The sequence below is a fragment of the Sorex fumeus genome, unplaced genomic scaffold (genome assembly GCF_029834395.1).
Source record: "Sorex fumeus unplaced genomic scaffold, SorFum_2.1 ptg000006l, whole genome shotgun sequence".
Classification (NCBI taxonomy): Eukaryota; Metazoa; Chordata; class Mammalia; order Eulipotyphla; family Soricidae; genus Sorex; species Sorex fumeus.
The window spans coordinates 18,493,685-18,782,042 of record NW_026606063.1 but is presented as its reverse complement, the minus strand read 5'-3'; the positions used below and the strand labels follow the sequence as shown (position 1 = coordinate 18,782,042).

The following is a 288,358-nucleotide window of genomic DNA, read 5'->3' as shown; positions in this document are numbered from 1 at the left end:
AAAAGGATGTGGACTTTGAAGTTGATTAGATCTAGTTTATATCTTAGATGCTTTTCCTAACCGATTAACCCTGGGAAATGTACTAAGCTTTTTTATTCTTTGAGTTTTATTCTTTGATAATGCTCACCACAGATTTTCTTTTCATTTTGTGCTTCTGGAATCAAATAACTATGAAGATTCTTTGTAAACCATAAATCAATATACACTGTTGGCTAAAAATTTTGCTTGTTTAACAAGGTAAAAGAAATTCTTTCTCTGAGTTTGAGGAATCATTCCAACCAGATAAGTTATGGTTAGAGCATGAACTCTGAAGGACACTAACATAGAGCCCTAGTGATGCAGGCAGGTAGGTTAAGGGAAGATTGCCCTCCTCACACAATGATGGCAATAAAATTTCTGGAAGTAATAAAAACACTAGTCCTAAGTATGACCGACCTTGTGGATCCAGGAATCAAGACCTGATAAGACCTTCTCCAGCAACAGACTCCAAGGAGACTGGACAGAAAGAGCCTGAAGGAAATTACTGGAGAACCCTCAATTCCTTCCTTTAATCTGATTAACCCTCAGCTAGCCCAGATATGAGAAGACTGGACCCATCCTCTGTGAGAAGATCCAGCAGGACCAAAGTTCAAGAAAAGGAGTTTCAAAGGCTGCACCCAATTCTACGCACTTAGCAATAGCCCTAGCAAGGGACTCTTATCTAGTAGAATCCCACATGAGGGCAGGTTAGAGAAACTCTATAAAAGCCACCTCGAACAAAGGAAGGGTGCACATATGCCGCCTGAGCCCATGTGCTGCTTGTGCCCGTGTGGCTGAGCACATGTGATGCCCAAGCACACGTGTTACCTGCATCTCCCCTCTTGAGATGTGTATTTTCATGCTTTCATGTCTAATGCTGGGCTGGAGCTATAGCACAGCTGATAGGGCGTTTGCCTTGCCCACGGTCAACCTGGCTGACCCGGGTTCAATTCCTCCTCCCCTCTCGAGAGTCTGGCAAGCTACTGAGAGTATCTCGCCCTCACGGCAAAGCCTGGCAAGCTATCTGTGATGTATTTGATATGCCAACGACAGTAACAAGTGTCACAATGGAGACATTACTGGGCCCACTCGAACAAATCGATGAACAAAGGGAGGGAAGACAGTGACAGTGACATGTCTAATGCTGGGAAGTGTGTAGGGACTTTCTCTGCCCTTAGAGAAGCACGGAGCACTTTACTCTCCACTTTCTCCCACTTTCTCTTCCTCTCCCCCTTCAAAACCTCCAAATAAAATCTGTTTTACTTCACTGCTTGTCTACTCCTGAAATTCTTTTCTGCGAGGCAAGACAAGAACCCAGTAACCCTGGATCCCGGGTGGCAGAGGCAGAGCAGGAGAAAGTGATCGTCTTTCTTTCCCACTTCACATGAGTCACCCGAGAGGCTCACCCACGAACACTGGTTGCCAGTGTTTGATTCATTTCCCATTTCATTATATTAACAAACACCTGACTTTGTTCACTACTGCAATATGCACAACTCAAAGACCATGTTACTCAACCTAATTTTTAACTTTATATGATGGATAAAATACAAATAAAGGCAATCAGGTTATTGACTGGATGGGTGGATATTCTCAGAAGAATCTGAAGTGGATGGGTGGATATTATCAGAAGAATCTGAAGTAACTCAGGTATTCAAGATACTCAAGATCCTTCCCTCTTTCCACAGAATTTTAAAGCAAAATGAAGGAACTTTGGGGCTGGATGGATAGCTCAAATGAGTGGAGCACATGGTACCAGTGCAATAGTACAGTGGGTAGGGCAATCACCTTGCATGAGGCAGACTCAAGCTCGATCCCTGGCACCATAGATGGTCCTCTACACCCCAGAAGGATTCATCCCTGAGCACAAAGGCAGGGGTAAGACCTGGAAGTGTTTCCCCCCCCCTAAAGTTAAACTTTGGAGATAGGAAAAATATCCTTGGTTGCTTTGTGTCTAAACTCAGAGTCATTGTCTATTTGTAACTTTCCACAGCAGTTCACAGACAGGGAACAGGAAAACCACAATACAGTACTCAACAATCTTTATTCCCAATTCCACAGACCAGATATGGAGGAGAGCAATGGCCAGAGAATGGGGGAATGGTGATAGACATGGGAAATAATGCAGGGGAAGTGTAGCAAAAGGAGTTTAACACAGGCACGGGAATTGTTAGTATCCCTGGGGAGTTAATGAACCATGGAAGAAATTCAATGAGTAAGACAAAAGGGTGGTAGATAACACAGTTAATGTAATTGCCTAGCAAGGGGAGCAAACTTGAACCAGGCTGGACTACTAGTAAGAGAGAAACAACGTTCACAAATTAATGGGGACTATTGGCACTCACTGTCCTTTGCCTCTGAGGCAATGTCTCCAAAGCTCTTTGGACTCAAGGAGAGCCCCCAGAAGTAATCAACAGGACAGCAGCACCCAGATGGAACTGGAGCAGTTCCAGAGGGGGATCCAACAGTTATGGATTAAGAATGACCAAGTATTTACTATGTAGAGCACAGAGAAATTTGAGGGCAATGAAATTTCTCTCTATGGTATGCTAATGTTGATTCGATTTCATTATACATATGTCTAAATCCATAGAATATACAACATTAAAGGTGAGCCATAATGTAAACTATGGGATTTAGATGATAATGTTATGTCAATATAGAATCACTTATTGTAGCAAACATACTACACTGGTTGGAGATGTTGAATATGGTGAGAGGGACTACACATATATGGACAGGGGATAGCTGAAAATAGCTGTACCTTGTAATCAATTTTTCTGAAACCCCCAAACTTAAAAAATAAAATGTTAATAAAAACATTTTAATCTAGGATCTTAGAAATATTTTGCTTTTCAATGCATATGCTACAAACCAAAATTTATACTTGGCTCAACATAGGTTATATAGCATCTGGTTTTCATCTCAATTTATATTTGGTTCTCATCTTTCAATAACTAATTTATTCCACTAGGTACCAGGAATACTACAGAATGCGATGTTTAATTCTAACTAATGCAATAAGTTAATTTTTTCACCCTCCTAGACCATTTATGTCATATTATTTGTACTACGTAGTAATGAATGTTTACCAACACTTTATGACAGTACTGTGGCTTTGTGGACATTTTGGTAAATTGCGAGGTTTCCTACACTCAGAGACCAAGTGTGCCTAAAGGATTCTTACCCTTTATCTCTGGATTGTTTATTCAAAGTTGATCAAATTCACCATAAATTTGACTCAATTAATTTTCTTGGATTTCATGTATTATAATTTTTATATATTCAAGGGCTGGAGCGATAGCATAGTGGGTAGGGTGTTTGCCTTGCACACAGCCAAGATGGCCGACCCGAGTTCAATTCCTCTGCCCCTCTCGGAGAGCTACCGAGAGTATCTCACCCTCACGGCAAAGCCTGGCAAGCTACCCGTGATGTATTCAATATGCCAAACACAGTAACAAGTCTCACAATGTTACTGGGCCCGCTCAAGCAAATCGATGAACACCATGAGGACAGTGACAGGGACAGTGTTGTATTCAAATTTTGAACTTTTCTCATAGTTTTATAGAAAATTGTTATTGTGTTTATTGCTATTTCCTCTTTCCTATTTCTAGTTCTTTTAAAAATATTTTAAAATCCATAATGTTCAGCCCATGCTTTTATGTAATCATAATAGTAGGTAGTTATCAATCTTAAGAATACAAATTATTTAGGAACTAGCTAAAAGTAGACCAATCACTTGAGATGCAATTGTCTTCTTTTGTTTTTCTACACTTTTCAGTAATTAATTTTCTCTCTCATCATTATCTAAAGCAGAGAACCAAGAATTAACTATGGCATGAAACAATTTACCGTTATGGTATTATAATGCTACAATATCATGTTCAATTAAAACTCTATTAGAGAGTAGCCACTGTATTAATTGCTTTGCAAATGTGAACTTAGTTAAACCTACTCAGTACCACTCTGTTTATTGCTTAGTATCAATCAATGCAAAAAAACATGCAAACTTAAAATTCAAATAGGTTACCTTTGATTACAAAACAAGAAAATTATATGAGCTTAAATATGTAGACATGGAACTAGATAAAATGTCATCATGCAAATAGAATAAAAATACATTACACACAGTCTTCCTCTCTGACTTCAGAACACCTTAACCTGATTTTATAGTGCAAAATTTAAGATCAATTAGAGAGGTTATTTGGCTTTAAGTTCTTCCTCACAAGCTCCTAACTTATTCTTGCTCATAAGAAAGATCACTAAAGAAAATCATAGATAGACGACCTCATCACAGGAAATGTTTCTTATGAGGATTGTGTGGCCAAGAGGATGTATGCATCTGGATGTTCAGATCCTCAGATGAGGAATCCCACTCTTGAAACTTAGACAAATTTTCTTTACTCATCCCTGTTCTCAACTCAGGAAGTGGTCACAGGTTGGACGAGGCGATCTCTTTCATGTCTGAAATACATTAAGTTCACACATAGGATCAAAAAAAAGTTCAAAATGAAAATATCACAGGTAAAGAGATATACATGTAGCCTTTCAGTATCTGTATAGCAAACTATAATGCCCCAAAGGAAAGAGAGAGACAGAGAGACAGAAGAAAAGTGCCCGCCGTAGAGACAGGCACTGTGTGTGTGTGTGTGTGTGTGTGTGTGTGTGTGTGTGTGTGTGTATGGCGGGGTGGGGGGTTATAGGAGGGAAATTGGGGACGCTGGTGAAGCTAAATGTACACTGATGACTGGTGAAGGGATGGATGGGTGTTGGAACATGTGTGACTGAAACCTAATCATGAATAGCTTTGTAAGGGTCTATCTCACTGTGATACAATATTTTTATTTTTAAATTAAGATATTAGTTTCTGGGATACTAAGGCCTTCCTTCACATGGTTTTAAATATGTAGGAAGTTTTTCTGTTCAGAATGTGTTTTAGGAGTAAGAAATCCTGTTCTGAAGAATAATACTACCGTTATTGTTTTATAGTTCTTAACAATTTACACAGTGCTATTGTATTATCTTCACAACTACTATAAATTATAGTAGCATAAGGAATCTAAGTCCACAGAGGAGAAATGAATACACCCAAAAAGAGTTTCTGTCTGGCTTAGAGGCCAGCTGGGCATTCTAGGGGAAAGGGCAGCTCAGATAGAGAAGGGAGCACCAAATAAAGGGTGTTGGGAGGATCCTTCCAGGATGGGAGACGCATGTTGAAAGTAGACTATGGACTGAACATGATTGACACTCAATGCCTCTTTTCCAGACCACAACACCCAAAAGGAGAGAGAGAACAAAAGGGAATGCCCTGCCACAGAGGCAGGGTGGGATGGGGGCGATGGGGGTGGGAGGAATACTGGGATCCATGGTGGTGGAAAATGGGCACTGGTGAAGGGATGGGTGTTTGATCATTGTATAATTGAAACTCTAGCACAAAAAAACTGTAAGTCTACAACCGTACCTCACAGTGTTTCACTAATAAAAATTAATAATAAAAAAAAGCACAGTAAAAAAAAAAGAGTTTGTGTCTTCTGGAAATCTCAACACCTAACCTTAGGAAGCTGACTTTTGACCGTTGTCTTCTCTGGCTTACTTTTCCTTTCACACACCATTCACCTCTGTGTTTCAACCAGATCAAGAAACATTAAGTTAAGAAATTGCAGTTGCGACTAGAGGAGTATTATTAAACTTAAAGTGACTATTTGAGTATAGTGGTTCACAATAACAATTCTGTAACATAGAAATGCCACCATTTACAGTATTTTCAAAAATAAAGAAGATGTTATTTTACTTATTTAGTTTGGTTTGTGGCCTGGAGCGATAGCACAGCGGTAGGGCGTTTGCCTTGCACACAGTCAACATGGCCGACCCGAGTTCGATTCCTCCACCCCTCTCGGAGAACCCGGGAAGCTATCGAGAGTATCTCGTCCGCACGGCAGAGCCTGGCAAGCTACCCGTGATGTATTCGATATGCGAAACACAGTAACAACAAAGTCTCCAATGGAGACGTTACTGGGCCCGCTCGAGCAAATCGATGAACAACGGGAGGACAGTGACAGTGACAGTTTGGTTTGAGCTCACATCCATCAGTGCTCAAAGTTTACTCCTGACTATGCCCAGGGATCACTCATTATAGTGTTCAAGGAACCATGGGATTCTGGGGATTGAACTGGGTCAGCCACATGCAAGGCTAGAACCTTATCTGATGCACTATGGCTCCTGGCCCCAAAATGCTATGCTATTTATAACTCTGGACATTGTGGAAAACTAAATTCTCTCTCTATCTATCTATCTATCTATCTATCTATCTTTCTCTATCTCTCTGTATTTCTTTTTTCTACCCACATCCTTACATTGAGTATATATCCAATAATTTGTAGTGATGTAAACAATTTCCACATGACTCTTGCATTTACTACTATTCTACTGTTGAGAGCACACAGTGAGTTTTTTATTTTATTTACCAAATCTTTTATTCATGACATTTCTGTGCATAGCTTTCCAATTTCTGCTCTCATTTCTTCCTGTATTTTTTCGATTGTTTCTTTCATGTCCTCCTTTAATTTACTGACTATCTGTCTCACTGTATCATTGAATTCATTGAACATCTTCATTACTTCATATCTGAATTCTCTCTCAGAAAGCTCCCTTAAGTAAGTAGCACATACTGAGGCTTCTGGACTCTTCATCATCCTCTCCTAGTGGCAGGGATTTGCGCTGTTTTTTCATGTTGGTGTGGTGGTATAGAGACTGAGATGTTAGCCGAGATTTCTGAGTATGAGTAGTTTATCTGCAGCGGCGTGATTGGCCATGGGCCCAGAATCAGGTCACGCCCACTTCTGCAGAGGTCACGCCCCTTAGGGGGTACCTGGTGAGCATGGGGTGTACAACCTGGGAGAAGGAGAAAACTCGGTGGGACGTTGGGGACAAAAAGGAAGAGGCTCAAGGATGGTGGGTGTCCCAGGGTCCCAGAGGACACCTGGGACACGTGCACCGGGAAAGCGAAGTCCCAGGTTCTAATAATGACTGATCTGGAACAAGGAGAAAACTGTGCCTGGTGTTGGGGCCGAACAGGAAGAGTTACTTTTTACTCTTACATAATATTCACCTACTTTTCTTTTTTTTTTTTTTTTTTACCTCAAGTAAGGAACAGAAAAGTTAGGAAATTGCCATTGGGACCATGGTTTCTCATGCACATAATTTCAGCATCACAGCCATCACCAGTGTAACTTCTTTCTCCCAAGGACACCAAGACTCCTTATTCCCAATGCGCTCAACTCAGTGGGTTATTCTCTCATTATGTTGCCTTTGTACCTCTTAATTATAATACAGGTGAAAATGAAGTGGCAGTGTAAAATGATATTTAAATCATTTACTCTGTTTTTCAAAAACAGGGAATACCGAAAGAAAAGGATAATTAAAGAGAATACTAATCAATAGAGTCACTTTGCAAAGTCCCTTAAATTTCTATATCTGCTTTAGTATTATGGTGCCTAAAATGATTTAATTTCTTGTCAATCACCTATGGGAAGGTTATGGAACACTCCAGAAAAGAATAATATATTAGTTTGCTTTCACCCTGAGTATACTCTTAACATTACTTGTGGGAAAGGGAAAAATTCCCAAAACTTAGAGGAATTTTTAGTGGAACACTATTTCAGGAGTCCACTAGTTCTCTTGATTAGTTGTGCAAAAGGTTAAAAGACATATCATTTAAATATAGATAACTAAATATCACATAATTAAATGTCAAAAATATGATTAGCATAAGATCATTTCCATTATCTTTTATTAATGGGTGCACTCATATCCTGAAATTTGGTTAGATAGTGATTTTGTTCTCAAGATTCTATGTCTACCTTACAAAGACTTCTCTCAACGATTGCATGTGCCCTTACCTTCTATATCTACCATCTCTAGCTATAATAAGACCAAACTTATTCTCTTCCTGTTTGACATTTCCTATGATCTCCCCCAACTTACTCCCTCTTACTTCTTTCTCTTCTAATAGTATATGTTACTACTTTGTGAGTTACATATATGTCTAATTATACCAAAATTTAACTTGTTTATAAAATGGTGGCAAAGTTAATCGTATTTTTGTGTATTTGAAGGCCAAGGATGCACCTTCAAGAGCTGTGCCTTTAAAGGGATGTCAGCGTGTCTTTCGTTAAGTGACATACTTAGCAAGTTTATTCACCATAATGAAGAAATAATGTGCAAAGTTTGCATACTGAGAAAGTCTTGAAGTTTGCATATTTCAGGCAGAAGCCATATTATATTAAACACAATGAAGTGTGCCAACATCTGAAGTAAATAATGTTCACACACATTTATATGTGCATTCCCTTCCATAAACACATATGTGCATTCATATGTATATAAGTATAGGAATGTAGTTCTGTCACTAGTCCACATAATATTCTATTTCTTAAATGTTTAATTGACCATATTTATTTCCATTTTTTAGTTTTCTGTTTATTTTAGTGCCAATACTTCTTTTGTGTCATTAATTTCATGGAATACTGACCACAGCAGACACGGTAGGTACTGGGTCGGAAGTGCCTCAGAAGCAAAGTTGGTATTTGTGAGGTGCAGAAAGAGTGTGGAGATGGTTCATGACAAGAATATTAAGCAGAAGAGAACTCGTGGTTTTTCCTCTCAGTGCAAACTTGCTGAAGAGAAGACACTTTGGGAAATGTTGGTTGTGTTGACACAGACGTTTGGTTACATCCCTTGCTGCTGTTTCCACTTGTCCTGAATTTTCCCTAGCGTCCTCTTTTGCTCTGAGATTTTCCAGGATTTTTCACACCACTTAGGAGATTTGGAGATGGAAAGTTTGAGTAAAATGTGTTCACTCGTTTTCATGTTATGCAAGAGTGAAAACAAAAAAGCCTCAAACTCAATTTAGGATGGAGTGGGATGGGGTGGAGTGACGCCCATGCACGAAAAAACCCCAAACTGCTAAATTGCAAAAAGTGAAACTTGCCTTGAGTTTAATATTTGGTGTGGGAGATACTCTGAAGGAAATTTGGAAAAAGTCACGGAAATTTTAAAGCAAATGAGAAACACCATTGACATGCATCGTTGTTAATGTGGACTTAAGTGATAAACCCACTTCCGTGTTTAAATTGACAAGGAAAAGGATTAGGATGGGAAGTCATTGCCAATGGGTGTCCAGGGTAACATGCAATGATTTTAGGAATTTCATCTTCTTCACTCTGATGACCCTATTCTATTCAATTCTCCTATAACTTATACAATTCAATCACTATTTTACATTTGATTTTACTCAAAGTACTGTTCCAGACTTAGTGAAACCTCCCAAACACTGTTATAAAATTTCCTCCTTGAAGGGAAAGATCCTTTTAATGTTTACCATGAAGGACATTTGAGAATGCCCTGACAATTGCTCAGCAGCTATGTATAAATTAGATGCAGATGGAGCAATATGGGAATTTCCTCTATACCAACCCATCTTCCTTCACATCTGCTGACAAATGCTTAGGAAATTATTTTGCTTTCAGTCATTATCCTTTTCTTCTTTCTTTTTTTTTTTTCATTCATGTGTTCATTCCATTTTGGTCCAATGTCTACAGCTTTGCTATTTTGTGGCCAATTTTGAATTAGCTTTTGAAAAAAAAACTGAATATGTGCTAGCCTAATATCTTCTTTAGTCAGATTGGAGGTTATGGGTAAGTATCCATAAAAACACGAATGGCAATAAAATGTAAGAGACACTATATACCTTTCTTGTGAGACAAGATTGATCAAAACTCAGAGGAGCTATTGGGTTCATCAGTGAGGCTTTCTTTTTCAGTTCGATAAAGCAACATGGCCAAAGAAGTCTCTGGGAGCTGAGAGAAGAGAAAAATCTGAGCCCTAATTCTTAAAGCCTATAACTGTACCTCATGGTGTTTCACTAATTAAAAAAGAAAAAAAAATTCTTAAAGAAGCAGCCAAGTGTGCACCATTGATTCCTTTATTTCAGCTTACGAGCTTTATTTCCCTCACCTGCAAAGACCTCATATCTATGCATATTCTTTGAACAATAAATTGATTAGACATGTAAAGCAACTAGCAATAGTTCCTAGTATATAACTATGGTTTGAAAAGTAAGAGAATTGTTACCAAAATTATCATTATTTTAGCATGAGCATAGTTTAAGAATAAAATGTCCTTATGTATTAATAATTGTTTTAAAATTATTTTCCTAATACTATGTGTTAAAATAAGAATTTTTTCATATTTTTCATTTTCTGTGTACACATACACAGAAAATCAATTATTCATATTAATATTCACTCTATTAATAGCTGAGAGCTCAGTTTAAGTGGTTGCTCTATTAATTGTAATCCCTCCGTGATAGAAAAATCCAGAAAAACAAAGAACTGTGTATCCACATTCCACACATTCATATCACCAGTTCATTTCCAAATTATGTCAATGAGAAAGTGGCAACTATTACAATTATGTTAAAGTGTGAATAACATTATTTCAATCTCCAGGGGCCCCTAAAAATGAATTTTCCCACAACTGGAAAGTCTAGAAGAATTATCTCTTATCCTGACAATGAAGAAGTGGGTTAAGTAGTAAAACAGGCTGTGGACAAGAATCAAGTTTCACTGAATAGTATCACAGAACAAGACAACTATCGATGATTTTGTTACACTAGGAAGAGAGAGAGAGGAAAGATGAAAGGGGGAAGAGTGAGAGACTAGAGACAGAGAGAGAGTGAGAGAGTGAGAGAAAGAGAGAGATTAAATGTGTTTTTAATTAGCAACTGCAGAATGGGAGAGATCTTAACTGCTGGAATTGGCCATTCTGAGATGTGGTCTGGGGAAAGAAATCAGGTTTCCTCTTTGCCTAAGGCCAAAACATTGGCAGTTCCTTCTTGAAGCAGAATGCAGGCTTAGGTTCTTGAAATCCAAGGCAAGCCATTTTGGGGTTTATCTAGATCAGAGGTGAAAGGTTGAGGTCAATATGGAGACTGACATTTGAATATCGATTTCACTGTCTACTTGGAGTCATGGTTCTTCAATGTTCTTGAAAGCATAATCCAGAATAATGCTATGTGTGACATACCCAGTCATCCACAGAACAAATAAATTTCAACAATTTGGATAACAAGTGTAGGGAAGCATGGGAGTTAACGTTTGTGTCTGATTAGTCTCTCTGCTTCACCCTCTTTCCTTGTCTTCCCTCTCTCCTTTCTCTCTCTCCCTTCCTTCCTGTTCACAGAATTTAAATATTGTAAGATAGATGTTCAAAGGTACAGAAGACACACAGAATGTCATGAATAACCTCAAAGAAAAATTCTTGTAAAAATAGTAATAAATGGTTCAATAAATAGAGCATTTATAGAACCCTAGAAGCCTGATAGGATGCTAACTCAGACACGATCATGCTTTTTTGAGGAACTTCAGTGACTCAATGTATTATTTATTTTTCACCTTTAAGTTTGGATATTTATCTATACTGTTGCTTGTAGTTGACCACTTATTTTACTTTCTGCATTAGAACCTTCTCATATGAATATACTTTAAGTCATTAACCATTTTCTTTCTATGGATAATATTTCCAGTTTGTGTTATTGTGTTTTTTACATTTCCTGTGGTACACAGAGGCAAGAATATGCAACAAGGTGTAGAAAGACAAAAATCAAAGAGTACCTGAATATTGATATATAGGAGAGGATGCCTAGCTATTTTTTCCAAAAGAATGGAGCAGTGATGAATTTCCAGTATTTCACAACTTATCAAAAGTGATATCCCATTCGATGTTAAATTTTTCCTCACTCTAATTTTCATTATACTTTCAATATTAATTTTCTGATTACCATCAAGATATAACATGTTTTATGAAGTTATGATAAATGTGGAAGTAACCAGTCATACCTATTAACCAGTTCTTGTCTTAGGTTGTGTGTCCTTTTCCTGTATCTGCATTTATTTTGATAGTGATATGGGCTATATTTTGAACAGTAACTTTTCACCTTTTGCTTTTGTAAATTGCAAACTTAATCTCATAGCTCTTTTAACATATTTGAACTATTACATTTATTATTAATAAAAATGTTGTCTTTATTCTAGAAGATATTCTTTGAAGATATTCCCTGAAGATATTATCAAATATCATCAGAGAATGACAATCTGTAACATATATATATTTATCTCTTATGTGGTTTTTAAACAATATACAAATAAAGTGAAGCTGAAATATGATTCAGTCAAATATTTATATGGAATTTATTGAAAAGACATTTTAATTACATGACTCGATACCTCTATAGTAGTGAAAATGTTTATGTTTCTGTTGACTATGGCTTCACATAAATAGGGATTTGTGAAGAAAGCGCTCTTACTTAATAATTTTCTAGAGTGTTTGATATTCTTATCACTCCTTTTTTGCATATGGTTTAGAGACAGTTTGTTAAGTCCCACACAAACAACAATTACAGATCCTTCTTTTAGGATTTTGAATGACTCTTCAGACCAACTTTAGAAGAATCGAGCTCTTTAGAATATTTAACCTTCTAAAAAAAACTAAAACCAAAAAATTTGTTTTTTTTTGGGGGGGGGGGGCACATCTGGCAGTCCTGGTTCTGAGCTCATGAATCACTTCTGGCAGGCTCTGGGGATCACGTAGGTGCCGAGAATTAAATCCAGGTCGTCTGTGTGCAAGGCAAACGCCCCATTCACTGAACTATCTCTCCAACCCCAGATCTTCCAAATATTTTAAACACAGTCTAGAATTTCAATTACTTAAGTTTCTCATAATAACTCTCAGGTTTCATAATTTTACCATAAAGCCTTACACAACCAAGCGAAATGTATTAACAGATATTTCATACACTTGCTGAATAATTTATTTAGGCTGTACAATTTATCATAAGAAAAAAAGTATGGATTTTAGAAACTCTTTTTATGTGAAAATTCCTTTGGATTCAATTATTATTTTATCAACAATTAATGAGTTTTCTTCTTGTATAGTCTATAATATTTTCATACTTTCCTATTGTTTAATCACTCTTTATGAAATTATGTATAATAATAAAAATATCAGTACAAATAATCATTCTTGTACCAATGAGAAAAGCAGAACAGATTTTTCAGTGATTGACTTTCATATTAGTCACAGGATTTTTACTAATATAAACTCTCTATAAAACTAATAAGTTTGGACCTAGAGAGAGTACAGCATGTAAGGTGCTTGCCTTGCACGTGGCTGACCTGGGTTTGATCCCTGGCACTCCATATGGTCCTCTGAATATTGCCAGGAGTCATTCCTGAATGCAGAGCCAGGAATAAACCCTGATCATCTCCGGGTGTGGCCCCAAAACCAACAAATAAAATAAAATAAAACTAATAATGTTGTCTTTAACATCTGTTGCTATGATTTTCTATGAATAATCGTTCTTGTTTAATTTTATCCAGTTTCTTTTCAGTGTGTGTTTATTCATTTAGATGGATTAAAGTTCTCCTCTTAGGATTGTGAATTCACCTAGTTATTAATTTTGTCAATTTTAGCAAGCTCTACCAAGAGTATACAAATTAAAAATGTGACCTTTTAAGTTAATTAAAATGTTATTTGAGTTATACATTACCTTATGGTTTACTTTGTCAAGTATTAGTATAGCTGTACTAATTTCTTTTCTTTTTATTCTTATTTTAAATTATTTGTATTCTTATGGCTTTACTATGTCTCTTTTAAACAGCTTACATGTAGATTATTTCATAATAAAAGTTTTTATTTTGAATTAAATATTTAGTACATTTGCATAGCATGTTATATATTTGAATTTACATTTTTCATCTAATTTAGACTTTAATACTTTTTCTGTCCTAGGAATTTTTTTCTTCTGTCCTACATTTTGTTAGGATTTGTGATGTTTTTTCATTTTACTCTTTGAACTTCTAATAAAGATATATTGTTTCTATAATTTTAATAATACTATAAGATAATACATAATAAGTGAACTAATAAAAGCCTAATTAACTCAATGACTAAGTTTTAGAATTCATTTTCTCCAGTTCCCCAGTTCAAACTTCTATGCTTTTTAAAAATCTCCCCCCATTATTACAAGTTTCACACTGGCAGTGTTTGTTGAAATATATACACATATTTCCATGTTCTCTGTTTTCTTTCCATCTTACATCCACCTGGCATCACTTTTCTTCTTCTTAAAATAACATTTTTTCAGAATTTCCTTTAGTAGAGATCATCTGGTGTAAAATCTTTTTTAATTTGCCTGAAAATGTCTTCATTTTTCCTTCATTCTTGAGCAATGTGTTTTCCCATGCGGATGTACACACGAGCACACAAACATCCATTCTCAGAAAATGCCATTCACATCATTCTTTTTCAGCTTATATTCTTGACATGTAGAAGTCAATTGAGTTGATTATCTACTTAAACATAATTTTTCCTGCATCTCAGCCTGTTCTTCAACTTTTTATATCTTTGTGGCATTTTTTCAACTTTATATTTGTGCTGACTTTTTTTAAATCTCTTTTTTTTAATTCATTGAACTTCTTAAACCTTTACATCATTGCATTTTTTTGAAATTTTCTGAAAAATCCCATGATGTTAATTTTTAGATAATTTTAGATAATTCCTTTTAGATATTCTATCTGTACTCTCCCTCTGGAAATCTGACTAGAAATATGTATGACCATTTCACTTAATCCACTATGTCTCATAGATTACTTATCTCTGATTCTCTGCTTCAATCTGGATAATTTCCCCTGAATATGTCACATGACTCGTTAATTTCTAATCTTTGGTTAAACTGTGGTTTTAATTTCAAGCATTGTCTATTTCTACTTCTTGTTAAATCTTCTACTACATTTTTGTCGAGTGTTCAATAGACATTTTCAAGAACATCTTTGATTTTATTTAAACATAGGATGACTCTTCTGGTATCTTAGTTTTTTTTTTTAATTCCTGTAATTGACTTTTTAATAGTTTTTGGTCTTTACTCATGACTCTTTTCATCCTTGTTATTTTTAACCATGAGCTCTCTTGGTTACTTGGTAAATTATTTCTGGGTCTTCTTCAAGACAAAAAGGATGCTACATTTCTACACAAACTGTCAATGCTAACTTCTGCAACTTGAACATACGGATTTCAAGATACTTTTTTTTTTTGACTTAGTGTGAATTTTTTTTTTACTTTTTTATTGACTTAGTAAGGCCAATATGTGTTAGATAAAATGTCCATTTACTTCTCAGAGACTTCCTCATTACCAAGGCAACTCTCTTTTAATAGTCCCTTCAGGGAAAGAGGAACACAGGTTTATTTTGGTATATTAGACAAAAGAGTTTATTTTTGATTGGATCCCAGTTTCATGGGCATGTGTTACCTAATAGATTCTCCTCTGGGGGAATCTTAGACTCTGTCTTTTATTTTCCTGATACAGAGTATTAATCTAATTTTCTCAGATGCGTACACAATAAATAGCTGGTTGTAGGGATCCTTTTACCTTTATAAGTGTCCACCTTTACATATGTTTTGGCAGATCTTTTGTATTTGTAATTTAAAAATGCATGTGATATAAAACTTGAAGTACTTTTAGTAGGACAATTTACTCAAACTATTTACAAATCAATTTAAATTTTTACTTTTAGGTTTTGCAACTTAGCTCTATTGGAATCATCTTCATGTGATATTTTCAGTGATATGTCTTGATCTAGGAGGAACAGATACTGTGTTTCATGGAGTTCACAGTTTCCACACTTAAGATTAGAAAGTAGTCCATTCCTGGGGCTGGAGAGGGTAGAGCACATGCCTTGCACATGTCCAACCTGAATTCTATTCCTGATATCCCATATTGTACCCCAAGAATTTCCAAGAGTGATTCCTGAGTGTAGAGCCAAGAGTAACCCCTGAGCATCACCAGGTGTAGCCCCCAAACAAAAACAAACAAAAAGAGAGTGGTTCATTCTCTTGAATTATACAATAATTTTTATATGATAAAAATCACAAAGTTTATTTTTGGAAAGGAGAATAAAATTAATGAGAAAATTCTTAGGTGGTTCTAAATTGATTTCAGTGATTTTATTTTGGTATTTAATATACACATGAATAAATGTGCATATTTTAGCATATTATACAAATATATGTGTATATTTATATCTATAGTATTAGCACTTCCTATGACCCTCCATCTATTTTCTACTGATGTAACATCAATCCACTATGGCTTTTAAAAGTGTTCTAAAAGTTTTTACTATGATAAAAATTTAATTTGGGCACAGTAATTTTTGCTTTTATTATCATTTTCTCTGGACAACATCTTAGAAGGTGGATTATAAAAGAATTTGCTTTATATGTTTTAGACACTCTGGATATATTCTGCCACATAATTTTTTTTCCAAAGCTAAGTGACAACTTTTAGTGGAACAGGAATAAAAATACCTCCCTCACCACAGAAGCGGCTCTACAGAATGTAAATGTCTCAACCTACATAAAATCCAGGCAATTCCTAGATACCCCAAACTAAGTCCTGTCCCTCTAGAATTGTTGTTACTCTAATTCCTTCTGACACTACTATACAAATGGTGATACTTTTGATTTGTTTTTGTATGTTCTGGGGCCCCACATCGGGCAATGCTCAAGACTTACTCCTGGATATGCACTCAGGAATTACTCCTGGAGGTACTCAGAGGGCCACATGGGATGCTCTGATTCAAATCCCATTTGTCAGAGAGCATAGAAGTGCCCTACCCACTGTACTATTGCTCCAATCCCAACAACTGTGATTTTAAAAGTCCTGTTATAGGACTTTTGAAAGTTTATGTGGTCCCTTTCTTTTTTTTTTTATCTTCAAAAACATCAATTTATCTTATCATCAATTCATCTTGATTCACGTGACTGACATCAATGTCTTTATTCATGGCCATCATCCATTTATATTCTTCTTAAAACTATGCAAAGTCTTAAAACAAATTACTTATTTTTTTTGTTTATCTTTTTTTATGTAAATTAAAGACTTATCTTTTTTTTTTTTTTTTTTTTTTTTTTTAGTGAAACACCATGAGGTACAGTTGTAGATTTACAATTTTTGTGCTTAGGTTTCAATTATACAATGATCAGATACCTATCCCTCCACCAGTGCCCATTTTCCACCACCATGGATAATGTCCCCCCCACCCCCATCCCCCCATCCCCCCCTGGCTCTGTGGCAGGGCAATCCCCTGTGTTCTCTCTCTCCTTTTGGGTGTTGTGGTCTGCAAAAGAGGCATTGAGTGGCAAACATGTTCAGTCCATAGTCCACTTTCGACATGCATCTCCCCTCCCTCCTGGGAGGGACCACCAAACACCCTTTATTTGGTGTTCCCTTCTCTATCTGAGCTGCCCTTTCCTCTAGAATGCCCAATTGTCCACTAAGCTACGGAGTAATCCTCCTGGTGCTGATGAAACCAATTTAGAACCACCATGAGATAGTTACAAACTTCCATGTTTGGTTTACAATCACACAATGGTCAAATACCCATCCCTCCAACAGTGCACATTCCCCAACACCAATACCCCGGGTATACGCCCCCCCTTTCTCACCTTCCCCCTGCCTTCATGGCAGACATGATTCCCTATAATCTCTCTCTACTTTTGGGCACTATAGTTTGCAATACAAATACTGAGAGGTTATCATGTTTGGTCTTTTATCTGCCTTCTGCACACATCTCCCATCTGGACCTATTCTTCCAGACATCTTTTTCTTAGTGATCCTTCTCTATTTCAGCTGCCTTCTCCCCTTTGCTCATGAGGCAGGCTTCCAGCTATGGAGCAATCTTCCTGTCCCATGTATCTACTATCCATAGGTGTCAGCCTCATCTTATATTATTTTATACTCCACAAGTGAGTGCAGTCTTTCTATGTTGTCCCTCTCTTTCTGACTCATTTCACTTAGCATGATACTCTCCATGTCTATCCATTTATAAGCAAAGTCCATGACTTCATCTCTCCTGACAGATGCATAGTATTCCACTGTGTAGAAGTACCAAAGTTTCTTTAGCCAGTCATTTGTTCTAGGGCACTTGGGTTGTTTCCAGATTTCAGCTATTGTGAACAGCGCTGCAATGAACATATAGGTACAGATGTCATTTCTGCTGTGATTTTTTTTGCACCCTCGGCATATAGTTAGTCCCAGAAGTGGTATTGCAGTGTCATATGGAAAGCTCAATTTCTAGTTGTTGAAAGATTGTCCATCTCCAGGATATACGAGACACTAGTAGAATTGTACTAGAAAAAAACCTCCAGCCCCATCAAAAAATGGGGAGAAGAAATGAACAGAAGTTTCCTCAGGAAAGAAATACAAGTTACCTAAAGGCACATGAAAAATGCCCCACATCTCTAGCCATCAGGGAGATGCAAATCAAAACAACAATGAGATGTCATCTCACACCACAGAGACTGGCACACATTCAAAAGAACAAAAGCAACCAGTGCTGGCATGGATGTGGGGAAAAAAGGAACACTCTATGTGGTCTCTTTCCTGCCTCACTTTTGCCCTCCCTCTTCTCCCTACTTGCTATTCACCTCTCACTCTCATTTGCATACTAAGTACCACGATTTACTTAAAGCTAGGAATTTACTAATTGGTCTTCCTTTATATAGCTCAGAGACTATTTTTGGCTTGAAAACGTTCAATGCTTTTGGATTTGCATAAGATTATATATATATATATATATATATATATATATATATATCTACATAAAGATTGAATCCCAGATTATAATGAATCATGGGAAACTCCAGGCAAACTTGGTTCTTGATTCCGGTCACATCCCAGCAAACCTGCCAGAAGATGATTCTGGGTAAGCAGTCCTGTCATCTGTTTGTGGGAGGAGAAGGCCACCTGTTCTGGGACTCCTGGGGGTTGTTATGAGAGTTCCACTCATGCAGCTGAGGACGTGCTCTCTGTCCACCGAGTCAGGGAGTCAGGGTGTGTGACTGCAGGGTGCCTTCCATGGGAGCCAGAATCCAAACTTCTGGGAACACGTTTCTGGACTGTATTCCCAGCTGCTTTTTCCCGGAGTTGGTGGTTGTGAAGAGAAAGCCTTGAGGTTTGAGAAACTTTGTTCACCCATGAATGCACGAACATGAGAGAGAAATGATAATATTTCTTTCTCCATAGGGGACTTCCAGCGTCTCTGAGGAGACAGAATTTCTTTTGATCGCAGGAGATTCCCCCCAAAAGTGCAGTTAACTGTGGAGTGCCTGGAAGAAAAAGGAGGGCTTCAATGGACAGGCACTTTCAGGGAACAGGGAGCCTGGCTTGGAGATGGGAGGCTGGAAGTAGGAAGGGGGGGTGGTGCTTGTGTACAGTTCACCTGCTCTTGTCTGGGGCCCAGAGCACATTTCCACTGTGACTCCCACTGATTCCCCAAAGGCTAAAGCAGGTGTCTTAAAGCTTTAAAATCAAGCCGATACCAGGACTGCTTACAAAATGCAGGGCCAACAAAGCCAGGAGATGAATGCATTTGACTGTAGCACTGTAGCACTGTCCTCCCGTTGTTCATCGATTTGCTCAAGCGGGCCCAGTAATGTCTCCATTGTGAGACTCGTTGTTACTGTGTTTGGCATATCGAATACGTCACGGGGAGCTTGCCAGGCTTTGCCATGTGGGCGAGATACTCTCAGTAGCTTGCCGGGCTCTCCGAGAGGAGCGGAGGAATCAAACTCAGGTCAGACAAGTTGGCTGCGTGCAAGGCAAATGCCCTACCACTGTGCTATCGCTCCAGCCCTTGACTGTACAGCAGGGTGCATAGTGTCTCAAGGCAACTAGTCACTACATAGCTGCAACCCTTGCTGTCACATTATAGAGTGAGAAAATATATGTAACGTGTGAGTGAGTGAGCAAGTGAGCAAGAGAGCAAGAGAGAGGAGAGAGAGAGCAAGAGAGTGAGAGAGAGTCAGTTTGTGTGAGTAAGTTTGTGAGACTTTGTGCATTGATGATGAGGGTGTGTGTTAGTTTTCACAAGTGTGTGTGTGTGTGTGTGTGTGTGTGTGTGTGTGTAAAGGGGAGAGAAGTCCTGTTCAATCAACACCTGGGCAGAAGGAGAATCAGAAGCAACAGTATTGCCTGCACCCATCTGACCCTCCGCGTTGTATCCCTCCAGGGACTGCCTCTGTCTAAACAGTCACTCGATGCCACCAAGAGTTAATATCCTCTGCAGGCTGAATGTCTCTTGCTTTGGATGTCAGAGGGGGAAATCTGCAGAAATAATAAGTTTTCTCAGAGCCAAATGTATGTCTTTGTTTCAAAGAGACCCCCCTAGGCCAACCCTGGTGGGGCCAAACAAAATATTCCTGAGAGTTGGATGTGATCTGTCACTGTCGGTTCGAGTTCTTGTTCTTAAGCAAAAGGAATCTTCTCAAATTCAGTTTCTAAGGCTATGTTTCATATTTACTTCAAACAATCATTTGCTTCCTTCCTTTTTTATTTGTTTCGTCTCTTCTTCCTTTTCCTCAAGTCCCTCTTAAAAAATAGAGCTTTATTTTTCCTGATTTTTAGTTCTGGGTTGATAATCACAGAGCAAAAGAAAGAAAGAAATTGGGGGAAAGAGAGAGAGAGAGAAACAGACAGACAGAGACACAGAGAGAGATAGAGAGAAGCTGTTAGTTACTGGTGTCAAGGACAAGGCACTTTTTTTTGACTAGACAGAGAAGGATAATGCTGGAAAGGATTTGCTTCAAGTGACTGTTAGTGTCAAAGTCTCTCACATACTTCTATACTACAGAAATGATAACAAAACTCTTTGCAAATTTGCTTTTGGACCATCTAGTCTGAAGAGATAGTTGCTGACAGCAGTGTTGGAAACCCAGGGAGCACGAAACATGGCTCTGTCACTAGAGTCCTATCATTTTCTAGAAGGGAAGGGAATCATTCCCACAACTCCCCTCCACAAGAGGCCACTGATAAACACCAGCCAAACGGGACTGCAGTGACACGAGCCTCCAGGGCTTCTTCAAGTGAGATCGTTGGCCCTTCAGACAGCATCGGATGGCCAGCCATCGTGACGGGCGTTGACTGCAGGTCAAAAGATCATCTCCAACTAGACCCTACGAAGACAGAGCTGATGTCTCTGGTTTGTGCGTTCAGCTCATCTAACTTTGTGGACGTAGCACTACTGAAGTATAAACACACCTCCTTCCCCCAGACGCGTGGAGCTCTGTTTACAGATTAAGTCTCAGGATGTGTAGATTCGATGTTTTATTCCAGGATATTAATGGGAAAATGAACTTGTTTGGTGATGACTCCGTCACATTAATGTCTGATGGACGGTTCAGATGTGAAAGGTGCATGGGACATGCTGAGGACTCTGCATGTGTGGGTGAGAGGTGGCAAGGCTGGAATGCAGGCTTGTTTAGAGTGAACCCAAATGGAGTCGATTTAACCCTGCAGGAGTCAAGTCATCTGACATACCACAGTGCCCCCAGGCCGGGTCTTGATAAATAGAATGAAACGTACGAAATATTTATGGTGTGATCCACAATCAGCATTATTTGAAAATCAATAGTGGATAGAGGTCAACTCATTCAAGGAGCGATGCAAGTTTTAAATGTTCTTAAAGTCTCCAGAGGGCATCTTCTTCCTGAAGAAAGGGAGGGAGGATCCCCAGAGATGGCAATGAGTGTGATTTGCCTAAGGGATGATGTCTTGGATTTATAGAACCAGTAGTGAGCTCTGGTCATTAATGGGAAGAAGACAGGTGTTGGTTCTTGAAGTTGTACACAATCTGAGAGACTCAGATTATGAAAGGTGCAAGACTCAACTTCTGAAAACAAATAGAGACCCAGACGGATCCATTAGCCTAACATCTAGGTAAAGCTAGAAATTAAAGGACGCTGTAGGATTTACTAATGTACTCCCCCAATTAAGGTGCATTTGACAACTTCAAGTCATGGGCATTAGAGGACCCATATTGAGAATTTAGAGTGATAGTTGACTGCACAGGAAGCACGTGATGTTGCTTCACACATCATCTTGAGTTATGATGTAAGTGGTATTAGGGAAGCTGAGAAAAGAGCAGGAGAGCATCACTCTTCTATCTGCTAGCAAGTGTCTCCGTTTTCATTTCTTTTTTTTTTAATTAGTAAAGTAAAGTAGCTTGACTGAAAGATATTTCCTTAGAAAAGTGTGAGGGGTGAGAAGGAGAGAGAAATACACACATTTAAGAGAGAACGCAGGCTTCTCCAGAATGGAAAAAAGTAGAAAATAGCTTTGGGGAGAGATTATATACAACTTCTATCAATTGTCTTGGCCTTGAGGTCTCTGCATACATAAAAAGTTTATCTGAGTGTTGTTTCAGGTAAGGCCTTGGACTCTTGCTGGTTTGGTGGTTTGGGGACCATACCTGGTGGTACTTAGGGCTTACTCCTGGTTCTTTTACTCAAAGATCACTCCTGGTGGGACTCAGAGGCTCTTAATGGGTTCTGGTGATGGAATCCATGTCAGAACTTTCTGGTCCTTCCTTTCAAAAGTTTTAAGTAAAAAAAAAAAAAAGCATATTTGGGAAACAGAAGGAGGGAAGGAGAAAGATTTCTCTTTTCTTTGGGGTCACACCTGGCGATGCACAAGAGTTACTCCTGGCTCTGCACTCAGGAATTACTCCTGGCGGTGCTCGGGGGACTATATGGGATGCTGGGAATTGAACCCAAGAGAGAACACAGTGATAGCACAGCAGGTATGGCCTTTGCCTTGCATGCAGCTGACCTGGCTGTCACTGAAAGTGGGGAGCACTGCTTGTGAGGATCTCAAAAATATATTAAGGGGCTGGAGCAATAGTACAGCAGTTGGAGTGCTTGCCTTGTTGACGGTTGACCCAGATTCAATATCTGGCATCCCATATGGTCTCCCAATCACCACCTGGAATTATTTTTGAGTGCAGAGCCAGGAGAAACCCCTGAGCACTTCTAGGTGTAAACAAAACCCCTCAAAATTAAACATAAATATCAAAAATAAAAACAACAAAAATCATCCACATAAAAGGTTTATTTTAAATTTCTTTTTAAAAACTATACATAAGTATTCTTACTATTTTCTGAATGATGCTTTATAATTACTAATGAAAAGCAAACACCAGATGAATTAATTCAATTTTAGTTACTTCCAGAATATTTAACTAAATCGAAAACTTCAAAAAGTTAAAAAATAATTTCTTAAGAGTTAATTCCTTTGCCTCATGAGCATATTATAAAATAATAATATAGGAGCTAGAGCACTAGTACTGTGGATGAGGCACTTGCCTTGCACATGGCTGACTAGGGTTCGATTCTTGGCACCCCATATAGTCTTCTGAGCAACACCGGGCATGGTTCCTAAGAGAGGAACCAGGAGGAACCCCTGAGCATCACCAGGTATGGCCCGAAAACAACAAAAAATAATGAAAATATATCAGCTCTTTAAAAAAAAACTCATTCCAATCAATGCAATATGAGTAGAGTGAACTACTGGAGTTCATGAAGTAGAGGGCTTGACTTGAGCATGTGAGGCCTTGGATGTTATCCTAGGCAAAAGAAAAAGAAAGCGAAGACACTGGCTTCGTGTCCATTTTGGTAACCATTAATCAGCCTGTCATTAATCTGTACTGACTCTGGGTCCCTGTGGACTGAACACCATCGGTTTCAGAGGATAGAAGAGTGATTCAGTCATGGCTGTGGCCCGTTAAGACTTCCTCAACCCTCCAAGATGCTGTAGCGAGAGGCAGTTTGTGTGTCTCTTCTGGAGGGCAGAGTTCTGCAGTGAACCCTAACCATTATCTCCCATCCTTATCTCTCATGATTTATCTCAAAAATGTCTAGGCTGGACGGAGTTTGGGTGGGGAGAGCACGAACCAGAAAGAAAGAAATTAAGAAAGAAAGAAAGAGAGAAAGGAAGGAAGGAAGGAAGGAAGGAAGGAAGGAAGGAAGGAAGGAAGGAAGGAAAAAAGAGGAGCAAATCCATTGGACAATAAATTTGAGATTCTAAACTTGGGATTCTTGTTATAATACCAGATACTTGAAGAATCAAGCTGTATTTTTCATTTGACATAGATTTAAAGGTAGCTCAAAGAAAACAGGGATTAACTCTAAGTACTGGGATAGTAAGTGTGAGCCAAACTTCCAAATAAACACATCAGAGGCTTGCTCTAAAAAAAGACAGAGCACAAATAACCTCCTCTGGATGTGCCTACAGTTTCATTTAACTGTTCCCTGGTCATGAACTAATTTGCCAAAAAAGAGGTTAACTCCGGTGCAACAAGGCAGCCTTTAAGGAAACAGATTTTGTGTCTGTAGTCTGTGGAGGCTAGGCCACTTGAGACCCTGCTGGTGAAGTGACTCTCGGCTGAGCACTTCTGAAAAGTCTTTAGTGTAAGCTCGTGAACGGGCAAGGCTTTAGGAAGTTGGGGAATAGAGGCCTTCGCAAACACAGGCTTGGCCCGTACCCAAATGTTGATGTCTCCAAATCAAAGAATTAGCCTAAATAAATTTGTTTTGAGAGGCTGCTGTGTGACCTTGGACAGCCTACTTCCCCTCCTAGGTTAGGTGTCCTCCCTATAAAACAAGGAACTTGGATGAGTTGCTCTTTCAGAATCTCCCAGTACACAGAGGTCTTTCCCCATGGACTCAACACAGGAAGGCTGGCCTCTGCCCCCAGAAGCTTCCAGCTAAAGGAGAAGAGCAAAGTCCTCCCAGTCCTAGGAGCTCAGCTGCACGGTGATTTCCATTCACACTCGTCTTTCAGAACTGGGACTGGAAGATGAGTAACACATTATATCATTTCCAGGCAGAAGACCTAAGTTCTCTTTTCAGCTCACGTGTTTTCTCCTGGAATTTGACACTTCATCATGTGCAGCCTCATCTGACCTAATGCACAGAGTCTCCTGATTTCAAAGTGTGTGGAAGTTACCTGGAGAATTTGGTTCAAAAAACTAGCCCTCTATCTCCTTCATCTGTGTTAGTCTCCTAGAGGCCAGGGATCCATCTGGCATTGCAATATCAGGAAGAGAATAGCAAGAAAGGTGTGCCAGGTATTCAACCCAAATGTGATGAACAAGTGAATTCATGAATAAGGCACCAAAGATAGACAAGGTCATTAATTTTCATGGTGAACTGCCAAATGCTAACATCATGTAGGCGTCATCGGGTGACGCCTTAAAAACAAAAACAAAACAAAACAAAACAAGAAAAAAACTAAGGTGAGTGGGAGAGGAGGTAGAAGACCAGCTTTTAATCCAGGTCTCCACTGGGCCACCAGAAACAGTAGGCTGCTTGCAAAGGGATGCTTCTTCTCTAGCAAACACTTTTGTCCAGAGGGAGTCCCTAAGCCTCCACTATATTTTAAGCTGCATCCCTCAAAATGTCAAAAGGAGGATTAAAGTGTAAATGATTGTCAATTCTCTCCTGTCCTCCTGGTGCTGCGCTGAACATTAAAGGTCACTGGGGACAGTAGGGGAGCAGAGAGGTGGGGGTGGGGAGGTGGGAACGTGGGTCTTTAAATGTAACTGAATAGAGTGAGCTCCGGTGTGTCTTGTGGGGATAAAGCAGTTCACAGGCTGCTACTTTTTTGTGACATAGCTTTTATGGGGGGAGAGCCAGAATATTAAGCTCATTGCTTCCAGATGCGAAGGTTGGACAAGACAGAGAGGCCTTGGCTCTGAAAGCTTGGATGCCTTGGTGCGATATGGATGTGACATATTGAAGTAATCGAGATAGAAGATCTGGCTTTAGCCAAGGCTGTCAGATAGATACTTTTTTAAAACATTACATGGTTTGTAACAAGGTATTGTGTATCCTCCCAGAAAACCCTGCCTGGGAAGGCGATGGGGAGAAAGAAGTGTGCTTATTTTGCTTGAGTTACTAAAGTTCCTTTTATATATGAGGAATTTGGCATCTCCTGGCTGGGAGCGGCTGAAGCCAACAGGCCGATGCACTTGTAATGTAGATCATGCTAGAGACTCGCTAAGTAAGTCCAGGTGCTTGCATAAGAGGCATGGTCCTAAGCACTCCCTTATTTGAGCCCTGAAGCAATCATGGCCCAGTGCCTCAAATGAGCCTCAAATCTGTTTAATAAATCATCTGTCTATTTATAGAGTTAATCCAGGGAGAAATCCTTAGGGTGTGCGGGTGCACTTTTATCCACCAGAGGGCGCCCTATGCCCGTCTCGTTCAGTCAGAGCAGCTCTTGATCTCATCAGTCATTTCCAGGCCCCTGGAAGCCCTTTGTCCTGCCCTGTCCTGCCCCGCGCACCCACCCCAGACCCTGGTTGTGTGCATATGACAAGGGGTGGAAAATCCAGACTCTTCTGGAAAAATCTCTTCTTCCGGTGCCCTCTGCAAGCGTTGATTCGGGTTGCCTCGCCCAGGCACACTTGGGAGAGTGGGGTCAGGTCCAGCAGCATCCACTTTGCAAGAGGATTGACTCAAGATTCTCTTCCTCAGGAGACAGCCCCTTCCGTGGTGAACTTCACACCTAAGAGCAAACAGGTTGAGCGTCCCCGGGGAACCTGGTGTCTGCCTCACGTTTCAAAGGCTGGAAGCTGTTAAGCTTGTATTTTGATTAAACTTTTGCATTAGCTTTCTTCCCCTTTCCATGTAATTTCAGGAGATTTCATTTCAACCAATCATTTCCACAGGGGGAGGGAGAAAACGGGGGTGTTGGGGGGGGTGGGCTGGGGAGGTATTTGATGTGAAACAGCACACAGGGAAAGGCAGCCAAGTTAGAAGACAGAACAGCACCGGTTATGTAGATGTGACAACTGAAATCTCTTTTGTTCTCCTAGGCAGGCTCTGAAAGCAAAGCCCTTCAAGGGCAAAAGAGCTGAACTGGAAGTCAAGGTGACCTGATTGTCCAGGCCACTCTTCCTCTGCCTTAGGGGGCTCGAGAAAACCCTGCATGTTTCCTGGTTTCAGACACTTGCTGTTTGCCACTGAGCCACTGGGTTGAGAAAGAAAAAACAAGTCTTCAGAAAAGTCCATTTCAACAGACTATTGAGGACATTGACTATGATGTCTTTGCTTCAGCGTGACTTAATCTTTAGGTTATAATGACTATACAAGATAAACAAGGGAATATTAGTCCATCACCCCCCTGGTTTTGTTCAGGAGTTGGTCATGTGCCACTAGTATGGAATCATACTTTTACCATGAAGACATGAGTGACACAGACATGTGTGCAATAAATTCTTGTTGACCAAATGAAAGAAGGGAGTGAGTCAGATATGATAAAAAGAAAGGGGATCTTATTAAAGTAGCGGTCAGGCCTCACCTATGTCCCAAACACTTCTAAAACAGTTTCTTTGGTGCCAAATAAATATGAGCACATACAAACAAACTGTTAAATAGCTATGTGTTTGTATATCTCTATTATCAGTTTACATCTATATATTTTAGATCTAAGAAAGAAGGAAAATAGTGAGCATATATAGAAGCTCCCATTTTGCCTGGTTGAAACTGACTTTAGTATCTATCTTTCTCTGCTTTTAAATCCAGTTCTCTTTATTATTCTACTTACTGATGTTGGGTTTATCACCTTACCCAGTAACTCTGAAAACTATAAGTTTGGAAGGTACCAGATAGGCTACAAGAAACATTCTCTATTGTAGAATATGGGGGACACACTGACAAGTTAGAATCTGTTCCTATAGATTCCTTCTTGGGGAAAGCCCCCTACCAGCAAAACTCAGCTAGAATGAGCACTGCTTGTTCTCCTTCTAGCTCCACCAAAAAGCCCAACCTGAAAATGACTCAAAAAATTTCCTGAAGGCAAAATGCTGCCCATCAGGCATCAGACTCAATTTTTATGTGTGTGTGTGTGTGTGTGTGTGTGTGTGTGTGTGTGTGTGTGTGTAGAGACCACACCCAGTAATGCTCAGGGGTTACTCCTGGCTCTGTGATCAGGAATTACTCCTGGTGATGCACAGGGACCATATGAGATGCTAGGAATGGGACCCTCATTGCCAATGCCCTATCTTCTGTACTATCACTCTGGCCCTATTTTGTTGCTTTTATTAAAACTTCCTCCCCCACATAGGGCAGGCGGGAATTTCTAGCCAGCCTCTTGCACAACTTGTCCACTGTCTGACCTTCTGAGGGTGATGGAAATGAGCACCCCCACCATTTTAGCCTGTGTCCTGACCTCCCCTAGGTGAGTGCCGGCCTGTACTGCTCTTAGCCATAATAACAGGCAGTGGGTCACCTTCCAACTTGCTGGTGCAGACCAGCTGGCCATGCATCATTTTTGGAGCCCGATACAGTGTCCTGTCAACAGACAGGGCAGCTGAGAGATTGAACTGATGATTTGTCATCCCAAATACAAGAGTTTAAGACCTTTGAATAGGGTCCTTTGAGAAGGTCAGTCATGACACTGACTGGTAGTGTCTCTTTCACTTTTAGGTACCAATCTCCTTCTCCAGGCTCTATTAAAACTATGCAGGGGTGGATGGAGAGCTCTCCTCCTTTGTTAATTTCTATTTTGTAAAAGCCAAAAGAAAATAGCAATCTGTCATAAAATCACTAGGTTTTGATGGAAACAGTGGGGAAACTGACCTGATTTCTAAATTCGGTTATAAAACTAGTCTTCTATTTCTCAGAATAAGGGTATTTGTCTCTTAAACTCTTTAATTCACAGACCTGTTTTTGAGGTCCCAAGAGATAATGTCATTATGGAAGCATCTTGAAAGTTACAGTGTTCTAAAGTAACTGATCAATATGGGGGAGAAGCCAGAGGAATAGTCCTCGTACTGCCTCACCACATCCTTACTTGCTTGAACCATAAGCATGATTCTCTCTAGACTTGAAGAAAACTCCTCTCTAGAATTCATATATTGTGACAAATAAGGACTATATATATATACTTAAAAAACATATACATATGTGTATACACATATATTCATGTGTACATGTATATATACACATGTATTTTAATTTGGAAGCCAGAGAGGCAATGCAAGATTTATCTTGTTGCAAGCTCTGTTTTGATTCCTGACACCTTCGATTCCTGTGGTTCACCCAAGCACCCTCAGGAGTTACTCCTGAGCACGAAGTCAGATGTAAGCTCTGAGCACTTCTGCGCATGTCCCCCGAAGAAGTTTAGTTGTTATTGTTGTTTTAATTTTGGATGCACCTGGTAGATTATCATGCTCATGAGTGATGACACTACTTGGCGGGGTGGAGGTGGGTTTGAAACAGGGTCAATGGGGTGGGGCAGAGCCTCTGGAAAAAATAAATACATGTTTTCAGAGAAAGTAGATATTAATACCTGTTTGTTAATTCCACCCCCCCGACCACACACACACACACTTTTTTTTTTAATCATACCTAATGGTGAGCTGGAACGATAGCACAGCAGTAGGGTATTTGCCTTGGACTCAGCCAGCCCGGTCAAGCCAGGTTTGATTCTCCTGCACCTCTTGGAGAGCCTGGCAAGCTACCAAGAGTATCTTGCCTGCATGGCAAAGTCTGGCAAGCTACCCATGTTGTATTCAATATGCCAAACACAGTAACAACAAGTCTCACGATGGAGATATTACTAGGCCCACTCGAGCAAATCGATGACCAATGGGAGGACCGTGACCATGAGTGTATATATACATATATGTATATACACATATACATATATATTTTTAAGATGGCCCAAGCATATTCCTCATATATATGTGGTCTTCATCCATAGTTCTGCTTCCAAACTCTGAAATCCTTCAAATTTTCCAAGCCACTAGAACAATGAGAGCACATTTATTCATAACATTGATCCTGACATTGTCCTCGGTTACAGAAAAGTTTAAATGTGTGTGTTATAATTATTAACATGTCTATGTTAAAGACAGTAACTTTCTGGAAAACATATGAGGATGGGTGTTGATTGCCAGGAAAACCAACTCGAATGTTCTGATTTCCTGAAGGGAAGAGAGTCAGGATAAATTCAATTGCCGGTAGCCAATGACTGAATTAATCCTGCCTATGTAATGGCGAAAAAGGACCCTGAAGAAGGGATTCTATAAATTTTCCAGGAAGAGGGACCAGAGAAATTCTAACTACTACCTTGCTAGGTTTCAAGTTTTGTGGACAAACAGAAACTCCTTTGTTTGGGGCTTCACCTCGTGCTTCTCTTCATTAGGCTGTTGATTAATATTCTTCAGTATACTTTGCATTATGTCGATAATACCATAAATGTTCAGACTCCCGAATCCTGTGAGGTCATTCTTGAAAATCAAACCAGGAAGAAGATCTTGAGACCACTAATTTGTAGTTAGTCAGTTGGTCAGAAGGAGAGTTCATCTATGTGCTTATGATTGGTTTCTGAAGCTGAGGGTGAGCTTGTGAAACTTAGCCCTTAATCTTTGGAATGCTATGCTCTATCAGGTAGGTAGAGTCAATTTCTTAGAACCCTGCTGGTGTCCAAGAATCTCTTGTTGATGTGGTGAATCTTCACATACTCATGTTATAACTGGGTTCAGAAACCCCAGACCAGGGTCAAGCTTTATTTCATTTGCCTAATGTTACTTCTAAATTGAGTTAAGATTCCAAAGTTCAAGTTTGGGTGTGTCATATTTACATTGGGTCAGATCCCCAAAGTGCTAACTCATATCATTAAGTTGAATAACTTGAATTTAGGACTTAAGTCAGTTTACTTTTAAACACAAATTATGTTGGGAGGAGTTCACATCATAGCCATATCAGAAGACAATTCAATTAGACAAGAAAAAAAAAGAAGAAGACGAGTGCATGATCCACGTGGGAGACAGGGTGACTGAAAAATAGCAGTAAGGGGAGTTATCCAGAGAATTGTTTTAAAATTATCTATCTATAGGGAGGGATGAAGCTTTCTCCTGAGTGAGAGTCCCCAGTGGTTCACACTGGACAGAGCATCGGGACCACCATTGTTGGGTTCAAAAGGCATCTAGCTCTGATCTAATCAGGTGTCCAAACTGATACCATATTTCAAAGCTGTCTTATTAGGACCCACAGTTAATTTTAATTTAGAAAGGATCTCTTCCCATAACCAGTTTTCATCAGTTATTTGATTTTGTATGTTTTATAAATACATGGGGTTGCTTTTGATTAATAACACGCCCCTCTTTTCATCAGCTAGGGTCATTACTATGTAACAATTCATAAAATCAATACATATAACATTAAGTTACCTCTTATCATTGTGAGTGTTTACCTATATTACTAATGTTCCTCCCCATTGTAATAATGGACCTGAGGTGATGAGTCAGAGCCTGCTCTCTGCTCTGCTGCCTCCAAACTCCAACAGTGGTTCCACTTCATGCCGTTTGCTGTTCAAATTCTTGTCCTTTCTGCTCTTCACTCAAGGTTATTTGATTGTAAGTTTCCTACCTTATATTTTCAGTGAAAACTCAATGCGATTCTTTCTTATGTTCAAACTTGGGCGACATGCGACTTGCATTGCTCATGAGCGGGTAAAGTGGTCAAATCCCGGCTCTTGCTGCCAAAACTTTGCACTGCTGTTTGCTCCGGTGGAGGCAGATGCTTGGAGCTATGTTTCTAATAAGAGACAAGGATTTGCACTGCCTAATGATCAAAGTCAAAATCCTAAGCCTGGAATTCAAGGCTCTCCAAATCTGGCAATATCTCTCTTGCCTTATCCTCCCCCACTTTCTTGGAATCATCCAAGCTTCAGGCACCACAAAACAACCCCCTCTCCCTTTCATGGACACATCCTACATTTTCTCACTCCAAGTCTTCATAAGTACATTTGTTTTTCTGCCTGATACATATTTTTTTTCTGGAATGTCTGCCTGCAACTATTATGAACATTTTTAAAGAAAAAGTTTTGAACACCCTTTATATATCCACAGAAGAAAGGCAACATGGAGTTTCCTCAGCTTCTCCTGGAAAGGAAAGAAGAGAACTTTCTTGTTTCCATTTTGATTCATTCTTTGTAAGAGAAGAGAAATTCCTGGAACCAGGACCTAAGATTTGTGGACTCAACCCTAACCTCTCTCCTATTTCTGCAGGGATTCATCTGCCTGGAAATCCATGACTGCTTGAAGACTCAGTCTTGCTCCAGCCCTGAGGTCAAGGTTGAGGGTTGCCTACCCATCTCAGGCACCTTTCTGTGTGCATATCTCTGCACTGTGGCAGGATCAAAATGAATTAGTGATGGTCCCTTGGAGAAGGCAGGGCAAGAACTCCTGCTCCAGAGACTCTACTTCGTCCTACCAGGGGACTTTTGAGCCCTCAGAGGCAAAGGGGTTGGCATGGAGTTTATCCTCCCATCCAAAGTTAGCAGGAGGGATGCTCATGATTTTCACTCTTTATTCTGATTCCTTCTCATGTGCAATTCAGTGGAATCCTCTGGAGGGTAAGAGAGTTTTTAATGAATATCTCAAACCTCAACACCCAAACATTCCATCTCCATAGAAAACTTTTTTTTGAAGATATTTCCTTTCCCTGTTGTGTGTATTCTCATTCTCGCTCACTTTTTTCCACACATTTCTATGATTGAACTTTAATCATAGATAATTTGTTATTTTTCCTAATGCATACTTACAGATATTTAAAGAGATGAGATTACCGAAATCTAGGCCATAATGATTAAGTCATATTTCAAGTTACGATATCCTCAGAAAATCTGATTCTTGGCACTTGTGCACTATAATGAGAACAAAATCAGAAGAAAGGCTTGAATTTAGGGCTCAGGTTGAGAATCATAAAATATTGAAAGTCAATGGGTTCCACAATGGTGTTTGGTGCTTTTTGACACAATCTTGACGGTTGAATAACCTCTTGTCTCCTTTATATAATCAGGATCACAGAATCCCAAAAACAAAAGCAAACAAACAAACATTACCGAAAACAACAAGGACAAAGTAAGTTCTATCTAGACTCACGTAGTCATTAGCTGGTTGATTTGGGGCTCGTATCCAAGATTCTTAGCTTTGAACTAAGAATCTCATACCTCACCACATCGAGTTTCTCAGTGCCTCTTGTAGTCCCTCTGCAGTGACAAAAGTGCCAATAAAACAAATCTATAGCAGTAGAAGACAGTAAATGATAAAAAACAAAATAAATGCTTCAGCCTGTGTGTTTATGAAAAATTCCACACAGCGCAAAAACACTGAAGTCCTATAGACTCAGGGAAAAATTAATGGAAGAAGCTTTGTGGACTGGAACCTTGGAAGGAGTATTCTTGAGTAGACAGGGAGGATGAAGAGAAATAGTCTAGGCAGAATACTTTATGTGAATAAAGGAGCAATAGTAGGATAATCAGGGAAATTCAGACCACAGTAAATTTCCTAGCCTGACATGATCCACAATTGTTATTTGGAAAAGAGTCTGCGTCAGAAGGGACAATTCAGTCTATTTGACAGGATAGTAGTTTTGAACTTAGGATAAACCTAAATTGAGAATCTTACCACATTGATAACATATAACTCCAGTCTCCAGATTACATGAAATAGACTCTCTAGGAATAGTTTAGCACCATAATTTTGTTCAATCTTCTACAGATGACTCTGATGTTGAGTAAAGGTTTAAAATAACTGAAGAAAGAAGAAAGTCAGCCAGACACTGAGTCCTGGAATTAGATTGATAGTTCTAGACTTGAGTTCTGATCTGGACATCTATAATGAGCAAAATATTACTGGCGCATTGATTATTGTTAATTTTTAGACTGGCAGCACATAGAGTACTGTCTCCCTCAGTAGGTCACTACAATGAAAAAGTGAAATATACTTTCAATTCCATAAAGTGTATGCCCCATAGGCAAACATAGGTAGCGGTAGAACAAATATCTGAACTGGGGGGTGCTGCAGGTGACATATGATGGTGGGACAGAGAACTAAACATCGAAGACTGAAGGCCCCAGGGAGTGACCAAGACAAATGATTCAGGTGTGAGCTGAAAGATCACAGCAGTGCGGAGAACCCCAGGACATCATCCAGGTGGCCACAGGCCAAGAGCTTTGTGAGTTTTCTATAGGGAAAGGTCAAGGAGTATGGAAGCCAAAAAATCAAAACAGGCCTCTTCAAACACTTGACTGGGTGCCCTGAAATGACTGGAAGGCAGCGGGATGCAACTCCAACATGAAGCAAGTTGGGTTCTTTAAAATACAAACTCCAGGCAGCTTTACTGTGAGAGACATCATGTACGGTGCCTTCCAAAATATTGTCAATGCTCTCAAAGGGAGGGGTGTGTGTGTGTGTGTGTGTGTGTGTGTGTGTGTGTGTGTGTGTGTGTGTTATTATAAACACAGAGAGAGGGAGATGTTGCCATGCTGTCATCTTTTAGAAGGTAGAAGATACGTTCCTGTATGGGAAGAGAGCCTGGCAAGTCAGGGACCAACACTGGAGGTTTTCAAGACCGAGATCACACTTGTGCTCTGTTTGTCTCACCTAGCAGAAGTCTGTGGGATCCCGAAAGAGTTACTACAGGTCACAGTCAGATTGGGGGTGAGGGAGCTCCCTTTCTCTCCCTCCTGGAGGCAGTTACAGACCCCATTATCTCATGAACTTTCCCCATATCCCTCAGAGATAAGTATTTCCTTATGGTAATGATTGTTTTTCTCATTTTATAGCTGAGGACGTGGAGACAGAGGGATGGTCCTAAAGAAAAAGGAAGACGTTTTCTTCCTTTTTTCTGGACTCTGTCAATTTCAAATCATAAAACAGAAAGCACGGGAAAGTCTCTGAGCATTTTCAGCGGCCAACTATCAGGGTTCAGCCTGGAAAGAAAGAAACTTACTCTCTGGGTTAGTTCTTACTGTAAAATGTATGTTCATTTGTGTGTGTGGGGGGGGGGGAGGGGGCAGATGGAGATGTGTAGAGGGAGAAGATGGTAGATACTTCTTTTTGATTTTTCACATGACCATAAAAAAAGATGGGAGTTTCAGAAATAATCTCATGAAGACTTTATTTGGCAGGTGAGGAAATGCCAAATGGAAATATATGGCATCCGTATATCTCAGGATGGCTGCCCAAGATATATCATCTGCACAGAGCTACCGACTTAGGTTACAAAAGCGAGCACACAGTAGGTCAGCACACAGTAACTTCTTTCTTATGTCTTTTGGTTTTGTTTTTTGGACTACACCTGGTGATGCTCAGGGCTTACTTCTGGTTCCAAAAAAAAAATGGGAGCTTGTTAAAAGGGCACTGAGGGTGCACAAGCCAGGTGATCTCCCCTAGCCTGCAGTTACATTTGTGCCACCTAAACAGTGTCACATGCTTTATGGACTGAGGCTGTGCAAAGGCACTTCTGGAAGTCAAACTCTCTCTTCAGGGTCACCATGAGAGCCTGGGTGGAAGCTGAACCCCTCTGTGAAGTTTGGGAAACATTGAAATTATCACCCCTTGGAATGGAGCCGTACTTTGCTCTGAGTTCTATCTTCTGGAGTTCCTACACTTAAGCTATTCAAGGTTGAGCTTTATGTGCCTCACCTGAAGCCCCAACATCCTAGGCTTGTTGCCCTACCCCCACCGACAGCCTAAGTGAGAGTTCTGGGAGATGTAGCAATTTTGCCAACTTGTGCCCCTCCAGTGACATGGATTCTTGGGAAACCTCACTAAATGACTACCAGCCTGGACGCTAGGGTTGGTGCTTAGAGAAATACCACTGCCATGTGCAATCTGGGTGGGCTGCCCAGGTGGGAAGATATACCATCTGCACAGAGCCATGGACTTAGGTTACAAAAATGAGCACACAGTAGGTCAGCACACAGTAACCCCTTTCTTATGTCTTTATTTTTGTTTTCTGGGTGGCTACACCTGCTGATGCTCAGGGCTTACTTCCGGCCCTGCACTCAGGTATTACTGGCAGTGCTTGAGGAACTATAAAGGATGCAAGAGATGGCTGAGTACAAGGCAAATGCCTTATCTTGCTGTACTGTTCTATACAGCTCCTGCCCCAGAATGAGCCCTTTCTGTGCAAGCGATTTATTAATGAAGGTTTTCTATGATTACAAGTATGAATAATTAAAATAATTTTAATAGGCATTAAAAATAGGGAGGATATATTTTTATCCATACAATAAAAAGCCTCTATATTTTTTAGTTTGCTTTTAACATGATACATATATTCTATAGAAAGGATTTTGAGTAACTTAGAGATGTTTGTTTGATGCTGATTTTTATTGACTTGGCATTACAGCTGATGTTTTCTTAAATCAACTCTAAATTAAATGATTGAATTATCCTATCATATATTTGGGCTTCTGCTTAATATAGTCATCAAAACACATTCCCTTATTTTATTCTTAGGAATGCTTTTCTGCAAAAGCACAACTTCATGAACCTTTGGATGGCACTAAAATAATATCTAAAAGCAAATTTCAATGAGAAGATCTCTAAGAAGTGAAAAATATCACCAGAAAATGCCCCTCTGCATTTTTCAAGTTTCACTAAATTTGGGGACTGTTGAGTAACATTGGGTTTCCCTTGCTCCTCTTCCTACAAGTTATCTTAGGTTTATTCAGTTACTCCCACAACAGAGCCCCTGAGGCATACCCAATTCCATCAAACACTAAATAATCCTATATTGCTTTTTCTTTTTCCTTTTATGTCATCTGTGTGGTTTATTTAGCAATGTTCTTTTTTTTAATAGACACAGGAAGACAGTTCATGCTATGCTTTATAACATGGGAATTAATTGACTCCAAAATAATATTTACTTCTGAGCATCCATATTTATTTGACTTAAGTCTCAGTTGCCCTTAGGTCCTAGCACTCCAAAAGTAGGGTCCCGACGAAGGGACTGGATGGACCCAGGGCAAACTGTTAGCTACCCTGGCATCGAAAGGAGACTCGCTAAGCACCATAAGTATAAGTTAAGAGCACGGTCATGGACAAACTGTCATTACCAAAAAGGAAGTAACTGAATAAAGACCATGCTGGGGTTAGGAGAGACTAACCTGGTCTGAGGACTGTGGTCTGGAATATATAGAATATATAACGAGATGTCCCCAGGAAGAGCCAACCTTTAAGCTTAATATATCTCTTACTGTGTTCATACAGAATGACAATATTATAAGAAGTAAATTCTCTATGATTGTTTACATGGATTACTAGCTGAGAAAAGGAGAAAGCAATACGCCCTGGATGGAATCCCACCCTTGAGCAGATCTCCTAAGTAATCTGGAGTGCTGAACCCTCAGATGAGATTTTGTCCTTGAGTTAATCTTCTGAAGAAGTGGTTTTGCATGTTGTTATGATAATGTCCAACCCCACCTCTGTGTACCCCCACCCTTCATGATTTCTATATAACTATGCTATAAGGGGTAAGAGGGAACTAGACATTGAAGACTAGGAGGATGAGAACTGAGACTTTGGGACTTTGGGACTTTCAGGACTAGAAGGACTGTATGACAAGGATGACTAGAAATAGAGGACTATGAAACTATGACAAGATGATGAAGAAAATGTAATGAGGTAGAGAACTTTGAGATCTACGAGGAGACTAGGATGATGGATCTATGATGACTGGGACCACAGCCAAAATTATGACTACAATTGTACCGTAAGGGGAGAGATCGGACTACACTGGGAAGGAGAGAGAAATAATCTGACTACTGACCAGCCTGGACCCCAGGCCCAGTTTCTCTATTCCCCCAATCCTTCATTGGTCCATCGCAGCTGTCATCTGGCTTGGGGAAGCAGCTCTCGGCCACCAAATGCTCACGTCCCGGTTATGTGCCCACATTCTTTCTTTTGAAACTCACAGGAGAGTTATTACAAATATTGATTATTTGGAATATGATATTTACATTCATCTAATTTTATCATACTATAGAGTATACAGAGTAATGTGGAAGTTCAGAGAAGGGTTTGGAGAAATAAAATAGTAGAATTATATTAAAATGTAATACTCCTTGTTCCTGGACAATTTTATAGAAAATTTTCTCAGTCAGGGATGTTGTTACATTTTTAGCACATTTTATATGCCCCATTGCCTTTTTGAAGGGAAGTCACTATTGAAAAGGTACTGTATTAGGTGTACTCGCTTTATGCAGGTCTCATGACAAAACTGCTATATTATATATGACCAAAGTGCACAGAGAGTATTGTGTCATTTTCTGGAGCATCTAACATTTCTGGAACTGTAATCTCCGTGAACCTGGGATGTTTTGGCATTTTCAAACTTTACATTTATCTGAACATCCCCTTAGAAATTGCCCTTTGTCAGGTATCTCAAATTTTATCCCTGCATCAAGAATTTGCAAACGTTCTGGATCAAAGCAGCATTTAAAAAATTCAGTGCACATCTCAGTTACTTTGCTAGCTCTTTGCTGCACTTTATTTGTCTGCATTTCATTTTGTTGTCAGCTACACTAATGGTTTTCTACAGCTACTGCATCAGAACCAGAAGTAGAAATCAACATATGTGTTTAAGATTTGTATATACATAGTTGGGTCATTCTTTTAACAGATGAATATAATTTACATATACACTGAATTATATTTATAGATAGTTTTGGGCATTTTCCAGTTTTGTCAGTTAAAAATGCTGGAAAAAATATTCCTGTACATATTTTCTTATATATATATCTTTGAGAATCTCTTTAGAATATACATCTGGAAATCAAAATGCAGAGCCATAAAGAAAGCTCAATTTAAATGTCATTAGTTATTGCCAATTTGCTCTGCAAAGTAGATGAACCACTTTACACTTTTCACCAGCAATATTTAGGTGTCCATGTTTACAACTATCTTGGAAAAAAATTTTAATAGTCCATTGATCAAGTTAAAGGGAATTTGTATTTTCTTATTTTGCTTTTTTGAAGTTATTGCATTTCAGATTTACCATTTTGGAAATGCCTATTAACATACCTGGTCTGTTTTTGAAGGGCTTTTTGTCTCTTCCATGTGTTATTTTTTCATGTATTTAGATACCAGTTAATTTTCACTCTTCTATATATGAGACAAATCAATCTACAAGAATTTATTGAGTGATTTTATATATAATTATGTGAGTATAAAGATGATTAGGACAGACGTGGCTCCCATTTCCATATAGATTATAATCTAGCAGGAGAAAACCAATTCTCACTAAGTATATTAGAAGTTGATTGCCTAGGGACCAGTGAGATAGCTCAACTTATGGAAGAGCATGCTTTGGTGTTCAGGAGGCAGAGGTGTGTTCTCTGGTATCACACATTCTCCCTGAGCACTGCTGTGAGCAATGCCCAAGCACTGAGCCAGGAGTAAACAATGAGTACCTAAACCAAAAACAACTACAAAAATGAAATATTTTAGATAAGAAGAAATGGCCTTTTTGGGCTGGAGCAATAGCACAGCTGGTAGGGCATTTGCCTTGCAAGAGGCTAGCCTGCCTGGATTAGATTCCCAGCATCCCATGTGGTCCTCCGAGCACCCTCAGGAATAATTCCTGAGTGAACAACAACAACAACAACAACAACACAGCGATGAACAAGAGAAAAGATTGTAATGTCCTGAGGGGGTGAGGGGCATCAGCTGGAAGTTAGTAGTTTCCATTCCAATAGGATCTTAAGTATTGTTGACCTGAGTCTATGGTGTGACTGACAGAGTATTTAGGCCATTCACTGCCACGATAAAATATATTTAGTCAAGAACCCTGCAAATAGTAAGAATTGGAGCAGGAGGAAGTCTGTATTTCATAGAACACAGTCATGTTATCTGGATAATACTCTGGAGGAATGAACTTCCTGACTTCAGATTACCCAGTTTTTGGCCTTCTTCCATCAGAGGAGGTATGTGACCGTACTCCAGTTCTGTAAACCCCCCAGTGCTGAAGTTTTATTTTGTATTAAATGGAAATTTATTTATAGCAGAAAGCCTCTTCAGCTGTCCTCAGTAATTTTTCCTTGGTATTTACATCTTTGTGTGACTCCCTCTATAACATGAAGGACATCATTTTGGAGATAGATTTCTAATGTGATGCACTGTGCCTTCCTAGGAACTGACTCTCTCTGCCTGGAACTCTTTGAGCAAGCCAATAGCAATGTGTTAGAGAAGAGCCAGATCATCAACAGAACCCAGGGTAGGGCCCGCAGCCACATGTGGCTTAACTGCAACCCTCTTTGTTCCCCAGAGGATGCTGATTCCGCAAACAGCTCCCAGGAAGCAGCCTGGAGAAAGTAGCTTACTGTGTGTGGTGCTGAGTTGCTGCTGTCTGAACAGCATGTGTCACTTAATGCATGCTGTATATGCAACAGCACACTGAAGCCTCTACAGAACCCTGCAGGGGGTACAGCAGATGGCACGAAAGCAACCTGTGAGCATTACCCGAGACAAGCCCAGTAAGATGTTTCCTTGTTCAGGAAAAGGAGTGGCCTGTTTCTGGTCTCTTCATATCTCCAGTGAATAGACTTATAGCTGGAGTACAGTCTGTTTCACACCAACCAGATAGGAGGTTCCCATAAAATGCAGGAGAAAAGGACAAAAGGAAAAAGCTCCGGCCTTACATCAGGAGCTCAAAGGCATCAGAAAGTGAAACACTGTCACAAAGATGAAAAAGCTTGACTCCAGTTCAGAGTGGAATGGAGGCAGGAGTCATGCACAAATCTACCTTCTGGTCTCTCTGCTTCAAGGAATATTTATATAGGTGAAAGGAAGGTCTTCAAACTTTTATCTGGTCTATTCCATAAAAAAAAGACTGCTTGAGTTTTGACAGACATAATTAATGCTTGAAGGGAGAACAGGAGAGCTCAGGATAACATAATGCCAAGTTTTCTCTGTCTTTCTGAACTTAAAGCATAACCGTGATGTGTTGTAGGTACTTCTGGTTAGCTTTAAAGGTAAAAGGGAAGTGGAAGTTGGGTATCCTACAATGTTGCTGCTTGTTGGGCTGAAGTGATAGCACAGCAGGTAGGGCATTTGCCTTGCACATGGCTGACCGGGTTTGATTCCTCTGTTCCTCTAGGAGAGCTCAGCAAGTTACTGAGACTATCCTGCCCACATGGCAGAACCTGGCAAGCTCCCCTTGGTGTATTCTATATGCCAAAAACAGTAACAAGTCTCACAATGGAGACATTACTGCTGCCTGCTCGAGCAAATGGATGAACCTGACAACAGTGCTACAGTTTCTGCTTGTTCCTCTCTGAAGAATGATTGTGACATTTTCATCTCTTATGAAAAGCAGTGGAAGATACCAAGGCAGTGGAAGATACCAATATTATCTAACCTAAACAATTCTCAGTATCCCCACCTCTTTCAGTGTCAGGATCCCCTTCAGTGTCAGTTGGCCTGGCCCTTTAGGGGTTCACCTTTGTAGTCATGAATTCTAGGCATCCCTATTGAGCAAGATACAAAAACGCTGGCTGGGCTCATGGAAAGTGGGGGTTGGTCCAAGCTGTTTTCTCCTCCTCTTATGAATAGAAAAATGCTTCAGCCCTCAGTTGCAGAGGGGTGACAGACTAGAGACTGTTCTCTGGGCAGAGCCTGCAGAGATCAGTCTACACATCTGTGTTCTGGGGAAGCCCCAAGACAATCCCAGGCATCCCAGGTCAACTCAAGTTGACACACATGGCCAAAGCTTCCCACCCACCACCACTAGTAGTCCTTTGAGATCTATATCAGAGATGCTATCATTTTGTATTATATAGCTAGTTTGTATGCAGGTATTTATTTAAACCTGCTGAACACTGGGGCCTTGATGAGGAAAAAATGTTTTATTCATCAATGTATCATCAGCACTCAGCATAGTAACATTTACCTACTCAAAAACAATGGAATTTTTTTTCTTTTATGCCAAAAATGTGGCAGACATCAAGACAAGCATGGCTCTGATGTAGAGACAGACAGACTCACAGCAGTGTGCTCACATGAAAAAGAGAGAGACATTCCATAGAGGTGCTCTGGGATTCAGGATTCATCACCTAGATATGGACTTTATGAAGGAGATGCAAAACAATACCTTCCCCAGGCAGGACAAAAACAAAGGAAAGGAATCTCAGCACATCTAAGTAATAGGAGGGGAAAAAAAATAAGGACCACTCAAAAAAAAAAGCTTTGAAACTATTGAGTGGCTGAAGCTATCCGGGAAGAAGGGAGAATTTGCTGAAAGTCTTCCTATTAAAATGAAGGTCCTTGGCTTGCAAGGCAGGTCACCTGTTTTCATGAACCTCCAGATAGCAGATTAAAAGGCACGAGCCCACATATGGGATGACTTAAATTGGTGCGAGGGAATGTGTGTGTCACTCCTATCGGGGTGGTACGTGCTGCATTATTAGGCCCAGGCTGAGACCGCAGTGCAGTCATAAATCAAGAAGAGGGTGTTTAAAAAACAGTGGAAGTGTTAAGGAAACATGAAGTGGCTGACCTGTGGGGCTGGGCTGTTACTCCCTACAAGAATTTCGATGACTAATGATGTGGATAAATAAGTGCTTAACTTTCTCATAACCACACGTGTAATTTATTTAATTCCAAGGTTATTGTGAAGTTCTGGAAGCTCTTTAAGATGATGGTGATCCATTGAAAAAGTTTTTCTAGTATAAGAAGAGGCTGTACCTCTCCCTCCCACCCCCACCACAGGTAACTGAGACTAATGCAAGGGGTTTAGGAGCACCACCCACAAGCCTGGTTGAATTGATTGTTTTAGAAGGTCTACCGATAGATATGCACTCTATTGAGTTTTTGAGAAATTTAAAACATTAAAAATTCTATATTAACTGGCACAGAGATGGGTCTTAGTTCAGGATTTGTTGGGGTGGTTTTATAGAGATTCATGACAACAAGGAGGGAAAAATCTAATTTCTGTGGGGTTGAGTGTGTTAAGTCAATGAAGCCAAAGACTGACTTTGTTCAGTGTTTATCACCTGTGACTCACAGCATTTCTGAGCCTCAATTACCCTCACTTCCTGAAGGAGCCAATAATACCTACCTTAGAAAGAGTTGGGTAGACTGAAAGAAGAAGTCAGATGCCCATTTCGGCACATGATATGCTTCTCAATGGATTGAAAGTCAGATGTTAACAGCTGAATAAGCAATACAAATGTATTCTAGGGAAAGGTTAAGATAACTATCAACAATATAGACCCTTACTGGACCTTACTCTTAGACCTTATTCTTTTAGTACCAACTTAGAGCTAGTTTTAGCATTTCTATGTTTTTAATTTTCTTTTTTTCCCACTTTACTACTATATAGAAATAATGAGTGTTAAGTTCAATTAACAGAGGTTACATGTGGTTTGTCTTTAGTACATTCATTTTATGTGTACATGCATTTATTAATTCAATAAAATCAAGAATAATTGTCTACTACTTTGTATGCTAGTCTCAAGTGTTAGTATTAAAATTTATGTTAAAAAATTTCTTTATCAACATAAAGAATATTTTCAACATATTTTCAACAAAAAATGATTTATGAATATATAAACATAAAGAATATTAAAAATATTTAAAGAAATACTTTCTTTAAAAAAATTTTCAACCTGTGTGTAAATATAAAAATATCTTATCAAACACTGTAAATTTTATTAGTAGTGATGGTGAAAGTCTCAATTCATCAGAGAGATTGACTTTAAGGGTGTTGATATAAAATAGATACTGAAGATGTTGCAAACCATTGTGATCTATATAAAATGGATTGGTTGAGGAATCATGCAAATTTAAAAGATAATTTTGGATGTGCATCAGAGGTTGGTGTTATAAAGAGATGAAAATAAGTGAGCAGGAAGAGTAAAATGCTGGGCAGAGACACTGCTTTGCCTGGAAGTCAGCTGAGATTTAGGGTAACAGAATAGAGGTAGCCTTGGCTCCATACTGAAAATGTGATTTTTCAATGCAGCGCCTGGGTTTTCATCTAAGAGCAATTCATAATCTCTTTTTTTTTGTTTGCTTTTGGTTTGGGCCACGCGCAACTGTGCTCAGGGCTCACTCCTGGCTCTGCTTTCATCACGCCTGATGGGGATCAGGTCACCATGTGTAGTGCCAGGGATAGAACCTGTGCAGGATACAAGCAGGCAAATGTCCTATCCAATGGACTATTATTCCACTGCAGTTTAGCCAGAATTTCTTGGTTGACTTTCGGCATGAAAATGCACCTCAACAACTCTGATTACTAACAATACTGAACAAATCACACTAAATCTGAACGACAGACAATTTCATGATCACTATCATCCTGTTGTTCGTCGATTGCCTTGAGCAGGCATCAGTAACGTCTCCTTTGCCCTAGCCCTGAGATTTTAAAAAGTGCCATATTCAAGGCTCTCTCAGGGTTAGGAGAATGAGACCCATCAATTTTACTGGTATTTGGCATATTGGGTACACCACGGGGAGTTTGCCAGACTCTGCCGTGTGGGCAGGCTACATTCAGTAGCTTGCCAGGTTGTCCAAAGCAAGAATGAGATACTAAGATGTTGTAAGGCCACAAAAGTGGCTGTGCGCTTTCGGGAGCTGGGTTTTATAGTCTCTGGGTCTTGGTCGTTGATAGGATTACACGGCGCAGGGGGCCAGTTGGTGGGTGTGACACCAGCCTACTGGAAGATGGAGGATCTAGGTGGAGGATGCTCAGCCCCAATCCGAGCAGGCATGGAGATCTTGGCCCCGGGACCCACATGTCTTTGTTCATCTGCTGGTACCTTCATGCATGTGGACTGTGGTTTCAGCATGGTTGTGGCAGGTTCTGGAAATCTCCAGAACAGACAATTTATTCATCAAAATATTCACTTAATCACTTAATCACTTAACTTCCCGTTAGTCGTCGATTTGCTCGAGCGGGCGCCTGTAACGTCTCCATTTGTCCCTGTCGCGTGCTAGTGTAGCCCAATGGCATCTGTTCGCTCCGGGAACATGAAAGGCCTCAAACCGATCGTTCAAGATCTTGACGAAGAAGTCTGACCATCTGGTAGGTGGGCGGCCACGTGGTCTTTTGACATCCCGTGGAATCCAATCAGTAACAGCTCTAGTCCAACGGTTGTCTTTAAATCTCATTACGTGACCAGCCCATCTGATTTTCGACACCTTGGCAAATGAGACAGCGTCCCTGATCCTTGATCGTCGACGGATGTCAGAACTCCGGATTTTTTCTCTCATTTGAGTGAAACGTGATATTCCAAGCATAGCTCTTTCTATTCTTCTTTGGGAGACCTGAATAGCACTCTCATCCTGTTTGCATACGGCCCAGGTCTCTGAGGCATATGTTAATGCAGGAAGAACAGAGGAATCAAAGAGATGTGCCCGGAGCCGTAGGTTCTTCGTCCTCTTAGCTATTTATTCAACGTTCTTGAAGGCGTTCCAAGCCGCTCTCTTCCTCCTGCGCAGCTCGGGTGCCAGGTCATTTGTCATGTTGACCTCTCGACCTAGGTACACATAGCTGTTGCATTCGGAGATGGTCGATCCATTGAGAGCGAATGGGGCATCAGGAACAAGGCTGTTTCTCACAAACATTGTCTTCGTGAGATTCAGCTGTAGTCCTACCTTTCCATACTCACTGTCAAAGTCGGCCAGCATTTGTGCCGCTTGGCTGATGTTTGGTGTTATTAAAACAATGTCATCAGCAAAACGGAGGTGGTGTAGTTGCCGACCATCTATCTTCACTCCCATTCCTTCCCATTCCAGTCGTCACATGATGTTCTCGAGGGTGGCACTGAAGAGTTTCGGTGAAATGGTATCACCCTGCCACACCCCTCTCTTGACATCAACGATCACTTCTTTGTAGAATGGTGAGATCCTGGTGGTGAATCTGCAATACAGCTCACGGAGGATCCTGATGTATTGGGCTTGAATGCCCTGATTGGCTAGGGCTTCAATGACCGCTTCCGTCTCAACAGAATCAAAGGCCTTCTTTAAATCAATAAACGTTAAACAGAGCGGCATCTTGAACTCCCGAGAAACCTCAATGAGCTTGGTTATTGTATGGATATGGTCGATGGTGCTGAATCCTTTGCGGAACCCTGCTTGCTCGCATGGTTGTCCTTCATCTAGTGTTCTGCCAATCCTATTTAGGATGACTCGAGTGAACAACTTGTAGATGACAGACAATAGGCAGATCGGGCGATAGTTGCCAATGTCATGGATGTCTCCCTTCTTGAACAGTAGTACGGTCCTGCTGGTTTTCCATTGGGATGGAACCTTGCATTCAGACAGGTAGCGAGTGAAGAGCCGAGCCACTGTATTGATGAGTACTGATGGCAGGTTCTTCAGGTGTTCAGGTCTGACCTTGTCTGGGCCGGGTGCTGTTTGTTTCTTTACCTACGAAATGGTGTGTCGGATTTCGGAAGGGAGAACGTTGAGAAGGACATATCCATCCTGTGGAATTTGGTATGTCGGACAGTGGACATGGCTATTCGAGAGATTTGAGTAGAAGTCATAGATAATCTTCTCCATTGCCGTTCTGGAGGATGTGATGGATCCATCAGGACATCGGAGGGCAGTCATCTTGGTCTTATAGTTGGCGAAGGAGAGGCGGGCGTTACGAATACTTTTCCCGGCTTCTGCCGCATCTACCAGTACTTCTGCTCTTCTCTCTTTGAGGTCTTCCTTGATCGCATCTCTGCACTGCTTTGCGAGCTTGGACGTTAGCTTGTGGTTGCCTGAGGCATGCGCCAAACCACGCTGGCGAATTAGCTCAAGAGTTTTCGATGATAGGCGATTTTTTGTGGCTATCTCTCTCTTGGCATTCCTCGCACATTCATGGAGGTGCTGAACCAGTCGATCATATTCCTCGTCAATGTTGTCAACAATGGCATCTTCCCATGTTGCCGCAATAGTACCAAAGAGTTCCCAGTTGGTGGTCATTCTGGGAGTTCTCTTTTTGAACTTTGCAGCCCTTTCTCCCCGCTCTGTAAGTAGAATTTTGCACAAAGGAGACGGTGGTCCGATCCCGTTCGAAATTTTGGGACAACAGCGACATCAGTCAGGAAAAACCGTCGATTGAATATGATGTGGTCTATTTCGTTGTGGAATCGTCCACCGCAAGACTCCCATGTCCATTGTTTAGATTCTGCCTTCCGGAACTGTGAGTTACCATGAATAGTCTTGGTCGACATGATGAACTCAGACAGTCTCTCACCCTGTTCATTCCATTCTAGGCCATGGGTCCCGATGTGAAGTTCTTCAGCTGATCTTCTCGGTCCTATCTTGGCATTAAAATCACCCACGATGATCTTGTAGAAGGTGTGGTCTTCTTTATAGAACTTCTCCAGCTCCATGTAGAACTTCTCGATTTCTCTTTCATCATAATGAGATGTTGGTGCGTAGACAACGAAGATAGAAACTGCAGGCAGTGAGCCACATCTATTCAAATGTAAACATCCGATTCGGGTTGTTAGGCATTGGAATGAATCAATGCTCTTGGCCAAGTTTGTGTTGACAAGGACACCGACGCCTCCAACACCTCTTTTATCGCATGTTCCGAGGAACAATTCTTCTCCAGTTTCGAAAACGGCATGGTGAGATTCGTGCCTTCTTGTCTCGGTCAGACCAATGATGTCGTACATGTCGAATGATCAAGTACGACATCAAAATATTCACTAATTCTTATTCACAGATTAACTATGAGGTTTCTATTATCTACTAATCACTTGTATCACTTCTCATCCTGTTGATCTTCAATTTGCTCGAGCAGGCAATATCTACTAATAGAGAGGATATATATATATACTCCAGGACGCTTTCCAGACCCGTGAGGCAGCTCCGGCTGAGACTCACGCACTACTGAAGACCCACAGAACAAGATAAGCGGAACTCTCTGAGACCTTGGACTCCAGCTCAGCGGACCCAGGGACAGAGTTTCTCTGCTTGCTCCCACCAACCACAGGTGACAAAGGGATTCTAATCAGGAGCCCCACCCTACCCTGCCCTGACTGCTTCCATCAACCACCCAGGGAGCGGATTGCGCACAGAAGACCCACCCTATCCAGATAAATACCCCACTGACTGACTTCCACTATTGACACTACCTCCACTACCCAGCCATCGCCACACTCCAGGACGCTTTCCGGACCCGTGCGGCACATCATAAGACACCAACTACCCATCTTCCGGAATTGTCATACCATATTTGATAGGGTTCAAATATGGTAACACCTACAAGGGTGATTAGAGGTTGCCCCAAAAGCCTCTATCCCTCTCAAAGAGACTGGCAAGCTAGCGAGAGTATTTGCCCGCATAGAAGAGCCTGGCAAGCTATCCGTTGTGTATTCGATATGCCGAAACCAGTAACTACAACTGGTCTCATTCACCTGACCCTGAAGTCTTCACCGACATGGCAGCACTGAGAAGGATGAGAAAGGAGAGGCCGACAAAAATCTCAAGGCCAAACTAGGCTGCCACAATGAAGAAGACAAAAATGATCGTCTATACTTTCAATGCACATACACTAGCATCAGATGCATCCATCAAGGACCTGATGGTACAAGTGTGAATGATCAAGTACGACATCATTGGTCTGACCGAGACAAGAAGGCACGAATCTCACCATGCTGTTTTCGACACTGGAGACGAATTGTTCCTCGGAACATGTGATAAAAGAGGTGTCGGAGGAATTCGGTGTCCTTGTCAATACAAACTTGGCCAAGAGCATTGATTCATTCCAATGCCTAACAACCCGAATCGGATGTTTACATTTGAATAGATGTGGCTCACTGCCTGCAGTTTCTATCTTCGTTGTCTACGCACCAACATCTCATTATGATGAAAGAGAAATCGAGAAGTTCTACATGGAGCTGGAGAAGTTCTATAAAGAAGACCACACCTTCTACAAGATCATCGTGGGTGATTTTAATGCCAAGATAGGACCGAGAAGATCAGCTGAAGACCTTCACATCGGGACCCATGGCCTAGAATGGAACGAACAGGGTGAGAGACTGTCTGAGTTTATCATGTCGACCAAGACTATCCATGGTAACTCACAGTTCCAGAAGGCAGAATCTAAACGTTGGACATGGGAGTCTCCCGTTGGACGATTCCACAACGAAATAGACCACATCATATTCAATCGACTGTTTGCCTGACCAATGTCCCTGTTGTCCCAAAATTTCGAACGGGATTAGACCACCGTCTCCTTTGTGCAAAATTCTACTTCACAGAATGGGGAGAAAGGGCTGCAAAGTTCAAAAAGGGAACTCCCAGAATGACCACCAACTGGGAAGGCTTTGGTACTATTGCGGCAACATGGGAAGATGCCATTGTTGACAACATTGACGAGGAATATGATCGACTGGTTCAGCACCTCCATGAATGTGCGAGGAACGCCAAGAGAGAGATAGCCACAAAAAATCGCCTATCTTCGAAAACTCTTGAGCTAATTCGCCAGCGTGGTTTGGCGCATGCCTCAGGCAACCGCAAGCTAACGTCCGAGCTCGCAAAGCAGTGCAGAGATGCTATCAAGGAAGACCTCAAAGAGAGAAGAGCAGAAGTACTGGTAGATGTGGCAGAAGCCGGGAAAAGTATTCGTTACGCCCGCCTCTCCTTCGCCAACTACAAGACCAAGATGACTGCCCTCAGATGTCCTGATGGATCCATCACATCCTCCAGAACAGCAATGGAGAAGATTATCCATGACTTCTACTCAAATCTCTTTGATAGCCATGTCCACTTGCCAACATACCAAATTCCACAGGATGGATATGTCGTTCCCAATGTTCTCCCTTTCGAAATCCGACACGCCACTTCGTCGGTAAAGAAACAAACATCACCCAGCCCAGACAAGGTCAGACCTGAACACCTGAAGAACCTGCCATCAGTCCTCATCAATACACTGGCTCGGCTCTTCACTCGCAAAGGTATGTCTGAATGCAAGGTTCCATCCCAATGGAAAACCAGCAGGACCGTACTACTGTTCAAGAAGGGAGACATCCATGACATTGGCAACTATTGCCCGATCTGCCTATTGTCTGTCATCTACAAGTTGTTCACTCGAGTCATCCTAAATAGGATTGGCAGAACACTAGATGAAGGACAACCATGCGAGCAAGCAGGGTTCCGCAAAGGATTTAGCACCATAGACCATATCCACACGATAACCAAGCTCATTGAGGTTTCTCGGAAGTTCAAGATGCCACTCTGTTTAACGTTCATTGATTTAAAGAAGGCCTTTGATTCTGTTGAGACGGAAGTGGTCATTGAAGCCCTAGCCAATCAGGGCATTCAAGCCCAATACATCAGGATCCTCCGTGAGCTGTATTGCAGATTCACCACCAGGATCTCACCATTCTACAAAGAAGTGATCGTTGATGTCAAGAGAGGGGTGTGGCAGGGTGATACCATTTCACCGAAACTCTTCAATGCCACCCTCGAGAACATCATGCGACGACTGGAATGGGAAGCAATGGGAGTGAAGATAGATGGTCGGCAACTACACCACCTCCGTTTTGCTGATGACATTGTTTTAATAACACCAAACATCAGCCAAGCGGCACAAATGCTGGCCGACTTTGACCGTGAGTGTGGAAAGGTAGGACTGCAGCTAAATCTTACGAAGACAATGTTTGTGAGAAACAGCCTTGTTCCTGACGCCCCATTCACTCTCAACGGAATAACCATCTCTGAATGCAACAGCTATGTGTACCTAGGTCGAGAATTCAACATGACAAATGACCTGGCACCCGAGCTGCGCAGGAGGATGAGAGTGGCTTGGAATGCCTTCAAGAACGTCAAAGGAATAGCTAAGAGGACGAAGAACCTCTGGCTCTGGGCACATCTCTTTGATTCCACTGTTCTTCCTGCATTAACATATGCCTCAGAGACCTGGGCCCTATGCAAACAGGATGGGAATGCTATTCAGGTCTCCCAAAGAAGAATAGAAAGAGCTATGCTTGGAATATCACGTTTCACTCAAATGAGAGAAAAAATCCGGAGTTCTGACATCCGTTGATGATCAAGAATCAGGGACACTGTCTCATTTGCCAAGGTGTCAAAAATCAGATGGGCTGGTCACGTAATGAGATTTAAAGAGGACCACTGGACTAGAGCTGTTACTGACTGGATTCCACGGGATGTCAAAAGACCACGTGGTCGCCCACCTACCAGATGGTCAGATTTCTTCGTGAAGATCATGAACAATCGATTTGAGGCTCTTCATGATCCCAGAGCGAACAGATGCCATTGGGCTACACTAGCATGCGACAGGGACAAATGGAGACATTATTGGCACCCGCTCGAGCAAATCGACGACTAGCGGGAAGTTAAGTGATTAAGTGATTAAGTTTAAAGTGCAGGCATGTAAGCAACACAATTTTTAGAGACCTTCCACGGAACTACGATCCTCCCGTTGTTCATCAATTTTCTCGAGCCAGCCCAGTAACGTCTCCATCGTGAGACTTCTACTGTGTTTGGCATATTGAATACATCACGGGTACCTTGCCAGGCTCTGCCGTGCGGGCAAGATACTCTCGGTAGCTTGCCGGGCTCTCCGAGATAGTTAGAGGAATCGAACTCGGGTCAGCCATATTGGCTGCTTGCAAGGCAAACGCCCTATCGCTGTGCTATCGCTCCAGCCCATAGAGACCTTATCATTGTTTATTTCATCTGGTTTAGAGACCTTATCATTGTTTATTTCATCTGGCTAATGGAAAGATAAAAGAGAGAACTTGCAGGTAGGAATAAGGTAGGGAAATCTCATATTCCTTAAAATTGGCTAAATCCTCAAGGAGTAGGAGGATTTACCCAGCCTTTATTTGGCAGCTTTTCTCAAGTAAGTGCCATCAACTCTGCAATTCACAGTGGGATTAACTGAAGTCTTTGCTGTTTTTAATAAAACTATGCTCAGTTCATCTACTTTCACTATTATCCTTTACCTCAATTATCTTCTTATATGGCACAACTAGTTCTCAATAAACCTCTTGATGCATCTCTCAATCTCAGAATCTACTTTCCAAGAAAGCCTTTCTGTGATGTGCAAAAAGCATACCCAAGTGTTTTGAGAGATGTACACATCAGTGGTCTGAGAGAGTCTGAAAGATTTTTGTCTATCATATAATAATACTTGGGTTGGAGTGATAGCACAGCGGTAGGGCGTTTGCCTTGCACACAGCCAACATGGCCAACCCGAGTTCGATTCCTCCGCCCCTCTATGAGAGCCTGGCAAGCTACCGAGAGTATCTCGCCCGCACGGCAGAGCCTGACAAGATACCCGTGATGTATGCCAAACACAGTAAGAACAAAATCTCCAATGGAGATGTTACTGGGCCTGCTCGAGCAAATCGATGAACAACGGGAGGACAGTGATGATATATTAATACTTATGTGTCTCCAAATAAAGATAGTCTGAGCTTTTAAGATTAAGAATAACTTACGAGGGCTAGAGATAGAACAGTGTATAAGGCATATTCCTTTTGTGCTTGGCCAACTTGGGTTTGATCCCCTGCCTCATATATGACTCTTCCAATCCCTTCAGGACTGAGTCCTGAGCACACACTCAGGTCTATACCTTAAACAATGTTGTATGTGTCCTAAAAACAAACAACAACAAAATGACAAAACAATGATAAATTGATGCTCAAATAAGGCAACTTTATGCAGGCTTGAAGATTATCATGAAAAATTTCAAAATGGCCTAAAAGGTCAATATAGATTATTATAGAATAGACTAGAAGTATTGTTTAAAATGTGTATGTATTTAGAAGACAAACTTCGAATTAAATGTAATTACAGTTCAATTTGTTAGTTCTTTATGTGGTCAAAAATGTTCCTATTGTACAGGTTAAACACAAAATTACACTTTTATCCCCTGAATATTCTTTGTCTTTAGGCAATGTGAAGGCTCCACTATTCATCACCAAAATATACTATAACAATTTCAATTTTAATTACATCTAAACAATAAAGTTTTATTTCAATTATAATTATTTTATGATGAAGACATATCTCTAGGATACATATTTATTGCTTAGGAATAGGCTATACTGCAATTATCTAAAACCTAACTTTAGTTGTAAATGCAATTTATTTTCTTTGCTCTTTTAAAAACATATATACAAATATATATAAATATATACATATATATATATCTCCTCTCACCCATCACCCCAAAAAGCATAATACATACACCAAAAGCATAACTTGCCTGTGCCCAACCCTTCAGGTCAGGAAGAAGAGTATCTTACCACCTGGAAACTATGTCTTGGTGATCACCATCTACCTGTCTCTTAGAATTATACCCCATCTTCCTTAGGGGAATTTTCTAAGTTTGCTGTGCAGTTTCACCATTCGTCTACTTGTAGCAGATCATGAATGATGACATAGTATTGAAATTCCATCCACGGGGACCAGGGGCTGAAGGGGTTAATGCTTTTTCTCCATGAATGGGAATGGGTGCACTACCTAATTTAAGCAAAATAATCTGCAAAAGTGAAGGAATGCACATCTCCAGAAACATGCATTCTTGGGAAACTAGCAGTGGGCCTGTGAAGTGGTAAAAATGCAGAGGCCATAACAAAAGTCCAAACATTCTCAAAGAGAGAGGAACCCAGGCCCCGGTCACTATTTCTTTCTTAGAAACCAGTTGATAGATGGCCAGAGTAACCATCAAGTCTCTGATTGAGCTATCTTGAACCTGGATCTTTCAGCCCAGGCAAGCTGCCCAAGGCTAAGCTTGCTACTGAACTTGTGGGGCCCAGTACACTGTGGAAATTAAGAGATCTGCCTTAAAGTTGGAGAAATCTTTTCTTCCATAGCATCTTTGTTTAACTTCATGACAGGGTGTTTTGGTTAGCTTCATGCCAGGGGATTTGTGTTGTTGTTGCTGTTGTTTGGACTGGAGCAATAGCATGGAGAGTAGGGCATTTGCCTTGCACATGGCTAACCCAGGTTCGATTCCTCCATCCCTTTCGAAGAGCCCAGCAAGCTATGGAGAGTATCCTGCCTGCACAGCAGAGCCTGTCAAGCTCCCCACGGCATATTCGATATGCCAAAAACTGTAACAAGTCTCACAATGGAGGCGTTACTGGAGCAAATAGATGAACAATGGGAGGACAGTGCTACAGTGCTACAGTGCTGTTGTTTAGGGTTTTTTCTTCCTTTTTCCCTTTTTGCTTCTTTTTTAATTTAACACATGAATACACATCCTGTGAATGGAGATCCTCCAAGGTATCTGTGCCCTCAGAAAAACTGGGGAAGTTAAGGTGGAGCCCGAATAGAGGAAAAAATCAGGTGCCTAAAAACCTTCCTTAGAGGATGGGGAAAGCAGAAGGCTGGAGATATATATATATATATATATATATATATATATATATATATATTGCCGGCTCCATTTTTCATTTTAATCAGACTTTACTTATGTAACACATTCAAGTAAAAAATTATTAGTAAGTTAAAGATTGAGATTGGAAGGATTTAAAATCCAAACATTTGGGGTAGTGGAGGGTAGAGAGATAATACAGTAAGTAGGCACTTGCTTCGCACATGTCTGTCCTAGTTTTGAATCAACCCCAGCATCTCTGAAAACTGCCAGGAATGATGCCTGAGCACAGGAGCCAGGAAAAAGCTCTGAAAACAGTCAGGTATGGCCTGAAAGACAAAAAGAAACAAAACTTCTCCCCACCCAAAATCAGAACCTCAAAATGGATCCCTCTTCTCAGCACAAGGTCCATTGCAACTAGGTCATTGTGCACTCATGAAATCATTTTGGATTCAGTTATGCTGTGAGCAAGAGAGATACGCCACTCTGTAGAGCACAACTTGACATTGCAGACTCATGAGTAAAATCTGTTTGCTTTTATTTTAAGCAAGTACATTCTAGAGATGTTTGCTTCAAATTTTTTCTCCTTCAGAGTGAAATGATGTAAAAACGGTTAAAAAGTGTCAGCAGTTTGGTGACTAAATAGAAAGCAGAATATGTAAAACTTCAGGAAGATCATTACCGAAAGGAAAAAAAAAAACACCTCAACTGCCAGTGAGCGTTTTAAGGGCAGGTAGAGCTATTGTTTATTTACACACACTTTACATGGGGCAGGCAAATTTTACAAACCTTTTTAAAGAATCAACACTTGTTGATCCTCTTTATGATGTTTGCTTTCTTTGTGGTCTTTTATACTTTTAAGTTTTTCATTGAATTCATTTTGCTGTATTATGTATTAACTTTTAAAAATAAATGCATAGCTGATTTGATTTCTCACTGTTTTCCATTTCTGGCACTTTTGTGCCTATCATTGCTTTTGAGATATTTATTTTTGAGCCACCAATGATTTAGAAGTGGACTTCTTTTATTTTAAAAACGCAGCTTCCAATATTATTAATTACTCATATCTACCTATGGTTAAGATATACATTACATGAAACCATAAAAACCATCAATATGTGTTGAAAAAATTATATCTCAAAATAAATTCACTTTTTGAAAATCCCTGCCTATGTCTAAAAGTTGATGTACTCTTGAGCACAGTTTCTATGTCTGATCACCAAGTCAACCTTGTTAATTATATTGCTCTCCAAATCTATAGATTCTGACTTTTGTTAAATTTTGTCAGTCATGGAACAGAAAGAGATGTGTTAAACACTTTGAAACTCCCACAATTGCAGTAGGTACATTCATTCCTCTATAGAGAGGAGCTTGTTTGTTGCTTTGTATGTTTGACAATGCCATGATTTTAAAATTAGTTTCATGTAATTTACAACTTTGAGGTGAATTAAAACTCATCATGAGAGGAGATTCTTTATCAATAGTCATTTTGGGGAGACTTATAGCATTTCCTGTTTTGCTAAGGTCAAGCAAACTTTGTTACTTTTTAATTTATCTTATTTTCAATATTATATGAGTCGTTTTTTGACTAAAAACAAACGTTTTTCTTTTTGAAAATGATTGCATTTTCAATAACAATAGTTATATCCAATATTTCATTGGATATATTTGCATTGGGTAAAATGTTGCATTGTCAATAACAATATACTTATACCCAATATATTGACATTTATTGTATATATTTAAAGCTACTTCTATTTCTTTTCATTGCTTGGTTTAAATTTATCAGATTATTTTCTGTCTCAGATTAGTTCCACATTTTCTGTTTTTTCCTCTAATTTCTTATATTCTTCCACAGATTTTTTTCAACTGAATTTTTTATTTCTTTAGGGACTGGCATTGTAGCACTGTCCTCCCGTTGTTCATCGATTTGCTCGAGCGGGCCCAGTAATGTAACACTCTCGGTAGCTTGTCAGGGTCTGCGAGAGGGGCAGAGGAATCGAAGGCTGAGGAATCAAACTTGGGTCAGCCAGGTTGGCCGCATCGGCCGCGTGCAAGGCAAACGCCCTACCCACTGTGCTATGGCTCCAGCCTATATATAAAAAGTAAAGGCCCTCCCGTTGATCGTCGGGCCCAGTAACGTCTCCATTGGAGACCTTGTTGTTACTGTGTCTGGCATATCGAATACTCTCGGTAGCTTGCCGGGCTCTCCAAGAGGGGCGGAGGAATCGAACTCGGGTCGGCCATAGTTGGCCGCTTGTAAGGCGAACGCCCTACCCGCTGTGCTATCGCTCCAGCCCAGCCTATATATATATATGTAAAAATGTTTATCCCTCTAAGGCTGTGTATGTGTGTGTGTGTGTGTGTGTGTGTATATATATATATATGTAAAAAAATTTATATTCATCTGAGGTTGTATATCCCTTCTACTATGAACCTTGTCAAATGTGGTGCAGTAATCCTGGAGTATGTTTAGAGTATGCTAACACAACATTTTTTAAAAATTTTTATTAGTGAAACACCATGAGGATCAGTTGTAGACTTACAAATTTTTGTGCTTGGGTTTCAGTTATACAATGATCAAGTACCCATCTCTCCACCAGTAACACAACTTTTTAAACTGGTTTTCGGACCACACTTGATAGGGCTAACTTCAGGCTCTTTGGGCAGTTCTCATGGAACAATATGCAATGCAGCATCAAACCTGGGTCAACTGCATGCAAGGCACTTGTGTTTTGATCTCTATACTATCTCTCAGGCCTCATTATTTACCACATTTCTTATTTGAGGTCATACCTCATAGTACTCAAGGGCTGCTTCCTGTACTGTGCTGGAGGGAGGGGTCACTCTTTGGTTGTACTCAGGGGATCCATTATGTGCTACTGGAGATCACTGCTGTTACTGAAACATATTTATGTTTGAGCACTCTAATGAGAGCAACTTCCTCTAATGAGGATTCTAGGTTTTTTTCTGTTACTCATTGTGGGCAGTTTTTCTCAAACTGTTTTTGGTGGTGGTCCCTCCTGAATTATTTATTTTTTCTATAGTCATACCACCTCCCACCACTCAGACTTACTGCTTGCTCACTTTCCTCTCATGTTATGTATGGCCTCTTATGTGCTTTTTACTTTTATCCCCCTTGGAATACCCTAGAGACCTACAGGAAACCATATGGCCTCAGGTTGAGAAATGTTGAGCTGGGGTATTATCAGCTCTTAGCAATCACAGACCAAATTGATGACTTAAAATTCTTGGACTGTCCTAATAAAATACATTTACTTACACTTCTTATGATTGTATTGCTGTTCAGGATCCTAGCTATGAGTGAATTTGTGTTGTATCTGTCAAACTACAGATTATGTGCATGATTTTCCTTCTATAATTCTGACTCAAGTGAAATTTTTTTGTACAGTGTTTTCTAGGGAGATAAATATCCTATAGCAAAAAGTACTTTTTTAATGTTGCTCAACTTTTAGGATTCTTATAAAAATTTTCATCTGATTTTGATATAGAAGTTTCTCACCATAGTGTTAATGTTTTTTTATAAAGATATTTTTCTATATTTGTTGCAGAATGCTTGGTTGACTTAAAGACTAGTGTAACTAATCAAAATTGCCATTTCCAGAAGCCAATTATTTTGGCTAATTATTTTAAATTATTTTTCTAATAATTTTTCTTTGAAAAAGACATAAACTTATTTTTGTTAAAATAAAAATACTTGAAATAATAAAGACTAATAGTGTGTTATAAATTGCATAGCAAAATAAAAAATTGCATAGCAGGAAAATAAATTAAGTATTTGGAAGTTTTAATTATTAGACTTTCACTAATAAAATATGTGTAATTTATGAATTCTCAATATACGTTAGAGTTAAGCTGTTGTGTTTCAAAATAAATGGGTGAATTTACTATAAAGTACGGTAATATGGTTCTTTTGATCATTGTTTTATGATTTATCTCAGACATATTCATTGTGCAATTTCTCCAAATGCATGAAAAGTGATATATATTCCTCTGGCAGGAAACCAACACTTTGAATCAGGCACTAGGTTGTTTAAGCACCCTTGATAAATAATTTACACTTGAGGATATTGTGCAGAAACCATATCAATTAACTTGTGTTGACAGAGAAACTAAATATAGTAGTAAATGAAAAAAGAACTTAACATTCTTTACCTATTAGGCAGAAAAAAAGATCTCAAAATATTATCCACCATAGAAATAAATATACTAAACTTAAGGATTTGTACCAATGTAGCACTGTAGCACTGTCCTCCCATTGTTCATTGATTTGCTCAAGCAAGCCCAGTAACATCTCCATTGTGAGACTTGTTACTGTTTGCCATATCGAATATGGCACGGGTAGCTTGCCAGGCTTTGCCATGCGAGCAAGATACTCTCGGTAGCTTGCCGGGCTTTCCGAGAGGATGAACAAAGATATACCTCCCAATCCAGTTCAATTGTTAGTAATGGTGGCAGTCACCTTAGTTTTAAGTAAGTAAAAATGAACAATTTATGGTGAAGACTTGATATATCATAACTCCATACCAGGTGGTTGTAGGATGCAGAAAATATTTAACTACAATGCCTGCCTTCTGATAAGTCATACTAACTTACCAAACTAACCAAAATTGGGCTCCCTTGCTTTTATCTAATTTGATAAAGTAGAAATATTATTATGGTATCCATATTTTGGAGTTCATTTTTTTAATTGGGTGGGGCACACCCAGCAGTGCTCAGGGCTTTCTCCTGGCTTTGTATTCAGGATTCACCTGTGGCAAGACTTACTTAGGTGACTGATGGGGTACCAGGGATTGAACCTGGGATGGCTGCATGCAAGGACAGCACTTAACTCACTCCACTATCCTCCAGCTCTAGTATCTAAGGGTTTAAATTGTAAATGTCCCTCTAATTCACTTACGCTACCCAAAATACTTATTGGGGATTACCCATTACCAGTTGCTCTATGATCTTAATCAAATTGCTGGCAGAAGTAAGCCTTGTATTGATATTTTTTTTTCTAAGTGAGAAAAAGCTGTGATAATGTTCAGCAGAAATCTCACATTAGGTAAAGTTTTTATTTATTCTCTCAACTGTCAAATTTTTCAAACTATGAATACATTATTCTACCTCTACCTGAGTCCTTTGAGTGTCACCAACTCATTTGACTTAGGCAGATGGAGGCAAAATGTTTCCTGAGTCATACTAGTAATATTTTGGTGATAAATTTTAAAAGCATAAAAAATGTCACTCAGAAGGCAGCAGAGTCTCTAAAAACAGAACACATTCTTACACAACCCACTTCAAGAGCCATGTCTGTCAAGAGTGTAAATCTCCTGCTTATGGATTCACTTAATACTGATACCACTGCAAATGTAACCAAACATTCAACCTCAACAGTAACTTCCTCTGCTCTGATTTTATAATAACAAATCAAGATTCTGATTATAATTTAGTTACCTAAATGGATTTCCTTACTGGGATACATGTGCTGTCCAAAGAGAGAGGTTTCCAGTTTCTTTTTAGTGGTTTCTTTTTGTCAAAGGACATTCTCTTAAAGTCAACTGTCTCGAGCTGTTAAGAGCTAAACATTCAACTAGTATAATTTCACCAAATAAATGCTCTACATAATGCCTCTCTTTTGTCAACCTCTTCTGTGATACTCAATTTTCTTGTCTCCAACTTCTATATACGATGTTGCCTGCTCATTTGCAAGATGCTTTTGTTGGCACAGGTCCATCTCAGGGAGGCCGCAGATGTACAAGAGGACCCAGGTAGATTTTTGCGTACCCTTGAGTCCTCAGGTAAGATAAGGTTTGGGATAGGGAAGGTTCCTATTCTTTACAGGCAATTATGCTGCCAATCCCACCAGTTTTGGGGTTACACCTATATTCATTTGCTCTCTGTAGCCTGGGTATTAACCCTTGCCCAGCGAACTTAGGTTGGAGTGAAATTTAACTCTTTATGGTTTAGACAAAGTTGTGACAATGACATCTACCTGAAAGACGTGGTTCATGTCTTCTGTCAGAGAAAGAATTTAAGGCAACATGTAGACAACATTGGAAAATTTATTATCACGAATCACGAATCACGACCGTCCTGTTATTCGTCGATTGCCTCCAGCAGGCCCCAGTAACATCTCCTTCATCCTAGCCCTAAGATTTTTAAGAAAGTGCTATATTCAAGGCTCTTTAGGAGAATGAGACCCATCATTGTTACTGGTATTTGGCATATTGGGTATGCCACGGGGAGTTTGCCAGACTCTGCTGTGTGGGCAGGTTACATTCGGTAGCCTGCCAGTTTGTCCAAAGTAGGAATGAGATAATAAGATGTCATATTAAGATTTTGCGCGGCCGCGGGGCAGGAGATTGCGCTGTTCTCTTCCGGGAGCTGGGTTTTATAGTCTCTGAATCTTGGCCGTTGATGGGATGACACGGCGCTAGGGGACCAGTTAGTGGTTGTGACCCCCACCTACTGGAATTTGGAGGATCTGGGTGGAGGATGCTCAGCCCCGATCCGAGTAGGCTTGGAGATCTCAGCCCTGGGACCTGCATGCCTTTGTTCCTCTGCCAGTACTTTCATGTGTGTGGAGAGTGGTCTCAACATAGTGGTGGCTGGTTCTGGAGGTCTTCCGCTGCCGGAGCCCTGGTTGGAGCGGGGAGGAAAACTCAACCCGCTCCCCTCCAAGGGGCCCTGGCGAGGACAGCCAGGCGCGTGGGCAGGAGACTGCGCTGTTCTCTTCCGGGAGCTGAGTTTTATAGTTTATTAGAGAGAGTATAATGCCGGATGAGAGTATGGGTGTGGGACTGCTCTAGAGAGATCTGTTCACTAACTTTTGGAACAAGGTTAGTTGTTTTACCTCATTTTTTTTTATTGAGAAACTGTTATTTAAATACCATTAATATCTGAATTTCCTGTGATGTTCTAATACCACAGCCAACACCGGAATGTCAGTTTTCCTCCTCCAATGTTCCAAGATGTTTTCCCATCCACTCCACACCTGCCCTCTCCCTGGAAAACTCAGTCCTGTGGTCCACCTCTCAGCTTCTGTTGCCTTCAGCCATTTGTTATTACTGTTTCTTTGTATCCCACATATGAAAGATGATTCAGTATTTGTGCCTCTCTTTCTAACAGACTTCACTCAGCTTGATACCTTCTAGTTCCATCCACAGGACAAGAATTTTAAGCAATGAGTTGACTAAGGCAGAAGAATATGAATAAAGGGTTGTATTTGAATAGCATGATTATAGGGTGGCACCAAAGTTGCACGTATAACTTGATCAAATACTCAGGTAACATGGATTATTAGCATATAGTTATTCTGACAAGGGGTTCATAATAGATTATGGAATCAATGAGGAGAAAATTTAAATAGGGTTGGGGCTAGAGAAATAGTATAGTAGGCAGGGCACTTGCCTTTAACGTGGCCAATTCGGCCAGTCCCATCTGGTCTGCCAAGTCCTGCCAGCAGTGATTCCTGAGTACAAAGTCAGGAGAAAGCCCTAAGCACATCTGGGTGTGGGCTCCCAGGCAAAGAAAGGAAAAATAGAAGAGTCAGGAGCATATTCCAGAAACTGGTTAGCAATGGTTTTCTAAAGTTATTACTTTATCAGGCAGTTTGTAAACTAGACTATTTCAGTTGATGGCTAAAGTACCTTTATTTTCTTCAGACACTGATATAGTTATTATTTCTTGAAATAGCTTTCCCTACTGCCTTTCCTATATCGATTTATGTTTACTTTTTTTTCTGGGAAACAACTTTTTTTTTCTTTATAAGATGTTATTGACTCACCATGAGAAAGTTACAAGCTTTCATGGTTGGGTTACAATCACACAATGATCCAACACCCATACCTTCACCAGTGCACATTCCCCACCACCAATCTCCCCAATATATCCCCCTTTCCCCCACTTTCCCCGTCTCCATGACAGACAATATTTCCCATACTCTGTACTTTTGGGCATTATGGTTTCCAATACAGACACTGAGAGGTTATCATGTTTGGTCCATTATCTACTTCCGGCACACATCTCCCCTCCTGACTGATTCCTCTAGACATCATTTGCTTAGTGATCCCTTCTCTATTCCAGCTGCCTTCTCCCCTCCACTGTCAGGTTTCTACCTGTGGGACAATCCTCCTGGCCCTTGTATCTACTGTCCTTGGGTGTTAGCCTCATGTTATGTTACTCTATACACCACAAATGAGTGCAGTCCTTTTATGTCTGTCCCTCTCTTTCTGATTCATTTCACTTAGCATGATACTCTTCATGTCTATCCACTTATAAACAAATATCATGACTTCATCTCTCCTAACAGCTGCATAGTATTCCATTGTGTAGATGTACCAAGATCTGTTGTAAGGCACTTGAGTTGTTTCCAGATTTCAGCTATTGTGAAGAGTGCTGCAATGAATATATAGGTACAGATGTCATTTCTACTGTGCTTTTTTGCATCCTCGGGATATATTCCCAGAAGTGGTATGACAGAGTCATGTGGAAGCTCAATTTCTAGTTTTTGTCCATATTGTTTTCCAGAAAGGCTGGACCAGTCGGCATTCCCACCAACAGTGAAAGAATGTCCCCTTTTCCCCACATCCACACCAGCACTGGTTTCTTTTGTTCTTTTGAATGTGTGCAGTCACATTCTGTGGTGTGAGATGACATCTCATTGTTGTTTTGATTTGCATCTCCCTGATGGCTAGAGATGTGGAGAATTTTTTCATGTGCCTTTTGGCCATTTGTATTTCTTTTTTAAGGAAACTTCTGTTCATTTATTCTCTCCATTTTTTGATGGGGTTGGAGGTTTTTTTCTTGTACAATTCTACTAGTGTCTTGTCACTGTCACTGTCCTCCCGTTGTTCATTGATTTGCTCAAGCGGGCCCAGTAACGTCTCCATTGTGACAGTTGTTAGTATTTGGCATATCGAATACATCACGAGGAGCTTGCCAAGCTCTGCTGTGCTAGCGAGATACTCTCGGTAGCTTGCCAGGCTCTCTGAGAGGGGTGGAGGAATCGAACCTGGATCAGCCAGATGGGCCGCCTGCAAGGGAAACGACCTACCTGCTGTGCTATAGCTCCAGCCCAGTGTTTTGTATATCCTGGATATTAATCCCTTATCAGATGGGCATTGGGTTAATATTCTTTCCCATTCTGTGGGCTCTTTCTGTATTTTGGTCACTTTTTCTTTTGAAGTGAAGAAGTTACTTAATTTGATGTAGTCCCATTTGTTTATGTTTGCTTCCACTTGCATGGTCAGTGCTATTTCATCCTTAAAAATGCTTTTGGCTTCAATGTCATGGAGTGAAGAAACAGCTTTTGTCAGATGTTTTAAGAGAGAATAAAGTAGTCACCCATAATATAATGTGCAGTTCTATAAGAGTGGGCTGGCTTACAATAACAGGAATGACCCTTATGTAGGAAGGGAATACTAAATTAAAACAGACACCAGCACAACCAGGATTCAGGGAATAAAAACTGGAAGTCAGGTGCCCTCAGCAACACAACCTCATTTCAACACCCAAGTCACAGAGAAGTGAAGCATCTACTTCAATTTAGTTAAGAAGCAAAAAAAAAAAAAAATTAAAGATAAAAAATTCTTGTGTCCAATAACTTTTCTTGCAATATCAGGATGGCCTTTGTTTAAGAAATCTCAATTCTGGGGCTGGATCAATAGCACAGAGGGTATGGAGTTTTCCTTGCACACAGTCGACCCAGGTTCAATTCCCAGCATCCCATATGGTCCCCTCAGCACCACCAGGAATAATTCCTGAGTGCAGAGCCAGGAGTAACCCCTGTGCATTGCCGATGTGACACCCCCCCAACCGAAAAAAAAAAAAAAGAAATCTCAATTCTGATGTTGGCTCAAAGGGCTGGACAACATGATTTGTGTGAGGAAGTCCTGACTTCAATGACCCATGGTCCTTTGAGCAGCACTGAAAACGCTCTGTGTATCAAGGCCGGAGTGACTCCAGATCCAAGAACAAACTCAAATCTCATACTAAGGATTTTGTTAGAAAATGATTTTCAACCAGAATCTAGTCAAAGCCGTTCATTTTTTTAGTTCTCCAGTCTGTGTTTTTTTTTAAAGTAATCTTGTGTCTGATATTTGGAAGACATTCAATAATTACTACGTAAGATACATATTCATGGGGATAAAAGCTCGTTAGATAATATAGTAGAAAAAGAAGATGAAGTGCTAGTGAACCTAGGTCAAGATATCGTAAGTTCTATTAACCTTTGTGTGAAATAAATGTAAGGTATACGGAAGGTTTCCAATATTTCTCGTGGCCTATTGCTAATATGTTATCTTTTCATATGTGATGTTATTATTTAGCAGTTTCTTTTTTCATATAGTGAGGAAAGACAAATACCCACCCAAGAGAACATCCTCTTTGACTTCTTACATCTCATCCTTATTCTGATACATTGATTCTCAAATCTGCCTTTTTACTAACTACATGCTTTTCTAAGTATTTGTTAATGCTTTCAAATGACCTACAAAACATTCAAATACAATTATCTTTCTCTTTTCCATCTCACAGAGAATTGTAAAACATATGCATTCAGAGTGGAATGATATATACAAATAAAAGTCACTCCCACCCTGTTCCAGAAGGCTTTCTTGACTTTTGCAGTATCCCCCATCTCCCTTATCTATAGGATGGCTCTAGAGAGCTTTGTGTGAGCTTTTTCAAGTTCAGCCAAGCCAGCTGCGTGATCAACACAAAGACAATAGCCCCCCCGCCACAGGGCTACATGGATTAAAGAACCCCATCCATCAGTAAATCTGCCAGATGGCCGTGGAAGAAAGCTTGTAACTCTCTCACTTTCATTTCAACAGCAGCAAACAATGTTCAATGTTTAAAATAAACTCTTCCAGATGAGCTAAAGATAAACTCTGAGGTGGGTGGACTTGAGCTCGCTATGCTACAGCTCTGAAGTATTTGATTACATTAACACAAAACCCCTGGGTAGAACCCGCTTCTGTCAACAGAATGCTTAGGCTGGAACACCTACTACATGAAGCCATTTCCTGTACTTTCATGAGTTAGTGGCAGAAACTTGCTTTGCTTTTATACAAACTAATAAGGATTAAATATTTCTTCATGTTCAGCATTTCCCCAAATCTTGTGTGCATCTTTCAAGGTACACCTAAAATGCCAACACTATATGTAATTTCTCATAAACACCAATCTCTTGAATACAACTTAATTCAATCAACTTGTTCTCACAGTAGCAGAAAAAGGTGCTATTAGAATGTAGGAACACTTAATTCGATAAATATATCTGGATAGCTATCTATAATTTTTATGGGATATACAAAAATAAATAAATGACTGCATGGATAAATGACTAAATAGTAAAAAAGAAACATTCGAGCATTCCCTTAACTCATAATTTATAAAGGAAATTTAGTAACTTCTTTATTATCTTAAATATACTTTAAAACCTGAACTTAGGCCAGAACAAGTATAAATATGTAACATACTAACTTCTAAAGAAAAAAATAACAATACAATTGGTAGGGTTTTGAATGTAACAGAGAAGCAAATATAGCATTGGTCATGAAAATAAATTCTAGTGTAAAAATACTCAGGACCAAATATACTAGTCAATTCAGTGTACTGGGATATTTTAGGTAAGGATATATTTCCTCTTTTAGGTTAGGAATCTTCAAAAAAATTCATTGTTTTAAACACAATTATTACTAACCACCCCAGTGACAATATTCACTGCTAGTTCTATTTTATTTAAAAACCCCTTGCTATAGAATAAATGTGATTAAAAACATCATTCATATGAATTGTATGTCCCATGAAATTGTTATTTGAACTAACCATTACACTATGCTCATCTGCCTATCTTGTTAGAAAGCCAAGGCGTCAAAATCATTTTCACCCAAATATAAGTTCACTTGGAATTCTATCCTCTTGTGTTCACTTAGTCTGACTTCTAGCTTTTTGTGTCTTTAAAACAGAGACAAAGTTGAAAATTACTCACAAAGCACTGAATTTAGATGCTTTTCAGATTTTTATATATGAGTTTTAGCATTGGAAAGATTTTTAACATTTCACAGAAAGTTCCTAATGATTTACTTTCTGTTTGTTTTTCAGAGAAAAGCTTTTTTTTGTTACTTGTATTTCACTGATTTGTATGATTAATAACCTATAATTAATAAATAGAAAAATTAACAGTTACATGTAAATTTGTTTTTGTCTATGTTGCCAGAGTTTAGAATTATGCATGGTATATAATATTCACTTTTCAATTTTTTTTTTAAATGAAGTACACATCTTACTGTTCCTAAGGATATAGTAAAACGTGTGAGAGCAGTAGTGAAGGAGTGTATTAGAAAGGTGCCTTTCAGTCTCTGTCTCTGCTGGTATATTTTACTAGAAAAAAAAAGACACTCAAATTATTGCAGCAAATCCTTTAGGCGATGGTTGGTTAAGAGTCCTTTCACTGTATTTTTACTAACCGTGTAGGATAGCAAAAACTTGTCCCTTATGTTCTGCATAAAAACCAAGTGCTCCATCTAATTTTTCTCTAGGAATAGATTACCTTTAGCCACGTTAACCTGTAACTAATTTAACTCCCCATTGTCCAGAGAAATGCTGTGAAACATCTGAAGCTGTCCGTGGGGGCTGAGCTCCTGAAGGGTGATTAGTAACAGTTCCCGGTCCAGTGTTCCTAGGACATTTGGAATCAATTAAATATTCAAATACAGATTCCCTCAGATCTCTGGCCAGGCTCAGCAGTTTTGTGAGGGGAGGGAGTTCAAGGCAGATTGACTGTTATTCCTCACACCAGAATCTATAGTTGAAGAGAAGCTTTTAAAAAATACACTCTCTAGAGTTCCTTGGGTCTACAGGCAAATTCGACATTTATGGTTAGAGATGATAATCAAGAAACACCGATTACCTTATTTATGAAACAAAAGTTGCTGTGCAACTTTGAATACAAACTGTTAGACTTGAATACAAATAACCGGGCTTGGAGGACTGTCTCTTAATTACAAACCTACATGAACTATAGATGATTATTTTACATTCTAAAGGAAGAAAGTTTTAAAAAATGTAACATATTTATAGTAATCTTAAATATTTATAACCTAGCTTCTTTTTAAAAAATCACGTACCTATCTTATCTTTGGTTTAGAATTTTGTTTCCATTGTCTGCACTCACCCTAAGCATTATCATTACCCATTACTATTTATATGTATAATAGGTTAAGATGGGAAGAGAAACAAAAATACATATATGACGGGTATTTTGCTAAATGCTTTACATGTTCTTGTTAATTTAGTTGCTGAAGGATGCTTTTGAATCGCTCACTCAGTAACAGCATTGACAAAACAGAAGCTCAGAGATGGTAAGAATTGTTTTAGGGTCACAGAGGCAATTAAATAGTGGCACTGTTAATCAAACCCAAAGTGGTGGTGTGTTTAAGCAGTAAAATCCCTTTTTCAACTAAATACTACTTACCACTAAATACTAATTTCAATTAAATACCACCACATGAAATTGTTTCTCTGAGAAAAAATGAGATAGGAGATCTAGAAATGTCATGATTTCTTCTTAACGCTGCTTGAAAAAGAAGTTACCTTTTATTTTATTTTTTTATCTTTTTGCTTGTTGGGTCATACCTAGAAGTTATCATTTTAAAAGACAAAAAAATAACCAAGATGGGAAAGGGGTGCTGCAATACAATTATTTCATTATCTAGCACATAATTCACTTTTCTCTAATATTTATTATGATAGAAGGTATCAAAAAACAGAACGTTTTTTCGCTTTTTTCTTTTCTCAGTGAGATTATAAGAATAGTCAACAAAGGAGGAGGGAAACACAGAGCCAAAATAATCTTCAAAATTCATACATAAAACATTTATAACTATAGTTATAAGTCCTTAAGGTTCCATCAAATACTTGGTGGCAAGGACATCTTCCAAATGGCAGTTTATTTCTCCCCAATATTTGGTGTTTCTAGAGGAGTCTGTAGTTTTCCATCATGATAAATTAATATACCTTATTTTTTTATGGTGCCACAAAAACAAGAACTCTGCAGGGCATAACTTTTACAAAAGATCCAGATACCCTGAAAAGCATCAGGTATCAAAACGTAGCCAGAAGATGGTATTAAATAAAAAGGAAAAAAAATGAAAAAGCGTTCTTACTTAATGAAGTCAAGGTGTAGGACAGATTTATTAGTTTCCATTTTTTCAAGTTGCATTCTGGTGTATTTCCTGCCCATATTTTTTTTTAAGTTCAGTAGGTCTCTTTCTAGGATTAGTTTTTAAAACATAAATTTCAAAGGATATGATGCAGCTATACCCACTCCACCTGCAATGACACACCTGTGATGATACAAACACTAAGTGTCTCTTATATTCATGGCCTTATGCTCTAACAGAAAACAGGACTTTTGTATGGTCTGCCAAGATCCTGCTATTCTCAAAGACAACTGATTTGGTAACAAGATATTATATAGTCTTAAAAATAATAACCAATCAAGGATTTCCCCTGATCAAAATAGTCTCTGAGTGTACCTCAGTCAGACTATTCTTTACTGTCATAATAATTTTTCAAGTGTTAATAGATGGCTTAAATAAAATTTATTGAACATTTGATACCCTAACACAGAGGCACAGTATTTTTGTTCAATTATATTTAGGGACATCAATCGTGCATTACTTATATTTCACTCAAACATCATTATTCATTGTTTACTATGTCAGGAATTATACTTGATTCTTGAGGAAGAGAAGTATTAAAAATATAATCAGAGGATAAGATTGTGCTCAAACTAGACTTTTGAACCAATAATTAGTGTATTAAACTAGAAAAAAACCCTCAAGGTCAATGGAAATACAGTAGAAATAGAATTCATTCTGCTTATAGGAGTAGAAAAAAAAACACTGGGAATGTTAAAGGTAACATTCTTTTTCACTAGAAACGTATTTCTGAAAGGAAAATAGCAAGAAGGTTCAGAGGCGAATGATTGAATAAGTGGGCCATTTTGAGACTATATTGTACAAAGAATTGACTAAAGATGTGCTAAGAGTGCTCTTCGACCTTAGAATGCCTGCAAATCAGCTGTTATAGCCAAAATAGTACACTAGTGGTTTTTAGCCTTCCTACACCAGTGGACTAGCAAAAATACTGTTTTCAAATTTTAAGTACTCAACAATCATGTATAGTCTGAGTTTACCATATTGAACATTAAAGATAAGAGTAAGTTCCTTCATTGTGTACAAAGTTCTACTGGACAGAAACTGAGTTTCAGTAAAGGTAAGACTGTGGCCAGTTCTATAAACTACCATAATTCACAGATTCTCATCAGTATTAGCCTGGGATGGTATCTACCTTAGAACATTTGCTCAGATCTATTTTATCCAACCAGCTTTTACCTTTCAGTAAGACTACTTTGGAAGAAATCTACAATGTGAAAGAAAAAGATTGAAAACTTACTGTTAAGAAGTTTGGAAACCAGCAGACTTTTTGTTTTGATTTTCTGTTTTGGGTATGTACTCAGTTGTGCTTAGGGGCACATGTAGGGTGCCTGGGATCAAGTCCAGGTCAGCTACATGCCAGGCAATCAGCTGACCCACTGTAGTATCTCTTGGAGTGCACACAACAGTTTTTTTAACCAGAGTATGACAAAGTGACACAACTGGATGTTAGAAACATTTTCTCTTGATGTAGTGGAGAATATGGCATAGCAATATCTCAAGAGCCAAAAAATTCTAATCAGAAAAGACAGCCACTCTTCTGTGTTAATCACAACTCCAAAATCTAGAAATATACCAAGTGTCTAAGAAAAGATGACTGAATAAAGAAATTGTGGTACATATACAGAATGGAATACTACTTGGATATAAAACAGAATCATACAATCTTGTATGGATGGAACTACAGAGCATCATGCTGAACAAAATTAGCCAGAAAAACAGAGGGAAAAAATACAAAATTATCACACTTATATGTGATTGTTGGAATACAAGGAGCTTAGGTTTATCAGGTTGCACCCTCACAGTGCTCCTGAGTCACTCCTATTCCTTTGTTTGTCTGTAACCACTTCTTTGAGCTCTCTTCCCCAACCAGTTAATCAGCTTTTCCCCTAGTCAGAATCTGTTAATTTGTAAGGTCAGATCCTCTAGGACTTTGAACTTGTAAGTTAATATTGCCTTTCTCCTCTCCTCATGTCTTTTGAATAGTTTACGTTAATGCAATGTCCTTTTTGTATAGATACAGGAAGACAATTAATATTATGCTTTGTAACTTAATTGGCTTTGAATATTATTCACTCCCAGGCATCTGCTTTCTCACCTTAAGCCTTAGTTGCCCTCACTTCCTAGAGTCCCCAAAAGCAGGGTCCTGACGAGGGACTGGATAGAACCAGGGCAAGCAGGTAAGCTATGTGTTACCCTGGCATCAAGATGGGCCAGGCCGAAGAGCCACGATTCTTAACTATTAGTTAAGAGTTTGATCATAGACAAATGCTGTCATGATCCAAAAGTAACAGCGAGACTAGGACCCTTCTAGGGATAGGAAAGAATATCTGGCCTGAGCACTGTAGTCTGAGATTGAGATGGCCCTAGGAGAGCAATTCTATAAGCTTAAAGTATTTCTTGCTGTGTCCATACAAAATGATTTATATTATGTATGCTTATATGTTGTTGGACAAGGAGAGGAGAAACACACCCAGGGGATTTCGTTCTAGGTTGTGTTGATCTGCTAAGTGAGTTTCTGTCCTAGAAGCAGCTTTCCCGTGTGTTCTGACTAGTTTGGATGCAGCTGAACACTTTTCCCTCTCAAACTGCCTTCAGTAAATCATTTTAGTATACGGAAGAGGCAGTTTTCCTTTTCTCACAGAAACCTAGCTGGTCTTAGACATGCAGATCTCTGGTGCTAGCCAGGCCTGATCTTTGAGATGTAGATTCCAAGCTCTAGCAGACTAGTCTTTGGGATGCAAATCCAAGTGCTTATAGGCCAAGGAAGGTTTCTGTCTTGGTTTTGCCTCTTCTTTCCCAGGAGGCAAAATTATTGGCCTGCAGATGTAAACAAGCAATACATGTTCTTTCTGTAACTCCTTTTTATGACATCACTGTATTGCGCCTCTTAGAGGTACCATGATCAATAGAGGGAGATTTCGGGGTGCTCTAGAGAGACCTGAGAGAAGAGAGAAGGGGAACACGTGCTTGAGAGAACCTGGAGGTGAAGGTCTGAGAGAAACTGGGCCCTCCATGACATGGGTTTCTTTTATGGGATATAATGAGACTGTAAGAATGGGATGGGAGAGGCAGAGGAGAGATAGGAGTGAATGGAGAAAGGATTGGAATAAACTGCAACTAAGACCACCCAGTCTGGCCCTCGTTTCCTTCCTTCACCTGCCCATCGTCTTCGACCTCCCTGGAGTGGACCTCCCTGAGACTACGGAACATGGGTGGCAGGAGAGATAGACTGCTATGGTTCTTTTTTGTGTTTACACATGTGATATGTAAAGGGACATAGTAAGAAAATTTTAAAAAATGCACAAAGGTAACAGAACCTGAGAACTGTCTGAAGAACTAAGCTGGAAGGCATTAGGGTGGGTAGGATAGAGGATGGGAGAACTGAACAATGGTGGTGGAGAGAAGTGGACCCTCTGGTGGAAGGGGTGGTGTTCGAACGCTGTACCCATAAAACCTTACCAATAACAGGATTGGAGATCAGGGTGCTTTAAGAATAAAATAAAATAAAATAAAATAAGGCAGTGGTTAATATATGTAGAAAAATTCAAGGCATGCTAAGATCAATAGAGCCTAATGAGATGAAAGGAAAATTTCAGTTTCTAAAGAAATACAAATTAAAAGTTTGTATCAAAATATTTATTCCAAGTAAGATCTGTGCACAGGTACATCAAGCATATTATTTTCACGCTAATAAAAATACGAACACTTTGGCCATGAAACTCAGAGGTACATGAAAAACTCAAGGTATCTGTTTTAAATCAGTAACTCCTTTAATATTTATAACCCATGCTTGTTCACGTGTAGTTTTAAATTATACTTATTCTTCATATTTACTGCATATATGTAAGTTCATATTTTGATATATAGCCTCAAAAATTAAGACTTTCAGAAAATTCCAAATATTCATACATCTCAGTTCTTAGCATACTATTATTAAACCAAAAGTATTTTCAAGTAGCAAGTGCTCAAACCACACCACCAATTCCTGATTACTGATATAATTGACATTCAGTTTTATAAGGTGTTCTCTTAACTCCTATTTTAGTAGGCCGACCATTACTTCACTGATATCCCAGAGTTTTCTAGCAACTAAATCATCCATAGCTTTGGGCAATAGTTCTTCCTCTTTACAATCCCCAAAGTACTTCCCTGATACACCTTCTACCTCAGGGGAAGAGGCCAAATAAATTGAAGTCTGGGCACCTTCAACAGGAGATTTGAAAAACGCCCATGACACTAAACTGAAAAGTGGTCTAGCCAACAAGGGAATGTGAATATGTCTGCCCAGGTTAGTCCTTACAATCCCAGGGTGTAATACATTGACAGTAACATTGGTGCCTTCTAAGCGGCGGGCGAGTTCTCTAGTAAAGAGAATATTAGCCAGTTTGCTCCGGCTATAACAAAAGCTTTTATTGTAACTCTGCTCACTGTTCAAGTCTTCAAAGTTGATGTCTCCATATTTGTAAAGTTTGGAAGAAACAACCACAATCCTGCTGGGAGCTGAACTTTTGAGGAGCCCAAGGAGTAGATTGGTGAGCAGGAAGTGTCCGAGATGGTTCACTCCAAACTGCATCTCAAACCCATCTTCAGTCTTCATATAAGGGCACTGGAAGACCCCTGCGTTATTAATCAAGACATCCAGTCTACGCTCTTCCTTTAAATGCCAAAAAGAGAAGAAGTGCATTATCAACAACAGCTTTCACTGTAATTAAAACTATGTAAAATTCTTTGTTAATAAGATTCCATAAAATCCTGTATGATTTTCAACATGAGAATAAAAAACAGATTTGATGCCTATTAGGGGTTCCTGGCCTTAAGCTTTTCACGTTACCTCATTCACTTTCAACAACTAAAGGGTCTCCTGAGTGGCAAACAAGTCTTAGAATAAAATCTTCTGATACCAACGCCCTTGCTCTTAAAGTTAAGCTAGTTTGTGTTCAGTTTTGTTTGGGGGCCACACTTGGTGATGCTGAAGGTTTACTCTTTTGAGGTCAGTGAATACTCCTGGCGGATTCAGGAGAACGTATGTGATGTATGGGGGATATCGAACCAAGGTTGTCAGCATGCAAAGTAAAAGACCTGCTGTACTCTCACTCTGGCCCCAAGCACATTTGCACATTTAACTAGAAATTTCCAACTATAGTCCTGTGAGCTAGAGTGGTGGAAATAGGACACAAGACAGATAATCAGCACTACTCCCAAAGCTACTATAATCAGTGAGTTCGGATTGTTCTTTTGCCTTGTAATATTCTACAGGTGAGGGGTACCACGAAGATAGAGCAGACTTTAAGTTATTTCCTTAAACTTGGGGCAAGCAACAATGAGGGTCAGGGATATCCCCTTCCACTGTCTCAGAATAAAGTTTTAAAAGCCTTTTCTTTCCATAAGTAATTTATTTGGCATTCTTCACTTTCCTCTGGCTCTCTATTTCTTCGGGGCAGAAAAAAAAAAGATACAGTTTAGGCATTAAAGACATATGGATGGCCCACAATTAAACTTGAGGTCTCATTTCAACCTTCTCTGCCCTATTTGCCAAGGGAAAAGAAAAATGTGTTAAATTTCACAACTGTTATCAAGGCCTTCCTGTCAGAGGATTAACTATTTCTCATCAGTTTGTCCTAAGCACCTTTAGCTTTCCCAATAGTCAACTTCAAAAAGAAAGCAAGAGTTCACTCGTGGGGGAAAGAAAGGAGTGTTCTTCTTCACTAATCCTTGGACTCATTTCCGAAATTAATCATTTTTGGAGCCATCATTCTTTGCTGGGCTGGTGTTATTTTAAGACATCATTTAGTATTTTTAAAATTCTAGGAGATAAATGACACAAATGTCAAGAATACCAACTGTGGGAAATTTACAATTCCAACTTTTCTTTGTAAATAGTTTATAATCACGAAATCCAGAACTCCAGGAAGGAACTTAATATATACAAGCAAGAGCAACTTAATTTTCTCCTTATTTCCTTTCTTTTCTAATTGATTTTGCTCACTGGAGTTAAAGGAGCAAAATATCATAGGTATCAGGAATGAGAAGTATACTCTGGACCTGCTTGTTTTAGTGAATAACATATTCTTTTATCTAATATCCCATGTTACCATTTGTTCTTAACCTAGATCACCTAATAAAATATGAACCAAAAGAATTAACGAAAACTTTTCTAAACCTACAACAGTAGTCAAGCTTTGCATTTAAATGTCCTTCAGCATTACAAGGAACATTCAAGATGCTATGAAGCATTATAAATTGCCCAGGGAACCCTTCCTCACCTGGCATTCTTGCATAATTCAAAAACTAAGGCTACTAACTACTGGATTGAGGAGTGTGTGTGTGTGTGGGGGGGGGGGGGCGCGGGGGGTCACATTGTCACCATTTACTGTGCTGTCAAATATATGTATTTGTGAGTCTTTAAACCTGAATTTTTGTCAGTTTCTCTTATAAAATATAAGTACAATGTTAAAATTCAATGTGAAACAAGATAGGAAGAAATGATTCCCAGGTTGTAGTAGTTGGTACAGTGATCAACAGGTGCAGAGTTCCCACATGAAATCAGGGTTACTAAAAAGTGACTTTGAATTTCTTTTGGCCAATGGGCATCAAGAACAATCTAAAAAAAAAAAACTAGGAAATGCTGCTCTAGACCCCAAAATAAAGTAAAATTTTTGTTTTCACGTAAATTTGTTTTGAAACCAGCAATCATATGACCTCTATTTCTATTTTATACACCTTGGGGTCTCACAAAAAGTTCTTCAGCGAAAAAAGACCCAGGAGAAAAAGAAGTTTAAGAAGCTCTGCTCTAGATTCCTTTTTATAAAAGCACTTTTCCTAAGTCATGTCATCTTACATCTCTTTTCCTTTCTTATTGCAAATCCCCTCTACGAAACACCCTTCTATCTCAAGCTAACAGAGGAAATCCGCACTTTGGTGGAATATTTACTCTTTGCATAGAAAAATCCTCCATCTTTCTGGAGGACTGACTAGAGAAAACGGTTAGGCTCAGGGAAGGGCTTATTTCTAGCTGCCTTATAGTGCAGGATACTATGCTTAGCTCCCAAGGTTAACTGTGAGGATTTGGTTTCCATTTAGCTTTAGGTTTTTGTTTATGTGCCGAACCTACAGTGCTGAGGGTGATCAGTCCTGGCAGGACCATATAGGGTGCAGGAGATTGAACCCCAGTCCTTAGCCCCATGCATGGCAAGCACCCTACCCGCAGTATGATCGCTTTGGCCTCACTTAACATCTTTAAAAAGAGTACCCGAGAGAATGGAGATTGTCCAGTGCTCAGGGGAGCATGGCCTGAACTAAGTTTGAAGTCCAGCATTACAGGGTACCCAAGCACAACTAGCTGTGCCGCCCCTACCCAGGTCCTCCACCAACTAGGCCTGGGATCTCAGGCACCAGCTCCTTCATCCGAGGGACCTAGAACCTAAAGAGCCCCAGAAGAACCCCTCATCCCCTCTGCCCTCCTGCCTAGGGAAGCCTGGGAAGCCTTCCCACATTTTCTGTATTTATTTTAGAACTAAACTGATAGTCTCTTCCAGTCCCTGTTCAGAGCACCGGACCCCTTCACAGGGCCTCGGATTTGAGCACCAGCATCTGAGGTTGGCAGAAAGCTACATTTCTAATCACATAAGGAAAAAAGTGAAGGGGGGGGGGGAAGGGGAGAAGGGGGACCCCGATCAATCATTTCTACAAGGTTGCTCCTGGCTCACAGCTTCCCATACATGCTCTGCAAGAGGACGTGGGTGCAGAATGACTTTGGACAGCCAAGAAAAATAATGCAGACACCGAGGCTGAACTCCAATGCTGGGGGAGCTAGTTCCTCCGCATATCCCCAACATCCTAGGAGGAGGGACATATATATATATATATATATATATACACATACATATATATGTAATTTTTTTTTTTCCCACTAAGCCTGCGAAAAAGCTTCGCCTGGCTTGGAGAGAGAGAGACCTTCTAGTCGCAGGCTCGGTCCTTCCCAAGGTCACGGCCCTGGGACTCTGGGCGGCCCGGTCCCCGCCCGGTTCCCCGCCGGCCCCGCCACCCGCGCCGTCCCCGTCCCCGCCCCCGCCCCCGCCCCCCGGGGTCTCCGGGACCGGCCGCCCCCGGGAGCGTCCCACACCTGGAGCATCTCCTGACAGAAGGCGCGCACGGAGCGCAGCGACGCGAGGTCCAGCTCCTTGACCACCAGCTCGCCGGGCCCGCCGGCCTCGGGGCCGCCAGCGGCGGGGTCCCCGGGCGGCCGGAGCTCGCGTCGCAGCTCCCCGGCCGCCTCCTCGGCCCGCGCGCGGTCCCGGCAGCCCATGATGACCCGCGCGCCCAGGCGCAGCAGCTCGGCGGCCGTGGCGCGGCCCAGGCCGCTGTTGGCCCCCGTGATCAGCACCGTCTTGCCGTGCATGAGGCCCGAGTCCCCGCCTCCGGGCAACCGTGGCCGGCCCGAGCCCGCGAAGCGCCGGGCCGCCAGCCACAGCGCCCCACCCACCGCGGCCAAAAGCGCCGCCACGGTAGCCACGGCCATGGCGGGCCGGGGCAAAGGGCCGACTTCCGGCGCCGCGGCGAGCCCGAGCAGGGACGGCTTCTTCGCGAGGAACTCTGGGGCGGGGCCAGTCGTTTCTCTCCCCCCTGCCCCCGCCTCACTCGCCCCTCCCACTTCTGCGCCTCAGGGCCCGTGGGGCATGCTGGGACTTGTAGTTTTTCTTCCCGGGCTACCCGCTGGGCTTGGGGCGTTGATTACAACGTTTTGGCTTCTGAAGCCCGGGTGGCGGAGCTGTTTGCAGCCTAAGGGCAGAGGGTGAGTGCATAGACTTTGGCTTCAAGGTTCTGGTGGTGACATTTCCTCGCGGAAATGCCTAATGAATCCTTTCCAGTGCACAGCTCTGTAGGCTGGTATCCTCATACCGCTCCAGTTAGGTTTGATATTGTTCCCCGTTAAGTGCTCTTGGGACTGTTAGTTTTCAGTTTGGGTCACCACGTTCATCCTGCTGACCTAACATAGTGTGATGATCCCTTCTTCCCTTAAGCTGTGATGAGGGTAAGGATTTAGCAACGTTACTGAATTGGAGATAGAATACCAGGGGTTCTTAAACATTCGTGTTAACATTACTTCTGGGATTGCGAATAAAACCTTTTATTTGAGGCCTATATTCACATTCAGTAGAACTGGGATCTGACAATTGGCCTTTCTAAAACATAACTCTGATGTAGGCTGAACTGGGGGGCAATTTTGAGAATTTCCGAAGTACATTAGGACACTGTTCCTTATAGAAAAATTCATGGTCTGTGGTCCCGTTTGACATCGAGGCCGCTTGCCCTGCAGTGCCTATCCCAGGTTCGATCTCTGATATCCCGTATGTTCTCCCAAACCCGTCAAGAGTGATTCCTGAGTGCAGAGCCAGGAGAAAGTCCTGAGCATCACTGTCTGTGACCACAAACAAACAAAAAGATCCTATTTGACACTAGGAGAAATAAATACCGAGGAGGAAGATTAACTTACTGTAAGTGTAGATTTCTGAACCGAACTACTCACAAATTAAGTGAATAATGAAAGTAAAAGCTCTTTGTATGCTGTAAACTGCGCCTGAAATGTCATGACATATGGCCTTAAAAGCTTCAGGTTGCAAATTTAATAGCTTTAGACTAAGCTACTCTTAAGATGTCATTCATTCAAGAACTTGTCTGTCTAATGGCCCTGTGAGAGATATAGGACAGGTGGGCATATTATCTACCTTCCAGTGCTTTACTCTATGACAGAGACTCTTGTTCTAGTCCTGAGTCTAGAATCTTTGGAACTAGAGATATAATTTTCATAACTTGATAAGTGTCTTCCAGTCCCATGCATTTGGGAATACTGTAATAACATTACAAAGTTATAATACAAAGGGAAAAAAAAAGAGGTCGAATTTTGGTTTTAGCACTCAGAATTGTGAGTGCTAAAAAACTGAAAGTAAAATTTGGAAATGGTAGTATCATTGTGGGCTAGAGAAGGCAGAGGAAAGGAAATCAGAGGAAAAGAAATCCTAAGTCCTAATTTGAAGCTGCCTCCCAAATTCAGAGTCAAGGAGCACATAAGGGTCTTTTGTTCTATCTCTCTAAACATCTACTTGCTTCTTGTTCATGAAGGCTACCTTAGTTATCTCTCCATTTCCTGATCTACTTCTCATCCATGAAGATTACTGCTTCAACCTCACTTTGGACTTCACTTGCACAGAACCAACAGTCCTTTATATTGGTTAATTCAATTTTCATTTGGTTTCCTCCATGGGATAGCTGGAGTTTTAGATTTTAAAATTCCTAAAGGATGGAATTATGTCTGAATTCATGTCTTTGCTCATAATGGGAAATGAAATAATACCCAATGTGGCGTGGCATATTTTGTACTGGTTTACATCCATTCCAATATAGGAAGCAGATAAAAATATCTGATAGGGATCTTCATCATTTAGGCCCAGAGATGGAATTTGTTTATAGATGGAGGTAGAGAGTAAGAAAATTAACACTATGAAGAAAAGAAGAGAACCAACCTGCTGGGTAACTTCTGTGAATTATTCATAGAACTTAATGGGACATCTTAAGTGTTCAGATTGGCTACACTAGCCATGAAATCAATAGGAACAAGTCAGTGTGGAAGGCTGTATAACAGAGAAAAGAAACAGTATATATAGCTTCCAGGTGACATCTGAATTTGAATCTTATTTGTATCATATTTAGCTTCACATCCTTAGATCAGTTACTTAGTATTTTTATATTTTAAAAAAGTATTTTATTTAATTTTTTTTGGAGGGGGATACCTAGCATTGTGCAGGGCTTATTCTGGGTTATATATTCAGGAAAGACTCCTAGCAGACTCTAGGAACCTTATGGGATGTGAAGTATTGTACCTAGGTTGGCCACATGCAAGGCAAGTGCCCTGCACACTGTACTCTGGCCCCTACTTAGTCTCTTTAAGAAATTAGTCTCTTCATTAAAGAATTAATAAAAAAAGGAAAATAATAATAATTGCATGTCACAAATATTTTTATGAGAATCTTGGACAATGTGAAAATAGCCAGTTAATTGTGCCTAATTTTATCTAGTAAGAATGTTATGTAATAATAATGTTATTAATATTATAATAATGTTATGTAATAACCAGTGGTTTTTGACAACAAAAGCACAGAGTGACAATAAAATATTTAGACAGTGTACTTCATATCACATGTTGAACTGCAAACAAATATTCTACCTGTCAAAGTCAAAACAAGAGACTTCAGATAAGAAGCCTTGTGATTCAGGAGCAATCAATGAACCATGTAGGTTTCAGTAACCCAAGCAACTTCTGTTTGGGACTCATCCTAGATGAAAATTGCCCTATATGAATATATAACTGTTTATTTCTTGCTGAGCAGTGTGTCAAATTGGTAAGGTTCATGTAAGTTGAGTGTTATTCTCATTTTGCAAGATTAAATAATTGGTAATAGACTCAAAAGATCTAATTTTCAGGAACCTCCTTATTTATCTTCACTTTTACCTATGAATACCACTATTCTATATAACAGTGGTAACAATTCATCCTACTTACAGATATCTAAAAATGAGCAGAGTTTTTTAAAATTAAGTCTTTGAAATATTTTAAGCGATTAAATATTCAACTTCTATACTTGGGCCAGAGTTATTATGATGACTTACCTAACAAGCTAGGCAGAGGGTCATCCAACACCACTGATGACTCAAACAGATGAAGCCTTAAAGGTGGTAGCGTGAGGGTTCAAGTGTTTTTCAAAAATGCCAAAGAAAACCTTTTCAAATGAACAAAGTCTTAACATCCAATCTTCTAAATGCCTATTTTATTACCCTAGAGTATCCAGAAGAAGTAGCTTCTACAATACCAGACTCACTGCTTTATTTTTCCTCATCTTTGATGTCAAATGATTGCATCCCTACTTGTTCATTTTTGACTGCCATAAGATGGATGACCTGTGTTGGGGCCGTATTTCTGGCCTCCTTCGATGCGGAACATGTGGTCATCGAAGAAGATGTGAGGCCTTATCTTCGCCAAGATGGGACCTTTGGAGGATCCTGCGAGGAAGAGGGCTTCATCTATTTCTAGACCCCAACGGCGAAGGGTTTTCAGCACACGGGCACCTGAGCTGGCTGCGCTCCTGGCTGTAACAAGGTAGGTCCTGATGGGGCAAAGCAAACGCTCATCTTTGGCGTAAAATTTCTTTTGCATTCTTCCCAGTTCTTCCAGAAAGCCTTTCATAGGAACCTGCAAAGAAACGTGTATCAGTGCTGTGATTTGGTGAACTAAAGGAAGTGAGTGATTAAAAACCATAGGAAGCCTATAGCACTATCCTCCCAATGTTCATCAATTTGCTTGAGCGGGCCCAGTAAGATTTCCGTTGTGAGACTTGTTACTGTTTCAGGCATATTGAATACACCATGCGAAGCTTGCCAGACTCTGCTGTCGGGGCAGGATAATTTCCGTAGCTTGCTGGGCTCTCCGAGAGGGGCTGAGGAGTCAACCCAGGTTGGCTGCGTGCAAAGCAAACACCTTGCCCACTGTGCTATCGCTCCAGCCTAAGTTTTTATAAAATGATATAATCAACTCATTGGAGGTGAGGCATGTATTACTATAAAGTCATATATGCCGGAACTTCTTGTTTTGGGTGGACGTATTTTCTTATATTGGACCATCCTGGTGTTCCTAGAATTAATGTAGGTGACATATCATATTTCAATCATTTAAGTGTAAATGATTATAAGTTTAATAATTCTATAAGTCGTTTAAGCAGAGCAGCAGATAACAACAATGGAAAAAATAGGAAACTTGTTATTCTACCTTCACTTGCTCACTAAAATCCAATCACTTGTCCTTACTTAAATTTTATTTCTAACATTTTAATTTGTCTTTATTTTGGGACCACACCCAGTGGTGCTCAGGGATTGCACCTAGCTTTGTGCTCAGGAATCACTCATAGAAGGGCTCAGGGTGCCTGAGATTGAACACAGATTGGCCATGTGAAAGGGAGGTCCACTAACTGCTTGTATTATCACCCTCACTTAAATTTGATGTGAAATTCAATTTGCTATTTTTGAATTTCACATCATTTTACTGTATGCTCCATTGTCCAGTTGAGTTCTTTCTTGGTCTGAATCCAATTTTGTCTCACATTTATAATTGCTCTTTGACTACACACTTGGCTGTATCTTGAATCTATTTGAACACGTTGTGTTGTTTGTATCTGATAGAAAGGTTACAACAGCATTGGACTTTTGTAAGTTAGTCAATCTTAAGTCTTAAATTTTAAAACAAACACATTTTTAGTCCATTTATTATCATTACATGTATAGCTAATGGTTTAGTTTTCGTTTTTTTGGCGCATTTTCCATGCCTGTAAAGTTTTAAGAATTGTTCACATGTCATTTTGTCTTTGTATGTCTGGGTTTCTTCTAACAATCAGGTGGTTTATGTTATTTTCTTTGACTCATTACCTTTATGGTATGACTTTATAGTACCTTGATTTTTTTTTTGATTCTAGGATCTTACTATAATGAGATAATGAAGTTTAGATGCTTCTCACCTCTCCTTTGTTATCAAGTCTTTAATTTATTTTTTATAAGTTCTTATATTTAAATTATTATTTTGTTTCTGTCTGATTTGCATATTATTTATTAATCAGATATTATACATCTTTACATACTTCTGAAATCTTTTTCCTTTATTGTTTTTGAGTTTTCATTGGCTCTGAATATCTATATTTTCATTTCTAAAATTTAAATACCATGATTTACAAAGTTGTTCAAAATAGTTGTTTCAGGCATTCAATGTTCCAACACTAGTCCAGCACCTTTGTGACATTCCCTCCATCAATGTCCCAGTTTCCCACACATCTCTAAGACTTCCCCCTTAACAAGCACAAATTTACTTCATATCGCTTGTTACAACAAAATAACAAATGGAACTATCAAAACATAGATCGATAAAGGGCTGGAGCAATAGCACAGCCATAGAGCGTTTGCCTTGCACGCAGCCAGCCCGGCCTAGCTAGGTTCGATTCCTCCGCCCCTCTCAGAGAGCCCAGCATGCTACGGAGAGTATCTCGCCTGCAAGGTAAAGCCTGGCAAGCTACCCGTGAAGTATTTGATATGCCAAACACAGTAACAAGAAGTCTCAAAAATGGAGACGTTACTGGGCCCGCTTGAGCAAATCGATGAAAAACGGGAGGACAGTGACAGTGACAGATCAATAAAAGTCAATTTGTGATATATATCTTACAATGTTGTCAATATCGAGTGGGCCCAGTAACGTCTCCATTGGAGACTTTTGTTGTTACTGTGTTTGGCATATCAAATACATCACGGGTAGCTTGCCAGGCTCTGCCGTGCAGGCAAGATACTCTCGGTAGATTGCCAGGTTCTCCAAGAGGGGCGGAGGAATCGAACTGGGCCCGCTTGAGCAAATCGATGAACAACGGGAGGACAGTGACAGTGACAGTGACAGTTGTCAATATCATCGTCTGGGAATAAACTGAGCTGATTGGTGCTAGTTGAACCTTCTGAGCTGTTTTTTTTCTTTTTCATTGAGGTTGGTGGGCTTTTACAGGACTTTATGAACAAATTTGTTGTGTTCTTTTTGGACTGTTTTTACTGTGAAATCTGAAGGTACTGCAAAGCATGTAATTTCTATATTTTTAAGGCAGCTAACAGTTATTATTTTCTGTGACTATAGTGATTTTATTTTTTTGTATACATATATTATATGGCCCTTTATGTCTGAGTTAATAGTCATTTACAGTTTTGCTAAAAGATATACACCAATACTTGCCCTCCCCAAATAACTTATGGAAATAATAACCTGAAAATATGGCATTTTAATAACTCAATCAAAAGTTTTACTTTTAGTTGATTTAATGAACTTATGAAGGATTTATTTTTCTTTTCATGTTGTCTCATAAGTTGTGTGCTACTATATTTTGAAAGTTGAGTATTATTGATAAAACTGAGTACAGTCCAGTTTCTCCCCTATTTATGTGTACAATAGTTCCAGAGAGTTATTTTTATATGCTTAAGGTTTAATTATTTTTGTTGGGGATATTTCAGATCAACATTATCTTCTATTCTCTATCACATAATATAGAATTTATAAAACATTAATACATCTATTCCGTTTTCTGATAATCCAAGATATTTTCTTATTTATATTTTCTATTAGTCTTTGTAATACTCATAGCCCTCTTTTTCTCACATAGAACATACTTTCAGTATTTTTCTTTAGGGATTCAGATACGTACTTATTGGGTTTTCTTCACCTGTGATTTATTTTAGTCAGGTGTTTTTAAAAAATCATTTTCAGTTCCACACTATCTTAAGTACTAACATTTGACATTTTATCACTGCTTCCCTGATCCTTGTATATAACTTTGTCATCATAACTTTATTAAGTTTGAAAAGTCCTATTGAATGTTTAGTCTAAATTTTCACTTCAAATTTGGCAACTATTTCTAGTGAGAGTTCCTCATCTGATACTATATTTTGTTCTTTTTTGTTTTTGTCTGAGCACCAATGAATGTGACCCCCAAACCATAATTTATTTCCATCTTGATCTGTACTGTTCAACTTTTTTATTCTTCATTCAAATAAATGTTTCCTTGACACATTAGAGAAATTCTGAGGATGATAAAACCTACTATTTTCTTACACACTATTCCCACATTAAAAAAAACGCTTATCAGCTCTCATGGGAATTAACTTTTTAACGAAATTATGTTTTGTCTAGGTGATTATTTAATTTCTTTTTGAATTGGGGAGGTTGGGGGTCACGTGTTGGTGCTCAAGGCTGATTCCTCAAAAGATCGTGTGTAATTCCAAGGATTGAACTGATCTTGCTTACTTAAAAGTAATTCATGTCCCAAAAGGGAGGGACTACACACAATATATTTATGTGTGCATACATGAATATACACATATATGTATACATATAGTTGTATATAAATTTTATAGCAATAACAAAAAGTGAGTATAAGCTAATATCTTTTATATAACTATATTCAAACCAGGTATCAGAATTCATCTTTATTGCCATTATGTGTGTTTTATAATGTATGTATTTGTATAGTAATAAAAACATATATTCAATAAGAAGATGAAATATGAGGGTTGGGGAGCAAACTCAGCAGACTGGAGGACATGCTTTGCTTCCTGGATGCCTGTGTTCGATTCCTGGCACCACATGGTCCTCCTCCAAGCATCACCAGTAGTGAAACTTCAAGCACCGAGGAAGTAGTTCTGAGCACCAATGAATGTGACCCCCAAACCAAAACTGATAAACAAAAAAGAAATATGGGCCAGAGAGATAGTACAGCAACTAGGATACTTGCCATGCATGCAGATGCCCAGGGTAAATTTGTGGCACCATACGTGGTCTCCTGAGCATGACGTGATATCTGAGCACAGTTGGATGTGAGCCCTGAGCACTGCCATATGACTTTAAAATAGGAGCTATCTAGTATAGGTTTCAGAAGTGAGATTTCTCTCAGACTGGGGGCATGTTGGTCCTAGTTGTAGATTAATCTATTACAATAAAGAATGCCTTTTTCTCCTATCACTTAGCCAGCTGGCAGCGACCAACAGGCAATAGTTGAGAGAGGGGTGACCGTGTGTATTATAATTTCTGTGACAAAGACACAAGGACGTCTAATCGAGTTTTAAGTGTGAATGTTGTGAAACTTACCACACTAAAGGAATTATAAGTCTGGTGAAATCCAGCAAAGTAACAATGAAATACTATCTTGCAAAAGACTATCTAGAAAAATACTATCATTGTAAAAATCCAGATTAGATGGATTCCACCATTATATTACTAACTAGTAGAAGAGGAAGCGTGTGCCCATTACTAGGTATAAATACTACTTAATGAAGCCCTCTACTGTTCCCATGCTATGATGTGAAGATAATCAAAGATTTGTAATGCTACAAAAAACAAAAGTGTAATAAATTTGCAGGATACACTCACTAGTAGACCAACAATGATGATATAAGTATCATCAGAGGTGATTGAGAATTACTGACAAGGGGCTGGAGTGATAGCACAGCATGTAGGGTCCTTGCACGTGGCTGACTTGGGTTCGATTCCTCTGTCCCTCTCTGAGAGCCTGGCAAGCTACCGAGAGTATCCCACCCACCAGGTGAGCTTGCCAGCTTGCAGAGACTGGCAAGCTCCCTGTGGCATATTCGATATTCCAAAAACATTAACAAGTCTCACAATGGAGATGTTACTGGTGCTCACTGGAACAAGTCAATGAACAACGGGAGGACAGTGCTACTATGCAATGAAAAATGTGAATGACAAATACAAATTGACTAATGATTTTAGCAGAGGTTGATAATCTTAATGATGGAATAGAAATGCTAGAACTAACTATTATGGTACAGAAATGAAAAAGTCCTTTGATGTGGCTTTTACTAGATTCCACATAGCTGAGGGGGAATTGGTGAACTGGAAGATTAACAAAAATTACTTAGACTGAAAAATAAAGAGAAAAAAATGATTGATGGCAAAGCAACAAAATGTTGAAATGGCATAACATGTGTGCACGTACAAAATAATCCAGTAACTGCTAGAACCTCCAAACATTATTAAAGCAGTTGAAATTAAAATAAATATAGCAAATTTTTAATATAGATAGAAAAATATTAGGCGTATTGCATAGAGAACCAAAGATAAATATATTAAATAATTTTTCAGAATATACAAGTCATACGGCCATTGTCCTATGATAGACCTTTTTAAAGCTCTGAAGTAAATGTGGTTAAGTGCAGAAAGTTATATATAGTAAACAAATGTTTTTCAAAATTAATACAAATAGACTTTTTAGATAAAAATAAGAGAAGAAATTCTGATAACAGCATATATTTTCTACACAATGTGTTTAAAAGTATGCTTTTTATGATATAAAACTAGGGGGAAATCTGGTTTTACATATAGTAGCTAAGTCTACTGGTAATGTTTTAAAGAGGTGAATGCAGCGGGTAGGGCCTTTACCTTGCTTGCGGCGGACCTGGCCAACCAGAGTTCAATTCCTCTGCCCCTCCCGGAGAGCCCGGCAAGCTAAAGAGAGTATCTCGTCCGCTCTGCAAAACCTGGCAAGCTCCCTGTGACATATTCAGTATACCAAACACAATAACAAGTCTTACAATGGAGACGTTACTGGGCCAAATCGATGAATAACAGGAGGACAGTGCTACAGTGCTACAGTGCTACATTATACGATTATAGTATAAATAAAAGAAGAAGATATGATTTGCACTAAATGGTGAGGGCTGATTAAAAGTATATTGTTGGGGGAGAACTGCAATACACATGATGTTATAATGTTTTTTTGAATGTGAATTCTTAAAATCTCATATTGTAAATCTTGTAATCATCAGTGGAAATTTTGAGTAGTCAACAGTGGAGCTAAAAGTAGTTGAAAAGTCATGTAGTATGTACAGTTAATTCGAAGAAAATAGTAGTAAACAATGAATAAAACACTTAGAGAAAAGAAAGAATTTGGTAGAAATTCACCCAACCAAGCAATGGTGATATTAATTGTAAAGAATTTTAAAAGGCTATTAAAATTCAGTAATATATTCTATGCAAAAAGCAACACTGATTATATAATATTTAGAGAAAATTAATCTAGATAGATAATTCAAATGTAAAAATTTAAAATACAAGATCAAAATTAAAATTTAGAAATGATATACAAACGCTATTACAAAATTAAAAAATAACTAATGTGGCTAGATATCATACAGAAGGAAATTGCTTTCTGTCAAAGGATTGCCAAAAAAGATACATTTAGGCACTAGACAGAAGCAAAAATTACGTGAATCAAAACCAGTATAAATCAAAGTAGAAGTAAGCTTAATCACACTTATCACTTAACTTCCCCTTAGTCGTCGATTTGCTCGAGTGGGCGCCAGTAACGTCTCCATTTGTCCCTGTTGCGTGGTAGTGTAGCCCAATGGCATCTGTTCGCTCTAGGAACATGAAGGGCCTCAAACCGATCGTTCATGATCTAGACGAAGTAGTCTGACCATCTGGAAGGTGGGCGGCCACGCGGTCTTTTGACATCCCGTGGAATCCGGTCGGTAACAGCTCTAGTCCAGCGGTCGTCTTTAAAACTCATTACGTGACCAGCGCATCTGATTTTCGACACCTTGGCATATGAGACAGCGTCCCTGATTCTTGATCGTCGACGGATGTCAGAACTCCGGATTCTCTCATTTGAGTGAAACGTGATATTCCAAGCATAGCTCTTTCTATTCTTCTTTGGGAGACCTGAATAGCGTTCTCATCTTGTTTGCGTAGGGCCCAGGTCTCTGAGGCATATGTTAATGCAGGAAGAAGAGTGGAATCAAAGAGATGTGCCCGGAGCCGGAGGTTCTTCGTCCTCTTAGCTATTTCTTCGACGTTCTTGAAGGCGTTCCAAGCCGCTCTCTTCCTCCTGCGCAGCTCGGGTGCCAGGTCATTTGTCATGTTGACCTCTCGACCTAGGTACACATAGCTGTTGCATTCGGAGATGGTCGTTCCATTGAGAGCGAATGGGGCGTCAGGAACAAGGCTGTTTCTCATAAACATTGTCTTCATAAGATTCAGCTGTAGTCCTACCTTTCCACACTCACGGTCAAAGTCGGCCAGCATTTGTGCCGCTTGGGTGATGTTTGGTGTTATTAAAACAATGTCATCAGCAAAGTGGAGGTGGTGTAATTGCTGAACATCTATCTTCACTCCCATTCCTTCCCATTCCAGTCATCGCATGATGTTCTCAAGGGTGGCATTGAAGAGTTTCGGTGAAATGGTATCACCCTGCTGCACCCCTCTCTTGACATCAACGATCACTTCTTTGTAGAATGGTGAGATCCTGGTAGTGAATCCGCAATACAGCTCAGGGAGGATCCTGATGTATTGGGCTTGAATGCCCTGATTGGCTAGGGCTTCAATGACCGCTTCCGTCTCAACAGAATCAAAGGCCTTCTTTAAATCAATGAACGTTAAACAGAGCGGCATCTTGAACTCCCGAGAAACCTCAATGAGCTTAGTTATCGTGTGGATATGGTCGATGGTGCTGAATCCTTTGCGGAACCCGGCTTGCTCGCATGGTTGTCCTTCATCTAGTGTTCTGCCAATCCTATTTAGGATGACTTGAGTGAACAACTTGTAGATGACAGACAATAGGCAGATCGGGCGATAGTTGCCAATGTCATGGATGTCTCCCTTCTTGAACAGTAGTACAGTCATGCTGGTTTTCCATTGGGACGGAACCTTGCATTCAGACAGGTAGCGAGTGAAGAGCCGAGCCAGTGTATTGATGAGTACTGACGGCAGGTTCTTCAGGTGTTCAGGTCTGACCTTGTCTGGGCCGGGTGCTGTTTGTTTCTTTACCAACGGAATGGCGTGCCGGATTTCGGAAGGGAGAACGTTGGGAACGACATATCCATCCTGTGGAATTTGGTATGTCAGCAAGTGGACATGGCTATTGAAGAGATTTCAGTAGAAGTCATGGATAATCTTCTCCATTACCGTTCTGGAGGATGTGATGGATCCATCAGGACGTCGGAGGGCAGTCATCTTGGTCTTATAGTTGGCGAAGGACAGGCGGGCGTAACGAATACTTTTCCCAGCTTCTGCCGCATCTACCAGTACTTCTGCTCTTCTCTCTTTGAGGTCTTCCTTGATCGCATCTCTGCACTGCTTTGCGAGCTTGGATGTTAGCTTGTGGTTGCCTGAGGCATGCGCCAAACCACGCTGGCGAATTAGCTCAAGAGTTTTAGAAGATAGGCGATTTTTTGTGGCTATCTCTCTCTTGGTGTTCCTCGCACATTCATGGAGGTGCTGAACCAGTCGATCATATTCCTCGTCAATGTTGTCAACAATGGCATCTTCCCATGTTGCCGCAATAGTACCAAAGAGTTCCCAGTTGGTGGTCATTCTGGGAGTTCTCTTTTTGAACTTTGCAGCCCTTTCTCCCGCTCTGTGAAGTAGAATTTTGCACGAAGGAGACGGTGGTCCGATCCCGTTCGAAATTTTGGGACAACAGCGACATCAGTCAGGCAAAACCGTCGATTGAATATGATGTGGTCTATTTCGTTGTGGAATCGTCCACTCGGAGACTCCCATGTCCATCGTTTAGATTCTGCCTTCTGGAACTGTGAGTTACCATGAATGGTCTTGGTCGACATGATGAACTCAGACAGTCTCTCACCCTGTTCGTTCCATTCTAGGCCATGGGTCCCGATGTGAAGTTCTTCAGCTGATCTTCTCGGTCCTATCTTGCCATTAAAATCACCCACAATGATCTTGTAGAAGGTGTGGTCTTCTTTATAGAACTTCTCTAGCTCCATGTAGAACTTCTCGATTTCTCTTTCATCATAATGAGATGTTGGTGCGTAGACAACGAAGATAGAAACTGCAGGCAGTGAGCCACATCTATTCAAATGTAAACATCCGATTCGGGTTATTAGGCATTCGAATGAATCCATGCTCTTGGCCAAGTTTGTGTTGACAAGAACACCGACGCCTCCAACACCTCTTTTATCGCATGTTCCGAGGAACAATTCTTCTCCAGTGTTGAAAACGGCATGGTGAGATTCATGCCTTCTTGTCTCTGTCAGACCATTGATGTCGTATTTGATCATTTGCGCTTGTACCATCAGGTCCTCGATGGATGCATCTGATGCTAGCATACGTGCATTGAAAGTACAGACGATCATTTTTGTCTTCCTTCGTTGTGGCAGCCTACGTCGGCCTTGAGATTTTGTCGGCCTCTCCTTTCTCATCCTTCTCAGTGCTGCCAAGTCGGTGAAGCCTTCAGGGTCAGGTGAATGAGACCAGTTGTAGTTACTGGTTTTGGCATATCGAATACAGAGCGGATAGCTTGCCAGGCTCTTCAGTGCGGGCGGAATACTCTCAGTAGCTTGCCAGTCTTTCCGAGAGGGATAGAGGCTTTTGGGGCGACCTCTAATCACCCTTGTAGGTGTTACCATATTTGAACCCTATCAAATATGGTACGACAATTCCGGAAGATGGGTATTTATTGTCTTATGATGTGTCTTATGATGCCCGCAAAGCGGCCGCGCGGGTCCGGAAAGCGTCCTGAAGTGTGGCGACGGTTAGGTAGTGGAAGTAGTGTAGAAGTAAGCTAATTTTCAAAAATATCTAAGCACTTCAAATACTGTCTGCACAATAGTACATAGAACAATTAGAAAATAAAAGATATTTAAAAATTCAAGGAATATAATCTGAATAGTAGAATGGAAAAGGTAATCTAATTGACATCATTGACTATCCAACCCAACAGTAGACAAATGTGTTCATGTATACATAAATATTCATCAAGGTAGACTGTACTTTGGATATAAAACACACATCAAATTTAAGAAATTGAACATTTATGATGTATTATTTGATTAGAAAATAATTTTGCTTGATATCAATGATGGACAAATATCTGAGAACACTAAAAATACTTGTCAAATAAGACACTTATTTATATTTATTTATTTTTAATTTTGTTTAAATAACCATGTTATACGAAGTTAGTGATAGTTATAAGTTAAAGTAAAGGAAAAGTAAGGGCCCTCCTGTTGATCATCGATTTGCTCGAGTGGGCCCAGTAACGTCTCCATTGGAGACTTTGTTGTTACTGTGTTTGGCATATCGAATACGTCACTGGGAGCTTGCCAGGCTCTGCCGTGCGGGCGAGATACTCTCAGTAGCTTGCCGGGCTCTCTGAGAGGGGTGGAGGAATCGAACTCGGGTCGGCCATGTTGGCTGCGTGCAAGGCAAACGCCCTACCTCTGTGCTATCGCTCCAGCCATAAGTTAAGTTTTAAGCATATAATGTTCTCACACCAATTCCACCACTTCTGTCAGTTTCTTTCAACCAGTGTTTCCATGTTTCCTTCTGTCCTTCCCTCCTGAGTCTGTCACCTTAACAGGCACATTATAAAGTTTGTTGGTTGTAGTTTGGATCTAGTGTTTTCAGTGTTTTCAGTCTGTGCTTCAGCTAGATAGCTATACTTCCCCCCCACATTGCCTATACAACCTGAGGCCTCTGACCTATTTCCCTCATCACTTCCTTTTCTAATTTTCTTCTCCCTGACCTCAATTTCTTTTCTTCTCTGTCCTCTTCATTATCCTCTGAGGTTAGCGGTGATCTAGGCACCCCGTCTTTAAAACATTACATTCACTCATTCAGTTATTCTGTATATCACAGATAAGTTAGGTCATGCTGTGTTTGCTCTCCCCTGGCTTACTTTACGTGTTATCTTCCAGTTCCATCCAACTTAAAGTAAATTGCATGATTTCATCATTCCTTACAGCTATAAGGTATTGCATTGTGTCTATATACAGCATCTTCTTAATCCATTTTTCTGTTTTTGGACACCTAGGTTGATTCCCTATCTTAGCTATTGTATTTAGTGTTACAATGGATCATGATAATGTGCATGTCCTTTAGAATGGATGATTTTATGTCCTGGGATAGATACTCAAGAGTAGAACTATTGGGTCATTTGGCTGCTCAATTTTAGGTTCACTTTTCCACAGGGATTGAACTAGACAACATTCACACCAGCAGTGGATGAGTGTTCCTCTTTTACCACATCTCCACCAACACATATTGTTTCCACTATTTCTGGTACATGTAATTCTCACTGGTGAGATATTTCATCATTGTCTTGATTTGGATTTTCCTAATAATAAGTGATGATGAGCATTGTTTTTCATGTGCCTATTGGCCATCTGCCTGTCTTCCTCTGAGAAGTGTCTGTTCATTTTCTTTTTCCCTTTTTGACAGAGTTTTTGGATTTGGGGTGGAGGAGGGGATGGATCTATGTGAATACTTTATATGTCGTGGATATCAACCCTTTGTCTGTTGTGTTGAATACAAATATTTTTCTTATTCAGTTAGCTATATTTTCTAAAGATACTAAAAGAGTAAAAGAATAATAAAACTATGAAAATCCTTATTCTAATGAACTAAGTAATTTTTCTGAAATGAGAAAATTTTCCAAAAGAAACAACCTCAGTCATGAGAAAGATAAAATAGGTAAAATTTAAATCCAATTTCTCTATGCATTTAAAAGATTTGATTCTTGAAAATCTTACAAATAAAAGTCGATCTAAGTGACTTCTTTGGAGAATTCTGTCAGATATGTGAAGAAGAAATGATACCAACTATATACAACATCACCATAAATCGGGAAGTATTTTTCTCATTTAATTTTGTGAGGTCAACTATAAGTAAGAGAAAATCAGGAATGGAGACATAATTCAAAAGGCTTAGTGCATGCTTTGAACATGAGTAGCTTGGGTTTGATCACAGCCCTGCATTTTCCCCAAGTTCCTCTAGGAGCAATCCACAGCAGAGACAAAAGTAACCCCTGAAAACTAGATGCTATGGTATCAAAACTGAAAAAAATATATATCACATGAACTATATCATTATATCATTCATCAGCACAAGAATTTATAAAAGTTGTAAGATTGGAGTTAGCAATATATAAACAAGATAATACATTATGGTCAAGAGAAAATTTTGCTTAAATAATTTTTATATCGATAGATTAAATAGATACATTCCAATCAATGCAGAATGGACATTTGATACAATTCAACATGCATTGTAATAAAATCTCTAAAGATTATAAAGTGACCGCTTTAAACTGATAAAGGACTCTTGAAAATTTGTATATAATATATTCAATAATAAAACACAATGGTTATCCCTTAAACACGGTGTAATGATGTTCACACTAAATATTATACTGTGTTTTAAAAACAAGGGCAATAAAAAGGCAAAGGTAAGAATGGAAACATAAATTAAGTGCCTGTATGCACAGATTATCTAAGTGACAAATCTAAAATAATCATCAAAGTATTAGTAGGGATCTCTGGACACTTTGTAGCAAAGTCATAGGATAGAAATATGGGATTAATATATATGTATATATATATGTACCAATTATATTTACTGTTTACTAGCAATAAATGTCAAAATAAAAAAGTTAGTCATTTATAGTCAGCACAAAGATTATAACATAGCTATAAAATATGATAACTGCTCAAACCTATTGAATATTGATGAAATGAAGATCATAAATTCCTCTACAAATTTGAAGGATTTACACTACTTGCTCTCAAGAACTATTACAAACCTATGACATTTAAGACTGTGATATTGCTAAAAGGAAAATCGTTTTTTATTAAAGGAACAAAAAGCCGATATTTCTTTATCAAATAGTGATTAAACAATTAGGACTAATATTTTTCTATCAGTAAAGTACTAAAAATGAACTTTTTTAAGGCTATATTTTGCCTAAATAAAAATTAACTCAAAATGTACTGTAACTCTAGAATATAATACATGAAATTTAAAATTCTGTACAAGAACAGAGATTTTGGTGAACTTGAAGTAGGTAATTATTTATTAGGTACAGCACTAACAACACAATTTATAAAATGACAAATTGAAATTAATCAAAATGATGTTTATCCTATTGAAAGACAGTAAAGGCTATTAGACAATGAAAGACAAGCACAGATGAGAGAAAATATTTTCCAAATACATATTAAATGACTTTAATTTAGCAAACTCTCAAAATCTTAAGTATAAAAGCCAACATCTTCCCTAAAACAAGACTTCTTTTGTCAAATAACATATATATAAAATGATAAATAATCAACTCATGAGATAATATCTTCTGTCATTAAATGTAAAATGAAACCACAAGAAGCTACAATTATGTAGCCACTTTTAAAAGAAAAATACAAGTTAGAGTACCAACTACTGGATAAAATGCAGAGCAACATTGTTTCTCATGTTGTCCTGTATTAAGTGATACGTCACCTGGGAAACTAGTTTGTTCATATCTTTTAAAATTAAATATATGCTTCTCATGTGACCTAGAAATGCGACTCTTAGAAATTTACCCAGTAGAAATGAGACCCAATTTTTATATTTACATATACACAAACCTGGATGTAAATGCATAATGTGGCCTTACTTATAAATTCGTAAAACTGGACATGATCACAGTATCCTCCAACCAATACACAGATAAGAAAATATGACATGTTCATAGAACAGACTATTGCACAGAAACCAAAACATAACATCTTTGGGGTAGTGGTGGGATGGAAATTGGGTACATTTCTGTGGGAAATGTACACTGGTGGAGGGATGAGTGTTGTAACATTGTATGGCTGAAACCCAATTATAAACAGCTTTGTAATTGTATGTCTCATGGTGATTCAATACAAAAGAAAATAAATAAAATGTTCACAAATTGAAAATAAAATAACACATTGGAAAAGCATGGAGAAATCTGAAATGCATAATTCTATGTCTGATTTAAAATATCACACTGGAGTACTGGAGTGATAGTACAGCGGGTAGGGCATTTGTCTTGCACACGGCTGACCCGGGTTCCATTTCCGGCATCACATATGGTCCCCCAAGCACTGCCAGGAATAATTCCTGAGTGCAAAACCAGGAGTAACCCCTGAGCATCACTGGGGGTGGGCCAAAAAGCAAAAATAAATAAATAAATAAATAATAAAACTAAAATATCACACTGGTTTCATTTCTCCTAATCTGGAAAAGACTTACCTTTAAGGGTAGAAATGTATATTGTTCATAAGCCCTTGATATAAGGAAGTGAATGACCATAAAGAGGTTAAAGAAGATGTTGTGAATGTGTTGAGTATTTTGAGTTTGCCCATGGTTTAATGACACTTTGTGTTTGTTGGTAAAGAAATAATAAATAATGAATTTTACTTTTTGTAAATTATAATATAACAACTCTTACTCACAGACATCCTATGCCCCACCACCCACACAGAAGGATCATTATTCTAAAGGGAAGAAGAGATTAAATTAGAAGCCATCCAGTGAAGTTATAGTATCACTAACCATAGCTTTATAAATTACACTATAATGTGGAAAAAAAAGCAAAAAAGACAAAATTTAACAAAACACACACACACAGTTTTTTTCATTGTGAGATCCACTGCATAAAGCTTTTAAGTATCTATTTGTACTTAAATACAAATAGATGCTTAAAAGGCAATATTTCTTACCTTCAAGAAGTGCTGAGAAAAAATTACTATCCTTGACAATTATTTATTATTGAGAATGGGATTATCCATTATTTTAGATTAAATTAGAAAAATTAATTAATTTAGAAAAATTAATAATTTTTCCCTTTTTTTCCAGAGAATTTTGTTGTCTTAAATATCCTGACTAAGAAATTACAGATTTTGTATATTATGGACCATGGTTTTCAAAAGCAGTTCATGAATGAATTAGAAAATAACTGGAATATTAGTTTAAGATGATTAGGCATTATTAATATGTAATTATTTAAATATCAAAACTTTTGTTCAATTCTAGCTCTCAGGTTTTTGGATTTTCTCAATTAAACAATGAGTTTGAATTATGGACTGAGAATTCAAATATTTACTTATTGGAATGGATGGCTTTATCATTTTGAGATACTTTTATGGAGAAAATGCTGGTAAGACTCATAGAAACATTTCCAAAAGGACAGATAAAAGAATGTAAAATAAGACTAAAGTCAACCATGTAGGTTTAAAACTGAGTTCATAAAACCATTGAGTCAGTGGAAAGAGTAAAGTAGTAAAGTAAAGGCCCTCCCGTTGATCATCGATTTGCTCGAGCGGGCCCAGTAACGCCTCCATCGGAGACTTTGTTGTTACTGTGTCTGGCATATCGAATACTCTCGGTAGCTTGTCGGGCTCTCCGAGAGGGGTGGAGGAATCGATCTCGGGTCGGCCATGTTGGCTGCGTGCAAGGCAGACGCCCTACCCGCTGTGCTATCGCTCCAGCCAGTGGACAGAGAACTGCCTAAAATAATAATAAAAGCCAAGCCAGGGAATATTTACATGTTAGAAAGAAGTCAATTAAAATCGGTAAGATTTGCTTGAACCTACCTGAGCAGGAGGCTTGTTCTCACAGAGACTGTCATGATAGAATTTATCTAGCCCGTGTTCCTTAGCAATATGCTCTCCTTCTTCAGCAAAGAGAATGGCATCCCCATCAAAGGCCACACGGAGCTGTGTGTCACAGTAAGTCATGTCCTTGGGCCCATCATACATTGTTGCAGCCGCTATCCCTGATAGACCATAGAGATTGATTAATACTCTCCTCAAGGCAACACGTTTATTTCATAAACAAAGGGCAAACTTTCCTAACGTGTTTCCTCTCTTGCTAATACTTGACTCAGTTCTTCACAACCACACATCCCAATCATTTCTTTAAGAGGTGGATAAATATATAAGATCATTTATAGGGCAATCCTTAAGGATGGCCATCTCCAGGAAAATGAAAACCCTAAAAGGCAAATTTAATGGCTACCACTTGTAAAACCACCTTGACAGAAAAATACAGCAAGCTTATAAGCCAAATAAAGTGCATTTGAAGCCCAATATAAGTAATCAGCAGAATAAACCTCTTTGTTAAGGGGGAAAACAAAATCAATACCTTCTTGTATTGCTTCCTGAACTTTCTCACAATCGGAAGAAAGATAGAAATTGGTTAGATATGCTTTCAGATAGCCGATGGGGCTTTTTCCACCAGTCAGACAGAAGCGGTCAATTAGTAATCCTAATGAGAAACGAAGCAAAGAACAAACTAAAAATGTGATACTCTAAATGCAAATGAAAGTTACTTTAGGAGTAACTGAATGCCTACTGATATTGAAAAATGCACTGAATACTGAAAATGTCTCAGCAGCTTTATATTAGAGGTTGGATAGATTTGGTCTATGATACTTTTTAGGTACTTTTATATATGACACGGGAATTTACTTTTTGTTTGTTTGTTTGGGCCACATCAGGCCATTCTCACGGCTTACTCAGCTCTGCACTCAGGGATCACTTCTGGCAGAATTTGGGAGAACTATACTTATGGTGCCAGATTGAACCTAGGTAAGCCGCCTGCAAAACAAGTGCCCGACCTGCTTTACTACCTCTCTGCCCTCTCAGCCTCATCCAGATTTACTTTACTACAATTTTTGGGAAAACATTGTCCTCATTATGGAAAAGAAAATCTTCACAAAAACTCATTTAAGCGACTGGTTTATAGTGACTCTTTTCGTATTTGTTGTTGCTATATAATTTTTCCTTTTTTAAATTGAGGCAACAGCTTGTTTTACATCACTGTTGTTTCAGGAGTCCCTTTTCTTTTTATTGATGTAACAATGATTTAAACAAGAGTTTAAAATATTATGTATTTTAGGGTACAATGTGACCAGACCACTTCCAGCCCTCAAACTGCCAATACACATTTACCATGGTAAATAGAACCCTTTCAACTTCTTCCTCCCACCTTTTCACTTTGGTTTGCTCAATTCAGTCTAAGGCTTTAATATTTATTAAGCATTATCTACTTCTTTATCATACCAAAAATGAGTAGAAGTTTTTTGTCACACCCATTCAAAAGTAAATTGTCACAACAGGTCTATCCTCTAAGTGTTGAAACTGGGGGCTGGAATGATAGTACAGCGGGTAGGGAGTTTGTCTTGCAAGCGGCGAACCCAGGTTCAATTCCCAGCATCCCATATGGTCCCCTGAGCACTGCCAGGAGTAATTCCTGAGTGCAGAGCCAGGAGTAACCCCTATGCAGCGCTGGGTGTGACCCAAAAAGAAAAAAAAAGTGTTGAAACCCCTCCAATCTTCATCTATTGAGCCCTTTTCCTCACAGCCTTTGTTTCCCTATTTTCTCCTTTCCCTTAGGGAAGCATCAGATATATGGTAAGAATATAAGGATTAGTTTTTAATTGGTATCATTTGTGTTCTTGCTTTATTTCTTTATCACCCATATATTAATGAAATAATCTGATATTTATCTTTTTAATTTCTGACTTACTGTGTTGAACATTAGAATCTACAAATCCATTAAAACTTTGTAAAAGGGGAGATTTCATCTTTTTCTTGTAGCTGAGTTGTATTCCTTTGTATGTAAATACTACATCTTTATCCACTTATCTGGTACCTGTTCATTTGGTACCTGGATTCACAATTATTTCTGATAAGTCTAATAGTGCTCTTTTCTCTTAAACTATAGCTTTCTCACTTGTTGGAAAGGCCAGTTGAGATGTGGCTCTAATTTCAGTGCCATTCTATTTTTTATTTCCTGACATTTTGTGAAATTACTAGCATAGGATACAAAATATTAATTTATGATCACATTGCTCTTTTAATCAACAGCAGTTAAGAGAAAACACTTGATGTTAGTGAGTCTTATAAAGAAGATACCCATATACACTACAGATATACTATAAATAGGTACAAGCTGGGGCTGGAGTGAGTACAGTGGGTGGGGTGCTTGCCTTGAGTGTTGCTGACCAGTGTTCAATCCCCAGCACCCCATATGGTTCCTGGACCACCACCGGTAGTGATCCATGAACATAGAACCAGGAGTTAAGTACGGAGTACCACTGGGTGCAGCTCCAAAGCAACAAGAACAAGGAAAGGAAAACAAATAGGTACAAGCCCTCAAGAAAGTAATTTGACTATATAATTTAAGAACCATATACTAGGATAATATCTTTTGATCTAGGCTTGAGTTCTTTCTTCCAGATTATTCTAAGGGAAAAATTGAAACAATACAAATATTTATTAAAGTTCTCAGACTTTTCTTTTTAAATTCAACAATGTGAGTGGCACTGTCCTACCATTGTTTACCAATTTGCTCGAGTGGGCTCCAGTAATGTCTCCATTGTGAGATTTGTTGTTACTGTTTTTGGCCTATCAAATACACCACGGGGAGCTTGCCAGGCTCTGCCGTGTGGGTGGGATACTCTTGGTAGCTTGCCAGGCTCTTCAAGAGGGATGGAGGAATTGAACCCAGGTCTGCCGCATTCAAGGCAAATGCCCTACCCGCTGTAGTATTTATCTTATGTATATTATGTATATTATCTATCCATTCAAAACATATTAGATATATGATAAATGGGATATTTATAGAGCAGAACTTCTAATTAAGTAACCCTACCATCTACAGGAACAACTAAGTATATAAAGTCCAACAATTGTTGAAATGGAAGTATTTGATAGATATTTAAAAAACACCTCTTTTCCACTTAACCAAAGATTGGTCATAAGTAACACAAAAGTGTGCTCTATAGATATTCAAACTATATTCATTTACTGATCAGAAAATAATTTGGTTGCATAGGATTTCAAAAAAATGATTGATATATCATTTCTTTTTTTCAAGAGAATCACAGTTCCTTGAGAAGGTATGTAGCAGATAATTATAACAAAGATCATGAGAGAGAGAAGTATAAATTTTATTTAGCCTCCAGAGACTAAATAAAAAGTATGAATTTTATTTAGACTCCGTGGCTATTGAAAGTGAGAGATTGTCTTCTGAGCACATAGTTTTTTGCTACTCTAATTATCAGACTGAGCTTTTGCTAAGAAAAGATTTAAAATTTTTCTTTTGGGGTCAGAGAGATATTACAGTGGGTAAGGTACTTGGTTTATATCCAGCTAACTTGGGTTCAATCCTTGGCACCCCATATGGTCTCATATGTCAGGAATGACCCCTGAGTGCAGAGCCAGGAGTAAACCTGAACATCACCCTGAATACCACTAGGTGTGACCCCAAAATCAAAATAAATAACTAAATAATTAAATAACTCTATGATCAAGTGTAGTGAAGAATAGAAAAACCTAAATAACTTATAAATTATGGATCTTACTCAAGTAATACCTTCAGTTTATTTAGTGACTACTCTATGCCACTCGTCTATGGTACTAAGCCTTTTACATATGCTTTCAGTCTTTGTGTCATAATTATGTGAAGTCTACGTTTTTAGGAGAAAACTTTTAAACATTTTCTCGGTAAAACATCCCCCAGTTTGATAATTTTGACAAAAGGAACACCATGACTTGTAATAAATCTTTTTTGTATTTTTTGATTTTTTGACCACATCTGTCAATGTTCAGTGTAATATATCTTGATTTTTTATACATATGTCTTATTTAAACCTAAAATTTAAATAGTTTAACTTTTTTTACAAACCAATAGGACTGCTAATATCACTTAGAAAATACTTTCTTCAGTAAAACAAACCAAGAAGTTGGGAAATTTTATAATAGGAAAAAGGGAGATTTTTCTCTTAAAGATATAGAAATGCTATGAAGATTGTGGAGCCAATCAGATTTCTGATGTAAAGAAATAAAGACAATTTTGTCGGCATGGACTTGGATTTGTATGTAGAGAGAATAGCCAGGAAGGACGGTATTTTAAGAGAGGAAAGGAAAGGTGAAAGCCTTTAAACCTTTAACACGAATCTGTGGTAAGCAAGAAGTTTGATCACAAAGAAAAAGTCTCCAGGTTCACAGCTCCTTGAAGTCAAGTTCAGAAGTGAAAAACATAAAACAGGGAAATATATTGCAGGACCTGGGATTAAGACTTTGAAATTCACACTTGACAAGTTAAATCCAGAGCTTTGGGTCCAACTCTGTGCTGAAGTTAAAAATGAACATGGTCCCTCTTGTTCTGACATAGGCAAATAAACATTCCTCACGCCGAAGGGGGTGTCAGTATCAAAGACACTGCATTAGTTAGACCGCAGTTAGCACAATAACATGGCTTCTCTCTTCCAGAGCAGCAAGCTATTCTTCCACATGTTATTTATTTTACTTACCGTAGTGATTGACGCTGTTTATAAGGCGCACTCCCACTTGGGCATGGTTATTAGTCATCAGTACAATATCAAATAATTCCTGCTCATCAGGATACAGTTCACGGAGTCTACAATTGACATGCTGCAGTGCCTGTAAGGTTACAAACATCAGTGAATGTAAAGAAGGCCAGACAAGGTGAATATTGGAAATCTGGAGAGAAAGGATCCCATCAGTGTCAAATTAAGACACTGACATTTCTTCCACGAGAGATTATGGCTTCTTTAAGGCAGGGATGTGCCACTCATTCATGTATTTTTACATGACCTCAGTTAGTGCTTACTCATGGGTGATCTTCACTGAAAAATATTTCAGGTTTGGCTTATTGGGATTATCATTTGGACAAAGAAAGAGTAGGATCAGCTTAACCTCTTATGCTTTCTTTTTGACTGGTGAAACTGACTTTATCAATCATGAACATTCTTAATGTGAAAAATAGGACATCATGAAATTTTGGTGGGAACTTACTAATGGTTATCTCTGCATCGTGACCTTACTAATGGTTTCTAGATCATTCGGATGTTCATGTGTTATCAAAGTGACCACTGAAGTCTATTTTGAGGCTTTTAATTTGTTTTTTTTCTCATGCTTCTATCATGCCCTATAATTACTCATTTGTATAGTAATTATATTCAAAGTTTCTAGGTGCCTTTTGTTATGATGCTTTTGTATAACATATAATTTATTTATATACATTATGTAGAATATCAATATTATTTGTGCTATACATTTCAGTTTAAGTTCAGAAAACTTTATTTTATGTTAAAACATTTAAAATGATGCCACTGACAAGAAATGCATCTTACATTTCTTAATAAGTTGTATTTGAGGACAAGAGAAATTGACATATTAAAATTTTATTTTATTGACACTGTGATTTTTAAAGCTCTTCACAGCTAAGTTTTACGCATACTATGCTCTGCTACTTAGAATTGTAAACTCCTTGTTGCTTTTTTTCTGGTCTTTCTAGAAAGTGAACAAAGGTTTTTGCTTAAAGAAGCTCAAATTCCCAAATGGAGTCCTTTGGTTTGGCTATCCTTCCTCCATAGACTGGAGGTCTCTATAAAAGTATACGATAATTAAGATCAAGTGAAAAGAATGACAAAAGTACCAGGAATTATAAGGAAACCTAAGTGAGATCTCAAGTGTGGGCTTCTGTGTGTCCCATCATCCAGAGTCCTGGCCAAAGACTACTTTGCAGCATACCTTGACAAAGCGGAAGGCAGGGCCAGGGGTTAGAATGACGTTCTCATTCATGAGTTGATACTCCATGTACTTTTCCAGACCTTCTTCTTCATAGACTTTCCTGCCATCATTCATGTTGAAGAGTGTCTGGGATGATATCGCAATGGTGATGGCATGCTTGGGTTTGGGCTGCAGAGAGGGAACACCAGAGGAAGGACTGTCATGTACTTAAAGGAATCAGGAGTGGTTTTCCTACCAGCGTAGGATGGGAGGAGAAGAGCAGCTAACACAAACATCTAATTGTTTAAGATTTACTTTTTATTGACTATGTGATTTTTTTTTTCTTTTTGGGTCACACCCGACAATGCACAGTGGTTACTCCTGGCTCTGCACTCAGGAGTTAACTCCTGGCGGTACTCAGGGGAACATATGGGATGCTGGGAATCGAAAACTGGGTCGGCTGCCTGCAAGGCAAATGCCCTACCCACTGTGCTATCTCTCCCGGCCCCTATTGACTATGTGATTTATAAAGTTTTTCCGTAGTTGAGTTTTAGGCAATACTATATTCAGCTACTTAGGATTGTAAACTCCTTAGCGCTTCTTTGTGCGCTTTCTAGGAAGTGAACAAAGGTTACTATAAGTGTCATATAATTAAGACTTCACTAAGATTCCCAAAAACAGAGCTTTGGTTTGGCTCTCAGAAGGGAAAGCCCTAGGATGCTGGAGAGTGCCAATGCTGGAAACCTCAAGTCTGCAGAGGGGAGGTGTGTGGAGGAGAAGCAGAAGGCTGGGAACTTCTCTGAACCCTCGAGAGGAGTGAGACTATGCTGAGCTGTGAGGTGAGGCTCCAGAGTACTGGGGAGGGGCCAGGGGGCTTGCTCACCGGGCGAGGTCTTGAGCAGCTTGGTGTCTTCTCATACAGAGTCCTCACAGATGCCCAGTAGGCTTCTTCATCTTCATCCTCTTCCTCCCGCTGCTGTGGTGGCCTGGCCAATTCGGACATACAGTCGCGATCCGCTTGAGGGTTGTACACTGGCCGACGCGGGGGCTGGCTGTAGGGCGGTGGCTGATTATAGGTCTTCCATTCGCTAGGTGGGGTGCGGGAATAGTCACGGTGTTGGCCGGCGTCGCGGGGATCCCGCATATCTCGCATTCCACTGGGAGCCCAGGTGTCAGGACTCTCATGCATCCTGCTGCTGCGCCGAGAAGAGATGGGCTCTGGTTGGGATTCCGGGGGTGTGGGAGGACAAGAATCTACTGGCTTGCTTGGTGTGTGCTGCAAAGGTGCTGTGGCTGGTGAAGGCTGGGCAGATAGCTTTGGTGACTCTTGCTGGCTAGGGGATGTAGATGAGGTCCTGGAGGTGGTAGAGCTGCTGGGGACCTGGAAAAGTAAAGTGGGAACCTGCATTTGATGCTCATCTGGAACATCTTTAACCCCACCCTTACCCCTCCCCCCCAACACCATACACACACACTCACACACTCACACACACGCAGACTCAGTGAATACGCCTTTCTTTGTTTCATTCTTAGCCTTTACATGGATCTGGATTCATCTCATTTCCTTTCATTAGTACTAAAAGGGGCCAGACACTTCAAGATATTTTTTACATATTATGTCTTTCTATTAAATACTAGAGGAAGCCCCATCCCCGAGCCCCCTATTCCCTACCTCTTAGTACTTCATACTTCTTTACTCTTTTTTTTTCACAGATTTTCTTCCTTCCCTTTTGGCAGTGGAATTGAGTTTGTCAAGTTCTATCACTTCTCTCTTTTGCATGATTAGTCAGAATCCCCAGCTAAAGCAGTGTTTGAATAAAGGATCTTAACTACTGCCTCTCAGTGTGACCATCAATTAACACAAAAAAACAAGAAGACCAAGTACTGTCACAAAAGACTCTACAAAGTATTTGGGAGCATCGTCTCCTCTGTTACTAAAGTAGAAATTACTAGAAATAATTATTGGTAAACTGAATGTCTATTGCCTTTATAGCTTCTTAGGCCACTGGAGCTCATTTTAAATCAACTTAATAAATAGAAACTATTGTAGAGAAAGGAAACCTTTACCAAGATGTGCAATACATTATTATGCCTCTATGTTATATCTGAATATACCTAAATATCTGAAGATATTTGTTTAATGTGTTTAAAGAGCATATGCTTGGTTAGGTCATTGAATCAATTCTTAAATATATAACTGAATTACTAAGAACATCAGTTTTCTCAGTGACTGAATTTTTTAAATATCTATAGATAGATAGATATATAACTATAATAGATAGATAACTATTACTTGTTCTTATCTGACCAGGTCTTTAAAGTACCACATAAACTCTCACTTTCAACGGTTTAATCCTTTGCTGCCTGATCACCCTTTTTTCTGAGTCTTAGATACTTAATAGTTGTTATATTAATGAAGGAATAAATTCTAATTTTAAAGAGTTTGATCATTAAGTAAATCTTATAGACTTAAGAGATTCTGTTTTAACTTAGCTCCATTAGCACTATTGGTATAAAATATTGCATTTATTTCTATGTGTTTTGTAGACTATGGGACCTTGATAGGTTATTATTTTTTCCTATGTACGGGGAGGGTGGTAAACTGACTAAAGCAAATTAAATGTGTAGAAGAGGGCCTGACACAAAACAAGCATAGATATTGACTCTTACTACTATTACTTTTATTATTTCATCATGTACTCCTGCCTTTCAACTTGATCTCTACCTTAAGACTGGTTGTCTTGCTTCTGTGTTCGTCTATGGATGGAGCTCTTGTTGATGGGGTTCGTGAAGTTCCTGACCACTGATTTCGTACGATGTAACCTCGAGAATCTGTCTTCGGTAATGATAAATCTTGTGATCCCTTTGAAGGAGAGAAAAGACCCAAGGATGTAATTCCCCGCACTACCACATTTTTCTTGATGTATCTAACAGAATAGACATTTTTGACTATATATAACAGCATCTAATGTGACCCAAGGTTATCTATGACCACACTATTCATGATGTATCTCACAGAATAGCCATTTCTGACTAAATGTAGCATCACCTAATGAGAAGATCACTTTTCTTTATGACTCAGGGTTGTTTATGACCACTCTTTCCAGGATGTATCTAACAGAAAAGCCATGTCAGAAAAAATATAACAGCACTTGGTGAGATCTCTGGCCTATATCAACTAAGGTTGTCTATGGCAACCTTGGCCCTATGTTCTAGAATATTCTAGATCAGGCCCAATCTTAACTTCTCTGGAAATCAGCAGAGTAGAATCCATCTAAAAACAGCATACAAAATCTAGAAAGCTAATCATATATTCTCTTATATAAAACTTAGTATAGTTGACCATTTTTTCTTCCCTTTCCCCCACTTCTTTCTTAAGGGATAATACACATGCATAATAACAGCCACATCCTCTCCTCACCCCCGTCCCCCCAGACTACAAAGAGAAGGATAGCTGATGCCTAAACAGAGCTTCAACAGAGCTCCAAGGAAGCTGAATAAGTGGAAATAGAGACTTAATATTTCTTTCTGGAGAAATGAGAACAAAAGAAACCATGGAGAGGCAAATGGAAAAGTTTCTGTTCCCCACATCCTTCCCCTCACCCAGATTGCCTATAACTCCCCTTCAAAATCAGTAGTTTGATCTCTGCTCACCCTCATATTGGTCATCTGTTGGCCCTGCTGCCACAACAGGCACATGTGAATATAAATACGTATTGTGCGGCAGGGGCTAAGAAGTACTGTTCCCTCAGCTGCACAAAGGCAGCGTCTACACGACGTGTGACCTCTCATGGGGCAACATCTCAGGATGTGATTCGGATTGCATGCACGTCTCATCTGAAAGAGTGTGCAGAAATTGGTCAATGCAATGGCCAGAATCCCCTTCCATCCCTGAATTGAGCAAAGACCAATCTCCTATTATAGGCTGAGCAGAGGAGATGGTTGTGTTTTCTACACCTATATATTCTATAGGGGTATGTAGACTGGAGGGATCATCAAGGACCTGCTTATTCTAGATTCCCTTAGCCTCTCCATGAGGACTGTAGATAGCCCTTAAAAACATATATTGACAATCCAGTCTTCTCTCCCAGAACTCCCAACCCTGTAATATTTTCTACTATACTTTCTGCTCTTTGATTCTTTCACCAATTTTAAAAAGTTCAGCTCACCTGAGTATTCAGACGAACTCCTGATTTCTCAGAATCTCTTCGCTTGTCTGAGTCTACACTGTCTTTTGAGTATCTTGATCCAGTCTCATTCTTGATATGGAAACAAAAAATGTTTATTAATTTTTAATCTCAGGGACATTATCCACCTTGGGATTTGACATAAAAGAATAAATAAGTCAGAATTGTCTCTGTCAATATTCACAAATTATCAAATAATGTAGATTTTAAGATATATTCTCTTTGTTTGACAAGCACGAGTAAAATAATATTGAAAAAAATGTTTCTATAGATGTTCAATGGTCTATAGCTTTGAGGCAAGAAGTGTTTAAAACTGATTATATGCCAATTCTTTGGGAGAATTTTCTAGGGCTCAAAAATTTAGATGACAATCTGTATTTGCTCCCACAGAAAGACTATAAAGTATTTTTTCTCTATTATTTATGAAACTTTTTCTTTTGCCATGTATATTTGAAATTTATGTTAATAAACTATAGCTCCAATTTTGTGTAGACTTAAGTCTCACAAAGTTAGTTTAATTTTTAAAATAAAAATCTTAGTTTGGGTGTAGGGGATAGAGGATAGTTAAGATAGTGGAGGGTCCATTATGACAACATTTGTTTGAAATAATCACTCTGGACAAGAACTGAGTGTTGAAAGTAGGTAAAGGGATATATTTATACTTTAGCATCTGTATTGCAAACCATAATGCCTAAAATGAGAAAGAGAAAGATAGAGAAAGAAGAGAAGTGTCTGCCATAGGGGCAGGTGGGGACTGGGGAGTCATTAAGGGATGGGAGGGAAACTGGGGACACTGGTGCTGGGAAATTACACTTGTGGAGCGATGGGCACTGGAACATTGCATGACTGAAATGCAATCATGAATAGCTTTATAAAAAATATTATAGTAAATCATATTTAAATAAATAATAATAAAAACCCTAACTCCTATACATATCAGTTTTCTATCATGTTCTCTGTGTTACCTAATATTTTTAATAACATATAGTGGTAAAAGATACTTATTAGCAAATACAGCAAAGACCATGAAGGAGAGCACGAGATAACTCACTTTACAGAAAATTATTCAATTATTTGTTCTAGTTTTCAATTGCAAAAATATTACCATACTGGGGGAATATTGTGTAATTTCTTGCTAATTTTGTTAATTACAAAAATAGCTATAATAATGCAATCATGTTTACTGTTTTTATCTTTAAGTTATCATTGTTTATCTTTGACCAAGTTGTCTTGGGGCACTTATTTGTCATTTAATGTTCTGTGCCTGCTCCCAGGAAAAATATGATCAATGTTAGTTAACTGAAATAGTGATTACAGAGAATGGCATCCTGCAGTCCTAGAACTAATCCAAAAATCCATCAACCTCCCACCAATCACCATAAAATCCTGTACCTTCTAACTCCAAAAGATATTGTAAATACAGTTTTTCATCTTCCCAATTTCTCAGTCTTCCCTATTTCTCATTGCTTTGTTCCAAGCTTTGGATCACCATAGACCTACTTTCTAAGAGCATTGAGAAAGGTGTAACGACCTCAACTCTTCCCAATTTATGATCTAATTTATTTAGTGATAGTTATAAAACTTAAGTCTACTTATGCTTTGTTTATGGATTCATTCTTCATTTGTTTCGTCAGATAAGGGTCCCATGATGTATCCTTCCTACCTCCAACTTGCATGCACTCTACTCAACACCTTAACTCTATTTTCCTTAGGCAAAATGCCTTGTATTTTCCTACATACCACCCTTATTTCCTTGCAAAATTCTCTTCCTGTAGTGTTATTCAAAACCAAGTTTGGTGTGACTTGGGAGATAGCCATAGTTTTAGATATTTGTGTGTTTTCTATTTCTTTTGTATATATTTTTATTGAGTACTGAATTGTATCTTTTTTTCTCTATCTTCTTTCTTACTAGGCTGTCATCAAAAATAATCATCAAAAGTAGTCTCTGTGTTTTCACTTCACAGTTCTCACTTGTGAGGAAAATTCTTTGACGTTCTTTGGCAAGATTCTTAAATCTTCAGTTCACTTACCTTTTTTTTTGGTTTCAAAGATGTTTGACTCATTTCTTCAAACTTATTTTGTTGTTAAGCAGGTTTTTGTTTCCCCACCTCCATTTCCTGCTGTTTCTGCAGCTGAGTCCAGGCTTGAAGTGGTGAAATCTCAAATTCATGACATCATATGTGATTCCATAGTAACAAACTGACTCTCTGAATGTGACTAAAAAGAAACAGTACTATTTCTGTGTATTCGAGTACATTCACTCATAACCATGATATGGTTTATTAGGAATTGGTATATAAATCATATTAAAGAGTTTAATCTGTAAAATACCAATATTACTCTCTTCTTTTTAAATATTATGAAGCGTTACTATGTCACAATCATATCAATCCCATTGCTGTTATGATTTCTGGGAAAATTGAAAAGAATGTAAAAATAATTTGTAGCTCTAGTTGTTATCATTTTTCTGTATAGACTTTGGAGAAGAAATGGTGATAAGTCCAGTTTGACAGTTATATTGTTTTTGAGAGCTTAGCTATAGTGTTTAGGGTTTCTTTCCCAGTAGTGAGGTCATTTGTTTTTCACAAAAGCAAAACACCTTGTAGCTACATACAGCATGGCAAATTGATAATTGTCCTCTATTTAAAGCTGTTTGCCTCATTCTTAAATATTAAGGCACATTATGTGTCCATTTTGTGTATATATATATATATATATATATATATATAGAGAGAGAGAGAGAGAGAGAGAGAGAGACACTATGTTAAATTAAGCTCCTATCTGTGGTTTTATAGTTCTGTATTCTACACTCCTGGCTTTTATTTTCATCAAAACACTAGGTTATATATGCATGTTATGCCAGCCACAGTTGGTGAAATTATTATGGGTCAAGACAGATTTTTTATTTGTGTCAAAGAAGTTCAATCACTTATTTTAAATATCGGAAGAAGCTTTTGGCAACTTCAAGTTCTTCAGAAGTCCTCTAGAGAATAAAACATGTAGGTTTGAAGTTAGACTATCTGAATTTGACTTTTTTCTTTTATATTCCCCATCTTCCATGTATCACTGTGATTTGAGCAAATTGTTTAATTTTCCTTAATTTAAATCTTAATTTCTTCATTTATAGGATGGGCATAATAATGGCACTTGTATCATTTGATAGTTGTGATGTTGATCTATTAAACATATTCATGAAACAATCAACATTCATAAGTGGCTAATGTTATTATTTTTATTCATAACTTTGCTTAGCTATACTACAATCTTCAAATAGAAACTCTTTTGTTTAGTCTCCAATTTACAATTTTGTTGTAGGAACAGAAGTTTAAAAGTACAACATACATGTGCAATCAATCAAGTGTTAATTTGGCATTTTTTTCACATGCCAAAATTATTCCTTAGTGATGCAGACAAATTAAAAGAGATCAGGATATTAGAGTAGTGGTTGAAAATAAAAGTTATGAGATTTATTTTCTTCAAAATATAGGAGGATGAGTCTTTGATTTCTGACTGGTTCTTCTAGCCTACAAGAAAGATAAATTCCCTCCATGGCTATTCTATTTAATAGCATCCATATATCCATATCTTCAAGTTTATTAATTATTGACCTTTTCCCATATCATATAGCCTGGGAAACAGTATGACCCAGAAAGTGTTTTATTGTATATATTATAATTTAAATGATTAGGTATATTGTTTTATTCGAGTTGCTGAGGGGTATAGTCAATTATTACTATTTTTCTCTTCAGATTTATTGATTTGTTGTCCTTTATTATTTAATTGTTAACCTAGTTTTTGAATAAAGAAAACTATATATAATGTAAGCAGATATATTAATCAAGTATCTTCAGAGGAACAAAATAAATAAGACAAATAATATGTACATTATATGTATGTACATATATATGTATATAATGTATATGTGGCAATTGGCTCATGTGATATGGAGATCAAGAAGTTCCACAATATATCATTTCAAGCTATGTAACCAAGAAATTTAGTGATATTATTCAATCCTGATAGAAATTCTGAAAAGTAGGGATACTGATGTTTTAACCACCAGTCTAAATTCAGTGATTTGAAAACCTGGGTTTATGTTCTGTAACCCAAAGGCTAATAAACCAGGAGTTTTGATATTCAGGAAAAGAGGATAAGATTGATATTCTAGTTGCTTCAACTTTTCTGCTCTGGTGGTCTATCTGTTTGGATAATGCTCACATTAGTAGTGAATCTTCTATTGATAAATAAATGATAAAATGAATTTATTGATTCAAGTACTAATATTTTCAGAATTCACATACACATCTCGCATTAATGATTTATCAACTTTGTGGACGTATTTTACTTCAGTACTGTGACATGTGGGCTGGAGCGATAGCACAGCAGGTAGGTTGTTTGCCTTGCATGCAGCCAACTTGGTTGACCCAGGTTTGATTCCTCTACCCCTCATGGAGAGCCCAGCAAGCTACTAAGTATATTTCTCCCACATGGCAAAGCCTGGCAAGCTTCCTGTTGACGCATTCGATATGCCAAACACAGTAACAAGTATCACAATTGAGATGTTACTGGGCCCACTTGAGCAAATTGATGAACAATGGGAGGACGGTGACCATGACTGTGACATGTAAAATTAATCATCCTGGCCATTTACCTATCATTTAGCTTTGATTACTAAAACAATGACTTGAACATTGGTAATAAAACCAAAATGATATTAATGTTATTTTGTTGTCTTGTGGCCTTCCCAAATTAGTGAAATTTGGATTTGATTAATGAAATTATGATTATCAGTTCTAGTTTTGTGTAAAATTTTTTTAAAGGTAAAGGCCCTCCCGTTGATCGTCGATTTGCTCGAGCGGGCCCAGTAACGTCTCCATTGGAGACTTTGTTGTTACTGTGTCTGGCATATCGAATACTCTCGGTAGCTTGCCGGGCTCTCCGAGAGGGGCGGAGGAATCGAACTCGGGTCGGCCATGTTGGCCGCTTGTAAGGCGAACACCCTACCGCTGTGCTATTGCTCCAGCCCAAAAATTTTTTTAAATATCTTTAAATATTTTAGAGTTCCACAGGATGAGCTAAGTATATTCTCTTCATTTTTTCCCCAAATATCCATGTTGTTATTACAATTATCAACAAGAGTATACCTATCTTCTTGACACTGCTAAAAAATGTTGTTGACTGATTTGGGTTATGTCACTCCTGCTTTATTGTTCTGGTATTTATTGTTTTCTTGGGATTTTGTGATGCTATTCAGTTTGTGCAGGCATTACTTGAGCCCCCTTTAGCTATTTTTTTGCAACACATGGCACATATTGAATAATAAAACTTGGCACTAGTTATCTGGAAAGACTCCCAATATCCATTTTCACAAATACCAGCAGCACCAGCTCTGTTCTGATATTTAGAAATTTAGAACCACTGGAAAGTAGTTCTATTGCCTTCAAAGATTTTGTTCTCTAATTTTTAAAATAGAAAATTAATTATCATGTCAGAATATCAACTACTTTTATTGATGTGTATAATATTTTATGTGTAAACAGGTCAAGGAAAATGAATTTATGGAAGTTAGAAAAACATGCATATGTGAACTATCTTAAGCTAGTTATTGTCTTCAATTTTTTTCATTCATTTGACTAAACTTACTTTTCTTCCTTTAAAAATGAATTGTGGGATATGTAAAACAATATACTGGTACTGATTTTTCATAACTAATATTAAACCCAGTTATTTTCTTTTTCTTTTTTGGGGGGTCACACCCAGCGATGCACAGGGGTTACTCCTGACTCATGCACTCAGGAATTACTCCTGGCTGTGCTTGGGGGACCATATGGGATGCTGGGAATTGAACCCGGGTTGGCCACGTGCAAGGCAAATGCCCTTCCCACTGTGCTATCACTCCAGCCCCAAACCCAGTTATTTTCATGCCATCGCTTGGTTTGAATCCTCTTGGACACTTGGGTTATCTTTAGTTTTTGTTATAAATATTCTCCTTAGTACAATAATAGTTTTCCTTAAAATGACTAGAACACGGGCTGGAGCGATAGCACAGCGGGTAGAGCGTTTTCCTTGCATGCAGCCAACATAGTTGACCCGAGTTTGATGCCTCCGCCCCTCTCAGAGAACCCGGCAAGCTATCGAGAGTATCTTGCCCACATGGCAAAGCCTGGCAAGCTCCCCATGACGTATTCGATATGTCAAACACAGTAACAACCAAGTATCACAAGGGAGACATTACTGGGCCCGCTCGAGAAAATTGGTGAACAACAGGAGGACAGTGACAGTGACAGTGACCACTAACAAACTCGCGTTAGGGGACTACAAAAAAAGGCACAAATCAACGTTACTGGGTCCGCTTGAGTAAATCTATGAACAACGGGAGGACAGTGACAGTGACTAGAACACTTAAAAATGTAGTTGAAACGACCCATCACACATTAAGTACCCGTGGTGGGGTTTGACCTCAGTTCATCAGAGCCAAGTCTGATAGACTGAATTTTTTTAAAATTGGAATTTATCTCTATCTAGCTTTTCCTCTTCATTTTATACATTTTTTTTTTGGGGGGGGGGGCTACTTGGCTCTGCTCAGAGCTTACTCCTGACTCTGTGCTCAGGAACTACTTCTTAACATGGTTCTCAAACAAGGAGATTGAACCCAGGTTGGCTAAAGGCAAGGAACATACTTTACCCCTTCGCTATCTCTCTGATTTACAAGATTATTCATAGTTGAGTTTTAGACATGCAACATTGAAGCACCAATCCCACTTCCAGTGTCAACTGCCCTTCACCAATGTTCCCAAGTTCTCTCCCGGCTTACCTTATGGATAGGCACCTTTCTAAGTTTTGTTGTTAACGTTTGGATTCTTAATTTAAATGTTGTTGACTGTGGTTTGAATATTTGGCTCTATCATTCCATAACAACTTTGTACCTGAATCCCCTGGCCTGGTCGCTATAATATCTCATTTGTCTCTTCTCCTTCTCCTCTCCACTCTTTCTTTCCTTCTCTTCACTATACTTTTGGGCCAAGGGTAGTCATGGAACCCCCTTCCCTTTAAACCATTATATTCCCTTATCCAGTTGTTCTAAATACCACATATATATAATACCCTGTGTTTATCCTTGTTCTTCAGGCTTACTTCTTTTAACATGATGTCTTCCAGTTATACACATGATCCTGAAAATTGATTAATTTTATCATTTCTTAGAGCTTCATAGTGTTTCATTGTGTATATACCACATCTTTATGATCCATTACCTGTCACTGGATATCTAGATTGATTAAAATCTTAGCTATTGTACTGAATGATTTAATGAAAAACCATTCAATGAAAAGTCATGAAAAAGAGCACTATTGTGTTCTTTTGAATCGATGTTTTTCTGTCCTGGTGATAGATACCCAAAAGTGGAATTATAGGTCAAATGGAAGCTCAACTCAGAGTTTACTGAGTACTCTCCATATCATTTATCCATAGAGGTCAAATTAGAAAACATTCCTATAAGCAGATTGTTTGTAAATACCTTTGATAAATGTTTACAATTATTTTTTGAGGAGTGGACATATTCCTGTAGCACTCTGAGGTCTCTGATTATTAAGCAGCAGTGGGTAAGGGTTCCCATTTTTTATACATCCCTGTCAACAGAGATTGTTCCCAGTATTTTTGATTTGTGCTATTCTCACTGATGTAAGATGATATCTCATTGTCATCTCGATTTGGATTTCCCTAATAATTACTGGTGATGAACAATTTTTCATGTGCCTGTTGGTCTTCCTCAGAGAAGTGTCATTTCCTCTCCCCACTTTTTTAATGGGGCTTTTAGTTTTCTTATTGTTGTTGATCTTTGTGAGTACTTTATAGATCCTGGATATCAACCTTTTATGTGATATGTTGATTGCAAATATTTTCTCCCACTCACCAGTCATTAAGTTGTAGCCAGTTTTTCAACTGCTATGCAGAAACTTTTAACGTTTTTGTTTAGTTTTGATTCTGTCACCTTTGTCAATGGTATATATCATTGAAGATTCCTTTAAGTTCTAGGCCTTGGAGCGTTCTGTCTATATTTCCCTCAGTGTACTCTATGGATTCAGCAAACTCTAAGAATTTCTAAGATATCTAACTGCAGGTCCTCATACACCAAATACAATTTCTTTAGGTCTATTTTTCAAACTCTGATAATTTCAGATAGCGTCATTCTTGTAAACTTGGACCTCAATTAAAATTTCTGATATTCTTGTACCTCTGCTTTATCTGAAGTTATTTCAATATTGCTTCTAAAGAGATTCCTCTCAATTCATTTTTAATTTTAAAAAATATTTAGAAAAATCACAACTGATGATACAATTCTAGAATTAAAATTGGTTAGATAACAAAGCTGAAACATTATTATCTGCAGGGTTCTTAAATCCTTGTCTAAAAATTTATTAAGCATTTTGTTGCTTAGAAGGTCCAGAGATTTCAGGATCTATGTCTAGTCCAATGGGTTGATATGGGGAGGCAGCTGTGGGAGTGTGGTGTGATTGTCATATCTTTGGAGGAATTGGGGGTTGGGGAAAGGATATCCCCCAACAGGAAAAAAACACCAGAGTTTTTAGCCTGGATACCGGGTACCTGAAGTTATTCACAGGTCGGTATGTCTGCAGAGCATATTCATGAAGTGGCACAGTTGAGCTCTTGGTGTAGTTGCAGTGGTAGGGTGAGGGTGCTGCTCCTAGTGCATTGTCTTGGTGGGAACTTGGCCTGCTTGCCTCCTGTGGATGCTCTAGAGTTGGGAACCATTGATTCCATAAAGCTTAACTGATTGGCATGCATCACCTGGGAGATTTAGTCAGAAATGAGTGGAGCAAGGCTGGTGTGTGAGTCAACATGGCGGTAGCTGTGGGAGGTAGGCATGTCTTATTAAAGCCTGTGATTTACAAAGAAATTAGTTTCCGTCACATATGTTATATTTTTTAGAAAGTATATAGCTTAGTTAACAATAGTTTTAAGGCTTATCTGTATTTTGTCAGAGGTCATTTTATAGTCTTTCCTCCCATACTCTTTTAACTGACCTTGTTTTGGGAAATTAAAAAAAAATAACTAAAGCTTCATCTTGCAAGTTGGTGAATACCATTATCTCCATCAGGAAGAGAGAGCTACTAAGTGCTTTCATGTTTATATATATATATGACACACACATATATGTTATATATGTGTATATATGTGTGCACATGTGAGAGAGAGAGACAGCACATGGAGAGTAGTCAGAGTATAGTTTGTGAAAGTGAGATTCTTAAGGTTGTTTGTAAATCCCTTTGATAAATGTTTACAAATTTTTTTGAGTAGCATTCTGAGCCCGGCAAGCTACCAAGAGTATATCGCCCGCACGGCAGAGCCTGGCAAGCTACCCGTGACGTATTTGATATGCCAAACACAGTAACAAGAAGTCTCATGATGGAGACATTACTGGGCCCGCTCAAGCAAATCGATGAACAATGGGAGGACCGTGACCGTGACCGTGAGCATTCTGAGGTCTGTAATTATTGAGACGAGCAGAATACAGATCTGGAGCATCTCAGTATTTAAAGAGACAGTTTATATACTAATATTTCACTGGCATAATCTTGAACTTAATGTGAAGATAGATTGATATGTTTCTCAGTTTCCTACAAATGGAGATTGAATACTCAAAGTAATCATCGATGATGGTAATTGTGATATTTCCCATATTTTATACAATTTTCTGGACTGGAGTGATAGCACAGTGGGTAGGGTGTTTGCCTTGCATGCAGCCAACATGGCCGACCTGAGTTCAATTCCTCTGCCCCTCTCAGAGAGCCTGACAAGCTACCGAGAATATCTCGCCCATCCGGCAAAGCCTGGCAAGCTACCTGTGATGTATTCTATATGCTAAACACAGTAACAATTGTCACAATGGAGACGTTACTGGACCTGCTCGAGTAAACTGATGAACAACGAGAGGACAGTGACAGTGACAGTGATACAATTTTCTACTTTTAACTTCTGGACTAGTGTAGAGTGAAACAAGTTAAATTCAAAGTAAAAAAAAATGGTAGTTGGTAGAATAAGGATTCTAATTCAGTAATCTGCATCTAAAACTTACAGGAATTATATCTTTGCTTAGTACATTGGCACTTAATATACAGCAGTTTGTGTTAAGTTATATCCAAAAGTGAGTCTTCATTTGTGTGTGAGAGTCTCCATGTGTTAGTCTCATTTCTTTCTGTACTCTCAGGGAGCCAGAGAGTGCAAATGCAGTTTTGCTGTTTCATAGCCAGATGAACTAGTCTACCTGAAATATTATGCTACTAATTGTATAATTTAAGTAACTGTTTGGATGTGCCTTCATAGTTTTAAAATAAGGGCTTGTCCATATCCATAGGATGAGCCCTGTCTTTGAGACCATATGTCTACAAGTGTCAGTGCACAATTAAATAATATCTTATCAGCCCTATTAGTGGTACGTAGGTATATTGCTCTTGCCAATAGCTGATGAGTGGGAATTCCTTGTCCAAATTATTGACCAGAGGACAGTATGCATATAGCCTACATGGTAGTTAGAACAGAATACTGATTATATAAATTAACTTTGGAAAGTACAAGTTTGGGGCATATTATTTATACTTAATAGTATGCCATTAAGATTTTTCCTATGTAGAATAAATTATATTTGAAATTTATATTTTTCAGTAATTCCATCTGTTACAGATCCCAGGTTTGATTGGTTTCCAGCATAAATAAAAATGACACAGAGCCAGAGAGAGATTTGGGTGGCATTTACTGCAAGTTTTAAAGCACAGGAAAGCATGTCTTAGAAGTTCTGAAGAGAGTCTGACCCTGGTTTTAAGCATTCATGTGAAGAAATTGAAGGCATTTGTCTAATCTGGCACCTTCCTTATCTGTTGCCAAGAATCACTGCACTCAACTCCAGGAACTAAATGTGGCCTTCTGGTCTTGCATATCTAATTTGGAGTATCTGTACCTGGTTCCAGATATAGGCACATATTTCCATAGGTGGTACATGCCTAGCACTTACCAATGGCACAGTATTCCACTAAATTGGAGAAGACGTTCATTATGTCATCGCAAAGAATTCATATGCCAGACAGGTTGCTTATTACTATACAAACACCAAGGCTAAAAGTCACTCTCTGCGTGTGTGTGTGTGTGTGTGTGTGTGTGGTCTGTTTTTTAGCTTCATTAGTTTTCATTGAAGAAGTTATAGATTCATAAAAGATATGAATCTGGATCCAGAGAGATAGTATAGCAGTTAAGGTGCTTGTATTGCAGATAGGTTCTATCCCCAGTTCCATATATGGTGCCCCCCACGTCCTGTCAGGAGTGATACCCGAGTACAGAGTCTGCAATAAGGCCCAGCACAACTAAGTGTGGCTCAAACACTAACACAAAAAATGTATTTGGCTTTGAGTTTCTATATGTTAGGAAAGTTGTTTAATTGATTCTTAGGAGTATTCATGTCGGGTATGGGTATCTTGTTTGGGTTGAGAAATAAGTCCAGTCCTTATCACCTAGAATATACATATAACTCAGAAATTCCTGTGTTCTCAGGAGGCCTGAGAATGCAAATGCAATTTTGATGTTTTGTTTTGTTTTGATTTGGGGGGTACTTACTCCTGGTTCTGTGTTCAGTAATAGTTAAGTTTTAGAGGTGCTTGTGGGACCATCTTCATTTCTGGGGATCTAACCAAGTTTAGTGTCTTTCAAGGAACATACGATTCTATCCAGTTCAGTGCAATCCATTAAACCATAGAATAGGATAATTTTAAAGGATTAGTAAGAATTTTTAAAATTCAAATTATTTATTCTCTAAAATATATTAAAATTGTTTTAGGTCAAGTCTTAAAATTAAAAATGCTTTGTAAAATACAATTGCTTGAAAAAGTTTAAGTTTCACTTACTATGGACTAGGGATTGATCTTCAATGTTTTGATCTTTAAATTGGGAATTAAATGCCTACATATATACATATACATATATATATATATGACTTTTTTGGCAAAACTTGAATGATGTGAATAAAAGCACACAGCACAGTTCACAGTAAGTTCTTAATAACACATTCTTCTAAGACAACTTCCATTATGTTTTTCAGGTGCATGTTAAACAGCAGCTAAAGATCAGTTAATTGGAAGGTTGACAAGCTGTTTGAAAATCAAAAAAAAGGTTAAATAGAAATCGGTGATCGCTCTCTCATAAAAACAAGAGAACTTGGACCCAGTCCGAAACTTACTAGCACACGGACTGGACTTGCTTTATAAAAATTAAAGAACATTGAGAAGTTTTTTCCACTTTTCATTTTACTTAACCGAAATGGCCCATGTTCACCCTTTCCCCCTCCATCCTGCCTTCAACACTCACTTTCATAAGTTAAGTTAACAAATGATTCCATTTCTCCCATTAGTAACAGCCATCAGCAGGAATGTTCGACACTCACCAGCTTTAACCAAACCCTAATTAGCCCAGACCTGCCTGCCACCCCCTTACAATGCGCACCTTTCTTTCCCTGTGCCTGCTGCAGCTCTGGGAAAAGAAACATTTGTAGAACTCCCCTCCTTAGCCCACTCTCCCTCACATCATTAATCAGGCTGCTATGCCTCATCCATAGGAAAAAAATTACTGTTTCCTGCTGCATGCCAGCCAGATGAACAAGTGCTAAGCAGTACTTAAATGTGTATACTCCTCATGTTCATGGCTACGGGTACAAGCCCCTGCATCTGAAACTACTGTGCAGTCAGAAGGATGTGTCCTGCGTTTCAGAGGCTGTCTTTAAACTGACTCTGTGGGATTTTGCTTTCTAAGACCTAGCCTTGGAAAAAGACTTAAGTAAAGCAGGAAAAATAACCTTGTAGCTTGGCATCTTTAGCCGTTTCTGAATCTCCTTGAAGAACTTTTCATCTGAGTGGGACTGTGGAGACTAAAGGCACTTTATTGGGCATCTTTAAAGAGAAATCAAACAAATAGACGAGAGTACTGACATCAGCACACACACACACACACACACACACACACACACACACACACACACATCCCCTCCAATGTCTCTGCATTGTCTCTGAACCATCTTGGCAGAGGTGGATCTTGAAGGAACTTCACTTCCAGGTAGCAGAGCTTCCCAGAGTATACTCACTTCCGAATGCCAAAATGTTGCAGATGGATCTCCTGGTCCTGTGTGGCTTAGCTGAATATTAGTGCTACACTTCTCACAAGTCTCTGCAAAATACTTAACCTCATAGCCTGTTTCCTCACTTGTATGGTAAAGGTGATAAAACTGACCTCATGGAGAGAAAGGAAACAAAATGATGGGTGAAGCACATTGCTTGGTACAGAACAGATACACAGAAATCACCCTTTTCCCAAGTTTCCTGCCTCCTGGTTCACCTGCATTAACAAAATTCACAAACCCTAGGAAGGACTTTATCTGGACCTTCTGACCATCTAGAGAGGACCTTGCCCTGAACTTTTGTACCCCATGAAAAGGAGATTAGGAGTCTTTGTCTTTTATTTTCTTTTGGTCTGTTATCTTTTTACATTATTATTTTTTTTTAAATTTAGGTAAATGTAATTTCCTCAAAACCCCATTAGTGATAAGATAATATGTTTATTTGCTCTTAAAGGGACAAGCAGATTGCTTGTGGAGGTAAGTTACCCCACGCTTGTTGCAAATTATAGGTTGGTGATGTACGTCCTTCAGTGCAATACAGAACTATGGAAAGTCGTGAGTTTAGTCCCCTTTGTTCTCTGTACTTTGGCTGAATGCATATGAAAAAAAACTAGACTTCTGTGACATTTTTAAGCTTTCTAATGTTTGACGTTGAGAGCACTTTTTTCTAACCAGTTCCCTTCATTGCTCACATCTTTCTTCCACGTCTTTCTCTGTTCCTGTTACCATGGATTGCACTACCGTACTGGGCATGTAGGGTTATCTCTTTGTACATGAACTGTTTGAAGCAAATCACAAAGCATATCGTACTGTTTGAAGTAAATTTTTTCTAAATGAAAAAAGAGGGGCTGGAGCTATAGCACAGCGGTAGGGCATTTGCCTTGCATGCAGCTGACCTGACGGACCTGGGTTCAATTCCTCCACTGCTCTCGGAGAGCCTGGCAAGCTACTGAGAGTATCTCGCCCACACGACAAAGCCTGGCAAGCTGCCCGTGATGTATTCGATATGCCAAAATCAGTAACAAGTCTCACAATGGAGACGTTACCAGGCTTGCTTGAGCAAATCGATGAACAATGGGAGGACAGTGACAGTGAAAAAAGATAGTGCCTGTAAAAAATCTTGTCTCCAGTTGTATAGAATTTTTATGTCAGAGGGTAGACTAGGCATTGATAAAACAACTTCGATGACCTTAAAATTAGACCATTATCTAACAACACAAGAATGAAACTATGGCTATTTGAGTTGTTTCAACTTTAGTCAAATGCCCTCAGCAATTAGTACTTGATAGCTTTACAGATTATTCTCTGTAAGCATAGGTCAGTGGTGCAAACTTTGCCCATCTACAGTAATTAGAACCATATTAAGAAGTAAATAGAAAAAGATAAACAAATCATAAAAGCATATATTTAAAATTTTCTTTTGGGAAAAAATAAAAAAATTTCTTGGACTTCACAAGAAAAATTTCAAGGGAATTTCTTGGATTACCTCTATGCCTTTTATTCACTGATGGTTTATATTTTATCCATTCAATTCTCCTCCTAGACAAATAGGTTACAGATGATTTTTATTTAACAAAATAGAAATGTGGAAATACCGTATGCCTTATACATATCAACATTTTAGTATGCGTTATCTAAGATAGACTCCTTAGATTGTTGTGTTGTGTATTAGTAAATATAGTGTGAGGTTTAGTTATCAAGGTCAAGAAAAAACATTGATTTACCATTACCTAACTATTGTATAGGCCCTTGTTTAGAATTTGTCTCAAAATAATTTTCTTTATAGCTGTTATATTTCCTTTTTATGATAAAATCCAAAACCATATACATGCTTATTTTTCTTAGCTATTTTAGTCTTCTTTCCCTGACTTTCTTTGTATTTTTTCACCTCAGTCTCTTAGAAAAGTATTCAAAAGGTAATATAATGTCACTTTCTCCTTTTTTCCCTTCTTTCTTCTTTCCTCCTCCTCATTCCCTCTTCCTAGTTTCCTCTTTCCCTCTTTAACTCTTCCTCTTTTTCTCTGACCTCCTCTCCTTCTTTCTTCACTGCATTCCTTCTCTGATCATCTATCTTCTCAAGTTTTCCTTCTCCAGTGCAGAAAGAGGTTGTAACATGCCTGTCCCTGAGTATGACCCTTGGTCATGCTACTTGTATGCTACTTGTTGTGGTGTATATGTTCCAAGGCTCACTGCCATGTGGTACATTGTCGATTGATAAATAGTAAGCAGAGAACAGGCGAGAATGATAATGAAGCAGGAGAAAATGTCCAGATGTGAGTAGCTCATGTTTAATTTAGAGAAGTTTTTTTTTTGCCCAACAGCCTCACCAAAGGTTTGTGTTTGGTTTATTTGTTTTATCACAACAATGTTGATCAAGTTAAATGGAATCTTTGAAAAGAGGATCTTTACTTGTTCCATATTCTACTGTTCCTTTGTTAAACATTTCTAAATATGCATGGGGCCTGATTCTTACAAAAATAAATCAGATAAACCAAAGGTTCTTGCCAAGTCAAATATCTACAGTTTCTGGCAATTATGTAATTTTCAGCTCTGCTGTGGTAACTATTGCTGATAAGTCAATCGTCATAAAGAGAAATGTTCCAGACCAATCTTTATTAGTATGTCCTTCACTGATATATGCAAAGTCTTTTTTAAAAAGCAGAGTTATAACTTTTCTTTCCCCAGTGAATGACTTCTCATCATAACAATTTATATCTGGATAATGTCATAGTAAAATGTAAAAATGGTAAATTAAAACCAATGAAATTAGGTTCTGCTGTTGTTAATAAAAACTGCTCTGGTTTTCACCAGTTTGTTATGATGACACTGTCTTATAATGCAACTATGTATTAATATATTTCTGGCATTTCAACTTGATTTGGTCCAGACAAAATCTATATGTAGAAAGTTTCTCTGTGGTTCTTCCTTGGGAAGAAGGAACTTGAGATTCATGATAATTTAAAATCCTCTTTAAAGTTGTGGTTAAACATATTATTGGTCAGGAAGGACTTTCATAGAAAGAGAACTGTATTATTATTTGAGAGCGGCATAATATAAACAAACTGAAAATACTAGTGTGCTGTTTTTTTTTCAATTAGATACCTGTTTGGTAAGATCTATATCTGCTTCTATGTCTATATTGTTTTATATCACTTATATAAAAATAAAATAATTATTTTTAAAAATCATAGTTATTCTGCTGTTGACTAGAATCCAAGAGACAAACTGTCTTCTTTGGCTAGAACTCACATTTTGCAAGATTTTTTTATGGATTCCATTAACAATTTGTAGAAAGCTTTTGTATACTTTATTTCATTCATTTCCCACTCTAGGCGTGGGATATAAATTGCATTTTATCCCTGTTTTTAATATGAGGAATCTGACACATACACTAGGCCTTTCCTAAGATTCCTTTGGCAGTTGGATACCTAGGGACTCAACCAGACTTTCTGGCCCTTGACTAATGTAACCCACCTCTAGCCTCAGGAGCGAGGTTGTGTTTCAGGATGTCCTAAAATAGAGGTTTACTGATGAGCAGACCATGTATTATCTTTCAGTTATGTGATGCATTAGGAAACTTATAGTCCTCTTGCTTTGGATGCCGTTCTGTCATAAGACAGAGGAATACCACTGTAGCACTGTTCTTCCATTGTTCATCGATTTGCTCGAGTGGGCATCAGTAACTTCTCACAACAAATTGTGAGACTTGTTGTTACTGTTTTGGGCACATTGAATATGTCATGGGTAATTTGCCAGTCTTTGCTGTGCGAGCAAGATACTCTCGGTACCTTGCCAGGCTCTCCAAGAGGGGCGGGGGAATCAAACCCTGGCCGGCCACATGCAAGGCAAATGCCCTACCTACTGTGCCTTCTCTCCAACCCAAGACAGGGGAATAGTCAAGATAAATTAAAAATCTATTCCACCTGAGAATAACTTTGCTATAGCAAAGAGTCAACCTGTGGATGATTGTATCAATGAAGAACCCATACTATTAGGTTCTCTAAGAGCTATTTTATTTGAAAAAAATTATTTTTTCTTTTTGGGCCTCACCCAGCGATGCTCAGGGTGACTCCTGGCCTTACAACCGAGAATTACTTCTGGCGGTGCTCGGGGGACCATATGGAATGCTGGGAATCGAACCTGGGTTGGCCGCGTGCAAGGCAAATGCCCTACTCACTATGCTATAGCTCCAGCCCCAATATTTGAAAAATTTTTGTCAAAAGTTTTTGTTATTGGAGATATTGGTTGTCTTTTATTTAAATAGGAAATGAACTTTTTTGCCAATACAGTAACACATAAAATAGAAAAGATATGAATAGAACTTATTCCTGATGTCTGTAAAATATTTATTTCAGATCTCTGCTTTTTGTTTGTTTGTTTGGGGGCCACACTGAGCAATGTTAAGGTCTTACTCTTATCTCTGCACTTTGGGATCACTCGGAGTGAGGGTGAGGGGTCTCCAGGAACCATATGGAGTACCATACATTGAACCCAGGTTGGCACCTAGCAAGGTAAGTGCCTTTCCCACTGTAGTCTCTTTAGCGCAGATCTCTGCTTAAAATTTATTTTATGTTTAATAATTTTTTACTAACTATAGCATAGCGGGTAGGGCATTTGCCTTGCATGCGGCTGACCTATGTTCGATTCCCTCACCCGTCTCGGAGAGCCCTGCAAGCTACTGAGAGTATTCTGCCCACTCGGCAAAACCTGGCAAGTTACCCGTGACATATTCATTATGCCAAAAACAGTAACAAGTCTCACAATGGAGACGTTACTGGTGCCCTCTTGAGAAAATTGACGAACAATGGGAAGACAGTGCTATCACAGTGCTATAAATCATAAATTTAAAACAAAAATTGTAACCACCTCCATTCATTTATACCACCTCTGATACAATTCACCTCACAACCCACAACTTAAGAACTAGCAAACTATAGAGAAGGATAAATGAAAACTTGAATTCATATATTTTGAGATAATCAGTTTAGAGAGGTTAAACAATAAACTGAGAATTCAGACTGAGTGAAGAAGATTGCCAAGAGAGTCTTCACATACTTTTAAGTGGTAGCATACTAAGAATATGATTTTGGAAATAGTATAGGACTGAAATATTTTTACTGTTTAGTATCTATATAGTATTGGAGGGACATTATATATAAGTAGAAAACAATGAAAAATATGATTTCTATTTCTGGTTTGTATTGAAGTAGTACTGGACTACAATTGCGATTGTAGGTTTCAAATTGCTGAGCAGTCATGCGTGCTTGTTGCAAATTAACAGGACCTTTGCAGGGTGAAGAAATATGTCATTGTAGAATAAAAAAAAAGTATACTTATTACCTTGACTCTGAGGCCTTTGAAATGATTGAAGAGCATGACTTAACAGTGCTAATGGCTATCTATCACTCTCCCCATTAAATGTTAAAAACTTGCAAGGATAAGAATATTTCTCTGACCTCAATTCCCTCTCCCCCTTTTTTTTCAGAAGGTGATTTGAGCTATCATATTGAAGATACTTTTATTTGATTATTTATAATTAATTTACTGGTTTACTTGTAGTTAACATTATAAATATTTTCCACAGATATCTTTATACCCGGTTCTGTGTATATGCCCCCTTTCACTTATTATTGAAGTCCTCATGACTTCAATTATCAATTTAGCTCTTTCTCCCTCTCTCTCCCTTAATCCTTTCTATCCCTTCTCTTCTCACAAGCAACTTGCAATTTTATCACTCTAAGAATTATTTTGTAGTGTTTTAATAGTTTATTTATTAAGGGTCTCTACATGAGTGAAACCACCCAGCAGTTCTTTTGCTCTTTGACTTATTTTGCTTAGCATAATCACCATTAGCTCTATCCTGAGTTCAATAAACGTCTGTGAGTGACACATGCATTCAGTGGTCAAGAACTGCCTCCTAGCCTTCCCCAGGAGAGAGACAAAGAGACGGGGAACCACAGACTGATGATAAAAATGGCCAGTTTAATGCAGAGCTGTTAGCATATTTATAGAACATCTGAAGAGGTTTGAGGTATAGAACTGCATGTAGCTGTGATTGATTATTTACAGAGCTAAAGCATTTCGGCAGAGGCAATTCTCTTGGGGGAATTAACTCAAGGAGATGCTCTGACTCCCAGGGACATCTGTATTGCTTTTCTCTTTCCCTTTGGCTATACATATTAAGCAGCTAAGTTTACTTATTGTTAATATTTGTAGCTATTTGGATAAACACAATGAGAGATATAGGTTCCAAAACTTAGTTATCTAGGTAAGACTGGTAGGCTTCTACTATAAATCCCAGACTAGGTCCTCAGGCTGGTTCAGCTTGTCATTCCCCATGGGGGTCCTGTCTCTTAAGTCATAACAGTTTGCCTCAAATACCACGTTTTTATGCTTTCAAGAGTATCCCATTTCAATGCCAGGGCCTCTTCAATGCTCGCCCTGGGCTGATCTCAGTCCCTCAATGGGACCTCCCTTTGTGGGGTGTTAGGAACTATGACAACCAAAGTATGGGTCAAGTAATTATGACAGATGCTCAGGAGTAGATATATTTCAGTCAATGAACTCCCAGATATTTCTGTTTTTAAGCAAAAAACATTGCTCTATGGGAAAGTATGAAAAGACTATAGGGGAAATAAAAAAGCAAGTAATTCACTATAAATACAAAGTCAAGAATTACCAGAAAGTTTTGGCTTATAAGTAACCACGAATTACATGGGGAATGTAACAATGAGAGATAAAGCACAAAGGGAAAGTTGAAGATAAACTCAGTGGATTAGGGGTGCACACAAGAGCACTGTAAGTTTCTCTGGGAGGAAGAAAAGGGGCAATTCACTGATGAAGACTAAAACACTTAGGGGTTAATATCCAACACATCCAAGTTGTTACAAAAAAAAGCAGCTCCATACTTACATTTTTTAAATTTATGTAACTGATTTGGCTAGAGCGATAGCACAGCTGGTAGGGCGTTTGCCTTACAAGCACCCAACATGGCTGACCCAAGTTCGATTTCTCCGCCCCTCTTGGAGAGCCCAGCAAGCTACCGAGAGTATCTCACCTGCACGGTAAAGCCTGGCAAGCTCCCTGTGGTGTATTTGATATGCCAAACACAGTAACAATTGTCACAATGGAGATGTTACTGGGCCCACTAGAGCAAATCGATGAACAACGGGAGGACAGAGATAGTGACAGTGACGTAACTGATTAATTTGCTTCCTCAAACCTATTCAAAAGTAAGTCTTCAGGAATCAGATCTGTGATTCAATGGTAGAACTTTTGTCATACATGCATTTTCCAGGTTTCATCCTTGGAATCTTGAAAGGAAGTCTTTACACATTATCTATCATCAAAGTACTAATCTTCCCATAGCTATTTATTGGACATTTCCACCCTATATGCCCCTTAGGGGTCAATCTTCTTTCCATAACCCGCCAACCTCAGTTCTGTGGTCTGAGTCCAAATGTTGATCTTTTGGATTGATTTTGTCTCTTGATTTGATTTTTTTTCATATTTCACTAACAGGTGAGGTACAATATTTGATTTCTCTTTATGACATGGAGCGATAGCACAGCGGTAGGGCGTTCGCCTTACAAGTGGCCAACATGGCCGACCCGAGTTCGATTCCTCCGCCCCACTCGGAGAGCCCGGCAAGCTACCGAGAGTATTCGATATGCCAAACACAGTAACAACAAAGTCTCCAATGGAGACGTTACTGGGCCCGCTAGAGCAAATCGACGATCAACGGGAGGGCCTTTACCTTTACCTTTACTGTGGGGAGGAGAGCACATCTGACAGTTTTAAGGGATTATTCTTGGCTCTGAGCTCAGAGGTCATCTGTTGCTTGGGGGACATATAGGTAGTGTCGGAGGAGCTGATCACATTCAAGGAAAATGCCCTAATATTTGGACTATCCCCTGGGCCGCTATTTCTTATGCACTTTTCTTAGCATTTTACCTTTCAACTACATTCACATTATTGTAAATAATAAGATTTTATCTCTTTTATAACAATAGGATTTCACTGTAGTGTACCACATCTTTATTCACTCATCTGTTGTTGGACATTTGGGTTGTTTCCATAAATTGGATATTGTAAACACTGCTGCAGTAAATACAGGAGTGCATATATCTTTCTGAATGAGTGTTTTTTATATTATTTGGATAGAATCTTAGGACTGGAATTTCTGGATCATATGGTATTTATATTTTTAGAATTTCAACAACTCTGTATACTGTTTTCCAGAGAGACCACACCAATTTACTTTCTCACCAACAGTATGATGTCAAAAAGACTAATCAAGTAATATTGGCAAGATTGTAAAAAAAATATTTTTAACCCCTTATTCCTAGTGAAGACTTGTCACATACTATACCTGAGAGGAAATTTGTTAAATTAATGAAGAAATTAAGTTCCCTCCAGCTAAAAGTGGGCATTTTTCACTGGACAATACTTGAGCCTACCTTATTCTGTCTAGTTGAAGCATTGACATAAGTGTTCACTTCTTCCTTGGATTATTTCTTAGAAATGATTGTTCTATCTTTCTGATTGTTCTATCTTAGTTTCCTCCTAATACATAGCCACTTTTTTATTTTCCTACTTTTGGAAATAATTTATTTAAATAATTTCCACAGAGATACCAAAAATGTCCTTTTTTAAAAAACTTTTACTTTTTTTTTTTCCCTGCGGTGGACCAGGTGATGGGACATACATGGAAGTGCTCAGAGCTTTCAATAATGGCTCCTGGAGGTGCTCAAAGCATCATATATAGTGTCGGGAATTGAATCATGGTTGGCTGCATTCAGGGTAATACCACATTATCTCTCTGACTCACAATATGTTCTCCACTGAGATCTTCTGCTCCATTCCTTCAAATTCCCACAGATCTGGTTAACAGGGTAGGATTGTTACTGGTTTTAGTCTAAAACAACTTTCCATGAAGTAATGTACAAAATAATGAGCATGCTTTATTTTAGTTTGGGATTAGTATTTAACAAAAGTCCGGATTAACTAACAACATTATTTTGCAGAGTGCCCTCCTACTAACAACATTATTTTGCAGAGTGCCCTCATCTATATATGAGATGGAAGGTATGAATACTTCTGCTCTGAATCTGAAAAATCTTTTGTCTGAATCTTTGGACAACATGCCAGTTACAGGACAGTAGAACATCACATGTCCAAGAGTCATTCTTGACCATTCTCCAGGTATTGCAGTGTGAGATAAACTTTTTTAAAAAGAAGGAATCCAGATGACCTCCTGCTTTCCTTTCACCTGTAACAGTTATATGACTGGAAGTTCTTGACTTTTCTGCTTTCTATGCTATAGAGAGGAACTACCCCATTGCTACCTCATTGCAACCTTCTTCAGCTGTGAATAGAGCAATGGTATGTCTGGGAAAGCTCTGACATTGGTGAAAGGACCAAGGGTTCCCTACATATTTCACTTAGGATTAATTTAGAAATGAGGACACTTGGATCCCCTGTTGCTCTTGTGTTATCTGAGGCTGTGCAAGAAGAATGGGGACAGGAAGAGGTCTGCAAAGGTAATTAAAGTGCGGTTATATACATCAAGTTCTATAAGCATGGGATCTCTTCAAATGTTCTTTCTGGGAGTGTTTTCCTCTAAAGTAGAAAGGTTAAGTTTCTGCCTGATGAACTGGTTTCTAGTTAATTCAGCTGTTCTAGCCCATATTGGAACTTGAGCAATAGAAATTTAGAACAGAGAATGTGGCTTTGTGAATGACATCATAAATAAGATTGCCAGATTGAGCAAGTAAAAATTCAGGGTGGCCAATTAAATTTGAATTTCTGAAAAACAATGAATAATTCTTGGTAAAGGAATGTTTCAAATATTGCATGGAACATTTCAAATGCTGTAAAGGGCATACAATGAAAATTTATTCACATGATAGGAAAATTTCATTGAGAATGTTATAGTTTTAACTGAACACTGTATTTATAAATAACTAAAAATTGATATTGCTTTATCATTTACAATGTAATTAATTTGATTACCAATTAGTTTGAGTGAACCCAATAGATATATTTTATAAATGTCCCTGTATTCGGATATATTCTATCAATAGGATAAATTATGCACTTTATCTTTTATAGTGTATAGATGGGAACATGAGAATGTCTATACATATGTGTACATTTATTTATATGTGAGGAAATAAGATGTAGAGAGTTGATATTTTTTGTTTCAAGATAATTATAGATAGATATTTAAATGTAAATTATATTTTAGTTTATAAAATAAGTCTGCATCATCAAATTTATGGATTGGGTGTTCTGGGAAAACTGAAAAAGTCATTCTACCCTGGTTACCTTGGGTTGGGTAGTTCAGTTTCTTGCAATTTGTATACCCACTCTGTCATTGCTATATGGGACCCTAGCGACACTGATATCATCAGTGTAAGTTTAGAGTCACACTCACACACACCAAAATATTTCTGAGCTGGGGATAGAGCTAAGCAGTAGGGTGCTTACTTGTGTGAGACTCTGGGTTTAATTCCTCACTCCATCATAAAGTTTCTGATTATATTATTAAAATATAGTCTTTATAAGATATTTGAAATATACCTAGTCCTACAGTTTTGTTGCTTAGAAAAAATATCTTTGCAACATGAGGATCTATTATTTAAAAATTTTTCATAAACATTACATGTATTTCTCATTTGATTTTTTTCTTTTACCCTAATGATATACAACTATCTCTATCACTATTTATTCTCTTTGAATGTATTTCAGAAAATGTAGTTACTTAGTCTGAAGATCACAACCTTTGTAAGACATGACCTATTTGTTACCATTATTTTCAGATGAAGTCACTTATCACTGTGCTCTGTGATGAAGTACTCTGTCCAGAGGGACTTCTGACTCTTCCAAATTTTGCTCGTTTCTTCTATTGGTATAGCTTAATCCAATATAGCTTAAACTTATAGCATAGTATGTGGTGTTTTGCTAAAGAAGCCTCACTAACAGATGGAATAAGGTGGATGAAGGAACCATTGTTTCACATATGTTTGCTCAGCTCATTCAGGTTCCAAAATTTTAGACCTGAGAGAAGGATCCTGTGTTTTGCGAGATTTCAAGAGTGTCCCAAGGAGCCCTTTCCAGAGAACTGGGTCAGTTCCTTCTGAGCAACTTCTAATGGCAGCCCATTGTCTTCTATCTTGCATTTCCATGACTTGCATTCCCATCTGTTGCAAACTCATTATAACCATCCCTCCTGCCGTGTTTTCAGATATCATTCCTGGTAGGGGTAACCACCGACTACAGGCGGTGTCTATTTTCTAACTGTGCCACCTACTGATGTCTTCTCAGTAAATTTATGCTTAATCACCTGCTACTCAGAGAAATGCTGAATTGTTCAAATAAACATTGCCAGGAGAGCCAAGATCAACAGTAGAGGCCTGTGTGTTCACAATCACCTCCAAAATAGAGTGAGAGGCCTTGTCTTTTTGCTCCCAGCTATTGCTGTCACTCTCCCTCATCACCCACTATTCTCCACACACCCCTGATTCTAGATCCCAGGATTCAAGTACTTCCTCTTTGAAATTTCCATAGAATTAACCTAATTTAGTTCTAACCTCCTCCTTGACACATTCGATTGAGACTGTTTATTTAAACATATAACTCACAGACTGATTATTTAACTCACAGACTGTCTGATTCATCTTTGCATCAATTGGGGCCTCTCTCAACCCTTGCCAGAGAGTAGGTGTCAAGAAATTGAGCTGCAAGTTAGCTTTCATATGGAAGCAAATAATGCTTATGAATTATTGACTCGTAACATATTCTCAAAGACTTCTCTTAATACATTTTTTCCCTTCGTGTCACTTCTCAATGGCAGGCTTTGAATCTCTTAACACTGTACTCCCAATAATGTATTAAGTTTGAAGAATGAAAAGTAAAAGCTTTCAGTTCTTGCCTCCCAGGGACTTAGAGCACCAGATCAGACACATATGACTGTAAATCAATGAAAACATGTGAGTGTCGTGATTATTCTAAGAGAGGGAACAAAGTATTATGCTCTACATATCAATAGTGAGAAGATAAGAATGAGGTTTAAAGGGGCCGCAAGTGAAAGTATTTTCAGATAGGGTAACGGCAAGGTGGATGAGTGAGCACTGCCTTTGCTTGTTAGGGTTGACTAAGTGTGAGAAACTTAAAGCTGTAAATAGGGTTTTCTGGAAATTCACGGTTCCAGCAACTGGAATTCTAAGATCTAGATTTTGTCAAGTGTGTTGCTTCTTGATGTGAGTTCGTCATTTATAGCCTGAATTCTGATATATTGGTGGCAATTTATGGCATTCTTTATAGAAGCATTGCTCAGTTCTCTGCTTGAGTTTTTGTTTTTTTCCTCATATATCTTTGTACTCTAATTTCCAGTGCCTGGCACAGTGATTGGTATATAGTAGATGCTTGGCAATTATTGCCTAAATGAACCGTCATTTATAATATTGTCAAATTAATGTGTTATTATTTCTATATGTTCAATAGGAGAGTGTTTAAAATAATCTGAAACTGATATGCCATTTTTAAAAGTGTGGAATATTAATCCATGAATATATCTCATCTCTTAGAATACAATAAAAATGCTGGTCTTGTTGGTTTGATGGGTTTGATTAGCCATTTAAAGCTAATAATGCCTCCCATCATTTTTGGAGTACTCTGGGGAGCAGAAGATTTAAGGGACAGGTATCCTTCTGAAGGGTACACTCAGTGCTCAAGGAGTCACATTTTTAAAAGAGCAGTGGTAAATTAAACCAAGGCTGAAGTCATACAACTGGAAGTGAACAGATTTTGAAGGTTAAGTAAGGATGAAAGGGTGTAACACATTGTTAGACTGATGTGGGAAGAAAGATGGAATAACTTTAGATGAAATGCATCTGAGAAAGTGGTTTCGAACTGAAACAAATATGTACAGGCTCTCCAGTTTTAAATTTTACCTGTTTTGCCTAGAGATGTAGTAGGATGTGTGAGTTTTGTGACCTTGGAACTTTAGAAGATAAAGGTGTTTTTATGCTCTAAGTAAATCACTTCTGTGAATTTCTATTCCTGATGTTTACAGTGCTCAACTTCAAACTGAGCCACAATTTGGCATGCCACTTGAAATTCTTTTCTATTCTGAAACTGAAACACTGCTCCATGGATTCAGTGATAAAGGTTGACTAGATATATTTAAGTGCTGGAGTGATAGCACAGTGGTAGGGTGTTTGCCTTGCGTGTGGCCGGCCCGGCCCAGCTGAGCCGGGTTCGATTCTTACGACCCTCTCAGAGAGCCTGGCAAGCTACTGAGAGTATTTTGCCCGGTGGCGTATTTGATATGCCAAACACAGTAACAACAAGTCTCACAATGGAGACATTACTGGGCCTGCTTGAGCAAATTGAGAAACAATGGGAGAACAGTGCTGCAGTGCTACAGTACAGATATTTAAGATAATTGAAGGACACTATTGAATGTCCATTTCACTAATAACATTATAGAGCTATTTGTATGTGTTTCTGGAGGGTAGGATAAAGCATTTTTCATTTTTCAGACCATTTTGTAAGAAGTAATTGTGTTTATATATTTGATTATCAGTTTCTCAGTTGTTAATGACTAAAGCACTTATGTAACTTATTTTTCACTATTCTGCTTGAAATTATTATTTCTCTTGATTACTTTGTCTTTTTAGGAGTAAGTGCAATAATTTCAATTTTGGTCTCTATTAGATATTAAAATTTGAACAACTTGTTCAAATCATGTAGTTTTTATCTTGAATAAACATTACTAAATTTTCATTAAACAGTTTGGCTTAAAAGTTGAGAAAATTACTTTGGAAAGTTATCAAGATCTTTCCTCATTTATATCTTGGTCCAAATTCATTTTTATTTTTTTGTGGTAAAGTTATTTAGTTAGGCATATCTTTGAGCATTTGTAAATGTTAAAAATCTTTCTTTTAAATAGTTCTTCACTGTAAGCATCACACATTCTGTGCTTTTTAAATCAAGAGCAACGCACATCTGGGTGTTATAAATTTGGTTTTATATTAAATTACAATACCAGACTTTTTCAGCTTTAGGAATGTGAGATTTCAAGATTACCCTGTACTAACTCATTCAGCCTATTGGTAGAGATAGAGAAGTCTAAAAACACACATTGGTGGAGGGTAGTGAAGGTACCCTGGTAAAGGGATTGATGTCTGCATATGTATGTCTGAAACTCATTCATCAATATCTTAGTAACTTTATAATCCACAATGTCAATAATTTTTTAAACATTTTTCTATTTAACCACTGTGAGATAGTTACAAGTTTTCATATTTGAGTTACAATCACACAATGATCAAACACCCATCCCTCCACCAGTGCACATTCCCACCACCAACATTTTTATTAAAGATAAATAAATTCAACTTCACATTTCAAGTTAAGGTTAGGCATAACCAGAACTATGAATTTCCACTTCTGAGACCTTTTTAAATATCTTACTTTCTCTGTAACATTTACTTATAATCTGGGCCAGACGGCTTTCTTGTATCACGCAACATAATGGTAGGTATGTGTTTTTGCAAGTGCAAGTCTCATAGTTTAAAAATTCCAATCAATATTTCTTAGAGCTTAACAATCTTTTTACATTGAAATGATATAGAGTCATATATTCTATAAATTAGATTAACATTTTGTGTTTTATTATAGGAGAGTCAGTTGATTATTAAGAAGAGCCACATATTGAGCGTAAAAGCAGTGAGACCAGTATTTTTTTTTCTTTTTTTATTAGTGAAACACCATGAGGTACAGTTATAGGCTTGCAAATTTTGTGCTTGGGTTTCAGTTATACAATGATCAAGTGCCCATCCCTCCACCAGTGCCCGTCGTCCATCACCACGGGTCCCAGCATTCCCCCCACCCCTCATCCCCGCCCCCCCCCGTCCCATCCTGCCTCTGTGGCAGGGTATTCCCCCTTGTTCTCTCTCTCTTCTTTTGGGTACTGTGTTTTGCAAGAGAGGCATTGAGTGGCAATCATGTTTGGTCTATAGACTACTTTTAGCATGCTTCTCCCACCCTTGGAGGGTCCTCACAACACCCTTCATTGGTACTCTCTTCTCTATCTGAGCTTCCTTTTCACCTAGAGCGTGTGGCTGGCCTTCCATTCATGGAGCAAAATTCCTGGTACTAATCTAAGCCATTCCTGGGTGTTAGTCTCCCTTTTTGTTGCTTTATGTTCCCCAGATGAATGCAATCTTTCTGTGTCTATCCCGCTCTTTCTGACTCATTTCGCTTAACATGATACTTTCCATGTAGTACCACTTGTATGTAAATTTCATAACTTCATCTTTTCTAACAGCTACATAGTACTCCATTATGTAAATGTACCAAAGTTTCTTTAACCAGTCATCTGTTCTTGGGCACTCAGGTTTTTTCCAGATTCTGGCTATTGTAAAGAGTGCTGCAATGAACAAACAATTGCAGATGTCACTTCGACTATACCTTTTTGCCTCTCTGGGATATATTCCCAGGAGTGCTATAGCTGGGTCAAATGGGAGATCAAATTCTAATTTTTTGAGAGTCGTCCATACTGTTTTCCAAAAGGGTTGGGCCAGCTGGCATTCCCACCAGCAGTGAAGGAGGGTCCCTTTCTCACCACATCCGCACCAGCACCGGTTGCTTTTGTTCTTGTGGATGTGGGCCAGTCTCTGTGGTGTGAAATGATATCTCATTGTTGTTTTGATCTGCATCTCTCTGATGATTAGTGATGTAGAGCATTTTCTCATGTGCCTTTTTGCCATTCAAATTTCTTCTTTGCGAAAGTTTCTGTTCATTTCCTCACCCCATTTTTGATGGGGTTGGGTGATTTCTTCTTGTGGAGTTTAACCAGTACCTTGTATATCCTTGATATCAACCCCTTATCGGATGTGTACTTGGTGAATATCCTTTCCCATTCTGTAGGCTGTCTTTGTATTTTGGTCAATGTTTCTTTTGAGGTGCAGAAGCTTCTTAGTTTAAGATAGTCCCATTTGTCTATCTCTGTTTTCACTTGCTCGGCCAGTGGCGTGACATCTTTGAAGATACCGTTAGCTTCAATATCATGGAGAGTTTTGCCGACTTTGTCTTCAATAAACATTATGGATTCTGGTCTGATGTTGAGGTCATAAATCCATTTTGATCTTACTTTTTTGCATGGTGTTAGGCAGAGATCTGAGCCCACTTTTTTGCATGTAGCCATCCAATTTTGCCAGTGGTTTATTGAAGACGCTTTCCCTGCTCCATTTCACTTTTCTTGCCCCATTATCAAAAATTAGATGATTATATGTTTGGGGGGCTGGAGCGATAGCACAGCGGGTAGGGCGTTCGCCTTACAAGCGGCCAACATGGCCGACCCGAGTTCGATTCCTCCGCCCCTCTCGGAGAGCCTGGCAAGCTACCGAGAGTATTCGATATGCCAGACACAGTAACAACAAAGTCTCCAATGGAGATGTTACTGGGCCCGCTCGAGCAAATCGATGATCAACGGGACGGCCTTTACCTTTACCTTGATATGTTTGGGAGGAAATGTCAGTATATTCAACTCTGTTCCATTGGTCTGCAGCTCTGCTTTTGTTCCAGTACCATGCTGTTTTAATTATTACTGCCTTGTAGTAGAGTTTGAAGTTATGGAGGTTGATTCCTCCCATTTTCTTTTTCCCAAGAATTGCTTTAGCTATTCGTGGGGGCTTATTGTTCCATATAAATTTCAGGAGTGTTTGCTCCATTTCTTTGAATAATGTCATGGGTATCCTTATAAGGATTGCATTGAATTTGTACAGTGCTTTGGGAAGTATTGCCATTTTGATGATGTTGATTCTCCCCATCCATGAACAGGGGATATTTTCCCATTTCCTCGTGTCCTCTTTTATTTCCTGAAGTAGCGTTTTGTAGTTTTCTTTGTACAGGTCTTTTACTTCCTTAGTTAAGCTGATTCCTAGATACCTGATTTTCTGGGGCACAATTGTGAATGGGATTGTTTTCTTGATGTCACTTTCTTCTCTTTCACTATTTGTGTATAGGAATGCCATGGATTTTTGGGTATTGATTTTATAGCCTGCCACTTTACTATACAAGCCTATTGTTTCTAGGAGTTTCTTGGTAGAGGTTTTAGGGTTCTCTAAGTATAGTATCATGTCATCTGCGAATAGTGAGAGCTTAATTTCTTCTTTCCCTATCTGGATACCCTTAATATCTTTCTCTTGCCTAATCGCTATTGCAAGTACTTCCAGTACTATATTGAACAGTAGTGGAGAGAGTGGGCATCCTTGTCTCGTCCCTGACCTTAGGGGGAAGGGTCTCAGTTTTTCCCCATTGAGGATGATGTTTGCTGTAGGTTTGTGGTAGATGGCTTTAACTATATTGAGGAAAGTCCCCTCTGTCCCCATTTTGGCAAGGGTTTTCATCATGAATGGGTGCTGGATCTTGTCAAAAGCTTTCTCTGCGTCTATTGATATGATCATATGATTTTTATCATTTCTTTTGTTGATATGATGGATTATGTTGATTGATTTCTGAATGTTGAACCATCCTTGCATCCCTGGGATGAATCCCACTTGGTCATGATGTATGATCTTTTTGATGAGTTGTTGTATTCTATTGGCTAGTATTTTGTTGAGAATCTTCGCATCCGTATTCATCAGGGATATTGGCCTGTAGTTTTCTTTTCTTGTGGTGTCTTTGGTTCCTTTTGGTATTAGAGAGATATGGGCTTCATAGAAGCTGTTTGGGAGAGTTTCTGTTTTTTCAATTTCCTGGAAAAGCTTGAGAAGAATTGGCAATAGGTCCTCTTTAAATGTTTGGAAATATTCACTAGTAAATCCGTCTGGGCCTGGGCTTTTGTTTTTGGGAAGACTTTTGATTACAGTTTCAATTTCCTTGATGTGAATAGGTCTATTCAGGTACTCTATGTCTTCTTGATTCAGCTTTGGTAGATGGTAGGAATCCAGGAATTTATCCATTTCTTCCAGGTTCTCATGTTTCCTGGCATAGAGTCTTTCAAAGTAGTCTCTGATGATCTCTTGAATTTCTTTAGTTTCTGTTGTGATATCCCCATTCTTATTTCTGATTCGATTTATTAGGGTTCTCTCTCTCTCTGTTTCTTTGTGAGTGTTGCTAGTGGTTTATCTATCTTATTTATTTTCTCTAAGAACCAGCTCTTGGTTTCATTGATCTTTCGGATTGTTTCTTTGTTTTCCATGTCGTTGATTTCTGCTCTAAGTTTTATGATCTCTTTCCTTCTGCCCGATTTAGGCTCTTTCTGTTGATCCTTTTCTAAGGTCTTGAGCTGTGAGGTCAAATTGTTTATGTGCATTGTTTCTATTGACTTAAGATATGCTTGCAGAGCTATAAATTTTCCCCTTAATACAGCTTTCGCTGCATCCCATAAGTTCTGGTAGTTTGTGTCTTCATTCTCATTTGTTTCCAGGTATCTTTTGATTTCGTCTTGACTTCGTTCCTGACCCACTCGTTGTTCAGCATCGAGTTGTTTAATTTCCAGGTGTTTGATTTGGTTCTCCGTGTCTTTGTGTGATTCACTTCTATCTTCAGTGCATTATAGTCTGAAAAGATGGCTGATACTATTTTTATCTTCCTGATTCTGTTGAGGTATGTTTTGTGTCCTAGCACATGGTCTATTTTGGAAAATGTTCCGTGCGCGCTGGAGAAGAATGTGTATTCTTTCTTTTTGGGGTGTAAAGCCCTGTATAAGTCCATAAGCCCTTTCTCTTCTATTACTTCTTTCAAAGCCAATAATTCCTTGCTGGGTTTTGTTCTTGTTGATCTATCCAGAGGTGATAAGGCGATGTTGAAGTCTCCAAGTACTATTGTGTTGGTAGTGATGTCCTCCTTAAAATCTGTTAGCAGTTGTTTTAAATATTTAGCTGTTCCCTCATTAGGTGCGTATACATTTAAGTGTGTGATTTCTTCCTGTTGTACGTATCCCTTGATGAAGAGAAAATAGCCTTCACTGTCCCTTCTAATCTTTTTCAAGGTGAAATTAATGTTGTCGGATACTAGTATGGCCACCCCAGCTTTTTTGAGGGAATTGTGTGCTTGCAGGATTGTTTTCCATCCTTTGACTTTGAGACTGTGTTTGCTCTGGCTGTTGAGGTGAGTTTCTTATAGGCAGCAGAATGTTGGGTTCTGGTGAGACCAGTATTAACACAGAATTTGGTTCTACAGTCTTCCACTCTGAATAACAAGTGATTTGTGATCACATTGTTCACTTGTTTAAGCTCCAACACTCATACATATTAATATGTAGGACATAAAAATTGTAGAAGTTAAGAAGCAAGGAAGTATAATTTATGAATCTAGATATTTTTGTACTGCGGGAGTTATTCATATTTCAGTCATTCATTCAGCAAGAGTTTACTGAGTTCCTGTTCTCAAGACAAACAGATGAAAGCTGTAGTCTCCACCTTCCTGGCACTCATGATTTGAGGTTGAATAGCAGAGATGACAGAGTAGATTGGATGGGCAGAATCTAGAAATAAGCTTGCTCTTCTTGGTAAGAGTTGAAAACCCAATGCCCCAAAGTGATTTTCTTTCTCTTTGTGTTTCCATCCATCTCAGCTTATTGTCCCCTTGCCATTTATCCTTTTCCTGGATACTGTCATTGTTCCCTGATAACGCCAGATGTTGCCAGCCTTATTGTGGTTCTAACACTACTTATTAGAATTGTTTCTTGAAGGAACTTGAATGATATTTTGTCAACATTAGTGTTTTCCAAGGAGAGTACTATAAAAGTTTCATGTAAACAAGAATCATGGTTCAGAAAATCTCTCTAATGTGAATCATCCATGCTACAAGTTGTAGGCAGAGTTCTTTCCAATTGGGGAGATTGGTAGTGGGGAATGTGCACTGGTGGAGGGATGGGTGTTTGATCATTGTATGATTGAAATTCAAACATGAAAGCTTGTAACTATATCTCACAGTGATTCGATAAAAAAAAAAAAGAATCCACTATTCACATTTGAGGTGGAAGAGGAACAACCTATTCTTTCAGCTTGTGATCTTTCCTTCTCTCTTAGTTTTCTAAATTTCAGTTCATTTTTTCTTTGCCTATGGGCCAAATATGGCTGTGCACATGACTTACTTTTGACTCTGTGCTCAGGAATCTTTCTTTTACCCAGGAACAGAAATCAGCTATACACAAGACTACACACCTTGTCTGATGAACTGTATCTCTGAGTCTCAGTTCATCGCTTTAGAATAGAGTTTGTCTAAGTTGCTACTTAATCTGTGATGCCCTCTGTCAGACATAGGTGCATATTGAGCATAGAAATTCTATAGTCGGTGGTTAGGGATGGTGTTAATATATTTGGTAGTTCTAGAGACTTTGCTGTTTATGCAGTTAGTTCTCAGTCCTAGAATAACAGGATAAACCATTTAGACCAATTACTGAACCATAAACACTCTGTCTTTGTAGCATAATATTACAGCAGGATGAATTCTTGGACATTAGCACTATGTAGTGGCTGTAGCTTCATGTGCTTTATGTTCATTGAGAAATAAGAATAATTTTCCACTTTCAAGTATGTGCCAGATATTCTGCTCAGCGGTTCAGCATGGCTCATTTTTGTCTTTAAATTAATACTATGAAATTGATACCGTATCAAATTTTATAGATGTAGAAACTGAATTTATTGAATTTAAAGTCAATATCTTGTCACATAACTGTTTAGTATCAGGATTCAGTTTAGCAGTTTTCATGACATGATAATCATTATATTTACCATAGATATTTTAAAATTTTATTTTAATTTACTCTTTGTTTTAGCTTATGGGTAAACTTTGCTGTACTCACTACTTACTCCTGACTCTGTGCTCAGAGATCACCTCTTTTGGTGCTCAGGGAGCCATATTTGGTTTCAGAGATGGAATCTGGGTTTGAGCCATTCAAGGAAAGCACCTTTTACCTGCTGTACTCTCTCAGTCCCCAATCTATCACTTTTAGAATGGGTTTTATACAAACTGGCAAGGCTATTTGACTTCCCAGCTCACTTCTGATTATGCCAAAGAAACATCTGCGTCTGAGTTACTGTTGTGCACCTTCTAGTTACATATTTTGAATAAGATCCTTAGTTATCTGTCTTTTATCTTTTTCTGTATAACAGAATAAGAAATAAGAAATATATCTCAGAATTACATAACTTTGGATGAAACCCTTATTCTTAGAGAGCCTTTTCTACTCTTTGTATAATAGAAATAAAGAAGACATATCATAATTTATATGGATTTAGTGAAAAAATGGTGCCTGGAATTTCCTATTATTATAGATAGTTTGTATGGTTATTTTTTTAATCAAGTATGACATATTTTTTCCAAGATGATACTCATTTCATAATATCCTATCAAGTTGGAAATCAATCCTAACACTTGAAATAAACCATAATGTTTTACAAAGACAAGATTTTTTTAACAAGCCAACTGCTGTCAGAATCTCAGAATGCTGAATTACCTTAGATGTGGTACAACTTACTTCTATTACTTTAATGATCTCAAGACTTAAGCTTAAAAAAGGTGAAATGAACTTTAAAAAGACACAAAGCAACATGGTTATATGTTCAATGACAAATACAGATTTTTCCTTATCTAAGTCTAGAGATTTTGCTGTATATTTTTGTTAAACCCAAGAAAAGCAATGGAAATAATTCTATTTAAACTAAAGTATGAAAAGAGTTTGTTTTATGTGTACTTTATTTCTTTGTGAAATTTTTCTTATCCTCTAAATAATATTGGCAGTAAATAATTGGGACAGAACTTAAGACTCTTATTTCTGTTGAGCCAAATTTAAGAGCCTGATAATCTGCTTGTTAGCTGTATGGCTTTGAAACAAACTCAAAAACAAAGTGGCTAGAGGATTAAGGACATAGTTATCTATCTCTCTGTCTATCTCTCTCTCTCTCTCTCTATCTATCTATCTATCTGAGGTATTTGTGTATATTTTTGGTGTTTAGTGCTGTCTCATATAGTCATTATATCATAAATAGTAACTATTAATGTTAAAGTATTATTAACAGAAAGTTATTATAGAGTTAGTAGGACAAATATTTTGTGAATTCTTTTGAAATACCCAGTTGGTGTTTAGAGGTGAATGAGTTGTAATAGAACTTTTGTTGACTATAACCAAGAGTAGGTATTTATTATCATCCTACAATCACTTATTCCTTTGCCATGTAAAATAAGTTCAAGTAAGTACTGTCCTGTAGCACTCTCCTCCCATCGTTCATCGATTTGCTCTAGCCAGCCCAGTAACGTCTCCATTAGTAAATTTATTGTTTATTAATTTTATTAGCTATAGGGTCTTAAAGGAAGGACCAATATTTGTTTTACTAATTTGTTTTGTTATATTAATAATAATACACGGAATCATTGAACATATCTAAAAATACATATAATTCCTGTTCATCAATTCTCCTATTTAGAGGACTCTAATGATATCAAGACTATGCATAGTATATGTATATTCAGTAGTTCCCATTGCTGGTTTTATTCCATAATATGTAATGTTAGAGTTTGATTCACATTTTTTTAAAATTTTTATTAGTGAGACACCATGAGGTACAGTTGTAGATTTACAAATGTTGTGCTAGGGTTTCAATTATACAATGATCAAATACCCATCCCTCCACCAGTGCCCATTTCTCACCACCACGGATCCCAGTATCCCTTCCACCCCCCATGCCCCTATCCCACCCTGCCTCTGTGACAGGGCATTCCCCTCTGTTCTCTCTCTCCTTTTGGGTGTTGTGGTTTGCAAAAGAGGCATTGAGTGCAATCATGTTTGGTCTACTTTCAGCATGCTTCTCCCATCCTGGGAGGATCCTCCCAACACCCTTTATTTGTTGCTCCCTTCTCTATCTGAGCTGCCTTTTCCCCTTGCATGTGTGCCTGGCCTCCAAGCCATGGAGCAAAATTCTTGGAACTAATCTAGATTCACATGTTTTAAATCATTGTAATGTTTGATGCGTGCTGTTATTTCACCACCGCCAAAGCACACAACTCTTCAACTGTTCTTATGTTCTATCAGCCTCTCTCAGTATCCCTCCAATCCTCTTCTACGGTGGACTGAAAATATCCTATTGATGTTTTTAAAAAATACCATTGCCAAATAAGCTAGTTTTATGAAATTACAAATATTGAGAGTAAGTTTGCATACCTTTTTCTGTATTTTACCTTGTCACGGTCACGGTTCTCCTGTTGTTCATCGATTTGCTCGAGCGGGCCCAGTAACGTCTTCATCGTGAGACTTGTTGTTACTGTGTTTGGCATATCGAATACACCACGGGTAGCTTGCCAGGCTCTGCCGTGCAGGTGAGATACTCTCGGTAGCTTGCCGGGCTCTCCGAGAGGGGTGGAGGAATCGAACTCGGGTCGGCCATGTTGGCCGCCTGTAAGGCAATATAATTAAATATGTGATACACTTTTATTTTATTAAGACTATCTTAAGTCCCAGAACTGTGGAAGAAATATGAAATAATTTGTTTCTCTTAAATTCAAGGCAGTCATTCTGAATGTCCAAGAAAAGTGGGCTATCCATATAAAACTGAACATTTCTTAAAATTTTAAGTTCAAAGTTTATTTTATATCAAAGAAATTTAGTATATAGTCTAGGTTAGGTTTTATATTAATGATAACCCAATGAGATATGTCTGTGTTAGCTTATACCTATTGATATTAAATGTGTTCAAAGAAATTAAAATTCTTTCAAAAATTATTTCTTTTAGTCCAATTATAATGTAACCTAGAAGGAAAGAAAGGTATACTGAAATGACAAATTAAGTTGGTTCTTATTTTGTAGAGTAATTCAATTCAGTGCCTTGGTACCAGCTCCCAGGCTCTATGATTAAACACTTTGGAACCAGTTCCCAAAGACCTTGGATATTTTTACCACTTATTCATCAAAGCATTAAAGTTCCAGGGTGGGGAAGAGGAGATGAAGCGGAGAAATGCAGAGCTAGAAATGCACAGAAATAAAGAAATGCATGAGTAGGAGGAAAAAGAGCAAATAGGGAAGAAGAGTAGGAAGAAAGGAGTGGCAGAAGGAGGTGGGGGAATGTGCGGTTCAGAAAAGGTCGGAGAGAGAGAAAAAGGAGAAAGTGAGAAAAAAGAGAGAGGTATTCAACCATCTTGACCAAAGTCAAGATAGCACAGCGGTAGGGCATTTGCCTTGAACGCGGCCAACCTGACTGACCCGGGCTCAATTCCTCTGCCCCTCTTGGAGAGCCCGGCAAACTACTGAGAGTATCTCGCCTGTACGGCAAAGCCTGGCAAGCTACCCATCATGATGTGTTCAATATGCCAAATGCAGAAACAACAAGTCTCACAATGGAGACGTTGCTGGGTCCACTCTAGAAAATCGTTGAACAATGGGAGAACAGTGACAGTGACAGTGACCAAAGTCCAGAGTAGGTTATTTATATGAAGATTGCATACTGTAACACACAACAGAAAGCAAATAACCTAAGATAACTGTGTTATCTTAGAAATAAAAAGGAGCTCCAAATCAGTTTCACGTAAAGAAGATATACTTTATCCTCAAATATATTCTAGACTCTCATATAGTATTTATCTATCAGCCCATGTTTCTATTGTCCATTTTTCTGTCAAAAACAATGCTGTCCCTACTTTCCTCTTCTATCTTAGCTGCTTTCTTTGCTGTGTAAATATTTCACTATTTGGAGTATTTCCACTTACAATCATGTCATCTTTAAGAAATGTGAACATGCTAAGAGTACATGTTATCTTCTGTTGTGATGAATTGATTCATTACCGGATGCTAGTTAGCCAAAGATAGAAGCAATTTTTATGCTATTAATCATGTTTTCTGTAAACTCCATGGTGGTTGTCAAGAAAATTATATGAGCATTTCACCCCTTACTGCCATTTGAATATTTGAAGAATGTCTCATGATTCTTCAAGGAAGGTGTGGCATAATTTAAGAATGATGTAGATTTATTAATTTTAATGAAATAAATAGCTGCTTCATTTGTAGCTCAAAGGAAAATAATTTGACATCAGAAAGGAGTACTGTATAAAGATTTAAGTATTTTGGAGTTGGAAATTAATCTCCTCAGCATATATTTTGCCCTATGTAAACAGCGACCATGGTGTTAGGGAGATGAGGTTGTGGAAGTTGAAACCCATAAACTAGAAGACAGCTAGATTTTGAGTCTGGCTGATGAAGCTCATACATATTGCCCCATATGTCACTCTTGCACAATTTAATTTTATGTGAATTTGTTATCTTTTGTGGAGTGGGAGAATGAATTATATTCATTCACCAGCAATTTATGGGATGTCCACCTTAAGTCACAAACTATGTAAGGCAGTTGGGATATAAAGATAAAAAAGATAAATTCACACCCTCCAGAAATACAAATAATAACTGAATATAAACAGGCATCTAAACTTGGTAAATCAGAGGGCAGCACTGGGATCCAGTCTAGAATACTAGTTACGGTGATGCTGGACAATTTTTAAATCTGACTGATAATGGGGATGACAATGACAAAATTTCTCTGAGAGGTAGGAACTAAAAATCCAACAGAGGCTGGAACGATAGTACAGCAGGTAGGGTGTTTTCCTTGCAAGTGACCAGCCCGGGTTCGATCCCCAGCATCCCATATGGTCCCCCAAGTACCACCAGGAGTAATTCCTGAGTGCAAAGCCAGGAGTAACCCCTGTGCATCGCTGGGTGTGACCCAAAATAAAAAAAAATCAAACAATAATATCATACATTTGTAAAGTGTTAAAATATCGGAGTTATCTTAAAATGTAAGTATCGTACTGGATTGTGTGATCTTTAAGCATGAAGTTCAGTTAAAAATATAACATAAATTATAGATAACTTTTATGATAATTTTAAATGAGTGAAGGGCTAAAAATAAAAGTTTTCTGTCAAAATAATATGAAATTATTTTTTTTGCTTGTGCTTGTTTTGGCTATATTCAAGTTCTCAGGGCTTACCCTTGACTCAGTGCTCAGGGATCACTCTAAAGTTCGTCAAGAGAATTGAACCTGGATTGGTTCAAGAACAAGACAAGTGGCCTTCCTGCTGTACTAATCTCTCTGGCACTGAAAATTAATTTTAATACATTTGATATTTCTTCTTTAAAAAGTGAATTCAGTCAATGTTTGGATAGGGAACATGCCTTTTTGTTAAGATTCTTTGAAGGTATCTATGAAGTATTGAGAAACCTCTCAAAGTCTGAGTACTGACAGTGAGACAACTGATGTAGAGCTGGAGAAATCAATATCCCTAAACACATCTATATTTGTCTGTCTTTGTCCTTAAAGGCATATATTTATATATTTGTCTTATTTAGCCACACAACTTTTAAGTAAGGATTTATAAATTCTCCCAGTGTCTCTTGCTGAATATCCACAGTGTATTCAATGCTGAAGCAACACTTATTTGTAGAAAATAGAATATATTTCTGAAAATACCCAGTCATTAATCAATCAAATTCCTACTCAGTGTTACCTTGTGAGACTACAGTCAAAACTTGCTTAGGTGACAAGATAAAGGTTATCTGTGGTTACCCTGGAATTTTCCTGCTTGTTTACTTGTTTTTTGTCTATGTCACCTACTATATATATAAAACCTCCATTAGATCAAAAACCATATTTAGTATCTTTAATTAACAGTGTTGGACAAAATGCATATAGGCCAAATTGGTAGATTAAGAAATTCTCCTAAAAATATAGAGAAAGGAAGTCCTAAAGCTGGGATTTGAAGCTAAGTATTCACCTGATGAGTGGAATATTCTGTATGCTGTACAAATAACTTTCTTTTAGTTCTCATATTAATACAGTGATATAGAAATCCACCCTCAGTTGAATAAATGTTTGAATGCAGAATCACCTAATTATAAGTGCACAATATGAACATTAGTCTATTTTAGGTACACCAAGATTTTCTAATTTTTCTCAATGTTGTTTACAATAACTCTATTGTTATGCGAATTATATCTCTTAGAAATAAGCTTGAAGACTGTGATTTGGCCACTTGTGCATTTAATCTATTTATAATTAACAGTGTTATGGACATTATCTCAAGGTATTTGGAGGAGAATTTATCTGTGAGTTCTTAGCTGAGAGGTTCTCCAGAAGAGTGTCAGGGGAAAATACAATTTTTTCTTCTACATGGCTTATGGGCTGGAGCAATCGCACAGTGCGTGGGGTGTTTGCCTTGCTCGTGGCCAACCCGGGTTCAATTCCCCGTCCCTCTAGGAGAGCCTAGCAAGCTGCGGAGAGTATCCCGCCCACATGGCAGAACCTGACAAGCTCCCCGTGACATATTAGATATGCCAAAAACAGTAACAAGTCTTACAATGGAGATGTGTTACTGGTTCCCAGAAATTGATGAACAACGGGAGGACAGTGCTAGAGTGCTACAGTGCTACTTGGCTTATATTAGTATGTCCAGAGATGAACAAATTGTAATACACTGAGAATGTGAAGCTAGTATATGATATCTAGACACAGAAAGGTCTTTAAATTTTTGTGATTATAATTTTACTATTAAAAGGGATTTCTCGAGCGGGCCCAGTTACGTCTCCATTGGAGACTTTGTTGTTACTGTGTTTGGCATATCGAATACTCTCGGTAGCTTGCCGGGCTCTCCGAGAGGGGCGGAGGAATGGAACTCGGGTCGGCCATGTTGGCCACTTGTAAGGCGAACGCCCTACCGCTGTGCTATCGCTCCATGGCCCCTCTCGGAGAGCCCGGCAAGCTACCGAGAGTATTCGATATGCCAGACACAGTAACAACAAAGTCTCCAATGGAGACGTTACTGGGCCCGCTTGAGCAAATCGACGATCAACGGGAGGGCCTTTACCTTTACCTTAAAAGGGATAATAAATTAAACAACTGAGTTAAGGTCAAACCCGATGATCTCACAATGACTTTCAAGTATTCCCTGAAATGTCCTTGATTAGTTTGGTTTCTTTGCTGTCCCTCTCTGTAACCCTCCTTCCACCCACCTCCCACTGAATTCACACACACAACTCACTCTCAGGCTATTATGTAGGCAGGCTGATTCCTAGCTTTGTTTTAATTTTTTTTTATTGTGTGCCTCAGAGTTCTTATCATATGACATATTTTGTGCAATTGTTTGTTCCTTTTCCATCACTAGAGAATAAGTTAAGTGAAAAGACGACTTTGATTAAATGATATACTCTCATATAGAACCATGTCTGAGGCTTAATAAATATTTGTTGAAAATTTTGAATAAATGATGGAAGGAGAGAAATGCTAATGTATATGTCCTTCCAACTTGCTGAGACATTGCAGCGAATTGTAGCAGTGACCACTGGGTGGCCACAGCTGCCTTCTCCATCCATTTAGGTCACTTCTGTGTACCAAGTCCGGGGCGCTTTGAGGCTGTCAAGATTGAGTGGAGAGCTTCCAGCTGTTTTACTTGGCTTCAGTTGCCAAAAGGAATGAACCTTTAAAAGACCTTTTCAGGTCAGGTCTTCTAGGCTGCTTTGCAATCCATATTCATTCTCTCATTGATTTGCCAAACACTTACTAAGCATCTATTGTATGCATTGCACGTAAGAGACAGAGATGAATGCCCTAAGGTCCCTGCTTCTAAGGAGCTGACCCAATGTTTGGGGAAAAGGCAAAGAAAGAAAGAGTTTGTCTTTTATTAGTAGTACACTGATAAGTTACAGGTGACACAGGTACCGGAAGTTGTGGAGCTGCAGAGAATTAGTCTACCCAGCTTTGGAGGCTGTGTGAGAAAACAGGCTTACCAAACAGAGAGACAAAAGAAGTTATCAGGCAAATCAAGGTGATAGTGGGAGGAATTTTAATAAGAGTAGGAAGCATACAGAGCTCTGGAGGCTGAAACAACCTGGCATAATTTTTTTAAATTGAAGTGAGTATTCTGTCTGGAGAGTGTCTTGTGGGTGAAAGAGGAACTACGGCTAAAGAAATATTAGCTATTATACTAAACAGCTCAAGAAAGCTGCATGCAAAAGTTAATGCTTGGGGCTGGAGAGATAGAGATAGTGCAGTGTTTTGTCTTGTATGCATTTGACATCTGATGAGAGAGAGAGAGAGAAAAGAGAAAAAAGTAAGAGAGAGAGAGAGATGGCGGGGAAGGGAAAGAGAGAGAGGGAGAGAAGAAAAGAGAGAGAGAGCATGCATATGCATGCAGGACACAATGCTTGCAATTAAAAAATTCATGAAATTAAAATTGCAGAAATGCATATCTTCACACCTTTGAGTAGGTTTTTAAAGGGATTTTTGGTTTAAAGTTTAGATGACAATAGTCTCTCATTGTTTCTATATGATTCAAGAAGCAAACCATTTCTAACTACAGAATTAAAAAAATTCTAAATCCATCCTACTAATTTCTGTTTGAGTACCTGCAATAGGACAGGGTCTATTTTAGATCCTTGCTCTACAAAATTAAAATAACTATTTGGTACAGAATTAAGACACGTTCTGTGTAAATCAAGGCAAATGCCTACCTGTTGTACTATGACTCCAGTGTCCCCATGTTTATCTTTGAACCTGAGAATAATCTATTATTTTAAATATCAAACTCCTTTTATTAAAATTTATTTTTTATTTCTTATGACTGTTTGCTTTCTGGATTTAACTATCATAAGCTTTGATATATATATTTATATACATATAAATATATTTACACACCTACATATAGCACTGTACCACTGTCTTCAGGTTGTTCATCAATTTGCTCCACGGGCACCAGTAACATCTCCATTGTGAAACTTGTTACTGTTTTTGGCATATCGAATACATCACGAATAGCTTGGCAGGCTTTGCTGTGTGGGCAGGATACTCACGGTAGCTTGCTGGGCTCTCTGAGAGTGATGGAGAAATCGAACCTGGGTCAGCCACATGCAAGGCAAATGCCCTACCCACTCTACACAATACACACACATACACATATATATGTATATGTATATATATATATTATCTCTAGGATGGTGTTGGGGCACATTAAGTAAATCAGAATATTTAATTTAAGTTTGATGTTGTGAGATGATTGTTAACTGCATTTTTCCCCCATTATATTTCTTGTCCTCAAGATAGTGTTGGAAGAAAATAATATTCCCTAGGACATCTTATAGACAGTTCTCTGTGTAAAATATTTCAAGCTCCACTAATATTTTATCTATCTATCTATCTATCTATCTATCTATCTATCTATCTATTTATCCATCTATCTATATATCTTATCTATTTATCATAGAAGGTTCTGGGCTTTTTAGCATAGGGTAGCTGCTGTTGCATTTATCTAAAAGTATATCAGTAGAAGAAAACCTTTTTCATGTTTCTTTTTTAAGGGTTTTGAGCTATATTTAGTAGTTTCTGGTAATATTCCAGCTCTGTGCTCAGATATCACTCCTGATGGGACTTTGGGAACCATGTGAGACCAACCTGGGTCAAATGTGTGCAAGACACGCATCCTACCAGCTGTACTATCTTTCTGGTTCCCTCAGTGAATGCACACTTTGGAGATCTGGAATGAAATATAAGAATCAAATGCTAATTTCTAGGCATAAGATAAACTAAAAGCAAAGTATGTCATAGTTTCTTAGAATGACTAGAAGAATTTAGTGATTCAAGGATTCCAATGCATGTAATAGATACTGACTAATTCTGTGCTTATTTCTTCAAAATTGGGCTGGAGTGATAGCACAATGGTAGGGTGTTTGCCTTGCGCACAGCTGCCCGGCCGACCTGGGTTTGATTCCTTTTCCCCTCTCAGAGAGCCTGGCAAGCTATCGAGAGTATCTTGCCTGCATGGCAAAGCCTGGCAAGCTACCTGTGACGTATTAAATATGCCAAACACAGTAAGAACAAGTCTCACGATGGAGACACTACTGGGCCCGCTCAAGCAAATCAATGAACAATGGGAGGACAGTGACAGTGACAGTATTTCAAAATTACTTTCCAGTCCTGACTTGTATATTTACATTTCTAATTTCTCTTTTACATTTCAGTATTGCCAGGAGGTGATATCATCAGGTTGGAAACTAATCAGACAGAGCCCATCCCAGTCCACGCACAAAGGTTCATACCAAGTCCCAAGTATGTTGGAGACAGGGAGAGATTCAGAGGCTCTGCCTGAATCTGGCAGGGGTTGTCAGAAGCCTGTCAGAGGTCCATTGTCCAATCATTTTGGAGTGCCATCAATCATCTTGACCAGTCAGAGTTCAAGGAGGAAAGCATCCACCCAGCATTAATAGTCAGTTATTCCAGGGCCGAGGACCCTGTCCGGTTATCGGTGGCCTTGTAAGCAACTACTATCAAACTGTACATATGTATCACACACAAAATGAACAAAGTTTCACAAAATGATGTACCTTTTGTTCACACAGAATAGAGTGCCTTTTGTTCATAACTATAAATATGCTAAATTAGTCATTTACACTGAGCAAATCAAAATGAAAACTTAATCTTCCCTGTGTTAGTAATTTTATCCAAAATAGCTACCCAAAGTGAAAATTAGTGTTGATTTGAAACCCTTCCCTCAGTATTCCCTTCCTCTTCCTCCTCCTCCTCCTCCTCCTAATTCACAATCAAGTTCTTTCACTCTATCTGCAAGTCATTCCTTGGGCACTAGGATCTCTTATTTGTAAAGTCTATTTCTGCTCTACTTCTGTCTTCTCACATATTTACCCTTTGTGAGTAGAATGAATTTTTTGGATTTTGAAATATTTTGAATATTCAAAAAATATGAACAATAATATATTATTAATATATAAAATTTATGTTGACATGAATATAAGTATAAACATAAATGTATGTATAATTATATATAGTAGTGTATATATAAGTGTGTATATATATAGGTGTAACCATAACTATAGTAATGAATGTGTCTAACATCTAATTTTAGAAATAGCAAGACTAGTGAAGCTCTCCAACACTTAGCCAATCATCCTATTCTTCTGTGTCATCAATATCCTTCCATTCCTTTATATACATATACATTTTTTCTTTTATTTATTCTTTTGTGTTGGATCATGGACACTCCCTGTAGGGCTCTGGTGAGGAGGTGCTGGGAATGGGCATGAGATGTTAGAGATTGAAGGTAGGACCTTGTATTTGCAAGGTATGTGCTCAAAATTTGAACCACATCTCTGGTTTAATAACAACTCTTTTAAATCTACTGAGTATCCTTTTCATGAATACATTTATTTTTGCTTTATAAATTGGTACAAAAGATAAAGACTTTTTTACATATTGTTCACTGTAAGTTTCATTATTAATTACTTTTTTCTATCAGATTTCTGTTTTTGAGATGACTGCTCTGGCACTAGATTTCAAAGATTCTATTTATATAGTGCTCAGCTGAATGTCCATAAAAAATACATAAAATTTATTCTTTCCCAGGTTAAACTTTGAGATTTCATATATATATATATAAAAGTTTGTAATAAAAATATTGTATTATTGCCTATGTGAATCTGTGAGAATTTCTCCAAAGTGGTAGTTCCTGTACAGCTTTCAGTGTAATTACTCTGACATAATTGTTACATAAAAACCACGTGTGATGTTTTGTAAAAAATATGTAATTATATTATTGAAGGTTAAATATTATTAATTATACTTATGTTGATGATGTTAATATATTTTATAGTTGTCTGTTCTTTCCCAGGTGATGTTATGCTACACTTTGTTATTTTAATTTGTGAAGTGTTACTTCTGATTTAAAATTCAAATGATTTTCTTCTGATTTTCTGTTTCATCAATGGGTTAACACTCCAGAAACGTTGTTTCATTTCATACATTAGGAGTAAAATTACTGGGGATATATATTTAATTTCACTATTTTTTTGCTAAATTACTCCCCAAAGTGGTTGTCATTATTTACACTCCCACATACTCACTCATTCTTGGTATTGTCCAACTTTTCTGCATTTGTTAATATAATGGTTGTAAAAGTAGTATCTTGTTTTAAAACACATTTCCCAGATTAATAGTGAGATCTAGCATATTTTATTCATCCCATTTAAAACTTTTAATGGCAAGTCAGAACATCTGAATTAAATTCCATTATGTCTGACATTTTCTTTATGATCTAACTCCCTCTTTCTTAATCTCATCTTGCACCATTCTTCCCTTTTTTGTTCTTCAACTCCTCCAGCTTATTTCTGTTTCACTGGTTTCTGTTGCCAGAAACAATTTCTTCCAGACTTTGGTGTCATAAATATTGCTCTTTATTTTAGTCTATGGTCAGATATTGCTATCCCTACAGAAAAAGTTTTCCCATCTTAAAGAAAGGCTAATCTCACCCATTTTATCCACTTCGAACTATAATCATACTTTCTCTAGCCACTTAATTATACTATCTCTATCTACTCTATTTCTACCTATGATAGAGAGTTCGTTATCATTTGAACTGAAAGTTACATTTAATATGTAGTATTTACATAAAATGATGCAGGTTGAGTGGACTAAGAATTATTTGTACTTAGTTGACACTAACCAAAGGAGGTGATGCCTAAGGAGGTATTTTTTAAAATCATATACATGGCTCATTAGGTACAGAAATAGATTTAAAGTCTGATAATATTTAGCCCATAGATGCAGATAAATATCTAAAGAGGAAATAGTGACTCAATATTGATGGGAAATGAACCTTAAAGTGGTTTGAGAGGAAAAGTTTCTGAGAATAGCTAAAGGTGGCATATGACCATGGATCTTATTTTGTAGGAAAGAATGTCATTAAATTATGCTTAGTTTATTTTAAATATGAAGTTGTTTATTTTTTATTTCACCCTGTCATAATTCTAGGCCTGAAATAGAATTCATAATGTTCAACATTCTTTTTTACATAGTAGATCAAAGTAATCACCCCTCTCATCTCCATCAAAATAAAATAGAAACAAAAAAACAAACAACTCCAAGAGTGCAAATTTAATTTGCTGTCTTCAGTTTTATATATCTAATGCCTAGGATTTTTTTTATGGTGGCAGGTGTTAATTTTGTTATGGTGGCAGGAGTTGGAAATATGGTGTTTTTCTATTTTTATTCTTGATTTTAGTAACTGCTTACCAAATTATGTAGTGAATAGTGAACTTACTATATATGTGTCTTGTAGTAAGAATGAGTTTTTTGTATAAATGGAAATTTCTTCAAGTAAAGCTTAGAATACTCAGATTAATTTACATTAGATATTATAGCCGTACTACATACCGAGTCATGTGGATTTTAATACATGCAAGAATATAATGATTAATCTTTGGGGAAAGGGAGAAAGTATGGAAGGTGATATTTTATAAATATTCATATTGAAGGTGATATCTGACCCAAGTAATAAGTAATTCATAGTCAATTCATAATTAACCCAGTGAAGAAGAGGAAAAAACATTTTAAGCATAAATACATGATGAATAAATGTACTTTAGAAATAACATAGTACTGTTACTATATAAAATTCAACCCAATAAATAAAGCTGAAGATAAAAATAAAAAATTATTTATAAAAGGTCTTTCCAGTCGAGCTAAAGAGCTTGTGAGCAATAAGAAACCATTAAAAGATTTAATTAAGACATTAAAAGATGTAATAGTATGCAATGTAAAATATATTTTAGAAGATTACTTCAGTGTAGAGATGAATAATGAAATTGAGATACAAAATATTAATGGAAGAGAATCCCAGTTCTAGTTAGGACACAGAGATTTGTAAGAAAACACACTACTTTATCCTCACCATAAAAACAAAGCAGAGTGGTCAAACAATCTGTTATTTTAATGCCTGACTGAGAACTAGGGATGCAGAAAAAAATGAAATACACTAAATTCTAGAAAAGAGGTAATTCTCTTGTAGGATAAAAAATTCATGATTTCAAATGTGTGGGACAGTACAAGGAATTATTAAGGCATAATTTAAAGCAATAAAGAGAAAAAACCAGAAATTTCTGTGTCTCCAAGAGATGGTCATGTGGCATGGCCGCTGCAAGCAGTGGTACTCAGTCAACCTGGCAGCAATTCAGTGCAGGGACCTGAGGATGCAGTGCTACTTGGGCCTGGGGGTGCCAGGAAACACTAGAAACAGCCCATCAGTGTTCAAGGCCCACAGAGTCACACCGGATAGTGCTGTAGGTGCATCCACAACCTATGCTCAGGACTCATTCCTGGTCGAGCACAGGGGACCATAGAAGGTGCCAGGGATGGAACCAGAATGGCAATATGCAAGGTAAGTTCTGTAACCCCTCTCCTAGCTCTCTGGTCCAACCCTGAACTCTTAATGATAGCACTGGAGTTGGCATGAGGATTGGAGTGCTGAAGAATTGGAGTACTGAGGATTCTCCAGACCCCGCTTTCTCCTCCCATCATTGAATAAGTGTCCAAAATCTACATAATTACTCACAGGCATTCATAGACAGTAATTAATCATGGGAATTCATGAACAGTAATTACATAATGAACCAAAGGACTAAGGGCAGGGCAGAAGAACCTTATGGCACCTCCCAGGACAAACTTCATTTCCCAGTGCAGTCAGCTTAAGGAAATCAAAGACATAATAGAAATTGAGATTCATCCAGAGTACACAAAATTTCCATTGAGTGCAGAGTAAGTGCATTCAGAAAATATTGGGTAGAACAGGACAGCTAAAAGAAATGATAATTTATAGTAGGACTTCATGGAAGATACTATAGAAGCTGAATAGAGTGAGAGGAAGGGAATCAGGGAATGAACCGATCTACTGAGACAAAATCCAGAATGCAGACAACTGAGTGTCTTAGAAGACTTGTGACGAGGCTATTCTAAATACGGAGAACTTCATGGCTTAGAAATCTGCACTTTGGTCTATAAAGGCTGATTGTCTTCTGTGGTCTTGCAATGCTCAGAGCTTAAATCACATCACTGTATCACTGTCCTCCCATTGTTCATTAATTCACTCAAGCAGGTGCTAGTAATGTCTCCATTCATCCCTGACACGTGGTAGTGTAGCCTGATGGCATATTGGGGTTCTTTCAGAGTCAGGGGAAGGAGGACCATCAGTGTTACTGTTTTTGGCACATGGAGTACTCCACGGGTAGCTTGCCAGGCTCTGCCTTGCTAGTGGGATACTCTCAGTAGCTGGCCAGTATCTCTGAGTGGGATGGAAGCTTTCGGAACAGCTTCTAATCACCTTTACAGGTGTTCCCAGTCAGGCATATATGCAGGAAGGATACTTTCGGTAGCCTGCCGGGTTCTCTGAGAGCAAAAACTAGTCAATAAAAGGCCACGCGGCTGCAAATGTGACCGCATACTTCCAGGAGCTTGGTTTTATAGTCTCTGGATGTTGGCTGTTGGTGGAACTACATAGTAGTTGGTGGGCGCAACTATCTAGCTACTGAAAGATGGGGGATCTGGGTGAAAGAGGTCCAGTCCCAATCCGAATACCCTTGGAGATCTCAGCCCCAGGTCTCGCACACCTGGCATCCTCTGCTGGTTCCTTCATGCATGAGGCTCATCTGAGAGTGTAGAGAGTGGTCTTAACATGGCTGTGGCTGGGTTCCGAGGTCTTCAGCTGCCAGGGCTCTGCTCTGCGAGAGGAGGGAAACTCAACCTGCCTTCCTCCAAGGAACCCCTGTGAGAACAGCCAGGCGCAGAGGCAGGAGACTGCATTGTTCTCTTCTGGGAGCTTAGTTTTATAGTCTCTGGATCTTGGCCCTTGGTGGGATTACAATTACAATTACAATATAATATATTATATAATATATACTTATATAATTCTATAGGGACTTGTGAGATAACTTAAAGGGCTGAGTGTGTGTTTTGCATAAAGAAGGACTGGCATATCCTGGCATAGCATTGTCTTCTAATTGTTACTGGTCGCTGTGACCCCTGAGAACTGCTGGAATTCAGCAGGGCACTAGGCCTGGACACTGAATAATCTAATCCAGTGAACAGAGTGCCAGTGAGAATGTACTAGAGGTTCTTTGTGCACTGCTCGGGGGTCCGTACCCAATAAAATAAAATTATTCTAATAATTATAATGCCATGACACAATAATCAAAAGAAATACAATTGGCTACTTGCTCGAGCGGGCCCGGTAACGTCTCCATTGGAGACTTTGTTGTTACTGTGTTTGGCATATCGAATACCTCACGTGGAGCTTGCCAGGCTCTGCCGTGTGGGCGAGATACTCTTGGTAGCTTGCCGGGCTCTCCGAGAGGGGTGGAGGAATCGAACTTGGGTCGGCCATGTTGGCTGCGTGCAAGGCAAACACCCAACTGCTGTGCTATCACTGCAGCCCTACTGGCTAATTGGCTACTTAAAAAATTTATTTTACAAATAAATCTGATCTCTCCCTTGAATTGGTTTGAAACCATTGTTAAATTTGCTAATCCCAAATCTCTATCAAATTCAGGTTAGGCAGACTAAAACATATCAAATCCTTTTTCACACACCTACAAATACTTAGACAAAGGGAGAATGAAAACTTTGAGGGAATAAATTTAATTTTTCTTATACGTACCTTCTACACCAATGGAATATACACAATTAAAACAACTCTATATGATGGGTCGTATAATCTCTGGGTGGCTCTCCCTCCTGCTGCCTGAGTTCCGTGGACTTGGATCGCTTCCCCAGCCTGGGCGGCCCATACTATAGGGAGGATGAAGGAGGAAACAAGGGCCAAACTGGTTGGTAATAAGTTGCCTTTTATTCCATTCTCCCCACACTACCATTCCAATCTCTCTGCGCCTTCCAGTCTAGTCTCACACTATCATACTCCATCCAGTAGCACAATCAACATATCAAAAGCCCTTCTTCTGCTGAAGGGCAAAATACCACTTAGGGGTGTTTCTGCTCTCCTTAATCCAATAACTTAATTAACATCTTAATTCTACTTCTTAATATTAGTTATTTTGTATGGACACAGTAAGAGATACATTGAGCTTGTAAAGTGGCTCTCCTGGGGACATCTTACCACAGACTCAGACTACAATGTTCAGGCTGGATTAATTATTCCTAACCCTAGCCAGGTCTGGATCTAATTATTACCTTTTGGATCATGACAGCATTTGTCCATGACCATGCTCTTAATTTATAGTTATGCAAATAACTATAAAATTACAAAGCATTATGGCACTTTGGCCAGGTCCATTTTGATGCCAGGGTAGCACACTTGCCTTGGGTCCATCTAGTCTCTCGTTGGGACCTTCCTCTGGGGGTTCTAGAAAGTAAGGGCAACTGAGGCTTAGATCAAGAGAACAGATGCCCTGAAGGTAATATCTGGAGTCAATTACTCCCATATTACAAAAAAGCATATCATTAACTGTCTTCTTTTGCCCATACAAAAAGGACCTTACTCTGAATTACCTATGCAGAGGACTTAAGGAGAAGAGTAAAACAATATTTACAAGTCAACAGAGCACAAATAAAGAAGTTACCAGTAAACACAGGAATGGGAGCACTGTGATAGGAGTAACCCAATAAACCTAAACTCCCTATAGCAAGGCAGAAAGGACAAACCAATAGTATCCTACAATGGGTATTAAAGTTTATTGCTTGCAAGCATGAGATTAGAAAAGTTCCCAGAATTTAATTACAATAAAGGTTTATAGATTGAAATTTGTCATTTCTTTTTGATAGTGGTCCCCTATCTTCAGCCATCATCTGTGGGAAATCAAGATCTGGTTCCTGGACAGATTTGTGAGAAGTTGAGTCACTCTTTTCAGATGTTGAAACAAGAGGAACCCATCAGTAGCAGTCAGCTCAGCTGGCATACTGTGTTCTCAGGGGGAGGTGCACATGATTATGTGACCTGAAGAATTAATTATCACTTGAGGTGAAACAAGAGTTATTAGTTTTTTGTTTGTTTGTTTGTTTTGTTTTGTTTTATTAGTGAAACACCATGAGGTACAGTTGTAGACTTATAAGTTGTTGTGCTTGGATTTCAGTTATACAATGATCCAGTGCCCATTCTCCACCCCCACCAATCCCACTATCCCTCCCATCCCCCCATTCCCCATCCCACCCTGCCTCTGTGGCAGGGCACTCCCTTTTGTTCTATCTCTCCTTTTGGGTGCTGTGGTCTGCAAAAGAGACATTGGGTGGCAATCATGTTCGGTCTATATACTTTCAGCATGCATCTCCCATCCTGGGCGGATCTTCCCAGCATCCTTTATTTGGTGCTCCCTTCTCTATCTGAGCTTCCTTTGCCCGTAGAGTGTGCGGCTGGCCTCTAATCCATGGAGTGAACAACCTGGTATTTATCACAGCTGTTCTTGGGTGTCAGTCTCTTATTAGTTTTTTAGAAAATACAGACATATCTCTGAGTAACATAAACAAATATTATCTAGAAAAACAGTGGCAAATCTAAAGCAAAACCATATGAGAACTATTCACATGATGTAGTAGAATTTATCCCACAGATGTAAGGATGCTTCAACTGTGAAAATTAATTAATTTAGTATATGACATCAAGACAAAGAAAGATAAAAATCATATTAATAGGTGGTTAAAATTGTTTGACATGATTTAGTATCCATTTATGATATAATAGTCTCAACTCTTTGGGAGTAGAAGTAAGATTCTTTTATCTAGCATAATAAAGTTCATATGTGACATACTCAGAGTTAATAGACTCAATGGTGAAAAATTGAAGGTTTCCCCCGCTTAGACCTGGAAACAGCTAAGTATGATCTTTCATTACCGCTTTGTCACAGAATTTTGAAAGTATTAAAGAAGTTAGACTAGAAGATAAAATAGAGTCCTTTTCATCTTTAGAGTGATTGAATCAAATATCATTATGATACATTGATGAAATGATAGACTGTAGCACTGTAACACTGACCTCCCGTTGTTCATTGATTTGCTTGAGCAGGCACCAGTAACGTCTACATTGTGAGACTTGTTACTGTGTTTGACATATCCAATACTCCTCGGAGAGCTTGCCAGACTCTGCTGTGTGGGCGCGATACTCTCGGGAGTTTGTTGGGCTAGAACAAAAATAATAAAAATGAGAATTGAGTATATGGATTGAAAACAATTGCTTCTTTTAAGGCATAGCAATTCTATATGACTTAAATTCCTAACATTTTCTTGCTGGTAAAGATAATCACTGTCATTTTTATTCAGATATCACTTTAGCCTAGCAACAAGTTACATGAAATGAGATTTCCATGTTAGGTATAAATATGGAGCTGACTTTTGCAGAATGATGAGGGACCTCTTTGAGTATGTGAGATGGACCTCTTGGAGTATGCGACTAAAGTGACCCTTTCTCTAGATGAGCTTTTGGCTTTGTCACTACTGTAGCATGTTCTCCAATTCTGATAAATTCTTTGTCTACATTTTCTCCCATCATGTAGCACTGTAGCACTGTCCTCCCATTGTTCATCGATTTGCTTGAGCGGACACCAGTAATTTCTCCATTGTGAAACTTGTTACTGCTTTTGGCATATCGAATATGCCATGGGGAGCTTGCCAGGCTCTGCTGTGCAGGCAGGATACTCTCAGTAGCTTGCCAAGCTCTCCGAGAGGGATGGAGGAACCAAACTTGGCTCGGCCACATGCAAGGCAAATACCCTACCCTGTGCTATAGCTCCAGCCGCTCCCATTATGTAAATGCTACCTTTCTTCATGATGCCTCATAAGAAGTATCTTTTATCTCTTAGCTCTACTCTATTGTTTGCCTGATACACAACTAATGACTTCACTTGGTCTTTGCGGAGGAACTTAACTTTTATTATTCATTGCTCTTCAAATCCTACTGCTGACTATACTTCAGGTTATTATTTTTTTTTTTTTTGCCAATGAACTTCACTTTATAATCTATGCTGGATTCACATTCATTCCTGTGGAAGTGACAAATCTCCTATGCTTTCTTCAACCTGTGACTGAGGATGCAGTATTTGCTGTCTAGTTAATTTCTGATGGATCAATAAAAGCTTTTTGTTGAACTTTAGGCTATATTATGCCATTTTTTTTCATTTATGCAAGGTTTCATCAGTTTTTTTTTTGTTTTGTTTCATTTTGTTGGTTTTGTTTTGCTTCTTGGGTCACACCTGGCGATGCACAGGATTACTCCTGGCGGTACTCAGGGGACCATATGGGATGCTGGGAATCAAACCTGGGTCCACGGTGTGCAAGGCAAACGCCCTACCCACTGTGCTATAGTTCCAGCCCCACTTTTTTATCTTTTTAACGTTTATTTATTTATTTTGCTTTTTGGGTCATACCGAGTGGTGCTCAGGGGTTGCTCCTCATTCTGCACTCAGGAATAACTTCTGGAAGTGCTTGAGGGACCATGTGGGATACTGGATATAGAATCTGGGTCAGCCATGTACAAGGTACACGCCTTACCTGCTGTACTATTGCTCTGCCCCCAGTGTTTTATCTTTGAATCTGCCAAAGGACTTTTACTTCAATTGAGAATTTGCTTTAATTAATTTATTTTTGTAATTATTATATGGTCATATTAAAAGGAAAAATTAATTTTTTGTTTTTCCCACTGCTTAGCATAGAAACTTGGTTCATAAGAAACATATAGTAAGTGCTAATGAAAAAATTTGGCTTTAATGTAATATTTTTTGAACAAGATTCTTAGAGTGCCATTGCTGTTACCAGTTCTATGTTGATTTTGAGATTAGTAAGATTAAAAAATTTAGGTATAGGATATTAGAAGCCCACATACAAGGCCAAAAATGTATTTAATATAATAAGGTAAAAGGTAAAGGCCCTCCCGTTGATTGTCGATTTGCTCGAGCGGGCCCAGTAACGTCTCCATTGGAGACTGTGTTACTTGTTGTTACTGTGTCTGGCATATTGAATACTCTCGGTAGCTTGCCAGACTCTCCGAGAGGGGCGGAGGAATCAAACTCGGGTCGGCCATGTAATTATTGTTCAATATAAACTAAATGCTTGTTTATGAATTAGTACTTTATAAGAGTTCAGAGGAAGATACCTACAAATTCAGGGAACATTTTTACTCTGAATAGGATACTCTATTTTGTAGCCATGAGCATCTATATTCATTTCTCACTCAGACTGAGACCAGCAAGTTATCACATAATTTTTTAAAAATTTTTTTATTAGTGAAACACCATGAGGTACAGTTATAGACTTATAAATTTTTGTGCTTGGGTTTCAGTTATACAATGATCAAGTACCCATCCCTCCACCAGTGCCCACTTTCCACCACCATGGGTCCCAGCATCCCTCCCACCCCCCATCCTCCCCGTCCCACCCTGCCTCTGTGGCAGGGCATTCCCCCTTGTTCTCTCTCTCTTCTTTTGGGTACTGTGTTTTGCAAGAGAGGCATTGAGTGGCATTCATGTTTGGTCTATAGACTACTTTTAGCATGCTTCTCCCACCCTGGGAGGGTCCTCACAACACCCTTTATTTGGTGCTATCTTCTCTATCTGAGCTTCCTTTTCACCTAGATCGTGTGGCTGGCCTTCAAGTCATGGAGCAAAATTCCTGGGACTAATCTCAGCCATTCCTGGGTGTTAGTCTCCCGTTTTGTTGCTTTATGTTCCCCAGATGAATGCAATCTTTCTGTGTCTATCCCACTCTTTCTGACTCATTTCTCTTAACATGATACTTTCCATGTAGTACCACTTGTATGTAAATTTCATAACTTCATCTTTTCTAACAGCTACATAGTACTCCATTGTGTAAATGTACCAAAGTTTCTTTAACCAGTCATCTGTTCTCGGGCACTCAGGTTTTTTCTAGATTCTGGCTGTTGTAAAGAGTGCTGCAATGAACAAACAATTGCAGATGGCACTTAGACTATACCTTTTTGCCTCTCTGGGATATATTCCCAGGAGTGCCATAGCTGGGTCAAATGGGAGATCAAATTCTAATTTTTTGAGAGTCGTCCATACTGTTTTCCAAAAGGGTTGGACCAGCCGGCATTCCCACCAGCAGTGAAGGAGGGTCCCTTTCTCACCACATCCGCACCAGCACCGGTTGCTTTTGTTCTTGTGGATGTGGGCCAGTCTCTGTGGTGTGAAATGATATCTCATTGTTGTTTTGATCTGCATCTCTCTGATGATTAGTGATGTAGAGCATTTTCTCATGTATCACATAATTATTAACATCAAAATAATCTGCTTTGATTACGAATCTTGATATCTGATCTTAGATGAGTTAACATTTTTAGTTTCTTTATTTGTAAGATGTGGGTAGTAAATGTACCTACCTACTTTATAGAATTGTTGTGAGTATGATACATGATAATTTTAGAAGAATATGGTGTCTATAAATGTTATCTTTAATTATTATTATGGTCCTTAATAATGGTAACTTTCTCTGTTCATTAAAAATAAACTTATAGTTCTCACTCAGGATATTTTAATTCTTGAATGAGTGTTTTTAAAGAAATAAAATATAGATTAGGATCTTCAGTTGATCATTTGTGTCCATGTTTGTGGTTTATAAATTTGTGCTGAATAACACAAAGTGTAAGAGACAGGAATCTCTGGATTGTCTGAAAAGAATACATGTTAATGATGGAAAAGCTAAAATGATATCTTAGAATTTGTTGTCGAAAGTACTGGAGATACTTCCTGATGCCTAGGAGCAGGAGAAAGAAAGTAATATTTATTCTCCTCAACCTAATAGCATTAACTGTCATGGTATGGTTCAGCTTTCTCAAGTAGATGAGAAAAACAGACTTAAAAGCTTTCCAATTCCTTGAATGTTTAGTGAAAGATGTGAGTCTGATGGAGTCCCCTGGTCCCAGTTTGTAGCCTCATTATACTTTCTCCTGGAATTTTCCAAATTCTTCTTGCACTCGCAGAGATTGGTGAATACAGTGCTGCTCATCACAGCCAACTCCACCACATGTTTCCTTATGGGAATTTTCACCAACTCCTGAATAAATGTTACAACTCTTCAGTTGTAATTTCATAACCACTCATGTCATCATGTCACACCCCACCCCCACCACCACTGGTCTCAAGTCTTGAAAATCACATTATTTTCTACTTTTCAGGCAATCTCCAAACTTAGAACTATTAGATGTTTTTTTTTCTTTATAATACCTTGAGTTTTCAAATGTGTTTTTTTTTTATTCCAGGGAAGAAATAAGCTGAGATGACTAGTCGACCTTGCCTATGGAGCGAACTCTTGGTAGCCATTTCTGTAGAAGCAACAGCAGTAGTATTTCTAGCTTCTTCTTGATTTAGAGTCTGTCACTTTGCATGTGGGTCCATTGTTCTCAGAAAGAAATCCGATATTCTCCAGCAGCCCCCAAACACCTTTGCTGGCTGACTCCCCATTTTTCTTTCCCTGTTCTCACCCCATAGCCTCTAAGGACTCTACACATTTCTCCTACACTCCTTGGACTAGCACTTACTCTACTCCTCCGTCCTGACCTCCCTCATCCCCCTCCTCATGACCTCGGGCTGTAAATGCTGTAGTATCTCTGGCTTGGGTTTCTTATCTGGCCCAAATTCCTTCTCTCTTCCTCTAAGACGCTGAGATAATATTTATAATATTTTACTTCTCCATTTGTTTCTCTCCAGGCTCCTTTAGATGAAGTTTTTTGATCATGCTGCCATACAATTAAAAAGTCCTTTCCTCGCTTTCACTGAGAAATGTGGCATTTCTCAGGAGGAACTGGGATCTGATCTCTACATTGTTGTAGAGGATGAGAAATTGTTTCAGCAAAGTTGGTGATGGGCTGTATATCAAAACAGAAAAGTGGGAGGCACTGGCTCCTTTGAAGGCAGTGTCTTCCTTCCAAAATGGAATTTCTGGCATGACTTCCCTAGCTTTTACGTTTCCTTTTCTCTTTTATTCCCAGTACTGTAAGAAAGAGTGATTTCATATTATTTGGGTTTCTCATCACCACTTTATTGTCTGACATGCTTTGTAACATGCTGTAAGTGAAACCTGAATATCACACAATGCTTCAAATCAAGAAAATATGTTCAGTGCCTATTCTAATTCTTATGAACCGTACTAATAGTAGTATCTTCCACTGGGTATGCTTTTATTTGTTTTCAGAATACTATCATCTGCATTCTGGTTTTACTTAGAAAAAGGGTTAGCTTGTTTCTCTCCAGATGCTAGCATTTAACTGAGACAGTACATTATGATCAGAAGACTTTTAGACTTCTAGAAAGTCACTTGCCTATAATGCACTTAGGAGGTATTAAAGTAAGGACCAAATTTGGACCATCCGATTTTGCTCTTCCCATCATACCACATCACCTCTTATAGAATTCACTCATGCATTCTTTATTTATGCTATAGATACTTATTACCAGCTATGCACCAAGTATTATACTAAGTACTAGGGATGCAAATCCAAATAGATTTAGAACCTTCATATTTCCTCATGTTGCTCTGTTCTTTCCTTACCCTACTCTGATCCTAGTTCTTATGAATTTTTTGAAATGTGTATATTTATAATATCTTGAAACCTTGACCTTTAGGATATGTGTACATTGTTTATTTCTCTTATAATAACAAAGTCAGGTATTTTATAATGTACTAAAATACTTTATTACTATTTTATTAAATTATAAATGTGGTTATTAACTTGTCAAATCCCATACTCAGGAATCTTAGAAATGCTAGTAGTTCAGAAGTTGGGAAGTGAATTTAGGCAAAATATACACATGTATATATATGTAGGTAAAATATATAAATACACACATGCTTGTAAATCCATTTTACTGTTAACATGATAAAGTTTTAAGCCAAACTTGAATCAACTAAAAAAATTCCTTTGAAGTAAGTTCTAGTCTTATGAAATAATATATGAATATTCTATTTTCTTTATGGATAAATAAAGTTTGTTTGCTTTCATAAATGATACATCCTAAACAGGTTTCTAGTCAAGGAACACTGGGGTTATTGTAGTGCTGGTAAGTCTAGTGACTTTGACTTGAAAAACTAGGGAGTCTATCTACTGTTATCACTTGTCACTGAAACTTGATGTGGGATAAGCCCCTAGGGAAGAGACTCTTAGGGAGAGTTTGTATATGTGTATGTAAGAAAGTAATGTAGATGTTTGAACAGCTGTAATAGTAGAGCTGTTTTGGACAATTTTATACAATAATATTTTGAATTAAACTTTAGTTTGTGTAATGGCTGTTGTTTCTTAAAGCACTTTTATTCTGAAACAGAACAGGAATGCAAGGGGATTAACAGTTTAATTTAAAAAATGAAATACATCTCTTTGAAATGTTAACAGTAAAACACAAATGGATTTTCCTCAATCGAGACACTCATTTGAAGCAAGGCATTCTACTGGAGAAGAAATCCATAACAGCTTCCTTAAATAGGATATACTTTGATTGTGATCCAAGGAAGAACTGATAGTAAGAGATTAAAACATTTCCAGGGTAATTTACAGCTTCCTGCATTTTTTAGGATTACTTTATTTTATGCCTTAATGGTTAGGGATAATTTATATATGCCAGTGCAGAAAAAAAGCATGGTCAAAGATTTTCTCTGCTTCTCCGAGTCTTGGTTGATTTAAGAGAGGAGATGCTATCTCATGTTGTACTAAATGGAGCCAAGATTTGTAGACTTTATACAGTAACAAAGTATGTCTATGGATGTCGACAAGTTTTATAGGCAATATATTTCTGAGCACTTATTCAAGATAATGGTAATACTAATAATGATACAATGGTCATAATAATAACATTGGTGACAAAAATATCAATAACAATATAAACTGACAAGAAGGGAGGAGAGAATGGAATCACTCCTTCACAAGAAACCCTAAGATTAGAATCAGCAGTTAATAATAGTAGAACTTCTGTAATTCTAGTGTGTGTTAACTTGATTAAACACAGCAAATGGTTTTTGAGTACGTAGCATATGCCAACAACTGTTTTAAACACTGGAAATATAGGGGGGAAATGGCTCAGATTCATCACTGTATGGTCTAGTTGGGAGATTCTCCTGTGAGAATTATTACTACCAGAAGGCAAAACAAAGCCGCATTAAATGTGATATATGGAAAAGATAAAGCTGCAGGAACAGAATCTAAATATCTTGCTAGATTTAGAGATTTGGAAAGCCAAAGGAAGAACATTAAAGTCCTATGAAAAGGACTTTATAGGAAGTATATGGGTTTTGATAAGAGAATAAGGAGATGTTTAAAGTCATCCTAGCAATCATGCCATGAACAGGGTGTAAAATTCAGAGCATTTATGACTAGAGAAGTTGTACACAAGTTAGTGTGCATGCCCTTGCATGAGACCAATCCAGATTTGATTCCTAGCACTGCACATGGTCTCTTGAGCACTGCCAGAAATCATTCCTGAGCACAGACTGAGGAGTAGTCCCTGAACAAGATCAGGTGTAACTCCCAAACTCACCCCTTCAAAAGGAAAAGAAATGGGAATACTTATGGACTTTGTCTACAGAATTATAATCCATGAATGGATTCTTTGCGGGAGGTTGTAAAGAAAGGCTGGGTCATCATTCATAGCATGTTTATTATTAATAGAGGTAGGGATTCTCTTGTGCCAATTCTCTAGTGACACTAAAGTCTACGTATTAAAATACAGATTTGGGTCCTTCATCGTATTATCTTTTATAATTTCAAGCTCTTAATCTGTGACCCATTTTTCGAGGGATGATGTAAAACTATACAAGAGATAGATTATATGGAAAATTGAGAGATTGCTAGTACCTTCTGGTAAAAGTATTAGGCAACCATGCCTGGTTTGATAGGGTGACTATTTTTTAATTGGTCCCATTCCAGAAGGATGATATTTAGGTTATGCTAAAATTCTTCTGTCTAATATTTTCCTAGACTTTGCAATTTGTGCCTAGACTCAATGTCTCCCTTGTATAAAGTTGAGTGAAATCACGGACATTTGGAATTTTGAGAGGCACCTCAGAAAGTAGTAGATAGAGACCATGACGCTGTATATGTTCTATTGACCAGTGACAGAGGGGCCTTGGAAAGGCAATTATAATTTTAAAACAGTAATTGTACTTGGTACCCATTGAAAGAGTTAAACTAAACTGATTAACTTGTCCGGGTTCCATCCACAGCACTGTATTATACCTGAGCACCACCAGGAACATCCCAGAGAAGTCCCGATGCCCTCTCTCCCCAAAAAACTAGTTAACTTGATACTGACTCTGGTATGAATAAGATAGAGTTGTGTGATTTTAGGCCAATTATTAGTACTGTAGCACTGTCTTCCTGTTGTCCATTAATTTGCTCGAGTGGGCACCAGTAACGTCTTCATTGTGAGACTTGTTGTTACTGTTTTTGGCATATTGAATACACCATAGGGAGATTGCCAGGCTCTGCCATGAGGGCGGGATACTCTCGGTAGCTTGCTCAGCTTTCTGAGAGGGACAGAGGAATCGAACCCAGGTCAGCTGCGTGCAAGGCAAACGCCCAACCTGCTGTGCTATCACTCCAGCTCAGACGAATTATTAAACTGTTTTAATTATAATTTTATTACAAATAATATAACTCTATTTGATCTCAAAGTTTATTGCTCTAATATGTTTTACTGTTGTTATTTTCCAAGGACTTTCTATTCAGTTTTAAAGTATGAAGAACATGAAAATGTGAAATTTCACATTTTCTTTAATTTCTGATAAAATCTGCTTTTAGTCAAATTATAAAAATTTGGCATATCGAAATTTGATGTTACATTCCTTCCTTGAAAATACAATTCCAGTGTAAGTATACAACCCCCCAAATAGAAAACAATTAAGTACTTTTGGAAACAAAGAGTTAATAGGAATACTTGATGTAGTTAAGTTCTGAAAATCTATACACAGAAAGTAGTTTCCTATAGTTGCTAAATCAAATGACTTGCCTTTTCAAACCCTACTTCCCTTAAAAGTGTATCTCTTTATGTCTCTTTAATTCCTTGTTTGCTTGCTTGATCTTTTGAGCCCGTGTTCTCTCTTAACCATTTATGTCACTTGGTTGCTATTTCAAGCCTGTGTTTTCTCTTGAAAAGGAGAAAAACATTTTTTTTCTGTTTTTTGCACTGTAGAGAAAACCATATTCTCCTGAACATGTATTCCTCTCTTCTGTTCCTTTATGTAAGTAAATAAGATTCAATAAAAACCTATCTTGCAAGGCCAGAAGAGATAGTACAGTGTGCAAGGTTCTTGCTTCACATGCAGCAAACCCAGGTTCAATTCCCTGAACTCTATAGGATCCCTGGAATACTATCAGGAGTGGTCTCTTAGTAGAGTCAGGAGTAAGCCCTGAGCACAACAGGATGTGGCTCACAAGTCAATAAAATGAAACAAAGCAAAACAACAACAACAAAAACTATCTTGCAAAACTATCTTGCTTCACACAAACAATAAAAAATAAAATGAATATAATGGCTCTATTTATAAAATATAAGACTATTTTACCTGAATAAGACATTTGCTGTGGATTTTGTTTTCTTTTGGAATTATGAATTCTGTATATTTGTTATATTGCTTCGTCCTGAAAATAATTCGGTATTAAAATAGTGCCATGAACATTTCACCACAAAGTCTAGAGGCATTACTTTTTTGTAGGGGGAAAGATATAAATAAAATTTGTGGAATTTAAAAATATAATGTAGGTAAAAAATAAAAAAAAATATAATGTAGGATCACTTGATCACTTGACATCCCATTACTCATCAATTTGCTCGAGCGGGCACCAATAAGGTCTCCGTTCATCCCTGTCATGTGGTAGTGTAGCCCAGTGGCATCTGCTCATTCTAGGAACATGAAGAGCCTCAAACTGATCGTTCAGGGTCTTGACGAAGTCTGACGATCTCATAGATGGGTGGCCATGTGATCTTTTGACGTTCCGTGGAATCCAGTCGGTAATGGCTCCAGTCCAGTGGTCGTCTCCAAATCTCATTACGTGTCCAGCCCATCTGATTTTTGACACCCTGCTAAGTGAGACAGCATCCCTGATTCTTGACCATTGATGGAGGCCTGAACTCCAGATTCTTTCTCTCATTCGAGTGAAACGTGATACTCTAAGCATAGCTCTTTTGATTCCTCTTTGGGAAATCTGAATAGCATTCTCATCCTGTTTTCTTAGGGCCCAGGTCTCTGAGGCATATGTTAATGCGGAAGAACAGTGGAATCGAAGAGATGTGCCCGGAGCCAGAGGTTCTTCGTCCTCTTAGCTATTTCTTCAACTCTTTTGAAGGCATTCCAAGCTGCTCTCTTCCTCCTGTGCAACTCAGGTTCCAGGTCATTCATCAGGTTGACTTCTCGACCTAGGTACACATAACTGTTGCATTTGGAGATGTTTATTCTATTGAGAGAGAATGGAACATCAGGAACAAGACCATTTCTCATAAACATTGTCTTTGTGAGATTCAGCTGTAGTTCGACCTTTCCACACTCACGGTCGAAGTTGGCCAGCATTTGTGCCGCTTGGCTGATGTTTGGTGTTATTAGAACGATGTCACCAGTGAAGCGGAGGTGGTGTAGTTGCCGACCATCTATCTTCACTCTCATTCCTTCCCATTCCAGTCGTCACATAATGTTCTCAAGGGTGGCACTGAAGTGTTTCGGTGAAATAACATCACCCTGCCAAATCCTTCTCTTGACATCATTGATCACCTCACTGTAGAATGGTGAGATCCTGGTAGTGAATCTGCAATACAGCTCACGGAGGAGCCTGATGTATTGAGTTTGAACACCCTGTTTGGCTAGGGCCGCAATGACAGCTTTAGTTTCAACAGAATTAAAGGCCTTTTTTATCACTTAATCACTTAACTTCCCGTTAGTCGTCGATTTGCTCGAGCGGGCGCCAGTAATGTCTCCATTTGTCCCTGTCGCGTGCTAGTGTAGCCCAATGGCATTTGTTCACTCTGGGAACATAAAGGCCTTCTTTAAATGAATGAATTTTAGACAGAGTGGCCTCTTGAACTCCCGAGAAACCTCAGTGAGTTTGGTTAGCATGCGGATATGGTCAATTTTGCTGAATCTTTTCGGACACCGGCTTGCTCGCATGGTTGTCCTTCATCTAGTGTTCAGGATGAATCGAGTGAACAGCTTGTAGACAACAGACAACAGGCCAATCTGGAAATAGTTGCCAATGTCATGGATATCTCCCTTCTTGTACAGTAGTACAATTCTGCTGGTTTTCCACTGGGGCGGAACCTTGCATTCAGACAGGTAGTGTGTGAAGAGCCGAGACAGTGTATTGATGAGTACTGATGGCAGGTTCTTAATGTAGGATAATGTATAAAAATTGAATGTTTAATGTTCCAAAAATGAAATATCATAAAATTACAGTAGCTCTTAAATACTGTGCTGCATTATTCAAATATGATACGTATTGAAAGCATTCCTTCTGAATGGTTGGGCTTATTTTTCTCCAGAAAAAACAAGATATTATACTCCTCCCTTCCCTCCCTCCCTCCCTCCCTCCCTCCCTTCCTTCCTTCCTTCCTTCTTTCCTTCCTTCTTACCTTTCTGTCTTTCTTACAGCTGAGGTGTAATTTAATATTTTTTTAACTGGCTGATTACTTTGGGGTCCAGAGGCATCTCTACAGCATATTCTGTATTGCTCCCTTCCAAGAGATTTATCTGTGAGCCTCTTAGTCATGGCCATTAATAAGTTATATGGCATAGAAATCAGCTCCTGGTGTAACTGCCAGGCTACCAAAAGCACAGGGATATCAGGAAGGTTACCTATTCCCGAGTCTGTGCAAGCTTGGAGATTTCAGTCATAAGTCTTGTATACCTGGGTTTTTAAGCAGGTTCACTCATGGATGAGGCTCTTCTGAGCCTGTGGAGATCAGCCATGAGCATGGCGGCGATTGAGTTCTGGAGATTTTTAGCTGCCAGGGTTCTGTTGGGGTGGGGAGAGGAACTAACCCACATCACTCTGGGTTTCCCAGAGCGGGTTCTATATTATGCAATTTTCAATAGTGCAAAATAGGCATTTCTTATTTCATATTCTTAGGTAAACATGGACAACAGCTAAGTGTTTCAACAAAAATTTAAGCAAACTGAATCAATACAGTGAGAATGAAATGAGAGAAAAGTTCTGTTCCTGGCATTTGTTTGGGTAATGATAATGAAAGAAAATGTGTAAAAAATGAATTATAAATACCTATTTACCTTTTCATGACTAAATTGAAGGAAGAAACTTTAGTTCAGATGTACATTTCTGGGCTGGAGAGATCGCACAGTGGTAGGGTGTTTGCCTTGCACGCAGCCAACATGGCTTACCCGAGTTCGATTCCTCCGCCCCTCTCTGAGAGCCCGGCAAGCTACCGAGAGTATCTCGCCCACACGGCAGAGCCTGGCAAGTTACCCATGATGTATTCGATATGCCAAACACAGTAACAACAAAGTCTCACCATGGAGACGTTACTGGGCCCGCTTGAGCAAATCGATGAACAACGGGAGGACAGTGACAGTATATTTCCATCTGAGTGCTTAGTACATGAGTGAGACATAGTTGGTCACTAGTAATTCACAGAATTAAAGAAAATATTTCTGTGGTCACTGTCCACTGTCACTGTCTTCCCGTTGTTCATCAATTTGCTCAAGTGGGCCCAGTAACGTCTCCATTTTGAGATTTGTTGTAACTGTGTTTGGCATATCAAGTATATCACGGGGAGCTTGCCAGGCTTTGCCATGTGGGCGAGATACTCTCAGTAGCTTGCCAGGCTCTCCGAGAGGGGCGGAGGAATCGAACCTGGCTTAGCTGGGTTGGCTGCGCGCAAGGCAAATGCCCTATCGCTGTGCTATTGCACTTAGGCAGCACATACACTAAAATTGGAACAACAGAGAAGATTAGCATGCCCCTGCGCAAGGATGACACACAAATTTCTGTGGTAGGGGGAAATAATAACAAGTAAGAACATTAAATAGAAATATTAAATATTAAGTAAAGTAAAACGTAAAGGCCCTCCCGTTGTTCATTGATTTGCTCGAGCGGGCCCAGTAATGTCTCCATTGGAGACTTTGTTGTTACTGTGTCTGGCATATCGAATATCTCACAGGGAGCTTGCCAGGCTCTGCCGTGCAGGCGAGATACTATTAGGAGCTGGCTGGGCTCTCTGAGAGGGGCGGAGGCGCTCCAGGTCGTCCTGTCAGGTACTTGAGGCCGAGCCGGTGGTGCCGTTTCCCCATCACCTAGCCTCGCGGTCCTGCCCTTCTCAGGCTCTCCTCGTTCAGTGGTGTTCCTCTCTGGGGGTCGAGCCGTCGTTGCATATTAAATATTAGATATATGAAATTTTCGCAATATTTAACGAAGAATACTTTGGTGTTTGTTAGCTTTAATAAAGTTTTATTTGAAATGTATCAAATTTATTGCACCCTTGTTTTGTATATCGGCTTTAAATTTTTTTTTTCCCCTTTATTTTATTTTATTTTTTTTAAAGTTGTAGATTTACAATTTTTTGTGCTTTGGTTTCAATTATACAATGATCAGATACCCATCCCTCCACCAGTGCCCATTTTCCACCACCATGGATAGTATCCCTCCCACCCCCATCCCCCCATCCCCCCGTCTCTGTGGCAGGGCAATCCCCTGTGTTCTCTCTCTCCTTTTGGGTGTTGTGGTCTGCAAAAGAGGCATTGAGTGGCAAACATGTTCAGTCCATAGTCTACTTTCGACATGCATCTCCCCTCCTGGGAGGATCCTCCAAACATCCTTTATTTGGTGCTCCCTTCTCTATCTGAATAGCCCTTTCCTCTAGGATACCCGGCTGGCCTCTAAGTTATGGAGTAATGCTCCTGGTGCTGATCTCAGCTATTCTTGGGTATTAATCTCATACTTTGTTACTTTATATCCCCCAGATGAATGCAATCTTTCTATGTCTATCCCTCTCTTTCTGACTCATTTCGCTTAGCATGATACTTTCCATATTGTACCACTTGTATGTAAATTTCATGACTTCATCTTTTCTAAGAGCTACATAGTACTCCATTGTGTAGATGTACCAAAGTTTCTTTAACCAGTCATCTGTTCTTGGGCATTCAGGTTTCTTCCAGTTTCTGGCTATTGTAAAGAGGGCTGCAATGAACAAACAAGTGCAGATGTCACTTCGACTATACATTTTTGCCTCTCTGGGATATATTCCCAGGAGTGGTATTGCTGGGTCAAATGGGAGCTCAATTTCTAATTTTTTGAGAATCGTCCATACTGTTTTCCAGAAGGGCTGAACCAGTGGACATTCGGCTTTAAATTTTTATGAAGCACATTTTTTTACATTTAGTTAAAAATGTAGTTTATAATGGTTTTTACTTTGTCGGACAATATACTAAGTGATGTCTTTTGGCAAATTTAAATGCTATAATATGACACATTATACAAATATTATATTTTACACCCTTTCACTAACTGCTATTGCATTGACATTATTATACTAGGTCCCTTGTCATCTATTCTGGGGACAAACAATTTGATGGAAAAAGAGAATGCCAGAAAATTAAGAAAAAGGAATTATATTCTCCTCTTCTTGATATCAGATTAAGACATCAAAGAAAAGATTGGTGAAATATTTAGCAATCAATATCTTGTGTCTGCTTTTAAGTAAGCTGCTAGTTTATAACTCTTGCTTTGGAAAATGGTGTGTGGTTTAAATATAGATTTTTTTATACTTTAAAATGAGACTGTTATCTCACTCTCATAGAATTCCTGATAAGTTTTTTAAAATAAAAAATGAGTTTGCTCAAATGCGCTTTAATTGTCATCTAAAAGCATAAAGGATAAAGTGTGCCATTTCCTTTTTTATCTTTTACTTTTGGCTTTGTTTTAGAGAAAATAATACCCTTATCAATTTTGCAGATATAGTGCTAGCTTGTAATCTTAAAGCGGATGCTATCAGTTTTACTACAGTCACTGAAGTTATGCTATCTACATTGAGTAAGAGAGGAAAGAGTTCTTGGCTTTAAACCAAACAAAATTTAGTAAATTTATAATAAATCTACTTGATTATTACATTATGTAAATGTTCTTAATCCTAAAATTTGCTGTTAATGTGGTTTGTCTTTTATATTTTGATACCACAGCACAGTGGCACAAAATTAGATTTAAAAATGAGGTTCATACATTTGTAAGTGTTGAATGTTTTTTTTTCTCCCCAAGCTCTGCTAGAGATGGAAAGAGAAGGAAATTTCTCAAATTTTTATGTTTTGGGGGAGCGGGGGAAGAAGGATGGAGTGTTACCCAACCAGTGCTCAGAAGGTCATTTTCCACACAAAATTCTCAGCCAACTGGTCTTTGATTCAGCATCGGGCCATTCAGTGCTGGAGATAATTAGCCCACCCAGATGGTTCTGGAAGCCTCCAGGGCCACACCCATCTATGGTTGGTAAGAGACTTCTAGGACTGCACATGGCAAGGCTGGGAGGACCATGAGATGTAAGGGTTCACATGGAGGTCAACATGCATCCTAAACACTGTACTATCTCCTGTCCCCCATTTGTTCTGTTATACTTTTAAACTTATTTTAGAGAAGTTAACAATAATTTTCTAAGGACCTTTATAATATTCTTTTTTTTTTTCGCTTTTTGGGTCACACCCGGTGATGTACAGGGGTTAACTCCTGGCTCTGCATTCAGAAATTACTCCTGGCAGTGCTCAGGGAACCATATGGGATAATGGGATTCAAACCCGGGTCAGCTGCGTGGAAGACAAACGCCCTACCTGCTGTGCTATCACTCCAGCCCTCATTTCTAATATTCTTAAAATACAGAATATGCTACACTAAAGATAAAGCATTTTGCTCTAGCTAAGAAACCTTTCCTTTACCAGCTACTTACACTGCATGTATATACTACAGTAATATATGTATACTTGCTGAACAGGAGGAAAACTATGGCAAAACAACAATGTAGCCATTCTTGTCTAACAGGTTCTTTCAGCATGTCTCTGACAGTCAACCCGATTAAACTACACAGAGAACACTTAACGGGCAAACCACGTCTTACTCTTCTGGCATTGAAGCATAATTTGTTTGATTCACGTATTGAATATTCCTGATATTTGTGATCTATAAAAAGCAGAGATATAACTGTTTTATCAAAGTTATGGGCACAACTTTGGACCACATAAACCTAGTCAAAAGGTGAGAAAAGAATACTAGTCTATAAAACCTAGTTGTCCAGTTTATAATTTTCAGAATCTATTACCATATGCTGTATATGTGGCTCTGTTGAGGAATCATGGACCCAAACTTAATTACAGTGAACTTAATATGAATGCCACTAAAATTCTGTCTTCAAATGGTTGTCTTCATTCCATGGGCATTAATTTCTGTATCTTACTTTTTCAATTAATTATACACTTCTTTAAAAAATTAAAATTTCATTTTATTACAGCACTGCCATTTACAAAGATATTCATACTTGAGATTCAGACATACAGTGTTCCAGCACAAATCCCATTGTCAGTGTCAATGTACCTTCACCCTTGTTCACAGTATCCCTCTCCTAACCTGCACTTAATCTGTAGCACCCCCCCACTTCCCATCCCCCACACCCAGCCTATCACCTTGACAAGGACAAGTGTTTGGGTCTCATGCTTTCAGTGTTGTTGACTCTGTGGTTTGAATATTTGGCTCTGTCATTCCTTACTACCATTGATGTACCCAAATTTCCTTGACCGCTGCTCATCTTTTCTTCCCCCCACTGTCAGACACTTTATTTCTTTCCTTCTCCCCCTATACTTTGGGGCCAAGTATAGTCTAGTAATTTCCCCTTTAAATCATTACATTCTCTAAATACCATATATAAGTGTTATTATTCCATATTTGACCTTTTTATCTCACATCATTTAACACGGTTCCTTCCTGTTACATCCATGTGTCAGAATATTGCATGATTTCATCCTTCCTTACAGCTGTCTAGTATTCCACTGTGTATATATACCATATCTTTAAGTGACCTTATTATAAAGACATCATCCTAATGAAGTGTTATGGCATATTAACTTGATATTTTCAGATATTTCAAATAATTTTACTTATTAAAATATTGGATGTTATAATTTTGAATGTCTTTTAGGGAATGATACTTTGATCGAGAATAATCTACTGGGAGTAAACATACTATGAATTAATGAATTTCTTTTTCTTTTCCTGACGATTAGAGGTTATGCAAAGTGTGAATAAGTATGAGTTATGTGGTCAGGTTTAACCTTAGTTTTTTATATTTGCTAATTTCTTCTAAAAATCAATAGTACTGAAAAATTTGAGACCAGTATGTCGTTGGTCACAAAAGCCACCTGGGTTTTTCCAAGCTTTGGGTGTAGCTTATCTTCCAAAACAAACATTAATTGCCACAGAAATGTTAATTTTTATCTTTGGGGTGATGACTTCTGAGAGACATTAAAAAGCTATCCCAGATTGTCAGGGAATTTGAGAATTAGTCATTTACACATGGCTACAAATTGTGTATCTTTCAAAACTTGGGGCAAGAAATCAAATAAGGCTAATTTATTATTGTTATTCCAGTGACCTGGCTTCTATGGGTTCCTCAAGGCTACCCAGAAATGTTATATCTGAATCCCAATTCTTCTTGCAAGAACCAGTTCTATGATTGCATGACAAGTTCTGGTAAAAACATCTTTACTTTTTGAACTACTGAGCAAGAGTGTTTCTCGTAGAAACCCATAAGAGTCATACATTAAAATGCCATTTCCCATCAAGTGTGAACTTTGGAGGAGTACTTCTCAAAGTCCCCAAGATATATCATCTCTACAAGGATGCCAAAGAAATATGACATTTAGGAAGGTCTCTGGGCTAAGAAAAAATCTTTCCTTAGAACTACTAAATGTCTTTTTCTCTCCCAAATACATGAATTAATGATCCCATGTGTGAGTTTCAGAGCTAATCTATGATGATTTCTGACAAGGTACCTTTAATTTATTTTCTCTTGTGTATAATAGACTTGGAAAATAATATTTTGTTGTTGGCTAATTTGTGACTTCACTTCTACTGATGAATGTCCATAGTTGCCAAGTATCTACTGTTTTCTTCTCATATACACATATCTGATATATTATCTGCACTTTTAACTTGCAGGATCAGCCCTCTTCCAAGGTTGGTGAGTGATATTGAAGCTGCTTATTTTCATTGAAGATTCTCCTATCTATAACTGTTTATATCTATTCACTCAGTATTTTGTGAGGACTGAAGGATAGTATACATAGGGCATAAAGCTCTTCCCTAGAAATGAGAGTATCATTGGCTTTTTTCCAGCACCACGTAGGATGGATGTCAAAAGATCGTGTGGCCGCCAACCTACGAGATGCTCAGACTTTTTCGTCAAGACTCTGAACAATTGGTTTGAGGCTCTTCGTGTTTCTAGAACGAGCAGACGCCATTGGGCTACACTAGTAACTCAACAGGGACGAATGGAGACATTACTGGTGCCCGCTCGAGCAAATCAATGAGTAAGGGGATGTCAAGTGATCAAGTGATCTATGAATATTGCAAATAGGATATGACACATATACAATTTGAAGTAATAAGTGCCTGTTTCCTTTTCAAATTCCTAAGTAAATGAAACTTTAAGTAAACTTGAATTACATATGTGCTTCTTACTACATTTAGAAGATCCACTGTTGAATGATTTTCTATTTTATTACATAGGCAGATATTCCCAATAATGTATTTAATTTACCTTGAGTGTATCTTATGTCGGGCTGGAGCGATAGCACAGCAGATAGGGCATTTGCCTTGCAAGCGGCCAACATGGCCAACCCAGATTGGATTCCTCCACCCCTCTCGGATAGCCCAGCAAGCTACTGAGAGTATCTTGCACCCACGGCAAAGCCTGGCAAGATACCCGTGACATATTCGATATGCCAAACACAGTAAGAACAAGTCTCACAATGGAGACGTTGCTGGGTCCGCTCGAGCAAATTGATGAACAACAGGAGGACAGTGCTACAGTGCTACCATGTAAGATATCCTAGGCACCACACAAGATTTCCCATGCATCTCCACGAGTAATTCCTGAATTAAGTAAACCTGAGTAAAGAGCCTGGAGTAAGACATAAGTCTGGTATGGTCCAAAATAAAACAGAAGCAAAAAAAGAAAAGAAAGAAAAGAAAAGAAAAGAAAAGAAAAGAAAAGAAAGAAAAAACAACACATACAATCAAGAACCAAAAACCACAAGAACCACAGATTATTGTGATTATAAACAAAACTTTCAGATTCCTAAAAAATCTATATTGGGGCTGGAGCAATAGCACAGCAGCTCGGGCATTTGCCTTGCATGCAGCTGACCTAGGTTCGATTCCCAGCATCCCATATGGTCCCCTGAGCACCGCCAGGAGTAATTCCTAAGTGCATAAACCAGGAGTAACTCCTGTGCATTGCTGGGTGTGACCCAAAAAGCAAAAAAAAAAAAATCTATATTTACATTTGTTTGCAATTATATGTTACTTTATGAATATGTGAAAATATATAATGTCCGGGCTTGAGCGATAGCACAGCGGGTAGGGCGTTTGCCTTGCATGCAGCCAACATGGCCGACCCGAGTTCGATTCCTCTGCCCCTCTTGGAGAGCCCGGCAAGCTACCGAGAATATCTCGCCTGCACGGTAGAGCCTGGCAAGCTATCTGTGATGTATTCGATATGCCAAACACAGTAACAACAAGGTCTCCAATGGAGACGTTACTGGGCCTGCTCCAGCAAATCGATGAACAATGGGAGTACCATGATATAATGTCCAAAATAGACTAAACAGACTTGGGATGAGTAGTAATGTATTCTTTTCCAAGAACTATGTTCACCTTTTTTCTTGAACTTGTTTACCATTTTTTTCTTCTTCCTAATTTTTGAACTTTTTCTTCATTCTTGACTTCTTAAATTTTCATATTTGATTGTTTTCTGATATGTATTTTTGCATCAAAATATTTTTTCAGATTTCTTATTCTTTAACTTTTCTGTTCTCACACCTCCTTGCATTACTCTTACAATTTCTTTTTTTTTTCCCTTTATTTTATTTTATTTTTTTTAAAGTTGTAGATTTACAATTTTTTGTGCTTTGGTTTCAATTATACAATGATCAGATACCCATCCCTCCACCAGTGCCCATTTTCCACCACCATGGATAATATCCCTCCCACCCACATCCCCCCATCCCCCCTGTCTCTGTGGCAGGGCAATCCCCTGTGTTCTCTCTCTCCTTTTGGGTGTTGTGGTCTGCAAAAGAGGCATTGAGTGGCAAACATGTTCAGTCCATAGTCTACTTTCCACATGCATCTCCCCTCCTGGGAGGATCCTCCAAACATCCTTTATTTGGTGCTCCCTTCTCTATCTGAACTGCCCTTTCCTCTAGGATACCCGGCTGGCCTCTAAGTTATGGAGTAATCCTCCTGGTGCTGATCTCAGCTATTCTTGGGTATTAATCTCATACTTTGTTACTTTATATCCCCCAGATGAATGCAATCTTTCTATGTCTATCCCTCTCTTTCTGACTCATTTCGCTTAGCATGATACTTTCCATATTGTACCACTTGTATGTAAATTTCATGACTTCATCTTTTCTAAGAGCTACATTGTACTCCATTGTGTAGATGTACCAAAGATTCTTTAACCAGTCATCTGTTCTTGGGCATTCAGGTTTCTTCCAGTTTCTGGCTATTGTAAAGAGTGCTGCAATGAACAAACAAGTGCAGATGTCACTTCGACTATACATTTTTGCCTCTCTGGGATATATTCCCAGGAGTGGTATTGCTGGATCAAATGGGAGTTCAATTTCTAATTTTTTGAGAATCGTCCATACTGTTTTCCAGAAGGGCTGAACCAGTGGACATTCCCACCAACGGTGAAGGAGTGTCCCTTTCTCGCCACATCCACGCCAGCATCGGTTGCTTTTGTTCTTTTGAATGTGGGCCAGTCTCTGAGGTTTGAGATGGTATCTCATTGTGGTTTTGATCTGCATCTCCCTGATGATTAATGATGTAGAGCATTTTCTCATGTGCTTTTTTGCCATTCGGATTTCTTCTTTGAGAAAGTTTCTGTTCATTTCATTGCCCCATTTTTGGATGGGGTTGGATGTTTTCTTCTTGTGGAGTTTAACCAGTATTTTGTATATCCTGGATATCAACCCCTTGTCAGATGTGTATTCGGTGAATATCCTTTCCCATTCTGTAGACTGTCTTTGTATTTTGGTCACTGTTTCTTTGGAGGTGCAGAAGCTTCTTAGTTTAAGATAGTCCCATTTATCTATCTCTGTTTTCACTTGCTCGGCCAGTCGCGTGGCATCTTTGAAGATACCATTAGCTTCAATGTCATGGAGGGTTTTGCCAACTTTATCTTCAATGTACCTTATGGTTTCTGGTCTGATGTTGAGGTCTTTAATCCATTTTGATCTTACTTTTGTACATGGTGTTAGGCAGAGTTCTGAGCCTATTTTTTTGCATGTAGCCGTCCAGTGATGCCAACACAATTTATTAAAGAGGCTTTCCTTACTCCACTTCACATTACTTGCACCTTTATCAAAGATTAGATGAGCATATGATTGAGGAGAGATGTCAGTGTATTCAACCCTGTTCCATTGGTCTGCAGTTCTGCCTTTGTTCCAGTACCATGCTGTTTTAATTATTACTGCTTTGTAGTACAGTTTGAAGTTTGGGAGGTTGATTCCTCCCATTTTCTTTTCCCCAAGAATTGCTTTAGCTATTCGTGGGGGCTTATTGTTCCATATAAATTTCAAGAGTGTTTGCTCCATTTCTTTGAAGAATGTCATGGGTATCCTTATAGGGATTGCATTGAATTTATACAATGCTTTTGGTAGTATTGCCATTTTGACAATGTTAAGTCTCCCGACCCATGAGCAGGGGATATCTTTCCATTTCCTCATGTCCTCTTTTATTTCCTGAAGTAGCGTTTTGTAGTTTTCTTTGTACAGGTCCTTTACTTCCTTAGTTAAGCTGATTCCTAGGTACTTGATTTTCTGGGGCACAATTGTGAATGGGATTGTTTTTTTCATGTTGCTTTCTTCTCTCTCACTGTTTGCGTATAGGAAAGCCATGGACTTTTGGGTATTGATTTTATAACCTGCAACTTTACTATACGAGTCTATTGTTTCTAGGAGTTTTTTGGTGGAAGTTATTGGGTTCTCTAAGTAGAGTATCATATCATCTGCGAATAGTGAGAGCTTGATTTTTTCCTTTCCTACCTGAATGCCCTTAATATCTTTTTCCTGCCTAATCGCTATTGCAAGTACTTCCAGTACTATATTGAACAGCAGTGGAGAGAGTGGGCATCCCTGTCTCGTCCCTGATCTTAGAGGGAAGGCTCTCAGTTTTTCCCCATTGAGGATGATGCTTGCTGTAGGCTTGTGGTAGATGGCTTTAATTATGTTGAGGAAGGTCCCCTCTATACCCATTTTGGCTAGGGTTTTCATCATAAAGGGGTGCTGGATCTTATCAAATGCTTTCTCTGCATCTATTGATATGATCATATGCTTTTTATCTTTTCTTTTGTTGATATGGTGGATTGTGTTGATTGATTTCCGAATGTTAAACCATCCCAGCATCCCTGGGATGAATCCTACTTGGTCATGGTGTATGATCTTTTTAATGAGTAGTTGGATTCTATTTGCTAGTACTTTGTTGAGGATTTTTGCATCTGTGTTCATCAGGGATATCGGCCTGTAATTCTCTTTCTTTGTGGTATCTCTGTCTGCTTTTGGTATCAGTGTGATATTTGCTTCGTAGAAACTGTTTGGAAGTGTTTTTGATATTTCAATTTCGTGGAAAAGCTTAAAGAGCATTGGGAGTAAGTCCTCTTTAAAGATTTGGAAGAATTCACTAGTGAATCCATCCGGGCCAGGACTTTTGTGCTTGGGGAGACTTTTTATTACCATTTCAATTTCCTTGATGGTGATAGGTCTGTTCAGGTATTCCAGGTCTTCTTGGTTCAGCCTTGGGAGTCTGTAGGAGTCTAGGAATTTATCCATTTCCTCGAGGTTTTGATGTTCCATGGCATAAAGCTTCTCAAAGTACTCCCTGAGGATCCTCTGAATGTCTGTGGTTTCTGTTGTAATGACCCCGTTTTCATTTCTGATTCGGTTTATTAGGGTTTTCTCTCTCCCTTTCTTTGTGAGTTTTGCTAGAGGCTTATCGATCTTGTTAATTTTCTCGAAGAACCAGCTCTTGGTTTCATTGATCTTTCGGATTGTTTTTTGGGTTTCCATCTCGTTAATCTCTGCTCTGAGTTTTATTATTTCCTTTCTCCTGTTCGGGTTGTGCTCCTTTTTTTGGTCCTTCTCCAAGCTCTTAAGCTGTGAGGTTAGGTTACTTATGGGTGCTCGCTCCTCCTTCCTGAGGAATGCTTGTAGAGCTATAAACTTTCCTCTTAACACAGCCTTTGCTGTGTCCCATAAGTTTTGGTAACTCGTGTTCTCATTTTCATTCGTTTCTAGGAATCTTTTGATTTCCTCTTTGATTTCCTGTCTAATCCACTCGTTGTTCAATAGTGCACTGTTTAATTTCCAGGTGTTTGATTTAGTTTTCTGTTTTTGTGTGTGATTTACTTCTAATTTCAGCGCATTATGGTCTGAGAAGATTGTTGATACAATCTCTACCTTCTTAATTTTATGGAGGCATCTTTTGTTGCTCAGCATGTGGTCTATCTTGGAGAATGTTCCATGGACGCTTGAGAAGAATGTGTATTCAGCTTTTTGTGGATGAAGTGTCCTGTATATATCTACTAAGTCCCTTTCTTCCATTGTTTCCCTCAAATGAAGTATGTCCTTGCTAAGCTTGAGTCTGGTTGATCTATCCAGAGGTGACAAAGCAGTGTTGAAGTCTCCCACTAGTATTGTGTTGCTATTGATGTCTTTTTCCAAATCTATGAGTAGTTGTTTTAAGTACTTTGCTGGTCTCTCATTAGGTGCATATACATTTATTATCGTAAGTTCTTCCTGTTGTAAAGATCCTCTGATCAATAAGAAATGGCCTTCACTGTCTCTTATGACCTTCCTCACTCTGAAATGGATGTGGTCTGATATAAGGATGGCTACCCCAGCTTTTTTATGGGAGCTGTTTGCCTGTAGGATTGTTTTCCAGCCTTTGACTCTGAGTCTGTGTTTGCTTTGACTATTGAGATGCGTTTCTTGCAGGCAGCAGAATGTTGGGTTCAATTTTCTAATCCATCCTGCCACTCTATGTCTTTTAATTGGTGTGTTTAGCCCATTGACATTGAGAGAGATTATTGTTATGGGATTTTGTCCCATTGTTATGTTAAAATTTGGTGTATTTGAGGGGCCTTTCTTGCCTTAAAGTAGCCCATTTAGTTGTTCTTGTAACCATGGTTTTGAGTCTATGAAGTTCCTGAGCTGTTGTTTGTCTGTGAAACTGTGTGTTGTTCCTTCTATTATGAATGAGAGTCTTGCTGGGAAAAGTATTTTTGGGGAGGCATTTATTTCATTGAGTTTTTTACTATGTCCCACCACTGTTTTCGGGCCATGAGGGTTTCATCAGAAAAATCAGCTGTGAATTTTAAGGATGCTCCTTTGTAAGAGATTTCTTTCTTTGATCTTGCTGCTTTCAGAATTTTGTCTCTGTCTAAGGTTTTGGTCATTTTGATCAGAATGTGTCTTGGGGTATTTTTATTCGGATTTCTTCTAGCTGGTACCCTTCGGGCCTCCTGAATGTGGTCACAAGTTTTCTTCAGCTCTGGAAAATTTGTAGCAATGATGTCTTTGACAGTTTCTTCTTCATCGAGGTTTTCTTCCTGTCCCTCTGGGACTCCAATAATTCTTATGTTACCCCTCTTGGCTTCATCACGATCTTCTCTTGCCATCTGTTCCCGAATTGTGAGTCTCTTTTCCATTTTCTGCTCTTTTCTGGAGAGTCTCTGAACTTCATCTTCGAGCTCACTGATTCTGTTCTCAGCCGCTGTTACTCTGCTGCTGAGGCCTTCCACTGAGCTTTTCAATTCGCCTACGAGATTTTTCAGGTCTGACATTTCTGATTGCATTTTCCTCATTTCTGCCTTCAGATCCTCTTGTCTTCTATTGGCATTGCTTTCCATTGATTCTTTTAATTCCCTAAGCATCCTAAGTAGCTCCCTTCTGAATTCCTTGTCAGAGAGGTTGTCTAACACTACAGTACTGTTGGTGTCATCTGGGCTAGACTCTTCAATATGAAAGTTTGGTGGGCTTTTGCGTTGCTTTACCATTGTGAGAGGTGTGGTTTAGTCCTTCACGTTCAGTGTTACTATTCTGCTTGATATGCAGTGTGAGTTAAGATAGGCTTATGAGTTATTGGCAACTGTGTTTATAGTGGCTGAGCTAAACTAGAGAAGTTTCCATCTAAGAAGTTAGCTTATGGTTCCTATGGCATATGTAGTGGGAAAATATTTCGCGGCCGCTAATGCGGCCGCGGCTCCAGAAAGAGTCCCTGGCACTGGGCGAGGAGTTGGGAATGTCTCCTGTTTGGAATTGGAGCCGTTCAGCTTTGTTGCCCAGAGCTGGGCCTCTGTGCCCGTCCCACGCGGATCAGGGGTTGAAAACCGGCTGTCAAGGGGCTGTTTCTAGCTGCGCGTGCCCAGAGAGGAACCCAGGCCCTTGGGGGCGGGCTGTACCTGTTTGGAATTGGAGCCGTTCAGCTTTGTTGCCCAGAGCTGGGCCTCTGTGCCCGTCCCACGCGGATCAGGGGTTGAAAACCGGCTGTCTAGGGGCTGTTTCTAGCTGCGCGTGCCCAGAGAGGAACCCAGGCCCTTGGGAGCGGGCTGTACCTGTTTGGAATTCACTCTTACAATTTCTTTTTCTCTCTTTTTCTTTTTCTCTTTCCTTTACTTTCCTTTCCTTTCTTTTCTTTTTTTCCCTCTTCTTATAGCACAGAGGATAGGCATTTGCCTTGCATGCAGCCGAACCTGGTTCGATTCCTCCATTCCTCTCAGAGAGCCCGGTAAGTTTCCAAGAGTATCCTACCTGCACAGCAGAGCCTGGCAAGCTACCTGTGAAGTATTCTGTATGCCAAAAATAGTAACAACAAGTCTCACAATGAAGACATAACTGGTACTCACTCAAGCAAATCCATGAACAATGAAAGGACAGTGATATATATATATATATATATATATATATATATATATGTGTGTGTGTGTGTGTGTGTATATATATTTAAGTGAAGCAAGGCAATTTTTTTTTCTTTTTTGGTCATACCTGGCAATGCACAAGGGTTACTCCTGTCTCTGCACTCAGGAATTACTCCCGGCAGTGCTCAGGGGACCACATGGGATGCTGGGAATCGAGTCTGGGTTGGCTGAGTGCAAGGCAAATGCCCTACTCGCTCTGCTACCCCTCCAGCCCCCAAGGCAATTTTAATAAAGGAAACTTATTTAGAAAGTTGTGAAGGAAGAGAAAGAGAGCAAGTATGTGTTCAAGAGAGAACATGGGCTTCTCCAGAATGGAAAATACAAGCAAGCAGAGGTACCAAGAGACAAACAAGTAAGAGGCTTGAGAACTTGGGCTTGAAGAGCAAATATTCTTCCTTTTTTTAAACAGTTTTTTTAAAAAAAATTAAAGAGATATCAGAATATTAAAATAGAATATTAAAAATTAAAGAGATATCAGAATATTAAAATAGAAAGAAGAAAAGAAGGAGAAAGAGATAAAGAGAGAAGAAAGAACAAAGTATGGAAAACATGCTGCTCCAATCTTTAGTCCTAATACCACTGTGAGTTTATTAAGTTTTGAATTTTTATCAAGTAATGAAAAAAAAAGGAATGGTTACTGGCTAAATTTAGCACCCTGTCCCTAGCTTATGCCATGGCTTTTAAATGCAAAAATAATTAAACTTTGGAACTCTTTACTCTTAAATGCAAAAATAATTAAACTTGGGAACTCTTACTCTAATGTAAGGATTTCCTTGTTAAATTATTGCCCTTAAAAGATTTCTTATCACAGTGGGGAAATAAAGTTTGAAGCAATGGCTGGGCCTGAAGAAACCTCAGTAGCTTCAAGTTCCTAAATTAAGTGAAACTTTCTACACAGCCAATCTCTGATACCGCTGTAGGCACTAAGTCATCCTGACAAACCCCTTGTTTGTGGAATGGGAAAAAGGAAAACATAAGTTAAAAAATAAGAAGGGATTTCTTAGGGAAATGATTGTCTCTGCTGGTGTTCGATTAACCAAAAATTTAGGTGACTTTATTTTATTTCAGTGGGAAAGATTTAAGCTGGAAGTCCTCCCAACTCTGGCCACTCATTACAAAGATTCTTCCTCCCATCTCTGCTGCAGGGGTTCCGTGGTGAGGGCACAGGGGGTTAGAGATCCAGGATCTTGGTCCAAGTGCTTCTGCCTCTTCCATGTGTTGTGATCTCACACATTTCCTCATCTTCTGTTCCTCAAGGGGATAATGAAGACAAGGATTCCTATAAACAGGCAAATTTTAGTAGTAGTCATTAATTAATGTCACTCCATATTATAAAGCTATGATTACACGATAAATCTAAGAAATACCATTGTTCAGTCAGTTAAACCTCAGATTCTCTCTACGTAATATAGTATATTGAGCATCTTTTTTAGAAAAAAAAACTTCAAACCATATAAAAATTGTACAGACTTCTATTTTCTAGTTTTAGGGTCACATACTCTTGAGATGTGTAAAAAATATGCATTTGGAGGACCTTCACTGCAACAGCTCAATATTCTTTAAGATTACTTTTGGAGGGGGAAAAAAAAAAGAGAACAAAAATCTTATAACAACACCTGCTATTTGGCAGAATTTGACCTGACCCCTTTCTCCTTTTCTTGTTATTGTAAACACCAAGCTCTTTAAGTGAGAGCTGTTTAAAGGATCGAGGGCCGTGAGTGTTCCTTCCTAGATCCCAGATGCATTGGGAGACGGATGGGCTTTTTGATCTTTATTTTATGAGTGTCTGATAAATTGCCTCTGGCACCTGGCAACTGAAATTTCACTATCTGAAAACTAACCCGCATGTCAAACAATGTGACCAGTCTCAGCCCCTCAAATGAGGACCGGTGTGGCTGCATGGAGGACGCCGTCCAGTTCCTGGACAGGTTTACTTCCATGCTCAGGGATTTACATACTTTTAATTTTAGAGGGAAGGGGGGATTATTAAAGGCTTTAAATGCTATGCAAAAATGTGTTTTTTGAAGGATTTCATCAGCGCTTTTATTGGGGGATTTTTGAACAAGTCAAATAAAGACTTCAGCACACTGTCTAACAGAAAAAAAAAAGTGCTAGTAAGAGGATCAAGATTTGCAGCTTTGGGTCATGGGCTTCCCCTTCTCTAGCCTGGGTTTGTGTGTTGATACAAGAAGAATGCAGGTGGTCTCTTTCTAGGGACAGAAGAGTATAAACAAAGTCATCAGCTGAAGCTATTATCACCTTTCTTTTAACATCTTATCCAGAGCAAGATAAACTCTTCTGCTAGAAAGAGCTATATGTTTTTGCTCTGTTTACAGAGATTGGAAATATATGCAGATTTTTAATTTTTAAGAAGGGAGAAAAAAGAATGAGAATGATACAAACACTTGTACATCCTGTTGATTCTTAACGAAAATTGAAGGCAGCGAGAACAATGCTAAACAAAACATAAAATAACCTGAATTTTCAATGAGGGTTTTATCCTAATGGAGAGGCCCCTAAGCCCTGCCACCTGAGGGATCTGAGCCGTTTGTCATTTTTGATCTTCCTCTGTCTTCTAAACCTGGAGGGCTTAGGATTTGTTGTTACTCAAGGAAGATCTGGGGAGATTTGTTCGCTGTTCTCTAGCTCAAAGATGGTTGTTAATCTCTTAATGTCTCCTTCTGGGTTGTTGCTGTATAGGTTTCTGGATTATTTTACAGATATCTAATCCCGTTGGTTGGATTTGTGTTTTCATCGGCTATATTTTTGCTTGTATTATTTTTTGTAGCCAATATGCGATCTCTATATTAGGCTTGGACATCTGAAACAAAGTAACTCCTGTAAAAACAGAAATAAGCTATGTCAATAAATACTAATCTAGCAGCATTTGTTATTCAGCAAGTGTTATTTATCACGTTTGTTTTTGGAATTTTAGAAGTAAGTTTGATCTTTCCTTAGTCTCATATGAAAGATATGTGTATATATATGCATATATATACATGTCTATACATATATGTATATATTTTATATATGTAGAAATTGGAAAAATACAAATTTTATCATTATTTTCTCTGAAGATTGTATCTTAAAATATGGGGCTACAAAAGAGAGGAAAGGGGAAATTTTAGAGGTGACATTTGGGCTCAGCCTTGAAAACTGAGTAGACCTTCTTTGGGTTGGCAAGACAGGTAAAACAATTTAAACAAAGGACATGTGATGAGCAATTAATGGATTGTAAAATCTAAAGTGCTTAAAACAGTTTCTGGACACGTAGTGAGTATCAATAAATTCTTTTTTTCTCTCTTAGCACTATGATTTATAAGCCTATTAATAATAGAGTTTCAGGAACACAGTGTTCCAGCTGTAATCCCACCGCAGTATTAGTGTCTCTTCACAATTGTCCCGGTGTTCTCTCCTACTCCCCACACTGATGCTCTAACATAGTTTCAAACTAAATTGTAGTTTGGGTCCCATGCTAATCATGATGTTGATTCTATGAGCAGTTTGGGTGAAGAGAACGCATCTCTGCACCACTGATATGTCAAAGGCCCCTGACCATTGCTCTGTTACCTGTAGAATGCCTATTGTTACTCTCCCCTACATTTCTTTTGTCTTTTTCATTCCTGTAAACTAGGGCCAAGGATTTTCCTACTTATCCTGTACCAAATGTTACATGATTTATATATCACAGATAGATGAGGATATCTGTAAATTTGTTCTTTTCATTCTGATGTACCTTACTTATCATGACTTCCTCAAGTTCCATTTTAGTTGCAGTGAATTGCATGATTTCATCATTCCTACTGGCTACAGAGTATTCCATTGTATTCTGTTTATACCACAACTTCATTCATCGTCGACTCTGATGTTGTTGAATATTTTAGTTACAGCCATTATATTAACTGCTGCAATGAAGAACAAAGTACATATATCTTATAGAATAAATATTTTTGCATTTTAGGAGTGGATACAACAAGATGACTCTTTTGGTCATAGGGGAATTATATTTCTTTTTATTTAGAAATCTCCATACTGTTTTCCTTAGGGTCTAAACCAAACAACATTCCTAACAACAGTGAAAATGTACACAGTTATATTTTATCTTACTGATCACATTATTTTACAAATATGCATTAATGAATTAATTTAACTTTGAATCAGATTTGTGTTCACCCAACTTTGAAATTCCTCTGATTATTGTGACATAAAATCTCTTTATGATTCTTGCAACTTCCTGGTTGAGAGATTGAAGACATCATTAAGCTCTTTGAATTCAGCATAGTAAAATTTTCCAAACTCTTCTCATCAGAAAGACCAAACTCCAGGTACCTGGTATTGTTCTCAAGCAATATTAGAGATGTAAAATCAGGTTTTGTGAGTCTGAAGTACTGCTAGTGAACTTGCTGGTTCACTTTAAACACATTTTTTTCCCTTTAAGTATGTTAACACTATTTTTGTTGCTCATTAAATATTAGTCATTTCATGGGGATGTAAAGTAAAATAGGAACTGGGACTTTCAAGTTTGTGGTAGAAGGGAACAGAGTGGGAATGAATGATAGAAAAAACAATTTATTCCTTGTAACAACTGAAATAATAAAATGTAACTTCTGAATGCCTTTTCTACACATTTAAATTTTTAAAATTTATTATTTTTAATTAAAATTTGTTTTAATTGCATCATCATGAAATACACAGTTCCAAAGTTGTTCATGGTTTGGTTTCAGTCATACAATGTCCCAACACCCAACTCTTCAGCACTGGAAAATTCCCATGGCCAACTTCTTCAATTTCCTTTCCATGCCCTATCACCAGACTGCCTCTATGGCAGGCAGTTTTCTTCTTGCCAGCTTAGATATACCGATGTCTTATTTTCAATATATCCAATAAATTTTGTTTTTCAAGGTTTTGTTTGACTTAAAACTAAAAAATGACATATTTTAAATGACCTCCCTCCCTCCCTCCCTCCCTCCCTCACTTCCTTCCTTCCTTTCTCCCTTCCTCCCTTCTCTCCCTGCCTTCTGTTTTCCAATATTGAACTACCCAGCATTAGAACATAGACTAAAACACACTGTTCTCTTCTTTTATAGGTTGTGAGAGAATGCGAGGAGAGAGCCAGGAGTGATCCCTGAGCATCACTGAGTCTAACCCACAAACCAAAATATTTTTTTAAAAACTTAAAATAACTTCCTTGTATACTGTCAACTCCCAGATTTTTATTTTGGGGAGACCAGAAAACAAGGGTCCACAGAGATGCATTTTTTCTCCCTCACATCATGTTAGTGCACATACAGACACATGCTCAGTAAGTCTGGAATCATTGAAACAACTGAGTCTTCCATTTCTTTGAAATAATCAAAATCAGTTTACTTAAATTGATATTATATTGACCTTTCCTCAATTGTTTCTCCTTTTAATTTCTAATTATTTTTTTTTAAATTGAGTCACCATGAAATACACTGTTCCAAAGTTGATCATGATTTAGTTTCAGTTATGCAATGTACCAACACCCATCCCTTCACCGTTGTAAAATTCCCATGGATAATGTCTTCAGTTTCCCTCCCACCCACCACCTCCAGACTGCCTACTGTCAAATAAAGTGAAATAGGAATTAAAGTACAGAGTGAATGACTTTTTGTTCACATACAAAGTAGTATTTGAGATAATTTCTCATTGTAGACTAAGTGAGCATAAAAGTAATGTGCTCATGGTTTTTTTTTATGCAGTTTACATAGCTAATAGATAGCTGGCTAGATAGTCTGGAACTATTGTGATGCGTTAGAAGACACTTCTCAATGCACTGTCAGAATGATGAGAAAGCCACATAGCCATTTTGTGCTGATATATATATATATGTATATATATATATATGTGTGTGTGTGTATATATATTTAATAAAGAATTAGATTTTAATGGCTAATCTTTACATATTCAAAATGCTTTTAAAACTAAGCAAAGAAATTAATAGAGAGCTAAGCTGAAAATAAATCTTATAAATCACTTTAGCATCTCTCTCTCTCTCTCTCTCTCTCTCTCTCTCTCTCTCTCTCTCTGTCTCTCTCTCTTATTTTTGGCCACATGCAGCAGTGCTCAGGATTTATTCCTGGCTCTGTTCTCAAGCGTCACTCCATGCAGTACTCAGTGTACCATATGTGTTGCTGGGGATCAAACTAGGGTCGGCCACATGCAAGGGAGTCTGTTCTGTCTTTCTGGCTCTGTTTATGTATTTTATCCATTTTTTATGGATCAGAATAAATGGAGCTGTTAAGATTAAGGAAATTCCTCTGTGATTAATGGAAACACATCATGAATTTTGCTCTTCCCCCTGCTTTCGTGATTGCATTCTCTTCTTGTTGATGACAGTTTAACTGAATCTTGGATCCATGAGTGGACTTTTCCTGAATTAATGGAACACGTACCTCGTTTGCTGATACGTGGAGCATTTAGCAAAGTGACAAAGATCTTATCACTTTAGGCCTAATTCATTCAAGCAGTATGTAGAAGTTTAGAATAATGTTCACTCAGGCCAAAGAACCTAAACATCAAGACACAAGTTTCATCTCTTCATTTGTTAAGGGAAATGTGGAATGATATTTCTCATTTAAACACAGAAACAGAGCATGTGGAAATGTGTGTGTGTGTGTGTGTGTGTGTGTGTGTGTATGTGTATGGCCTGGGGTTGAGTATAAGTGAGTGTACACATACATTAATATACAGAGGCAGTTTGCTACAATAGAGGAGAATCAGACATCTAACATTTCTGATTGTCACATTCCCTCAGAAACCAGGGACACGAACATCTGCAGTGTGTCAGGAAATGGAGGCATTTGGAAATGTCTGGTTTGGATATCATCGAATGGACAATGAATTAAATAAAGTGAGGGAGGGATCAGAGTGTGGTCCTCCCTGCTTTATGGATAAGCTGAGATTGTAGAGTGTGATGGTTTAGTCCGTCTAGCCAGGTCAGGAGTGAATGATCTGCTGCTGCTGAGAGGTAGTTGAAAAATAGTTTCGCTTTAATTGTTTTATTGTCTATTTTGCTTTATCACGGCTTGGGGGAGAGAAGAGTTAGAGATAAGAAAAGTGACATAACCCATGTGCAGAAGAAGCCTCTGTCAAAGGCCTGAGATGCTTCTCTGGTATATCACGTTTCATTTGGCAAGACTCTCTCCTTGAGTGTCTGGAAAAATACACAGAAATTCCTGGAAGGTTTCTTACCATGAGACTATGAAGAGTTTCATGAATGGAATATAAAGCAAACAAGTATTTAGAAATAAAAAGGTGCCTCCAATTCCAGTCTTTTTTGTCTCGTGGCTCATTCATGGTCACTTAAAGGACAAGTGACTTACCCTAGAACTTCTTCAGTCAGACAGGACAAGTGACATAAAGGACAAGTGACTTACCTTGGAACTTCTTTAGTCTTTGGAGAGAGTGGAGGTGTTGGGTTATACCTGGCAGTGTTGGGAAATTACTCATGGATCTGTGCTGGGGGTCACTCCCAGCAGTCTTTACTGGACCATGTAGTAGAGTGATTAAACTGGGTGGGCTGCATGCAAGGTAAGTGCCTTTCTTTCCTGGCCCTGGCAACTATGCTTTTCTAAGCAACAGATTTATCTATGAAATATCCCTTAATTCATTCATTAAGGAATAAATCCAGTCAGGAAAGAGGCCTGGGGTAAGGTAACATCTCTATCCTTTCAAGGCTGGTAGTAAAACTTGAATTTTATCTCTATCTAAATCTTTCTTCTTATCTGCTTGTTGAAGAAAGCAAGAAAGCAAGAAAGCAAGAACAAAAGAGAAAGAAAGAAAGAAAGAAAGAAAGAAAGCTCTCATATAGTGCCTTTGTGAAGTTTAAAGGAAATTGATAAGGAATTTAATATAATGCCCAGAAAATATTTAGCACTCCTTCACTTTTATTGTTTCAACCATCACATACAGTGAAAAACTAAATCACAGATTTATAGATGGATTTTTGGGAAAACAGCTTGTGTGCCATTTTCATTCTTTAAACTGACCCCATTAACCCCATTTAATGAAGTACAAATTAGTTTTATCTTCAGTCTCAACATCAGTATTTGAGTCTAATCCTACAAGAATTTAGCCTATTTTTTTCCCAGAATTACTGTTGTCCACTTGATTGTAAGTAGTATCATGGTAACACTCTACTTTATTTTTACTCCTACTTGGTATATTGACATAACACCTTTAGGACTGACAGTATAATTTGAGGTTTGTCAGAACTTAGCCAGAGCATAACACAGTGTCCTTTGCTCTCTCATAGTATAATTAAATCTCCTCTCACTGGAAATTCAATATCTTCTTTTGAGAGAAACCAGAATACTTTTGAAAAATTTTTGGTGCTTGAAAGACAGTGCTCTGTATACATGAGACACAGCTTATTTTCTCTCCATTATAATGGCTCACATTCTCACATCTGCTTTGTTAGGACTGCTTTCCATTTTGAAACACAGAAAGTTGTTAATTTATCATAATTTGCAATTTTTTGACAAAATTGAATTACTCAGTGTGTATACATATTTTTTATTTTTATTTTTTATTTATTTTTAAAATATTTATTTATTTATTTATTTACCCCGTCCTCCACCAATGCCCATCTCCACCACCAATGATCCCAGTAGCCCACCCACCCATATTTTTTGATTTTTAGTGTTAGTGTTGCTTCATCATACAACAAGCCATTTGCAAAGACTTTAAAGAATAATTTGAGATATCAATAATTTAAAACTGTCATGTGACCGGTGGAAATTGTTGCCCACAGATTAACAGACACCTTTTGTATGAACTGTACTTACAGAAAAATTAACAATATCTTTACAGTTACTTCTCTATCCACTACTGACAAATTGCTTTAAACAATTAGTTGTAAGCTGGTGTCCCAATTTGGGGAAACAACGAACAAAAAAGTAACATCTAAATTGAAAGGATTAGCTACAGCTATCTATGGCATATCCTAGCTTGCGGGAATTGTTATATATGATGTTTCAGTAATTGCCTCTTTTTCATACAGGAAAAGCACTTCAGTATTTGTTTTTAATCCTCTGTGTTTGTTTCTGCAATAGTTCAGTACATTTGACTTTTTCATTAGAACACTCCCAGGAGGCAAATCCATTAACCTATTTGAGAATTTGAGCTTTAGGAAATACTACATTTCTTTGGTGTAGACCCAAAGAAAATGACTCTAGTGAAGTGAGTTTACAATTGACATTTTAGTTCTGGCCACTTGATACCTGTGTAACTGTAAGTAAGAGATTTCTGCGATCTTCAGTTTTCTCCATCTGTAAATAAGTATAATATGCACTTTTTGTTTATCTTTAATCATTTAAGTGCCCCACAGACTTCACTATTTGATTATTTTTCACTTGCCAGCATAGATACAGGTGTGCTATCTAAAAAATTGTAATTTATGATTATGGCCAAAGAACATTACAATGGCCTCTCTCTTTGCCACTTTGTAGGTTAAAATTGAACAAAAGCATTCTCTAAGTTTTATGGCTCCACTGAGAGAATGAGCTTTGATAATATTAGCAAATGAGAGTGATAGCACAGCGGTGGAGTGTTTGCTTGCACATGGCTGGTTTGTCCGGGCCGGGTTCGATTCCTCCGCCCCTCTCAGAGAGCCCAGCAAGCTACTGAGAGTATCTCGCCTTCACGGCAGAGCCTGGCAAGCTACCCATGACATATTTGATATGCCAAAAACAGTTAACAAGTCTCACCATGGAGATGTTACTGGGCCAAATCAATGAACAATGGGAGGACAATGCTACAGTATTACAGCAAATGAGAGAAGCAAAGAAACTTAAAGGAAATTCACTTTACTTTCACTTTAAATACATTTATTTTTTAATTCTTCCTCTTCCCTTATAGTACTAAATGCTTTTTTTCAAACAGCAAATGTGAGATTTGATATGAATGTCAACCTTGCTACATCTTTTGCTGTCAGTAATTTCTGAGTAAACACAATTTACTTTGAAAAGAAGTTGTAGACATGCTAACTAGGCCCAAGAAACATTTAAGTGTCTTCATTTGCAGTTAGGTAGGCATTTCAAAGGAAGTCTAGCAGGCTCTATATGAAGAAGGGATGGGAATGGGTTTGTGCATAAGAGAAGAATTTGCAGACACATAGTCTCTAAGAAAGACCACCTGATTGGTACCTTGGGAATCTAATGTCGTTTTTCCTTTTGAAGGAAAAAATGCACTTAGAGTTTCTTTTCCTGCTAGGTCCTAAACCCTAAATATCTGAGAGCTCATGATCCAAGCATGATCTCAGGCCTTGGGCCTGGAAAAGTCTCAACCCTAGAATCACTTGCTCAATTTCTATGCTCCAAGTTCAAGTAGAGTGCAGGATTTTTGGAATTTTGCTTTGGTGCATCCCATCTGTGACTATGATGTATGATAAAAAGAAAAATTGCCGCCAAACCTGACTGTGTTCAAAGCAAGGTGCTAGTGAAAGGATAGAATGGAAAATAAGTCCTAATGGATTAATGACTCATGATAAATGTTTTATAAGAACTTGTGAATGATTAGATAAGTCTAACTTCCAAGAGTAGAATTTAGATATTTTGCCTGGACTCTTACCAATGTAAATAAATCACATACTAGTCAAATCATTATGTGAAAAAAAATTAAATGCAGAAGAGATAATTTTTGTTGTAAATAATCAATATCTGATTTACCCACAGCTTTCCATAGTCATTCGAACCAACTTTCTGAAAAAAAAAAATAAGACAGCTAACTTTGTAAAAAAAAAAAAAAAGAATACTTTTAGTTGTTCATGAAAAATACTCTATTTGATACCTGTCCATTAAGCAACTTAAAAGGGTAGTGTAGATTTTTCTGAGCAGTTTGTCAGTAGAAATAAACTATTTATTTTTTTAAATTTTTTTCTCTTACATCTTTTCATTTATTTTTTAATTGAATCACAGTGATATACACATTTACATGGTTGTTCATGACTATATTTCACTAATGCAATGTTCTAACACCCAACCCTTCACCAGTGTGCTTTTCCCACTACCAGTGGTCTGAGTTTCCTTCTTACTCCCCCACCCCTTCATCCCACCACCATCCATTATGGCAGGCACTTTTCTTCTCTCTCTGTCTCTCCCTCTTTTTTTATTTTATTTTTTAAAAAAAATTATTAGTGAAACACCATGAGGTACAGTTGTAGACTTACAAATTTTTGTGCTTGGGTTTCAGTTATACAATGATCGAGTACCCATCCTTCCACCAGTGCCCATTCTCTACCACCACTGGTCCAAGTATCCCTCCCACCCCCCATCCCCCCATCCCACCCTGCCTCTGTGGCAGGGCATTCCCTTTCTTTCTCTCTCTCCTTTTGGGTGCTGTGGTTTGCAAAAGAGGCATTGAGTGGCAATCATGTTCGGCCTAAAGTCTACTTTCGGCACGCATTTCCCATCCTGGGACGGTCCTCCCAACACTCTTTATTTGTTGCTCCCTTCTCTATCTGAGCTGCCTTTTCCCTAGCATGTGCGGCTGGCCTCCAAGCCATGGAGTGAACCTTCTGGTACTTATTTAGGCTATTCTTGGGTGTTAGTCTCCTATTTTGTTACTTTATTTTCCCCAGAAGAATGCAATCTTTCTATATCTGTTTCTTTCCTTTTGACTCATTTTGTTTAGCATGATACTTTCCATGTAGTACCACTTGTATGTAAATTCCGTGACTTCATCTTTTCTAACAGCTAGATAGTACTACATTGTGTAGTGTACCAAAGTTTCTTTAACCAGTCATCTGTTTTTGGGCACTCAGGTTTTTTCCAGATTCTGGCTATTATAAACAGTGCTGCAATGAACAAACAAGTACAGATGTCACTTCTACTATACTTTTCTGCCTCTCTGGGAAATATTCCCAGGAGTGGCATTGATGGGTCAAATGGGAGCTCAATTTCTAATTTTTTGAAAATCGTCCATACTGTTTTCCAAAAGGGCTGAACCAGTCGGCATTCCCACCAGCAGTGAAGGAGGGTCTCTTTCTCACCACATCTGTGCCAATACCGTTTTTTTTTTGGGGGGGGGTGGGCCAGTCTCTGGGGTGTGAGATAATATCTCGTTGTTTTGATATGCTTCCCCCTGATGATAAATGATGTAGAGCATTTTCTAATGTGCTTTTTTGCCATTCGGATTTCTTCTTTGAGAAAGTTTCTGTTCTTTTTGTTACCCCATTTTTTGTTGGGGTTGGATGTTTTCTTCTTGGGGAGTTCAACCAGAACTTTGTATATCATTGATATAAACCCCTCGTCAAACCCCTAGGCAAATATCCTTTCCCATTCTGTATACTGTCTTTGTACTTTGGTCACTGTTTCTTTTGAGGTGCAATAGTTTCTTAGTTTAAGATAGTCCCATTCGTCTATCTCTGTTTTCAGTTGCTTGGTCAGTGGTGTTACATCTTTGAAGATAACATTAGCTTCAATGTCACGGAAGGTTTTGCCAACTTTGTCTTCAATGTACCTTATGGATTCCGGTCTGATTTTGAGGTCTTTAATCCATTTTGATCTTGCTTTTGTACATGGCGTTAGGCACAGATCTCAGCCCAGTTTTTTGCATGTACCTGTCCAGTTTTGCCAGTACTGTTTGTCAAAGAGGCTTTCCTTGCTTCACATCACACTCTTGCTCCCTTATCAAATATTAGATGATCATATGTTTGGGGGGGAAGATGTCAGTATATTCAAACCTGTTCCATTGGTCTGCAGCTCTGCCTTTGTTCCAGGACCATGCCGTTTTAATTATTACTGCTTTGTAGTAGAGTTTGAATTAGGGAGGTTGATTAATCCCGTTTTCTTTTTCCCAAGAATTGCTTTGGCTATTTGTGGGGGCTTATTGTTCCATATGAATATCAGAAGTGTTTGCTCCATTTCTTTGAAGAATGTCATGGGTATCATTATAGGAATCACATTGAATTGTACAATGCTTTGGGAAGTATTGCCATTTTTTCTTTGCTGATTTTTGTTCTTGTTGATCTATACAGAGGTGATAAGGCAATATGAAGTCTCTGGCTACTATTGTGTTGCTAGCAATGACCTCCTTAAAATCTGTTAGCAGTCGTTTTAAATATTTAGCTGTTCCCTCATTAAGAGAGTATACTTTTAAGACTGTGATTTCTTCCTGTTGTACGTATCCCTTGATGAATAGAAAATGGCCTTCGCTGTCCCTTCTAATCTTTTTCAACCTGAAATTGAAGTTGTCAGATACTACTATGGCCACCCCAGGTTTTTTGAGGGAGCTGTTTGCTTGCAGGATTGTTTTCCATTTTTTAACGTTGAGTCTGTGTTTGCTCTAACTATTCAGATAAGTTTCTTGTAGGCAGCAGAATGTTGGGTTCTGTCTCTGAATCCATTTTGCCACTCTCTGTCTCTTAATTCGTGAATTTAGACCATTGACGTTGAGAGAGATTATTGTTTTGGGATTTTGTGTCATCTTTCCATAAAGGTCTATTGTGCTTGTAGGGTTTGTCTTGTCTTACAGTAACCCTTTTAACCCTTGTTTTGGGTTTGGTTTTGAGTCTATGAAGTTTCTGAGCTGCTCTTTATCTAGAAATAGTGTACTGTGCTTTCGAGTTTGAGTGAGAATGTAGTCAAATATAGTATTCTTGGTGAAGCGTTCATTTCAGTGAGTTTTTTGCTATATCCCACCATTGCCTTCAGACTTGGAGGGTTTCCTCTGCTGTGAATCTAAGGGGTGCTCTTTTGTATGTGATTTTCTTCTTTGACCTTGTTGTTTGCAGTATTGTGTCTCTATTGGTGGCATCCATCATTCTAACTATGTTATGTCTTGAAGTGTTTTTCTTAGGGTCTCTTTTAGCTGGTACCGTTTGGGCTCCTTGACTCTGAATGGCTGCATTGTCGAGCTCTGGGAATTTTTCAGCAATAATTTGTTTGACAATGTCATCAGCAAAGCGGAGGTGGTTTAGTTGCCGACCATCTATCTTCACTCCCATTCCTTCCCATTCCAGTCGTCGCATGATGTTCTCGAGGGTGGCACTGAAGAGTTTCGGTGAAATGGTATCACCCTGCCGCACCCCTCTCTTGACATCAGTGATCACTTCTTTGTAGAATGGTGAGATCCTGGTAGTGAATCCGCAATACAGCTCACGGAGGATCCTGATGTATTGGGCTTGAATGCTCTGATTGGCTAGGGCTTCAATGACTGCTTCCATCTCAACAGAATCAAAGGCCTTCTTTAAATCAATGAACGTTAAACAGAGCGGCATCTTGAACTCCCGAGAAACCTCAATGAGTTTGGTTGTTGTGTGGATATGGTCGACTCTGATTCGCTCTAGAGCTATTGTGAGTCTCTTGCCATTTTTTGTTGTTGCTTGTAGGCTTGGTGCAGCTGATCTTCCAACTCACTGATTCTGTCTTCAACTGTGGCCATTCTACTGTTGAGGACACAGACTGAGTTTTTTATTTCATCTACGAAATCTTTTATTACTGACATTTCTGTGTGGAGCTTTCCAATTTCTGCTCTCATTTCTTCCCATAATTTCTCGATTGTTTCTGTCATGTTCTGTATATCTGTCTGACTGTTTCATTGAGTTCATTGAACATTTCATTACTTCATATCTGAATTCTTTCTCTGAGAGGTCTTTTAGGTGAGTAGCACCTGCTGAGGCTTCTGGACTCTTTAAAACGTCCTCCCCACGTGGTGGGGATTTGTGTTGTTTCTTCATGTTGGTGTGTAAGTATGGGGACTGAGATGTTACACTAGATTTTTTTGTATGACTAAACTACCTGCAGCCGCATGAGCGTTGGTCGGCCCCAAAATAGGCCACGGCCACTTCACAGAAGCCACATCCACTACTGAAAAGGCCACTCCCCCATGGGTACCTGGTGTGTGTGTGTGTGTGTGTGTGTGTGTGGGTACCAGCTGGGGGAGGGGTAGAAGACCCGAACAGAGTTGGGGGTGAACAGTAAGAGGCTCAGGGCTGGTGGTAAACCCAGAGTCCTAGAGGACGCCTGAGGTGCTTGTGCAAAGAAAGCCAATCCTCGGGTTCGAATACTTGCGGCTTAACTGACCTGGGAGGGGAAAAGACCAGCTCAGCATTGGGGATGAACAGGAAGAGACTCCAGAAATTAACTATTTAATGAAATGTTTTACTCAATTATGTGAAAATCTCTTTAATGATCAGAAACCAATTCTCACTAACATCCATTTGATTCCCCAGCACTGTCTGAGGGCATAAACTGAATATTCATCAATTTGAACCAGTGTTTTCTCTCAACATACTCAGGTAAAATTATATTGGATATCCTTATAAATCAAATTCATGTTATGTCAATGCCTGTAATGTGTCAGTGCATATTTTCTTATTGATTGTAACTAGAATAAAAAATTAACAGAATTTAAAAGCCTGTTTCAGATTTTTTTCCTAATTGCATTGCTGTTTTATTTCTACTGACTTCCCCTCTTCCCCATTTTGTTTCTTTAAACCCTTTTTATTGAGGTACTGTAATTTATACTACTACTAATCATATTTTCATGCATATAAACCATAACCTTCTCCAGAATCTCTTTCCTACCACACCACCAATATACCAAGGCCCCCTCCAAGGCCCCCTTCCCCATGTTAGAGAATACAATATGTTAGAGAATACAATAATATGGCTAGTTCTGAATTAATGCTTTTGCTTGTTTGTTTGGGGGTCCAGCTGTGCTCAGGGTTTATTCCTGACTCTCTGCCCAGGAATAACACCTGACTGGGTTTGGGGGACCTTATGTACTGCTTGGGATCAAACGTGGGTTGGCCTCATGCAAGGCAAGTGCTTGCCCTGCTATGCTCTCACCCCAGCCCTGTGCTAATGCATTTGAGAGTTTCTATAAAATGGGCAAACCCTGAAATGTAAAATTTAGCAAGATTCAAGATAATTAAGAAAATTTAAAGGGGAAAATATGAACAGACTTTTCAGCATACTAACTGTGTCACTTTCAGACCTATATGTTTTAGAGAGTGACTTGTTTTGATCCTGTTTTTATACATATTATGCTACTTTTTTCTTAAGACAACTTAGCAGTTAAAAATCTCTATGGGAAAGCTGTGTAGTCCACATTGAGAACAGAACACAACACATTTGTTTGTATTAGATAAATGATTATTTCATAATAACTATTGTAAGTACTTTTTAAGTAAAGTTGTAGGCTGAGAATTTCCTTATAAGTTCTAAAGTGAATTATACAGTTCTTAGCATTAGTGCACCTATTTGTAAAGGACACTATTAAGTACTAATTTTATATTCTTTCTTCATAGATTATATATCTAAGCCACTCTTTGATGAAAGATATTATTGGAGATGTAATTGTATATTCAAATGTACATTTCTTAGGGAATTACAAGAAATCAGCTTCCACAGTTTGGAGAATTTTCTGTTGAATATGACATGAATAAATGAAAAAAATACATGGACCATTCTGTATTCTTTGTGAGAAATAAAATGTGATTTTATTCTGGCTTTTTTGTTGTTTGTTTGAATGAGTTTTTGTTGTGAATTTTTTGGTTGTTTGGTTCTTTGTTGTCCGTTCAGGAGTGACCGTTCCTGGAGTTATTTGCGGGACCATGTGTGGTACCAGGGAAAAAACTAGGGCTAATCATGTGCACACCTGTAGGGCGTTTGGCTTGCACGCAGCCAACATGGCCGACCCGAGTTCGATTCCTCTTACTCTCTCGGAGAGCCTGGCAAGCTACCGAGAGTATCTCGCCCGCACGGCAGAGCCTGGCAAGCTCCCCGTGACGTATTCGATATGCCAAACACAGTAACAACAAAGTCTACAATGGAGATGTTACTGGGCCCGCTCAAGCAAATCGATGAACAACGGGAGGACAGTGACAGTTACAGTGACAGTGACATGTGCAATAGCTTTTAACTTCTTTACTATCTCTTCAAACACAAGAAATGAAATGTATTGGATAGAGATTACATTGGTATAATGAAGACATTCATGGAAAGATTGTGGTGATTGGTGGGAATAAAGTTGGTTATGGAGAGTGAATATTGTGAGGAGAGGATGTGATGCTGAATAAGATTGTCAAGATTATTTTGTAGATTTGTAGATGACCTTGGCAAAGATATAAATACATTTTGTACTCTCTTTTAAATGTCACTGTCACTGTGACTGTCCTCCCATTGTTCATTGATTTGCTTGAGCAGGCCCAGTAATGTCTCCATTGGAGACTTTGTTGTTACTGTGTTTGTCATATCGAATACATCACGGGTAGCTTGCCAGGCTCTGCCGTGCGGGCAACATACTCTTGGTAGCTTGCCAGGCTCTCTGAGAGGGGTGGAGGAATCGAACTTGGGTCGACAATGTTGGCCGCTTGCAAGGAAAATGCCCTACCGCTGTGCTATCGCTCCAGCCCTGGCTGTGACATCTGTCACCCCATTGATTGCCAGGGTTGATTTGGCTGATCTGGTTGGCTAGGCGGGTGTCCCCTTCCTCCCTCACCACTCCATGTGTGTCCCTCCCGAAGCTGGGCGCTCAGTCAAAGAGGACGGCCTTCCCCGAATAGAGACTGACCGTTCTTCGGTCTAGGGTATACAAGTAGCTGCGCTCCCCTGCTAGCACCTCCAAACAAGCTGTTTTAAATGACCAATGAAAAATTCATTGGATTGCCAAATTGTGAAATCCACTGTTTTCAATGACTGACAATGTTACTCTTTTGTAGCAAAGAGCATCTAGTTAGAGGGAATAAATATGTAACTTTTTTTAGTAAAATTGAATATATATTAGGTCCCAAAGAAGTAGAATCCAGCTAAAAGAAGTGGAAATTCAACAACTGCACATTTAAAAAAATGTCTATATAGTCAATGAAAAAACAAGTAACACATAATTATATTTAGTGGAACTCACTGGGAGAAATTGATAGTGAATTTCATGTAAGAAAAGGATTATATTATACTGCATACTAAGTACTGCGCTAGCCACATTGTCAATATTCTTATCTTATTCTAGTCTCACAATGACCTTGTGCCTTAGGGAAGAAGGGGGTCTCATTTCTGTTTTTTTAAACTAATAAACAAGGATATAAAAGTTAAGAATATATCCAACGTCTTACTATTGGTGGTTTCTAATATGAGATTGTTTATATTATAAAACTCAGGAAAAATGTGTGGGATTTGAAAAAAAAATCCATCTCAGTGGTTCTTGTAGACCCCAGTACTGTTGTTCTTAAATCTAAAATCATATTTTCCCACCTTAATACCATTCAGTAAATATATTAAATGTCTTGCTATATTTTGTAACACCAGTACTAGCAATAGAACATTAATAAATAAGAGAATTCTCACTCCCTCCCTCCCTTCCTCCTTCCCTTTCTTCCTCCATCTCTTTCTTCCCTGGTAGTACTCAGGCCTTAATCCTGGTCCTATGGTTAGGGATCACTCCTGAAAGTGCTTGGTGGGCCATATGTGGTGCTGGGGTTTGAACCACAATTGACCACTTGCAAGGCAAAGGACCTTAATGCCTGTACTACTTTTCCAGCCCTAGAAGAGAATTCTTGTGAATCTGGAGAAAAGTATGATGAAAAATCAGGAACTATAAAAATGTATTATGTAAGACTTAGTATTCTTACCAAAATATACATTATTTAATTTGTTCCTGCTTTTCTTTATAAAATTTGCTTTGTCATGGATGAAACTTTCATAGTATTGCAATTTGGGGTGGTATTTAGTGTTACTCAGAAGAGTCTCTTGTCCATACCATTTATTTCATGTATTTCTTCACTGAGGTAACAAACATGTGGATATAGGGAATTTTAATTAATTAATATTACCTCTAATTTAAATTTTCTGTTCTTATTTGTCTTCAAAAATCTAGAGATTAAAAGAAACTACAAAAATTTCAACATTGTGGGGCTGGAGCGATAGCACAGCGGGTAGGGTGTTTGCCTTGCACGCGGCCGACCCAGGTTCGAATCCCAGCATCTCATATGGTCCCCTGAGCACCGCCAGGAGTGGTTACTGAGTGCAAAGGCAGGAGTTGCCCCTGAGCATCGCCGGGTGTGACCCAAAAAGCAAAAAAAAAAAAAAATTTCAGCATTGTAAATGAAATTGTTAGTGGCTTTTAAGATTTTAGTCTCTAGTGAATTGTAGAACGTCTAACTGTTCCAAGTAAGGAAGAGGTATGTGATAGTTTCAGTTTAATGTTATATTCTCTATGATATTTTTGTGCCTAACATTCTTTTATGTACTAAGTAAATAATTTCACAAGTATTTTAGCACTATTACATGAATCAAAACCATTATTGACATCAGATTATAAGAGCTAACTATGGTTGTTATTCCTCAAAATCTTGCATACAAGTTTGTTTTATATGTATATATAATATATTATATATAATGTATCCTATATAAAATATTATATAAGTTTATATATGTATATGATATGTAAGCCCATATTGCAAATAATCATATATATTGTATACAATATGCAATGATACATGTAATAATGTATATATTATATATATATGTATAGATGCATAATATGTAAGCCAACAAATAATTTGACGGTATGTAGAGTTTGCCAATGGTGTATTATATAGGTAGTGTGTTATATAAAAGCAAATTTAAAAAAGCGTGTAGTGATTTGAGAGACCATTTTTCAAAAGGCTGGATAGTCACGGATCTTTCCTGATGAAATGAAATTTGAGTGAAAATTTTAAATAAGTGAAATACTAAGCTGTGTACCAATTTAGGAGACAGGCATTGCTTACAGAACTGCATCAGAATGAGATTGTGGCTAAAACAACTACTGGATATAAGAATTAGCAAAGTGTATAGTGTATCTATACTTTTCTTCTAAGGCATCAGCAATCAGAGGGACTGGACAGGTAATGAGATTTAGAGACGACTGCTGGACTAGAGCCATTACCGACTGGATTCCACGGGACATCAAAAGATAGCGTGGCCACCCACCTACGAGATGGTCAGACTTCTTCGTCAAGACCCTGAACAATCAGTTTGAGGCTCTTCATGTTCCTAGAATGAGCAGAAGCCATTGGGCTACGCTAGCACACAACAAGGATGAATCGAGACATTACTGGCGCCCACTCAAGCAAATTGATGAGTAACGGGATATCAAGTGATCAAGTGATCAAGTGACAGTATATCTAAAAAGAGCAAGTAGAGAAGAGAAGCCTTTGGTAGTCAGATTATCTGGAACTCTAAGAGTCCTAGTTAGGACTGCAGTAAGTCACTGGAAGATTTTGATCACAAAAGTGCCAGTTCATGATAAGATATAGGTTGTGTGCATGTATGTACATATATATAAATACATATATATACACAAACACATATATATGTCTATATACATATATACATGTGGCATATTTGGTAACTTTGTGGAGAATATGTTTTATGTCAAGAGTAAAACAAGAAGTTCAGTTAAGAGGTTTTAATAATAACCTATCTATAGTAAAAGTGTCCTATAATGTGTGATCCAGGAATATGTTCCTCATATGTGCCTCGGCCTGAGCGTGTGGAAAGCAGCCTGGAGCATGGCGGCAGTTGGGTAGTGAATGTCAACTGCTGGGGCTGGGTCCCTTGGGATGGGAAGGCCTCTCACCCGCACCTCTTGGGGCACCCTGAGGTGAAAACAGCCTGGCGCGGAGTCCGGTGGCATGGTTATGGGGGCTTCATTTTATTCTCCTTTCTGGAAGAAGCAGCTGTGAGTTCTGGAGGGTGACCAATGAGAAGATTATCTGGCGCTCTACCCATTTTCCATAATATATATATATGCCTCTTGGAGAGCCCAGCAAGCTACTGAGAGTATCCCGCCTACATGCCAGAGCAAGGCAAGCTAACCATGGCATATTTGATATGCCAAAAACAGTAACAATAACAGATCTCATTCCCCTGACCCTGAAAGAGCCTCCAGTACGGGAGTGTTGCAAAAGGCGAGTAAAAAGAGGCTGCTAAAATCTCAGGGCTGGGACGAATAGAGACTTTACTGGTGCCTGCTGAAGTAAATGGATGAACAATGGGATGACAGTGATACAGTGATACCGTGATAGTAAAAGTAACTTGAGTACTTAGAGTTTTAACATAAAATAATTTTCTGGTAGGTTATACAATATGGAAAAATGTAAGGGAGAGGGCAGAATTATTCAAATTTTATAGAGCTAGACTAGCTTAAAAATGTAATTATTATTTGCTACTATCTAGGATATTTTAGAGATTGGCAGGGTTTTGGGGAGCAGATTAAATCTGAGATTTTAGTTGGATATCAAAGTAACAGTATCAAGAAGAAGATGGGATTTTGTGTTGGTTGGAGAAATATTAATTGGAAATTAATGACATTTTGATAGACAGCCTGTGGATTTGTAGAGACTGACACACACAGCAAGAGAGAGAAAATTTAAGAAAACAAACAAACAAACAAAACCATGAGACCTGAAAGACTAAACTTTTGGTTGCTTTAGCACTTTAATGCCAGAAATAAACAAATGTCAGGGTTAAAATAAACAAACAAACAAACAAAAAAACAACAACAGTAGGTAAATGTGAACCAGAGATTTAGATGCCATTAAAAAATGGAGCAGAAAAGATTGTACAGTGGGCAAGACACATGACCTTCCTTGCACATGGTTGATCCAGGGTTCAATCTCTGTTTTCCCGTATGGTCCCCTGAATACAACTAGGAGTGATCCTTGAGCACAGAACCTAGTGTAAGCCCTGAGCAGAGCTTGGTGTGGCCCCCAACAAAAACAAAACAAAACAAAACAAAACAAAAAAAGTAAATACTTGTTATGATTGAGAACATACCCTAATTGGAGTTGTTCAAAAAAATAAAGGAAAGAAAATGGAGACAGGAATTACAATTTTGCCTTTTTAAGGATTTTCTATGAAGAGGAGAAAATAATAATATTGGAAGCTGGGTAGAACGAATAGGTCGAGAAAGGTATTTTTTTTTTGTTTTTACTTTTGATGCTCATATAGGAGATAATTTGACATTCTATGTGATTATTAGAGAGTCCATTAGATTAATGGCAGAAGATCAATATTATGATTCTTGTTTCTGATAATAAACTCCTACTCAATTCCTATAGACACATACATTTTGGCATTAGGTATAACTCTTAGTGAGTAGGTTGATAGGAATAACTTTTACATTTTGTAGTAGAGTTGGTACCATGTAGTAGAGTCAGTCTTCCATCACTTCATTTTCTCAGTCTATACAGAGGCGATCAAAGGTTTTTGTTTTACAAGGTAAATTGCTCTGACCAGGAAAGGAGATTTACAGACCTCAGTGAGATGCAATATTGAAAGGTCACAAATAACATTTTCCTCCTGTGTCTACTCTCCTGGGGTCTCTGCCTCCGGCTGCTTTAAGGGAATTCATTTAAACATAGTTACAACAGTTGCATTAGCCCATGATTGTTAATCCCACAGGATGGATGAATCCCAGGTATGTGGAATGAAGCAGAGAAGTTATAGATTTAAACTGAGAACTTGCACTGAGTAAGGAGAGCAAAAGCCCCCGTCTGACTAATCAGGGTCAGTACCCACTTTCTCTTGGCTTATTCTAAAGTTTACTTCTAGTACTATCAGTTCTGTGTTTTTTGACTGAAGAATAGAGTTTCAACAAGTGAAAACCTATTATTTCCCCTGCTAATAAACAGAGCTGTGCATTCTTTTTCTTTGGGTGCTTTATGGAGGTCAAATTGCTCCACAGGAAACTGAGATATGTTTCAATTTAATCTCCATCTTCTTTAAGAGTTTCCAACATTTCAGATATCATATCCAAGAATGTTCAAGTGCCTTCTGTCATATGGCTTCTTACTGATTAGAGGCACTTATAGACTGTTATTATAAATAGAGGATAAACCAAAGTTTACATTTGCTCAACACATATGAGAAAATAGAGTGGATGGTGTCTAGTGTGGGCATGCATGTATATGTGAGTGTGTGGAGGGGGTGGGGGTGTTGATAAGACTTGTCTTTGCACCTGTAATTCTTTCAGCAGACATTTTGTTGGTAATGCATATTGATTAGTGACTCTACTATAAAATATTCTAACGGTTAAGTGTTTCAAATACAAAAAGTAAAAGCAGCCCTCTATGTCCTTTGTCCATTTCTGCACTGGGTGGGTATGAAAAATGCTTTGAAGTGAGTCAATGGTCAGTAGTCTGAACCAAAAGAATTCTGGCATCTTATAGGCAGAATTTTTCTGCTTTAAGGTAGAAAAAGCAGTTAGGATCTAGTGACTGCTTTGCATTATCCTCTTGTGTCAGAAACTTAAGAAGATATAATAATACACATTACCAGCTTTAAACTTAAATACAAGGACCTATTTTAAATGATAAAGTAGAAAGCACTGAGATGGAAGTAATAATGAAGATAGTTAGGGAACTAGAGCATTTAGAGAAGAAGACTTGCAGAGCATCTGGACTAATCCTGGTGTTTTCCTTTGATTACTTTGGATACCATTTGGTCCACTTAATGTATGATCTTCTAATTGCCCTGAATAGTTTTTCATCAGCAAAGTAGTTATTGTCCCTCACTGTTTGACACAAAGTATAAAGTAAAAAAGTATTTAAAATGTCATACTACTTTGCTATGTTATACCACAAAGGATGGAACAGATGTTTTTAAATAAACATCAGTCCTGGTTATGCATTGTTGAGACACTGAGTCTTTTTATTCCAGAAGCAGGGAAGCTCATGAATTTAGAGGAGGTCTAAATACTCAAGTAGAGGAGGTCTTTACTTGCACATAAAAGTATGAAAAGTTGGCAGAAGTATCAGGGACCAATGAATGGGCATAGGATGGAATATGTTACAATTCAGATTACTAATAAAAATGTCAACCTAAAATCTGAGTGAGTAGGTTTGCAATTCTGAGCTGAAAGCATTTTTAATAGCTTTGAAATGGAAAAACTTAATATAATTTAATAAAATTTATCTACTTTATTATCAAGAAGGCTATTATTGCAGCAATGGGAATTAGAGGATTTAAATGGCATTCCTAACTTCTAATTTCCCGGCTGCTTTATTGTGTTGTTATTAAAACAAAACCAAATGGACTTTGCTACATCGATTAAAACCCAGTCAAGAAAAAGAGTTAATCTGAAGACTGTTGAATCGTTAAATGTGTTCTATGGCTTTTGGCTGGCTGGTGTGAGAGGTGAGATGTGCCCTGGGAAGAAGGTGTGATGTGCGGGGACTGCCAGTCTATACCTTACAAAGCCTAATAAGCAGCTGAATTCAGAGGAAATGTATCAGGCACAATGACTCTTTTTATGCCCAAGAGATCAATTATATTCACTAACCTACCCTGTGAATCGACTAACAGCTTTGAAACAAATGATGGCAAGAATGTGCTGGGATTGTAGGCCAGGGTGTGTGGGGAAGGCTATTTTATCTGCTGGACCAATGTTTCACTGACTAGCTAGGTGAGTACCAGAGCATGTGGGCTTTCCATTGACCTAGGGACAAGCATCCCAATGTTGGATGGAAAGGAGGGTGGAAAAATTTTAGATGGTGAAAGTATTCAGAGTGCTCTTCAATGGTCACAAAGAAGTCTGAAGATACCTTTGAGTGTGAGGAGGTAATTGCATTTACTAGAAAGGCCTAGGAAGGAAGGCAAATGTTTTCCGAGCATGTTTAATGTGCTGGATATCATGTTATGCACTTTATAGTAGCAGTGGTTGTTGTAGTAACATTTGCTGAGAATTTATAATCTTTCAATACCATGGGACTCTGTGCCAGGCTGTGGGGCGAGTAAAAGCCCTTCCCACCCCAAGGGACCCAGCCCCGGCAGTCGACCTCCACTGCCCAACCACCATCACGCTCCAGGCCACTTTCAGAACTGCGCAGCAGTATGACACATTATAAGACCCTTCCTGCCCGGCAAGCTACTGAGAGTATCCCGCCCACACCAGCAGAGACTGGCAAGCTCCCTGTGGTGTATTCGATATGCCAAATACATTAACGACAATAGATCTCATTCCTCTGACCCTGAAACAGCCTCCAATCGCTGGGAAAAGATGAGTAAGAAGAGGCTACTAAAATCTCAGGGCTGAGAAGGATAGAGATGTTACTGGTGCCCGCTCGAGTAATTCTACGAGCAATGGGATGACAGTGATACAGTGATCACCACCATGATGTTTGATTTGTTGACTTTGTTTCATTTATAGTCATTTTTTAATTATGCTCCCTCCCATTTTATAGATAATGATTTAAACCCCATTTATTCTATCCTTTCTTTTAAAATAAAAATTGTTTATATTGGAGTCTGAGAGATAACTCAAAGGGTTGAATGCATGATTTCCATGTAGGAAGTCTGAGTTTAATCCCTGGCCCCACACATCTCCAAAGCACTGGCAGAGTGACCTCTGATAGCAGCCAGAAATAACCATCATGTAGCACCAGGTGTGGCACTAAAAGAAAATCCTATGTATTCGAAGTGTATAGCATAATTGTTTGACATACAGATGCATGCTATCTAGTCAAGCAATTGTAGCATATTCTCAAATAGTCATCCTATTATGTGTGATCAGACTACTTGAATTCAAATTTCCAGTATTCAGTACAGAATAATTAATTATAGTCAACATGCTGTCATTAGTTCTCTTCATTTCTTCAAGCTACACACAACAGCTTTGTACTACTTGTCTTTATCTCTATTTCTCCACCCTCTGCTCTGGGTAACCACTGAACTACTCTTGATATCTGTGTTTTTGAAATCTGTGGACTCCGCAGACAAGTGAGATCATGCACTCATTTCTTTTTTCTAAATCTGGTTTATCTTACTTAATGTATTATTCTCCAGAGTCATTCATATTGTTGCCAATGTCAGAATCTTATTTTTAAAAGAATGAATAATATTTCAATTTATTTGCGGAATAATTATATAATCAATAGATGGAAGGTTTTATATATAAATATATGCTATGTATAAAATCTGCCATCTTGTTATTCATCCATTGATGACTAGGAAGATTTTGTTTTTACATCTTGACTACGATGAACTTTGCAGTGCTTCTTCAAGTTACAGACTTCATTCTCTTTGCTATGGCTGCCAAAGTGGGACTTTTGGAAAATGTGGTAGATATATTTTAATTTTTTGAGCTACCTTTATACAGTCTTATGTGTTTACTGTACAAGTTTATATTTTTACTAATAGTGTACAAGGATTTCCTTTTCCCATGCTCTCAACAATACTTTATGTATATGTATTTATTTATATTTATTTATGTCACCCTTACATATATGAATTGATATATCTTTGTGATTTGAATTTGCATTTCCCTGATGATTAATTTATCATGTTTATTTTATGTTTCAAAAGCATATTTTATGCTTTTAATGTTTAAAAGGCATATTATTTTAATATGCTTGTTTTAAACATATTAAAATGTATCCTTTAATATATTTTCTTTTGGAATAATGTCCTTCAACTCCTTTGCCCCGTTTGAAATCAGGTATTTTGTTTTGTTGCTATTGTCGTATGAAGTCCTTATGTATTTGGACTGTTACTGCCTTATAAATGCATATATTTTATTCATTTTGTTCATTGTTTTGTTAACTGCTTGGTATTCTAGTCTTACTATTTCCAGTCTCCTGCCCCTGCGCCTGGCTGTCCTCGCCAGGGCCCCTTGGAGGGGAGCAGGTTGAGCTTTCCTCCCCACCCCGACCAGGGCTCCTGCAGCCGAAGACCTCCAGAACCAGCCACCGCCATGCAGAGACCACTCTCCGCACACCTGAAGGTAGCGGCAGAGGAACAAAGCAAGCGGGTCCTGGGGCTGAGATCTCCAAGCCTACTCGGATCGGGGCTGAGCATCCTCCACCCAGATCCTCCGAATTCCAGTAGGCGGGGGTCACACCCACAAACTGGCCCCCTGGTGCCGTGTAATCCCATCAACGGCCAAGACTCAGAGACTATAAAAACCAGCTCCCAGAAGAGAACAGTGCAGTTTACTTATATCATGCCATAAATGGCTATCATGGAGCATGCGGTTCCATATAATTTCTGGAGAAAAGAAGCATCTTATGCAAGTTTCAAAATATAATTAACAGGTTACTATATGCTGGTTAAACAATCCAGAAACTTAATTTTGTATAAAACTTGCTCTCATGCATGTAGAAATCAGGTAAAGAGCTCAATGGTGAGAAACATAGTCTGCCAGTAATGGGTCATGTCTTACATACTATCACAAGTTATCACATGATAATTCTGCTGTATTTTGAGTGTCCTGCATCTTCAGAACTTAATATGAAATAGAGGAGATAGAAACCAACAGTAATCTGTCAACCAGATTCTTTGAAACTATGTCATAAAATTAATAAAAGTAAATTGATAAACTATTACCCCTGATCCCCTAAGATACTGATAAAGACATTAATACTCAGAAAGGGGCTGTAATAGATTGTAAATGCTTTAAATGCAGAACTTATCTCAGAGTCTTCTTTGAAGCTACATTGGTACAGAGTACCTGACATATAGTCAATATCCAGAGAAATTGCACCTTGGGATGAGACATACCCACTGTTTAAGGAAGTGGTAAGGTGAACACATTTTCATAAAACTCATCCAAAGTATAACCACAGGGAAATACATTTACAATTTTTCAGCAAGCCTTACTCACTTTTAGAATCTAACAATAGGCAATAGCATTCCAGTCTAGTTAAAATTCTCAGATCCACCAGAATTTCTGGCTGGTACACTTTTAATAAGTCCATAAGATGCACGAGGGGAAAAATTGATGACACTAACATCTATCTCTTGGATCAGAAGACCTTTTGGAATTCTCTAACAATATTCTATTTAGCATACTATTATGGATTTAATATTTTGTATATTTGAATGGCCATTAAGTAAAGTTGTTATCTTTGAAATTATAGAGATATTTTTCTGGGTTTTTTTTTATAATTTTTTTTTATTAGTGAAACACCATGAGGTATAGTTGTAGATTTACAATTTTTTGTGCTTGGGTTTCGATTATACAATGATCAGATACCCATCCCTCCACCAGTGCCCATTTTCCACCACCATGGATAATATCCTCCCCACCCCATCCCCCCATCACCCCCCGCCTCTGTGTTCTCTCTCTCCTTTTGGGTGTTGTGGTCTGCAAAAGAGGCATTGAGTGGCAAACATGTTCAGTCCATAGTCTACTTTCGACATGCATCTCCCCTCCTGGGAGGATCCTCCAAACACCCTTTATTTGGTGCTCCCTTCTCTATCTGAGCTGCCCTTTCCTCTAGAATGCCCAACTGGCCACTAAGCTATGGAGTAATCCTCCTGGTGCTGATCTCAGCTATTCTTGGTATTAATCTCATATTTTGTTACTTTATATCCCCCAGATGAATGCAATCTTTCTATGTCTATCCCTCTCTTTCTGACTCATTTCGCTTAGCATGATAATTTCCATGTTGTACCACTTGTATGTAAATTTCATGACTTAAAAATTAGAAATTGAACTCCCATTTGACCCAGCAATACCACTCCTGGGAATATATCCCAGAGAGGCAAAAATGCATAGTCGAAGTGACATCTGCACTTGTTTGTTCATTGCAGCACTCTTTTCTGTTTTTTTTTTTTTTTTTTTTTTGGTGAGACATTTGGAATCTAGCTGAAAATGCTGGAGTCCTAAGATTTTAGTTTTGTGTCCCCTTCACTCCTCCCTTTTAGGATAAAAGTCAAATTATAACAATTTGAGAATTCTGAATATGGAAATATTATATCTTAAGAGAAATTTTATGTCCACTTTAAACTATAAGTTTGCATTCTTTTTTTCACATTCAGAGGTATGGCTTTGAATGGTATCAGTTGTATAATTATAGTTTTGGAGTTCCCCAGTAAACTCATAGTCCTCCCGTTGTTCATGGATTTGCTCGAGCGGGCCCAGTAAGGTCTCCATCATGAGACTTGTTGTTACTGTATTTGGCATACCGAATACGTCACGGGGAGCTTGCCAGGCTCTGCCGTGCAGGCGAGATACTCTCAGTAGCTTGCCGGGCTCTCTGAGAGGGGTGGAGGAATCGAACTCAGTTCAGCCATGTTGGCCGCTTGTAAGGCAAACATCCTACTGCTGTGCTATCACTCCAGCCCCCCAGTAAACTACAAGGTAATAATTTGAAGTTCTGGTGCTAATGCTGGTCTGAAACTATGGCAGCACACATTACTGCACTTGCTTGGTTCTTCATCATATTGCAGCGCCTCTGAATTAAATGCATATTCAAAATTTCAAATCAGTTCCTTTGCTGAGTGACCTAAAAAGTTCATTTTAAGAGGGTCAATGAGTCAAGAAATTATAACAGTTCCTCCATTGTCAAGAGAGATTGACCGGACCCTATCTGTCGGAAGAATCCTATTCATCCAAGCCCAGTTCTTTTCCGGCTTGCTTTCGAGCAGAACAAATTTAACAAAGATTTAATTCAAGAAGTTGAAAGGTTTTCAAACTAATTGTTGCAAAGTATGTTTTGGGAAAAATGACCCTCCTGAGACACCTTGTGTAAGTTCTCACATTGGATCTTTAACTTGAGGTATAAGAGCTGGCAGTCTACTGGCTGAACCTGGCTCTCGAGTGTTTAGCTTGGCTTTCACAGTTTTGGCCCACACAATGTTTTATATTCCAATTATTTAATAACAAAGAAAAGGATAGAGGAATTTCACATAAATGTTTAAGTTTCCCAGCTCCCTTAAAAAACTCTTAGATGACACTTGGCTCCAATCTATCATATCTGCAAAATGCAAAATGCCTATAAAAAACACTCTATTCTCATTGAGAGGTGCCCAGTGACTCCCAGTTTTCATAACTCCTTGCACTTCTGCTGATATTTCCCCGGAATTGAAGTTTTACCACCTGTTTCCATATCACATTTTATAACAGATTTACTCATTAAAATTTCTTACCTGGGATTCGTACGGGCTGGAGCGATAGCACAGCGGTAGGGCGTTCGCCTTACACGCGGCCAACATGGCCGACCCGAGTTCGATTCCTCCGCCCCTCTCGGAGAGCCCGGCAAGCTACCGAGAGTATTCGATATGCCAGACACAGTAACAACAAAGTCTCCAATGGAGACGTTACTGGGCCCGCTCGAGCAAATCGACGATCAACGGGAGGGCCTTTACCTTTTACCTTTACCTGGGATTCGTAAGCACTTGAGTTTGTTGAGGGTACAACACTTTCTGACCTTGTTTCAAGGGAGAAACAATGAAAATATCTTGTCAAGTACATGGTTGTTTTCTTTCAAATCTAGACTGAAATCACCCAATTAAACATTTCAGTCATACTGTTTGAATTTTTAAATGATTATGGACTGTCAGTAAAAGTAACAAAGACAAATCTTATTTTATACTTCGTAACTACATTTACTAGTCATAAATAAAATGATTCAATAACAATACCCTCCCCAAACAGAAAGCACTAGGCCCAGATGGGTTTACTGTTGAATTCCACCTAGCAGATAATGAAGAAATGATATAAAAACATGTTTATATGTTTTTTGCTTTCTTCAGAGAAGAACATATTTAATAAGAATTTGACTTAAAAGTTGAAAGAGTATGCCAATAGTATTCATAATTAAATTATAAAAAGAAATGGGAGGTCCTGAGTGACAAGGCTTATTCAATTAATTAACTGGAAATTAATGGAACAATATCACACCAACAAGCTAAAAAATCACACTATAATATTGATAGCACAGCCGTAGGGCGTTTGCCTTGCACACAGCCAACATGGCCAACCCGAGTTCGATTCCTCCGCCCCTCTCGGAGAGCCCTGCAAGCTACCGAGAGTATCTCGCCCGCACGGCAGAGCCTGGCAAGCCACCCGTGATGTATTCGATATGCCAAACACAGTAACAACAAAGTCTCCAATGGAGACGTTACTGGGCCTGCTCGAGCAAATCGATGAACAACGGGAGGGCAAAAAAAATAGGGCAAAAAAAATAGATGCAGAAAACATATTCAATAAAACACTATACGAACTTATAATGAAACATCTAGTAAACTAGGAATAAAGGGTAAAGCCTCCAATTTGATAAAGAACAACTATAAAAGTCCTATGGCTAACATAGTGGTAAGGAAATTCAGGATTTCCTCACTAAAGGTAGGTTAAAGGCAAACACACTGTTCCCTTTCAACATTATAATTATGTGTTTACAAATGAAATTAGACAAGACAAGAAAAAAATCACAGGAGACTTGAATAACACAGCAAAATCATACAGTAGAATTTATTAAAGTTACAAAATTCCGTGCTTTTATTTCTTAGTTGGAATGCACTTGAAAAAGAAATATTTCCTCTCAACAAATAATCAGCCACTCAGTATAATTACTCTACAAAATGAATAATACATACTTAATTTGATACTTCACCTAAATTATTTTAAAATTTTATTATTAAAAACTCATTTAAGCATTTTAAATTTTGTTTAAATGTAGTTATTGTCCTGTTTGAAATCATATGTTTTTATTTTACTCAGTGAGAATTTTTTTCAATTTAGTCCCTAAGTAACAGTGATGTAACTCATAATCTTTCACTTTTCTCTCCTTATGTATTATTATGGAGTTTGAGATGCAACATTTTCATCTCCTATGATATATGAATAGGTCTATTTTTAGGTTCAAAGTTTGTTATAGACTTCTATTTTAAGAGCACTTAAAATTTTAATTTCAGATAATTTCTGATTAAAAACTGCTATGAACCTGATATTCATGTTTTATTGTTGTTCTTTATTTTTACCCAGCATTGTTCAGGGCTCACTCCTAGCTCTGAGCTCAGGGATCACTCCTAGGAGTGCTCGGGAGTCCTTATGGGGTCCTGGGGTTCAAATCCAGGCTGGCTGTGTGCAGAGCAAGCACCCTGCTTCCTGTACTATCTCTCTGGATTCATTGATAATCATGTTAAGTGTATTTGTCATTATAGAATTGCAAGTGTGTGTGTATGTATGTGCATTGTGTGTCTTAAGGCCACATCCAATGGTGATCAAGGCTACCCCAGGCTCTGTGCTTAGCAATCATTCCCAGTGCTGCCCAGTGGTGCTCAGGGGACTGTGGTGCTGGGGATAGAACACAGGTCTCCTGCATAAAAGGCATGTACTCAGCTCATTAAATTATCTCTTTGATTGAAAATTGTATGTTTTGAAAAACAGTTTTTAATATATGTATACTGTAGCACTGTAACACTATTCCCCCGTTGTTCATCGATTTGTTTGAGCGGGCACCAGTAATGTCTCCATTGTGAGACTTGTTACTGTTTTTGGCATATCGAATATGCTACGGGGAGCTTGCCAGGCTCTGCAGTGCAGGCTGGATACTCTCGGTAGCTTGCCGGGCTCTCTGAGAGGGAGGGAGGAATCGAACCTGGGTTGGCAGCATGAAAGGCAAACATCCTACCAGCTGTGCTATTGCTCCAGACCATATATATAATGTATAGTATTTATTTAGTTCATATACACTGAGCAAAAAACACTGCTAGAAAGAGATAATCTCCCAAATGACTAAATCCCCACAGCAGTGACTGAAATAAAAATGAAAAAAAAAACGGAAATTGGTGAAATTGTGACTCATCATTACATATTCAAAGTCATTTTGCATTTCTTTTTGTATCTAGTTTACAAAAGTGACTAAGTAGATTCCTTATAATGTGATAGAGGGTGTGAAGCTTAGAGAGCTCTTTGTGATTAAAGAATTTGTGAGTTTACATTTGAGAGATTTTAGCATCTGTGAAAGTAATTAAAGTAAAGGCCCTAAGTAAAGGCCCTCCCGTTGATCATCGATTTGCTCGAGCGGGTCCAGTAACGTCTCCATTGGAGACTTTGTTGCTACTGTGTCTGGTATATCGAATACTCTCGGTAGCTTGCCGGGCTCTCTGCGAGGGGCGAAGGAATCGAACTCGGGTCGGCCATGTTGGCTGCGTGCAAGGCAGACGCCCTACCCGCTGTGCTATCGCTCCAGATGGATAAAGCATCTGTGAAAGAAAATGCACAAATCATTATTGTCTCTATGAACAATAACAAAATATCTAAAATGATTTCAGATACTTTCTTCAATTTCAGAGTGCACATATTCATTTGCTATAAATGGGTAGCAGTCTATTTTTAACTTGGCAATATTTATTTTAGCATATAAATATTTTCTATCACAAGAGCATTAACATAGTATCATACTCCTTGACATTAAAGCTAAATTCAATTAGCTGACTGTATTGAGTAATACTGTAGTTCATTTGTTTGTGAACTTTCTGTCCAAATATCTTATTTTTTTCATTCTTTTCTTCTTCTTCTTCTTCTTCTTCTTCTTCTTCTTCTTCTTCTTCTTCTTCTTCTTCTTCCTTCTTCTTCTTCTTCTTCTTCTTCTTCTTCTTCTTCTTCTTCTTCTTCTTCTTCTTCTTCTTCTTCTTCTTCTTCTTCTTCTTCTTCTCCTTCTTCTCCTCCTCCTCCTCCTCCTCCTCCTCCTCCTCCTCCTCCACATGCAGTTTGCTCAGGGCATACACCTGCCTCTCTGCTCAGGATCACTCCTGTAGGCTCAGGGGAGCATCTGGTGTGGCAAGTCTATAACAGAGGTTGTCTGAATGCAAGCAAGTACTTTTCCTGTGTACTGTTATTCCATCTCCCTTTTATTACTTTTTTCCAAAATAGATTCTCAAATGCAAATACATAGACATAGTACAAAAACTTGATTCTTCTTTATATGAACAGACTTTTAGAAGATTCAAGCTAAGAGTATGCTGTAGTCCTACCTGTATAGAAATATTAAATAACAGTCTATATTGAAAAGTTTATTTTATGCTTTTAAGTTCATAGATACTCTCTTCTATATTTATCTCTTTTAATTATTAATGGCAGTCAGATTAGTTTAATGTCATCTCCAGTTTTGAAAGGACTGAGGAATGAGATTTTTATCTACGGTACTAAGATTTACCATGGGACAGAGACAGGACAGGAAGGAGTGGGCAGTGGAGAGGTACAATATAATGGTGGAGGAAAAGCAGATGCAGTGGAGGGTGTGATGCTGGAATTTTGTGTTCATGAAACCCTATCACTGACAGTATTGTAATCCATGGTGTCTCAAATAAAATAAAATACAATAAAAAGAATCTAAGGGACTAGTGATTTGACCAAGACTTTTGCTTGTAAGTATAGCAGAGAAGAACTCTGAAAACTGCCCTTTACCCCAAACTGCATTGACCAGTTATTTGGTTAAAATTCTGGGTTAAGGATCTAGGTCTCACTCATCATTCATTGAATTGGCACTCAGTCTCTTTTCTGTTATTTCTTGCATTCTCCTCATAGAGTCTGTGCATTTATTTATCTGTCTTGTATAGATTTATTGATTCTGTTCCTCTTCTATGACTGATAGTCTATAAACTGAGTTTAGCTTTAAAAAGAAACAAATGGGTGTGTGTTTAGTTTAGAAGGTCAGTTTGAAGACCGAAATCTTAAAAATCAAACTGTTTATGTTTATTTTAATGTACCATGGTCCAGAATTATTAGGGTGTTTCCTTCTAGTTGCTGCTAGCTTGATTATTATTTATTCAGACTTTTCCAAAAATTGACTCATGTCTCCCCTTTTTTTCTCCTCCTTCATTATCTTTACCCCCCAATTCCAACTCCCTTGGTCTTTCCTGAGGGATAGATCACATTATTTGTTGGCAGTTGTCTTGTAAGGGGAAAATTTAGCAAAACATTGGGAATAACACTGCAAAATTAGCTAACCCTGATTCTTTAAAAAAAAAAATTGTACTCTTAAATACTATCATTCTTATCCCTTGGTCCTCATTCCCTTGTTACCACTATTCTTTTTTTCCCCTTGAATTTTTGTCTTATTTTACTGATTTATCATTATTTTACATTACAACATTACTGATTTATAGAAGGCTTTCACTTGACCTCTCTAACTCTGAGACTTGCTGTAACCCTTGTGCTATCCCACCACCAAAAGACCTCTCTACCTATTTCTCTTTTCCTCTAGTCATTATTGTCATCTTCACCAAGTCTACAGAGTAGTTTCGTTAGATTTTTTTTCACATTTGCTCTCACTCATGTATTTTGACTTTATTTCTTATTATTTAGTCACACGATAAATAACCTATGCACTGTAGCACTGTCCTCCCATTGTTCATTCATTTGCTCAAGTGGGCACCAGTAACATCCATTGTGAGACTGGTTGTTACTGTTTTTTGCATATAGATTACCTCACTGGAGCTTGCCAGGCTCTGCCATGAGGGCAGAATACTCTCAGTATCTTGCTGGAGCGATAGCACAGCGGGTAGGGCGTTCGCTTTACACGCGGCCAACATGGCCGACCCGAGTTCGATTCCTCCGCCCCTCTCGGAGAGCCCGGCAAGCTCCCCGTGACATATTCGATATGCCAGACACAGTAACAACAAAGTCTCCAATGGAGACGTTACTGGGCCCGCTCGAGCAAATCGACGATCAGCGGGAGGGCCTTTACCTTTACCTTTACCTTTATCTTGCAGGGCTCTCTGAGAGGGGCAGAGGACTCGAACCCGGGTCGGTCGCGTGCAAGGCAAACACCCTACCCACTGTGTTTCGTAGGTTACCAAATAACCTACGAAAAACCAGAAATGTATGTAAACTGTTGTAGGAAAATATCAGTCAATGAAAACCCAGAATCATTATATCAGATGTTTTAAATTGAAGCAGACTCCTTTATTGTTTTATAAAACCCATTGACAAGAATCAACTATTCTGACTTCTCTAATTGGGTAAATATATGGAGGTTGGAGCAAGAGGCAGAAGAAAGTCACTGATATATTTATTCCCTGAAATGAAGGACTGGTTAGATTTGTAGCCACAGCCTGAGGGCAATTAGGATATGTATTGTTTTTGGATGTGAAGGTCAAAGGGAAGAATTCAGAGACCTTAAAATGGATACAGTGGACATGACTCAGCCTCTGACCACTGTCTTCAAAGTCAACAAAATCTAGCAGCTGGAGTTGAGAAGAGTCTATTTGTGATAAGGAATGATCAGACCATTCCTGGCTGCCCTTTAATTTTTGCTCTTGCTGCTTTATTTTAACTTTTTTATTACAGACATCACCTATTTAGATGGGTCTTAGTTCTTTAAGCTTTTGCAAACGTCTGAGGATTTCTTTTTTGTTGTTGAGAGTTTGAGTGGGTGGAGTGGACTGGGAATGTTGTCTCCGCCTGGTCTCTTAGCAAACATTTGGATTCCATTTTATTGTTGGATTCTAAATTCTTAATTTTTTGATAGACTATCTTTTTTGGGATCTGTGCTTTTGATTACAAAAAGAATAGTTTAGTCAATATTTCCCACCCTAAATCAAGTTTTTGAGAACCATAAATAGGCCATTAAAAACTTTAAGCTTTTTCCAGTGAGATTAGGAGAAGAATGTTTCAATAAATTCACACCATTGTTTTAATTTGTCTGAGTGATCACAAGAATAAGCTAATATCATGTAGTCAATCTCTAAAGACAAAGATATCTAGAATAATTAGCAACACTCTTAATACTATTTTTACTCTTCTTACAAAAGTTGTTGCTCATTTTTTTCTACTTATTCAACAATAAAACCTGGAACCTTGAGTAGTAGAGGTTATTCCTTTATATAACCTCTAGTTTTTCTGAGCCACACTTTAATACCTACATTTTTTTTAATTATTTATGGTGTGTGGGGGGAGGTTCTATACTTGCCTACATTCAGGGCATATTTCTGGCTCTGTGTTCAGTGATCACTTCTGGCAAGTCTCAGGGACTTTATGGGGTGCTACAGGGATTAAACATGGTTGGCCACTTGCAAAGCAAGTACCCAACCCACTGTACTATCTCTCCTGGTCCCCAAATTAAAATTTACTACTAAGTAGCCATTAAAATTATGAAGCTACTTAATTTAATGAGTATAGTTATGTTATATGTAGTTAAAAAATTGATGACCACATTAATTTTTTGTTAGATATATGAGATGGCTTAAAAGTAAATCAAGTGTTATTTACTGGGTATATGTAAATTAGAAAGTAAAATTTGAATGTGTGCTTATCTTTTACAATTTGTATTTAAAAATTAAAAAAAGATACATAATTTTATAATCTGTTTCCTGTTATCAAATCAACAATAAAGTTAAAGTGTGTTATGGGAAAAATATTGAAGAATACACATGGAGAAAATTACAGATTAGATAAGTCCTTTTTTTCCTGTTATATTACAAAACTAAATATTTTCACTCTATATTATTATAAAACTGTATTTCTGACATTGTTGAAAGTCAGGTCTTGAAAAATTTCTTCATACTATGAAGCAGTTAATGTCGCCAAGCTCCAAAGTTGTAGAATTCTAAGTAAGGTATTGTAATTCAAGGAGAAATGTATGTGGTTTTGTGTTTCAGCGTACTTCTTGGAAATCAGGCTGAGTTGATGGGTCATGCTCCTTGGTAAACTGTTATCCCAGAGGATTTTTAATATTTAAAATTGGAATAGAAAGAGTATTGACTGCCACATACTGGAAGAAGCATGATTAATGGAACTGGGACTAATTTTAAGAGCATGACTACCTTTCAAAACAAGATTGCATGTGGTATTATTCACAATTGCTTGCATAATTAGCACTAACAAGGATATCTTCCTGAGTATTACCTCAACAAATGAAGGAATAATGAGAGAAGTATCTTCTACTAAGCAGCTATTGGATATTGTGATATATTATAGAGCAGCAAATAGTAATATGCATTCACCATCATGATCATGATGATCCTGTTGTTCATCGATTGCCTCGAGCAGACACCAGTAACGTCTCCTTCATCCTAGCCCTGAGATTCTAAAAAGTGCCACATTCAAGGCTCTTTCAGGGTTAGGAGAATGAGACCCATCATTGTTACTGGTATTTGGCATGCTGGGTACGCCACGGGGAGTTTGTCAAACTCTGCCGTGTGGGCATTATTACACTGAAATAGTAAATGATTAAAACATGAACTTCAGAAATAACTTGGTATATGTCAAATAAGCACTCAGAACATGGAGAATGCGAAATATATTTAATTAAATGCTATTCTAATTGGCAAGCAGCTTAAAGAATGAACTGTCATGCTAAGGATTTCTGGTTTAAAGAGCAAAGATTAAATACCTTTTTTTCTCCATTCTTTCCTAACCCCCACCTACAATGGCACTACAATAGTATATAAACTACAAATGTATAAAAGCTGAGATGAGAATTGAGAAATGGAAATCCTAATTTCATTTTTTTATATAAAAAATAGGACATTAAAAGATGGGTGCTAAAACACTTAACTGACCCAGACCAAAAATTGAATGCTACATCAGTAGTGCAGAAAGTTAAGCAGCTCGCTCAGTCTGTAGCACAGGTGCTCCAGGGGTCTCAAAATTGTCCGAGCTCATACCTCTATAGTGGAGAGGAGGGAGTGTATAGAGAGGTTGTTGAAAACAGAAGGCTAGACTAAGTTCTGTTTTAAGATATTTAAAACCACCAGATTTCCTCTCTCCCCTGCTCAGCTGGGAGACTTCTCTCCCACCCTGGAATAAGATTGGAGGTTATTTCCTCTAGAGCTGCATGCTTCTGAATTAGAATTATCAAATGCACTTCATAAAAGGGAGAAAGTGCAAATTTTGAGAGAAATTGCTGCAGTTTGTGAATCTACTATTCTTTTTCTGACTTGGCTCTCTGATATTAGATACCCGGTTGATGCTTCCCTTAGGATACTGGGTTATTTGTGTAGAATTTTGAATGGTGCTAATAAGGAAAGACTTTTCGACATATATCAGTGCTTTCTTCAATGAAATAGAGTAGTCATACCTTATCTGAATGTGATCCAGAGTTGACACAGTATTCAGCAGTTCCTGTCAGCCTACAGGACCCACTTTAAAACATAGCCAGAAGTTACACTTACATTTGAGAAAAGCCTCTTACTGAAAAGGCAGGGACTAAAGTTAATAATTTGAAATCAATAATAAGCAGGGAAGGGCTTATACAGGCTATAGCAATATTAAAAGTATCATTACATTCTAAAAAATAATTTGTTGCATCAATAAAATGATACTAAGATGTTATAGAAAAGCATGATGTGACTCCCAGAAAATTCCTTCTTTCCTTCCTTCCTTCCTTCCTTCCTTCCTTCCTTCCTTCCTTCCTTCCTTCCTTCCTTCCTTCCTTCCTCCTCCCTCCCTCCCTCCCTCCCTTCTTCCTTCCTTCCTTCCTTCCTTCCTTCCTTCCTTCCTTCCTTCCTTCCTTCCTTCCTTCCTTCCTTCCTTCCTTCCTTCCTCCCCCTCCCTCCCTCCTTTCCTCCTCCTCCTTCCTTCCTTCCTTCCTTCCTTCCTTCCTTCCTTCCTTCCTTCCTTCCTTCCTTCCTTCCTTCCTTCCTTCCTTCTCTTCCCTTCTCTTTCTTGGTTTGTGGACCTCAACTCATGGTGCACAGGGATTAATCCTTGTTCTGTGCTCAGGGATCACAACCGATAGTTCTTAGGAGCCATAGGTGGTGCTTGATATCAAATCAGTCATCAGTTACCTACAAGGCAAGCACTTTAACATCTGTACTATCTCTCCAGCTCCCAAATAGTCTCTCATTCAGAAATATCTATTTAAATTGTGGGAAGACTGTGCAAGCAGAATAGATATATTTTTGAGTAGTCACTATTAATAAAAATTTGCTTCCCACTCACCCTGTCTCAAAAATCTACCATAGGATGTAATAGACCAACGCAGAAAGGAAAAGGGAGATGAAAATCTAGGTTTGGGAAATAGGAGATTTCACTTAAGCCAATGGCGATAGAAATGCTCTTGGTGATAGTGCGGAAGAGATTTCTATCAGAGGAAAGCTGTTTCCTTTACTTTTTCTCTGAAGCATATAATTAGACCATATCCTCCCATTTCCTTTACAGTTCAGTGTGGCTTCATGATCAAATCCTACATACAGATCTGATTGTACTACTTGTAGGCTATTGCTTTTTTTTTAAGGCTATTACTTTTAAGGAGTGATACTGCCACTCCTTTTTTCCATTAAGGTGTCTAGATGAAGTTGATGACAAGGCCCCAACTTCTGTAAAATATATAAAATGGAGAGATAGTGCAGTTGGTAAGGCACATACTTTGAACGTGATTCATTTATGTTTGATTCCCCCAGATTCATATGGTTCCTTGAGCCCCACCAGGAGTGATCCTGAGCTCATAGACAGTTATAAGCCTTGAAAATAGTTAGGTAATATACAAACTCTGCCATCCTGTCCCACCCCTCAAAAAATAAAGAAATGTGGATTTCAGACTTAGCACAGGGTAGAGAGGCACCCACTCAGTCCCACCATCTTGCTTGTTATCTGAAAAAGAAATGTTTCTGCTTTTTTTTAATCATTATAACTTACCCTAACATCTGAAGATGATGAAAAATAATGCCACAAGAAAACTATATAACAAATAGGCATTCTAGTTAGACAATGATTAGTAAAGATTGAAGGAGTTCAGTAATCTTGAAATTAAAGTTTTCCAAGAAGACAACACTGACTTAGAATACACTATGTATCTAACCAGTAAGACAATAAAAATTGGGGAAGCTCATATGCTGCCCAAGCCCATGTACTGCTCGCGCCCACACGGTCTTGATCATGTGGCAGCTGAGCACATGTGTCGTCCGCATCTCCTCTCTTCAGATAAGTATGTTCATGCTTTCGTGTCTAATGCTGGTATGTGTGTAGAGGCTCTCTCTGCCCTGGGAGAAGCCTGCATTCTCTCTTGAGTACGTTGCTCTCTCTCTCACTTTCTTCCCCTCCACACCTTAAAAATCTTCCAAATAAAATCTGTTTGATTCACAAAAAAAAAAAGAAAAGAAAAATTGAGGGTGGAGGTGAATTTGTTGTAATAACACAGGCAATGACAAAAACAAGAGGAAATTAAATACTGTCAAATCTAGGGAAAACAATGTTTACAAAAAATAGGAAAAACTTGCTGCGTAATCAGTTGTAAATACTGTTTCAGGTGGCTTAGTAAATTGATCTAAGCAACAGAAAAATGCAATTTTATTCTGAGGATGAGTCCGGAGATGTACATATGTGTAATAAAATGCGGTGTGTGAAATCAGTGAGGGTCGCATCTTCAGTACTGAGAAGTCAATATTTGACAACTAACACAAAAAAGTAAAAATCAATAATGAAAGCATTATATATGCTTATATTAATATTGAGAAATATCTGCAGAAATTCATATTTTATAATAAATTTCACAAGCTTATTTACTGGTTACACTATAGACATGTTCAAACAAAACACCAAGATTTAAAAAAATTATATCCATGTTTCTTCCAAAATTATTTTGTATGGCTAAAAGTAGAGATATACAATATAGTAGAGTTTAGTCAGAAAGAAATATAAAACAGATTTGATGCTAGAATAAGGGAAAAATCTCCCTCTGCTTTGAAGCTTCATAAAAAAATAAAAATGTAGAACATATGTATAAGAAAGCCCTAATATCTAAGGGAAGCAAATCTTAGAAAACCTTCATAAATTATTACAAATATTAACTTTTATTTTATTATAAAATGATGCATTTAAATATTTAAGAAGAATATGAAGACCACAGCAGATTAATGAAAAAAATATTTGGTCAAGATAGAACTGGTTTTCTATTGAAAATATTTTGTTAGGTGAATAAAGTGCTAACTTTATACTTATTCCAATTTAATTGTAACTAAATACTTATGGAATTATGATAGTTATGTTGTATATGCATCAGCACTAGTTTCAGTGCAAATGTTTATGTTCTACTTGAGATATAATAGCACTGATGCTGTTATTATATTATGATCTTCAGAATTTTTCACAAATGCTCAGACTCAAGAAATTAGTCTTAGTAAATAATTAGACAAAGGAAAAAAGTGATATATAATAGAAAAATGAAGTATAACTCCACACATCACAAAATAACAGTTTATTTGCAAAATCCCTGTCAAAATTTGACCAGGTTATTAAATCTGTATAAAACTACTAAATGAAATATTGTGATTATGGTTGTTATGCACATTAAAATTGCATATGCACACAGCCTTTAAACTGTCATAAATTTACATTCACTAATTTAGACTGCTGGGATATGGAATGATCTGCTGTACCTTAAAAAATTATTTAATGTTACAAGTGAGATTTGATGTTACCTGCAACCCTTGCTAGTCAATTGCTTTAGACAAGGCATATATATACATTTGAGCCTCATGTTTTCCATCTGATAATAATAGTAAAAAATAATTTTTCTTCTACCTCAAAGTATTTTCATAAATTTCCAAACTACAATTTACACAGCAATACTTGATAAATGTAAAGATACTTTATTAATAGGCAGTTATTATTATTTTCCTCAGTGCTATTGAGAATACTGCCTGGACAGAATTATCCTTTCTCAACCACAGTTACAGAGATTTATCTCCCTTCCTCCATATGTGACACATTAGAAGTTACATGAGCTCAAGGTCAGTTTTAAACTTTGGCTTCTTAGAGGAACAATTGAATAAACCAAAGATCAATGTGAATAGTTTCCAAGAAAATCATCCAAAAGGAATACCCAGGGAGTTATGGAGAGCATTCCAAAGACCCCACAGGAAGAAAAATGTCTTTGTTTGAGAGCTCTGGCTGTTCTAATAATGTTCTCTTAGCGATTGTTCATCTGATTGGAAAGGACTGACTGCATGATCAAACCATAATTACTTCGGTGTCTATAATGGAAGATCAATGAATTTGAAGACTCAATCAAGGAGTTTCAATGATGTAACTTTAACTGGAAAAGAGGGTAATTAGGATTAATAGTTACAGTTACATCCAAGATCAACTTTAAGTTCATTTCATATAAGATAGATAGATAGATAGATAGATAGATAGATAGATAGATAGATAAATAGATAATGTTTCAACTTGGGAGGTTCCCTGAATCCAAAACTCAATATTTAGTAAAAAGCTTTTGGGATTACTCTGGAGGAATATTTGAACTATTCGAAATTGATGATGTGAAAGTCAGAGGTGACCTAAATTTATGTTCATGTGTTTTCTTGGGAACATAAAAAAGAAGATAAAAATAAGTAGTGAAGTAGCTCGGTGTTATTTTTGAAAAATAATACATACTATAATATGATTTTTAAATTTATTTTGTTGTTTTTTGGGGGACTCTATCTAGATGTGCTCATGGATTACTCCTGGCTACGTGTTCTGGGATCATTCCTGGAAGGCTTGGGAGACGATATGGGGTGCCAGGATTGAACCCAGGCCACTTGCATGAAAGAGTGCCCTACCTGATGTACTGTGTCTCTAGCTTCCTAAATAAGTTTTCTAATGAATTATTTTTAACAATTTAATTTGAAACAGCACGGCAATCAGTCACGGTCACGGTCCTCCCGTTGTTTATCTATTTGCTCGAACAGGCCCAGTAATGTCTCCATCATGAAACTTGTTGTTACTGTATTTGGCATATCGAATACGTCACGGGGAGATTGCCAGGCTTTGCCGTGTGGGCGAGATACTCTCGGTAGCTTGCCCGGCTCTCTGAGAGGGGCGGAGGAATCGAACTTGGGTTGGCCATGTTGGCCGCTTGTAGGGCAAATACCCTACCACTGTGCTATCGCTCCAGCCCAAAAGTCAGGCTTGACTCTGACATTTTTTATTATAGAGTTTTATGCATACATTATTCCAACATCACACACCCTCTACCAAAATTCATTTCCCTTCATTATTGCATCCCGTTCCTTACCCTTACACCACCCAATCATTGGGAAATTCAGTTATGTAGGCCAATTCAGAGGTTCTGTTGCTTCTCGCCATTTGTTATTGCCTTATTATATTTTCTGATATTCACAAAATACATAAACCGTTGATTATGTATCTGTACCACTCCTTCTTTGATGTCCTTTATCATGATACCTTCTAGTTCTGTTCATATAGCTGAAAATTGCAGAAAATATTTCCTCTTTTCTTATAGGAAAGGGTTATCACTGTATCACTGTCCTAGGTTGTTCATTGATTTGCTCTAGCGGGCCCAGTAAAGTCTCCATTGGAGACTTTGTTGTTACTGTGTTTGGGAAAGAGTTAATCCTTTGTAAATATATACCACAGTTTCTTTATATAGTCATCCGTTTGTAGACATTTGGTTTGTTTCCAGATTTTAGCTATTGTGAGTAGTAGTGCACCTAAGAGTGAAAAAATATCTTTTCAAAATGATGTTTTAGCTTGAGCAATGGCACAGCCAGTAGGGCACTTGCCTTGCATGCGGCCTACCCAAGTTCGATTCCCAACATCCCATATGGTCCCCCTGAGCACAGCAGGGAGTAATTCCTGAGTGCAGAGCCAGGAGTAAGCCCTGTGCATAGCCAGGTAAAAAACGATGTTTTCAGGACCTTGGGGTAGATGGCAAGAATTGGAATAGCTGGATCACAGGAAGCCCAATTCTTAGTTTTTTGACAAGCATTTATCTTGGTACCTAAAGAAAGTGAACCAGCTGACATTCCCAGCAGTTGATAAGGATACTTTTCCCTCTTATCTATACCAGCACTGATTTTTCTGGCGTGTGCTATTCTCATTGGGAAGATATTGTTTTGATTTACATCTTCTTGATGAATAGTGAAGAGAACACTTTTCATATACCTCTTGGCCATTTATATTTCTTTTTAAGAAATGTCTGCTCATGTCTCTTCCCCTTTTTTATGTTTTTTTTTTGGTGTTATTGTTGCATCTTATAGGGAATTTGTAGTTTGGATATTGTTAACAACTTGCCAGATGAATGGTGGTCAAATATTTTCTCCCAATCTGTGAACTGTCTTTATATTTTAGCCGTGTTTCTTTTCTTGTGCAAAGGAGGTATACCACATCCATGTATACTCAAGAATTACCCAAAATCCCTATCATTCCTGGCTATGCTCAGAGGATAAATATGGTATTAGGGATTGTACCAGGGTAGGCTAGTACTAATCCACTGTACTATCTATCATGATCCCAAAACTTTTTCAGTGCAGAAACTTCTGAATTTGATGAAGGAAGGAGAGAAATTACAACTACAGCACAATAAAACCTCCAAAATATCTTTCTCAGTTTCCCTGTCAAAAAAAAAAAAAGAATCAAGCATTAGAAATCAACTTAACAAAAAAAGGTGAAGGACTTATACAGAGAAGAGTGCAACTATTTAAAATAAAATAAAGCACAATAAAATGGAAACACATTCTCTGTTCATGGATTAATATCAAAATGAAAATCTTACGCATAGAGTTATACAGATTCAGTTAAGTCCTTATAAAGCCATTCATTACATTTTTAGAGACAATGACCAAATGCTGTTTAAATTTATAGAGAGTAATAACCCTCCCTCCCTCAATAACCAAAACCATCCCAGAAAATGAGGAGATGCATCTTTCTCTAAATCATGCTATATGGCTATAATAATCAAGACAGTTATATAATAAAGGCTGATTATCAGACCAATGAAGCAAAATTTAGAGCCTATAGGCAGATTCTCAGCTATATGGACAAATAATCTTTGACAAGGTTGTGAAGAATCTGAAGTGGAGCCAAAAAAGCATATTCAACAAATGGCACTGTGAAAACTGGCCAGTCAAATATTAAAAAGCAAACTCAGATCACTACTCCCTTGCAAAAACAAGTCAATTTAAAAATGAATTAGAGACCTCAATATTACCTGAATCCATAAGTTATATTGAAGAAAATTATAACAGACTCAGTCATGACATTACATTTGCATTTGCCAATGGCCAAGGAAACAGAAAAAAAATAAACAAATATGACTATGTCTAATGACTTTTTATTTGTCCCTCTGCTCCCTCAATAAAATATTCATTATTTCTTTTATTTTGGGCTGGAGTGATAGCACAGTGGTAGGGCGTTTGCCTTGTGCACAGCCAGCCTGGCTGAGCCCGGTTCAATTCCTCTGCCCCTCTTGGAGATCCCGGAAAGCTACCGAGAGTAACTCACACACACAGCAGAGCCTGGCAAGCTACCTGTGACGTATTCAATATGCCAAAATACAGTAACAACAAGTCTCAAAATGGAGACATTACTGGGCCTGCTCAAGCAAATCGATAAACAATCGCAGGACAGTGTTTGTGTTTGTTTGTTCTTATATTTTATTGTTGGGTTGCATGTTAGTTTCCTATTGGTTTTGGCATGTCATACTAATATAATTACAGATATAAGCCCTTTGGCAAATGAATAATTTTCATATTTTTCCTAGTCTGTGTATATGTGTGTGTGTGTGTTTATATGTGTGTGTGTGTGTGTGTGTGTGTGTGTGTGTGTTTTCTCCATTCTAATACCAGGGTCTTTCAAACTTAAGTTTTAAGTTTTGATTGGGTCTAATTTGTCAATGTGTTAGTATCACATTTGTGTAACAGAGTTTTGTGATAGCATACAAAACCTCATTCATAAAAATATTATTTTATTTTCTAAAAGTTGCGTGTATTTTTGTTTTATCAAAGCACCATAATTTACAAAATTATCCCTAGTTGAATTTTAGACATACAATATTGTAGCACCATTCCTGCCACCAATTTCAACTTGCCTTCACCAATGCACCCTTCACAAGGTTCCCTCTCATGTTCCCAGCCTCCTTTTTCACACACCCCTTTCTAAATGTGGTTTGGGACTCTGATTTTAGTGTTGTTGACTCTGTGGTTTGGATATTGGCTCTATCATTCCTTAATGCCACCTTTGTCCCTGAATCCCTTAACAGAGACCCCACTGCTTCTCTTCTTTGTCTTCTCTACCTCCCCTCCACCTTTTTTTCTTCCTCCTATACTCTGCCCATGATCTGAGCATCCCCTCTTTAAAACATTGCATTCTCTCATTCAGTTATTCTAAATACCATGTATATGTGATATAACCTGTGTTTATCCTTTTCCTTTGATTTTATTTCATTTAACATGATATCTTTCAGTTCTATCCAGGTTGTAGCAGATCCCATAATTTTATCATTTTTTATAGCTATGTAGTATTTCACATCTTCATGATCCACTTATCTATCATTGGGCATCTAGATTGATTCCAAACCTTAGTTATTGTCTGAATGCTGCAGTGAAGAATGTTGCTGCAGTGAATAGGTTCTTTTGTCTGAATGTTTTTCTGTCCTGGGGATAGAGAACCAAAAGTGGAAATACTGAGTCATATGGGAGCTCATTTCCAAGTTGATTAAGCTCCATACTGTTTTCCTTAGGGTTGAACCAGACAGCATTCCCACCAGCAGTGAATGAGGGTACCCTTTCACCACATCCCCACCAACTAATTTTGTTTCTCATGTTTTTGATATGTGCCATTCTCACTGGTGTAAGGTGGTATCTCATTTCCATCTTGAATTGGATTTTCCTAAAAGTAAATGATAATGAACATTTAGTATGTGCCTCTGACATCCATTGGTCTTCCTCAGAGAAGTGTCAATTCATTTCCTCTCCCTAATTTTCCATGAGTTTTTATATTTTTATGTTGTTATTGATCTTTGGCAGTGCTTACATTTGGACTTAAATTCATGATTCAAAGTTCATGTTAAAGTTTTTTTAACTTCAAAAGAACCCAATTGACTGTTCAATTATCCCAGCCTTATTTATTTATTTATTTATTTATTTATTTATTTATTTATTTTTGATTTGGGAATCAAACCCTGGGGTGCTCAAGCTCTGTGCTCAGGGATCTGAGCAGTCTTATTAATTGAGGGAGGAAATGCATAGTACATTGAATTGCTTTTGTGAATTTATCTGAAATTTATATTTGTAGGGCTATTTTTGGAATCTATATTCTGTTTTGTTGATCTGTGTCCTTTCCACCAATAACAAACCATCATCAATGCATCAATGTAATATTGTAGCAATTTATAGCATGTATTACTGAATCCAGCGTGATCAGTCCCACTTTGTTCTTTTTTAAGATTGTTTTAACTACTCCAAAGACTGTATTTCCACATAAATATTAGAATAATTTGGTGTAAGTCTACAAAATATCATTTATTTATTTATTTATTTATTTATTTATTTTTGGGTCACACCTGGCAATGCCCAGGGGTTAATCCTGGTTCTGCAGTCAGGAATTACCCCTGGCGGTGCTCAGGGGACCATATGGGATGCTGGGAATTGAACCCGGATCAGCCACGTGCAAGGAAAACACCCTATCTGGTGTGCTATTGCTTCAGCCCCACAGCCCCAAGTCTACAAAATATCTTACTGGTATTTTAGAGGAACCTTTAAAGTTTTCACTCAGTTTGAGTAATGGATATCTTTCTTCTGCCCGGTCTTTAATTATTTATTTATTTAGGCTTTTTAAATTTTTCCTTCTTATCTGTGTCTTCTCTACCTCCTCTCAAAAACAAATAAATAAATTAATAAATAAATAAATAAATAAGGCTGGGATAATCGATAATTTCAAGTGTGCTCACGGGAGTGTGTGCTAGCAGAACTTCTTCACAATATTATTTCACAAGAGTCTATTTATTTCAACACATGCAAAATACCTCCTCAACAGGAAATCAGTAATGGGAGTGCGTACTCATGGGAGAGTATGGTCCCAGAAATTGTGCTTTCAATAGTGTATACCCAAGGGAGTTTGTGTTCACGGGAATCTGTGCTCAAGGAGTATGTGCTCATAGGAGTGTAGTGTGTGCCCAACGGAGTGTGTGCTCACAGGACTTCTAAAGAAAATATTAAACGTGTAAGGTAATATTAAACATGTAAGCCGAACACGTTTTGTTAAATTTATACAAGTGTTTAATTTCAGAGTTATGGTAAATGATATTATGTTTTTAATTTACATTCAGCTTATTTATTCTTTAATGTTGAAAATGTGGTTTGAATCTTTATACTGCAACCTTGATTAACTCACCAATTAGTTCTACAATTTTTGTATGATTTTCTTAGAATTTTTTTAATTGAAAATTTTATTTCCACATAGGCATAAAATCTCTTAATTTCCTTTTTGGATGAGTTTTATTCCTTTTCCTATCCTCATTACACTGCCTAGCACTCTACTTTAAAAGGGTTGTGAAACTTGTAAACTTCCTGGGCTTGATTTTGCTTTTTTTATCCTAAGGAGAAATCTTTGTCTTCCACAATAAAAGATGATGCTAGAGGTAGGCTATTTTGCAGATGCGTTTTTTTAAATCAAGCCTCTTTTGCAAACCACAACACCCAATAAGAGAGAGAGAACAAAAGGCAATGCCCTGCCACAGAGGCAAGGTGGAATGGGGGGGATGGGGGGTGGGAGGGATGCTGGGATTCATGGTGGTGGGAAATGGGCACCGGTGGAGGGATGGGTATTTGATCATTGTATAATTGAAACCCAAGCACAAAAATGTGTAAGTCTGCAACTGTACTTCATGATGTCTCACTATTAAAAATTTTTTTGATAAAAATAAAGAAAAGTACTTGTCTTGCTAAATTGTTGAGAAATTTTTGAAATGGATCATAAAGGATGTTGGAATTTGTATATTTTTTTATAAATTAATATTGTCTACTTCACTGTAATAGATAATAGATATAATTATCTATTTCACTGTCACTGTCACTGTCCTCCCGTTATTCATTGATTTGCTCGAGCAGGCCCACTAACATTGTGAGGCTTGTTACTGTGTTTGGCGTATCAAATATGTCACAGGTATCTTGCCAGACTTTGCTGTGCAGAGGAGATACTCTCCGCAGCTTGCCGGGTTCTCCTAGAGAGACGGAGGAATCAAACTCGGGTTGGCCGTTTTGGCCCCGTGCAAGGAAAACGCCCTACCCGCTGTGCTATTGCTATCTATTTGAATTAAAGTATTTGGAATTTCGTATAAATTTATGGGGTGATGAATTTTTATCTGTGTTTGTTTTCTCTCCTCAAGCAAGAACTCTGAAATTTTGGGGTCATGTGCCTTGGCTTTGGAATTCTGATGGTTTTATTTTGAGAAATCATGTGATTCAGAATTTTCTAGGGATAACTTTATTCTTCCCAAAGTCTTGCCTTGGCTTCACCTTTGAACCCAAGTTCCTTAAAGATTCAAATTTACTATTTATTTCAGTTTATGATTCCCAGTGGGAGCTTGAGGAATGGTTCAGCCAAGTAGACTCAGCTTGGAAGAGTCTTCCCTCCAAATCTAGTCATGAGCTTCCTGGAATAGAGAATGGTTTGACTGTTTGGTCAGGAAAGTGCTAGGGTGAGGTAAACTTGTCTGACTCTACTTGGTCTTTAAGTCATAATCTTTTTATTTTCTTTTTGGTTTATATCAAATCATGTTCAAGACTGCTTCCAGGGCAGCGATCAGGGGTTGCTCAGAGTGGTTCTTTGAGGTACCATGTGATTCTAGAGATGGACCCCAGGTCAACTGTGTGCAAGACAAGTTCCTTGCAAGACGTAATCATTTTAGATGGAAAGCATCATTGAAAATATTGCATGTCTCCAATCCTGCCCGGCTCCAATTAAGCTCCTGTAGTAAGGGATATTGGTTTGGAAGGAATGTTTCTAGAATAAATAGCACAATAGGTAAATATTTAGCGTAATGTAATATTTTCTTACAGTGTTTATTAAAAGTATTCCACATTTAAATATATCTTTGTTAAATACATCACTAAAGGACTCTGTCATGATTGTAGACAAATAATATGTCATCTCTTATATAACAATACAACTAATTTATAACAATACAAATAATATGTCAACTTGTACATAACAATACTATTAATATTAATCACTCACTTTCTACTTTTAGTGATATACTTGATAGCAATTTTTATTTAGAAATTCATTAAAAATTATTTTTGTATTTGAATTTGTGTTGTAACAAAGATCATATACCTTATCAAGAAGCCAGATAATCACTGATAGTTCTTTAAACTTTTTGTGCATAAAATAATTTTTGCTATAATAATCAAAACAGCTTGGTAATGGTATTGTGAAAACTGTTGACTACATGTGAAAAGGAAAAATAAGGAATTGGATCAGTATATTACATTTGATACACAAGTAAATTCAAATTTTGTCAAAGACATTGACATGTGACTAGATACCATGAGAGACAGAGAAAAATAAAGTAATAATGCTGAAATATTTAGACCACAAAATTAAAAAGTTTCTGCATGGCAGAAGAAACTCAAGCTAAAATAAAAGGGCATCTGACTTATTGGGAGAAATTATTTCCATAAAGTATGTCAGATAAAGAATTAATATTCAGTATTTACAAAGTACTCTCAGAGATTACCAATAAATCAAATAACTACTTAAAAATGGGGAGAGGAAATGAGAAAACATTTCTCAGAAAAAGAAAGACAGATGATCAACAGCATATGGAAATGTGATCATCATCACTTTTTTTTTAATCAGGAAACACAAATTAAGACAAAAATAAGATATTACTCACAACAGTGAGAATGGCTGTAGTATCAGAAAGTATTGGAACAACCTTGCTGTTATGATGTGGTAGAGAAGGAATACTCATGCACAAATGATGGGAATGTTTACTTCAACCCTCTAAAAAATATTATGAATGCTACTCAAAAATCTAAGAATAGGACTTCTATATGACTTGGCAATATCACTGTTTGGTACATCTGACCTGTCCTAATTTGTCTCTGGCCCTGTTATTGGGTGCCTGCTTTGTACTAGGTGATCCAGGTTCATTCCAGGGAACTGCATATGGTCCCCTGAGGATATGCATATGGTCCATGAAGATTAATTCCTGAGCAAAGAGCCAGAAGTAAACTCTAAGCACCACCATACATGGCTCAAAAGAAAAAAAGTTACCACATTAAATATATTACTACACTATTTAATATTCATTTCATAATGAACCTTAGGACATCAATAATTTTATCACAGGTATTCCTACAACTGTACTATAAGTCTATTCAAGGTGGGAAACATATTTTATCATCATTATTATTTTGGTTTTCAGTCCACAGCAAGTGGTTTTTAGGACTTCTGACTCTGCGCTCAGTTTTTTTTCTATAATTGAGAATCAGTGTTTTGTCAATGTTTTCTACCAATCATTCCCTAGATGTGATTCTATGTACCATAGATCATAGATCATTGAGAATATCCAGTGTTTGAACTTGTACTGCTAATTTACCTCACTTGAGATAAAATTCTCTAGTTCCGTCCTGCTGCAGTATTTGCATGATTTTATCATTTCTTGTGGCTGAGTAGTATTATATTGTGGATATATACCAGAGTGTTCATTATATACTTTTCTTCAGTTAGAAACCAGAGTTTTTTCCATATCCTACTTTTTGTACTAAGTACCTCAGTGAACAGATAAGTGCATACATCTTTCTGAGTTAATGTTTTTGTGTTTTGTGGGTATATACTAAGCAGCATTTCATATAGTCCTGAGTACTGCTAGGAGTGAGCCCTAAGCACAGAGTTAGGACTGAACCTTGGGCACCACAAGGTAAGCCCCCCACCCCATCCCCATAAAAAAAGCAGACTAAACTTTGAAAATGATAGTTTGTACCTGGGCACATTTCTTTTTCAGCATAAAACTAGACAACTTCTTTCTTCTAACCATGTAAATTTTTGTGAACTTATAGTAAGTTGAACGCAGGGCCTCGTGCAAACTCCCTATGGCGCACCCAATATGTCAAATACCAGTAACAATAATGGGTCTTGTTCTCCTAACCCTGAAAGAGCCTTGGATATGGCACTTTTTAAAAAATCTCAGGGCTAGGATGAAGGAGACGTTACTGGGGTCTGCTTGAGGCAATCGACGAACAACAGGATGGTCATGATCGTGATAGTAAGTTAGCATACTTGACTGATTTTGTCATGTGCCTACACAACTGGGAAGAGCAAGATAATAAAAGCATTGACTTAATGGGAATAGAGTTACAGGTGTACTTGAGCTGTAGATTAAATGTTATAAATGGAATATGAGCACTGACAGCATAGAATTTTCCCATCAATTGTGATGTGAGGATTGAATTTCAGGACAGTAATGAAGATAACATTTCAGCATTTCTTGATCAGGGGAAAGGGCAAAATAGCTGACAGAATTTGCTATATTGCGGAGCATACATATTATGGACTTTTACTGGAGCCTAAAGTCTAAGGAAGAGTACTAGAGAGGTCTTGAATGCCTGCTGGCTAAGAATGGATATATTCTTCTAAAAAGGGATGGTGAGTCAGACAACCTTTTTCCATCTGATCTGCCAGTGTTTCCAAACTCCTATTCCCTGTAGACTTTATTAGTTTGTTGCAATTGACTTAAAAATCAATACTTTCACTATTTGAGTTCCTCAGTGGCAGTAGGCTGAGAACAACCATGGATGTCTCTGATAAGAGAAATACATAAAATTAATGCCGACATCAATTTATAAGTTATGCTTCCTTATGTAAGACCCTTTTATTTATATATATATATTCTTATACTCATTGATACTTTAAAAAAATCTTCTCTTGGCTTTTCAGAAAACTTATGGTGTATGATGTATTATTCTTCATTTTTATGATGAGGAAATGGAGGAAATAGGAGATGAAGTGGAGTTTGTTAAGTCACATAGAGAATTGGTTATGATCCAGAGACAGATCGCAGCGCATACATCCTGGCCCACCCTTAAGGCTTACAATTTGGAGCAGGAAGTGAATGTATCCCTTATCTATCACACCATCTTTGTCATATTTCTGCTAGAATTCAGTTATTTATTACTTATCTGCTGTGTTCTTTTTCATGCCCAGAAGTATGTAGGTCACTGGGATTTGAATTCAGGAGCTGATTGTATATCACTTTTACTTTAGATCTAGGCACTCAGATTCTAGTTTTAATTTATCTTTGAAAATGATAAATGATAAATAAGGGACTGGAGAGATATTACGGAGTGTAGGATGCTTATCTTGCATGTTGCAGAGTGTGGTTTAATCCCTGACACTTCATATGAACTCCTGAGTCCTGCCAATACTAGAGTAAACCTTGAGCACCATTAGGTGTGGTTCAAAAACCAAAAATGAAAAACAGAGAGGGAGAGTACAATTTAAATACCCTAAAGTACAAGATACTATATATAAGTGAAATGCCTAGTACAAATTATTATCAATAACTCAGGCTATTCATAGAAAAATAATTAAGATCATATTCTTGTCTTTTCTATGACTTAGCTCTGCGAGAGCAACAAAACTCAGTATAATGAAGGTTTAATAGGATAAAGAAGTAAAGAAATACCAGGCAATCAAACCCTTCCTTTCTTAGCTCATGTGTTGAGCACTTTTTGGCTACTTACACTCTTTGTGGGTTTTGGCAACACTATTTAAAATGCAGAGTTGTTTAGGAAAAATGCCTACTGTGAGGAAAGTGAATTGACTTAATCTTGGGAACACTATTCTCATCTTTTATTTTACTCACTCCCACAGCACTTACTGTTCTAAAAGTTACTTTATCCTTTCATCCAGCTATTTTATTTGGCTGGTGAGATTTCTTTTTCCTGATTATGTATCTCATGGAACTGGCTGTCACTCCATTAATTGTAGCAGAAACTTTGTGCTTCTTTAAAGACAGACATGAATAGGTATGAATTTAGTCTGCACTCACACACACATCACTGCATTCACACACACAATGTACACCGCCACGTACACCAACAACTTGGCTCTTTACATTTAGTTTTGTTGCTTAGATGAGGTCATTTATATAAGAATGACCATAGGTTAAGTAGACCCATGTTGAAAGGTTTGGCAAGTGAAACTGTCCAGAAAGACATTCTTGATATCATAAAGCCTAAACAACATCATTTTCAGGGGTCAAGAACTGCTGGGCCTGGCTCTGAGTTCTTTGCCAGTTTTGAGGGTGTGGTATGGAGAATCTGATGTTTTCTTAAATGACTGGAAGAAGTCTCTTAAATAGATTGCCTGCCTAGAAAAACATTTCAGATGCTTCTAAAATAGTGAACATTGGCTTTTCTAGCTATGACCAAAGGCATATTAGAATAAGTTTAAGCATTTTTTCTGATTATTCCATTAAAATTGTGGTTTACCTCTTCCATCAAATTAGCTAATCTCATTTAACCATGACCATTGCTTAAAAACTCAAACTATAGGCAGCAAAATTTCAGCTTTGCTCTCCTAGAACATGAATTGAGATTCACCTATTGAGATTTAAATCACATTATCCTCATGGGCTCAGGGTATGTAGTAAAGTTACTTAAAGTAGATTTTCAGTAAGTATTTGGATGAATTAATACTAATAATTGAAATCTCTTTCCTAATCTTTATTAATCTGTACGCAGATTTTTTTGTTCTGTTTAAGGGTCACATCTGGAGGTAATCAAAGCTTATGCCTGACTCTTGTTCAGGGATCACTCCTGGTTGGGTGCTGGGGTTTGAACCAAGGTCAGGTGCCTACAAGCAAGCAAACTACCATCTGAATATAACCTGTAGATTTTTTTAAATTAAAAATTATTGTAATGTTGCCTGAGGCTTGCAACAAGCCATGTTGGTGAATAAGCTCAAGAGTTTTCGAAAACCGGTGTTTTTTTTTTTTTGTGGCTATTTCTCTCTTTGTGTTCCTCGCACAGTCATGGAGGTGCTGAACCAGTTAATCGTATTCCTCGTCAATGTTATCAACAACGGTATCTTTCCATGTTGCCACAATAGTGCCAAAGAGCTCCCAGTTGGTGGGCATTCAGGGAGTTCTCTTCTTAAACTTTGCAGCCTTTTCTCCCTGCTCTGTGAAGTAGAATTTTGCATGAAGAAGGCAGTGGTCTGATCCCATTTGGAATTTTGGGACAACAGCAACATTGGTCAGGCAAAACCGTCAATTGAATGTGATGTGGTCAGTTTCGTTGTGGAACCATCCACCGAGAGACTCCCAGGCCCAACGTTTACATTCAGCCTTCTGGAACTGAGTTACCATGGATGGTCTTGGTCGACATGATGAACTCAGACAGTCTCTCACCCTGTTTGTTCCATTCTAGGCCATGGGTCCCAATGTGAAGTTCTACAGCTGATCTTCTCAATCCTATCTTGGCATTAAAATCACCCACAATTATCTTGTAGAAGGTGTGGTCTTCTTTATAGAACTTCTCCAGCTCCATGTAGAATTTCTCAATTCCTCCTTCATCATAATTGGATGTTGGTGCATAGACAATGAAGATAGAAACTGCTGGCATTGAGCCACATATATTCAAGTGTAATCATCCGATTCAGGTTGTTAGGCATTTGAATGAATCAATGCTCATGGCCAAATTTGTATTGACAAGGACACCAACACCTTTGATGCCTCTTTTGTCATATGTTCCTAGTAACAGTTCTTCTCTAGTGTCAAAAACGGCGTGATGTGATTGATGCCTTCTCATCCTGGTCAGACCAATGATGTTGTACTTGATCTTTCCCGCTTGTACCATCAGGTCCTGGATAGATGCATCCAATGCCAGCATATGTGCATTGAAATTACAGACAGTCATTTCTTCATTTTGGCAGCCTAGTTCGGCCTTGAAATTTTATCAGCCTCTCCTTTCTCATCCTTCTTAACGCTGCCATATTGGTGGCTCTTTCAAGGTTAGGGGAATGAGACCCATTGTATTTACTGGTTTTCGCATATTGAATATGCCACAGATAGCTTGCCAGGCTCTGCCATGCAGGCAGAATACTCTCGGTAGCTTGCTATTCTCTCAGAGAGGGATAGAATATTTTAGGGAGGCCTCTAATTGCCTTTGCAAGTGTTCCCATGATTCAAACCATATTTGAACCCTATCAAAAAGGTGCGGCAATCCTGGAAGATGGGTATTAAGTATCTTATGATGGAAAGTGTTCTGGAATGTGGCAGTAGCTGGGTAGTGGAGGTAGTGGAGGTCCGAGCAAATGTCCAAGCTTGCAAAGGAGTGCAGAGATGCAATAAAGGAAGACCTCAAAGAGGGAAGAGCAGCAGTGCTGGAAGATGCGGCAGAAGCCGGGAAAAGCAATGCCCGCCTGTCCTTCTCCAACTATAAGACCAAGATGAATGCCCTCCAATGTACTGATGGATCTATCACATCTTCCAGAAGGGCAATGGAGAGATTATCTATGACTTCTACTCTGATCTCTTCAATAGCCATGTCCACCTGCCCACATCCCAAATTCTTCAGGATGGATATGTCGTTCCCAATGTTCTCCCTTCCAAAATCTGACATGCCATTTAGTCGGTAAAGAAGCAAACAGCCCCTGGCCCAGACAAGGTTAGACCCGAACACTTGAAGAATCTGCCATCAGTATTCATCAATACACTGGCTCGGCTCTTCACACACCTCCTGTCTGAATGCAAGGTTCCATCCCAGTGGAAAACCAGCAGGACTGTACTACTGTACAAGAAGGGAAACATCCACGACATTGGCAACTATCACCCAATGTGCCTAATGTCTGTCATCTACAAGCTGTTCACCCTAGTCATGCTGAATGGGATTGGTAGAACACTAGATGAAGGACGGCCATGCAAACAAGCCGGGTTTCACAAAGGATTAAGCACCATCGTCCATATCCACATGATAACCAAGCTCATTGAGGTTTCTCAGGAGTTCAAGATGCTGCTCTGTCTAACGTTCATTGATTTAAAGAAGGCCTTTGATTCTTTTGAGATGGAAACAGTCATCAAAGCCCTGCCAAACAGAGCATTCAAACTCAATGTATCTGGATCCTCCATGAGATGTATTACAGATTCACTACCAGGATCCCACCATTCTACAAATAAGTGATCATCCATGTCAAGAGAGAGGTTCAGCAGGGTGATACCATTTCACCGAAACTCTTCAGTGTTACCCTCGAGAATGTCATGCGACGACTGGAATGGAAAGGAATGAGAGTGAAGATAGACGGTCAGCAATTACAGCATCTTCTCTTTGCTGATGACATCATTCTAATAACAACAAACATTAGCCAAGCAGCACAAATGCTGACCGACCTCAAGCATGAGTGTGGAAAGGTCAGACTACAGCTGAATCTCACAAAGACAATCTGCCACTGTCACTGTCCTCCCGTTCTTCATTGATTTGCTCAAGCGGGCCTAGTAACATCTCCATTGTGACAATTGTTACTGTGTTTGACATATCGAATACAGGTAGCTTGCCAGGCTTTGCCATGCAGGTGAGATACTCTCAGTAGTATGCTGGGCTCTCCGAGAGGGGTGGAGGAATTGAACTTGGTTCGGTCATGTTGGCCACTTGCAAGGCAAACACCCTACCCCCTGTGCTATCGCTCCACTCCACGAAGACAATGTTTATGAGAATCTGTCTTGTTAGTGATGTTCCATTCACTCTCAATAGAACGAACATCTCCGAATGCAACAGTTTTGTGTACCTAGGTCGAGAAATCAAAATGACGAATGACCTACATCTTAGTTGCACAGGAGGAAGAGAACGGCTTGGAATGCCTTCAATAGTGTTGAAGAAGTAGCTAAGAGGATGAAGAACCTCCAGCTCCAGGCACATCTCTTAGATTCCACTGTTCTTCCTGCATTAACATATGCCTCAGAGACCTGGGCCCTACAAAAAACAGGATGAGAACGCTAGTTGGGTCTCCCAAAGAGGAATAGAGAGAGCTATGCTTGGAGTATCTCGCTTCAATCAAATGAGAGAATGAATCTGGAGTTCCAATCTCTGTTGACGGTCAAGAATCAGGGATGCTGTCTCTTTTGCCAAGGCGTCGAAAATCAGATAGACTGGACACGTAATGAGATTTGGAGACGACCGCTGACTAGAGCCATTACCGACTGGATTCCACAGGACATCAAAAGATTGCGTGGCCGCCCACCTATCAGATGGTCAGACTTCTTCGTCAAGACCCTGAACAATCAGTTTGAGGCTGTTCGTGTTCTTAGAATGAGCAGACACCCTTAGGTTTCACTAACGTGACAGGAATGAATGGAGACATTACTGGTGCCTGCTTGAGCAAATCGGTGAGTAACGGGATGTCAAGTGATCAAGTGTATTGTAGGTAATAAATTACAGTAGTGCTGTTATGGTTTTGATACACAATGTTACTATACCTCATCAGAGCCCGTGCCCATCCACCACTATCCTTGTGTCACTGCTAGTTTGCTTCTTCTTTTTTACCACTCTAAACCAAATAGGCTAGATCACTTCAGTATTTTAATAAAGCTCTAGAAATTGTCGTCACTTAATAACATACAGCCCCTTGTTTCATTTCTTTGTATGCTACAAATGAGTGGGATCATCCAGAATTTGTCCTTGCTTCTCTTGCTTATTTCAGTTAAACTGGTGCCCTCAAGATTCATCCAAGGTTTCATGCAGGTCTTAATTTTTACTCTGATGACAATTTTTATGGAGGGTTGACTCACGTTTTCTATCTTTCTGCCTGATGTGTGTAAATAAAGCATGGGGAGGTGGGAGAAACGATGCTGATTTAGGAAAGTAGATGCTATGGAGAGGGGTGAATTATCAGCAGATAAAATATTTAACTGCACATAAATTTAGCTAGTCTTCAAACAATCCCACATGCCTTTTTTTTTCAGTACTCTCTCATGCCAGCTACTGTCATTTCCTCAGGAAACCAAGTAACTAGTTATTTTTTTTTCATTCGTTTGCTTTGGGTCACATTGTGCTATGCTCATTCAGGGCTTACTCCTGGATCTGGATTCAAGGATCACATCTGGAGGGCTCAGGGTACCATACGCGGTGCTGGGGATCGAATGCAGGTCAAATGCCTTACCCATTGCTTCTCAGATATACATTTTATATGACTACAAAGGTAATGCACATTCATTTGCGGAACATTAGAGCTTCAAACGAGGTCTAATTAGGCAAGTCAAATAAATAATTCACTAACATTTAACTATGTTTTATTCTAGTTATTGTTATATCTATTTTTTGAACAGTTGAAGTCACATTGCATGAAAAATAATGTTATTTCAAATAATCAGTATAAGCACTTTCACATTATTAAGCAACACCGGAAATGCTATTTAACAACTCTAACCTTGTGCTATGGAATAAAATTTGCCTATACTTTCCTTCACTATTTGATAATAATTTATCAGTCTTAGAATAGAGAATCTCTCTAAGTAGTGAAACTAGTAGAGAGGCAGTGTTAGATCATAAATGAAGCTTCTGATATTTTTGGTTTGAGGTAGTTTTTAAATGTTTTCTAACTCTAGAATGTGTTAGCAAGATTTCAGAAAATTAAAATGAATTGTGTGGGGGGGGAGGGGGGCTCCTAAACAGTGCTTACAAGGTTCCACAATCCATTTGACCTGTGTGTTAAGAATATTCAGTTTTCTGGTCTTGTGATGCAAAGCTGCGTAAACCCAGGGGTAGCAGGGACCACTAGGGTTACACTCAGCAGTGCCATGGATGAAACTCAAACTTTTAAAATTTTCAATTTGCTATAGTTTTTTATCTCTTCCCTGGCCCTAACAAGATATTGTATGAAGATAGACATTTCATGCAATTTCAGTAAGATATTTGTAAAAATAAAACTACCCAAATTTTGTGCCTCAGCTTTTTGTTTTATAATTTTGAATTTATAGAAACTATATACAATCTTTATGGATAAAATGAAGTTATACAAAAAATTCTGGGAATTCTCATGAGTATGATAGTACGTAGTAATAAAAGACGTATTTGGAGATTATAGACTGATTCATACACTATAACACTGGAGAGAAATGAAAATGCATGGCATTTATAGAGGTGCTAAAGAAGTTAAATGAGAGTATAAATTTGGGGATATGCATGAGTAGATGAGGACTGAAGATTGAAGGATGAATGGATCAGTCAGCTTGGAAAGAAGACAGAAAATTGAAAAGAAAAACTAGAAATTAAGAGATCTAGTAAACTGTTGAGAGAACAAAATATTAAAATATAGAAAAATTCATAGAGCTTATTAGTAAATAAATGCAAATCCAAACTACAATGAGCTAGACACAATACAAATAAGAATGACTGAGATGAAACAAATCTGAAGAAATCAAGGAAAACAAGTACTGGCAAGGGTATGGAGAATAAAAGCCTGATACACAACTAAGGGGATATAAATTGACTTTGTCCTCATGGAAAACAACATGGAAGTTCTCGAACTAACTAAAATCAATTTTGCATATAATCCAGAGAATTTTTTCCTAAGTTTTATCCAAAGTATATATAAACTTAATTCAAAAATATGTATGTTTTCTAAAGCTCTATTTACTATACCCAAGATATAGACATAACATAAGTTTCAAAGGACAAACAATTAAATACTATATTATATCTATCTAATACACACACTCACACACACACACACAAAAACACCAGAATGCAACCCAACTATAAGAAACGATATAAACATTTCCATTTGCCAAAACATAGATAGAACTAAAGGAGGTGATGTTAAGTGCAATAAGTCAGAAATAGAAATATGAATACCAGATGGTTTCATTTATATGTGTGATATAAAGAGACAAAAACAAGGGGATAGACAGATACTATCCCAAATATATCCCTTGAATTCTGACCACAGGAAATAAGTGTAGCCGAGGGGGATAGAGTAGCTACAAATGGGAGGAAGTGGTCAGGGAATTGTAAAGTAGTAGGACTTTGATGATGGAAGAGGTGTGGTAAGATACACTTTACGGAATGGGAATTTAAAAGTCTAAAAGAGAAACAGTGATGTAAGACAAAGTTTAAAAAGTCAATACATTAAAAACTAAAAGATAAATAATAGAAATATCTCTAATAAAAACCTAACTTTGCACGTTTAGAAACTAGAAAAGGAGAATGTAGAGATGAACCAAAGAGCAGAGCACATTTTTCTTGCATTATTTGCCAGTACCATATGGTTCCCTGAGAACTACCAGAAGTAACCCCAGAGCACAAGGTACAGAGTATTTTCAAACCACCATCAAGTAGTTTGAAAGTATGACCCTAATCACTATAAACTGAACTGAACATAACTGAGGATATGGAAGAACATAATAAAGTTCAGAGCTAAAATAGAAAGGTAAAACACTAAAAAATACACAAAACTGAGTTGCATTTTGGGAAAACAAGCAAATTTTAAAAACTTTTAGCAAGACTGAGGAAAAAAAGAGAAAGTTAGAATTAATAAATAAACAATAGTCTGCATTTCATGAAAAAGGAACATAGTAACTATTTTTAATATTTATATACAAAAAAATTGGATATCTAGGAGTAGTAAATGAATTCCTAGAAACAGAGACTACACAAATTGAAGAAGTAACAGAAAACCTGAAGAAATAAGTATCAAGAGATTGAAATATAATTTTAAAAATTCCACGGTGAAAACCTCAGGATCAGATGGCTTAATAGGTTGGGTTCTACCGAACATTCAAATAATTTTCTACAAGAAAACTTAAGATCCATAGTGAAAAGAAATATTTTTATTATGTGGCACTGATAACATTGCCTATACACATGCAAAGAATAAAATTAGACCATTTCCTGATACCATGCCACAAAAAGGAAACTTTTAATGGATTAAAGACTGAAATATAAGATTTGAAAACACAAAATTTCTAAAAAAAATACAGAAATGACTCATTGGTGTTGGTCTTTGGTATGATTTTTTTAATATCATAATAGAATCTTGGCAGCAAAAGCAAAAGCAAAATTAAATAATCATGACTGCATCAATATAAATTTTCATGACAGCAAAGGAAAGAGCAAAATGAAAACAAACTTCTGAATTTGTACAAAATATATGAAAGCCACTTATATATAATACTCAAATGTAATAGAAAGTATAATCTAATCCTAAAATAGTTAAAGGAGACCTAAATAAATATACTCAAAAGAAGATAATGAATGACCAGAAAGTGTATATATGAAAAGTCATTTGGCATCATTAATGTGCAAGAAAAATGCAAATAAAGCACACATTAAGAGGCCATTTCCATTTGTTAGGGTTGCTATTATAAAAGAAAATCAAAGATAATAAGAGATACTGAATAAAACCGTTCTACAATTCAGACTTAAGTAACTATTATGGAAGACAGTATGGAGATTCCTAAACACTCACACAAACACACACACATACACACACACACACACACACACACACACACACACACACCCTCAATGTAAACTAATAAACATAGTACACTTGAATAAATAGAATACGTTTATATTAAAAAGATAGAAGGATAGGAAAGTGATGTAAGAAACGTTAGATATATCTGTGAATAAATGGAAATTTTGTGTCTGGAATGAAATATAGACAGTAGATGGTTTATAGAAAGTAAGAAAGAAGGGGTCTGATTATATTGAGTGAGTCTGGAGATGAACAATTACAGAACAGCAAATTAGAATTTTGATGTCAAGGAAATTGAGAACCCTATATTCTTTCAGTCCAGTGGCTTGACCGGGAAGTTCTTTTATATTCTAGTAAAAAAATATATAAGGGAATAGATTGAATAACTTAAATATTCATCATGAGTATGTAGAGGCAAAGGTAAAAGGTCTGCCAGGCAAAATTTTTAGACTTGAGATAGCTAACAGGAATTTTTTGAGAATACAGAACATAGAATGGAGTAAAATATAAAATACCGGAGTGATACTACAGAAAAGTAAAGATTTTGTGAAATGTTGAGTAGCAATTTTATAAAAACTTTAGCTTCATCTTTAAGGACATGTCAAAGCATAAAGTATATTTCTCTTACTGTGAAGCCCTGTCCAAGATGTTTGAGAATAGTGGTTCCCGGTTCTATATTATGCCTACTGGAAGGATTAAAATTGTTTTTACACCTTCCTTTGATATTGAAACTAAAAAAAAAACTTTTATTTTATTATAAAATTTTATAAAATGTTATGAATGAAAATTCATAACGTTTGCAGTATTAAAATTTTATATGTGTGTATACATAGGTTTACATCAGTATTAGATTTAGTAGTCTATTACAAACAGCATCTATCCAAATTTAGTGACAAGACAAGGCATAGGAATTAATAATTTTCCTTCATGTTTTCATTGCTCTCAGTGGATATTTAATTAGAACTGATAGCTGCCTCAGATCTTTATAATAATTTTGTTAGGTTTTGTATATTAATTTTTAAATATGAAATTTTAACAATTTTATACATTAAAATATGACTTCCCAATGTTTTTTCTGGGGAACACTGGAACCATGGGAGATAGTTATATCTTTGGGTGTAAATGGGAGGGATTTAATAAAATTAAGAGGTGATGAAAAGATAAAGAAGAAAAAAAATTTTTTGAGCAACCTTATGTTCTTTTCTTATGTAATGGAATGTCAGCGAATACTCTATTTTCCAAATGACACATGATATTCAGGTTATATATAACCAGTCAGTTGAAAAATGTTGTGTGGTGTGTACAGTAAATATTTTCACACATCTTTCACTACAATATAAGAAAACAGTAAGGAAATTGTTAAAAATAATTTGACCCTTAATATTTATTATATGTATCAAATTCTTCAGGTGAACTGATAAATTATTACAATTATTTAGTAAGTGAAAAAGTAAATTAAAATTGTTAGCTGATTTTACTTGATTTGTTATATTTTAATTTCTTGACAAATGTAGTTTTATATTTAAAAATTTATCAGTTGCTTATGAATAACACGAGCAAATAACAAAATTTATCTTATTAGTTTCATGAGTATTTTAGTCTATCTTTTCCCATCTTATACAAAAACCACTATATATCTAATATCATAATCTCTATTTTAGTATTACTGTTGCACTATCCTCCCATTGTTCATCGATTTGCTCGAGCGGGCACCAGTAACGTCTCCATAGTGAGACATGTTGTTACTGTTTTTGGCATATTGAATACACCACGGGGAGCTTGCCAGTTACAACTCTTGGAAAAAAGATCAGTTCTTCTGAGAGAAATTTGGTCTTCTTCAATATTATGAATTGATACATATCTTGATAAGTTTATAATCCTGTTAAAATAGCCACATTTTCCCCTTCGTCCCCCTTGAGGGCTCACTCAGAAAGTGCTTTGGGACTACTCCAGCTTTGTGCTCAGCTGTCATTCCTGCAAATACTTGATGTGGGTACAGGCGTGATTTGTGGAGTAGGTTTTGACTCCTGGCCTTCTACGTGAACAGCATGTGGTGAATCCATTGAATTATTTCTCTGAACCCCTAAAGTTTCATTTTAAAAAACAATTTCATTACTGACATTAATAAAATAAGGTAGACAATATTGTATGAAATATTTGAACTATGGTTTTGTTTGATTGCATTCTAAATAATATATTACAAAATTTCCTGATTTGTCAAAATGTTTTGTCAAAGAAAGATATAATGTCTTCAAGACTACAAGAACATTTTTCAAAGGTGCATCTGACAAGGTAGCACAGTAGCACAGTCCTCCCGTTGTTCATCTATTTGCTTGAGCAGGCCCAGTAACGTCTCCATTGTAAGACTTGTTGTTACACTTTTGGCTTATCAAATACGTCACGAGTAGCTTGCCAGGTAGGAAGGATTTATTTTCAAGAGCTTAAAGAAAAAATAATTGAGACAGTCAACATTGAAAAACTCTTTAATAGCACCCAAACAAGGTGTCGATGGGTATGGGCTTTTCCCAACATTTTTATTACCAATTGCTAATTTATAAAAAATGAATATTCCAAATAAAGAGCTAATTCTAGAAGTTTCAAGTGAGGTCATTTGCACTGTGCTACTCGACTCAGTACCTGGCATTAAAAGAAATTTTCTAAGAACAATAACACGGTGCAAAGAATTGATGAATATTTTGTAATATTTAAATATATCTAAATTATTCTTTGTACAACGTGAGTCAACTTTACTAGGAAATGAAGTATATGTGTGATTGATAAATTTTAAAAAGTCTGCCAAGAATTATTATATGCCTTCTCCCCCTGTTCTAAAGTGAGATGTTTATTTGTGATCTATAACAAGACAACCAGTACTTTCTTTCTTTCCTGAACGCATGAGTCTCAAGAACTTTTCTTTCTTCATTACTGAAGTCTGCCTTTCAATTGTTGAATCTAAGATCGTTTTCTGGGGGAAGCTGAGCATTTCACCCTGTGTTGTAAGGGACTTCCTGGAAGTGCTTATCATTGTGGGTCCTTGGTGAAGTTGAACTCACTCTAGGTTCTCATCAGATGTCTGCCACCAACTCAAGAAGTGCCATTGTAGACTCAATATCAGCAATGTGTGGACAATAAATTATCAGGAAGATATCGACAGCATTGTAGACTTGGCTGTGGATGGGTAGAAGATCATAAGGAGAGAAGGTAATGTGGCTGGAGAGGATGACATGACAACGACAATGACGATGCCACCGACGACAATGATGCCAGCAACAAAGATGATGCTGATGATGATAATTCACCTGATCCTGAAAGTTCAGGTGACTCTGAAAGTAATTCAGAGTCAGAGAAGGAAGAATAGGTTGAGGAACTCCACGTTACCAAGTATTCTCATGAACTGGAGTATCCCCCAAACAAAAAAAGATGCAAAAAACAACTAACTATAGAGTGACCTTTGTTAAATCCAGTGGTTCATAACGCAAAGGCTGTGTATTCAAATGAAGCCTTTTTGTTACATTGTGATGTGACATTGCTTTGTATTATGATTGCTATAATATAAAAATCTGTGTTTATAGAGCATAGACCTTTGTATTACAGAAAGTCCTTATTTTAAATAGTGTTTTCTTCAGATTGCATGGTTACACTTTTTATGAATCTACTATAACCGCTTGAGTTGTATACAATGATAAATAAAAATTATATTTAATGTCCCTCCACATTAGTGTCAAGTTTCTAATCTCATTTACTATTTTTAAGTATAGATATTAGGCAAAGAGACTTTTTTGTTTGCGGTAGAGATTCATCTTTTTTGATTCTTTGACATTTTTATTCTATAAAAAGTTTATGATACTGTGATGTGTTCATAAAAAATGTCCTTGTATTATGTTTTATATTATGGTATTCATTATGGATAACTATTCTGCCGATGCAATCTAAATTAATGTTGGAAAAAAATAGGTATTTAGGGTACTCTCATTGGTCCAGCTCTAATTTCTTGATCAAAGCAACAAGATTCAATACTTTTGTAACTGCTAGGATGAAGTTGCACTGTTATATTCTTGAAATATGTTCCTAACAAGTACATATATAATTTGAATTACACTGCATGTCATATTTTTAAAATATTTAACAACATTTTTACAGAATAAATTATTTCCCTGATCATCTGGTCCAATCTATTTATAACTATGTATTTTGAAAAGGTGTGACCAAAGTTAATTAACTTTATTGGAGCTAATGCTCAAATAAATAGAAAGCGGTTTCCCATAATAAAAGGAACTATTATTTGCTACACATTTTCAAACTGACATTGAAGTAGAATTGTTATTTGTATACAATAAAAGAGGATTTTAAACTAAAAGACATGTCCTGAGTAATATTTCATATGTTTCTACGGATAATCTCCCACCAACAATAAAGCATAAGAGAGGTTTCCTTTCATATTGCAAATAAAAGAGGTAGCTCTGAATGTATCTGCTATACTCTATATAATCCATCATCAATATTTAGTTGCCAGAAATCCAAGTGAATACCTAAATAGGCCATTACAATATGTAATTAAGTCAATCAGTGAAATCAGGAGTAATTCACTAAGATTAAATGGACGATTATTTGTATTGAAAAATAATAAAGAATCCAATCATTTGTTGTTTCAAAGAGAGGAACAGTGACTCTTTGGATTAGTTTTATAAACTCATTAATTCAGTGATAGTATTAAGAAAAAACAAAGATAATGTAATGCTACTATGTTACTATGTTTAAAATGGAAATATGTAATGGTTTGGGAGGTCTTGTTTTAAGTACAAATAAAGAAGAATTTTCAAAATTGCAGGAAGAATTTACGGAAGTAAAAACAAATAAGAAATTAAAATCTAAACTCAAAGACAGCTACAAACAGTTTTGACACAAAAGCAGATGCATATATACTTTATCCTGATTTTAAATTATAATACAAAAATTTTAGTCATATTTTGTTCAACAAATGTAGTGGTATGTGAGTTTGGTGTGGTCACAAATTTGTCAACTGAAAATTGAAATGATGGGCCAGAGTAATAGTACAGTCAGTAGGATGCTTGTCCTGGATGTGGCAGATATGTTTGATCCCTGTAACCCTATATGGTCCACTGAACCCTGCCAGAAGTGATCCCTGAGCACAGACCTAGAATTAATCCCTGAACACCCAGAGTGTGCTCCAAAAATGAAAACAAAACCAATGTTTTGATTAAAAAAAAAGAAACTGAGAATAGCTCATCACAGTGATCTAAGAATCAGATGACAAAAATAGAGCTGAAATAATAATAAATTGGAATCAACATGCTATGTTCATCCTTATTATTAGTATGATTCATAATTTTTAAATAATTTAATCTTATTTTGCCATGTATAATGCAAATATTACAATGCTTATTTTAACAATTTTAATCTTAAAGAAGTCTTATTTACAGCAAGGCTTTTTTACTATTTTGTAAGAGGTATGTAGAACTATGCATGAATAGCACTGTAGCACTGTCCTCCTGTTGTTCATCGATTTGTTCGAGTGGGCACCCACCAGTAATGTCTCACAACAAATTGTGAGACTTGTTGTTACTGTTTTTGGCATATTGAATACATCACAGGTAGCTTTCCAGGCTTTGCCATGCAGGTGAGATACTCTCGGTAGCTTGCCGGGTTCTCTGAGAGGGGCTGAGTAGAAGAATTAAAATTAGTTGCTGTATCTTTTTATTATCTTAAGGAAGTTATATTTTCAAGGGGCACAAAGTAATTTTGAAAGTGGGATGTAGGCTAAATTAACTTAAGAAGCTATGTTCTAGAATATGGAAAATATTCAATTTTCTATGATATAGATAATATATACTTTTCTGAGGGAAAATGTATATATTTTAAAGATATTGATGTCAAATACATGGCCATTCTCTGGGCTTACAAATTTGGTTACTTTCATTGGGATAAATGTACAAGTTCAAAATTTTACTACCAATTATTTTAAGGCAGTTATCTGAAAACCAAATAGGTTATGCAGCTTAATGAAAAGCATTAATTTCTGCATGGAGATGGAAATATTTGGGAGAGCTCATGTAGAAATTAGCAAAATACAGCCGATTTTTTTTTCTTTTTTACAGCCGATTTTTTTGAAGTTTTGTCTACTGAATAGATTTCATGAACATGTTATCATGTCTACCATTCTCGATGCTAGTTGAAAAAACATATTTCATTTGTTTAAGTGTATTCACTGCCAGCTGGGTAGAATTCCTTTTATAAAGACCCAAGTGAATGGATTGGAGAAGACTCTCTTTATTTATCTATGATTTCAACTCCACCTGTTTACCATTTTCTTGTTAAAAGGAATTAGTGAGTGTTGGGTATGTGGCTATGAAGCAATTGAACAAATCTCTATTGCAACTATAATACAAATCCATCTTCAATCCCAGAGCAAATTGTTCTCATTTTGGGAGGGGAAAAGGTATTTTCTCAGCTAAAATAAAAAATTAACAAATATTTTGCAGAAGGTGAACTCTAGGGTCTCTACCAAATCCTGAACAAATTAGAACGAAGCAGAAACAGCTGTGGGATAAAATGCACATCCTAAGAGAAGGTTCTGGGCTGTCAGGCTGGATTGCTTGGAGTTGGCCCATTCCAGCTTTACCATTTCTCAGCACCTTGGCAAAAGGAGTAGGGAATGTGTAAAGAGAAGCACATGTTCAAGGAAAACAATAAGGGCTCCAAGTGCTCCGTGCTTTCGGATCTAAGGGATTGCATTTCTTCTTACATCCCCTTGGGAAATAACCCGCGAAAATGAAGACGATTTCCTTCTGTGACGGGAGGGATGTGGATGGCATTGTTGGTGAGCTCTGAAAATTCAATGAATTTCTCAGGAGAATTGTCATGTTTTTGATAATTCTCTCCCCAATAGCATTAGTGGCTTTACCTGAGAAAGTAAATCCTTGCATAACTATAATCGAAATATCTGCATTTTATCGGGTCATAATATAATTCAAAAGATATGGAGTGACTAAAACCGTTGTGAAGCCCACCCTCGCCATTTTTCAAATTCTAAATTTGCTTTCATGCCACCGAGAATTGTTGAATTTGAGTCCCATAAAGGTGTTTAAAGGATTCTAATCTTTCATTCTACAATTGTTTAGATAAACTAAGGAATTGCAAAACGATTCTTTGCCTGTTCCTCTCTCTGTAATTAACGAATTTTCTTGCTAAATCTGACTTAAGGTACACATATGGAAAATTCTTGCTAAGTCTGACTTAAGGCGCTCATATGAAAAAATGTTCTCCTTTCTACCTAAGTTCCAAAGCAATCAGAGCTTTAAAACAAATTCTGAAAATTTCAAGTCCAAATATAACCTTTGTAATGGACAAAGTTATGCTTCAGTAGGGATTATTTCTTAGGGCAGCGGTACTTTTCAATATCAGTTTACAATTAGAAAGTTCTTTAAAATCTCTTCCGCTGGTGGCATAATTCCACAGGCCTTCTCTGAGAAGAGGCAATTATCACTTGATACATGCCAAGAAAAATGGAGAATATATGCTGAGCGGAATGTGCAACATCATTATCAGTTCATTCATATTTTACATGTAGATAAGCATCTTTCTATCAAAATATACATAGCAACAAATGACAAAGATATTTTTCTATTCCTCTCTACCTCATATTCCAGAGACAAGAAGCATTGCTGATTGTTTTTGTTTTCTTTGATTATTGTCAATTTTTGCATGCTTCTAGTTCTAATATTACAAACTTTAAGCTATGAGCCTTTCTTCCCTGCCAGAGAAGACGAGAAACTTAGCACACAATTGTAAGATGTCCTGACTCTTTTTTCCCCTTCTCTCCTCCTATGCTAGGCTTGCTTTCTGTGATGTAGAGAGAATCTGTGGTGGTACCAGGGAACGAGTCGGGATAACATGCATGCAAGGCAAAAGCTTTACTATGTCCTCTGTATTATTTCTATAGTCCCTTCATTCATCATTTTCTTTTGTGGGAAGAAGCCTAATTAAAAATTGTCTCCTATAGTTTAAATTCTACTTGTTTACTTAGAAATTATGAAATCTTGAAAAACTATTTTATCTATGAAAGTTTCAAAGTCAACATCTGTAATGAGGGATAATAGTGAAATCTCCTGGGGGGGTGGGGGAGGGTTGCAGAGATAGCTCAGCCGCTAGCACTCTTGTCTTTCACACAAAGGACCTGGGTTTCATCACACGTACTACATATGTGTAACCAAGTTTTTTTCCCTGATACCCTTATAGACCCCCAAGCTCCACCAGGAGTGATCCCTGAGTTGAGAGCTAGGAGTAAGCCCTGAGTATATCCAGGTCTGCCCCAAACAAAATAACAACAAAATAGTAGTACCTGCTTCATAAATATCTGCTAAATTGATTAGTCTATATAAAGTGCTTACCACACTGTCCACACATATAGACAACACTGAACAAATGGTTCATACAGCTCTGTGATGATGCATTTTTGTTGTGATACTGTTGATAAAACCTAAAAGCCAACAACAGAATCTCTAATCAGAGTTTTGAAATATTTTAATGGCAGAATTAAATAACAATTGAACAGTTAGGAAATGGAGATATGTTTTCTTTAAGATTAGGATGTATTCCAAGTATTTATGTTTAGAAGGTCCTCCTTATTTCTCCTAGGATTCTTTCTTTTTTATTGAACTAATTTCCTTAGTTAGTTAGAAATTCGTTAATCGTCGATTGCCTCGAGCAGGCCCCAGTGACGTCTCTTTCATCCTAGTCCTGAGATTATATTCAAGGCTCTTTAGGAGAAATTAGTTAGAAATTAGTGAACTAATTTCCTCAGCTACTGAGAGTATACCGCCCACATGGCAGAGCCTGGCAAGCTAGCCGTGGCGTATTCGATATGCCAAAAACGATAAAAATGGATCTCATTCCCCTGACCCTTGAAAGAGCCTCCAATACATTGGGAAAGATGAGTAAGGAGAGACTGGTAAAATCACGACTGGGACAAATGGAGATGTTACTGGTGCCCGCTCTAAATCAAAGAACAATGGGATGATAGTGACAGTGACAGTGACAATTTCCTTATATTCTTTGGAATGTGAAGCAATACAATGATGATATTCAGTTTAAAGATTCTTTGTGGAATGTGGTATAATGCAAATAAGTCATTCAATAGATAACTTTTATCATTATTTATAGGGATAACAATATTTTCCTAAGGTTTAGGTGATGTTAATAAAATGGTATAAGTACAGCACATAGAATAATTGATACCTTATGTTATTTTGTACTTGTTTCTTTTAACATTTTGGTAGACTCCTTAATCTATTTATTCTTGTGAAATATTAAATATTGAATCTTCCATGTTTGTATTTATGAAATAAAATTTTATTTTCTTCCCCATGAATGATTACAGTCATGCATATTTATATATATTATATATATATATATAAAACACAGAAGTCTAAGTTGGAAGTTGAAGTTCTGTTTCTAATTGTGATATATGGAGGAAAATATTCCTATCTAAAACATACAGGAAAACTAGAAACACATATCTTGTCAGCATTGGAGAGCCACTGAGATAACAAGGATTACTTAGCTAGGACAGAATTCAGAAAAAAAAGAAAAAAAACTGATGATTATATTGAGGTGAACTGAAAGGGATAGATGGAGAAAGAGAATTATATGTTGAGAACATTTAGACAATTTCTGGCCATTCCACTAAACATGGTATGTTCCCATTTCAATACTCTAATGTGAGAATGTGATAATATACTGAAATTTACTTCCACCTATTCTAAGACTAATCAAATCAGAGTTTGAGCCTGGAAATGCCATGGTCCTTGGGTTAGTTCAATGCTCAAGGATCCATGATGCTGAGGATCAAACTTGGGGTGTCACATAAGGCAAGACATGTGCTCTATTGCTATAAGATATATATTTCTTATCTCTCGTCTCAGGGGTGATATTTTGTTTGTTTGGCCTCTGTCTTCCTGCAGATTTCAGATCTTCTCCTTTGTTCATTGTAGCTTCTTGCCAAAAATCCAACAAGATATTCATCCAACAATATTAATATTGTGATTAATGTCTGTTAAAAGTTAAGTATGCATAAGTAAGAATCTTTGATTTAGCCAATATACACACTAGCTGATCACTTCTATATTTGGGTGCCTCCAATTAATTACAGAGAAATTAACTTCAATTCCATAACTGTGTGTTTGAGTTAGGACTTCCCAGAATCCAACCTCCCTTTAATTTCCTATTCTCAGACACATATTCAACGAGTGGATTGAATAAAAATTAGATAATCAAGCCTCAAAGATTTAATATGTGTGTTTTGAGAATGTTCCCAGATTCATTCTTGTGATCGAGACCCACAGATACTGTTCATATCCAAATCATTCTATGGGAAAATGATGAAGGGTCTTCTTGGGGAAATAAGTAAAACCCAGTGTAGGACCATGGTTGATTCTAATGTGATCTGCATCATTCAAAGGTCAGATCTGTCAGGTCCATGATAAGTTATGGGTCAGTCATGGGCTTAGGATATCGGCAGCATTCCAACCTCCCACTCTGAGAAATGCTCTGGTTCAGACCCTTTGTCAATTTTTTGCAGATGACAATCTATGGGACTCTCCCTACACTTATTGACTCTTCTCCAGCTTGATTTCAAATTCTAATGAATAGCTTCAACCATTTTTGACTCACATATTCCTAAACTTCTACCCTTTCCTTTGTCCTACAAATTTTATGGCTGCCAACTATCTCAGAATGAACTACAGAATAAAAATTCTATATTTGAAGAAACAAGTCTTTGGAATCATTGTAGATATCTATGATGTTACTCACAATTAAATTTTTTCAGAAGGAAGGGAGGAGATGAACACTCAAAGGTTATTTCTACAGTGTTTCTTTGTATTGGCTGCCATCTCTATGAGCTCTGATTTATTCACATGGTTACTCTACTCATCTATTTAGTGTCCTCAGTGATGATGTTATTCTATTATTTCCAGTCTTCCTGGGAGATGTCTTATTATTTTTTGTACCTAATCTTTCATTCTTGTCATATGTAGAAAGTTTTGTTGTTATTACAAATCAGTGAACTTCACTCTTTTTCACTGCACGCTGTTAACAAGAGAAAAGTGTGACTTCTACCTGGTAATATTCCAGTGCCTCCTTAGAAGAAAACCTGCTCCATGGAAAGCATTTCTAATAGTTTTATTTCAAAGCCTTTAATTATTTTGCCATGAATCCATCCCCTGCTCTTTATGTAAACTCAAAATTACTAATTAGAATTAACTGGTCTGTATTTGGGAACTCCAGATCTTGGTTTACAACCCAATTCTGCTATTACTCCAAGCATGTGACTTTGGCCAGATTAATTATTTATTTTTGTTAGTTCTCGATTTTAGTTAAATTTCTTATCTAGACCACTGAGATGCCTTATAGTGGAAAGGTCTCTCCGTATACTAACTTGTTACTTTCATTCATTTCTGCATTCACATTAATCGTGTGATTGAAATTGTAGCAATGGTGATAGCTCATGATTATAGTAACTTGGAGTTTTCCCAAAGTTCCCGACTAAAATATTCATTGTTCAGAGGAAGAATGGGTTTCTGATGTGACAAAGAAAAGCCTCAATATTCCAAGCTGAGGGATCATGAAGCTTCTTTTCCTTTAAACACCATTATCCTCCCACCTCCCACCCTCAGAGCCGGTAAGGAATGCCTGTGTAGTTAGTCTCCCTCATGCGTGGCCTCTCAGGCTCTTAGGCCAGTGTGTCTGGGAAAGTTTCAGTCTGGAGGCATCAAGGAGTATTAATGTACAGATGTAGGATCTGTCAGGAATACGAGCTGTGCTGCAACAAAAACCACCTGCATGGCTTGTGATGTTTCTGAAACAGAGCGCCGGAAAGAAGGGGCCCAGGGAAGGAAAAATGGAGCTGTGTACTGTGCACAGCAAAAGGCATAGGAAAAGAGCAAAAGAAAAAGAGACACCACCGCTGACCTGCTCCAGTCCCACCCCCATGAAGTCTGATGCCACATTTCAAAAAAAATGCCGATAGGATACTGCACACTGAATGAAGCCTACTGGATTCTGTCCACGGAGAGAAGGGCATGGGAAAATTAGCACCTCCCTTAAAATTCGAACAAAGGGTTATCCCAAGCAGGAAGCTCCCCCTACCCTAGCCCTCCCCACACACCTTCTGCCTCAGAAGAACATAAAATGTTCCAAATCCATCAGGTGAGTTGCCAGGACCCAGACTGCTTATCCCTCAGACCTTGGTAACAGTAAACCTGGAAGGAGAGCATTAGGTCCAATTAGAAGTCTAGTGTCAGTTGTCTCCCCCACTCCTCTTGGGAGCTTGCCAAAAGCACAGCAAGGGCGCTGTTGTTAGGTTGGGAGCAGAGCCACTGCAAACAGGCAGACATGTGCCTACTGGTGGCTCTGCTTCCGTGGGCTAGAAAATTCGCAGCTGACTAGTTGGGCTGAGAGGGAACTGTTGCCAAGGCTGTCCTCAGAGCTTTACTGACTGTTTTTCTGAGCCCTGCGTTCAAGCTGGCTTTTCTGTTCTTAATTTATGCCATGGGAAACCTTGACTACAACTTAATTGGGAGTCTGAGATTGGTGGAGAAGTAGCTACCGAGGCAAGGCAGGGGTGGCAGAAATCTGGAGTCAGAAACTGCGGTTCACAGGCTTTAGAAAAGTGATTTGGGCAATGAAGGTGATCTTAGCAGAGCAGTTTCAGAACAAGTGGCACAGGAAGAAATCCAGCAGTGTCAGGGACTCAGAGATACCGCAGACATTATCCAGACCAAGGGGAACAATTCCCAGATCAGCTTTCCCACCTACAGTGCTATCAACATCCATTCACCCAACACTCCTACAATTTCCTTCACTTCTCCTCTTGCCTCCACGGGGCTCTCCCCAGTCCCTGTGATCTGTCTACAGCTAGGACAATCCTGCCTGACTTCTGCAGTGGTTGATGAAAACCCAAATGGAAGGGAGATGAGAAGCAGGGTCAGGAGTTGGACAACCTTGGGATGAGTAGAGAAAGCTAAAAGCGCTGTGATTGGAGAAGAAATAGAAGATAGTTCACGCTACAGAATCGTTAACCTACAACGGCGCACTGAATGCAAAGATTCCAAGAGAATTTAAAATTCTGTTGTAAGAAGAAATCATTTGTTGGCCTTAGCAGAACATTAGCAGAACATTAGGAGCGAGAAAACCGAAGGTAGGATATTTTCCCTGGAATACACACATTTTAAATGGTATTTATTATTATAAAAGTTTACCTCTAATTATTCTGTGAATACATATAATTGATTATATTATTAGATAAGACATTAATATACACATATAAATGATATATTATATATAACATATATAATATAAGCTTATATAATATATGTACTATATTATGTAGTATAAAATTTATATAAACATACATAATATTTATGTTACAATTTCTAATTCAATAAATTACATTATTGATTAAATTATATATTATATATTATTATATTGCAATATATATAGCAATAGCACAGTGGTAGGGCATTTGCCTTGCACGCAGCCGACCCGGGTTCCATTTCTCTGTCCCTCTTTGAGAGCCTGGCAAGCTACCAGTAGTATCCTGCCCACATGGCAGAGCCTGGCAAGCTTCCCGTGGCATATTATAAGCCAAAACCAGTAACAAGTCTCACAATTGGGACATTACTGGTGCCTGCTCAAGCAAATCAATGAACAATGGGAAGACAGTGCTATTCTGCGAATATAAAAATAATTCTATATCTGTTCTTTCATTTGGAGGAATTAGAACATAAAGGATCAGTAAAGTTGGGCTTTCACTTCCATTTTCTGAAATCAACTTAAATATTCTTGGCTTTTGAAAAAGTTCACATTTATTTATTTACTTAATTGGTTTGGGGACCACTCCCAGTGATGCTCAGGGCTGGTTCTTGGCTCTTTGATCCAAACTAACTCCAGACATATGATGTTAGGGATTGATCATATTTTAAAACTTTTATTTATCTAGTACACAAGCTGAAGAACTTCACAAAATATTAGTGTGTTGTTTATATGTGCGTATGTAGGGTGTATTTAACATGACAACTTTTGGTTAAGTTACATAAAAGAAGAATGACTTTCAGCATCACTTTTGTTTTTTTTTTTTTGAATTTTAATTACTAGGTTTGATTTTTTAATTTTTTATTATAAAATTTTTTAATAGTGAGACATCATGAGATACAGTTGCAGACTTACACATTTTTGTGCTTGGGTTTCAATTATACAATGATCAAACACCCATCCCTCCACCAGTGCCCATTTCCCACCGCCACGGATCCCAGTATCCCTCCCACCCCCCATCCCCCATCCCACCCTGTCTCTGTGGCAGGGCATTCCCCTCTGTTCTCTCTCCTTTTGGGTGTTGTGGTTTGCAAAAGAAACATTAAGTGGCAATCATGTTTGGTCTATAGTCCATTTTCAGCATGATTCTCCCATCCTGGGAGGATCCTCCCAACACCTTTATTTGGTGTTCCCCTCTTTATCAGAGCTCCCTTTTCCCCTAGTATGTGTGGTTGGCCTCCAAGTCATGGAGTAAAATTCATGGTACTAATATCTGCCATTCTTGAGTGTTAGTTTCCTATTTTGTTACTTTATGTTCCCCAGATGAATGCAATCTTTCTATGTCTATCCTTTTCTTTCTGAGTCATTTCGCTTAACATAATACTGTCCATGTAGTACCACTTGTATGTAAATTTCGTGACTTCGTCTTTTCTAACAGCTACATAGTACTCCACTGTGTAAAATGTACCAAAGTTTCTTTAACCAGTCATCTGTTCTTGGGCACTCAGGTTTTTTCCAGATTCTGGCTATTGTAAAGAGTGCTTCAGCATCACTTTTGAATAAAGGAGTAGATAGATTTGAAAACATCTAGTCTTATTGAAAGGAAATAGAAGTATAAATAAAGTATGATCTTTGATGTCGGAGAGCCCGGCAAGCTACTGAGAGTATCTCGCCTGCGCGGCAAAACCTGGCAAGCTCCCCGTGACGTATTCAATATGCCAAACACAGTAACAGCAAAGTCTCCAATGGAGACGTTACTGGGCCCGCTCGAGCAAATCGATGATCAATGGGAGGGCCTTTACTCGAGCAAATCGATCTTTGATGTGTTTATCAGTTTTTTTTCCATTATTTTCAGAGAGGATTACAAGCCAAAGTAAAACAATTTCAAATTATTTTCTGTTACTGTTGAGAATAGTGGGCTCTCTAATAACTGCTGAGTTAAACTAGAAGGCTTTGACTCACACTGATCAACTGTGTAGGTCCAGCAAAGCAGATTCTAATTCAATGGGCATGGATTGAAAATCTTCTAAGTATATTTTGATAGGCATATTAAATTTTAGAGTTTTTGAGGTTTTTACTTAACCCTTTATTGGTTTTCATGACCCCCTTTTGCTATTTTACTACATGCTAGTTTACTATGTTATCTGCTTATGTTTATCAGAACAGTCAAAGCTTTAATGTGACAAATCACCCTAAAGTCTCAGAAAGTTTATTTGTTCCTACTAAAGTTTTGCTAAAAGTCTAGATGAGTCTACAAAAACTTATCTCTATATGGTACCACGATCCAGATTGTTTTAATATTTGCTATGACAATAGGACTTCATTTTTGGAGTTAATGAAGCAAATCCATTCCTATTTCAAGTTTTCTTTTTTAAAATATTGTTTTCTAAACTGACTCATTAATACTAAGCTCTTTGACTCCTATTGTACTTGTGCTTGGAAATAAGAAGTCAAGTGGTGGGTCTAGAGCATTTGTATAGTGGGTAGAATCTTGCCTTGCACATAACCAACCCTGGTACAATTTCCAGCATCCCTTATGGTCATGGTCCCCTGAGCACAACAAAGAGTAATTTCTGAGTGCAAAGCCAGGAATAACCTCTGAGCATTGCCAAGTTTGGTCACCAAACAAAACCAAAAATCACAAATTGATATTAAATAAACATCCATAATATTTACCTATACCTATATATCAATACCTAATACCTATATATAGCTATTGATATAGTTATAGATATCTGAGAGCCAGAGCAACAGGTAATCCTACAGACAATCACAAACAGTTGTGTATCTCAAGAACAAGAGCAAACAGAAGAGGAATGAAGAATAAACTAATGTGGGCTGAGATGGTAAGAGAGACAGAATTAAGCTGGTGCTTGAGATATGAAGTGCTTCTAAAGAGAAGAAAAGGATCTCCTGACCGGAGTACCCACAGAAGTGGTTCTCAGAAAAAGGAATAAAATAAGGAAGCTTTTCTCAGGCCCACTCCAGCTGAGTGGCTCAGTATCAACTACATTTTTCAGTGTGCTAAAGTATGACACAAGTGTAAATTGAGGAATACAGTAACCCCCAAATAGTAAAAATTCTATGTGGAGATGACTTCAATGAAGATTTGAGTATATGTCATATTTTGGGGGTAGGGGAAAAGGTCTACATCCAGTAGTACTCAGGGCTTACTTCTGACTCTGCTCAAGGATCATTCTGGATGGGGCTCTGGGGATTCTATGGGATGCTGGAAATCCAAATAGCTTCATGCAAGGCAAGTACCATAACCCTATACTGTCTATCTTTTGAGTGTATGTGGTTTCTTGATAAATCTTTTATGCATCTTCTCTAAGTCATTTGCATCTTCTTATAATGTATTTAAGGTAAGTCAGAGAATACTACGTGCTGCATTCATCAACTTGTCTTGCCAACTCTCAGAGAATTTCAGCTGCATTTTAAAAAGTAAGTAAGTAAAGGTAAAGTAAAGGCCTTCCCGTTGATCATCGATTTGCTTGAGCGGGCCCAGTAACGTCTCCATTGGAGACTTTGTTGTTACTGTTGGCATATCGAATACTCTCGGAAGCTTGCCAGGCTCTGATTTACTAAATTGTAGTATAAGTTTCACTCAATAAAATCAATCTTTTTTTCTTACTATTGTAGTTTTTAATAAATGTAGCCATGTAACCAACAGGACAAGGAAAAGAGTGAATATTCAGATAGCCTGAGAAAAAGTTTCTCTTTAGTCATGTACTTTCTGCACAATTAGTCTTCTACAGATTTATAGTTTTTATTTTTTTCAGACTCTCATTTAAATTGAATATAAATCTAGTGATTTTGAATGCAATTTCTTGCATTTAGCATAATGCATGTGTGCATCTGTCCTTTTTGCATGCATCAATACATCATTTTGTTGTATTTCTGAATGTTATTCTTTTTCATTAATGTTACAATTTATTCATTTTCCAATTTAAGTTATTTAAATTTTTGCAGTTTTGAGTAATTAGAAAGATGAAATAAATCTTTCCATCTAGATTTTTTTATGTCCTCATATATTTTCACTTTTCTTTGGTAAGTACTTACAGGTGGAATTTTTAGGTTAAATAGTGTGGAGTTAACTTTATATGAAATTACCAAACTTATTTCCAAATTGACAGCAAATCAGTTGTCTCAAGTCCTCTTCAAATTGCTTCTATTTGTCTCATAATGTATTAGTGGAGCTTTTAAAGATTAAAAAAGGTAAAGGCCCTCCCGTTGTTCGTCGATTTGCTCGAGTGGGCCCAGTAATGTCTCCATTGGAGACATTGTTGTTACTGTGTTTGGCATATCGAATACGTCACGGGTAGCTTGCCAGGCTCTGCCCTGCGGGCGAGATACTCTTGGTAGCTTGCCGGGCTCTCCAAGAGGGGCGGAGGAATCGAACCTGGGTCAACCATGTTGGCTGCTTGCAAGGCAAACGCCCTACCACTGTGCTATCGCTCCAGCTCTATAATTTAAAGATTATAATATATTTAATAGCCATATATTGAATTGGGCTGGAGTGATAGCACAGCGGGTGTTTGCCTTGCACGCGGCCGATCTGGGTTCGATTCCTCCGCACCTCCTGGAGAGCTCGGCAAGCTACCACAGCAAAGCCTGGCAAGCTACCCATGACATATTTGATAAGGCAAAAACAGTAACAACAAATCTCATAATTTGTTGTGAGATGTTACCGGTGCCTGCTCGAGCAAATCGATGAACAACGGGAGGACAGTGACAGATATTGAATCATTTCAATGATATCAAATTTAGAGTCAAATGACCTAAGCTATTACAAATCACTGTCGCTGTCACTGTCCTCTGTTGTTCATTGATTTGCTCGAGCGGGCCCAGTAACGTCTCCACCGTGACAGTTGTTACTGTGCTTGGCATATCGAATATGTCACGGGGAGCTTGCCAGGCTTTGTCTTGCAGGCAAGATACTCTTGGTAACTTGCCGGGCTCTCTGAGAGGGGTGGAGGAATCAAACTCGGGTCGGCCGTGTCGGCCGCATGCAAGGCAAATGCCCTACCCGCTGTGCTATCACTCCAGCGAAATAAAACATTTTTTTTACTTTATTCCTCATTTGAATGATGAAATAATGGTCATAACGTATGTATAGGACTAATCGTTATAAAGAACTTTTATATTAAAATGCCACTGGTTTACAATATTGTTATTGATAGGGTTTGATGCATGCTACTGTTACAATACCACACCTTCCACCAGAGTGTCTCTTCTTGCCACCACTTTCTCAGAGTCCCCTCCCAAATGCCCCCTTGCCCCCTCCACCTCTGATAAACCCAGTTCTGTAAACCAGTCATTAGGTCCTATAGTATAGGAGCATTTTTTTTAAAAAAGCCCATGCTATATTTCTTTGTATCTCACGTATTATGAGAGAGATTCTGTATGTTTACCTCTCCTTTTGACTGACACAATGCCCTCCAGTTCCATCCATGTAGTGTTGGTGTTAAACTGAAGAGAACATTAATTTTTAAGGTCACCACACATTTAACAGGAAGCTGTTTAGGGAGTACCTGGCCTAAGGCATGTAGGAGGATGCATCATTGTTGGAATCTCTTTAGAGGTGCCTGGACTGTTCTTGGTGTCATTAAGATCTGTAAGGGTGGAGCATTGTGGTTATCAAGGCCATCAGGAGATATTTATAGAGGTAAGTAGAGACAGGTTTTATGAGGTACACAAAATTTTTATGTGCATTCCTGGTGGTAACTCTCAAATGTGTGTGTGTGTGTGTGTGTGTGTATTCAGTGTTTGGCTGGAGCGATAGCACAGCGGGCAGGGCATTCACCTTACAAGCGGCCAACATGGCCGACCCGAGTTCGATTCCTCCGCCCCTCTTGGAGAGCCCGGCAACTACCGAGAGTATTCGATATGCCAAACACAGTAACAACAAAGTCTCCAATGGAGACGTTACTGGGCCCGCTCGAGCAAATCAACGATCAACGGGAGGGCCTTTACCTTTACCTTTACCTTATTCAGTGTTCAGGTGCCCCTCAGACCTGTTTGACTGGTTGTTTGTGGATAATTAAAATAACTGCAGGGCATGTTGCATGCATCATTACTTAGCCATGCATTAAAGCAGTAAAGCAGCTTCTATATGCCAACCCCCTTTTAACATTTTGCCACATTTGTTTAATCACATCCTCGACTCACTCTTCAGATATATGCGTACGCATGTAAGCATATTTTTGTATTGTTTCTGAACAATTTCAGGATAGTTCTTATACACCATAATCCTTTACCATTCGGCCTTTGTATATATTTCTAAGAAAAGTGATATTCTCTTATACAACCAGTGTACACAACAAGTTTGGGAAATGGGCTAACATTATTATTGAGTCTATACTGCCTATTCTAGTATTTTAAGTTGTCCAAATCATGCGCTAAGTCACATTTTCCCTCCATTTTCAAGATCAGGTGCAGGGTCACATATTTCATTCAGTTGTAATGTTTTTTTAGTTGTTATAGCCTATAACAGTTCCTTGATTTTCCTAACTACTTCATGTTATTGACAGTTTTAAAGACTAAGTAATAATTATTCTAAAGATAATAATCAATCATGGTTTGTCTGAAGTTTCTTCATAATTATATTATGGTTATGCCTCCAGGGTGGGAAAACTATGGAAATCTAACAGTGTTATGATATCAGTTCTGAAGCCTATGACGTTGGTATTTTCTCTTTGGTAATGCTAATTATTTATCATGATAAAAAGGCTGTTCAGTTCACTCCTTAGAGTTATATTATTCTTGGATTTAATAAACTCTCATCTCTAGATTTCATAATCTTTAATGATTTTATTCTCAAACCATTATTTACTTTGATTACTACAATACTTTGAATTACATTCATCAGTTGGAGTTCTGTTATAAGGAAGGCCTAATTTTCTTTAATTCATCTTTCTCTCTCACCAACAATCTACTTATCAATTGTGTATCAATGTCAATATTTATTGATAAAGTAGCATTTTAAAGAATGGAATATAAGCCAGTTAGGCTTTACTTTGGGGTTTTGGTTTTAGAACCATATTGGGCTATACTATGGGCTTAATGCTGACTCTGCTAAGGGATCACTCCTGATGGTACTCAGGGAATCACCAAGTTTAATTTCTATAATTCTAGGGATTGGGTCAACTGTATACAAATCAAATTCATTGCCCATTGCACTATTTTTTGAATAATCATTATTTTATTTGATGCCTATTGGAATTTCTTCAAACTGGTTCATGATTTATTTTGATAATCTTTCATCTTTGGGGAGCTTGCGATAGCACAGCGGTAGGGCGTTTGCCTTGCACACAGTCAACATGGCCGACCCGAGTTCGATTCCTCCGCCCTTCTCGGAGAGCCCGGGAAGCTACCGAGAGTATCTCGCCCGCACGGCAGAGCCTGGCAAGCTCCCCGTGACATATTCGATATGCCAAACACAGTAACAACAAAGTCTCCAATGGAGACGTTACTGGGCCCGCTCGAGCAAATCGATGATCAACGGGAGGGCCTTTACCTTTACCTTTACCTTTATCATCTATTGCTTGAGAATATTTCTGATATAGTCACTATTTTAGTATCATTATCTGCTTTTATAACTCCAACTCTGTTACAATGTCATACTCAGGATTTGTTTTCCTTCTACCAAGTAATAGAATTGAGAAAGCAATAACTAATATTACGTAGATTGTTATTGGAATCTGCCTGCCATTATGCAGTTTTAGCAGAACAATAAATAAAAATGAAACTATATATACACACATATATTTACATATACATGATCTTTCAGATTATGACAAAGTATTATATATTTGTAAATTTATAAGTATTATAAATTTGTGTTTTCTTTATGTGTATTTTATTGATTTTAAACAAAGTAGAATAATGTGTGTCTTCTTATAGTTAGTTTGAAGTATTCCTTATATATTTATTAATTTTATTTTTATCATTACACTTCCAAAAGTTTAAATTCTACAAAATTATATACTCAGAAGAATGTCACTCTTTCATCCATACTCTTTACCTTATATAGGTAAATAATTGTTTATTTTAATCTTTCCAATAAATATAGAGTTTTATGTGTTTTCTTATTTCTCAAATTTTAGTTACACAGCACAAACTAATTTGGATTTATGGTATAGCACTGTCTTCCAATTGTTCATCGATTTGCTTGAGAGGGCCCAGTAATGTCTCCATCTTGAGACTTGTTGTTACTGTGTTTGGCATATTGAATACGTCACGAGTAGCTTGCCAGGATTTGCTGTGCGGGCAATATACTTTTGGCAGCTTGCAGGGCTCTCTGAGAGGGGCGGAGGAATCGAATCCGGCTCGGCCAGGCTGGCTGCGCACAAGGCAAATGCCCTACCACCGTGCTATGGCTGCAGCCCAAGCAATGATACAGATGATTAGGGCATTTGCCTTGCACGAGGTCAACCAGGTTCAATCACCAGTATCTCAGATGGTTCCCCGAGCACCACTAGGAATAATTCCTGAGTGCAGAGCCAGAAATAACCCCTGAGCATCACTGGATGTGACCCAAATGACACTGTACCACTGTAGCACTGTCCTCCCATTGTTCATCCATTTTCTCGAGTGGTCACCAGTAACGTCTCCATTGTGAGACTTGTTCTGTTTTTGGCATACTGAATACATCACAGTAGCTTGCCATGCTCTGCTGTGCAGGCGGGATACTCTTGGGAGCTTGCCAGGCAATCTGAGAGGGATGGAGGAATCAAACCCCAGGTCAACTGCATGCAAGGCAAATGCCCTAACTGCTGAGACCCCAAATGACAAAAAAATAATAATTTGGATCTTGCCATCTGTGTTTTTCTAGCTATGAATTTATTAAAGTTTCTTATTGTAGATAAATGTAGCAAAGAAGATGCCAGTGAAGTAGCCCAGATTTAGCATACAATTATCTTCCTATAAGGTTGGTGGAAAAGATACATTCTTGTCCTAGGTTTTGAACAAAACATGGGGAAGCACTGAATTTTAACTGAGGGAATGGCAGAGTGTTTACATCGTTTCTTGTGGCCTTTAGACCAAAGCCAAAATTCTTCAGCTTAGTATATGACTTTTAGAATACATTTTCCAGTTTCATTTTATTTTGCTTGTCCACATAGCTCTTGTACAGCTGTTCCTCCCCACCCCCAAGTACTTGGTTCTCATTCTCAAATGCTCTTGACTCTCACAGGACTGAAGAAATGGAAGAGAGAGTAAGATACTTGTCTTGCTTGTGATTGAACAGGAATAGTCCCCAGTTCATCTCCTAGTGTTCCCATCATGTTTCCTGGGACCATCACACCACACACACATATACACACACACACACGCACACACACACACACACACACACACACACACACAAACTAAACCAAAAACAAAACCCCTCACACACCTTTAAGAAAATTCCCTTTTAATTGTCCAAAATTATTTTTTTACTTTTTAAGTCTACATCTACATTTAACCATCTTATCTAATTTACCTGACTCCCTTTCTTAGAAGCCATTGTCAAAATGCTCTGTAAAATTTATCATTAAAACTTATGATTTATTTAAGAGAGCTTGATTCACGTGTCAAATGTAGCACTTTCTGAACTATATTGCAATGTTCTGTTTATATTTATGTCACTCGTAAGAGATTTATGAATTTCTTGAGTTGGGACAGTTGTTTATCTCCAGTGACAAATACACTGTTTTAATTCGTACCGGACATATAGCTCAAAAATTTATTAGATTGATGATATAGTTCTCCTCACTTGATAAATATATATATATATATATATATATATATATATATATATATTACACTTCTGGTGAAGGGTCTTCTTGGATTATCTTTGCTGGGTCCTTACAATTCTAGGTATTTGAGATGCTAAAATACTATGGTGTTTTAGCTCTGACCAAATTCACCATTGACAGGAAGGGGGCGCCATTTACTAGCTGGTGGAAATAGAAAGTTAACTTATTAATTGTTCCAAGGCTTAGAGAAAAAGTTAGAATCTAGTTGAAATAAAAATATATTTCATATTCCTCTTTGATATTTCAATTTACTTAAACTTTGACATTTTAATCCAAATATACAAACATGAATTATTCTTATGGAGTTTAGGTAGATCAATGAGAGAATGTTGATTAAGAAAGGGAATATGTTTGGAAACTCCTTAGGTCATCAAAATTTATTAGGACATATTATGGATGTGAGTATGTTTGTGCATGTGAGGAAAGATTTTTGTTTTATTCTTAAAGAAAATAGACACCAGAGTCTGTTTTAAGTCACTTTCTATCAGGGAAAGCAGCAGTAGCAGAAAGAGCAGTTTTATTTGTGTGTTTCTTATGGCACGAGAAAGAGAAACTTTGCATTAAATTTGCATCCCTGTTATGAATACACATAGTTCTGAGACCCTAAGAATCAGAATTATCCTGCTGTTTTAAAGGAATGACAGGTTTGATAACAGCCTTTCATCCTGCCTCTCTCTGTCTAGGTATCTGTTTCTGAGTTAATTTAACTGCATGGCTCCAGCCCTATACAGCATAAATAGAGCTTATTATTATAAGAAGTAACTCTAAGTCACTCTTCAGTGCAGTTACATAAACAAGACCAGGGCTGACTTGGGAAGGGTGTAAATCTCTGGCTAAAATGAGAGAAGAGGGAGCCATTTACTTTAAAGCACAGCTAACTCACTGAGTTTCCACATAAAAGTGTATCTCTTAAGACTGATTACTAGGGATGGTCATAAAAATGAGTATGAGAAAGCGACCACACCTTTCCGAATTCTTCAGTGGGCATTTTTCTGGGAGCAACAAATGCTGAGTCTGATTGTTCACTCAATTTTTTTACTCACCTTAAGGATGGCATTTCCTATCACTAACTTTCTCACGGAATCTCCACTTTTCTAGCAATTATAGGACAGAGAGTGAGCATAAGAGATAACCAAAAAACATATTTTTAAGGCAGTCATTTCTTGTTGCACCCTCCCCCCAAAACAAAACAAAACAAAAGGAGTGTACAAATCTTTTTTGCATCATACAAAATAGTCCCAGGAAGGCAAAAGTAAAATGCCACATTTATTTGTTTATTTTTGATGAAAACCTTGCGTATTTGGGGCCATAATTAGATCACCATGGCATTTTCACACTATTCACTGTGTGCAAGGCAGAAATGGTGATTGGCGACTCTAGTTGTCACATGTCTTGGAAAAATGACTGAGACAGCATTTTTTGAGACATTATCTTCCTTGAGTATTCTGGCTTATTTTTACTTGCTTTAGAATTTTATTTTTCCTTAGGACAGATTTTTTTCCTGCTGTCAGCAAAAACAATGCAAAATAGCAACCCAGGAAAAGCAAACGTGTTTTCTGTTGTTCTCAGTCAATGTTTCACTCATAATTTAACTAAAAAAATTTGACATTAAGTTAGAACATTGCTTTAAAAATTAATAATTCTAGAGCCAGATTGATAGGATAGTGGTTATGGCATTTGCCTTGCAATGTGGCTGATCCAGATTTGGTCCCTGGTACCCCTTATGGCCCCAGAGTCAGGATGGAAGTGATCTCTGATAGTGATGTGATGTCGTTGAGGTTGGGAAAACTGTACACAATGAATTGGATCGTGGCTGATTGTAAAGCTAGTGCTATGAATAACTTTGTAAATTATAATCACTGTCACTGTCACTGTCCTCCTGTTGTTCATCAATTTGTTCGAGCCAGCCCATCCATTGTGACACTTGTTACTGTGTTTTGCATATAGAATAAATCGCTGGAAGCTTGCCAGGCTTTGCCAGGCAGGCAAAATTTTCTCGGTAGCTTGCTGGGTTCTCTGAGAGGGGCAGAGGAATCAAACCTGGATTGGCCGGGTCAGCCACATGCAAGGCAAATGCCCTACCCGTAAATTATAGTACCTCCATAAAAATATTTTAAAAATTACAAACTCCGAACTACTTCTTTTCTTCCAATTTTCAGAATCTGTGCTTTCTTCATTTTTAAGATGTTTGGTTCAGTTTATTTGGGGATAGCTTGTATTATTTTTTTTTCTTGCATCTTGCATCTTGCATCTTTTCTTGCTATAGCTGGAGCGATAGCACAGCGGTAGGGCATTTGCCTTGCACGCTGCCAACATGGCCGACCCGAGTTCGATTCCTCCGCCCCTCTCAGAGAGCCCGGCAAGCTACCGAGAGTATCTCGCCCGCACGGCAGAGCCTGGCAAGCTCCCTGTGACGTATTCAATATGCCAAACACAGTAACAACAAAGTCTCCAATGGAAACGTTACTGGGCCCGCTCGAGCAAATCGATGATCAACGGGAGGGCCTTTACCTTTACCTTTCTTGCATCTAAGATGGATTTTTTTCTTCCTCGTTTTTTGCAAGTCATTATCAATCAAAGAAAAATTTTGGACAAATAAACAAAATCTTGTGATAATTGAAATATAAGCAGCCAAATAGTGTATCTTGGGAAATGTTTATAAATATGAGTTACTGATTTCCCTTTGACACTTTCAGATGCTGGTTATCTCTGGGCACAGTAAAGAATTATGACTCAATGAACTGCATGCTGACATATAACTAAATAAGTAAATAACCAGAGTGAAGGCAAACTGCTGTTTAACAGCTTCCCCGGTTACGTATACACTTTCAAACAAGCATGAAATGTGGGTCTCTGGACATCACTTAAAAGAACCACAAATAAACAGAGTGTGATCCCACACTCCTATTCCTCCTGGACAGTCAGAGAGCTTGGCTGGGAATTGGAGTGTTTTTTTGTTGCTCCTCAGTCCTCTGCACTGTAAATACAAGTCCTGTCGTTCAGCAAGCCCAGGGTCATGCTGCTGCTGACAGACCCATTGAGGCTGAAAAAGTGAGGAAGCAGAGAGACAGTGAACCATGGGCCATAAACTCACAATTTTGTTTGCAAAAAATCATGCAACAGATTCGAGCACTTCCACTGGGAGTTCTTGGCTAAATCAACCTAGAAGATGCGATTCAGAGTTGCAAACTATTTTAGACCTGTATTCTTTATTTTTTCTTTTTTTGAAAGATATATGTTAAGCTTAGTCTCTGGTTTTAGAGACTATAAAACCCAGCTCCCAGAAGCGCGCGGCCGCATTCATGGCCGTGCGACGTCTTATTATCTCATTCTTGCTTTGACAGCCTGGCAGGCTACCGAGTGTAGCCTGTCCACGCGGCAGAGTCTGGCAAACTCCCCGTGGCATACCCAATGTGCCAAATACCAGTAACAATGATGGGTCTCATTATCCTAACCCTAAAAGAGCCTTGAATGTGGCACTTTTTATAATCTCAGGGCTAGGATGAAGGAGACGTTACTGGTACCTGCTCAAGGCAATCGACGAACAACAGAATGATCGTGATTGTGATCATGATCGTGATATGTTAAGCTTAAGTTCTGAAGTTTGGAGTCAAATGATTGCCAGAATATTGTATTTTTACATAGAACACATTCCTTATACAAAACCACATCAGAACTGAAAGATCATTGTTTTATCTATTCTAATTTTCTCTTTCTACTCATAGAAAACTGAGGCAGACACCAGCTTGGAATAAAATCTAGGTGTCCTCCTTGATTTTTAGTATCATTTTATTTGATTGTTTTGTTTTTGATTCTCAGGAGTTACTCCTAGTTCTGCGCCCAGGGATCACTCCTGGCAGGCTGAGAAGACCAGATAGGGTGTGGGTATTGAACTTGATTTTGCAGCATGCAAGGCAAGCACTATGCCTATTGTACTATTGCTCTGGTCCCAATATCTTTCTGTCTATGGTCTATTGTCATGGAGCAAGCCAACGCAAAGCTTAGTGATTTAAAGCAACAATTTCACATAACTATGTCTGGTTGGACAGTTCTGTTTTACTCTCAAGGGGCTCACTGATACCGCCATAGTCTCCTGCACGCTGACATGAGGAGGCTTCTTATTGTCCCTATTTGGTCTTTCATTCAAGCTTTCTTGTACCCTGATGATCTCGGGCATGGATTTAAGAGGGAAATTCCCCAGTGTGTAGAAACTTCAACTCTTGCTTATTCTGCTTGCTGATGTCCTTCTGGCAAATGCATATCATATGAAAAGAATCAAGGTAGAAGAGTAATGCACAGTGCTTGGGGGTTCCAAAGTGTGACCTATACATTATGTTGCTAAAATATTTATGTCATGGCTTCAGACAACACTATCCCATCAGTGGCTATTATAATAATCATGCTCGGAAAGGTGTAAAAAAGCCTCTGTTAAATTAAATGGTTCTCTGGTAAAGAGTATTTGCAATAAATACCCCAAACTCTAGTGTGCTTACATGCATTATTTTTCACCTTACACATTACAAAGAGTAGAAAATAGTATTACAAATGCATGTAACCAAGATTTCCCAGTCCTTATGAAATAGCAACAAACACTCTGGAAAATAGTTTTCAAGGCTCTTGTATAGAATATTATGAAAAATTAATCCTCCCACTTTTTTCCCTTCCAAAATACATTTTTAGATAAGTTAGAGTCAGTGAAGTTTCATGGTTAATCTGCCTTTATCTTCTAAATAATATTTTTATAAACAACTTTATCATATTTTATTTGACATAAATGGAGATATCTCTAGCTAAAAGATTTTCTAGTATTTTCATACAATTTCCACATTGAATGTTGTATTTGGTTTCCACTGATACTGTAAAGGTATTTTGTAATTCAGATTATGGTCTTATTATTCTTTTACCAGAATGCTTTATATGCCATAAAGTTCAGTAAATGGCAATTGGCCATTCAGTACATTATTATTTATTCATAAAGAATAGTTTACTTATTATTTATAAATGTGTATTTACCTATTTATTTTTATTTTTGTCTGTTACTGCTTATCAAGTAAAGCACAATGACATCTCTTGGTTTGGGGACAGGCTGTTTAAATAATATTGCTAGAAGGAAGAAGTGTGGATCCAGAACCATTTCTAAGACTTTTCTCAATATTTCTTAGGACGAATTCTTTCCTATTATAGGTAAAGGTAAGGTAAAGACCCTCCCGTTGATCGTCGATTTGCTCGAGCGGGCCCAGTAACGTCTCCATTGGAGACTTTGTTGTTACTGTGTTTGGCATATCGAATACATATCGAGGGGCGGAGGAATCGAACTCGGGTCGGCCATGTTGGCCGCTTGGAAGGCAAACGCCCTACCCGCTGTGCTATCGCTCCAGCCCAATTAAAATAATTATAATAAACACTAAAGTAGAAAATATGTGTGGGAGTATTCAGTACTCAGGTTTTACACCACCACTATTCAATTCAACATGAATATTGATATAATTGTTAGGGTCAGTTTATTTGTGATTATTTTTTGATATGGAGAATAAATTTCTTAAGCATTCAATTGATTCCAAGAATGAGCAATTCAAGCCTTCTGATTATAAGGTTCTTGTGAAAATTCTAGAATGTTATATCAGTACCAAAGAACTTATTTGGCATAGTAACCATGACCCACTTCTGCTTATTATCTCATTCATTCATTCCTACCTTCTCTCCTTTTTTTCCTGTGCCTCAGCAGCATAATCTTTTATTTTGCAAACATTTTTATGTGGCTCAGGTCTTTTGTATAAATAATCATCTCTGTTTACAAGATGACTTATAGACACTATAAATTATTCATTGACTTATAGACACTAAATTATTCACACACACATACACATACACCATTGCCTATTTTACTGCCACATCTAGTCTAGATTAGGTTGTCCCTCTCTTCCCATGAACATCCTGGGTATCATATAGACCTCCACTGAGCCATGAATTAAGTGGAGGTGTTGCTTGATTTCTTGACTATGTTTCTTAATATTACTGTAGTCAATGAGTATTCATGAATATTTTTTTGGTGAAGGTGAATGTATTAATATTATTATGTAATGTTATTTTAAAATATCAGTTAATATTTCCATTCGTCTGAAGACATAGTACAGGGAGTATGGTGTTTGTGTCTTTTGTGGCCCTCCATCATTCAGCATCTGATACCTCAAATATAGCCAACAGTGATCCCTCTGCACAGAGTAAAGAATGAGCCCTGAGCACAGCTGTGTGTTATCCAATTCTCACCTCTCACAAAAAAAAATTCAGACTGATATTTAAGTAATATTTTAATTAAGACATACATTTTATTTTGTAAATAAAATTTCATGATTCTTGCTGTCAAAAACATCCAGAACTTTTATCATCTTCTCTTAATGAGTTATTTCATAGAGGAAGGGACCCAGTTGCTGTAAAATCAAATGAAGAACTCTGAGCAGAGAGGGTGGTAGAGAGTTGTTTGTTGGTCACCTCTAAATCCAACCATAGACTGTGGTATTGGAACAGCTTAATATCCTGTTGTGGAATGAGGTATAATTAGGAGAATAAGTCTAGGTATTGGGCAATGATACTCTATCATGAATACTATGCGTGTATATGAGGATAAATAGGACATTATGAGAAGTTTGAATACCTTTTGCTTCGTTTTGTTTTATATTTTTGTTGGTGGTGGTCATATTCAGTGGTACCCAGGACTTACTCTTGGCTCTGTGCTCACGGATCACTCCAGGCAGGGCTTGGGAGACGGAGGTGCTTGAGATCGAATCCAGGTTGACCCTATTATCTTATCACTCACACACCTAGAAATATGAACATCTTATGAAGACTATTCATGGTGTAAAAGTTGGTATGCTTGATTTGCCAGCAGAGGAGACATACATAAATAGTGGAAAAAAATTGCTTCATTCCATTTAACATAAATTATTTAGTTGGTCCCTCTATAATATTTAACCACTTTGGTTAAATATTATCCAAGCCTTTTATTATTATTTTAAAATTTCTTTTGTTCTTCCTCCTTCTGTGTCTTTCTTTATCACTTTCTCTGTGTTTACTCAGACATGTACAGTTGACATGTTTGTTGAAACTTTTCTGGAAAAATTCATAAATTTAATTTTTATAAATGCCACAAAAACTCATAAGGCTACAAATTACTAAAATAATCTATAAAATAAAAGGGATGCATTTTATAGGAAATTTAGGTATCTTTTATTTTCCATGTTTTGGATTGGAATATGCTCTTTTGCATATATCTCTGATTAGTTTATGAAGAGTCAAAGTCTGCATTTGAAAATGCATTACCTCATAGCAACCTTGTTAAAATAGCTAAGTGCTGACATTGGACACAACATTAGAAAGCAATGATTTTTACTGCAACATATTTAAGTTTTGTTATGAATTATAGTAGAAACTTGTAGAAACATAGTGATTTTTTCAAAACAAAATAAGCTTCCTGGAGTCAAGTCCCAGAACTGAATTGGATTAGATGTGACACTAAGAAATGTATCAATTATTAATAAAATTATGATATTAATGTTAATATAGTTTATAAAGATTAATATTAATCAATATGATTAACAGTTATTCTAATCTAGCTCATTTGAATTCTTTGCAGCCTGGGTCTCTACTGAGCCCCTAACAAGAGGAAATGCCCAAAGAGAATTGTGATGTTGCTGTGGTTTTTAAAATAGCAGTTGAGCACTCAGGTTTTGGTTAAAGAAACTTTGGTACATTTACACAATGGAGTACTATGTAGCTGTTAGAAAAGATGAAGTTATGAAATTTACATACAAGTGGTACTACATGGAAAGTATCATGTTAAGCGAAATGAGTCAGAAAGAGCGGGATAGACACAGAAAGATTGCATTCATCTGGGGAACATAAAGCAACAAAACGGGAAACTAACACCCAGGAATGGCTCAGATTAGTACCAGGAATTTTGCTCCATGACTTGAAGGCCAGCCACATGTGCTAGGTGAAAAGGAAGCTCAGATAGAGAAGAGAGCACCAAATAAAGGGTGTTGTGAAGACCCTCCCAGGGTGGGAGAGACATGCTAAAAGTAGTCTATAGACCAAACATGATTGCCACTCAATGCCTCTCTGGCAAAACACAGTACCCAAAACCAAAAGAGGAAAGAGAGAACAAGGGGGAATGCCCTGCCACAGCGGCAGGGTGGGACGGGGGGGGGGGAGGGATGCTAGGACCCGTGGTGGGGGAGGATGGGCACTGGTGGAGGGATGGGTAGTTGATCATTGTATAACTGAAACCCAAGCACAAAAATTTATAAGTCTATAAAGGTACTTCATGGTGTTTCACTAATAAAAAAAAAGATAAAAAAAAATAAATAAAAAATAAAAAATAAAAAAAATAAAATAAAATAGCAGTTGACACCTGGCAGGTTAATATGGCTCATATTTCTATCACGGGAAAATGTTTCCAAAGACCTCATTTTTCAAAGAGTTTGAGTAAGAGAATTTTAACACTAATATCCAAAATCCTTGAGAATGTGGCTGCAGTGAACCCTAACCTCACCTATGAGGGAGAAAAGTAGGAGTTAGATGTTTGGGCTCTAGGGTACAGTAGAATTCTGCTTTGATTTCAACTTTGATAACAATATTAGCTCTAGAAAAGGGTTCAATATATTACACACCATGTTTCCTTGACTTAAGATCTGGGCATAAAAGGCTTTCACTCTTATTTTTCGTAAGGATCATTAAATGTGAACTATCTTATTTACTTCACATCATAATTTGTGGTTTTAATTATTTCATTTTCAAAGTTAAAATAACAAATGCAGAGAGTTAAACAATATGATTTGTGCTATAACTTTTGTTGTAGAAAAATGCTATCTATTCCTTGTCCCTTGCCTTTCTCCCTTACTGCATCCCCATCTCAAAGGAAATAACTTGCAATTCATTTACCCCTTGCTTTTGGTATTTTCTTCCCTATCTGTAAAGCAGAGCTTCTCAAACTGTGAGCACCAAATAGAGTATGTGATAGCAGCAGCAGCCCTCCCGTTGATCATCGATTTGCTCGAGCGGGCCCAGTAACGTCTCCATTGGAGACTTTGTTGTTACTGTGTCTGGCATATCGATAAATAGAGTATAGGTGGAGGGATATATTGATCCTCTCTGCCCTCAAGAAGACCGAATGGAATATGAAATGCTTGTACTTGGTCTCCGTGCCTCCACTCTCAGTCTATCCACAACTCCACACGAGTCTTTTTCATATTTCTGGGTGTGTATGTATGTGTGTTTGTTTGTGTGTGTGTGTGTGCCATATCTTGAAGAAGTTTGGGAAGCACTACTAAATACAATGCAACTTATAGATGTTTCAGCTTAGCATTATCCATAGACTTAAAATACTTCTATACATTCATATTCACACATTTCATTTTTCCCACACTAGTCCAATACCGAATGCAGTTTTTATAATTTTGGTAGTATAAAGAATCAGTTTCCTATGTTCTGGCTATGTAAATGCTAACCCATGTAGTGAACCATACTTTCTTCTCCTTTTCTATAAAACATCCCTTCTATTTTTAATGAATATTTGACTTTTCCATTTTCTTTCTTTAGTTTCTATGTCACGGTCACGGTCCTCCCTTTGTTCATCAATTTGCTCGAGCGGGTCCAGTAATGTCTCCATCATGAGACTTGTTGTTACTGTGTTTGGCATATCGAATACATCAGGGGTAGCTTGCCAGGCTCTGCTGTGAGGGCGAGATACTCTCAGTAGCTTGCCGGGCTCTCTGAGAGGGGCGGAGGAATCGAACTCGGGTCAGCCATGTTGGCTGCTTGTAAGGCAAATGCCCTACCGCTGTGCTATCGCTCCAGCCCAGTTTCTATGTATATTTACTAAAACCTCTTTATTCAATTCAAAGAATATTCACATTTTGAAAGTTTTATATCATAAAAAAACTCTTCTTATACATGCTCCTAATAGATTTGATTGTTTTAAAATCTTAATTTGCAGCTAAAATCCTAGAATATTAATTTGTTATCTTAGGGAATTTTTTCCTACTTATAGTGTTGAATTCTTTCTTAGTATATAACTAAGGTTTTTATTTTAATCACTTCCTTAAGTGAAACAAGTTGTAATGTAATTCATACACAGACATGCACACTTTCATTTTAAGCATGCTAGAAGGTAGTGTCAACCTTATTAGACTGTTTTGTTTAGTATATGGATTTAGGTTTTAAGTTTACTGTTTTCTACCCTCTAGCTTGCTTTTTTATATATAAATAAATGTGTGTATGTGTGTACACTAACCATGTTCATTAGAACTATGTATAATCTCCTTGTCATTGAATGGTTATATATTGCTATGAATTTCCTATTAGTTGAACACCAACACCATGTGCATCAAGTTGAGTTTTAGCAAGGTAACATTTTCTTGAATATACTTGAGCTTCTCTGTTCAAAGGACTTTCGACTGTTTGGGTTTGTGGAGAGAATCTGGGGATTTATTTATTTGTTAAGGAAACTTTCAAGGAACCCTCCATTTGCAAGCACTCCTCTCACTTTCACACTTTAGTGACACCAGATACCAGACACTTCTCAATTTTGTGGGAGTTTATGACCGAAATTTTAGCCAATCAAGCTTTTCCTCTTGCTCTCCTGGATTTCATGTTACTCAAGTTTCCTAAGTCACTTAATACTAGCCCCATCATTTACCCGGTTCCACGTTTTTATTTCTGTTTAATCTTCTCTCATCTTTTTCATTATTTTCACTATCACTGTCACTGTTCATTGTTTTATGTCTTAAAATATTTCACTCAAATAATATTCTCAGGGTTTCAGGAAGAAGCTAGATTGCATATGTACTTGTGGCTATTTTGTTCACCTGGAAGTCTGAGGGTTTTACTTTTCCAAGATGGACTGTTCTGTTGTTCAAATAGTAATGTTTTTACTCTTGACCTTCTTTCACTAATGCCTGTCTCTAGATAGTGTATCCTTTAGTCCTCTTTCATTGCTCCAATCTCAGGACCATTTTATTTACTTTGTTGGTAAAATAATTTATTTATCTCAACTTACAATCTGGGTTTTCACATGTCCCTGATGCTTAAACTGTCACTGCTACAATTTCTAGCAGGGTGCAGTCATAGTGGTGTTAGTAGTAGTAGCATATATGGACAATAACATTATTTGAAATCAAAGAGCTATTCTAATTTATATACGGATGTTCTCTTTTCATCACTCTACTCTCATCACTTAGAATAACACCTTCAGTTAGGTATCGTTGTTTTCTCCATTTACAGATAGAAAAGTTGAGGCAACTAGAGGTTAAATGATCTTCAAATCACATACCTTATTCCTTGTGGAGCCAGATTTTATTTTTATTTTTTAATTTTTATTTTGGGCTCTGCTTGAGGGGGGGTGGGAAACTCAAACCACCCTTCTCCAAGGGGCTCCAGTGAGGACAGCCAGGTGCGGAGGCAGAAGGCTCCGCGCTGTTCTCTTCTGGGAGCAGGGTTTTATAGTCTCTGGGTCTTGGCTGTTGATGGGATTACACTGCGCTGGGGGCAGTTGGTGGGTGTAACGTCTGGAAGATGCCAAGCAGAGCCCCAGCAGCTGAAGACCTCAGGTTCCAGCCACAGCCATGCTTAAGACCTCTCTCCACACGTTCGGACAAGCCTCACGCATGAAGGAACCAGCAGAGGAACCCAGTGTGCGAAACCCGGCGCGTAGACCTCCAAACCTGCTCGGATTGGGACTGGGGCCTCCTCCACCCAGATCCCCCATCTTCCAGGCGTTACACCCACCAACTGCCCACAACGCAGTGTAATCCCATCAATGGCCAAGACCCAGAGACTATAAAACCCTGCTCCTGGAAGCTAAAGCAGCTGTGCGACATCTTATTATCTAGGTCTTACTCTGTTGAACCTGACAGGCTACCAAAAGTACCCTGCCCACCCGGCAGAGTCTGGCAAACTCCTCATGGCGTATTCAATATGCCCAAAACCAGTAACAATGATGGGTCTCATTCTCCTGACCCTGAAAGAGCCTCAAATGTGCACTTTTAAAATCTCAGGGCTAAGACAAAGGAGACGTTACTGGGGCCTGCTAGAGGCAATCAATGACAGTGATAATTTTTATTAGTGAAACACCATGAGGTAGAGTTGTAGACTTACAAAATTTTGTGCTTGGGTTTCAGTTATACAGTGATCGAGTACCCATTCCTCCACCAGTGCCCATTCTCCACCTCCAATGCTCCCAATATCCCTCCCACCCTCCCATCCCCCACCCCACCCTGCCTCTGTGGCAGGGCATTCCCTTTTGTTCTCTCTCTCCTTTTAGGTGCTGTGGTTTGCAAAAGAGACACTGAGTGGCAATCCTGTTTGGTCTATAGTCTACTTTCAGCATGCATCTCCCATCTTGGGAGGATCCTTCCAACACCCTTTATTTGGTCCTCCCTTCTCTATCTGAGCTGCCTTTTCCCCTGGCATGTGTGGCTGGCCTCTAAGACATGGAGTAAACCTCCTGGTACTTATCTCGCGTATTGTTGGGTGTTAGTCTCCTATTTTGTTACTTTATGTTTCCCAGATGAATGCAATCTTTCTGTGTCTGTCCCTCTCTTTCTGACTCATTTCGCTTAGCATGATACTTTCCATGTAGTACCACTTGTATGTAAATTTCATGATTTCATCTTTTCTAACAGCTACATAGTACTCCACTGTGTAGATGTACCAAAGTTTCTTTAAACAGTCATCTGTTCTCGGACACTAAGGTTTTTTTTTCCAGATTCTAGCTATTGTAAATAGTGCTGCAATGAAGAAACAAGTGCAGATGTCACTTCGACTATACTTTTTTGCCTCTCTGGGATATATTCCCAGGAGTGGTATTGCTGGGTCAAATGGGAGCTCAATTTCTAATTGGAGCCAGATTTTAAAATACAACCCATCTTTATAATCCAGGCCATTAATGGTAAATATGTGAAAGAGTCAGTCTGATAAAGAATGAAGAAATATTTTAAATTCATGGATATTATTTATATATCACTTATCTATCCGTGCATTGTAAATGTTTTAAGAAGTTGAGTGTTCATGTTCTTATGTAAATGTTTAAGTCCACATTGGGGAGAATACAGTATTGAGCTAATATTGATTGGAGTGGCAAATTTTATTAATTCAAAATATATGGCTTGGAGAGATAGTACAGGGGGAAAGTGCTAGAATCAGTCAATCCTAGTATGATACCTGAGATCATAAGAGTCCAGTGCTTGTGTTTTTAACTGCTCACAAAATCTTTGACGAGATTATATTTTATAACTATTTCACATATGAGGAAATAGTCACCGGTCCAGAGACTTTATAATGATCTTAAAGTTTCTTATAACTAGTAAATGGCGGAATCAGAGAACTGTGATAACACTCCAGAATTCTAAATTACCAACTCCAGAATTCTAAATTACCAATCTAATTTAATGCCAAGATAAGTAATGCCCATTTCTTATCATTAAAACCCCTCTCTCTGAGTATTTAAAAATTGTTAATAATATATATGATATGCACATAATATCATTTATATATTTATCATGTGCTATATGAAAATGCAATATGTTGTATTAAACTACATTTTCACTATTTAAATCCTGAGTTATCATTGGAGAGTATTTAATCCAGGTTCCTTATTTGGCAGATACAGGTGATACAGGAACAAGCTGATGAACTTAACCAAGCTTACATTGCTAATTACTAATGAAGCAAGGTCAAAACCCAGTTATCAATTGTACTCTTGCTTTATACATAATAAAATGCCTTTAAAGCAACTCATACTGTTTGGAGGATCCTCCCCGGAGGGGAGAGGGAGATGCATGTCGAAAGTGGACTATGGACTGAACATGTTTGCCACTCAATGCCTCTTTTGCAGACCACAACACCCAAAAGGAGAGAGAGAACACAGGGGATTGCCCTGCCACAGAGGCAGGGGGGGATGGGGGGATGGGGGTGGGGGGATATTATCCATGGTGGTGGAAAATGGGCACTGGTGGAGGGATGGGTATCTGATCATTGTATAATCAAACCCAAGCACAAAAAATTGTAAATCTACAACTGTACCTCATGGTGTTTCACAAATAAATAAATAAATAAATAAATAAATATGATTTTTTTCCCGACAGTGTTTGTTTAGTTTAGCTGAAAATCACTTTATGGAATATATTTTTCTAACAAATATATTTTTGCATGTCAGTTATTATTTTCCCTAGTAAAATAGAGTCGCTTTCCAACCCATGTATTTTTGGATACTAAAGCATGATAAAAATCACACAACAGCAAACTCACAAATAGCTATAGTGTTTAAAAATGTTTTGTTTAGTTTTCTCCTGCTAAAGTATGCATGACTCTAAAAGCGAGGTCACGGTATTGAGGCAGTCTTAAAACCTAAAATACCACAAATCAGAAACAGGGTTTCTTCTTTTCTTGATCCATGGAAGATGTGTTCTATGTGCTTTCTGTCTCTTTAAACTCAGCCTTGAGTTTTTATCTTAGTTCCAAGGTAAATATTCTTTAAAAGTCCAAAACTTTTAGTTGTTTCTTCAAAAGGTTTATCTTGTGCACGTATTGCTTGTTTATTTAGCAATTCTATGAAGCTATTGAAGTGTTGGTTTAGTGGTCTTTCTAAATTATTTATTGCGAGAACCAACTAATCTTTAGTCCCAGTGAATTTCAGGTTCTGGGAATCACTAATCTAATGATATTTCAATTGTGAATTTCTACAAATAATCTTTATTAATGCTACATCTTCAAGTATCATTCTGCATAGAGAAGTGAGAAAATTGTACATTTTATATTATTCCAAAAAAGGATTTGGAAAACTAACCTGCCTGTAGTAGTTGGAAGATATTAATGTCTTCTATATCCATTAATTTCTCTTTCTATTTTTTAATCTCTTGAGTTATAGGTAGAGAAGTAGCTTTAATCAAGCACTCTGAAGAAATTGGAAAAGGAATAAGGACAGGAGAAAAATATAAAAACTGGCAGCAAATATGTCATGAAAGAAATGTCAACAGTATAGGGGAAAGGCTGTCTTTTGCCCATCATCCTATCTTAAGCCTTGGCAGTTTTACAAGTTGGGGCAAATGACCAGTATACCCTGAGCTACACATCCCTAGTTCACAGAAGGGCCTCAGTACATTTAAGAAAAGGGAGTGTTCAACTTCATCGTTAAGGGCAAAGATTAGAATCATAGAATGTTAGCACTCAAAGGGAATTCATAGATCATCTATTTTCTGGTTCAATCTTTGTTTCACAGTCGAGGTCGCTCTGAGGCCAAGAGAAAGAGTCATACAGTAAGTTAATGGCAGGAAATTGATAAAAACCCACCAAAATCTTGATTTCCATAATATGATGTCAGCAATAATTTATTAAAATGAAACTGAAATGTGAACTACTTAACTAAGTTAATTTCATCTTCTGCCACTCTTCTGATTATTCCTTCTCTTGTGACACATTGTGGACTTTTGCTCAAAACACACCAAAGCAATCATGGTAGGGCCTGTTCGCTGGGCTTGAAATTTTCTTTCAAACAATAGTTTCTTGTGTTAGGATCACAGTTATTTTATGTCACATAGGAGTCAACCCAAAGGTTTTATCGCTGTTAGTCCTTCCCTGGATGGGTGATACTTAATAAAGGTGCCTCATCAATTTATCATATCATATTTTGTTTCTCAAAATAGCACTTTCTACAACCTATTTTAGTTTATGGTTTTCCCTCAATGTTATAAACTTCACAAGTATACTGATCATTTTTTCTTGTATTTCTTAATCTCTAGTCTGTGCCAAGCAAATTGTAGGCATTTGATAAATTAAGCAAATAAATTAGCAAGTGAATACAATAGCCAGAAAAACATACAGTAAAAAAAATTGTGCAGGATAATTGCTGAATATGTATGAATTTCACTAAGCTCTGTGGTCTTTCCTTGATATAAAATCTTATAAGTAACAATATATAATATAAACTATATATTAAAATACATGCATTTATATATGAATAAAAACGTCAAGTAACAGATACTCTCTAGGAGATCAAATATTGACATAAAAAGTCAATATTTGAGAAGAGTTCCATTCTTAAAATTTTTTAATGCCTAGAAAATAAACTCTTTAAGCACTAAAAAATTTGTAAAGAATTCCAAGATCTTTGCAAATGTGAGTCTCCTGTGCTGATATGAAGGGAACAATCTCAGATTATTGGTGATACTGAGAGAGAAAATGCCACCCAATACATCAACAGCTTTACACAATTTACCTTGAAAGCATAGGGGACTCTTGGACCTGAAAGATAGTATAGACAATATACCTCCGCATGCAAGGTAGGGTGCTTGCCTTGCATGCAGATGACCACAGTTCAACCAGGGTATCCCATATGATCCCCAGAACTGCCAGGAATGATCCCTGAGCTCAGAACCAGGAGTAAGCCCTGAACACCAGAGGCTATGAGCCCCTAAAAAACCCAAACAAAAAGTATTACACAACTCTAATGAGTATATTTACCAACTCCATGTAGTTAAACAGGTTAAAATGAGTGTTGTCCTTTTGCCTGTAACTTCCTTGATGTTAGAGTGTTGTTTACATTTCTACTATCACTGGCTCCAACCTGAAAGATTTAGGATTGTCTGGCTAGAAATAGAAAAGACTCAAAAGCATATAACTTCCATTTTCCTTGTCTTCCTAACCATCCCTCAGGCAATCAAGAGATGGTCTCTCCCTCTTTTGCAAACCACAACACCCAAAAGGA

The 288,358-nt window shown here is 38.1% G+C and overlaps 2 protein-coding genes, 1 long non-coding RNA gene and 1 other non-coding gene across 4 annotated transcripts; 2 read left to right on the top strand and 2 right to left on the bottom strand.

The window, feature by feature from the left end:
* Positions 1–71,923: 71,923 nt before the first annotated feature.
* RDH14 (retinol dehydrogenase 14) lies at positions 71,924–76,838 on the bottom strand. The gene is made up of 2 exons (XM_056123951.1): positions 76,426–76,838; positions 71,924–72,957 (listed from the first exon to the last, which is right to left on the bottom strand). Exons 1-2 carry the CDS (start codon positions 76,819–76,821, stop codon positions 72,340–72,342), a joined length of 1,014 nt encoding a protein of 337 aa, XP_055979926.1. The 5' UTR covers positions 76,822–76,838; the 3' UTR covers positions 71,924–72,339.
* On the bottom strand, positions 72,933–108,477 carry NT5C1B (5'-nucleotidase, cytosolic IB). The gene is made up of 11 exons (XM_056123950.1): positions 108,445–108,477; positions 106,397–106,486; positions 105,882–106,064; positions 104,953–105,090; positions 103,111–103,608; positions 102,249–102,416; positions 101,006–101,135; positions 96,829–96,951; positions 96,279–96,460; positions 80,277–80,547; positions 72,933–72,961 (listed from the first exon to the last, which is right to left on the bottom strand). The coding sequence occupies exons 1-11, from the start codon at positions 108,475–108,477 to the stop codon at positions 72,933–72,935; spliced, it is 1,845 nt and encodes a 614-aa protein (XP_055979925.1).
* On the top strand, positions 77,014–190,860 carry LOC130032387 (uncharacterized). Its single transcript, XR_008793832.1, has 3 exons — positions 77,014–77,094; positions 80,138–80,454; positions 190,675–190,860. It is a non-coding gene; the product is annotated as an uncharacterized LOC130032387 (long non-coding RNA).
* LOC130038114 (U6 spliceosomal RNA) lies at positions 172,259–172,366 on the top strand. The gene has a single exon (XR_008794600.1). It is a non-coding gene; the product is annotated as a U6 spliceosomal RNA (small nuclear RNA).
* Positions 190,861–288,358: the final 97,498 nt, after the last annotated feature.

What these genes read in the sequence shown, in the direction of transcription:
- RDH14 (XM_056123951.1), bottom strand. Translation starts at nt 76,821, where the DNA reads ATGGCCGTGGCTACCGTGGCGGCGCTTTTGGCCGCGGTGGGTGGGGCG. An exon ending in TCTGTCAGGAGATGCTCCAG is followed by an intron (nt 72,958 to 76,425) that starts GTGTGGGACGCT and finishes TGGCATTTAAAG; the next exon opens with GAAGAGCGTAGACTGGATGT.
- NT5C1B (XM_056123950.1), bottom strand. Translation starts at nt 108,477, where the DNA reads ATGAGTCAAACATCTTTGAAACCAAAAAAAAAG. An exon ending in GCTGCTCAAGACCTCGCCCG is followed by an intron (nt 102,417 to 103,110) that starts GTGAGCAAGCCC and finishes CCCTCTCTGCAG; the next exon opens with CCCAAACCCAAGCATGCCAT. An exon ending in CTGCCTTCCGCTTTGTCAAG is followed by an intron (nt 101,136 to 102,248) that starts GTATGCTGCAAA and finishes GTAACCTTACAG; the next exon opens with GCACTGCAGCATGTCAATTG.